The sequence below is a fragment of the Melopsittacus undulatus genome, chromosome 1 (genome assembly GCF_012275295.1).
Source record: "Melopsittacus undulatus isolate bMelUnd1 chromosome 1, bMelUnd1.mat.Z, whole genome shotgun sequence".
NCBI lineage: Eukaryota > Metazoa > Chordata > Aves > Psittaciformes > Psittaculidae > Melopsittacus > Melopsittacus undulatus.
The window spans coordinates 48215720-48504077 of record NC_047527.1 but is presented as its reverse complement, the minus strand read 5'-3'; the positions used below and the strand labels follow the sequence as shown (position 1 = coordinate 48504077).

At 42.0% G+C, this 288358-nt stretch overlaps 2 protein-coding genes and 1 long non-coding RNA gene across 5 annotated transcripts; all 3 read left to right on the top strand.

Moving 5' to 3' along the window:
- The first annotated feature begins 129251 nt into the window (after nucleotides 1-129251).
- Nucleotides 129252-131037, top strand: LOC115947224 (uncharacterized). Its single transcript, XR_004081165.2, has 2 exons — nucleotides 129252-129364; nucleotides 130088-131037. It is a non-coding gene; the product is annotated as an uncharacterized lncRNA (long non-coding RNA).
- Nucleotides 131038-144591: 13554 nt separating this feature from the next.
- Nucleotides 144592-185961, top strand: RBBP8 (RB binding protein 8, endonuclease). 3 transcript variants are annotated; one of them, XM_031052822.2, is made up of 20 exons: nucleotides 144592-144733; nucleotides 146342-146396; nucleotides 152289-152513; nucleotides 157616-157658; nucleotides 159822-159917; nucleotides 161751-161863; nucleotides 164876-164951; nucleotides 167356-167525; nucleotides 168765-168866; nucleotides 169903-170000; nucleotides 170609-170736; nucleotides 171683-172568; nucleotides 172649-172775; nucleotides 174540-174637; nucleotides 175403-175517; nucleotides 176420-176590; nucleotides 177212-177281; nucleotides 178274-178370; nucleotides 182161-182302; nucleotides 185364-185961. In XM_031052822.2, the coding sequence occupies exons 3-20, from the start codon at nucleotides 152402-152404 to the stop codon at nucleotides 185459-185461; spliced, it is 2742 nt and encodes a 913-aa protein (XP_030908682.2). In that variant the 5' UTR covers nucleotides 144592-144733; nucleotides 146342-146396; nucleotides 152289-152401; the 3' UTR covers nucleotides 185462-185961. The 3 variants fall into 3 exon arrangements, with proteins under 3 accessions (XP_030908682.2, XP_030908683.2, XP_030908684.2); XM_031052823.2 differs by lacking the exons at nucleotides 144592-144733; nucleotides 146342-146396 and adding an exon at nucleotides 149090-149506; XM_031052824.2 differs by lacking the exons at nucleotides 144592-144733; nucleotides 146342-146396; nucleotides 152289-152513; nucleotides 157616-157658; nucleotides 159822-159917 and adding an exon at nucleotides 160824-160885.
- A 29484-nt stretch (nucleotides 185962-215445) lies between these two features.
- CABLES1 (Cdk5 and Abl enzyme substrate 1) lies at nucleotides 215446-286645 on the top strand. The gene is made up of 10 exons (XM_005153517.3): nucleotides 215446-216234; nucleotides 250409-250480; nucleotides 252919-253011; nucleotides 260065-260142; nucleotides 268625-268724; nucleotides 270214-270370; nucleotides 271134-271237; nucleotides 280756-280862; nucleotides 281765-281972; nucleotides 283500-286645. Exons 1-10 carry the CDS (start codon nucleotides 215702-215704, stop codon nucleotides 283638-283640), a joined length of 1593 nt encoding a protein of 530 aa, XP_005153574.3. The 5' UTR covers nucleotides 215446-215701; the 3' UTR covers nucleotides 283641-286645.
- Nucleotides 286646-288358: the final 1713 nt, after the last annotated feature.

Genomic DNA, 288358 nt, shown 5'->3' with positions numbered 1-288358 from the left:
ACAGAATCATTGTATTCAGAAATGCAATGAATGACATGAATATATTTCTGAAAATACTTTGAATTCTTTGGGAATGTTAAAAAATGAATGAAGAGATCCTTGAACACATTAATGAAATCAAGTCAGCATAAACAGCATCACATACAAATTCACTGGTTTTGGTGGCATTATTTCTGACTTTGATATTGACAATGGTATAAGTAAGAACAGAGTCAAGGCCTTGGTGTTTTCCAAAGTCTGGAAAGACAAATGCATAAAATTTAATACTTTTCAGACTTTGTATTTGTGTACACTCGTCCGAATTCTTCTTTCATAATGGCCAAGCCATTAAAAGGAGACCTTTTCTACCCCTCTAGCATGTAGCAGCATTAATAAATCAAGTGATTTCTTGTGGGCCATGGTAAGTTGGCCTGAAAAAAAGTATGTATAATATGCAGGTTATATAGCTGTGATCTTCTTTACACTTATAATATGCTTCTTTATGCTGCATGTGGAATAGTTGTTTAAAGAAAACATAAAATCAATATTCTTTTAGAAGACAACTTTTTGGTTGAAAAGATGTGGCAATAGCCATGCATCCAATATAGTTTAACAATCTTAAATATTCCAGACAGGAAAAGTTTTTTGTCAAAGTCTCTGACAGTTTAAACTTTAAAGCTTCAGCAAAACTTTTAAACTTTTAAACTTTGAACCTGTTTGAACTTCATTTGATTTATGAATTATTAAATGTACCACTGAAATTCACCGTCTTTATTTTCATCTAGTAAAGATTTTTTGTTTAAAAGCTGCAGATGAGGAGTGGGAACTAAGGAAATGCAGCCTGAGGAGATTATAGCCCTGTTTTATCAGAACAGCATTCCTCTCAGCTGTATAAAACAAAACCCCAGTAAAATATTTAGAAGTGGGAGAGATAAAGGGCTGAAACTGGTATATACAAAGGGTGGGGAAAATGAATGCTAAACTGGAAAGCCAGAGTAGGCAAGATTTTTGAAAATTAAATCCCTCTAAATTAATTATTTAATTCTTCCTTCACGTGGTGCTCTGTTTTTCTATGTCAGGATTAAGAGAAGGGCAGCACCAGGTTAACAGTGTCTTTAACACAAAGTCAAGGGCAGTGGGAAGGAGGAAGGCATTACGTTAGCAAGTTATACCAGAGGAAACAAATGTCTAGAAAGGGAAATGCCCTGAATGGCTCCAGAGTGCCATGCCAGAGTGCTGGCTGTAATTTATGTCCCAGTTGATGGGGAACCTACTTAAATCATGGCACTGTAACCATACAGGCATAACATGGAGAAGGTAAATGGCTAGTTGGTGCCTCTGCCATAGCAGCATTCACAGGCTGTTAATTACAGCTCCCACATCTTGTCCCATAGTGGTCTGGGCACTGAACAAGGATCTTTCCAAAAGCCCTTTGAAAAGTGTGGCCTGGAAGAGGCACCCAGGGAGCATGGCGGCAGTCTGTGCACAGGCAGTGGGTATTTATAGCCTGTGTCTGAATGAGCCTGTACAGATGCAGTTTATCTGGGAGTGTTAGATACTGTCTGCTTATTGATGATCCCTTCCTAGCAGGGTAATGGAGAAATAAATAGAAGACAAACCTGCCCGCTTGCTATTTATTGAACAGTCTGCTTTGCTGGGCTGCTTTGGGGTGTCCTTAGCAGGGCTGGCTGAGTTCCCAAGGGAAGACACCCATCTCCTTGCCAGGAGCATAGCTGAGCTGGATAACTGCATGAGGAATGAATGGGCAGGGCAGCAGCACAAGCTCTCATGCTCTATCCTCCAGGCAGCATTCAACGGACACTGGGAAATATGGGTTGCTCCAGCCGTCTTGTACACCTTCCAGCACCTGTTGTCACAGACCAATTGCATTAATAATGCCAAAGATAAAAAGGGATAAAGGACGCAGGGGAAACTGAATGAAACTGAAGCTGCATGAAAGCTGGAATACCAAAACTTGGCAAACATGTAATGCCGACGGTGCTTCTGAACTTGCAGCGAAAGGAATAGAAGACAAAAGTTAAAGTGGGGAAAAACTGGGGAAGAGGGAAGGCAAGAACAAGGTACTCCTCAACCTTTGCATGCAGCTATTACAATAATCCACTCAGCAATCAGCATCAGGTTACTCACTGGAAACAAGGTCTTCATCGGGAGAGAAATTAGATATGTGAGTATTTTTCTCTAATAAGGAGCTTTTTGTCTGTTTCCATATCCCTTGCTGAGGATGATGTCATCTTACATGAGAAAAGGTGTAGTGATTTTACCTGTTTCCAGGTGGAGCACAAAATCAAGGCTATTCACTGATGGGGAGAACAACACCAGGACATCACACGAGTAGAGGCCATACAGTATCCCTAAGGATGGGAGAACTGGAAGCCCTGAGAATGGGTTTAAATCAGAGCACAAGTTATCTGCTGTTGAGTGGGTTTTACTGAGGGTCTGCATTCAAAATAAGGCTACTTGACATTTTTTTTTTTACTCTGGAGTGTATTTGCTTAGAAATCTGAAAAATTGGAAGGCTTGTGGCTAAGGGGAAATGTAGAGAGGTGCAAGGCCCAGCTACAGGACACTAAATCACAGACAGAGGTCTGGATACCAGTAACCGCATTAGTTCTGTAAGAGCACTCATGAGCATAATGGTTACAATCACAGAACTGGGCATTTGGTACATATTTGCTTACATTTCCTGAGCAGAAAAATAACAGCTCCATTCTTCTGCTGTGGCAGATGAGTTTGCTCTTTTGTCCTGAGCCAGGCTCTAGAGCTTTTCCCCAGCAATGTGTGCAGGGGCACTGGCTCAGGTAAGTTAGAAAAAGTAATGGGCAGCCTACAGGGTAAAGGTACCATGGTTGCATCCCCTGCACTGAAACTGAAACTCAGCACTCCATGCCTCTGTGGTGTTTCACAACTGAGAGTCCCTATGTGGCTACCAGCCTTCAGCAACACTGTTTGAAACATACAGGACGTGCTTGAATTCTGAGGGCAGTTTCTTGATTTCAGAGAAAATCGAATCATTCAGCCTTATCCTAAAAACTAGGTACATTGAGCAATTCCCCCAACAGCTATTTTCACAGCCACTTGCTCAAGGCCACACAGGAGGATGGACTGAGTACACAACAGCAAGTCTCTGCAGCTATTTGTTCCATCACATTTCACTTGTGCTGTCTCCAGGGATGCACTGAGACAATGGTAACTCAAGGCAGAGAGTGGGTTTTAAATCTGTGTTTTCTATACAAGCCAAGAGAGAGAGAAATTAAATGATGCCCAGCTCCGAAGCTCATGAGACTGGCAACCATCCCAGCTCTCAGCTTGGAAAAGCAGCTATCTCCCACTCACACAGCTGATGCTCTTACACTGCATCCTGTGAGCTGGCTCAGATAAAAGGGGCTTTCTTGATGAAATCATCACAGATTTGTATATAAACACATCCCTTCCAATCAATTTCTCTACCAGCAGTGCCATTCAAGAGGTGGGCCTGTGAACAGCTTCCAAACTGAGCTGCTTGGAGCAGCAATGCTATCTTCACTTATATATAAGGATTCGGTAGCTACCTTACACTTATATGTAAAGTTCTGCAGCCGAGGAACTACTACACGCAGTTTCACCCATAGTGTTATTTTAAGACTAAACTCATTGTCACTCTGACTTTCCTGTAGCCTTTTTGTTTTGTGCACAGTCTGAAATTTCCATTGGTGCCCTGACCCAGCCTGGGACTTTGAATCAGCTCTGTAGGAAATAGGTCAGTCCAGAGCAACCTGGTCTGTTGCTAAAAGCAAGCCTGTATTTCAGGAAACAACCAGGCTGGGGAAAAAAGGAAGAAGGAAAGAAAGATTTTTACAGAGCTTCGCTCTAGGCTTCCCTGTGAAATCTGTGGCAAAACTCAGGGAAACTGTGTACATTGTAGGCATTTAAAAAGAAATCTGTAACAGTGGAATCTGTGACTCATGCGAATGTGTTTTAATAGTTGTTCCCCAGCACAAAGACGGAGGAAAACACGCAGTCAGGGCAGGTAGAGGGCGGCCACTCCAGCTCCTAACACGCTGGAGCAGCAGCAGCAACATGGACAGCAGGGATCAGACAACACTGCAACAACTTGGAACGAGCGAGGGCGAAAGACTCTGACAGCATGAAAATTTAACTCATAAAGGACAATTCTGTTGTTTTTTTTTTGTTTGAGCTCCAAGACCTTTCACCTTCTGTTTCCTTTGCCTTTTACAACCGTTTATGGGCTTCTGGGACCCCTTTCCAGCACCCCTCACCACGGGAATACAACTGTCCTCTAGCAGGATACCCAGAAGGTGAAGGGGACAGTGGCACCCATTGCTCCCAGCTCCTAGGGTGCACCAGCTGCGTCCCCCACCCAAACCCGTGGATTTGGCTTTCCGAAGGGAGCGGGGAGCACGCCGGGGGGGGCCGGGCAGGGGCAGCCGGTCTCTCCTCCCTCAGATTTTGGCCGGGGAGTCTCCCTCCTTCCTTCCCTCTCATCCCGCGAAGCATTTGAAATATTTCCACCCTGAAGTGGACCAGTTTCTCCCGCCACTTGTAGTGCTTGGCAAACAGCGGCGGCCGGGACGGGACGGGACGGGATGTGCCGGGCCGCCCCGGCCGGAGCGGCAGGCAGGGAGGGAGGGAGCGAAGGACGGAGGGGGGAAGGTGGGTGCCCGTCCCCTCTCCGTGTCCCCCCCCGTGTCCCCCCGGAGAGCGGCGTGAGCGCTCCGCCTCCCCCAAGTGTGTGTTTTGGATGAGGCAGCGCATCAGCTGCCTGGTATCAGCCCTGCGGCTCCGGCGGGGCGGGATGAGGGCTGAGCAGAGCCAGGCTCGGGAGGGTCAAGTACAGGTTGCTGCGCAGCAAAGAGCCGGGGGAGGGGAGCCTGGGTCACTCCTCGCTCCGCTGTCTCTCCCTTTCGCTTTTGCTCCTTTTTTCTAGCCCCCCACCCCTTTTTTTCATACACCCCCCGCTTTTTTTTCCCCCTCCCCCCCCCCCCCCCCCCCCCCCGTTGCAGAGAAGGGGATGTTGGGACTATTCCATCAGTGTGGTATGTCTGTGTAAACATCATTAGCTCCTATGAGCTGACACGCTGGAGATTTTCATTTCTTCTTACAAATCGCTCCCTTCCACAATAAAAATACCACGCATATTAGGCTGGATATGTTCAGAGGGAAGATGGAGATGTTTATTCTCCTTTGATCTCTTGCAAAGCAAAAACTGGTCTTGGCAGCAGAATCCCACTGGAGACAGGCGTGGGTGAGGGTCTCAACACGGGCAGCTGGGCATGCCTCTGGGCTGTAGTATGAGGGCAGGTCCCATGGCCTCACCACGGGCAGGATGCAATGAGCTGGAGGTGCCTTGGGGCATCATCCAATAATCCTGTCAGGCCAGCCAGGAGGCCCTGGCCTTCAGCAGGGCTCTCCAGAGGAGCCCAGATGCTCCCAGTGAGGCAAGGCTGCTGGTGAAAAGTCTCATCTCCAGTGTACATGTAGGAAACAAATTCTTCTTCTTCCCCTAAATTCTGCAGTCTCTGGGGTGCCTGGCTGCCAGTGTGGTTACTCCATGCAGGGAGCAGTGCACACGCTCAGCTTGGCCAGGCTCCACAGAGCAGAGCCCAGCAGAGCAGAGCCAAGTGTGCTATCTCTCTCTTGATCCACTCCTTATCTCCAGGAGCAGTCATGGCAAGCAGGGAGCTCCAGCGGAGAAACTTCCCTCATCCACTTCCCCCTTCTGTCTGTTTGCCCTGGCAGCAAGACAGCACTTCAGTAACCAATAGACATCCACACCCGTCTTCTTCCAAAGCCCTCTTCCTTTTGCTTGCCTTGATGGCTTGGTACCTATTAGTTGCTTCCCACACTGTAGTCACTTTCTGTGGAGGAGGAAATTTAGTGGGGTCTTCTCTGCATAGCAGCAATAAAACCAGTGAGGTCCCTGCAACTGATTTTAATATTTCAGATTTGGAGATAGTAGGTTTTTTACAGAAAACATAAAAATGCGATAATGTTAAGGGCAAGAAAGTTTTGGAGTCTCCCTTTCAGAACAAGGCTCTTGGCTGTGCTGGGCTCTTGTGCTTTCTCCAGCTTGTGCTTTGACCAGCTCACCAGGAGAAGGCAGCAATCTCTGCACACCATGTAGGAGTCCTCACAAACCTTTGTGGTGAGATGCCAGCTAATTTTGATAAGCCACACATCCCAAAGGCTGTTTTGGTCAAAAGACCCGCTCAGATCTCACATTTCCCAGGCTTTCTCTTTTTGCTTCTGGTTACATTTGCTTTTGCCTTTTTTTCAGTGATGTCTGTGTACAGAACCATAGGAACAACTGGAGACTGTGTGGTTAAGGACATTCACAGATGTTGGTCCCTTTTGTCCCCAGCTTTCCTCCATTGCATGAGCAGGCAGCTCTGCTGTGAGGCTGCTGTGCTGAGAGGTGCCGATTCTGCTGCTAACACAAAGCTGGCAAACAGCGGACTGGCATCAGCTTCTTCCCCTCCACAAGAGCACCCATGGTGTGTGCTACAGTGCACACCCATTACTCAGACCACAGCGATAATCTTTCCTTTTTCTCCTTCGTTGTTTTCTTTTTGTACCTCAAACCTGCTCTCCATAAAACTCTAGGATGAGCATGTGGGCAGAAACCCTCTCACTCCTCAGCCAATTCCCAAAATTCATTGGCTCAGTAGCCTGGTAGGGTTGTGTCAGAGCATTTGGCTCCTTCTTCCCACTCCATCTTATAATCAGGAAGCTTTGTTCACCTACCATGCTGTATTTCCCCAAGCAAACTGGAGTGATTTATATCAAGGGTAAGTCATGAGAGGTTTTTAACAGGTCTTCATGCATATATGTTTGTGTGAAATGGAAAAACCATGGCCGTGAGATAGTGGGCTACTACTCTGAAAGAGTTTTGCTTTTGACTCTCCCTATGTATCTGGAGTTATTTCATGGTCTTCAAGCCCTCTGTTTTAGAGAGGCAGCTGGGTAACTAAGGAGAGCATTTTGCTTAATAGGAGTTAAAAGTCAGAGGTTAAACCAAGTTGTAATTTTTCCAGCGCCTGAGAATCTAGCCGTCATTCTTTGAATACATTTATATGCTATGTGATTGCAGTTGAGGGACCAATAGACCTGGAGCCCAAATCATGAACAAGTATTGAAGGAGTTAGGAATCCACATTTCTCAGCTAGAGATGAAAAGCTGGAGCCTTTCAATAAGCATAGGAAAAAAAAACCCAAACAAACAAACAACAAACCCCTAAAAAATCGATTAGGCATATAAGCCAGTTTAATGAATCCAAAGGTATTTGTTGAATTCATATTATTCCCATTTTCCAAATAAGTAAAAGTGAAGATCTCAAAATGTAGTTGTCTAACTGCAGAGGAGGAAATGCCCATTTGCAGGTTTGGAAGATCTGTCCTCATGGACCCAAACTTGTGATTTATTTGGTGTAAGATATTCCTAAAGGATAAATGCAGTAATTCCAGCATACATTAATTATGTAGATGATACTGAAATTACTAGGTTGTATGATTTGAAAACATGTTTTGTGAGACCAGATGGTTTCCTTCCCTGCTAGGGCATGCAGAGTGACTTTATTAACCTGGCTATTGTACATCCCACTGTTGGTATCAGATCTTTCAGCCCACTGAGGAATCCCACAAGCTGAACACTTTCACAGCAATGATGAGATGCCAGTTTTTCAGTGCCAGGCATCCATGAATGACATCATACAAAACCAATGTGCTCTCATTTTTATCACTGGAGCTAAAAATTATCTTGAGTAAATAAAAAGGGGGGTTACCCTGTGTTCAGTTTTTTTTTGTGGCTTCTGCATTTATTCATTGTTAATAGCTTAACAAACAGTTAATAGTGTAATTAACAAAGAGTTAATCAGTAGAAGTCTATACTGGAACAGTAAACTTTTGAAGATAGTACTGATAGACAATTTCTAATTCTCACATGCTGACAACCACATGAAAATAAGGCAACAATATTTACTTTTTCCTAATCTGGGCTCAGTGTAACAAGCTGCAAATCTCCAGCAAGAACTAATGAGATCTAATCTCGGACCTGCAGTAAAACCACATATAAGCAACAGTTTGTTAACATTTGTACAGACCAAAGTTTCTTAAAATCATACAGAAAATAATTTTGACCAAAGGCTCTGAAAAATCTCATAAGTTGTTTGCCAACTCCTTGCAAACAGAATAAGGCAGTCCCTCTAGATAAATTATTTGCAGCAAATTCTTTGCTCCGACCTAGTTCTCCTCCTCCTCAAGCAGTATTTTTAAAGTGAACAGTCATGGATTACTTGGATTTTCATCTCTAGAGATGGGAATTCTTGTGGGAAGACTTATTGTGCTGGCCACAAAGCAAATTGTAAAGAACTGAGAAGGATTTTCCCAAGTCTAGCTACCAGCACATAGCCCAAGGAACATAAAAATAATAGAATATACAAAACCTAAAATGGAACATTTAAAAATTAGATGAATAAATGTCAGTTATTAAATAGAATTATTTCTATGGATATATGAAAACCTACAAACTCTTATTTAGAGAGTTGCCTTCCAATGACAAATTCCCCCACACCAATGTCAACTGCAGAGGGGCTGTAGTACAATTTTCCCTTTGTATTCTTTGTAAGCCTTTGGTAATTGCAAAATCACCAGCTATTTGAGATTTGCTGCATGTACATTTTATTTTAACATTTCCTGATTACAATTATATAAACTGTTTATTTTCAGGATGTTTCTTCCTGGCACTAAATTATTCAATGTAACTACTGTTTTTTGAACTGCTCTTCACATTGTTTTGAGTGTTTCATAGTGATCCAACAAAAAGCTTAATTCTACCCATGTAAACATGCAATGGCTTCAATTAGCTTTGGTAAGATGAACTGCTGAGCATCACCACAATTACTAGACATGCCTACACTGTGGTGCCACCTCCCTCTTCATCCTTTGTGTTGCTTCCAGTGGGGCTGTCCATTCGCAGCTCCAACCCTACCACCATGTATGCTGTAGCCTGAAAAGCCAAATCATTTGCTGTTTACCAGTTTGCTTGTCACAGCAAGATCAGTGAGACCATTCATTTATACACTGAAAGCCTCTGCCTTTCCCATGGCTCTGGATGCTCGAACATCACACTCCCTGAGGATGCCCATGTCTTTGTGGTCCCTTGCATCTACACTGCCTGGCATCCAGATGTGGGGTGCCTCTGGGCTGGGGTCTCCAGTGCAGCTGTTGAGCTGGCAGAGGGAGCCCAGGGCAGAGCTGAGCTCTCCTTCATCAGTACTGCAGCACCACAGACCTACAGGTACCATGTGAAGTGTGCGCTCCACTAAGAACAAAAGGACTGAAGGTCTGATCCTACAACTGCTGAGGTGCAGTCAAAAGTGGTTAGGAAATGTGTGCTTTGAAGACTCTGAGATGCAATTCTTTCCTAACAGGGAAAGGGACAAAACAATTGTAACTATGTACAGAATTTAAGGCCAGAAGAAACCATGTAGTAAGGCATTGTTAGCCTATATAATATATATCATCAGCTGCAATCAGCCCCGGTGATAATGGCTGTTTATATTGCTGAAATAGCATCATTGCATTGTGTTTACACAGCAAGTATCAGATGCAAACCTTGGGAATATGGTGCAGCATATCTCATGTGTAAGTTAAAACCTACAGGTAACAGGGAGAGAAAAAATCTACTTTTCCATATCTGCTTATCAGCATCTCAGAGCAGCATTTAAGCAGCTTTAAGGCAGGAGGAAGTAGTGCAGCATCCATAATACCGGTGTGTGTGCTTTGCAGATCTGGATGACAGGCTTTCTTCATGTTTACCTGCAGATGCACAGCCAGTTTTAGTGCTCAGATGTAAGCAGGAAAGCTGTTACAAGCAGATGTCCTGAAATGATGGCCATGCTCAGGAGCTCTTTGCAGAGAGCATATCTCACTGACGGAGTGTTTTCCTCAAAGACAGAGGTGCTCAGCTGCTGCTGTTTTGACATTCAAAACATGCCAAAAGGCACACTAAGGCATTAACTTCAGTTTTACTTTTTGGTGAATTGCTGAATTCACCACTTCGGTGCAATTGCTAAATACAGCTTTCTTCCTGCCATTTATGTTTTGTTTTGCCCCTAAATGACTCTCTGCTCTGTTGTCAGACTCATCAGGCTCAGAATGGAAATGTAAGGTGATGGTGTCACTGATGCTGGCAAAATTAATGTGCACTTTGGAGGTGGCAATAGGTTCCTTTTATTTTCATTAGCATCACCTGGCAGGGCAATTATTTGGGATTGTGACACCATTGTCTGAAGTCAGATCTTTGGGCCCAGGTCTGGGCTTTCTACTGAAACGTCTGGCAAGACCTAATCAGTGGTGTAACAGTTGTTAGATGCCCCACATTTCCACATTATATGGTGATAATCAGTACTTTTTCAAGACGGGCAGCTCCCAAGCACCTAGAAAAACAGCTGCTGGCTTATTCCCTCAATTGCGGATGCCTGTGACAGCCCCAGGCAGCACAGCACCCGGCTCTGCTCTGCTATGAAAGACAGCCCTGCCTGGGGAGGTGTGAATTCTGATTCAGCTGCTGTGCCAGGGATGGTTAAGTTACTCACTGAAACTGCTCCTATCCAGATTTCCCTCTGAGGTATTACCTGGGCTACAGGCTGCAAACGCTAGCACATGGACCCCTCTTGGTGGTCACCTTCCTCTCAAAAGCTCATATTTTTTTTTTCCCTGTAAAATTATTTTGCTTGCATCTAAATCTGTTTTAGCATTTTAACTAGCTAACGTGTTTTCACTCCTTTGGGCAAAGCAGGTAAATGTCATAAGCCAGCCGCACTCAGAAGTGATGTCTCCTCCTGCTGAACTTCCCTGATGGGCAGTAGAACAAACATACAGCCCCGGGAAGCAGCAAAATGCCCCAGAATTGGCTCTGAGGCTGTTTCCTACCACGCTGAAAGCTCTTCTCACTGCTATACAGCATAGCTTTTCAGACACAAACTCCCCTTGTGCATAGGGCAAGCTGGCAAAAAGTGGTATCTGATCGAAGGGTGGCACACCACAGCTTCACTGTGTGATGTGCCAGGAATGACAGGTGGGAATTTAGATTTAAACTCAATTTTCACTCATTTTCACAGACTTCTGGTGTTTTTAATGACAGTTTGTTTGATTTGAACTTATTGTTCCTGGGGGTTTTATTTAGAGAAATATGAGAATTACTCTTTCAGGGGAGACAGGATAAGTGTTGTTACAAACTGCACTGGAGGATGGTGCATCACAGCCACTTTTTCTCCCTTCTGCACCAGCTTCTTTCTGTACTCTCAAAGATGGCAGCTTAATGACTGTTAAAATATTATTTCCTGGATGGTTCCAAATGTTGCTTCCTGGGGGAAGAAATACCAAAAGTAAATGGAGAATACCCCTTTAAAAAAACAAACAACACTTTCAGGCAAATAAACACTAGAATCTGCCACATTCAATTGCACAGACAATGGAAAAGGAAATTAAACAAGAGCATATGCTTAAAATTAAGCAAAAAAGTAGGACTGTGGAAGGGCTGTAAAACAACAGGGTATCTCACACTGTAGCAGTGAAGCCCAGATCTAAATAGATTCTTCTCAATGGATATGAAATGCCTCTGCAGTTAGGATGGGTTTTTTCGTTCACAGTGGAGCCCAGGCAATAATCCCTCATGGTTAGGTTTCTCTAAATTACCCAAACAATTTTATTGTGAGTACAAGGCAACCTTGAGAGCTGTCCTGGAAGACATCTGAATGCCCAGTTCTCAAAACAAGATTTCAACATGCGTCACGTCCCTCCTTGGATTATTTTGGCCAAGGGTGACAGGATCAACCAGAATTCCAGGTTACAGTTCATTAGTCTACAACAGCTAGATTATCTCTGTCTGCAAGTGGGGCAGTTTTGACCATATGCATTAGGATCATTTAAACATTTCTTAGGGTACTTATCTTGATGCAATTTTTCTGTGCCTCTGAGCAAGAATAGAAGCAATTAGACCTGAGCTGTAGGTGCAATCATCTAGCTAAGAAGCTGACAATTTATAAATGATAAATTCTGCCCTTAATGAAAAATGTCAAATGTGCAAGAGAAGATCCTTTCAAGTCAGGATCCTCAGAATGCACCTTCAGTTATAGCTGGGTTATTTCGTATGACTTGGCTTGGTCTTACGCTATCTGGGGAATCAGAAAAAAATGTTCTTTAAAATCACCCTGAGTTAGTGAAACAAATTATTAAGAGCATGCATGATTAGTCACTGGAATGCTTTACTCTGGGAAATGGTGAATGCTCCAAAGCTTGATGTCATCAGATCAAGGCTGGACATCTTTCAGAAAGGTTGTGTGTCAGACAAGAGAAGTTATTGAGCTCAGCTTGTGATTATTTGTACATCTGAATTGGGAATGGCTGACAAGGAACCTGAAAACGTGATGAAAATCTGTGAAAGCAGGTTAGTGGGGTTCCTTATTTCATCTCTCAGTGTAATAGAACGATTCTGAGCTCAGAAATGAATTGAGTGCTGTGTGACAAGTGGCTGAGTCAGTACAGCTATCAACTCCCTCTCTCGGTGCTGCTTCGAATCCAAAGTGCTGACAGCAGTAAAATACTTGTTTATTGATTGTCAATGAAGTATGACTTGAATATGCAGTCTTCAAACAGTTAGAGGAGGAAAAAGATGATTTTACATCATTGTTGGTCTGGCTATCACCATGTGTAGCTGTACTGAGCTAATCCATTTATCTCTTCTGTTGTTGTTGTTAAAGGTTTGGGTTTTCTTAAGGAAAATTACTCCCATCTTAGAAGAATTAAATATCACCCTGAAAACAAAACGTTGACTCAGATAAGGAAAAGGAGTGCTGGAAACATCACAGAAAATAAATCTGCCTTTTATTTAACTCTTTCCTCCATGTTCCCTTGGGGAAATGCACAAAAGATGAGAAGCAAAATTGCAGAAAATACAGAAACTGAGAAGAGGTGAAAAGAGAAAACAGAAGTGATGTGTGTCATTGGGAAATGCCTGGAATGCTGGAAGAAACAAATATTTTACTTTGCATATTTTACTTACAGGCACTACTCTGCAAAAACAATACAAAAACATTTCAGCCTGTTCTAGAGATAACTTTGTAGGCTTGATCCTCCTGCAGAAAACCAAACCTACGTCTATGACTCAAATAAGACACAGCAAACCTTGTTTTGAAGGCAAAGGATGACTTCCATTGTTTAAATAAACAGGACTGTCTAGGATGAGGCAGACATTGTAGTGCTGTCTTAGCAGCCATGTTATGGCTGAAGATGCTCTCTCCTATTTTGCAGTGTTTATCCTGGATTTGATCTGGGGGCCTTTCTGCTAGGTATGGTGCAAACCATATCAATGAAGCAAAGCTTTGCTTGCAGGTTTTAAACAGCCTTTATGTTTATAAAGTGGGAAAGTTTTGAATATATGGACAATATGGAAAAATGGCATATATCTTTTGTGTTGTTTTCTGTAAGAGCAGGGCAGTCAGTATTCAGTGACAGAATGAAAAGCCGCAGACTTAGACACATGGTTTTTGTTTTAGTTGCTGTAAGTCCAAAACTGTATTTCAGAAGTTTCTGAATTCTCACAGACTTAGTGGTTCGTGCTGACAGATGTGCTTGGCAAATGGTAAGGGATGTGATTTAGAGTCACACATCTATTACCAAGTCTCCAAGTACATCAGCTATCAAAGGCAGACTCATTTCTTCATTTCCCATGTTCAGCCAGGTTACATGAGCAGGACAGAACCCAGGGCTCTGCCCCCCAGAAAGAACTGGGCCACACTTTTGTGGCCAAAAACACAGGAGCTGCAAGGGCTCTCTGACTTCAGGCAGAGGAATTCACTGTATGCACCAGAAACATTCAGAGCAATATACAGCTATCATAGCAGGACAGATTTACAGGGATGTATGGCACGTATGTCCACTCCATGGGGGATTTAGTATATCTGTTGATTCTTAGAAGGTCCTAGTCTAGTCCTTCTTAACTGCTTTATAGCACGTTGTGAAAGCCCACAGGATTGCCCCATGCTTCTCAAATTGTGTGTTTTCTCCATGGTCTTTGCAAATTCTGCCATCATCTTTGCCCAGAAGAGCATTACCAGTTAGGTGGGTGCCTGAAAACAGGGGCAGGGTTTGTCTCATATTCCATGTGTTGCCTTTGTGATTTTATGTTCTCAAAGGGCATTTGTGGGTGAACTGGACTTGCAAAGCCCATGTTAATTTGTGGGGTTTTTGAGACTTTGTATGTCTGAATGGAGTCAGAGTACTCAAAATCTGGGGCCCAATCATCATTCCATAGATAGAAAATACATTTTATATCGCAATACTACAAAGAAGCTCTCAGAATCAAGCTAACACAAAGCTGATATGTATATTCTGCCATGGCTGCATTCTTTACACAGCATTTATGTCTGCAGCTATATTTTAAAGCAAGAGGGGAAATTATTATCTGCCTCAGGTTCCCATCCTCACCCTTGGAAATATGTGTGCAAATCCCAGCACACTCAATGGCTGTTGCATGTGAACTGTAGGATGGAGCCACTTTTCAGAGGGCTGTGCAGAGCAAGGTCAGGGTGCTGCTTGCTGTTAGCACTACCCTAAATTAATCTTCTCTCTTTTAATTGGTGTTTTCAATCTTTCTCCTCCCACACCTTTGCTCTCTTTGCTTTCTGAACTCTCACAGATACTTAAACGTTGGCTTTGGTACTGAAACTGGGCCCTGAGCTTATGTGGAAAACAAGCAAAACCTTCTGAAGGAATAACCTAAGTGTAACACCAGATAAATTAGAAGTGCTCTCTGCTGTCATTCAGCAAAGCCATGTGCAGACAGAGAACTTTCACAGCTATTAAAAAAAATGTGCTATTCAGTGCAAACTTGCCATCTGGCTCCTAGTGCTGGATTCCACTACAGTGTGCTTCTTGAGATTACGCTCATCTGCCAGCCTCCCCCTCGCCTCCCAAGGCACTTAGGAAGACTCTTTAGGGAATAGAAAGTGAATTATTTTATTCCAATTACCATGCAGCTAACTATACATGGTAATTAAATAAAGAGACATTCTCCTTCTGCCGTTGGAGGCAAAGGTTTTCTTGCTGGTCATAAATAATGAGTGTTCTTTGGGAAGATGAAAAAGTATTTACTGAATAAATTGGTATACTGTTATCATGCTGATGGCCAGGCAAAGATAATCAAGTATTAAAACAGAAAACAAGGGAAGAATATTCAAAGCTGAGGCTTCTTATGCCATCTTTAATGGATGGAGTTGTTCCAGATGATCACAAGCATCTTTGAGCACAGAAGAGATGGGGAACATTTATCTCTGAACACAAACAACCATAAAGCCAGGAGAGCCCATAAGGAATGGATGTGGTTTGCTGGGACACCTCACCTCCAATGGACAAGGGAGTAGCTTTATTAATCCCTGTGGCCTCAGTAAATACTGTCTTCCATATAAACGTTTGCAGGATGAGGCCTTAATAGCTGGCAAGGTGAGCAGCTTTTCTGTGTGGTTCCCATTGTGTGTCTGGGAAATATTAACGTTCAGGCACAGGAAAGTGCTCTTGCTTGTACCAAGCACCGCTGACTTCAGCTGTGGGAGACCTGCAAAATGTAGACCTCCCAAAGGGCACCCACTCACTTGGCAGCTGCCCTCTCCTGTCTGCAGTCCCAGATGACTCACGCTCTCCTCACTCCCTCTCTGCTGCTGGCCCTGATACTCCCTCCAGGCTCCAGACAGTTTGCTGAGCTAGAAATTCCCAACAACGCACCGCGGTTCATGCAGTTCTGACCCCAAATCTGGAATTCCCAGAGGGTTCTTCTTTTTCCTGACCTGGAAGTTCAGCTCCTTGATGACTCAAATGCACCCAGACTTTTTTTAGCATGCATTTGGAAAACTGGTATTTTTCATTCACCTGCAACTCCTGTCTCAATGTCCGGGCTACTGCCTCTGAATGATGAAAGTATCATGAGGCACACACTCATGGCTCTGTCCTACTCTGTAGTCACGGTGCTTACCTGAAGAACATGAAGAATAATACTTGGAAGAAATCTGGGTTTAGTGCCTTACAACGAGCTGAAGTTATGGTTCCAGGACCTTAAAAACACAAATGAACCTTAAAAACCCAAAGAAATCAGAGATTCTGAAAAATTCTCAGGACTCCTGAAGCTTTTGGTTAGCTATTAAGTTAACAGGAAATTTGAAATTCCTCCTAGATTCAGCTGCTTCCCCTTCAGGCTTAAAACTACATAATGATTCAGGCTCCCATCTTGAATCTGAAATATGATGACTCCCCCTTGCTTTGATGGGGGTCTTCCAAAGTTTTCTGGATCTAAAATTCCTTATGTGTAGCTCCTAATGTAGTTATTCCCTGCTGAGTCCTAAACTCTTGCTTGGGTTCCTAACTGGCTACACTTCTTGCTGCTGAGACTGAATTTATCTTATCTTACATATGGAGGTCTCTACTGGCTCCTGCTCATTGGTTTCTTTTCCCCAAAAGCTGACACTCCCCCTTGGTTCTGTACTCCTCAGTCTGCCAAGTAATATGTAGCATGTTAATTCATGACTCCATAAATGTGTTTTGATAGACCAGTTCATTCAATATCTTTGGTCTTGCTGATGTCACAGACCTAGTAGTTTTGTCAGGCAAACAGTCTTCCATTTGCCAAGAATTCAATGTCTAACGATTAAAAATGCATTAGAATGAAATATCCTCATATTATTCTGAAAGTCATCCCTATTTGGAGGATACATACTTTCATGGATTTATGCCAGTTATAATTTGTTCCCTGACAAAACAAACTACCAGAGCATGTCTGTCATGTTAGCTTGGTGTATTTCTAAGCTCATCCCCAACATCAGATTGAACCACACTTGGCATTCTGAGTCTCCAAGATTATGCTGACAAACCAATAAATTCCAAAGTACGCAAAAAAGAGAGCCCAAGGCTGCTTTATATGTTGGGGCTGGACTTACTCCTTTCTAAAACAGCCAGGCTTTATAGCCGAGTCCTTCACCCCATGTCCTGACCTCAACTGCTGCTAAGCCCAGCAAAATGCAGTGACATGGAGCGGACCCAGGTTACAGACAGCAACAAGAATGAAAAGCAAGTGGGTATCTCAAGCTTTGGCTCCTGCTGAAGTCTACCCTCAGCACTTCTACAGCTGACACCTTTCAGTGTCCCTTAGCTAGCTGTCAGCATTGCTCTTTCAGTGATACCCCTGCCTACATGACTATGTTGGGGTAGAGCAGAAACTACAAGCAGAGACTAGTCTGCTGATAGACCAAACTTGGCTCTAGTCTGGTGCCCTATGATTCACTTTTGCACTATTGTTGCCTATTAATAATGTGCTTTTTCCAAGGAACAGAAAATGAATTACTCATAGATAAGACACTGAAAATAAAATCTTGTCAACACTGTATATTTAGAAAGTGACTGTGGGACAAATTCAGGTCAGTCCTCCATTCATTATAGAGTTAACACCTGGAAGGATCTGCGTGCTGCAGGGGAGAGTACACAGAAGTACTCACCACCTTTTCCTCTTGTCATACACTGTCTGTCTGGGCCCCTGACTGCAATTTCATGTCAATGTGGAAGACAAAGCAAAAAGGTGAGATACCAACATTTTAGTTGTTTTCATTTTGCCCATGAGCAATGACTTTCCTTTAGTAAGATGAGAGTTTCAGAAGTTTACTGAAGCCTTCCTGGTATTCTGCTCACCTCCCTTCATCCAATGCTCTCATGCTTCTCCTCTGAGAGAACAGAAAGGGAAGCAGGACTTCTGTATCTTCAGCACCAGCTGTCCACTGAATTTATCATTACCCCCAAAGTACGTATAAGGGCTGCCTTTCAAATGCAGTACCTAGGGGACTGTTTTAGTGATATTTCATAAGGCAATTTTACTTCTGAGTTTTCAAGACTGAAAATGATGGATTAAAAAATGAATAGATGTGAGAAAACAAAGTATGCGTATGTCCTAGAAATCAGTTCCTGGGACCTAGCCATACAAAGATCACAAATTACCAGGTTCTATCTTCCACCAGTCTCACTGCATCATCTCTGATTCTTCAGTCTATGAAAGATCCCTCTTTGCATATCCAGAAGTTCAGTAGCATGATACTTCTAGTGCCACTGAGTCTTTTGGACATGTTCTAGATGTGGCATTGAGGACAGCGGGATCACTCTGTTGGTTCAGCCCTAGGTAAAAATCTCCTGGCACATAAAGCATCAGTAAAAACCAATGTTAAAATGCATTTTTCAAAGGCCTCCCTTTGGGAGCTATCAAGGCAGGTGGTGGTCTACTCAACAAAGCATGTTATATCAATACTATTGCATAGTTTCCTTTTGTACATGATGAGAGATTGACAGTGTTTTGACATTACGGATTATTATCATGACAGCACCTAAAAATGACAGCTTGGTTTATCTCCCAAACAATTTACAAACATTAATTTCAGGATCATACAAGAATGACGTGCTGTGTTTACCAGAAAATGTGAAGAATCCTTCTAAGATCAACATGCTATGAGTAATAGATTTCTTATGAAACAACCACAGAGTGTAATATGAGGAGTGTTCCTGACAGAAATGCAACCCCTGGCAGATGTGTCCATAGAAAGCAGGGGAGCAAGGCTGGGAATCTTTTTACGTACAAGTGAGGTGTCTTTCCAGTAACAGTGGGAACACTGTAACTTAGAAATAAAAAACACACTCAGAGACACCTTACTGGAATGTATTTTAATTTAACTTGAGCTAGACTGGGAATTCATTCCCACTGCTTCTTTGATGTGGCAATAGGCAAGTGAAAGAATGTTCACAGTTTATGCATTCATCTCCGGGAGAGGCAGCCCTGAATTCCTTGTGAAAAAAAAAAATCTATTTTTGCAGTGGGAAATCAATTTTCTTCAAACTATTATTAAATTTCCTTTCCCTAGATTTTCTGCCCATCCTATACACCCAAAGGTCTAACATGCATAGAGAACAGAGGGACTTTCATCTACTAATGGCCAGCTATATGCATGTGCAATATCAGCTCCAGAAATTGAGCCTGGGTGTTTTGGAAAGAGAGGAGATGCAAAACCAGTGCTCATGAAATGACAGAGAACAGATATCATGACAATCACAAAAATCAAGTTGTGCTAGGCACACAGGCTTGTCATAAGTGGACATGAGCTGCTCCCATGACAGAGTTATCATTGAAGTCCTTACTTGTGAAATTAAAGCCTAGAGCTGCAAAGGTGATATCTACCTGCCTCTTCAGTACCTATGGACAATACCTTGGTGACTCGAGAGACTGCTGCATCCCAGCTGCTGTCAAACCCTGCAGATGTCCAGATAGATACCTTAGATACCTTCATGACCCTTATATCACTTGTCTTCATAGAATGGTTTGGGTTGGAAGGTATCTTAAGGGTCACCCAGTCCCAACCCCCCTGCAATGGGCAGGGACACCTTCCACTAGACCAGGTTGCTCAAAGCACAGTCCAACCTGGCCTTAAAAACTGCCAGGGATGGGGCAGCCACAACTTCTCTGGGTTATATATTCCAGTGTCTCAGCATCCTCATAGTAAAGATATTTTTCTTAATATCTATCTGAATCTCCCCTCTTTCAGTTTTTCCCTTTGTAATTTCAGTAATTTCCCTTTGTCCTATCACTACTTGATCTTATAAAAAGTCCCTCTCCAGATTTCTTGTAGGTTTCCTTTAGATACTGGAAAGGCTGCTATAAGGTCTCCCTGGAGCTTTTTTTTTTTTTGCTGTCCATGTTGCTGACAGACAGTAAACAGCAGCAATCCCAGTACTGACCCCTGAGGAACACTACTTGTCACTGGTCTCCACTTGGTCATTCAGCTGTTGACTGCAACTCTTTGAATGCAACCATTCAGCCAATTCCTTATCCACCAAGTGGTTCATCTGTCAAATGCATGCCTCTCCAGTTTAGAGACAAAGATGTCATGCAGGACAGTGTTAGATACTTTGAACAAGCCCGAGCAGATGATGTCAGTGATGTCTTGCTTCATTTCAGGTGACACAAACACACCTTCATGCAAAAGCCATCATGTAAAAACCTCTAGGAAATTTCTGAAGTTTTCTGTATTTTCAGCCAGTGCATCCATTCATACTAGCTATTCTCTCTCCTCCAGTTCCAGTTCACAGGGTGGAAAATAGGGATGTCCTACACAAGCAGTAGACCAAGCTTAGTCTTCAGGAGGATTTCTGTCTCAGGAATTAAGGATGGGGAAGGTGCCATCTCTGACCAAGTAACTCATATCACACAGTCAAGACCTACTTCTTGCTTCACTTCACTCTTTGCTTAGGTGCACACTCAAGTCTGTTCTGGAAACTCTTTATTGCATATGTGTGTGCCCCCTTTTATTAAGCAGGGACACCAGACACTTATTCCAGACTCAAGGATAAGCAGGAGAGACACTGTAGTGCCCATGAATCTGCACCAATTGCATTTGTTTTCATGTCATCCAATACACACACCTTACTTTTCACACCTGATGTGACACTTTAAATGTGCAATTATCAACTTTTCCAGATCCAGTGGCAGGGAGGGCTAAGGTTCCCCATGGATACCTGCCCAGACCTACATCCCAGTACAACATATATGCCCACATGCTGTAGATCCAACATATGGAAACATTGACCTGACCCTGAGCAAATGGTAGGGCAGAGGCCTCTCCTTGCCTGCAGCCCTCGTTATTGCCTGGATCTGACGAGTATCAAAGGAAATAAAGGTGGCAGGAACAAGTTGTCCCTGTCTTTCCCCCAAAAATCTCATGGGGGTTGAGGAGAAGTTCATGTTCATGTAGGAAGCCTTTATTACCATGTCCAGGTATGACTGATACCTTGGGGGATGTCTGATAATATGATGTTGTGGTCCCCCCACAGCAATGCCTCAAATAACCTGTCTTGCAGTATCCCACCTGAGCACCTCAAGCAGCACACCCAAGAACTGTTTCTAACACTGCCTTTGCCCCCAGTCTGTCGGTGCTGCTTCATATTACCTGGAGAACCTGACTTAGGCAGACCTTAGCATTATGTACAACAAACAGAAAATAGGGTCATTTAAAAACATTACAACACAGAATCGATTTTAACCTAGCTGTGTTTTCTGGTAGCAGCAGGGATACATTTTGTTCAATGTCTTGCTTTTTCATGCGTCCCCCTCCCTCTATCCCATGCTGCTCCACTACTTTCTTTGTCTGAAAAAAGTCATATAAAGCAAGAGCATTTTGCATTTCTGCTCAGTGGCCTCTCAAAGACCTTCAGCCGTTCTCTGGTGTTTTGGTGAGAGGTCAGTGGTTATAGGCTGCTGTGCCTGAAAGCAGCCTTGTCTAGTGGAGAGTGTCCCTGACCATGGCAGGGAACCATGACCATGGAACTACATGATCTTCAAGGTCTCTTCTAACCCAAACCATTCTATGATAATATGACGCTATGAACCGAAGCCCAACACTGTACTTCCAAAGGGGAGTACTCAGGCTGTGATGCTACCCAGAGGACAGTGGGACAGGGGAGGGCAGTTACAAACCTGCAGTTTCACCAAAGGCAGAGCAGAATAAAAAAGAACAAAAACCTTCCTTCTTCAAGTTCTCGCTGCCACCCATAAATTATTAACCTTGATGATTAAATTAATATTTAAAAGAGAGCACTAAAGCAGTAAAAGTGGGCTAGTTGTTGAAGCGCTGTTTCCTCATTGCACTTCCCCTCCTTTCCCTCAGTGCCAGCCCTGCTTCACTGAGTGCTGGGTTCCTCGTGGAAACCTTTGGTGTGCGCATGCAGGAAGGGAGGTCAGGATTGTTTTGGCACTTTCAGCTGCTTATATCCCAGATAGCAGCAGCTTAATTTTATCAGTTGGTTTAGCCTTTGCTCTGCAAGAGACACGCTATTTCACTCCTCTTGAGAAATAATACTCAAGTCGGCGATAGAAAAAAGATCATGCATGCCAGGTCCAGGGAGAAGTCCAGGGAAAGGAGAAACCCAGGGAAGGGAGATGTCCGGGGAAAGGAAAAGCCCAGAGAGGGAAAAGCCCAGGGAAGGCACAAGCCCAGGGAGGGAGAAGCAGCGCCGGGCTATGCCGGCCGGGGCCCGGGCTCAGCCCTGCGGCGAGCGCCCTCGTGTGCCTGCCGCGCCCGCCGCGGGTGGGCACCGTGACACGGGTCCCGCCGTATCCCCAGGGCCTCGGCTCCTTTGGGTCCCCAAGAAGAGGGGAGTCTGAGACGGGAGCATCCAACAGGAGGAGTTGGCATCAAAGCATCACTGCGAGAGGGGACATCAGCAGCTCACCCCTGCCTCCGTTTGTTTGTGTCTGGGCAAAGAAAACGTAATGAAGTCGTGGATAAGCCGTCAAAATAAAGTGCTAATAAAGATATCCCACTCTCCACTGCTAAGGAATGAACTAAAAAATATCTTGCTCTGCTTACAAACTCCTCTCCTGGAGCTGTGAAGGGTATCTACCCAAGAAGATGGGCTTAATAGATGAATTTAGTTGCAGTAAGGTTCAGTTTCATTCACACCTCAGCTCCAGTCTCAGTGCCAGTGGCTTTGTTTGCAGAATAAGAACACAGGTTGTGATCATTTACCTCAGTTCATTTGAATTTATTCATCTTGAATGAGATTTCTTCCATCTAGATGTAGACTTGACAGCACACCCATTGGCAGAAAAAGGTATGAATTTTTGTTCTTATTAGCAGCTTTCATAGTAAAATCACAGCAAGACAAATGCAAACCCCAGATATGAAATATAAATAACAAACAATGCCCAGATTAGAAACTTTCTAGAGATTACATTAGACCCTGGAACAGGGCCCCTGACTCTGTCAAAGGAGTGTTATCTTGAGATTGTCAATGCATGCTTCAGGGTAGGAGTGACTTTGTCCCCAGAGACCCAAGGGAACATAACAAGTGACATCAGTCATATTTTGGAGACTGCAGAGCCTAGTGTCACTAAATGTCAACTAAATCTCTGTACATGGCTCTCTTCAAAGAGTCATTCCTGAAGTGCTGAAAGGTGAGAGGGGCTAACTAAGCCAATTAAAGAAACATTTACTAAGTTGGGGAAGGACACGATGATCTGCAGACCAGGTATATACCAATCTATTTTGTTTTCCTTTAGTTTCCATCAAGACCAAAGTGGGTGGGAAAAAATGCCTCTCTACCAGAGGTAGGACATGAGCTGACGAAAGGCAGGAGGCTTACGCCAAAGCAATAGCCATTTCTTTTTCCCCTAGAGCTGATGTTCTGTCTGTTCCACCTCGGCATTCCTCACAAAGCCAGAGACAACACGCCAGTCTGTCCAAACATAAAAATAAAACACCAGACAGGCTTCTTTGGGAAAAGCAAAGTTACATGTGAAAGAGGAATTGCAACTGGAATTTACAGGAATGTTAGCAGTTATGCCATCAGGTCAAATCCTGATCCTACTTGCTTTATCGTAAATAAAGAGTGGTCCCAGGGACATGCCAGCTACAGCAGCTCCTTATTAGGCCCTTTATTCATATGTCTGAGCTTTTCAGAAATAATTAAGTTGAGAGGCATTTTATGGTATTGAAAACAAACCTTTATATTTTTTTGGTGAAACCAGTGTTTTTCCTTTTGCAGAAGCTGACTCATGTAAAAAGTATCCATGAAGGAATCATGTATATAGTAGAATACAAATAGACTGGGCTATGTCAATCAGCCCCCTGTCAGTTGCAGACGGGACAACATTCTGCTTTGGTGTAAGTCGATGGCTTAGTTTTGAATACCATGGAGGGCTGGAGGCAGAGGTGTTCTTGTAGGTCAAGCTGAAGCAGCTAAAGAAACAAGCTATTATCCACTGTCCTTGCACTGGGGGTTACCGTTATCACAGCAGGGTCTGATTGTGCCAATGGAAATCGCATCCCAGCAGAGTCACCAGTGTGGCTCAATTCACCTTCTGCGGCAGCTCAGTGACTTCGCTGACTTTGCCCTGAGGCTGATTAGCTCACCAAGTCCATTTGCTTGGCTCAGCTGAGGACGTGGTAACCTCACACCCAAAGAAGAGATAGGCAGTAACATCTAAAATTAAGAAAGCCCCTTTCTGAAAAGATCATGAGTCCGAGCTTTGAGGGAAGAATTTGCACATGACATCCTTATCTGGGATCTGAGTTTAAGGCTGTTTGTATCTTGGGTGTTGGTTCGGTTCATTATGAAGATAAGTCCAAGCTGTGAAGTTTGAATCAGGACCAAATTTCTCCATGGTTTGAAAGTGTTTGGCTTCATCGTTTTGGGAAGGGCCTGTCACTGCTACTAGGTCTATTAACCTGAAGAGTGGGTATTGACATAATAAAAAGAGAAATTAACATTAGGAAGTCACCTTAACTGCATCAGGCTGAACCCCCAACACTTTCCAGAGTCTCTGATTATGAAGAAAGAAGAAATAGTAAAACATAAACAATAACTGAAACACATCCAACATTTCAATCAGCACAGTTCTTATTACATAGTTGCTATAAATACAGTCTGCTAATACAGGAAGTTTGGGGAAAGAACAAGAGCAATGGCAATTAGCTATACTTGTTGCAGTTATGAGACATTTGACAAAATATTGTTTGATATTTGGAAGTATATAATTATAAACAGAAGAACTCTATCAAAACTGTTTGTTTAGTATAATGAATGTGACAGCAAAAAGCATGTTCTGTATATATTGATTTATGTATGTGTATCAACACTGCTCCACATTGTTGAGGTATAAACTATAGATTATACAACTTCAGGTGACCCAAAATAGGAAAATAATAAGAGACAACAGAAGGACTGAGAGAGGAAGCAGAAAATGCTGAGAGATGGAAGCCAGAGGCAGCCCTGTGGAAATAAGAGGTAGGTCTGTCCCTTGGAGTCATCATTTCAAATGGCCATTCCTGCTTGGGCCTATGGCACGTGAGCTCTTTGGGCCAGCAGTGTGGATGTTCTTTGGAGACATTAACAGAAAATTTGGCTTCTTGTGATAAACACTTGAAAAGTTTGGCCTCAAGCCTACAAATGTTAAGCAAGGGCAAAAAAGTTATAAATGTAAAGCGTGTTCTTGAGCCTACTGAATTCCATCAAAGACTTTATCAACATCATCCATCTTTTGTTCAGGCTTAGAGATAATTGTAATTATTATAATTATTGATGTAAATTTAATACAACAAAGCAAAGCTTCGTAGGCAAAAAAGTGCATCTGATCTTTTTGCTGTGTTTCAGCCTTGATTCTTCTTCTAGGGATAACTTTGTTATACAGTCACTTGTTTCTCTTGGTTGACAAAAAAAAACCAGTTATTGGATACACTCCAGACTAAGTGTAGTGTTCATTTTACACATACACTGACATCATCCAAACTAGGTAGGCAAGTGTTTGGCTTCATTTTAAGAAATGTTAGAGTGTTAAAATGCAGCTGAAACTGAAAGCATCCAGACTAGTTATTTCTTGAGAGTTCAACAGTGGGTAAAAACATGAACATGAACTGTGTGAAATAGTTAGCAAAATGGAAATCTTAGAGTCTGGAGAGGAATAAGGTAGCAAATTCTACTAATCTCCAGTAATATTTGCTTCCCAGGACCATAATATTTGAACTTTAAACTATTTATCCTCTCAACATGCCTAGGAGGTAGGTGAATAAAAGGAGTGCATTTTCCAGGTCCCAGGCTCTGCCTAACCTAACATTTGTGGTTAAGAGATGGTTGAACGCTGGTCTCCCAAGCCTCCAGGCAAGGTCTCATCCCAGGCTGGGCTGCTCTTTGGGAAGAAAAGCACTCTGCACTGAGTCCTGGAAAAAGCTAAGGCTGCATCTTACTGCTTCTTTTCACTTCAGGTTAAAGCTCAGGGAGAAGGAGTTTGCAGGGTAGGGCATGACCAAGGCCAGGCATTATGGAAGAACTGTTGGAAAGCTGAGAGAAAACCTCACATAAGTATATAATATTTTTCTTTATGTTTTCCCCATCTGCATTTGAAGCAGGGCTGAGTGTTTCAGTCCTCTACACATAGAGCTCTCCCCACACTGCACTTTCCTCCACAGTGATTTACAGACTGCTCTCCTCTACTTCATTCTCCTTCTCGGAGAGATTGCCAGTCCTGTCAGCATTATCCTCACTGACAACTTGCTCTGGAAATATTTCAGGATCAGACATGCTTTCCTTGCTTTCGCTGCCTATATTTCTGGAAGAGCCATCAACCAGACAATGTTTTGCACCGGAGTCTGATGCCAGTGCCAGAACAGGGATGAGTTAGCAGCCACTTAGTCTGCAGAGTCTAGTACCAGCCTCACTCCACAAACAGTAGCAAACCTGAAAATCCAGGGAAACAGGAAGCCTCTTGAAGTTCAAACCTTTCCCTTATTCAGACCTTCTGGCTGTAGTTGCTGATGGAAAGGAATTTGCAGCGGGAGTTGCAGATCAACCTGAATCTCCAACTAAATATAGCCTTGCAGTGGTGGAGGGAAGAAGGGAAAATATGGTGGGGTGGGGAAGAGCCAGGACAACTCTTTTGACACACAAAACCTGTGTGGAGAGTAGTTAGGCATAATTAATTAATGATGAGTTTTCAACAGCAGCATTTGTGTATTTAAGTTCTAAGTAGAGCAAAGTAGAAACAAGAGAGATTCAGTGTTCAAAGACACATTACAAGGCTGCTCATGTTAGAAAAAGAGAACACGTGAAAGTACCAAATATTACTCACTGAACGAAAATAAAGTGAGTGAGTCATGGTATTAAACAACCCTATAAACAAAAGTTGCAAAATGCCTGGGAAAGCTTAACTAATTCAATTATATTCCAGTTAATTTGGTCTTCCTCTAGCAGGCTTGAAAAACTAATGGGATGCCAATGGGACTTTAGTGTGAACTGCAGAGGAAGAGCATGTAATACAAGGGCTAAGTGTGTTTGATAATGTCATCTCCTCCCCAGAGAACCTGAAACATCTGAATGAGATGCTTTTAGTTTCCTCATCCCCTACTGACATATGTGCTTTGCAAGGAGATGTAGCCAAAAGCATGGATTTCCTGCAAATCTGGGGCAGAAACAGACTCCAGGGAAGACAGGAGTTGGGATTTTCATCTTAGCTTGTGTCAAAAGAATCAGAAACATAAACACATTTTTCATTTTAGAAAAATAACAAAGTACCACCTGAAATTGTCTTGCAAGGGTGTGATTTATGATTGATGTCCACCTGGACAGGGCTCAGCTCTGTCTTATCCTCTGCATCAACTGGAGCTACTTCCAGTGCCACTGCAGCATTTTTAGGGTGCTCAGAGGGTAGTGAAGTTCTCTATCAAGTCTGAGCCTGGGATGGCACAGTTTCAGTGTTGAAAGACCTCCACATTCTCAAGTTTTAATTGCTTCTTTTAGGGTATCTTCATATATCTCCTCCCCTATCAAACTGTGTCCTCTGGAGTTGTGGGATATTCATTCTGGGAGAGGTTTTAGTATAGCTGGTTGGGAGAACTCTAAAGTGCAAAGAGTTTCTGAAATGCAGACCATGCCTTGACAAGTACATGAGTGCTAACAGGCACTTTAGTTTCTACCATTTCCATGCCCTTTTAGGACAAGGAAAGCTCCCTCAGGCACCTCAGGAGTCTAGGTGATTTGGAAGGTGAATTTTAAAGGTTTGAGCTAGTAGTGGTTGGTCAAACTCAGAACCATCGGGACTTGTTCATTGCTTCAGCAGTCTGGCTTGTCTTCTGCATGTCACAGAAACGTAAACTTGGACACCAGTGAGATATATGATGGGGTTTACACTGGAATTGAGACTGACAACATTTCCAGTGCCAAAAACTACAGGTCTGAAGTTCTACCTTATGCAAGTAATTTTGCTGGCAATGTGATGCTCGGTATCTACTACTGCAGACTGGTTAATGTGAGGCTCAGCTTGACACAGTGGTATGAAATATAGCAAAGGTGACAAAGTTATCTCTGCTCTTGTTTATTGCCTGAATTCAGTTCCAGTGTTTATAAGACAAAGAACAGTATTCCACTAGCAGAAGTAAAAAAAAAAAAGAGAGAGATTTAATTCAGTAGGGCATATGAATAATACTTGAAAAGACAAATAGTGTTTGGTTTAGTTAATATATTGCTCATTAGTGAGCCACAATACAGACATTTTTTAAAAGACTGCAATCACCATGACGACCTGATAACATTCAGTCACATCATTTCCGAATATGATTATCCTCCTGAAAAACTTTTCTTTTCTATGAAAACAGAGGGCAGATTTCAAGTCTGTGGTCTGTTCTTGAGATAACCTATTAGTTCCCTCTTTGAAAAGCACTGCAATACAGTGGGAAAATGCAAGAAGTGAAAAAAGGATATAAACAGAAGAGGGGGATGTGTGTTAAAATTGCAATCCCAAGTTCAAGGAAAATATTGTTTTCCTACATTGTCAAACTCATACAGAGGGGATGATTTGCACATATAATTTAGACTCTAGGTTTTACTTCTACTAGGATCTTCATCATGGTGTCGTGATTTCACAGTGGGGATAGGGGTTCATCAGGTGGATGTCGCTGCATGACCAAAAGGAGCTGGAGATAAAGACCATCATAGGAGATGGAGATAAAGGATGCTCATCCTTGCAGTCCTTCAGTAGCACAGCAGTGAAACTGGCTGCTAGTGCCAACTTGCGAGGTGCTTTTGGTCAGCCCATGGGCAGGACTCTCTGACCTCCATACTGACTTGTCCCTGAAACTCTGAAAGGCTCTGAATACCTCAGGGCACTGGGCAACAGATGATGTCAGGGGGGTGAAAAACTTGTTGCCGTACTAGAAAGAGTGGGGAGGATGTCTGATTTTCCTTACATGGGCTGTAGCTGGTCCAGGAGATGGTCACACTGGTGCACAAGGCCTGGTGGCTGTGGCTCAGCCCTGACATGCAATGCTAATACATCAGAAGCAGGTCAGCCTCCAGTAGTTCTCTCCTGGGATGAAGAGAGGTCATGTTTCCCCATTTTCCTGAGAATATTACCTACTTTGTTTTCTGAGGCAAACTACTTTAAGAGCACAGTAGCCTATGTCTGCTTGCAGCTAACATAGCTGAGTGACGTGGTTTGATAAATAGGTTGAATTTATTGGTAGCCTTTGCTGTCTTACACTGATTTACTATCATCATCTCAGGCACTGCCAAATTATTATTTTATTGGTAAGGAAAATAGAGGTACCACAAAGTGACACTTATTCCTAAGAAGAATTTGGCAGGCAGCCGTGATAAGAAGGACTCAGTGGCCCGAGTCTGATCCTCCCAGTGGGACTGCTGCAGTGTGAGGATTCCCTTACTAGGATACAGCAGGAGTGGAGCCTGCAGCCCCCCTTGGCTGACGCCCATGGCATCTCATTAGGTTTAGCGTGCTTTGGATGAAACATTTGCAAACTCTGAATGTGTGCAAACTTGCAATTGCCCACATAATTAATTGTGATTTCCTGACAGAAATTGTTGCAATTAGATGGCTAAGCACTCACGCTTCTGTTCCAGGCAAGTTGACTGCTGGCGAAGTCATTGGTCAGGAATTTGCAGAAAGCCAAGGAGAAAATGTGCAAGCGCTGTTGAAATAAATTTGGTCTAGAAGTCTGAATTAATGGGAGTAATATTTGGGGGGAAATATGTATTTTTATTGTCCAAATTAATATAGATAAAGGACCCAAACCATTACTTTAATTCAGAATGCTTTGGATTTAGGGATTTGACTTGATTTATGAAGACATGGGGCCAGTTGTCTTGAATATTTTTGGAACTGAGGTTTTGCATTGTTATTTCTGACTTCTTCTAGGCCACACAGGCAAAAATCACCCCCCCAGACCTTATTTTCATGGGAACCTGAGATGAAATTCTCTCCTGAAGGCTGCTGGTATCTGTGCAGGGCTGAGCAAACTGCTACCCCACTTCATACCTGCCCTGGTTCCTGGTTTTACACAAGAATGTGTGGGACAGGGAGACTTCATAGGGACTATTAATAATGGAGGTGATATATGAGACCTTCCCCATTATTATCCTGACTGCAAAATAACTCAGTCAACAGCTTGGACATGGTAAGGAGAACAGGCAGATGGTCTTAAGTGGGACAGTGTTGTGAGGGGTGAGGCTGAGAGGGCCTCTGGGGAGCCTACCCTGAAAAGCACAGATATCCAACAGGCTTGATGGTGCTCTACAGCACTGCTGGTGTCTTGTGGGTGATGGCCATTGCCCACACACTTTTCATTGCTGGCTTAGCAAAGCACATCATGCATCAAAGCCATTTAGCAGACTGCCAGGGCATCAGCTTCCTATGGCAGGAAGAAAACTCCTGCAAATAATGCTCTTACTGCTGTCTCTGCTTTGTGGAGAGAGCATGGCTATGCTGAGATGGTTGTTGTCCAAATGGGGCATCACCTATGGCACAGGACTGGGCCAAAGCCAGCATTTGCAGAGCCCTTGCCTTGGCATTACCCAGGGAGATACCACAAAAGGCTGCAGATATCCACGTGTTAGGGACTTTGGTGTGCCCACAGTCATTCTCGATGGGATCATGCTGCAACATGAGCACAGTTTAAACAAAACACTTTAGGTGTTTGTCACAGAAGGTGGCAGAGGGCAAGCAGCAGACAGTGTGGTGTTTCTACACTGGCTTCCTTTGTGGGCTCTGTCAGGCTGCTGAAGTGAGAGCTTCCTCCCTGGGGATGGTATTTGGGAGTGTGTGATCTAAGGCAATAGAGCTCCGCACCAGGCACCAGCCTCCAGCCTCTCAAAGAGCTGCTGAGCTCCACTTGGCTCTCTGCGTGGTGGGAGTCGGAAAAAGGGCTGAGGTTTCTTATCTCTTATTTCATAATTTTATTGCAATATTGTGGCTGATTAAGTACTTGAGAATGATTCTGCATGCAATTTTGGTTTTGCAAGCTCCTTAGGGACAGGTTCTTGTAGCCTGTGTTGCTCCATTTAGGAATGAATAAAAGAGGCTATGCTAAACTGTCCTTCAGGAATTGAAATTATGAAAACCCTGTAAAATTATTCAAAACACCCCTTCACATATTCTTAATGCTGCCATGCTAACCTTCTTCTGTTTTTAAATGATAAAAATCTTTGTTCCCGACCAAGGATGAAGATCCAGGCCAGAACTACACACTTCATAGGAGTTATAAACTCCTCAAGACAAGTGGCTCTAATGGAAACAAAAACAACTCTGTAATGGTAGCAGGTGCAAAATGAAGCAGTATATTAAAAATAGCCTGGCTGCATTCTCCAGTGGCATGAGTTCTATGTGCATATCACTCCAAAATAATCCATTTATCCTTTCTCCCCATGGTTACAAGGAGCCAGCTCCGTGCTGTGTATCCTGGGACTCTGCAGGCACGGCTGTGAGAATGGAAGCAAAACCGCAGCCCGCCAGCCAGGCGCTTGTCTCTGCCTTCCTTTTAACATCAAAACCGTCTCCCTCCTGCAGGTGGTGGAAGGACTTTGAGAAGCCAATGCATCTCTTCAGCTTCTGATAAGTGCTGACTGTATTTCTTAGAGTATAAGGTTAAGTTGTGTTTTGCTAAGGATGGATTTGGCTCTGAGACTGCTCCTGTTCCAGGGTTTAGTGATCATGAGCCACCCTGGAGTTCTGAGAGCTGAGCAGCTTCCTATGAAAAAAAGTGTATTTCTCCTTTAAATTGCCAGCATTTTGTGAGCAGAACCCAACCAGCCTTTCCGCAACTTCTGTCTGCAATTGACGCTCCTGGTCCAAATCCTCACTTTATCCAATGCTTGCTTGCTTTCTTTTCTTTAGGGCTGCCTTTTGGTGTCATCTGGTGACCTCGCAGGATATTTCTTTTTCAGGTTTCCTCTCCATGTTTGCATTTGCCAACCAGATATTCAGGCCAGCTGATTCAGAAACAGTGATGGATGCAAATGCTGCCATGATGCCATAGAGCCCTGTCTTGGAGCTGCTAGGCATCCATGGGATGCTCATGCATCCCATGGGCAGTTAGCCAGCTTCATCCAAACGAGACTTTTGCTTGCTCTGTTCTTTGCTGTGGGCACCTCTGGGTCTTGGTTGTCTGCAGGGGTACTGATTTTGCTAACAAGTGGAAGCATCCGGATCAAAACATTTCAGGCAAAATGAGAACTTGCTAATTATTCATTCTCATGCTCTTCATTACACAACACGAAGAGCTAAAAGACACCATTTTAATATTGTTAATAAAAGCAGCATTTGTAAATTGAGTTGTTGATACATTTATTCCTTTTTCCCTGTTGTTATATTTATTCCTTTTCCCCTGGGTCAGTTCTCATCCCAACCTGTTGGCCTCAGAAGATAAGGTTGTAAGACCAGACAACACCCATAATAGACCAAGTTAACCACGGTCCTAGTTATTTCAGTGGGGGCAGGGTTTGTCTGTAGACTTCAGACTTTTAACAAGCCAGCCTGTGTTTCTGCTGCTCAGTACAAGGTCTGTCAAGCTGCAGATTCAGAGGATGTCAATGAAGTTTATCTGCTGACGGCTGAGCATTATTTTATCTAGGTAAACTTTTCACAGGGCATTTCCCAGCAGCTTCTGAGCTGCAGTCAGTGAGCCTGGAGATGTGAGGCCCTTATTGCAGTTGGTTTATATCACCCATCATAAATCAAATCTTGTAGCGTAAATCAGCTTGTCACAGCACTGTGCTGTCATGTGTGCAGACCTGGGTGACTTGCTGTCATGAAGACTCTCCCATGAAAGTGTAGATGCTTTGGGGATCTGCTCCAGCCCCTGTGCCCAGGGTGAATGCAGCAGAACTCATCTCTGGTAGCCCGCAGGGAGCTGCCTTTCTCTTCTAGGGACTGGCTGATGTCCAGACCAGCATGAGCAAGTCACTTGTGGAGCTGTATGAGGGGACACTTTCACACGCTGTGGTTTACCCGCAAGCAGCAGACATCGCTAATTTGGCTAGAATAATAGCTGCTTTTCAAAGCATGGGCTTCCCAAGCTGTTTGGAAGAGCAGCTTTAATGCCATAACTGAGCACTAGATATTAATCTTTGTTTTAAGCCAGAAGATGATTCGGTGAGGGGAATAATTTTGGGTTTTAATGTCACATATTAATTCACAAGCTTCTAGGAGGCTAGTTTTTGAGCCAGTTTGACTCTCCAGTGATTGACTGTTCTATGTGGGGTCACTCTTCTCTGATGGCTGGACTTTGTCTGGTGAGCTCAGTATTTATGATACCTTACTGTGGTGAGGAGAAAAAGCTTCACCTGCCCACATGGTCAGGTCCTCTGGACTCACCTGCAAAGCATGCCCTTTAAATGCTTAGAGGCACCACTGAGTAAATCAAGGACTTAATTTGTAGCACTGGTCTTAGCCATCAGTATTTGCAGCCTTCTGGAGGCACCAGCAGTGCAACTGGAGATACTGGCCAGTGCTTGGATAGCCAGGCTTTATTGGCAGCCGGTTAACATAACGTAGCCCTCCCCCATGGCTGAAGATTTCTGTAAGCTTGGAGACCTTGCTCATATTCCAAATCCATGCTCTGTTTATATTTTCTTTGTCCTGAACAAAAATTGGCCCCATTGTGTGGGAGCAACACTGGAAAAGAAAAACAAGAAACATCCACTGAGAGAAAATGGATATTGTGGGAGCTGAGGAAATGCACATACTTTGCTGATTCCATTTTCTGATGATGTCAGAGTCAAAGAATATCTCTACAAAAAACCCCAACCTTGGCAACTTGGAATCAAAAGCTCTGTTCATCACAGTCTCTTGGTAAAAGAAGAAATGTAAACACTCTCCCTTGCCACCCCCCCACCCCCACCCTCCAGAAATTAAATCTGGCTCCATTCGGATGCACCTTCGGATGGAACTGAGGGTACGTCTCCAGGGAGGGAGGTGTTAATGTACCGGAGGAGGGATGAGGGGGACAGGAAAATTTGATTGTGCTATGTGGAATGCGGGGATTCAAGCTGCTGCTTTTCATGGAGTCTGAAGAAGGGCGGCCTGACACTTTACAGATTGGGTGTAATACACAGGAAATTTGTCCTTTCTGCCAGAGCGGTCTAGGGATAGGGCTACCCCCCCACCCCCCCAGCCACTTTACTTGGCTGGTAAAAGCTCAGGAGAAAAGGGTTAAATAAATGTTTGTGATACGATAAGGTGCTTGTTTATTCAAGGGATGACAGATTATTGGCTCCCAAGGCAGGGTTGAAAAATAGTACAAAGGAGCTGGCGTTCCCTTCACTGATGTGATTTCCTCCTAAGGTTTTGCTCTTTGGTAGGAACAATATGCGCTGGGAATTAAGAGGGATGACTTTATTTCAGACTGGAACAGACAGACTAAGAGCTGCTTTCTGGGATCGCTGATTCTGTTCTGTTTTTGTGGGCTGGGATTTTTTCTTAGGGTTTTGATTTTTTTGTTAGGTTTCTTTTCCCCTTTCTGCTGAACTTCTTCTCCCAAACTCTTTGGAAAGGGGGTTATCTCCTGCCCAGGAGGAACACCCAGCATGGCAAGCTGACTAGAGCACTTCAGATTAGGGGTCTGACCCTTTTACTTTGTACATAATTTTCTATTTTATCACCACATCTCTAAAGCCAGCTCCTGCTTCACTGCCCTTGGGTAAGAGCTCAGTTCCTTGCTGCGTGCCGCACAGTCAATTAAAGCTGGGCATTACAACAGAGGTGGCGGCTGCCAGAGGAGCACATGTGTGTCTCATGGACTGAATGCTGGTGAAATCCAGAGCAGCTCTCTTTGATTTGAGTGCAGTGGACAGACACTGAACTACAGGGTGTACCTGGCCAGGTGCCTCCGTACCCCAGGCGGTGATGCTGCTGTGGGACCATGGCAGCATGGCATGATGCATGCAGGTAACCCTGAGGATCTGAGCTTTGAGCTGATCCTGGCCATGGCTTGTAGGTAAAGACAGAGAAAGTGCCACTTCATGACAGTTTCAGATTGTCTTTCATTGCCACTCCAGGGCAGGCTGGGGTGAGCTCCCCCTCCACCATGAAATGTGTTATGCTGAGGGGCTGGGGAAGACCTCAGGGAGGAGGATACCACACAGGATTGGGGTGCCTCTTTCTAACGAGGGAGCTGCTTGGGACCAGTGGTGATGGCAGCAAAGCCCAGACCTGCTGTGAGTGCACCTGTGCACCACAGGTAGATGGGGATTTGGGTGACATCAGGGGTTTCCCATCACTTATGTCAGCTCAAAAATGCATCAGCCAAATGTCTGCAGCACCAAGATGACACTCCACCAGTGTCATCAACCAGGAGTGCTCTTCACATTATTAGGACAAATACACATCGTCTGGTCACAGCGCAGCAAAAGGCAAGGGAGAATTTCTCACCAGCATGAGATATGTGTGACAGCTCAGCAGCAGGGATGGCAGTGAAAATGTGGCTCCACTGAATCAGCACCCAGGCTGTCACCCGGAGGCGCAGCTGCGATGTTCAAGCTGCACCAAGCTGGTCAAGTCAGTGTGCTTCATATACTGTGGGAGAGCATGTTAGCTCATTGGGAAAACCAGGCAGTGGTTCCCATGATCCGGGAGTAAATGACAGTTAAGCTACACATTTGTTTTCAATGCTTGGATCTGGCACTGTATTCCTTTTTGAATGAAAACTATGCCAAACATCTTTTATAATTCTTTTTCCTCAAGCAAATATGCAAGCAATCCAGCAGTGGAGTGCCAGAAACGTTTGCTTTCCTTCCTAAGAAGTGGGGTAAAGACAAAAAAACCCAACAACCACACACATGCACACACAAATTTTATTTAAAGGCTTAAAAGAGGCCAAGTCACTTTAAAGGCCGGTAGGACTGGGCTATTGAACTCTGCTCCAGTGTGTGTGTGTGTGCATGTGTGAAGGAAGGGAGAGTAAATACAATATGTGCTGGGGGTATACATGGAAAGACTTTCACACTGTCTAGTGTTTTCAGGTACTGCACTGACTGAAATTTGCCTATTGCAAATAAATGCACATACATAAAAACACATAAAAGTTGAGAAAAAAAGAAAAAGGGTCTAACTCAAAGCTTAAAGGCAGAACCTGGCTCTTGGAAAGAAAACTTTGACTCATTTAATAGGTGAACCCAGGAGTAAGCTACGGGAACAAGCAGATCCACAGGTCTTCAGTCCTGCAGCACCGTGGACCCAAGCAGCAAAGACACGGCTCCTAAAATCCTTGGAGCCGTATGCATTCATGGCAAACAAAGATCAAGAAGCGGGGTGCAGGCTGCGCTAGAAGGTGGATTAGTGTTCAAAGGCCAAATCAAAGGAGAGAGGAGATAAGGCAAACAGCGTCATACCAAAGACAGCTATTAAATGTAGTGGTAATCTGCTGAGCCACAGCCAAACAGCCTTTTCGCATTGTTGGACATGAATAACTCAGGGACAGATGGAGAGCGTGGTGTGGGGGATGGATAGGTGAAGGTTTGCCTGAAGGCTTGTTCCTCAGCATTTCGAGGCACACGAAGTTCCATCCTCTACTCTGGCTGGTCCTGCTAGACCTGATGAGATACTTAAGCCCTCCACCTTGCAGGGGCTTAGCTGAATATGTAACTCAGAAAGTACTCACTGCTCCCTGGTCACTCACATACAGAGTGGGGACCCTTACCCAACCCCATGCCCCAGGAAAAACGGTATGTAAGCCTTATCTCCCCTACAGCTCCTCACTGAGCAGCATCTGCTAATTTAACTTCCCTGTTACTAGCAACGTTTCATCATGAATGCTTGAATATTTTGGACTGGCTTAAATTTCCTTGGACCATCCTATTAAGATGTTTCTTCTTGATCAATATTCAGTTATAAATATCTTAAGAGAAACATCTTGTCAGGTTTCAATATTGTTTTCATACAATATTGAATTAGTCTCTGTGTGGATCTTGTTTTTTTGTGTGACTTTGCTGGCTTTTATTATCCAGTTACTTCTGTCTGAATGGTATTATACTTTCAGCTTCTAACTGCCTCTACACCTTCCCCTGTGCTGCTGCAACATTTACTAGGACTGGGAGTCCCAGATCATCCTAAAATCACATCCTGCTCTTACTCCCACATCAATAAAAAGGCACCAGTATCATTTTAGCTATACAGAAGTTAGTCAGCTATTAAAAAAACCCCTTTGAGATGCCTCTTCCCCCCTTCATCCAATGACTGGGATGTTTTCACCGGGAGTTTACTCTCTGGTGTGCTTCAGATCAAGCACTTAGGAAGGAGTGGTGCCTATGTACATCAGAGAATTGTGTTTGGTGGTTTAGAGCATGTATTTCTATGGTCTTTTTAAGGGTTGTCCCTAGTGATCTGAACCTTAGTGGAGGTAACACTTCCACAGTTGGGGTGCAGTCCTGTCCCACTTGGTGGAGTGAAGTCAGAACTGGTTTGAACAAACCCTGTAAAATATCCAGCTCTGCAATGTGTCAGTAATCTCTGCCAATAGAAATAATCATACACATGTCCTTCCTTCAGTCCTTCAGCTGCCATTTATGTTTATCCACAAAAAAAAAGAAAGGAAGGGGAGACAATTCTCTTACATGCACATTCTCCTACCCCTACCTATGTGAACAAATTATCTCAACCCAAAAAGCGAAAGCTCAGGATGCAAGCAATTTCTCCTGTACAGAGAGAAAAATAGTCCATCAATGGGATTGCATATTTTTAGTTCCAGCTTTTGTTTTCAGGATGCTCTTTCAATTTGTGGGTCAGGTTAAGTCAAATATTTCCATGCAGTGTTTTGCAGAGAGCAGACACCCCTCTGGCTGCTGAGCTATTTCTCTTCTTGGACACGAAGTTGGTCTTCAACCAAGCCTGGGTAACAGGTTAACAGAATGTCAGGGGGAGGTCTTGTAGGATGCAATATTTCTTCTCTAAGAGACTATGTGGAACCAGAGGAGAAGGAAGTTATGGCCTGAGGCTGCGTCCCCTCCACTGGAACGATCATTGGCTTAGGCTGAACGTTAGCCTTCTCAACAAGACTGTTGTCAAACAGAGTTTGGGTGGATTCTGAAACCAAAGGCTTGCTTGACAGATTTGCACAGGTCACAGAAAGTGATGGGTTGCAAACCCCAACACCCAGACAAATCTAGGATGATCCTGCTCTTAACATGATATGGGGTCCAGAATTAAGGGAGCTCTTGCCCCAGTCAGTCACCACATCTCCATCTCTCATCCCTGCAGGCCCAAGCAGTTTCACCATCATCCTGCACCAAACCTGTGCCCCTGATTGTGGCATGTGCCCTGTCTGCCCCTGCCCATCATGGCAACACAGCCAGAAATTTCTTTGCTGCAATCACTGTGATGGCTGGTAGACTTTCCTCCTTCCGCTTGACCTCCACACCCCTTTTCATGCCGAAAGCAGTGAAAATTTGGTTGCTGATGCAGTTCTGCAATGATAGGGATCACAACCAGCAAGACATTCATTATGGCCTTTTGAAGATGAAGCAAAGGCTGCTGTTTACTGCATTTCCCTGTCACCACCAGTCATACAACTTCCTGGTGCTGCCTCTGGGGTGATGCACAACCTCCGCTTCCCTGTCACAGCTCCGTCCCATGAGGAGTGTCATTTTGCCCAGCACAGGGGTAGTTCCTTCAGTTGCAGGGAAGCAATCGATCACATACACGGTCTGAATCTAGCACAGTGGCACTAGGATGGCTGTAAACCCCCCTAGGCCTCCCCTCTGCCGGATATGCACAATGTTGCAGGAGAACTAATGATGCTGTAGCAGCCCCAACTTCTGGAATTTCCTGGCTTTTCTTAATCTTAACATCTCATTAGCGTTTATTTGCAGATGCATATCCTTGTTCTTTTCTCATACAGGCTGCTGTAAATCACTGCTGCCTCTGCTGCAATCAATGCTGTTGCCTCAGAAAGGAAAGGCCAGTTCCCAGAGGCAGGGGGACTGCTGCCAACCCCTCCCAGAAGCAGTGTCCTCATCACCATGGCCTGAGCCTCTCAAGCTGATTGTGCCATCTCCAGAGGCCAAAGCCAAACCCAGCTCATCCAAACTCTCCTACCATGATCTTCACCAAACCAAACTCGCAGACCTTCAGGAACTTGCCCATTCTAGATCCTACTTGGTAGAAGGGCCACCATGTCAACTTTTTTTGAGCAATAGATCCAGGCAGCCCTTTGATAAATGAAGGAGGTTTTTGGCAAACATGCTTTGAGCAGGCAAATGCTTTATCTGAATGAAGAAAGTGATTGTTAATGTCATATGGACTAGAAAGGCGTGTAGCTTTATTTTTAGCTAAGTAGCAAATACTGAGGTTAGCATTGTTATTCAGAGGTTGAAGATCAAGTGGCAAACTGGTTGAAGTGTAAACAGGACTAGAGAGAGATGAAACAGGGAGCATCTGTCTTTTTGTTTGTTCACTTACAGTCAATATTTTTGCTATGGTGATAAAGCTGCATTTTAAATAGAGATTTGTGGTTGGTGAATTAGTTTCCAGTTAGACTACGATGTTCACACATAGCATACACTGCCAGTTGTCGCACCAAAGTAGATTATCCAAATGATAGGAAAATCTCTTCTGTTGGGGAAACCCCACCATTTCTTCAAAATGATCTCTCAGAGAGCAAAAGAGCAAAAGCCTGTTGGCTGATCTGCCTCTTCTTCCCCATGCTGCTGCTCAGGCTTCCCAGGGCTTTGCCAACCTGTCCTCCAAAATCCCTTCTGGAGGGGGTCCCTGCTACCTGATACTTTTGGCCCCATCATCACCCTGTCAACCCGTTCTGTGGTGCGGCCAAAGTTGTCCCGCAAAGAGGTACCAGCACACAGAGATGTATTGGTCATCTCTGTCTCTGGCATTTGCTCAGGGATGCAGACTCTCACATTACAGCCAAGGCCTCCCTGCTGAAAACTGAAGCTCCAGAGGAGATACTTCTCCTGAGAAGAACTCTCCTTTTCTCCAGGCACTATAGCCCTACCCTGTGGTGGAAAAACTTCTAACTTCATCTTTTATGGTGGGAGACCAAAGCACACTCACTAGGAGTAGTGACTACAAGCGAAGTGGCTGTTCGTCCTTGCTGTCCCCCAAACCCCAGAGAGCAGGATGGATGGAATGTTTCACTGCATGGAACCCTGGCTCCAAACCTGCATCTACCATGAAATACCATGACCTGAGAGAAAACTCAGCCCAGAACAGCTCAGGACCCGAGCATTGCCTATGGCCATCCTCTCCATCCCCAAGAGCCAGTGTGTGCTGCATGGCAGGCTGATGTGGCCATCCCTACCCCTGCACCCAGCCTGGCCAGGCAGAGGAGGATATTTGCCTCTTACACTCCTTGGAGAACATTCCTCAGATAAAACCGGGTTCATAACTCATCAAAATATACTAAATTACAGGAAAGCTGTAAAAAAAAAAATCTATAAACTGTATGGAGATATAAGATACACTGGAAGATGTAATCATAAATCAATATACACCTCATAAGAAATCTTGCTATAACTTAATGTGTACAAAATATGAAGCAAATAATTACATATCAGTGTATATTTCTACAGGCTGTTTTGGTTTGGGGTTTTTTTTCTCTCTCAGCCTGAGATGAAAGCTAGCATTACAGATTTATTCTAGTGGAAATGCTGATGTTTGTGTGAAGTGAACTCTTTCTTTGTTTATGTAACCCAGGGTTTTCAGCTACTTTATCAAATAACTACCTCTTCGTATTTGCTGGTTGGCAGAAAACCTTAGCTTTGCTCCACAGCTCTAGTTACAAGTCAGGATGATACAACAGGCATGTTGTTAAAGGGATATTAAAGCAGCTAAAATGCCCTGGGAGGATTTCTGTCATTAAAGGCGGCAAATTCTGTGGTGTTGGTCTGTGAGATAAATCTCCTGCAAAGGAGGAAGGGGGTGGTTAAGTTAAGGACTCATTTTTAGAATGTTTTCTCTATGAAAAGACAACACTCTTAATAATATTCTTTAATTTTTGGTCAGCCATGAAGTGGTCTGGCAGTTAGACTAGATAATGGTTGTAGGTCCCTTCAAATGGAACTATACTGTTCAATGCTACACTACCTTATCCCAGCCTAGCCTTGCTTATCCTAGCCTACCCTACTCACAATCTTATCCCTGCCCTGTGATGTAGCACAGCATGACCTCCTGAAGCAGAAGACCTATTCCTTTCTTACCTTTGCAGTGGCTGAGGAGGAGATTTTGCTTTTCTTTGCTACCTTGTGACTTACATACTAGCAAGGAGGACCTGTGTGTATGAGTAAAACATCTGCATTGCTGAACATGAACTGAAACTGTCCATTCGCCTGAGCTTACTCCCTATGCAGGTTGTATTCTGTTCACAACCCTACCGGATTCAGCCCAGTATGGACCCATAATTAACAACAGGGTGGGTACAATGGGCCAAACCAAAGTAAGAGATGCTCTGAGTACAGTGGGCATTTATGGTTCATGCTGCCCTCCTAGCTAACAGATACGTCCTTTCCAGGCAGGTTACGAGGGGAAGTCTTACAGAATTGGAGCTTAATTCTTCCATGAAACAAGTCCAATTCCTGCAGAACTCTGAAGCCTATTTTAAACAAGGGATTAGTAAGCACTATCAGGGCAATCTTACAGCATTTTTATCAATGTTTATATAAAACCATCTTTCATGTATGTATATATCTAATTGCTACTCTTCTTACTGCCCCACTCCTTAAGAAGTACTTTTTTCTGTCTCCCATTAACATGATTTTCACATTGCTTTTTCCCCTCTAGAACAAGAGGTTGCCTTTTTAATGGGTTGCCTGCTAAAAAGAAATATAAAATATTTTTTCCACACCTTGCCAAAAGTTGTCCAAAATGAAACAGTGGCAGGGTCATGTACATCCAGATATGTCATGGCTGTAAGGGTAGTGGGGAGAGAAGCCTGTCTGTAAGTGGGGGGTATGATTCTTTTGGGTAACAATAGACTCTACAGCTCTTTTCTACCAAATGTTTTCAGTTTGCCTCAATAAGTCATTGTCTAACTCGTATAAATCTTTCTATTACTTCTTAAATTATTGTTGGATATGTGGAAAAAATATTTTGGGGGGCTTTATAAGGGAGGAAAGAAAAAAGCCGTTTGCGCTCACTTCCAAATAACACTTAACTCCTTGACACAAGGTCAGCAGCAGGGTTCGTGCGTGTGTGTGTGCGTGTGTGTGTTTTCTTTCTAATCTGCGAGCTGTTCCCTAAGAGACACATTGAGAACTGGGGCTTGTCTGCTGACATGTTTTACACAGCTGATCCATTAGGATCCTGCTCTTCCTAGCCTCCCTGGCACCGCTTTGATCAGCGACATGTTTAAAAAAAAAAAAGAAAGAAAAGAAAAGGAAAAAAGAGTAAAAGGCACTTCTCTGATCAGGAATCCCTCCCCTCCACTAAATCATCCCGTGCACTTTAAAGCCATAGGAACCACTGAGGGACCCCTCAGCTCTGCGAGGCTTCACGACAGCTCTACGCTAAAACATCCAGACATGAGACAGCAACATCTTTTGCCCAGTGGCCTCTTCTGCCTGGTTCTGTGATTAACCTCTTCCCTGCCAGCCTCTTCCCTGCTGCAACATCTGCCTTCCCCAGGGGATGCACCCAGAAAGGGCTCAGTGCCCATCACACACTGTGGGCGTGAAGGGCAAATGCCAGTACAGCTTCACCTCCCTGCCTGGTTGCAAAAACTGGCTTGAAAAACTCAGCTGCTGCAGGATGCTGACTCTGCCTTTCTGCTGGGGAGAGGGGTTTTAATTCCTTTTTGCTGAGCACCTTTCCAAAGGTCAGTCAGAGAAGCACATGGCATGACTTTGCAGGAGGGCACAGAGAGGGAAAAAGGAGAGAGGGGATGTTCTGAACACAGATGGATGCATATGCATGTGCTCAACCTGCCACCAGTGCCCAGGCCAGTTATGTGTGAGAATGTGATTATAGAGACAAGCTTACAGCGTATCTCAGCCAGCCTAACAGCTGACATGAGGCACCAAGGGCACAGAGACTTTGCAGAGGCTGTGGATGGCACAAAGAGGATATAATAATTAATAATTGCTCTACCCATGTGGGAACATTGTCTGACACAGACAGGCTATGTCCACGTCCATCCCTTAACCCCTCATAGCTTTCACATACACAGAGCCAAACAAGGACTCACCACAGGGTGAATGAACCCCTGTGGGTTAATCCCAGTGGCTAGGTCTTCCTAAGTCCAGCTGAGCTTGGCTGTTTCCTCTGGAAAGACTGCTCTTGTCGCACTGGGAGGCAACCAGATGCAGAAGCGGTCAGGCACTGCTAACAGATGTCACTCTTTTAGTCTGTGGCAAACCCTATATGATAGACACCATTTCTTTAGCTGTTTGACACCACTTTGAAGTATTAAACCGCGACATCTTCTTTGGTGCTTGCTGAAGTCATCAGAGGCAGGAGCACAGTGCTAAGAGCAAGCCCAAGAGGAAAGAGGGGATAGCTGCGCAGAGGGCCAGGGGTCCCTGGCAGACAGCAAGGAGGTGAGGGCAGCTGGGTGAGCTGCTGCTGCTCTGACAATCCAGATCATCTTCTCCATCCCTCCTTTTTTAATGTCCCCAAGCCTTGTGTGGTCTTCACCTCGGTCACCTGCTGGACAACTAGCCAGTAATAACACCAAAGAGCCCATCTCCTGGCACAGAGGGAGGAACAACTAACAAAACTGTCATTGTTGCCTTCCAAGCCTGAAAGGAAAGTCTTAATTTTGCTTGTTTCTTGCCACATTGACACCTCACTGGGATGGAGAGCCAATGAAGGCAGGAGAACACTGTGATTTAACACTAAATAAGTACTCTGTGTTGCTCAATAGCAGCAGGTATAGCGTTGCACATGTTGGTGCTGATTGCTCCCCTGCTTGTGTCCAGGTCTTCAAAGTCTCTGCAGTTTACTGTAGATGGAGCACATACCAGACATTGCAGAGATCTGGATGAGTTGTCCACTGCTCAAGGAAATCCCCTAAACCACAGTTCTAGCAGCTTCTCTTCTCCTCACCCATCTCACCCCCCTACATTAATTCCTTGCCTTTTTTGAGCATTTTTCACTGACTTGAGTGATGAGAAGGACTTTTTGCCCTGAATGTTCAGCATGCCCTTTTTATTTGGTTTACAGAACAAATAGGATAATGTGATGGAAGATCTGCTCTTGACAGCCTTCGTGAGACTGATATTTTGACCGTGCAGAAGTTGAGGAATCACTGAAATGCACTTTCTTTTTTCCATACCCCCAGTTCTGGCTCACACACAGCTCTGCGGCTGCCACATCCACCAACTCTTTAAAACATTTGGGTCTAACAGCTTGTCTTCAAGGCAGATTTGAGACCATACACAATTTTACCTTTGCCATGAGGCTTTTGCAAGAGTTTGAAGGTGCTGCCATCTACCTACTTTCAGGGAGGCTTTTCCATGTCAAATAGTGGTAGTAAGATACCCCAATGGTTTGCATTTGACTTCAGAGTCCCTGCAGCCTGGAGGGCCCCCAGGATCTGGGTCCCCATCACCCTATTGTTTATCCAAAGGCCCTCTTTGACGTGGCATCCATGTACTTTGTTCAGCAGGCCAGGCTGGACAAAGCACAAATACCCAGAGTTTCAGTTCATTTACGATTCAGTTCAGGCCATGGCTGGAGGAGGATCTCTTCAGCTCTAGGTTTTCCTCACAATATAAATCCCAGTGACTGGATCCCATAAAACAGTCTCATAAGCTCCCTAAGAATTTGTCGGGATGCCAGGTTCAGCTTGCCTAGCCCTCGCAAAATGGGGTAGCTGAAAGCAGCAGAATGAAAAGAAGCCAAACACCTTAGTAAAAGCAAGGATTAAGGGAAAAAAAGCCACATTAAAACAACATCCTTTTTTTTAAGGCCATTTGCAGATAAATGACCTCCGTTCTTCTAATTAAAGAAAATGTGCAATTAGCTTAATCAGATCTGTGGGAAGAAAAGCAGTCACTGAGTCTCAAAAGGCAGGTTCTGAGAAACTGCAGCCAACTTTTCCTGGGGCCGACTGGAGACACTACATCAGAAACAGCATGAGCCCTGCCAAAGCCTTCTTCCTGTGAAAAATGATGTTTCAATTTAGGCTCCTGTATATTGTTTTCGTTAATCTCCCTCTTACTTGCTTACTCACTTGATCTCTCTTGCTCTTTGACACTAAATAGAGCCATGAAGAAGTATTGCCTTGTATTGATTATGGACATTGCATTCCAATTCCATGAATTGAAGTTGTATTTATCATCTCTGTTCCCTATCAGCCTACATGTTCTTTGTACCTTGTGGTTCATAATATCACACAAGGGTCAAAAGCATTCAGGGACTAGAGAATTGCACTTTCCTTCAGGGAAGGAAAATAGGGTTTGTGCAAAAGGAAAAGGTCTTGAAACCCTTTGCACTTTTGGGGGTGAAGGTCCTGAGACACTATTGGAAATCCTGGGGAGGAGGAAGCTGTACTCGGAGATCAGTCCCTCCTCTCTATAGACAAAGTGGGAAATCGTGCAAACTGCTCTCTTAACCCTTTACTAGGCATGTCTGTTAGTAACCTCCTCTTGCTTATTCCACAGGCAAAGAATAGAGAACAGTGAAGGAGGAAACACACACTGCATTAAGAAAACAATATCTGTTTTAAAATATTATCTATTCAAATAGTTCTAAAGTCCAATCTTCTTCCTAAAAGCATGGAAAATCCCTTTTAGTCAGGCAGAGTAAATAGCTAGCACTACAACAGTCTTGCAAACCCACAAACCAGGCTGCAACTGGGCAAATGGGGACACAACAAATTACCAGAACAAATAACCCTTATTCTGTTCATTCCTTACCATGCATTTCCTAAGGGCATTTTCAAGCATGTTGTGAGCCATCTCTGCAGCCAAGAAGGAATTTAGCTTTTCTCTGGATGTTGTTCCCAAGAAGGAGAAAGTGATGCAAAGTCCCCCATTGTTTACCCATAGAGGGTAGTATTGGGATCAGGGTTTTCTGGCTCTGCCACACTTTCATGGCCATCTCATGCATGACTATAGATCATGTTTGATGCTTTTCTTCTAAAAGAACCAGGCAGTCATTCTTTAGTGTCAGCTCCTGTTCATGTCCACCTGCAGCTCAGCCTGTTGCTAACATGTCTTGTAAGAATTGGGCTGACATTTCATAAGGGATTTTTCCTTGTCAGCACAGGTGACAACATTCTGGCTTGCTCATTTCAGATGTCCCTCTTTTGTCCCATGGGAACGACCTCAGCTTGTCAGCAAGTGACTGGGTTTTGTGGAGAGCACAGCTCCACCTGTGCACTTGTACCTGCAGGTACAGGTATGAACTGGAAATGCTGTGCTAGTTCATCTGGCTGATTAAATGCCTCCATGACCTCCATGCACTGATAAAACTCTGGTTGCTCGTGCTTCCAGAACCAGACTTTATTTCTTTTTCCCCCTGATTCTGGGGGAATCTTTTTCCCTAAACCTTTCTTCCCACAAGGTTTCTGATCTTAGTGTCATTTTCTAGAAAACACTTTGCTTTTGAAGTTTCCATGTGACCTTTTTCCTTCTTGTTTCAGGATTGCTCCTTTTTACCCCCAGCTTTGGCCTGTGGTGTTTGTTTGTTTACAATTTTCAACCTAGAGAAAAGTTAGATAAGCAGTTCCAAAAAACAGAGGTTTCCCTGCTGTTGTCTGTGCTTTCTTGTTGACTCCTACTTGTTTTTGCCCACTGGTGGGTAAAGGGAAAAAGTCACTGTTAAAAGTAGAGATGGGGCCCTAAAATATCCCCAAACCAACAATAGGAAATCGATATGTTTATTTTTTGTGGGTTTATTTTTTTCTGGGGGGGGGGGGTCTGCTTTGTTTTCAAAATCCAAAGGAGGTAATGCTTTATGTGAGAAATATTTAATAGATGAATTTATTAGATTAGATTATAATGAATACATTCTGACAAAAAGCCCATTGCCTGAAGCATGAGGTAACAAATAAGCTAAACCTTGTCTATTTTACATCATGTAAAGAATGTTTTGGTACAAAAGCCAGGAGGGAATAATGTGCAAGTCAGTGTCACACAGCTCCACATGTACCATTCATTTGGGATGGGGAAAGCCTTGCTGTCATGGGATTCAGCTTAGCTGTCACTCCCAGGCTCATTTGGGGGGAGTTCTGGGGTATGAGCTGGTGGTGCTTGCCACTGATTTCTAGCAGGCACTAGCCTGTGGAGCATGTCCAGAGAGCAGGGTTTATGTGTGCATTTGTGGGTCTCAGCAGACCCCTGGGGATTTGCCTGGTGCTGCAGAGGCTGGTGGGCTTCCTGCCAGCAACTCTGAAGCAGCGAGAGCTGGAGGCTGGCCTGAGTCTCTGAAAAACCCCATCAGTAACATTTCTGACAAGATAAATTGCCTTTTAAATGTGGAGATGACCTTGTAAATCAGAAATAAATCAGCAGGATAATCAAAATTGATGGGTAAGTCAAATCTAGAAAATTTATATACTGGAGCCCTATAGAATAGCTTGAAAATCCCCATAAGTCGGGTCCTGGCTGAAATTTTGGTCCCTTTGCTGTAGTAATTTAAACTTTTCTATTTACTTTGGCATTCCTCTGCTCAGTGACTTGGCCTGATCAAAATGCTTTGATATGTCCAGCAAGAATAAAAAATATAGAAGTCGAAGGGTAGTATCTTGGTTTAGGACAACTGTGAACATGAAATTTAATCCTGGGCTTTGCAACAAGGACTCTCCAGAACATACTGGGGGGAAAGCAATTAATACTGCATTAAAAAAAAGAGCAGTCCTTCCTTTTCACTTAGCTTTTCAATGTCCTGTAATTTGGGCCAAGCCAAACAGTGCTTACGCCACTACTGATGTTACAAGTTCACGTACCACTGCTGATGTTACGTACATTAACACAGCAGTCACTGGAAAGGAAAAGCAAGTGTAATTTGTCCAGACCATGGACAAAAGGAGAGTACAGAATGAAGCTGGTCCTCCCCTTTCTTTATTTAATTCCCTGCTGTTAACTGCTTTCTTGATACACCCTTGCTTTTGTCCTTTTGACACGTAGGCTACCATCATACTCTGCAGCTACCAGAGCCGAAACTGCTCCAAGAACCATTATCTCCTAAAAAAATCTTAAATCTGCACATGCTACTCTGACACTCTTCTGAAACCTATTTACTGGCTTCAGTGTAGTTACTCCTGCTTCATGTCAGTGCAAGGAAAGCAGAGTCAGGCCAACTCTCTGATCTACTTTAGCCTGACATGTGGCTTACAACTGCTTTTATATCGATGGAGAATTTGGCTTTGAGATCTCCACACTCTCAGTTTGATCCAGTGTTTAAAAAAACCTATTTCTAAATCTGTGCATCTCTTTTCTGCATTTTCTTCATCCTTTCCATACCCTACTGCATATACTTCATAGCTGCAAACTCAGCCAAAAGTCCTGGACATCTTACACGCCATTTATTGTTTTCTATTATACTTCATACTTGAGTTTACACATATCTGTCTTATTAAAAACATTTTGGACAGAAGCATCACCTTCTTTGTACGGCTGGTAAAGATTTTTCCAGTGAAACTGCTCCGAAGTAAAGTTGTTTTTTAGCTAATAAGAAAAGATTTTCTTCATAAAGCATTTTTCTGCTTTCCACCGGCAAATGCCTGAGAGCTGTGTATTGAGATTTCAGTCCCCCTTTCACTCTCATGCCCAATGTTCCTTTTTTCTTCCAGGGGTCTGTTCAATGCTTGAGTAATATCATCAATGCTATAATGCAGCAATCTTTACCCAAAGCACTGTTTGTCCCTTTACTATCCCAGGATCAGAGCAAGGAGTTTGACATGGCATAGCATGCCGAATGCCAAACTGCTTCAGAAGTTCTCTGATGGAGTTTCCTTTTCAGTCTTCCTTGACTGGGACAATATATTTAAGCATTTAATAATCAGCATATAATATAATATATTTAAGCATTTAATATATTTAGGCATAGAATATATTTAAGCATTTAAATATAATGGACAGGGTAGTTATTTTCTGGCCAGTCTACTTGCAAATTTTTAAAGCCCTTAAATATATAAAGGTTACAGTGCCTAACTTGGACAGCTAACTAGCAAGCAATACCACCAGTACTAACCAGCTGACAGAGAAGATAAACATCCAGGCAAAGAGGTGAAGGACTGGGAGGAAGATATCAAAATAGCTATAGATTATTTTTTGGTACATGTATTGAAGATTGAAGATTACTGAAGATCAAATCCAATGAGTTGTGTAGGTGCTAAATGTGATGCACCAAACAAATGTGTTGAAGGTGAAAGATTAATGGGTGACAGAGAAGTTGGCAAAGGGATTAGGAAGAGTCTGAAAGAGGAATGGAGGAACATAATTGGAAAAAAAGGTGTTTTTGTTCCCACACCATGAATTGCTTCAATTCTCTAGTTTCCTAAGGTGAAAGACCCCATGAAACAAGTTGTGCCAGAGGGGAAGGACACAACTAGGCCATATGAGCACACTGCCCAGGACCGAGCCATGTAACCATCCTTTGAGCATGGGGAAAGACCCTTTTGATGGCACTTTGGGGAGGACACATCAGCACAACTTCAGCAGAAGACCTAGCTCAGGGATCCTGGAGCAGGAAAAAGGCCATGCCAGATCTCCTGCTGCTGAAAGAGATACAGGCTTTTGGGGAGTGTGGTGGGAGATCCACATGTGCAAGACTTTAGTCACCTGCTGTGGTGGACCTGCTTAGTGTTAGCAAAGGGATCTTCTCATACTGAGACCAGATCCAGTTCAGCCACTGGACATGCAAGGATTTGCAATCATCTCAGTCTGCTGTCTCCAGAAGTAGTTGCTGCCTCCAAGTAACTAATGGAAAGACTATGTGCTTAGGATCTACCCATCTGTGGTTTAGCCTTTTAAAGTCATTGCTTAAATGTAATATTTTACCATCTCCTTACTGTTTCTTTCTCTCTTATTACCCTTCACTACAGTGTGAACGGCATTCTGATGTCATGTGATATTTTTCGGCACCAAAAAAAAGTGAAGGCATTTTTGGGGGGCTGTTTTTATTTTCCAGATATTTATAACTCTTTTAGTGGAAAAACATATAACTTGACAGCTCAGGGCTTCAAGAAACCCCCTTCCCCACAGCAATACTCAAAACTATAAATGCAGCTTATTTGGAAGTAGAATGTACAGCAATGCACACATACTAAGCAGTTCAAATTCTGGTCATGCTCAGACAGCAGTTACTGCCATAATTTTCTGGCTTTGCATTAACTCATTGAGCAGGAGCCTTGGCTTGGTCGCAGCATTTTTTCTTGTCTGAAAGATGACCTGGTTAATAGAGGACAAACACTGGAGCTCTTCTGTTCTTTCCTCTTCCCTCCCTCACATGCACATACTAACATGCCTGTATGTGTCTTATATATAGAAATATAGATAAAATACACACATACTTATAGAACATTCATGTATACATACACATATATTATACGTATAGGCACACAAGTGAATCCTTGTACTCTTTACTAGTGACAATATGTGTGAAGACTTGAAGGGACAGTTAGATTCTCTGCTGCCATCTTATGTAGTTTCATTTCCAGTAATCCAGTAGATGCCCCTAGATCATATGGAGGGGAAATAGCTGCATGAGCTGCTTCTGCACAGACAAAATAGTCTTTTGTGGCTGTAATGTAGTGTTTTCCTTGGAATATATACTGTGCCATAGAAATAGGTGTCACTCCAGGCTCTTAAAGGAACATACTTTTTCTTTGAGCCCAGGTGAAGTATTATCTACCAAAACTCTAAAAATGGCCATCAGCAATAGCAAGGAAATTGGGCACATGCAAATCAAAACAGTCATAAACCTGGCTTTAACCCAGGCAACAACTGACTCCTGCTTCTTTAAGGAGTTAGGCACAGACAGTGACACTGCCAGTTCACACATGATAAAACAATTCCATCCCTAAGTGGCTTTCCAAACTGCTATAGGTCTTCAGGGTTCAGCTCAGGTATGTTGGGTTGGAAGGATACTGGGCCAGCCTTGGTGCAAGAGGCTGCACTCGTAGCAAACCTCCTGTCCCAAAGTGGGAAATGCCAGGGGGCCCAGAGAGCAAGTGAGGTATCAGCCATACCTTGCTTCCACAGTATGAAATAGTTGACAAGGCTATTAGGACCAGCCTGTAACAGCAGTGTTGTGTATATGGCTGGTGCTTCCCTGGGACACTCCAGCAGCCTCTTTGCTGTCACGATACACTAATTAAATGAAAAAGGCGTATTTTCTATGCAGTGTTCCAGTTGTGCCATGCAGAAGTGCCTCATACCCAAAATTTGGGCTGAAAAGAAATTAACCTGGGGGCATGGTTTTCTGAGGCTCGAGTTATAAAGTTCAGTCTAAAAACTATTATAAAGAACAGTCTAAAACTGTTCAGGCCATCATGGAAAACCAAAGAAGTCAGAGCTTGCTCATCACCTCATGTAGTAGTTTACACTGCTGCAAACAGAGGAAAACTGATGTAAAACAACTGGTGTTTTAAAATGACTGTTGTAAATGAGTGGTGTAAAATGACTGCACAAGATGTGAGGTAACTGGGGAGCTGTATCTGTTGGTGCTGCTTGAGTGTGCTTTATAAGAGTGGTTGGAGGACGTAGTGAGATAACTTTAAAGACAAAAAATCAGAGGGTTCTGCCACTGCCAGCCTTCTAGGGTAGGCAAGAAAGCTTCCCAGTTCCTTCACACTGTTGTTCTGGGAGTCCATTTTGGTAGAGACCATTATCCTAACAGGAAGAAAGCAAATCCATCCAGAGGACTCAGGGGTTCCTGCATGAGAAGGTGAGGAAAGCTTGGAACAGTAAAGTCTGGTTTGCTAATGACAGTTCTGAGAATTTTAAAATAATGAAGTAGGAAAAAATCCCTCCATGAAGCACTGATTAGATGCCAGTTCACATAGTGCTCCTTGGCTACTATGTACTATTGTTATTTCTTTTAAAGACTAATAGATCCTACTCTTGACAAGCGCAAAGCCAGGAGGTGGGATCTTATCCAGTATTTTCATTTTTTAGCCCACAAGAGGCAATGATTGTATCAGAATATTATTTGTCTGCCCAAATCACATTCACTGTGTGAACCTCTGCAGAGGACTTCCATTCCCGGGAAAAATTGTTCTGTCAGAGTGCAGAAGAAACACTTCTCATCCTGGTTAAGCCAGCCCTGTTAGGACAGAATCTCTTCTCCTAGGCTAAATTTCCAGAGCCAACTTTCAAGTTTGCATGCAGTTTTTGCATGAAAACTCTTGCACACAGAGCAGATTTGATCTGGGATATGGGAAAAAGCTGAGCACTGAAACAGTGGGAGCCACATGAATGAAGGGGTGAAAATGGTAAGGCGAACCTCAAGAGAAAGCTGGTGGAGCAGAAACGTGGTTGAGCACGTTTGATTTCCCCTCACCACACGGGATTTCACTGAATGGCTTTTAAGCAACTGAAAGTCAACTCATATACAAAGAGTTTTGAAACTCATAGTTATGGAGGTGTTTTAAGAAACATGTGGGAGATCAGCTGGACAGATTCAGTGCAAAACTTCCATCCCAGTCATCTTATGAAGCCCTAGGGACCTACAGACAAGTAAAAGTAGCCCACAGAGATCTTCATGTTCTCAACTTGTCTTCTGGATGACATTAAAGCAGAGGCAGTCCCATGAGGCGGGCACTATCCTTAGCCTTGAGCTTATCTATCTGTGCACATTTTCTCCAGCACTTAGCGTTACCAGATCCTGACTCATAAGGCTGGCTTTGCTTTTTTATGAAGCTACCAAAGGGTCCTGGTGCTAGCATGTGTGTGAGTGTCCTGATAAGGGTATGACAGCGTGTGGGAGGCCAGAGGCGGGTAATGCCACTGGTATGTTGAGTGGGGAATTAGTTGTGTGTGTGGAATGACCTCTTCTTCCAAAACCTCTCCAAGACAGAGGCCAAGGAGAAAACACAGCAGTGACAATTCAGGGTTCAGTACCAAAACTTTCCATCCTCATGAATGGAGACATTCACCAGATTCGGCTTCCCGTTTTGCTTCTGTACCCTTTTAATCTTAAAATAGAGAACTTCCTCTCGGGGGAATAACTTCTGCCATAGCATGGCCCCAGTGATGTCAGTGGAATTACACCAAGGCTGAGGTTGATCCCCCTTTCTCATTGCCAACAGGTTTTCTGGAGTTAAACTGTGGGTACCACAACTCTGAGAGTAGTTTGCAGTATTTTGGCCTATTTCCTCTGAGACCACTGCCTTACAGAAAGGATTAAAAAATAAGGGGAAAAACTCATGAAAATGTTGCAGTTGTTTCTTCGCAGAAGGGTTTAAAATGGAACCACATTTTATGGATTTTTTCACACACATCCTCCCCCTCCCTCAAATTTCAATGTTCTCTTTTTCTTCTCCCTGTTTTTGACATATTGCCACCGAGTGAAACAAAATGAGAAATAGCCAGGGGCTTGCTCTGACATTTTCTTCCCCACCCCATCCCTCTGTCCACCCAGACTCTTCTCAGTTTTAATTTTTTGCCTTTTCTTTAATTGTATGGAAAGGCAAAAGTGAACTGTTTGCTGTGTGTACTTATTTGCTGTAATCCACACATGCTGCTGCTCCTTGTCACCTTTCTTATCATTCCTTCAACATTTTTTTGGACCATCTAAAGCTGAAAAAGAAAGAATTCCTTGCCTGCAGATTCACTCCAGATTGACAGAGAGGGAAAAATCTGGCCCCAACATCTGAGATCAAGAGCTTTATGGCCTGGTCCTGCCTAATTTGAAGAGATTTTATACAGCAGAATTGGAAAGAAGCAAGAGACACTTACAGCCATGTCCTGAAATACCAAGAATAACAAAGCAAAGGCTTAATGAGTTCCAATGTGTATGTCTGCTCTGAGTAATGATGCTTAATCCTGCTACAAAATAATTCCTTTGTATGTTCTTCTGGTTTTTAAAAAATGCATCATTGCTGCTCTGGGGTCATAAGAATTATGAATATGTTTTCCCATGGCATGAAGCCATAGCATACTGTAAGGCATTATGCTGGCCATTATACACAGCCTGTAATCAGAAACAAATGTATTAAGTGAGATGATGTGATGTTACATGAGAAAAGTGAAAATAGGGCAGGGAAGTGTGATAGACAGTGACTTGGACCACAGCATCGACTCTGAACAGCCCCTTTCTCTTCAGAAATCAGAGGCTATGCCAGAAGAAGCTGTATTTCTAGATCATGGTCTAGAAAACAGAGTAAAACTTCTTGGAAGAGGGAGGAAATAAAACTTGTCAGAGAGTTGGGGTAGTCAAAACCAACACCGAATCTCCTATTCAGAAAGAAAAACGCTGGTGTGCTGATAAGGGTGGTTCTCTGTGGTGTGCCTTAGCACAGGCTTGGTAGGGGTCTCAGAAATGCAAAGGAGCCCATCCCTCCAGTCCTCCAACATGCAAGCTTGTCACAAGGGTCTAAATGTGGGCTGTGACATGGTGAGAGTTATCACTAAAGAAAGGGCTCTTGTTTCTTTGGAGTTTATGTTTCTGAGACTTTGCATCAGCATTGCTATTGTTAGCTTAAAAATTGAACCTGACTCAGATTAGGAGAAATAGAACAACTCATCTGTCTATTTGCCACTGTTTATTTCCTAAAATAAATAAATAAATAAATAAATAAAGACAGACAGAAAGAAAGAAAGAAAGAAAGAAAGAAAGAAAGAAAGAAAGAAAGAAAGAAAGAAAGAAAGAAAGAATATGCTGTTTGTGACAGCTGCTTTCATTTCCAGGAGTACACCGTGACTCTTCGACATCAAAGCTGGATTTTAATTTATTGACTTAACTTTGCAGTGCACAGAGCAAAAGGTCAAGTAAAATGAGACTCCTTTAGAAAAATGATAATCACTATTAAGAAGCATATGGGCTATTTGAATGCTCTGACACTTTATTTCCAAGCCCCTTCAAAAGGCCTTTAGGAACTACTAATGCTCAGCCACTTGTATGCTTTGAGAGATGTGCAGACTAGGCCATGACTGCAGTGTGCAGGTGAGAGCAGCTTTCACTCCAGCAAGCAAAGCAAGTTACATCCCTGTTTCCCAGGTGTTACAATAGTTGGCCTTAAAATGAGAGCAATGCCCAGAACGAGCTACCTTCTATCCACTGACATTTCCCCCTGCAGCTGTTGGTAAGCTAGGAACTCCAATACACAAGGTTTTTAATTCAATTCAGGCAAAAGGTGTATCAGCTACAGATCCCCTGAAAACAACCATAAGTAAAAAGCAGAGAGTAAGACCATCAAAACTAAATCATGGGCAATGGTTCATAAATTATCTAGAAAGCAGATTGCTTGGATGATATTGCTTTCTTCTTTCTTTTTTCCTTAAAAATGCCTGTTTTTATCAGCTGAGGAGAGCACAATAGAGAATACTAAAAGGACTTGGATGAATAAATCCAATATAATACTGACAATTACATTAAGAATTGTCTCTGCAGTAATCTTAGAAATGGTTCAGACCCACTTAAATTTGCAAAGCAAGCAGTCACTGCTTCTATGCTTTCTACAGAAAACAGCTGTCTGCTCAGTATCAGAGGTCTTGCTCCATTTCCCCCCCTGGAATGTAGAAATAATTGAAACAAACAGGAGAATTACTCCTTAGGCATTATAAAGCAGAGCCTCTTCTTCCTAGTGTCTGGATCTTGGATGAAAAAATTGTATCATTGCATGAAAGGAAAGTTTCTCAATATCTGGATATTTTATTGGACTGCGCAATACAAGCATGTATTTATGAGCCACATCAATGAGCCAGGTGTCTGTATTGTAAATCCTTATGTAGCAGCATTTGCTTCTTTTCTATCCCTGTTGCTCCCTTATGAAACAGCATGGCTATTTTAAACCATAAATAAACACAGGGATTTACCAGAAGGAAAATCTGAATGATGCTGCTGATTCCAGTTAATTTCCCCTCCATAAGAACAAAACCTCTTAGTAGATGAACCCCCATGCATCTAAAGCTGCCGAGACCCCCAAACACAGAAGGTAAACCATATGCATTGAATTTGTTTGCTTTAATGAAATGATTGATTTATTGGTCACAAATTCCTCAAAAGCATTTGGTTTTATCCCTTGGGTTCTTATCAGAGGGCTCTTAACATCAGTCAAAATCACAGCTGTCATTCACTACAACACAGTGTCGCTCACATGCTTTCCCAGTGCTCCCCATTAGCAGCAAGCCTTCCCCTACCCCCTGAGCATGTCCCCTGCCAGGGCACAGATATCCCCTCGTCCTATAATTGTTTGCTTCCTAGTATAGCTAGATTTGAGGACGAGTGCCTTCCTAATGGAGCTCGAGTGCATTTGTGGCACAATAGGTCATTTCTGGCTCACTTGGTTTCTTTTCAGCTCATGGGACAAAAAGGGACATGCTTACACCATTTGCTTACATTGGTAGGTAAAGAAAACTTTAAATGTCACATGAGTCATTTGCACTCAATTAATTTCTGCTTGTGTTATTTATTCACATTTAAGATATGACTTTTATTCTATATGTGACCTTCAGCAATGGAGCTGATAACAAGAATGTTACTTTGGAAAAGTGGAAGGTTAAACATTAACCAGAAAAATAGTTGAAGACAAACATTTTGGATGTTTTTTCCCTTTATATTTGGAAGTAACTTGTCACTTCACCTCTTACCACCCTTCCTCCCCCCATATTACTGTTGTGCTGCAGTTCCTAATGCTTGGTGGATGCAATAAGCACTTGTACCACCACATGGCAGGGGGGTTGGAACTAGATGATCTTGAGGTCCTTTCCAACCCTAACTATTCTATGATTCTATGATTCTATGATGGACTACTCACCTCCCACTATGAACCAGAGAGGTCTTTGAGCTGGGTGCAGGCTCTTGCTTGATTAGCTTTATGTTAACAGTTTCTGGGCTTTCTCACACACCAAGAAGCTCAGCTCAGAGAGGAGCCCCCATCAACATGCACAGGGGTTCAGCTATGAACCTCTGTTTCATAGCTGCGGCAGCGGTTCAGCTATGTGTTCCCTCTTTCTTCTTCATGTGGGGAGTGAAGAGAGGAAAAAAGCTATATGTATGAACTGGAGAATGTAGTGAAGGATTACCTGAGCTTTAAAAACACTGTGTGAGTTTGATGCACAGATTTTAGCAGATGTCTTTTTCCTGCATGATCCACAAGCTTCACTCAGGCATAACCACTGTCCCCAAGAACTTGAGATTTATTCTACAGTGTGAGTCAACTGGGACAGACAGAAGGGTGTTGTGCAGCTTTGGTGGTTAAAGGGTCTTCGTATCAGTTAGGAAAGGGCTGAAAAATGAATAATAGTCTCTGCCTTCAAAGCTGAGTGCCTATTTTACCTGTATATTGATTTACCTTTTTTGATGTGGAGACATGCTCTTGAGCTCCAGCTCTGCTATGAGATTACTTCAGCTTTTCTGCTTCAAGACGGTCCCCAACCTCAGTCACACCACCATCAATCATTAAAAAAAACTCTGTAAATCAGTGGTGTTCCTTCTGCTCCCACTCACTTTTGGAAGCCCAGAACATGGGGCATGCATATATTTTATTTAGTAAAACAGCCTAATTGCTTGTTGTTTGGTTAATTTGAGTAGCAAAAATAAACCACCAAAAGTAAAGATGAATGAAACAAACTAAGATAAAACCAAAGACAAACAAACATCGACAACAACAAACTAGGTGGCTGGAAAAGGGCAACTCCTGCTCCAGGAGTCATTCTGGGTGGTCGAGGCCCTGTCTCAGCCCACAGCATGATGGGGTCCTGTGGCTCAGGGCTGCTGGTCTGCAGGACAGTGGAGGTGACCACCATCCCCCTTTCCTGCTTCCTCCCCTCTGCTCTTCCTGCACCACTGATGTCCCCCACCATGTTTTGGGGTTGTTTAATCTGCCCTTCCCAGCACAAGCATTCCTCTACTGGCGATACTTTGATCTTCCCAGGAAAACAAGCAAATAAACAAACAACAACAACAATAAAACACACACACAACCTCAAACCAAGCAGCAAAAGCTGTAACAAACCAGCAGACAATCCCAGCACCGTTACTGATCCTTAATACCACAGGCCGATAAAACCCTGCTACTTGTCCATGTATCTTGCTCTCTATTCAGTCTCTCAGGACTTGTAGACTAAATGATGTTTTGTATCAGACAATGACATCAGGTTAGACTATGCTGTCTGAATAGGGATTTCCTTTCATCAGTTCTTATTTTGCCATATTTCAGTATTTTATTAAATGTGCTCTTGTCCTTTGCGTGGAACAAGGTGAATAGAAAACTCCTGGTCTTCTTCCTTGGGACCATATATTATTTCATACGATTTCCTCATGCTCCCATTATTTATGTCTTTCACAAGGTAATCTGTGCTGGGATAGCAGCCTGCTCCACTGGTGTTGCTGATGCAGCTGGTGCCAGAGAGAGGCCTCCCACCATAATTTCTTTGCAGACAGCTTGCAGCCAGGGTCATAGACCCATAAGGCAGGCTTGGCTTAAAGCAACTGGGGCCTGAGCCTACCACAGTGGGGCCTTCTCAAAGCCCTCCCAGTCCAGCTCACACCCTCCTCCCTCTCTCATCCCCCTTGCTCAGCTCCCCTTGGAGCCCTTCTTCCCCAGGCAGACAATCCCTTCCTATCACCTCCCTGGGAGGGACTTCTTCATTTCTCCTTAGCCAGCTCCCCTGGACAGACTCTTGGTTTCTCACTGACTTATTGTGCTGTTGAGGTTTCTTGGCCTGGGTCCCAGGGTTCCTGCCTTAATCCATCCCTTCAAAGAGATTTGGATAAGTCTGGATAAGCTCCCAAGCCTCTGGATGCTTATTCAAAGCATGAGGCTGGGGAAAACAGGGCACATCCCTGAAGGAAGCCAGAGGCCATCTATGTACAGTCAAACAATCCTTTTTTTTTTTCTGAATCAGAGGTACCTCCCCAAATGCCTCAGCACCTGTGTGTCAAAGCCTGCATTTGTATTAGTAAGAAGTCAGACCCCAGCCCATGCATCCTGGAGCAACATGCCTGGACATTTAGACATACAGATGGGTCAGCATCTCGTCAGTGTCTGTGCCTGAATTAAAAACTGAGATTCCTCCTTTCAGGAGAGCTTGGGTATGTTTACATACCTCCGGGTACTTTAGGGGTGACTCACTATGGAAATCCCATTTGAAACCAAGCATGATCATAGTTTTGGAATGAAATGCACTGCAGAGGTGTGAACACAGAAACAGATCACATAAAAATGTGAGGCTGGATTCTCCAGCCTGCAGGAGTCCGGCTGAGCAGCAGCCCCTGTGGGGGGCTCCTCTGTTGCAACTGGCTCTGGGAGCACTGGGTTAAGAATGAAGCAGCTGTAGGAGTTGAGCACAGCAGGAAACTTGTGGAGCATCTGTCCTCCTCCTCACTTCTGACATTATGGATGGACTGAGAAAGCGCATTTTGGAGCTATTTCTGTGCACGTTTGGGGTGGTTCTGGTCCTGGTTTGAAGTCCCTGGCACCTGCCCCATGAAACTAGGTGTTTTCACATTTAGGCTGCACTCAAATTAGAAGCACATTTCAGCCCCTCTGGAACCAAAACCAGCATTTGTTTGAACTACAATTACTCCAGCCCTTCCCATTAGCCCTTCAGCATTCAAGATACATTCATTCATCGTTTGGTTTCCTGCTCCAAACATGTTCTCTTTGGAAAAGCTGATCTTTATTTTCCATCTACACGAAGCCCAGTTGTGTCCTGTCCACCAAAAGAACAATTTGGCTTAAAGCAGCCTTAAGAAAACCATTATCTGATGTCAGTAAATCTCTGCCTGGGCTCTAACTGCTTTAAGTCAGGAAGCAGTGGGTATGCTTAAAACAACACCTAAAGATAAAGATTTCCAGTGCCAGGAACGTGAATATATTTTGGAAGAAAACACGGGGGGCACTCTGTGCGAGAACAGATGAACACATGCATCAGCCTGTGGAGCTTGCCAGTGCCGCAGCACACATGCGCCGGCGGCATGGGGAAGCCACATCTTCAGACGGAGGGAGGGAGCCACGAGAGAGTCCTGTCCTTGGCACATGCACAGAGCGAATGGATGCTGCTAACATTTGTTTCTTTGTCTTGCAGCAGAGCAGTGTGTACTCCTCTGTCCTCTAGCAGCTGAAGGAACACACTGGAAGACGGACCCCCTCTCCATCTCTTTTGAAGATATAGATGTTAAACAGTTCTTGGGGATAAAAGAGGATTTGGCCATCCAGCCATGTGTACTCTTGGACTCCCATGGGGACCTACCCTAATGCTTGCCTGAGAAGAGTGGGTATTGCCACAACCAGACCCTTACATGTTGGTCATGCTTTGACCCTACAACATGAAAGCCTTCAAGGAAAAAAGAATCTATCAATTCAGTAGGCTAACTGTGTGTCCCTAGAAAAGCTACTATAACATGTGAGGCCTGAATAATCCCACCAAGGACAAGGATATTTTATCTCTTTCCCAGGATGCTCAAATTAGAAGAGAAGTGAGGTCATTGCTGTCTGTTAAATGTATACCTGATTATCAGCCTACTTCTTTGTCTTATTACTACTTTTCCTTTTACTCACAATGTAGAACAACAACAAAAATAATAATTGAAGTACTTTGTTACTGGAGCACTTTTCTTCTCTAGGAGATCTTTTCTTTCTGGTCCCAGGACATTATATTTATAGGAAAGAGAACCAGTTCTCTGACCAGTTCCCTACTTTGAAAGTGATGTGGGAAGGACAGCACCTCCTATTGCTCTGGACAAATTGATGTCCCAACAATCATAGAATCATAGAATCGTTTAGGTTGGAAAAAAAACCTTTAAAATCATCAAGTCCAAGCATTACCCTAGGACTGCCAAGTCCACCACTAAACCATGTTAGCTAAGTGCCACATCTACAACTTGAGGTAATTTCCTTTTGTCCTATCTCTTGTTATTTGGTAAAATAGACTGACACCTACCTTGCTGCAACTTCCTTTCAGGTAGCTGTAGAGAGCAATAATGTGCCCTCTGAACATGGGACATGCTGCAGGATGGTACCCATCTATAACTCCATGATCAATGTTCCCAGGTCACCCTTTAGGTTGCAGCCTTACAGACAGGGAAGTCATGATCAGACACAGTTTTTCCCTTTCAAAAAGCGGATGGGAATGCTGGCACTTATGGAAAACCCATGGAAATCCTGAACAGAGTAAACCTACTTATTTACTTTTTTAAAATCTATTTATCGGAATAACTATCGTTTCATGTGACTTTTGTGCATATTTCTTGCCTCTAACATAGGTTATAAAGACTTTGGGCAAGAGTTCTCTATGCTTGCTCTCTCCTACTCCATATGCAGACATACCTGTGAAGTTAACTGCATAAAACAGCCATGGTCTCAAACAGGTCTGGTTCCAGGGCATCATGCTGTACCCAGCATCTCCAGGGAAAAATTGGCAAACAAAAAAGCTCTTCTGGGCACAGTACCTGTTCTCTGGCCTGCATAAAGTTACCCATTCCTTGCTGAACTGCAATTGCCTTTCCAAAGCCAGAGAAAATAGCCTAGGCATGTAGGGACATTTATGCAACCTAAACAATTCAGTACAATTCTAGTGAGCACAGCCATGGTAGTGGTCTTCTGCCAGGTATGCAGACACAGCATACAGCAAACACAAAAGAGCAGAGCTCATGAAAGTAAGGGCAAGCAATGCGTTAAGACACATAAGTTAGCCTAAGTCTGGCTTTTCCCTAAGAGGAAGAGCAAAGTGCTGTCCCCCGGAGCCTCCTAACACTGGAGCTTACAATAATAATGAAATCTCCATGGGCCCAAATGTGCCTCCCACACACATCTCAAGTAGGAGCTTACCACACAAGGAGTCCTGCTGAAATTAATGGGCTGTGCATGGACTACAACATGCTACTTAGAATAACCTTGCAGACATTTTCCCATTGTTGTTCCCACTGTCTATTCAGTACACCTGGCTTTAAGCTTAACTGTGCCTCTCCATGAGGGAAAATAAAACAGAAGGGTGGAGAAAGAGAGAGTGTATTTATACGGGGAAGCATGGTGTGATGGCTAAAGTATAACTCTGGAAGACTTGGTTTCCAGCGTTGGCCCTCCCACTGACTCCTCCTATTATCTAGATGCAGTTGTCCCACCTCAGCTACATCCATCTGCCAAATGGAGACTGGGAGTCGGGCATCATGTGTGACTTCATGTCACATGTGTAGCCGCAGGGACGCAGGGCTGGAGAGGATCCCCCAGGATCCCACCGCCTGTGTATCACTCTGTGCGGGTGCAGCCCCTGAAGGGGTGATGTAGCTGTAGCTGCGAAGGAGGCAACAACGGCGGTGGCCTTTTCCTGTTTGCTTTATTCCCGGGGGTTATTTCTGGGCTGGAGGGAGGCTGCAGCGTGATGTCAGTGTGCAAACAGGGAGGTGAGTGTCGTCAGGGCTCAGGGGGTGGAGATGAAGGCACGTCTGGTTCCCTGGAGGGGGGAGCAGGAAAAAAATCAGCTCAGATAAAGAAACATAAGGGAAATGGCAGTGGAGCCACAGAGGAGGCGGTGGGGGAAGAGGGAGAACAAGGCTGCCGTCCCCATGCAAATCGTCTGGGAAAACAGAGCGCTGCCTTCCGTTAATTCCCCTGATTAAAACCGCATTAGTTTGTAGGTGTCGGGGACAGGCAGCTGTTTTCAAGGAAGCCCTGGCTCCACCAGGTCCTTCCTCGCCAGGCAGCGGCGGCTCTATCTGGAGGTAAATGTCAGCGAGGCGCGGAGCCTGCCGACGCTTGTCCTCCTCCTGACAGGCCCTGGCCAATGTCCTGCTGCTGAGGGTCGTGGTAATTTACGTCCCTTCTGTGTACATTAACTTATCTGCAGCAGAGTTGGCGGGGCTTTTTCAGCCAGGCTGTCTCCTCCGCAGGCTGGGAGACTTTTCCTGCCTGTGGGACCCGGAGCGGGGACCGGCTGCGCTCCCCTGCCAAGTTCCTGCGCCGGACCAACAACAACAAGCAGCGCCGTGGAGCCGGCGGCCACTCGCCCAGCCCCGCTGGCATCACCCATACTACCCCTGTGGACCCCATGTCCCCTGTGGCCCCATGTGCCCTGGGGAGAGGGGAGCCGGGCAACCAGTGGAAACCAGGCACTTGGTTATAAGCTGACTCTCCTCACTGGTTTTATTCTGCTATTGATGCAACCGTTCAAATGGTCATTTGTTATTTGCAGCTCCCACAGGGGTCTTTTCCCATCCCTCCTTCCCTGCCCCCCGTGCAAGGAAGCAGCTTTCTCATGCAGGAGGCAGATACTTCCCACTGGGCTGCAGATTTCTGTGGCCTGGCAGGGGTGTCAATCCTTAATGTGTTGGGTTGAAGGGATGATAACCTGCAGGTATGATGTTATCATGGCAAATTCACTCAGCCTGAGGAGACAAATATCCATGGGTGGCGACAAGCAGGCATCACCATCTGAGTCTTCCTCTGGGCAACACTTTTTCCTATAAAGCAGAGTATTTTCCTGACATCCACATGATGAATTACTCTATCATCCCCAAATGCACAACTGAGCACATTTAATCATCCAGCAACACTAAGGAGATTCTTCTGATTTTGAAATTTTGGGGGACCATTACGTTCAGACTCACTTTTTATTTGATTGTCCCCTTGTGAATCACTGAATCCTTACTGGAAATCAGAAACGATGAAGCAAACTCTGTCCACTATACCCCTTTTCAAATTTGCTACTACACCCATCCTACTTGCCTTTGATTAGGTCAGGCAAAGTTGCCCATTACCATTACAAAGCCCATAAAACCATGGAAAGTAGATATCAGCAGTGGCAAAGACCATGTGGTCCAGCAGCCTGAACCTACACCAGTTCATCCAGAAAGAGTTGAGCTGCCAACCTAATTGCTGTTAGGGAAGAGGAGAAAAAAGAAATATTTGCAACAAGATCAGAAAATGTGCCCCTCACACAAGAAGGAAAGATTTCCTTAGTAACCCTGATCAGATAGTTTGCTTTGGTATCTGCAGAGAGCTGCTGTTGTAACAGCTTGTATCAGAAAGCCAATTACAAACTCTTCGACTGTCACAGGAATGCTAGCAACTACAGATTACCTTTCTTCTTCACAAGGGTTGAAAAGCTGTGTCTTCTTAGTAGTTATTGGCTTGATCCACACCCCACACCTCCCACATCCCCCTGTATGCTTCATATATACTTCTCAGGCTAATAATACTGGTGTATTTAGTATGTATGATACTGACTGTGAGGAAAATGATGGGCAATTTTGTTATGCCCCCAACACTCTTAGTGAGAGTTAGGCTACTCAAAATAATAATAATAGAAAAAGGATCAAGGTTGTGGTTACAGGACGTATATCCTGGCTCTTGCTCTCCTCAGAGGCTGCTGGTCACCCTTTAGCAATGTGAATCTGTGACAAAATGAACATTCCCAACTCAAGGGACACAATGCAGAGCAGGACCTGTCAAATATAAGACCTGTATTTCCTGCTGAACAGTCAAATGCCATGGTGCAAAGAAAGAAGCCAGCACATATCCACTCCAAACATCATTAAGAAGTTAACATTGAGCATTGTGTTTCCACCCTTGCCACATTAATGGGTCTTTAATTCAAGACTCCATGCCTTCCATTGGGCTTGACAGAAGACGGAGGTAAGAGCAGGGTATATGGGAAAGTTCTTTGGCAAGACAGAAGGGCAGCAGCAGAGCCGTCTGCTGTAACCACAGCCTGCTGCATGCAGCAGCAGTTCCATGACACCTCAAATGCTCCTCTCCACAAAGAGCCTGCACAGGCTCTTTCTATAGCCACTGTGAGCAAACTGAGCAATTCAGCACTGTCTTGTTGCATGGTTACCTTGCAGACAAGATGGGCGACTGCCTATTTGCATGTGGGAAAGGAAGATGTGTAAACTGCCTGCCAATGAAGCATATGGGCTGTGTGGCAAGGGATATTGCAGTGTCTCTGGTTGTTAGTAAAAAATGTACAGAATGTATTCACACATCTTTTCCTGGTGCTCAGATCCTGTTGATCTCAGGACATCCCACTGCATCCTTACAGCCACACCTGGCCCCCAGCATTGGTTTCCAGCTAACAGGATGGGAGTAGGTTTTACATGCAAGAGGAACATGGAGATTTTATTTCAGAGCTAATGTCTATGGCTGTCGGCAGGTGAAGGCAGTCTTTATGCACTGAGGAATTTCAGGGACATATTTTCAAGCTCGTTTGCATGCTCTGTCTGGAAACACCAGTTTCATATCAAAAGAAACTTCATCCTTGTTGGGAGACACCAACAAGGTGGCTGGTGGCCAGCCTGGTTCTAAGATCCACTGACTTCCTAGGCATCTGGCTGCTCAAAGTTAGGTGCCTAACAGCATCTGTATGAGGTGTGCAGGGAGATAAGCACCTCAGTTGTAGAGCTACCTCAGCTGGCTTGGAAAAAGTGCTCAGGAAAGGACTTTGACTTAAGCTGTACATCTTAAGCACCTGGAGACTTTAAGCCATGGCTGAAGGGAAGATTCTATGCTCATCTGAAAGATGAAAGCCATTATCTGAAGACAGTCCAATTTTAGAAAGCATGCTGGCAGTGAAAACAGCAGAACCATTTTTAGAGTCTTCACTCTGGATATCTAGGCATTTTTATGCAGAGAATTTCTTGTATCAAGCACTGGACCCTCGTTTTGCTACTTCAGGCCAGTTCCATGGCCACCGGGCAGGCACCCCCTTTCTGTCTTCACCTTTATACTGTGACAGTAGCTGACTTTGCCTCCTGATTTAGGTCCCTCTCTGGTTATACAAATAAAAAATTATCAAAACATTGACCAATAGATGTTTCATTAAATATCAAATGAAAGCTTCTCATGTTTCCAGCTCTCCAGCTACTGCCTACTGGCAATATTTGTCATCCACCTCCTATGATGATTTGGTCTCAGCCTTGCTGGAGTGAACAAGTATTTCGGTCATTTGCGTAGAGAGGGAAAAATTCCTTTGGATATTCCCAGAAACACTGCATTACCCCCCAGCTTTCACACCGGTAATAAATACTCTAAATACAGGTGAATTGATTAGGATGGAGTCCATCCATCCCTGATCTTCCTAGGTATGAGCATGAAGAAATCTGAAGGCCAGATTGTAGTGGGAAGACTTCAGTTCTCCAGAACTACTCAGGTTTAGTGAAGATCCTAAGGCTTGATATGCTATCTGTGAAGTTCATTGTGCTGCAGACTGTGTTGTTTGTCCCATTTTGACTGAAAACTCGCCGATCTCTTACAAATTCATGCTTTTCTTGTCAACTTAAATTTTAAAGGATGTCTCAGTCATCACATCAAGATGAAACCTCCCCAGGTTTTTCTGCATTTTGTTCTAGAGGTGATAACACAAGATATTGGGATTTTCTGTGGAAAAGCTGACGACTTTTTTTCCATGTGAAGGAATCTCATTGTGAGCGTTTTCTCCTGAGGACAGCACAAACACTTGAGTCCTGAAACACATCCCTTCCTTCAAGCACTTCCAAGTCATCATTTGCCTGTGTACGTTACTTTGTTTAAATCCAGCCTTATGAGTTTTACAGATGGGCAGGAACAGGGGTGGAGGGCGATGAATACCCAGAGCCAGAACAGAAATAGAAGGGAATTATCAGCTTGGAGCCCAGGCAGACATGATTATCTCTGAAAACCACTAGAATGCGTCAAAGAACAGGTTGAATCACATACAACTGAGTTTGAGCTAGCGTCACTTGGGTGCTCCTCTCCTGAAAATCCAGAAAAGATTTCAAAATAGCTCTTTGTTTTCTCACTGAACATCATGCAGTCCTTCTGCCAGTCTTCCTTAAGCCAAAAATCACTGCCAAGTCATAGGCACAATGTTACGTATACGACATAACTTTATAACCACTTGATGCAAATAATTATTGTTAAGAAAGAGCAGCAAAATAGAGCTAACAACCTTTCCTCTTTTACATAGCTATTTCCATGTATTTGAGTTTTACAATAAGCTTTGGACAAATAGCAACTAGGGTCAGTGATATAATTAAAATATGGAAATGTATAGAGATATTTGTATGTTCAAGACAGACCGAGTATAAACATTACTGAAAATGTGCAGTGCCAACACTGCCCATTCTCCCAGTTAAACCAAAACTCCAGTTAGACTCTGTTTTTAATTCTTTACATCTGTGCCTCCCAGAATCATGTGATTATGTGACAATCTCAACTTTTCCATCTTGATGTTTGCAATGGGAATCTTGAAAATATGTGCCTGTGGGTCACTACATAAGGATGGGGGGAAATAGGCCCATTCTAACAATACTTAAGAATCTCTTGGTGTTTAAGAGAATGCCACAGTTTGAAGTTAGGAATACCATGTTACCTGGCATAATTGTCTGTTAAATCATGAACATCCATGAAAATTCATCTCCTTAGGCTTGCAGGCGATTGCAAGGGGATAAAATGAGCAACCCACACATTCCCTTCCCATCCTGTCTATGACACTGGGAGTCATGAATATCCCTTGATCAAGTCACACACAGGATGAGATACTAAAAGACTGATTCTCACACTCTGATTCCTTGTTTTCATTTTATTATAAAAGATCCTTGTCTTTGTTAAGCAAGAGCAGTTCTTCCATTGGTACACACACAGTGGAGATCGCCTTGGCTCTGACAGGGGCTTGACAGCCTTTCCCACCTGCCAATCTTAACTCAGATGTATTTGAATAGATCTGTTGGTTTTGCACACAGTACCAGCTGAAATCTGAAACTTGCCAAAAATCATACAAAGGAAAGAACATTTCTGTCTGAAGTACTTTTATGGCAAGTTTCACAAACTCTTCCAATCACGTTTGTAGCTGAAACACTGGCAGCTGGGGTTTTGTTGTTTTCTTTTCTCATTCTCTTTCTTTTAGTGACATTGCCAAGCTGTGTTCTAATCTGGAGGGCACTGGGGAAATGAAACAAAAAATAATTGAAGGGCTTCTGGTAAACTTAAATTTCTCTGAGGCAAGGACTTGTGCTGTGAAGGAGTCAGAAATCCAAGAGCTCTCTCCCAGTGCGTGCACTTTGCCATCGAGGGGGCTATGTCATTTCTTTGAAGCAGGCTCTGTTTTGATGGGCAAAACACCAGAGGGTGACGTAAACCTCTAAGGATGATTATTTGGGTCTTGTGTCCAGCTTATTCCCAAAGGAAAAAAAAAAAAAGCCTTTAAAATCTTTAGAGCTGCTGCTGCTCTTTTGTCTGTTCAGCAATGAAAACAAGGGAGATGTTACTGGTCACAGAGCAACTGAATCAAAGGACAGGCATTGTGCTAGGGAAAAGTTCCCTATGATGTTTTCTTGTCCTTAGTACAATTTGTCCTCTCTTTCTTTGGGGGAAGTCTTCAGATAGAAGTGACAGCTTGGTGGACACTACGCAAGATCTAGACAATGTAGTGTGCAGTTTGTCTTGGTCTGACACTGTATGTTCAGTGTACTCTTCAAGGTATTCATGGTCCTCAGGGCTGTCACCCACATGGAGTTGGCTGGCCAGGTTTCTGGCTGGGCTTTGCAGCAGCTAGCGCATATTTGGGAATGACAGTGATGCTAATGCTTTCTCCCAGCATCTCAGGTTGCTGGATCCATACAGGCACAGAATCCAGGAAGGGTCCACAGTAGCCCTCTACAGAAGCTCTGTTGCAAGAGTCTGAGGATTTTGACAGTCACATAATGAAGCTCTTGGTGTTCTTGCTGTTTAGATAATGACAAAACGAAAAAAATCAAAGAGAAATTGAAATGTGTATGAGAATCACCATGTGTCATAAACCTCTAATCTTAATCTCTTTCTTTTCACCCAGTGAGTCCTTGATTCCTCATAATAACCTCCTATGCCCGCCCACCATTCTCGTTCCCAGAACAAAACCCCTAAATTCCCAGCAGTCTTGTGGCAAAGTACCAAGATCAAACTAATAATCTGAGAACTTTTCCACTTTCCCCAAATTATTCACAATATGACAATTGCTGTGTATAATAACACAAAGTTACATGCATACTAAAATGCTTGGGTTATGGTTTATTTATCCTATTTGATTCTGTACATGCTCCAAAATTACATTTGTCATGGGAGTATCTGAGCTTCTTGCAAGGATGCACTAAGAAATGTTTCCCTCTTCCAACAGCAGAAAGTGCACAAGGTAAAGTATAATAGATTACTTAGACACAAACACGGACACAACACATAAAGTGTCACCAGTACCAACTATGGACAGCAGTAAATTCAGCTCTTGGAAAGATTATTTCATTCCCTGCCAGGTCAAGGCCTGAAAAGTCCACACATTCTTTGCAGACAGTTTTCCCTTTCCTATGAAGAGTCCTGATAGAGCAGAGTACCTTTGACCACAGTTTTCATCCCTGAGTTTCTACGCAAGCATTTTAGATTCTCGTCCCAGGCCACTAGAACATGGAGATTGTTAACAAGATCCTAAACTTGACTCAAATCCTGATGGGAGGCCATTCAACGGAGTAGTGTACAAATATAACAAATCTGAATTAGCTTCAGCCACTGAGAAAACACAGGACCAGTTTCTATACATGTTGATTCTCCAAAGGCCTTCTATATATTGCATTGGTGTAGCCTGGTCAGGAAATGGCACAGGCATGAATAACTGGAGCCAGGCCACCGATTGTCAGAGTGTGAAAAAATATCTTAACCAGCTCCAGATATAAGTGGGCATTACTCTTGCTAAACTTCTTTAATAACCCTAATTTCCAAAATAAAGAAGAAAGTGAAAAGCATAGCGTATTACTGAGGATAACTATAAGGAGGAGCATCATGTGCCACAGAGAGAATATCAGAAATGTGAAGAGACAGCACAACTTCCAAGTGATGTAAAATAATAATTCACATTCTTCTGCAAATATTTTGATCCAGATGTTTTTTTTAATTACAGTCTTCACTGAAAGAATAAAGTGTGATCAAATGTTGAATGCAGTTAACACTGCTGGCGAAAACCCACTGGTCAAAAGTCTTTAGCACCCCATTAGTCAAGGGTAAAATAGAAAATGGCAGATTGTTACCCCTATGCAGTTAGATACTGTCAAATGGGTTTCACCTGATGAAATGCACTTCCACAAATTTAGAGTCAATCTCAGTCATCTGAAAACTCCTGATAGATGGAAAAAGTTGTAGAGTACTAGAAAAGAGCAAATATAGTACTCTTGTTTTAATACGGACAAGCCCATGAACTATAACCTGTCTTCTTGATTTTTATTTCCAGGAAAAAAAAATAGAACCAATATTATAGCCAGACCATCAGATGACAATCAAACTACTTGGGAGGTAACCGCTGTGGAGAAACATGGCTTTGTTAAACAAGCACCAGTTTTGTTAAGTCTAACCTAATTTTCCTCTCTAACAAAACATCGGCCTTTGTGCATTGATATCACAAAGGCTTTGGCACTGCCTTCTGTGACAGTTTCCGAAGGATACTGTAAGAAAGCATAAGCTAGTCGAAACTGTTATAAAGGTAGGTGCTCAGCCACTTGGAAAACTCTACTCTGAGCATAGCTGGAAATTGGTCATTGTCAGATTGGAAAGTTTCTTTGACTGCACTTCCACAGGGGTCCATCGACATTTTTATTAAAACCTTGGAGAATGTCAGAAGAATTTCTCACTTCTTAGAAGAGGCTGGAATATAATTCAAAAGATCTTTACACACTGAAGAAATTGTATTAGAAATAATATCATCAGTAAGGACTGCAGGAAAGTACTGCAGCTAGAAAAGCATTCTCAGCTGTCAACATGAAAGTGGGGGGGAAGAACTGAATAAGGAAACAGCTCTTCCAAATACGAGATAGAGAATGTGGGGGACCACACATTGAGGGTGAGTCAATTCTATGATACTAATGCAAAAGAATTCCTCTGAATTATGGGGATTTTTAAAAGGAAACATCTTATTTAACGCAAAGAAATCCTTCCACTCTGCTCAGCACCTAGAAGGCATCTGCCAAAGGACCGTGTCCATCTTGGACAGACATTTCATAAAAGACTTGGACTAACTGAGGAAAATTAAGAATACTCAGAGGTTCAGACAACATGACTTAAAGAGAAAGAGTGAAAAAATGGGGTGCTTAGTCCAGAGGGGAGATGTGATTATACTTTTCAAATATATGAAATGCAGCTGCAAAGAAAAGAGTGTAAAAGAAAGTTCTTTTTGTCCATTGCAGATAGAAAATGAAAGCTGAAATTTTCTAATGACAAGGGGAGTTCAATGCTGGCACAGATTGCTAAAACTACTGTGGACTATTGATGATCAAGAATAATTTGAGTGTTCCTCTCTTGCAGGCAAATCACAAAGTTGATACCTTTCAGTTCAGTGATCACTACAGTTCTCCAGACAGTGAGGAACACAAGAGCACCCTTAATCCATGGGAGTGAGTGACCAACTCTGATGCATGCCTCCCACCAAGGGGGGTGCATCTGATATCAACTCTTCAAAAATCCTTTCTTCTGTCAGTATCTCCTGGGTCATCACTGGATTTACATTTTAGCAAATAGCCTTAATCGATGTATTGCTCTTATCCAGATAAAGTTATCTTGGTTACTTCGCCAAGCAGTAGGACCATACAGCAAGAAGGTGAATCAGAACTATTGCCAAAAGCGCATGTCAACACACTGGAAGGAAGGTATTGATAGCAAGATAAATACAAGGTACAGAAACAGAAATATAGCTTTTTAGTAGTCACTGGCATTCCTCTAAGACAGACCTGGCCATTTAGTATACTACCCTGGCCCCCATTAACACCCTCAAGTGGAATAGGAGTATTTTCAGGTCAAGAATGTAAAATGTGGAAGAAAGATCCAGAAGGATGAAAACGGATGGCTGTTTTCTATCTATTGACAAGGCAAGATCATCCATCGACGCCACTAAAGTGGCTTCAGTTCAGTGTCTTGGTCTCAATCCAAATTGCACCATGTTTCATGCTAATTAGTATCTCTGCTACATGTAAGTGTACAGGCTGTATTTCATTTTCCCATCAGATACTGGCCTGAGCAATAGGAAATCTATTCTGATCTACAGGATGCCTACAGTCACTATATAGTCTATATTTTTTTCTCCCCATTGGATGGCTATCTTTTATACAGCATATATGCGAGCACAGCTTTATTCAGAAGCAACCTTTGTCACAGTTTTAGAGTGAAATTGAAATACCCTCTTGAAAATAAAGATGAATAAAATTGTCCAGTAAGAGAATGCCAAGGCTGAAATCTTTGTAAGCACTCTTAGGTAATTCCTTAAAAAAAGAGAGATCCATTATGCCCTAACCTGCACTTTGTCACCAGTGTTATTCCACTGTCAAGGTAAAGAACTGAGGAATGTCCGCAGACTTGTTATGACATTAATCATATTAAACAAGGCATGTGAACAACAACCACAATTAAACTGTAGCAATCAAAGACATAGGAAGCATTTACATTTTGGAAGACCATAAAGTGGTATGTTTTACTTAGAAATCACAAAGGCGTCAATCTGTACAACAGGAACTATATACATGTCCTTCCTAAAAAGTAGCCCTATCTTAGGCAGTTGTCTGCATCTCCAATGAAGAGTCAGAGAGTTCACAAGATACTCAAAACTTGACCCTGGTACACAATGGTATAGCCTCTCCAGACTCTAATGAAGTGTAAACAGTCCAAATGTATCTCCGAGCATCAACTTCTCACATGGCTACCAGTAAAATGCTCACTAAATAGCCAAGTTAAATAATTTTTAGACTCACTGTACAGAACTATAATGCTTCCCAAACTTCTATTTCACCACTGGGAATACTGATGGGCTGACATGGATCACTGATTGTAAACACATCTGCACTGAGGAAACAGACTTTTGTCCCTCAAAGGGTTTTGTATTTCTATGTGAGAAGTCTGAGCAGTGAAATCAAGTTTCCTATCCTCATCTGAGGTTGCCTAGCAGCTCCAGAGAGCTCAGGTTTGTACTTAGGGCAAATCAGAAAATGATACTATGCCATCGCAACTAGACCCTGATGACAACCAAATGCTCCTAGACTTCTAAAGTATTCAGTCCTTAGCTCTAACATAAGAACATTTTGAATATAAACCCTCAGTGACTGTGCACAACAAAATCATCAAAATAATGGATGTCTAGCTTCCCATCGTAAAGGTGATCACCAAGTATGACTGAAGAGCACTTCACATATTCTGCTTCGTAACATGGTTTCCAGGGAATTATTCTATGAGAACCAGTTTTGTTCATTGGTTGCTTTGAGCAACAGGTGAGAGCCTTACAGACAAGGCATGGGGAATGAATCACATGCATATGCCTACTTAGGCATGCATCTGTGTAAGCCACCACTGAAAAAGGAAGATTCATTAACTTTGCTATTGGCATTTGCCTGATCTGGGAAGATGTTGCCCATTCCTCCAGGATCTGAAAAATTCAGAAGCTGGGTTTGTTACAAGTTCATCTGCAGTGGCCTCCTGCCACCAAAGCTTGCTTTGTTTCTTTACTGTTCTAAATAACTTTGGACGCACAGAGCAGTTACTAGCAATATTCCTAAGACAATAAAAACTTCCTTGGCTTTCCAGTGCTTAAAAAGCGGACAAGAGCTGTAGATACTGATCTGATTACAGCTGCCTCTGAGCCGCAGGTCAGACGGACCTGCTCAGTGGAGTCACTGCTCTGTGGCTCCTCAGCTTCAAGGACACTACTAACAATCTTTCTTCTCTGAGGTTAAGCTGGCCAGCTGCCACTGTAAACACAAAATCTCACTTACATGGTTGAAAGATTAAATATCTGATTAAAATTTCTGGCTGCTAATTTGTTGAACTTGGCCGTAGGTGTAAATCTGAACTACATGATATTCGATTCTATGTGCTCGGGAGCAGGGGGAGAAGGAGGGGAAGGGGGATGTTGTATTTTAAGAAACAAGCAAGGAAGTCACATTTCAGCTGAAAATCAAGATGGAGGATACAATTCAGCCATGTCCCAAACAAGAGGCAAACCATGCAACCAAACCAGGCTGTGGAATCACTGCAGCCACCTAATGTACCCTCTTGAGACGCACTGCCTGCTCCCAGCAACACGGCTGTAGAACTCTTCCAGACACAGAGTTGGGGGTGATCTGCAGCTGAAGCTGAATTCAGCAAGGGATGTCCATGGGCTGGATCAGGAATTTCTTGGTCTCCTTAAATAACTTAAGCACCTGAGCACTGATTCATCACTGTCGGGCAGACATCAGTCTCCTTACCCCACTTCTTCAGGATTTGTCCTTAGTAAAGAGACCCAGGTAGCCCATTGCCTTGGGCAAAGTCCTTGAAGGGGCTGGGGTGTGCTCAGCTGGCATCGCACACTCAGAAACACCAGACAAGTTCTGTAAATTATGATAAAAGACAAAGGATGGGTTTGGGGTTTTTACGTTGCAGGGTCCAGACCACTCTGAACAACATTTTCTTCAGAGAGAGCAAGCAGCTCCTTCCTAACTACAAATCTGCCCCTTCCCAGATTTCATCATTTGCTTGCTGCAAGCTATGTTAAAGCCCTGCACAAGAAAAATTATTGGATTTTTTTTTATAATGGGAAAGGTTAGGAAACGTTAATGCAGGAATTTTTGGTTCTTCTATATTAAGCCTTTGTTATTGTGGCTTAATTTGACACGATGGCTTCAGCCTTGACCCTGATACTACTTCCTTGGAGCTGTTCTTACAGCACAGGAGCCTCAAGCAAGCACATTTCCCCACAGATGTTGTAGTTTACATAGTAAATACCAGAAAAACCCACAATCTACTGATAGCAAAGACTGCAAGGACCCAATCACTTCTGCAGCCAAAAGTCACTGAAGTGGATATGTTTAGAAAACTACAGAATATGTAAATGCCATGGTTCTGTCCCGGCAGTCCTGGTCTGTTTTACCCACACACCTGTAAAGACCTAATAGAGGATATGACTCCCAAAACATGACTTTTCAGCATTATTTTTAGCATATTTTCAACAGTCATATTCTTTTCAGGTTCTATTTTCACTGCAGCCTTTGCAGACGTAGCACTGCAACAGCTACTCATACCAACAACATTGCCTCTTTCTGTGCAGCTATGATAGAGCTATGTTTTCCCCTAATGTGTCTAAACCCCTGGCATGTGTTTTATCTCTTCAGATTCAGTACAGTGAGGATAGATCCTGAACGATCTTAACTCAGGCTGAGCAATGACCAATTTGTCTTAATTGGTCAGCGAAAGCTTATTGGCATTGCTTCTGTTCCCAGCGTCAGGTTTCATTCAACAAAGTCAATGAGACACATTCATGTACTTAAAGTAAGTATGGTTTTGAATTGGGGTCTGGTTGTTCTTCAGAGCAAATATTGACATTTCTCCCCAAATTGGCTTTCCATAACACATTTGTGTCAATAAATGTCACTACTCAAATGGGAAACCAACACACAAAGATGCAAATGCAGCTAAAGCAAATTAATTCAAGCAGATACCGCCGGCGACATTTTGCTCTTCCATCAAATGGCTGCAGGCAGTGATTCAGAGGGAACCAGATGTGCAAATTAAATGACAAGCAAATGTCTAAGATCTGAGGAGCTGGAAGCCCCAGTGAGTCCTTCACAGCCTCTTTGCCACCAGCAAGTTTTAAGACTTGGTTTTGGGGGACACCTGCAGAGGCAACCAGCATTTGCCACCCACAGCTAAATCTCTCCTGCAAATGGGACAGTCTTGTTTATGGATACATGGTTGGTATGTAGGGTCCACCTGGATATCCTTGTTTACATAGCTGGGTCTTGACACAAAACCAGGGGAAAATTACAACAGACAAGTGGGGGAGTGAGGAGTTGGGGGTGGGGTGTGGTGGTGGGGTGGGTGAGTTTCTACTGCTGCTGCTGTGTAGAATTGGCTAGCAAAGTAAAGTAGGGCCCATGAACCCCTTGTAAATGCCTTTGCAGTTGTAACCCAACAGGTAGTTTCCATTGTGGACATCTTAGTAAAGTAAAAGGCACAGTTTTGCTATGGAGGCCACAGCTGAGCATCCTACTGCTTAGGTGAATATTCGCCAGCAAATCATGGAGGGTCCCACTCAGAGAAGGCTTTTTCTTTTTCATTGGCCCACATTCTTTCGTAATGGTGTCATGTCCTGTTATATCTATCCCAGCAATTGCCATACCCCAGCATGGCTGGACAAGTCTGGTCTTCTTTCTGTTCCAGAGATGGAAAAGACGTTGGACTTGGCTGTTTGGAGCTCTCTTCACAGGGAGGGGGAAACCTGCAGTCCAGAGGGAAAGCAGAGAAGCAGACTCAGCACCACACTTCTGAGCAAAATATGCAACTCGATAGCCTGAAAATGTCATTGGTTGGAAGGCAGCCGCTTACCTTTAAGAGTATTTAAAGTATGTTAACTACAGACTGAAAGAATACATTGTAAATACAACATAATAACTCTCTGATAGAGGAGAGAGGTTTTTTATTTACCTACCAGAGACATTTGATTATCGAGCAAAATTGCCTTGTGAAAAGAAAAGCACTCCATCACCTCAAAGCCTCGAGTGCCAGCATACCACATATAACTTTAATGTGGTCAGTATCTGTTTACAGGTCACTTAAAAGGTAGGTATTTCAAAAAAATGCATTCATACAAACATAAGTTTTAATGCCTTTTGTGTGAAATGCAAAAGTTGAGTCTTGAATGCCTGTGCTCATGAAAGAACATGTATTATTTTTAGCTAGATTAAAGGGTTAATCCTGGTCAAATTCCATTTTGAATAGTTACACTCTGCCTACTCTAATTCTCCTGAATTTCAGCTGTACATTGTGTTCTGCTTGCCTTTTGCCCTAACGTGTCAGTGTTACCTAGATATGACTGCATTTCAGTAGCACACTCAATTGCGGGACTCTTCACCCCAGCCGTCTCCATGCCACGCGGCTCTGCACTGCTCCTGTTCCCTCTTCTGACACAATTACTGGGTCCTTGTGGACCATTTCATGGGAACCTGTGAAAAGTCCCTGAACAAAAAAGGCTTAGCCAGGCCTGATGTGCATCAGTGGAGGACATTTTGCCTTTATTTTGTTCATCATTAAGATACCCAGGAAAGATATGTGCTATATAAGAAGCAAGGACCATTGCTACAATATCAACAAGTAATAGTTCTATCTAATGCTTTCCTTTTCACTTAACATTTTTAGTGATAAAAGGGTTCTAATTAAAAATATAAACAGGTCTTTCACTTTTTGTTTTATACTTATCTTCCACATGTGCTTGTAATAATCTGCCTTCTTGCCAACACCATCTTGTAAATGAGATCCATATCTCAAGGGTTTATCCTGGTTAAATAAACTGAATTCAATAAAACCCATCTTCAGATATTCCACATGTGAGAGTTATTACTACACTAACATGCTACTGCTGCTTCTGTTACCTAGTGTTACAGATGCATTAACTTCTCCCCTTTGCTTGAGTTATGCTTCACTGTATATCTAAGATAAGAAAATGGAGTGCCTGGAGCCTGTTCAGTGTTATCGTCTAACAAACAGTGACTTTTTTATTGAAGGAGCTCCACGAGCGATGCACGTTTTATTGAAACTAATTCAGAGGGAAAAAAAAATATTTAAAGATAGATGTTGAACTAAAACCAAAGTAAGTCATGGTGTTATTTGCCCCTTTTCTCTTCCCTTCCCTCCTCTTTGGCCCCGACTGGTAAGCCTTGTGATAGTGTTGCACAGGGCTGCACAATATTTCATTGCAGCCAGAGCTCAAAGGTTACAGTGCAGTCTTATAGCTGCACCCACTAAAGTTGGCATCAGCCTTTCCTACCCCATGAAATTCATTCATTTATCAGCCTCTGTGGTGCCTGAAAGCTGGACTGTGCTCAGTGCAAACTTCAGAGCAAAACAAACAATTGTATTGGAGCTCCACTGCATTTTTTGTTTTAATTTTATTATCTTTTTCTGGATTACTTCTAGCTGTCTGGCTTGAACTTCCTGCCTTGTTACTGCAAAATGATCTGATTCACTGAGAGACACCGAGCCCTTGGCACATTTTCCTGTCAGCATTTCTTTCTCAAAAGCACCCTGAGCCCATCTACTTATCCAAGCAGAGCTAGATACCCATTAAAAAATCACTGCATTTCCTCCAGAATCCTGCCATTATTGTGGAAATGAGTGCAGTGGAGAGCTGGGTTTTCTTCTAAAGTTAGGGTACAGACCCCTCTTAGAGTGAGATTCCAGATGAAGAGCACAAGGTAAAGAACAGATACAACTACACTTCCTCGGGTCCTATGGTCAAGCCTTCCTTCATCTCTATTTCTCTTTTCTTTGAGCCTCTTTTTCCTGTTTCCTTCCTAGTGGGGAATCAGCTGCGTTACATCACAACCATCATGGAAATCTTCAGTTCAGTTTGCAGGGACACAAACAGACTAATGGCCTGAACCTGAGATAGACAGTTGTTTTGCTTGGCAGCGAGAGCTTGATGTCCAGAATGACTCCAAAAGATGAATTAGAAATACAGAAACAAGGCTCTCTCGACATGGCCACAAAGCAACTCTTGGCCCATCAAAAACATAAGCAAAAAAGATATAAAAATTATAACAGCATTGGAAATAGCAAGGCTTCATTTGCAACATTTATAGCAAGTGGAGGCCTCTCAGGGAAGATTTCCAGGAGCAGAGCCAAATTCAGAAATAAAAGCCAAGGAAAGGAAGATTTACACCTCCCTTGAGAAGATAGCCAATAAGATTTCAAGGTGGATTTTGAGACTTTGGCTGCTGAACTACATTTCTCAGATTTTTCTCTTTGATTTTAATGAGGTGAACTAATGCTTTTGTTTACTTAAATGAATTAGAATAATAATAGAAACAAATGCAAAGAAGCATCTTTCCTAAGCATCAGGGCCTGATTTCAGGATTTCATCTTCAACCACCCTCTCTTACTGGTTTTTACTTGCAAAAGCGCATCCTGGTGATGAGGTCAGGGACACTCTGTGCTAGGCACTGTTTAAGCCACATAGCATAAAGTCTTTGCCCCAGGGAGGTCACAATGTATGGTTTAGGGAAGGGAATAAAAATGGAAATATAAAAAAGGAAGGAAACTAGAACTAGCACAACATTAGAGTCCAGTGTGCTCGTATAAATCATACCTGAGACCCAGATGAGCATACGGGATAGAAATACGACTACTGCCATGCTCGCTTTCTTTAGTGCCCTTAGAGGGTTCTTCTTCCCAAGAGCTATCTCCTGCCTTTTTCCCCAGGAGTACAATCTCCTCTGTGTACTTTCTGCACCCTCAGCCACCTTTTCTTTGCTTGTTGGCTTGGGCTGACCCAGCTGCACTTCATTTCATTCACTGGTCACATGAGGAAGTGGGAGACACAATGAATAAGGGAATAAGAATGTTAATCAGGCAATCACCTTTTTTTCCTCATAGGCTTCATCCTTATCTTTAAGTAAATACTAAATCCGATGTCAGGAAGAAAAGCTTTCATACATCTGAAATTTAAATTAAAAAAACCCCATGGTAATGCCTTTGTGCTTGAGACTTTTTCTGTTAAAAATGAAATTTTAAATTTTTGCCTCTATTTTTTGCATTTCTAACCCTGGTAATTAAATATGAAAAAATCAGAAAATGTTAACTAGCTGTCATGTAAACAGCAAAGGCTTCCTACATATAGGCCATAAACCATAATGTGCTTTTGGAAAAGGTTCAGTAGGCGCATTGTGAGTAATATTGCTTTGAAGCATTATATCAAGCCGTATCTTTCTGGCAGAGCTTAGAAGTTTTTAAGTGGAGATATCACACTGAGAATTTTCATCCAGGCTCAACAGCCTGTTAGAGGAGGAGCTGAGATCTGGAAGGCATCTCCATGCCATGCCACTACTATCCTTTAAGATGCTATGCTGGGCTTCAAAGAAACAAGGTTTCAGACCAATGACGGGGGCTAAGAAACAAAATTAGATGAAGACTGTGACTAAAAATACACCTTCTTTTGTTTGAAGCTGGTCTTGTTAGATTGGTTGGTTGCTATGTCTCAAGCTGGAAGAGGCAATGATGAATTTGTCTCTGTTCCCCCATGCCTTGCCACTCAGGACTGTGTAGACTCTGACTTCTGCCCTCCCATGGTGGTTTACTTTCCAAGCTGAAAAACTTTGCTCATACACTCACTGCATGTGTGGAAGTCTCTTCCATCCCTTCAGCCGCCTTCTCCTCCATTCTTGGATGGAGGGAGGATTCACACTTCTCCAGGTTCAAGGAAACCACGGATGTATGTGGTAGTGGCATCCTGATAATGACTGGTTCGTTCTGTACGCTTTCTTAAATACTCCCTAACTGATTTGCTCCTTTGATTGCTACTGAGCACAGGACTGACTTTTTCATGCAACTATTGTAACCCCAAGATCTTGTTTGAAAGTGATCTTGAAAGCAACCTGGTCCTTAGCATTTTGCATTTCATTTCCAGATAATTTTCTTCCATGTGCATCACCTTATATTTATTTACATGGAATTTCATCTGCCATTTTACTATCTGGTCACTCAGTCTTGCAAAACCTCTGCAATTTTTCGTATCCAGCCATGAGTATGAAACACCATCTGCAATACTGCATCCAGCTCTGAGGTACCCAGTATAAGAGCGATATGGACCTGTTGGAGCAAGACCAGAGGAGGGACACGAAGACAATCAGAGGGCTGGAGCACCTCTCCTGTGAAGACAGACTGAGATAGCTGAGCTTGTTCTGCCTGGAGAAGAGAAGGCTCTGGGAAGACCTTAGAGCAGCTTCCAGTGCCTAAAGGCGGGGCTACAAGAAATCTGGAGAGGGACTTTTTACCAGGTCAGGTAGTGACAGGAAAAGGGGGAATAGATTTAAACTGTCAGAGGGGAGATTTAGATTAGATATTAGGAAGAAATTCTTCACTACTAGGGTGATGATGCACTGGCACAGATTTCCCCAAGGAGTTATGGCTGGCCCATCCCTGGCAGTGTTGAAAGCCAGGCTGGACGGGCTTTTGAGCAACCTGGTCTAGTGGAAAGTGTTCCTGCCCATGGGTGGGAGGTTGTAACTAGATGATGTTTAAGGTCCCTTCCAACCCGAACTGTTCTACAGTTCTAGGATTCTATTATCATCTTGCTATCCTGAATAACATAATAGCATCCCCAATGTTATCTCGCTATTAAGCATCTTTCAATATCCCATATAAATATTCAGATCAAACATTTTATCACAAATCTGGAACCTGACTGATGAGAACCCACCTTGAAAATAGACTATGTTTTCTGCTCTTGGCAATTATTAAGCAATTATTTATGCATACAAGGACCTTCTATCCCATGGTTTTTCATTCTCTTATCTAGGAGTGGCTTTTGCGGTCTAGTGGAAAGATTTTTAAGAATTCAGTAGACTGAATCAATGGAATATCTTTACATATTGGCTGAATCCTCCAGAAAAATAGGGTTTAATAAGTAAGGTTTTAATAGAATTTTAATGCTAGACCTCCATTTACAAACATTATGTTGACTTTTCCACGTTACAGTATATTTATCCATGCTTATTAATTCTGTTTCTCATTATTGTTTTTATTGTTTTGCCTTAGCGTAGACGTCAGGATCACTGGCCTGTAGTTCCCCCAGCATCCCCTTGAACAAAGGTCTTTTTTGGTTAACACAATAATAATTTGGTGCTAGTTGTCAACTACTTGACTTCAGTTACTGCCTGAGTTTTAAGTGTGAGTTTAAACATCACAGTTCTGTTATTTCATCCTTGGATTCCTCTACAGCCGTTGGGTAAATACCATCTGGTCCTGATGACTTGGCATTGCTCATTGTGCATAAGGAGCCCATAACCTTTTCCACCAGCACTTCATTTAGAGACAGATCCTCTGATGAGTCCTTCATAAATTAAGATCCCATTGCAGGAACCTCTGCAGGCTTTTCCACACCTCTTTTTTCAGACAAAGCCTTGCACTTCGGATCTTAAACAATAATGCATGGCGCTTATGCAACATTTTTAGCAACAAAGGGTCCTAAATTTTGTTTGAAAATTTGCACAACAGCAAATTCTACTGTGAATGAAAAGCAAGAATGTGCATGAAAATACTTTCCAAAGTCATTTACCTACCAAAGGAGCTGCTGCTAAAGTGAATCTAGATAGGGAAAAAAATTGGTACGTATAGTGACTTTATCTTGTATATGTAACATGGACCAAATACTGTCTGTACTATGTGCAGACTATGGGATCAGTCAGCCTAGTACACAAGGTTTTCGAAGCTGACAAAATCATTGTGATTTAAAGGCTTGTTTAAGTTTTACTTGCATACTTTTATTTGCTCAAGTTACACCCCTCCATGGATCAGGACTGTGACAACAACTAAGCTGATACTGTTCCATTAAAATGTCAAGAAAACCCCTCCCTCAAAGGAAAAAAAAAATGGGAAAAAGAAGAGTTTTTCAGCTTTTCCAAATACATGTAGAAATGATCTGGTTTGGAGCAGTAAAGAAGGCAGTAAGTGTCAGACAGCTTATGGCTGCTTATGCAGAAGTTTCAAAATTGCTCGTGATAAGACAGCATGGAAAAAGTGTGAATCATTAAAAAGATTTAAAACAGTTTCTAAGAACAAAGCTCTTGAAAAGTTCTTCATTTTTAAAACACATGAAATAACAGAAAACAACAAGATGGCTGCTAAGGAAGCAATAAATTTGTACCAAAATGTTACCCATGCTCTCTTAGGGAGGTGCATTTATTGTGAAGAGCTTATGTTTTTGAGGACTATTTTGTACTGAGTGGTTCATGAGTATTTGTGTACATACTGTCAGACTTGTGCACAAAGAAATGGTGAAAATTAGATGATGTGATTTCCCAAGATTTTTCATAGCTAAAGTCACATATCTTGGTAGGACGAAAGCTTCTGTGTGTGCTAACACCAAATGCTGCCGATCGTATCACTTTTTTCAAATAATCTAACAATTAAAGCTTTGCTAAAAAGAACAGATTTTACTTCGTGGCAAATGACTCCTCTGCCATTGCACTACCAAAATGCTTCGAATATCTGTTGCTCACTAAAGAGATGAGAGGGGAATAATCTGTCATCTGCTGGCCTGCTTTCAATGAGGCACTGAGACTGCATTAAAATACTCCACACAAGCAAAAAAGTGTGCTATAATCACACAGGTCATTGGCTCGGTATCACTGATAATGCTTATGATAACTCTGGGAGATACTTCTCTCCCTATAAAGTAATGCAAAATGAAAATTATCATTGACTTCCAGGGGATTGGTTGGTGAGCTTACGTACTGCATAATATATTAATGTATCTTTCAGATAAGTTAGCATTTGGTCTGGAAAATTGTGAAACACAATATTTCAACACTTTTCCTCTTCTGCCAAGGGACCTTCAGAATCACAGAAGACAGCTTATTTTGAACATAAGGAAAAGATGAGGAATGTCCTCCCAGAGATAACCATCTCCGTAACCTGCAGGTTGAAAGGATCTTCAGACCTTTCCCAGTTGCTAGATATTACTTTTGTATATGTTAGGTGAGCATTTCTCACTTGTGCTTTTTCGTGGGGAATGGGGCAGAGAACGGAGAGACATTTAAGTGACTGAATACTTCTTCCACATCTCCTGCAAAACAGGCTTAATGTTTTTATGACAGGCTTAAAACTGGAACAATCTGATTTTGGATATGCTAAAGTTTATGGCATAAAACTAAAGGGTAATTTACAGCAATTGATGGCAAATTACTTGTGCATAAAGATAACTCTTACCTCGCATCATAGCAGAGGAGGAAAAATGGGAAAGAATTTCATTCACGGTAGTGCTTCAGCTCAAAATGCCTGACCTTACACTCCACCTTCATGAAATTGCTATCTTGATTTAGACTTGATTCTTTGGAAGCTGCACTGATTTTTCAGGAAACTCCAAGCATTGATAAAGGAGCAACACTTGACAAGGGGCTGGGGACTACATATATATATGAGAAATACTTTGCATTGAGACATTCATGAGTCTGCGTGTATATACTCTAAGAACTGTGAACGAAGATGTGGTGCAATGTTCTATTTCACTTACTACTTCTTTCAGTTTCTTAAAACTTATACAATTTATTATGCCCATTCTTGCTTAAAATTCAGCAGTAGCAAGAACTTTTTTCTCTGTTAACAGACTAGGGGAGACTGCAGAAGGCTGCCGAATGTGTGCTTTAGCCTGAGCTTAAGTAAGGTTAAAGGTAATTTCATTGTCTTCATTAATGCTTCTTTAAATTGTCTGATAGCTAAGCTATATGGGAATGTTTAAAAACATGTAACAGCATTTTAAATAACATCTTGCAGGTTTATGATAATCATGTTGAATCATTGGTGTGGTGAGCTACCCTAGTGCTCTTTGCCTCAGCTACAGACACTGGTAGAACTACGTGGGGTTTCACGCTGATTATAAAAAACAACCTGCAAAGGTGAATATAGGCAGATTTTCCACCTGGAGGTCAATGACGCTGTAAGCTAACTGCCAGTAATACCCAAATGAGGTGTCATAAATCTTGGCTGGCGGCATTTGCATGACCTGATGCCAGAAATGCACCCAGCACAAAGGTGTTCTTGCAAAGTCTCCCTAGATAGCAAAATGGTACCAATGTGTTTTCAGTGAAACCTCCTGCTTTGGCAGACCACATATGAGAAGCAGAGTACACAGGCACAAAGCACTGAGTGAAGCTAAGCAAGCTGTGCCTCTGTGTGTTCCATCGTGCTTGGTCTGAGTGTCTGTAAGATCCAGGCCTTGGCAGTGGATTGCCCCATGCCACAGTATTTCAGTTTCTTTTTGTTCACAAACAGCTACAGACCCCTACAGTGCTGTATAAATAACATGCATTTTAACTTGCCAAGGACAAATCAAGTGTTTTAATTTCACACTCTAACTTAAGATAAGAAAATAAACATGAGCTGCTGGGGAGTTCAGTAAACTTGCTCGTGAACTGGAGGGATGGAATGGAGGAGGTGCAACAGCATGTGAAAACTGCCATTCAGTGGGAATTGGATAGAAAAGCAAATAAAAAGCTACATTGCATACGAAAGGCCTAGGAAATTATACTGAAACTATCAGAGTATCACAGCACAAACCAGGAATATATCTGACATACGAGACTGTATTTTCTATTCCTAATCCAAAAAGTTTATAGACTCCAACTATCAAAATGCAATAACACTGATTTAAGGAGAAGAAGAAAACTTCCCTGTCTTTCACTCCATTTCAGTTTCCCCTAGCAATCATTTGTATTAAGTCTGGTGCTGAGCAGAAATCTGGTTGATGATGCTGTAGCAGTGGTAGGTTTTTAGGAGGAACTGCAGATTTATATCCTCTGACAGGGACTGTGATGCAAGAGTTCTGGCCAGGTCACAAGATATTAGAAAGACATTTATTGCATTGGCAACATTTTCTCTCTTTTTTTTTTTTTTGGCAATTCACAAGCACTTTAGAACTCTTCAAGAGAAACAACTTTTTATTTTCAATCTTGATTCTTCTCAATATTTCAAGGACACAGGGAGTCATTTGGGAGCTCTTCAGCAATCATAGCTTTAACACAGGGCCTGGGGCTGCATCTCCAACAAGTGATCATGCCAGATCTGAGGATACTTAGAATCATGGTTTGCATTGGGAGGGACATTCAGAGATGATGTAGTCCAACCTCCCTGCCACAGACAGGAACATCTTTCACTAGACCAAGTTGCTCAAAGCCCTGCGCAACCTGGCCTTGAACACTGCCAGGGATGAGGCATCCACAGCTTCTCTGGGCAACCTGTGCCAGTGCCTCACCACCCTCATGATGAAAAATGTTTTTCTTATATCCAATCTAAACCTATGATTTTCAGTTTAAAACCATTGCCCCTTGGCCAGTCACTACAGGCACTGGTAAAAAGTCTGTTCCCATCTTTCTTATAAGACCCCTTTAGGCACCGGAAGGCTGCTCTAAGGTCTCCCTGGAGCCTTCTCTTCTCCAGGCTGAGCAAACCCAGCTCCCTCAGCTTTTCTTCACAGGAGAGGTGCTCCATCCCTTGATCATCTTTGTGGCACTCCTCTGGATCCACTCTAATGGCTCCATGTTTTTCTTGCACTGTGAAACTCAGAGCTGGACACAGTACTGCAGTTGTGGTCTCATGAGGGTGGAGCAGAAGAGCAGAATCACCTCCCTCAACCTGCTGGTCACACTTGATGCAGCCCAGCATACAGCTGGCTTTCTGGCTGCAAGTGCACACTGCTGGTTCATGTTCAGTTTTTCATCCACCAGTATCCCCATGTCCCTTTCTACAGGGCTGCTCTTAAATAATTTTTAAATCTATCAATTAATCAATGAATTAATCAATCTTTTAATTAATTAACACTTGCTGCTGCCTAAATCTGTGTTTCTCAGAACTAAATTCTTTTATGAGATACACAGCTGTGGCACCATTGCTAGCACAAGTGCCATTCCAGTTTTGCTTAACTAGTCAACTTAACAAGTCAAAGCAAAGATTCATCCCTCATTTTTTGTTCATACAGATCACAAGTAGCTCCATGTAATTCAGTGGACCCTGTAGACCAGGACATCAGCAGAGCAGGAGGATCAGTCCCATGGACTTCCATCATTTCGCTTCTGAGATAGATTACTGAGATCTCAGCACTAGATCTGATGTCTTGACACCTTGAACGATAACATTTGCCTGAACAACAAGCCTGATTCGCAGTCAGCAAGCCAAAACCAGTGGATGGTTTTGACTGGATTGCTTCAGAGCTGCTGTACTCATCAAACCAAGCAGGCATGCAGAGCCTCCATTTTCTTTTGCATTTCAGGAACACGATGGCATGATCAAAAGACTGAGACTTCCAGAAGTGATGGCAGGAAGTCATGATCTGTTAACTAATAAATTCCAGGGACAGTTAAAAGCATGAGGATGTAAATTCCTCTCGAAGTGCCTTTTCATGACACTGCAGTATATCGTCCGGTCCTGCCTGTGAGTCTGCAGTAGGAGGGCTGTTCAGGAAGCAGGAACAATCTTTAAAAGCATCTTCTGAACATTCCTGTTGTACAGAGTTCAGAAGAAAACTAGGGCATGAACTTTTAGGCTTTGTTTTCTTGGAGTAACCATTCTGAGAAAAGCAATAGTTTTATTCATTGGAGCTGTATTTAATCATATTATTGTGTCAGGTTTCATTAGCTCTGATTCCAGGGGATGATGCATAACACAGTAAGTTTTTACAACTGGACCAGATTGGCTTGCAATTTGGGAAACAGATGCTATAAAATACTTTCTTTAACCACACAAAAAGGGCAAAAGTGGAAAGGAGTTCATTGCCTGTCTTGCTTTTCATATTTTCTATGTATTTTTTAGCAGTCTTCAGATAAATGCATGCATCTAAGGGATGCACAAGTGTCTCTTTAGAAAAAGAAGTTATTTCAGGCCTACTTGCTTTGGCCATTAGATTTAAATTGTACTTAATAACTGGAGAAAGTGGATTTTCTCTCCTTTATGAAGTGACAGAGCAGAAGTTGTTCCCAGTGTTTTACAGAACTGCACACAACCATTCACCCTAACACTAATCTTAGTTTTCACATTGCATACATCTGGTATGAGCCCTCACCTAAGAGTCTCACAGAAGCTGACTGATTTGAGTCAGCTTGAAAATGTCCTTAAGAGGTAGCTCTGGACTATACAGCACAGCTATATAAGGAGCACAGCCCTTCTGCCATATGAACTTTGCCCCCCCCCCCCGTTTAAAATGCTTGGTGACACCACAGAGCAACTGAAGACAAGCAGGTATGGCTCACAGAGCTAAACGAAGCTGTGGAAGATAAGCATGACTGGCTGCATTTGCTGCTCACCAACTTCCTCAGGATCAGACTGGCTTTGTGTGAGAAAATGCAGACAGGACCTCTGATTTAAAGGCTTGTGCAAAAGGCAGTACCAGAGCCCCACAGTCCCTCCCAGTGATGTGCTGGACCAATTACTTATTCAGCACTGACTCAGAAGAAAGTAAAAAATGTCTCCTGCATAATCAACCCCACATCCTGATGGATATAAGTGTATAAATCCCCTGAGGTCTTCCAGGAGACTTTTCTGCTCCCTTTTCAGATATGAGGAGAACGTGTCCCTACCTGAGGAATGGTGTGTTTGAGTCCAGAGGTGGGTGGCCTTCAGGCAAAGGAATGAAGATCAGCAGGGGTATGAGGACCTGGACCAGTGCTGCAGCAGCATCCTCAGGGTATGACAGGCTCTACCATATGCCCAGCCTGGGCATCACACCCCACTGCCCCAATGGGAGCAGGTCAGGAGAGGCAGGTGGAGTGGCTGAAAACTCCTGTGGCTGCAAGTGCTCAAAGGAGAATGTAAAGTTTCTTTACATTTTAGTAAGTCCTGAAGACAGCTGGAATGCTCTGAAGTTGGGATATTTAACCATGGGAGAGGTGAGACCCAGCATAACCCTGGGAGAAAGGAGATTTGAGGAGAAAATCTGCTACAGTGGATGTTGGCATCTTCTCAGGTGGATTGCCTTCCTCATCCTTCCTCCCTGCTTCCTGCCTCTCCAGTCATCTCATGCCTATCGGGAGACCTGGTGGTCAGAACACACCAAACACCTTCCCATCCACCTTGCACAATAAATGTCTTGTCTTTTTTGTTTTAAATAAAAAGGGCAGGTGTCACTGTCACATTCATGTCAAACTACATCTCCCACCATATGAAACTATAGTAAATGGGAGATTCATATAGTGAACATGTCTTCATTTTTATCTTTCAGTATAAAGCTGCTTTTTTTTTAGGTTTGTATGGAAAACTTATAATCTAATGAAAAGAATTTAAAGAAACATGCTCTTTCTTTATGCTCTTTCAAACACTTTGTAGACTGTACCATCAGTAAGAATTAAAGATCTTACATAAATGAAAACAAGCTCAGTTGTGTAGGAAAGAGGAGAAAACTTGACATTACCTCTCTAAAAACTAGAGCTAGACATTCAAAAAAGGCTACTTGTTATATGGTTCATAAATTGTTTTTGAAAGATCTTTTATCTCCTGAGAGTCTCTACAGTTTTTTAGTCAGAATCAAGTGCTATTTTAAGAAATAACTAGGAGGCAACTGCAAAAGTGGTGTAGTTCCTTGTTCAGAGCACAAGTGTAGTTTATTGAATTCTCACAATAAAAGATTAATTTATTTTCCTGTGGACCTCTTAGATGTACCATAATGATTTTTTTGTTGTTGGATTTATTTATAGAGGACTACTTCCTAAGACAAAAATGCCTTCCTGCCACTACTGCTGCTGTACTAATTCTCTGCATGCTTTACAGATGACAAGACAAACTGGTCATGGGAGAAACACTAAGAGAGCATGAATTAGACAGAAGGATACCCAATAAATGGTACAGTTTTGGTATTATCTGTACATTTTGTCATAGTTTCTCTGACTGCAGAGGAATACCTACCCTCACTGGCCATGAGAGACATTACTGTAGAGAGTTAGAGATGGAGAGTATATGAGCAAAGACCTCTCTCTTGGGATGCTGCTCTGACAGCTCTCCCTCCCGTTTCAGTCTCATTGCCAGCAGCACTTCCATGAGAAAGTGTTAGTTCATCTGACTGCATCAGTTCCACCAAAAACACTGAGAGAGCCCACGATGGGCAGCCAGCCTCCGTGTGGTCACAGTGTCAGGCCAGCTCCTTGCCTGCACAGGGTTTTTTAAACTTCTATTTCTCTGAAAATCTTGCATTACTGAGCTAAAATCCCAAGAGTCCTGTACCACATGGAAACAGGGAATTTTCAGTAGAACAAAGGAATCTTTCTGCTTCTAACCATTGCATTTGGGGTGTTTAATTGTTTAGAAGATCAAGACCTGAACTGGACAAGAAGTGCCAGGATGCCCAGCTACTTGGAAAACAACAGGAATTTCAACACTGTCTCAGCAATAAGATCAGTGATAATTCTCTAAGTCACCAGTGGACCATTATGTGAAAACCACTGTATCATAGACAGTGTTTTAATGCAAGCTGTGCATTAAAAACAGGCAAGCTGGTTACTCTAAGACAAATCAATCTATTCAGGCTTATGGCTTTGAGAATGTTTCCTCCATCCTCTGGTGTGCAGATGATCCCTCTGCAAATCTGTTTCCCAATTAGACTCACTAAATTGAAAATCGAGTTCCTCCCCCCACTGACACTCTGTGGATTCTTTTATTTGACTCAATCCCCTTGGCTGTTACATCGCAGTCTGAAACAGCATCTCCCAACCGCCTCACTGAGACTAACTGAATTTATTATATAATCTCATCTCCCGTTCCAAAACCCCTCAAGATCAATCTCAAAGAGCAGTCCTCTGAACTTGGCAGACAGTCGTGTGGGAAAGTCTTTAAACAAAAACAAATTTGTTTATGTACTGGGAGAAGGAGCTCTGAAGGAAGATAACATATGCTGTGAGCCAACACTGCCCTCAGCAGCAGAGCTGGGCTGCCTCTCACAGCCCCAGCACTGCTGTAGAGCTGCAGCCCCTCCATCGCCTGCTCCCATCAGGCAGCAGGGACCACAGGGTGCTTCTTTCATCGTGGAAGATGCGGTCGAAACATGAAATGGGCAGCCAAAAATGCCTGGACAGTGAAAGTTTCACACAAGGTCATATTGAATTTGTGGACTTTGGGGACCAATTTTTTCCCCAAAAAATTGATTCAAGTGCATAGAACCATTGGCTTCCCGTGAGAGTTAATCACAGAACTTTGGATTTTTTTTACTTGTAATCTAATCCCAGTTCTGACAGGCTGCACAGTCAAATTTTCTGTATGGAAAAAAAGCCTACACATACTCAGGGTGCCGGCACAAGACCGATCTTCCAGTAAATTCCCACATAACCCATTTTTAAGGACTTTCAAAGCGTGTTTGTATGGTCCACTACACTGAATCAGTCCTAGGGATTTAAATGATAGGTATTTTCCCGAATATGTGCATTGTTACTGTTTTTCTGGAGAGCAGATTAAAATATGCCCATTCTCAGAGTGGGGTTACCAAGCTGTTTCAGAGACTGAGCTGAAGCTGTGTGGGATGCCAGCAATGGCAATGAAAGCCAGGGATGATGCATTTGTTCGTTGGTGGCACAGCTGACAAAAGATGTCCATGTCCTGTGCTAGTGGGTGAACCTTTCATACAGAAACCATAACCACTGGGTGCTGAGTTGTAACACAGACCACCAATACATGAACCATGTACATACCTAGTCAGTGAGTTAAAGAGTAGGGCTGCCCAAGGTAGTTTTGTTTACTTGTATAGAGGGAGCACTGTAAGTACTCAGGGAGGGTTTTATTAATCACATAAAGGCTACTTTTGCTTCCTGCATGCACATGTCAAAATGTGCTTCAGTTTCAGGGCTATGCAACTATCTGTCTCAGGTATGCATGTGCTACAGCAGTTGCTGCTGTGACTGAATGGAAGAGATACTCTCTGTCCGACACCTTATGTTTCCTCACTGAGCAGCAACAGTAGAGGCATAATTTCCAGCTGATGTGATGTTCAGAAATTAGCATAAGTAAGAATTCTAAGAATCTAAACCAAAATGGTCAAAACAGTCAACATTCCTCTCTCAGTTGAATATTTTCCAGAATCCATATAATCTTTGATTAGATTTGGCTTAAATCTTGATTGGTCTTCAGTTGTGAGAAGCTGATCTGCTTGAAGTGCTGTGCCATCTTGAAGCGCCGGTTTGCCACAGTGAAAGACCTGCACGTGGCTGGCTCTTTGAGACTGTGTCACTTGATGAGAGCAGGTACATTTTGGTGAGAAAACGCAGAACTTTAATGTGAGCAAGATACAGGTCCCCCTCAAACTAGCTTCCTGGAGCTTTGGAAGGAATCTCATGCAACTGCAAAGACAGAAACAGAAGTGGATATGATGAGCAGTGGACAGTATGAAGGAAGGGGAAGCTCCATTACCATCTCTTTGCTTGGAAGAAGGTGGTGCTCAAGAAATTCCATTTTATTTGTTGTCCTGACAAACATAACTAATTTTTGGTGCTCTGAACATTACACAGGGGAATAACACAGCCAGGCTGCCTTGACAGAAGCTGTCGAAATATTCCAGAGTTTTCCAAGCCCCCAACCATCACTAGTCACACAGATATTCTCCAGATTGCCCCTGCATGAATGCTTCAGTTACAGTCTCAGAAGAAGACAACACATGCATGTGCTAGGATCTGTTGGACAGCATCACCTGAGAATGGCACCTGTGCAAGGAAGGAGATAGTTTAATTAATGAACAAATAAAGCTAATGAATGTGACTAGTGAATGCAACAGATGAAAGGCCCAGTGACACCTGTGTAGTCAGTTGACCAACATATGGAACATGCACCATCACATGGAAACTAGAGGAGTGGATGGAAATCACAGTGCTCCTTGAAGACATTGCTTAGGCTACTCATCTGCTAGTGGATGTCACAGAAATGGAGCCCTTACCCCAGTATGCTGCATTCCACCATGAAGGATGATTGGTTTGTGCTCCAGGCACAATAAAATGGAGCCTAGCTTCCAACTAAACTAGGAAGTTTAGTGCTTACTTTCCCTTGGGTGCTAAACCTTCTGAGCTGTGGGTTTTGGTGCAGTTGCACTCACAGCGCACTTCACGACTGTGGGACCAGCATGGCCGGGGTCATGTGCAGTGCCAACTGTAGAGAGACAAGAAAAGGTTCCTTTCCTGCGGGGCGAGGGGAAACCCAGGAGAAGGATTACGAGGGTGTGAGTCACCATGTGCCTTCTGCATGACTCTGGGGACAGGGCGGCCCTTGTTCCGGGGCTGGGGCAAAGTCACAGCTTCGCCTGTTGTTATTGTTAGTCACAACCCCAGCTATACAAAGTCCAGCAGAAACCGCACTTACAAATGCCTCAACCTGAAATGTAAAATAAACACTCAGAAAAGAGCAGCTACTTACTTTCTCTAAACATTCTCTGAGGCCAGATCTGCTTCCACTGAAGTCCAGTTTTGCAGTCAGTGCAAGGGAAGTGAGATCCAGCCCTTGTTTTGGAAAGATGCTAATAATCAAATTGCAGTTTTAATTTGTCACCAAGACAGGGGTGTGATAGGACGCTTTGGTTGCTGCTATAAGTACCTCTGAGGATTGCCAGAGGTTGTAGGTGCTAAAGACTTTGTGACATCCTGGCATGGCAAGGAAGAGGCTCTGCAACTCTGGCATATATCCTTGCTACAGGGAGGTGAAGAAATCCCTCTGGTCCCCCTCTGAACACTGAGGAGGGGCATAGCTGGGCCTGAGAAGCTGCAAGAGGAGTGGGCACAGAAAAACAGGAAGGCTGGAAGGTGTGGATCAGCTCTATATCAGTGATCTTACCAATATTTTCAGTGACTCATCTATGGCTTTTTTCTATCTGAGGTTTTTATGACATAGTCACTTCCTTCATTACCATATAAAGAGGGTGAGTTTCAGCAGAAAAGGTGAAAAAGTGCCAAGTTAAGGCAGCTCAATAAAGACAAATGTTTTTAGCTTTAGCAAACTGCTGGGTCAAATCCTCCTGCACTCATGGACAGTGTCATGGTCTTTGTGGCAGTAATATGCTGGTTGGTGATGGCAGAAATGGAAAATACTTACACTAGATGGTCACTTCCATGTATGCGTGACAAGCACACTTCAAAAGCACCACGTCATCCACTGTGTGTCTAGTTTTAATTGCTGTGGTGTCACAGATAAAGCAACACTAACACTTTGAGCTGTTACTGGACCTCACCTGGGGAACAGGGCCATTTTCCTGCACAGAGAAAGAGAAAAGAGGGCGAAAGGGATTGTTGCTTTTCCAGGTTTCAACTCAATAGGTGCTTGGGACAAACTCTGGGAGGCATCCAGAGGCTGGAAATGTAGAGTCACTCCCAAGTGCACAATTTAGACACAGCCTGTATATCTTTTAGCACATTGCATATATTGAAAGTGAAGACTGGTCAACTTTGTGATTGACTCCAGATAGAGTCAACTTAAGTTTAGCCAGACTTCTTAGCTCTAGTTCAGCAATGGCTTTGCCAGATACAACCTGCTGTTTGCACAATCTCTTAGGTATTTCTGCACTCTGCTCCAAGAGGGTGTATTAGCTAATGTGCAATCCAAGGTATGTTTGCAACACTGCAACCACAAGGATAAATTTCGCTGGAGCCGGGGCATACTTAGGTGTTGCCACACAGAGTTCACTAAAGCTTTGGACTCAATCCTGGAACACTGTGCTTGAACACAGGAGTACAGATGGACCCCCCTGCACAGTGCCAACAAAGTGTCAGGGCCTTTGCAGAGCAGTTAATTCACAACCTGGATAAACTGCTTGTGGATAAGTGAGAATTCATTGTACACCCATCTAGCACCTCTCTTTTATGGGAAGATCATCACTTCTCCATAAAAGTGCTTTTAAACATGAATTCTGCCCTTATGAACAGCCACATTTTATATACATTTCCTTGTTGTTTGGTTTTGGTTTGGGTTGGCTTTTTGTTTTCTTTTTCAGTTGTAACATGAATATGCCTTTTGCACATTCGACAGTACAAACTCCAAACACTGTAGGAGCTGAAGCATTTAACCAGAAGAACAGAGTTTGCTGGTCACACCCAAGCAAGTAAACGTCATACAAATACATACAGGTTACAAATCACAGCTCTTCAAAATCTAATCAGGGGAAAGGAACTTCAGTTAACTGAAGCTTAATTTTCTGCCCTTGGGCACTGTTGTGCTGATCTCACATGTCATTTATCTGACATATTCCTGTTGGGATCTGGACAGTTGTATGTGATGATTTACAGTTCCGTGACTGTCTACAAAGAAACAATCTCTGTATATAAAAATATAACACCAAGAGCCTTGGAGGTGAAGGCTCTCTTCCTTTGTCCATCAAAGGAAGAGCTTTCAGAAATGTTCCAGTATATCAGCTCTGGACAGCAAAGCTCACAAACAGTTTGAAACCTTCAATACTCATCCATAGAACCAATAGAGTCTGAGCCTGCAGCCTCTGGGTTTTCCCTGATCCAGCACTACCAGAGTTGGTAACCTTGACTCCTTAGCTTGTGTCTGCAGCAGCTGTGATTTCAAACCACTGTCTATGTAAGGATGAAAAAGGACCACTCACGTACTTTCCAAGTTCACAAAAGATGAGTGGATTCAGCCCCGTATGACCGTGTGACCCCATCTCTCACAAGACAAGATACTACGTCACAGTGACACAGTCATCATCCCCCTTGCCCTCTCTCTTGGAGCGGTGTGACTCCAGCAGTTTCTTCAAAGACCAGAAATTTACAACTGTGATGATGACGCTGCATGCGTGACTTCTTTGGTGAGCGTTTAATGATATCCTTTGTAGTCAGGAACAACCTGACTGAGGATTATTTGCCCATAACTGAAGTACACACCCCTTATGGCTGACAAAGACACTACAGATCCTGGCTAATGGGCTGACCTGGGAACAAAGTACCAGTTACAGGAACATGTCATAAAAACAATGTTAAGGGTAAAGCAAAATTTCAGTGAAGTTGTGACAACATCCATGATTGTATCCCTTGATATAGCTGTGAAAGGGGTTAAAAATGGAAAAGGAGGGGAGCAGGAGGTGGTCCTATGCAGTCAACACTAAGTGGTCGTCATCCGTCTCTGCAATCTTCTGTTTGCTTTGTTTTCTGTAAAGATTTGCTCATATACCCATTGCTTCTTGCAGTGAGGACAAAGTTAAGGGGAGAAGACATGAGCCAGCTTTCCTTGAGTAAAAGAAAGAGGTGGCAGCCCAGGGCATGCCACCACCTGTTTGCAGCAAGATGGTGGTTTTAATTCCTTCTGTTTACCCTCACCACTGTTCCCATCCCCATAGGAAAAATAAAATAAATGCCTTTGTTATTTACAGTCTGCACTGAGGGCAGTCATCAAGGTTGACTGTGGGTTTACTGTTGTCAGCAAGCCTCCCTGCTCCAGCAGGTGCCAGGCACCCTGAATTACTCCCATCACGCCCTGCTCGGTGGGGCAGTGAGTAAGCTGATGAATTCTGCTTATTTCGTCTGGGAGGAGATTGCCTCCCCCTCTCCACAAGGAACATCCCACGTAAAATAAAGGTTTATAGTCAACCCGAGCAAGACTTCAAACTCATTCCTTTCAGATTCATTCATGATGAGGGTGGGGATGCTAGACTGTTCAGCAATGTTTAACTCAACAAATACTAAAATCTCCAGAGCAATGGCCCTTTATCACCCCTGCTTTCTTTAGATACAAAATCAAAGCTCTAGCAAGCATGTCCTGTCAGCTTATGGTTACCAGAACTGAAACTGCATGTTAGCTATTTAGTACATCCATGCTAGGAAATAAATGCTGTATGGTTAAAAGAAGTGCCTCTGCCACCTAGCAGATCTTGGGGGCCTAAGGAGCAGGCATATCACAACGAAGCCCAAGTCCCACTCTGTGATATATGATTGTAGCCTAAAAGACTTTGGAAGTGCTTGCCAGAAGTAGTATGTTGAGTCTCGTGTATTATACTTAAAGAAAAATGTGGAACAACTGTGGAGACTGCAGGAAAAAGAATGGCCAGAGATCCTGTAAACATGAATCAACAAAGGAAAGCTGCTTGAAATGAAGGGGAAAAAAAATTGGAGAGGAGAGAAAAGAGGGCAACAATCTTCAAATACACGCTGTGAGAGTCTGTAAGGTCTCAGTCACAAGAGATCTCTCAAGTTAGTCAAAATCTGTCAGCAAACTTCACAACTCTGCAGAAGAGAAGCAGTGTGCCATCAGCCAAGCTTTCAGGTGACAACCTTCCTTTTCAATCAGAGTAAAAGAGCACACACTAGACCCACTGCGAGATCCTGTGAGGCAGAGAGAAACAAAGTAAAACTCAATAGAAGTGATCCCATCTTAACATGGAAAGCAAGGCAGCCTTTACCCATGAGAATAGCCTCATGTCCCACCCCACAAGGTGAGGAGTCATCTGGGGGCATGTTAAGGAGAGTGTTGTTTTAATACAGTACTCAAGCAACAACATTTAACACGCCTTGAGCAACAGCTCAATACAACATCAAACTGAAATGTGTTTCTTGCACCTCTGAACCATTAAGCCACGGTGAGAGCCATTACTGCCTATTACCAGCTATAAAAAGGAATATTTTATTTCTTTGAACCAAGCGTCAGTTTAAGGCTGTCTTCTTGCATCTGAGCATGAGCACAGACTCTCCATTGCAGAGGACCATTTCCTGTGTCCTCCAAAGAAGACTCGCATCCCTTAATGTCAGTGAGATAGTCAAACAAACTGAGCTATCCTACTTCACACAGATGGCATCTGTGGTGTGATTAATTTCTTCAACTGCAACTTTGGAGACGACAAGCAGCATCAGAACAGGTTAGAGATAAGTGAAACACTTGTGCTAATGTCAGCAAGTCTGGATGGAAAAGGACTGCACAGAACTGAAACTAAACTTTTCATAACCATTTTCAGAATTCCCTACTTTTGACTACTCACAGAAACATTAAAGAGCAAGAAGTGGCATGGCTCCCTCTGGTATGGACTCTCCAGGATTTTGTAATCTGGAAAGTCCAGCAAGGCAAACAGGGTTTCAAACAACCCACATTAAAAGAAATGAGGGGTGAGTGGGTGTCTTGTACTATTTTATATGTTTTAACTGGAAAACAGATTCATGGCTTCTGAAAATGAATTTTATGGGGAAATGTTGACAATTCTGTTTTTGAAGCCCAAAAATAGCCGGTATCAGTATTTTCCCCTTCCTGAAACTGACCTTTATTTTATCCTAAGATACTTCTGCATATATAATACAAAAACATAATGAATCATGAATAGCGTCATGGTTTGTACTAGCACACTGCAAGACCCCAGCATATTTTTGGTCTCAAAACTTATTAATTACACACATTAGACATAACTGAAAAACAACAATTTAATCTTCAAATAATTCTGAAGTTGTGAAATTTGGGCTTTTGGAGTGGAATACAAGGGAAGACCTTGAAGATGTGCCATGAGATAGTCACCTACCCCAAAACTCTCATGAGTCAAGGGAACTGAACTGAGATGGGAGAGAGAACCATATTCCGAAACTTTACCTGCACCAAGTTTCTTGAGGTCTTGAACCTGTTTCTGTCAGCTCCTAGGAGAGGATCCTAAGGAAGGCATGAGCTGCAGTCTTGACAAAAAAGTCACTAAAATGGATATATGTCTGCAAAATACCTCAGGCTATCTGAATCAAGGGAAGGGTGTCATTAGGGAATTAACTTTGTTCGGGTGGGAATGTCTTCACTACAAAAAGACAAGCAAACCAAATTGCCTGAAGAATTAGTGAAATGGAAAATTATCGCCTAACACCCACTGGAGAACCTTCAAAACAATTCCCTTAACCTAAGCTGGACTTGCATTGAGCTCCCCAGTGTGTTCATGAAGGGCCACATAGGAAGGGGCCAGGCAGTAATGAAAAATTTGCTGACAGGTTTGGGGAGCTCTGTACCAGGAGCAGTAGGATGTGGTATCAGCTCTCTTAAATGACAAACGTGCTCAGCGCCATGCAGGCTTGCAAGATGAAAGCCTGTCTTAGGCACTCTCTCACTTACGTGCTTTCAATTGCTTTTAACTTTACAGTGCATTTTAAAATAGTAGTTTGCAACTCATGGAAAGGGAAAAAAAGTTAATTTCTTCGGAAATTGGCAGCTGTGCAAGAAGGAGAAAGCATCACCCACCCCACCCTGCATTGCTTCGTACCTGGCTCTGGGAAGATCCTGGCTCATTCCAAAGAGAAGAGTCAGTGCGTGCAGCATTACCCAGCAGAGCTTCCCAAGCGGAGCCAAGGAGGGTAGTCCAGCACAGACTTTTAAAGTGAGAAATGATGCTGCTTTATGTTTTTCAAGACAGCCATGAAGTTTGTTAATTTTCATTTGCAGAGCATCAGGAAACCATTTCTGCCAAACTAATCAGCAGCTGTCACCCAGTGTTGAGGGATACCTCTAGACTCCTTTGGACCTGGCACCCTCCAGACTGGTTTGTCAGATCCCATAAATTTAAAAGAATTTTTTTTTTAAAAAAAAGGAAAATAAAATAATGCCCTGCTGAACTTTTCTGTTTTGCTGTTCTTGTAACATATATGAAACAGATCTGACAGGAGAGTTTCCTTCAGCTCATATCTCAGCAGTAAGTAGGGGTATGAGCTTTTTTCTTTCTTTTTTTCTACAATCTTTACTAAAAATAACTCCTTTAAGACTGTGGAAGGAGATTTCCAGCCGTGTAACTTCACATGTGCCTGTGTTCATTCAGAAGGTTGATCTGGATTTAATATGTACAGCCCTGTCAATACCGTGTTAAGCCCTCTGGCACCAGAGGGTCCAGGCAGTCTCTCTGCATTGTGTCCCAACCCCAAGCATCAAGAAGGACATAATCCATCACATCAGCTCTTGAACCAAAACTGCTGCATTATATTCTCTCAAAACGGGCCCATTAACCTATCAAAAAGCCTTTAAGAAGGGGTGTAAAGTTGTCAGTTATTGTTCACAAGGAGGAGGAGTGAAGATAATTCTTATTTTGCCAATCAATTCATGCAAAACCAATTGCAGCTTGTGTTGCTCTAATTGATCTAACCCATTTTCTATTCTATGAAAATTCCAGGGTAGGGTGTTCACACACACACAAAAGCTAATGCCATTTCCCCAGAGCGGATTACAGGGAGAGCCTGTGCCTAGCCCACCACAGCAGTGCAGAACTGAGTCAATGAAGAGCAGACTGCATTCCCCAGGAGGACAAGAAACACCAAAGGGGATGGCAAAATTGGCAAAGGCAGTGCTGTCCATTACAAAAAGCATTGGATATGGTAGTGTTAGTATTCACATCTCACTGTGAGGTGCTTCCATGCATCAACAGCTAGTTAAAGGTACCGTGAGCTAGGTAACATTTTGTTTACACTGAGGCTGGAGGGTCCAATAGCCTCCAATAACCTAGTCATCCTCTTTGCAAACAGGATGACTCCCTGGCACTCAAAACAGTTCTCCATTGGGAGCTAATTGCTACAAGAATAGCAGTTTGTTAAGCTTCACTGAAACAAAGCCAAAGGGCTCCAAATCAGGCAAGCGTGCTTGCAAAAAGTTCAGAAACTTTCCTGCAGTGTTTATAAAGTGGAAGTACACTCTGTGAACCCCTGTTTTGGTGGAGATCTGTAAGAAAAGTTAACTGTGATGGTGACATTCCTTACACTCTCTGAGTACTCACGAGTGGGAGCATCCATATAACTTAAATCCTCAGTGTGATGAGATAGAGAACCTTAGGAGAAAACCCCTCCTTAATCAAGGGCAACAGTCCTCCTAAATTAGCCACCCAAATGAAGTGCATGCCATTTAGCAATGTGCATACTTGTCATCTGCACCTTCAGAAGCAAGCCAGGGCTCTCTGAAAGTTTGCCAGTGCTGGCTGTGGTATGATAAGAGCACGGATGTGCCTGAGCTACCTTTCCACAAGAGGCACAGAAGAGCTGTTCTATGCCATGCTGAGGGACAGTACAGACATTTCCATGTTCCTAGACATTCCTAGCAGAAAGACCCTGCATTTGCTCCTCTCCTTGCCAGCACCACCTTCTGCTGCACCCAGACCCTCATCAGCTCTGTGTCCCACAGAGAAAACCCGAGCTCCACTGGGTCATTTTGGACAACCCAGACATGCATCTTGGAAATGAAGGTGACACAGTCAAGTCTCTCCTGCTTCATTTCCATTGGTGCACCATACTGCACAACCTCTTCCCAAGTGACAACCCAGACTCTGCCATGACCAGAAGAGTGCAAGACACAGCCTATACTATCAAAAATAAGGTCCTGTCCCTTCTTGTGACCGCCCCCAAACCTCCTGGTGAGTCATTCTTTTCGTTGCTGAAAATACCCATCGCTAGGTTCATTCTGTTCTGATGACTTGCACTCTTCAGAAAGGATGCTGCTCCAAAAATAATAGGACTGATTCCTCCTCTAATATTTGCAGTCTTGCAAGATGTTTTCTCAGTTTAAACAGTGGAGCAGTAAAAACATGTTCATCTTGCACTTCCCCCCAAAGCAGCTTGTACTGACCACTGCTGGAGGCCTCCTGGGCTGCTGGAGGGCAAATCAGACCTACTGGAATAAGACTTCTCTCCATCCCTGCATTGTTATATTCTTCCTTGCCCATGTTGCCACCACAGAGGACTGCATTTTACTCTTTTTCTTTCCTTTTTAATTCTAGCAAAAGAAAAAAAATTGCTTCCATGAGATATTTCCATTTGCTGTGGAAAAGGGCTAGAAATACACACATTTGGAAAACGAAAGCTGGGAATCTCTTTAAATTCATAGCTCCCTCAGATGAGTGGGGCCGGTGGCTGCAGACTGCATGGAGCCTAAAGGCCAGCCCTGTACAAAAGGGCAGAGGCAGTTCCTGTATGCACTCCATAACAGCATGACACATCGCAGGGCTTTTGGACAAAGGGATGTATTTTTTATGTGAAATTGTTCCTTAGCAGTATATTTCTTTGTCCTCTGCCCATGGGAATAATGGTATCAGGCCAAGAATGAAAGACTCCTTTAAATTTCTCCATGCAAATAGGCTCGCTGTTAGTATTTCTTCCTAACTGGAGAGGCTGACAGGTTGAGGCAATGCTAAACCCTTCGTGGTAATGAAGAAGGGTACCTGAAATCCAAATGCTTTTAAACACACACAAATACACACTGTCTTGAGAGCCACCGTTTCCAAAATGGGAGAGGTTTGCAGGTAAAATATACTTCAGTAATTCCTCCCTGTCCTATAAACTGAATTGATAAGATTTAAGCTAACATTTCATCTTGACATTGCTAATACATGTGTGCGAGCGTTCAGTTTACACTTTCAATACAGTCTGTCAGATTAGATCTGTATACCTGCTACCGAATAACAAGGGTACTATTGATTTTTCGTTATTTTCAAGTATTTGTTTTCTTCAGTTGAGCACATTCTATTTATTTTGGCACAGGTAACAGAGAAACCAAGGCAAAAGACTTAACCTCTTTTCATAAAGATTTAAGGTTTGACAGGCACCAGAGCTTTGTCCGATTGTTTGTTCCCATGGTGGTTTGTAACACAGTATTGTCCTGCTTATTGCTTTGTTCACTCAGTGCAGAGAACACGCAGAGGGGGTATGTAGGATAGCAGCAACAGATTTCTTCAAGAAAGGCTTGCAAAGTACCTGAATCGTGAGTGTCTTGTGATTTTGCTGCTCAGTTCTGAGGCTCCTTCAGGTATTCACCAGACATCCTCCATCCCGAGTGTCATCCTGCTTTTTACTGCAAATTCATCTACAGCAAAGTGCAGAAGCAACTGATAAAATTGATTATGCTCAGTAGGAGTTTACCTGTGCCTGTTTCCTGGTGAATTTAAATAAAAAATCCCAAGCCTCTTTGTTGTTTTCTGATTAACCCCATGACCTGATGATTGAATATTCTTCTAGCAGAGAGTACTAATATGTGGTGTAGTTGATTTCAGCAACTTTCCTGCAGTTTGGGAGCAGGCAGGCTCTGTTCATGACGGACTGTTTTGGGCTTTCTGGGGCAATAGGAACCTCCTGAAGGCTACAGCAGTCTGGTGCCCTGTGTCCAGCTGCATCAAACAATTTAATAGCACTATCATCTGTGGGTATGCCTTTAGTCACTACTGGTGACCCCGTGCATATTTTATATTCAGAATTAAGTGTAAACTGAAAACATTACATATAAATACGTATATTTGAAACGTCTTAACTGCGCTGTTTTCTCCCTCCTCCGTGTGTATGTGCAGTGATGTGCTCCTATACTGGCATCTAGTGGGGAGTGCACGAGAGATGGGCAAATAAAGAGGGCAGGCTGCACTAACACACCACGGAATACCTGGGATGCTTTTCTTTTTAGTCTGGTTCTGAGAAAGTCCGTCTGGATTAGGCCATTTTTAGCAGGCTTCATGCTTGGTGCTGCTATTGCATTCTTCCCCCTCGGTCAGGCAGGAACTCCTGCTCAAGCTCACATTGCTCCTGCAGGAAAGACTTGGCCACGCCAAGTTCCCTGCTCTCTGTCCATCCACCCATCCCCTGGGACTGCAACCTCTTCTGTACAAGCTGGGATCCCTACCTGTGGTTCCCTCCTATGTTTCCCTGCAAGAATCCCGCATAGTAACACATCTGCATTTCCTCCTCCGGGTCTCCCTGCCTTGACCTGGGTCTGACAGGTCCCTCCGGAAAGCCGGCGACCACTGGTGTTGCTTCCTGCTTTGTAGCCCATGCGCCTGCTTTGGCCTCAGAGGAAAGGGCTGCTCTTACCCACCAAAAGACTTCCTCCACCAATTCCCATCACCCTCAGGAATCTCATGTCCCACAATTGTCCTGTTTTAGCTGAAACAGCAAAAGGCTCAAGCTACCACTTCTCCCAAGGTCCACCCTGTGTCATTACAGCATCTGAAAGGAAACACTGAAAAGACATGACGTTCTTGCCAAAAAGCATTTATCTTCTTCTTACCACCAATACAAAAAGGACAACTATCCTGAGGAGCCACCAAAGTTGGTCTCAAATACTGCAATCCAAATCAGACCTCCTGGGCATCCCAGTATAGTCTTACTAGATATGGTTAAATAAATTACTGCTCCAGTTTGACCCTCTTGCTCTAGTCCCCCTGGCATGTATCACAGTAGTTAAGGCAAGTATTTTCAAGCTCAGCTGCTTCTAGCAGAGAACTGGATGATGGGTGATTGGGGTGAATTGCTAGTCCTACAGGAGAGCTGCTCACCAGAGTTGTGCTTCCTGTGTATGGCATTACACACTGCAGTTTTGCTCCTAAATTATAGGGGCAACCTGCCCAATCCTTAGGCTTATTTCTTTCTCACCAAGGCTTCCCTAAACTTCTCTCACTTGCACTAAGAGTTTAGTGAGAAGGTGAGGTCTTTCCTTTGCTTCACCCATTTGTTTTCCGTCATGGATGAAGTCTTTCCTTCCATCTTGAAGGAAACTTATTGTTGGTGACATTGGTCCTCCATACCATGTAGCCTGTAACCATGATTTACAACCCATTTCTAGCCGCACCATGATTCAGCTGACTCTTCTATTGAGCAGTTGATGTGAATGCTAAACCTATTCAAGGCTAGCAGCATTTCTGTGATTCATTCAACTTGAGGAAACACTGGAAATTTATTAGGATGTTTTTACAGTCCCGGAAATTGCTATGGGACTCTGTCACTAAGAAAAGCACAGCAATGGTTCACAGTTTTATTGAGCTTTTTCATATGCACTAAGCAAAGAAAGCCTTTCTCATTTATCCAGTTTTAAAGTCAAACTCTGTCCTGGGCTAAGACTTTGTGAGACTTCCTGGTCCTGAAATTTCATCATAAGCTTCACTGATATTTGGTGCTTTCTGTAAGCTTTAGCTCTTGGAGTCACCTGATTTGGCTACCTGAAAACCTCAGCCCTATGAAGAAACCAAAAAGTAACTGTTTCTTGCAACTGTGAAGACCAGCCACAAAACATTAACTGTGAAGATGCTCACATGCCAGATAGCAAAGAAAAGCTACATCTTGTGTTTAAGTTTCAGGATGTTTTTACACCACTGATTTCAGCTTATGATTTCAGAATCTCTAGGTGCTGTTGGGGATAATTATCTAGAAGAAAGGGGAGGGGGACAAGAAGCCATTTACAGCAATTCGTCCCTCTGTTTGCGATAGCCTCGAGCCAGCAGCACACCCACGTGGTCAACAAGTTTGGCCTAATTTTTTCCCTTCAGGCACAATCCTTTCCAGCCTACAGAGGCAGAGGTCAGCAAAGCCAGTCACTGTGCCCTCACTGCAATGCCTGACATGGGACTCCTCTTCCCTGATGGTTGCCATTGCAGCTGTAGTCAGGTGACAAGTGTTGGCATTAAGGTAGATATTTATTAATTTATTATTTGTTAAAGAAGAGCCTGAATGATTTATGCAGATGGCTGCACCCAAGGCACAGAGAGTACCTGGGAGTCCATCAGTAGGCTTTCACCTTTATCTCTGTTTCTGCCCCCATAGCATTTTGCTGGGTGTCAATCACACGAGAGACAGATGTAGGGAGCTGTGAGCAGTGGTCATGCTGCAGGAAACAAGACAAGGACAAGGCAAAGCACCCTTAGCACCACTGGGAATTACATCATTAACAATACTGAGCCAACCAACTGCTCAGGAGCAAGGGGCAAAACACGTCGGTTCTGGGAAGGACGTTCTTTCTGGTGACTGTTCTCTTTCCAAAATACTGTGCAAAACTTTCTTCACAGTAGCTAGTATTGTGCTGTGGTTTGGACTTGGGGTGAGAATAATGTTAATAACACATGGATGTTTCAGCTATCACAGTCCTTACTGGTCCACACCATGGGGCAAAGTGTTCAAGTCAGCAACAGGCTTGATTGGAACGTGCTAAATTGAATTTATACCTCTTCTTGCTCCTGTGCTTGCCTGCCCCTCTGTTTATTAGAGTCTAGCTCTCATTAGTGGCTGCTTTTTGCTTTCACTGCTTGCTGTAGTGCTGTACTGCTGATCATCTTAACTCTCCTGCGCCTGGGAACATTTTTATAACAGCAATGGCCATGTGCCTGGGCTGGCTGACGGCCATGGCATCACTGTTTTGTGCCACTGTACTGGACAGGCTGGACATGCAAGATGCAACAAATTGGTGTTACACACAAAGGGAAGGAGTAGCAAATATAGCAGGGTTGCACTTTGGACAGTTATGACTTGAACTTTGTAGCTGTGAATCCTTTAGACTGGGATTTTTAAATAGTGTTACATCTCTGGACTTACAAAACCTTGGTTTTCCATTAGCAATTTGTACAATATTCATAACCTTCTGAACCCTTTACTCACATCTGTGAGTGCTTACTGCAGCAGGGAACCATATTGTGTCCTGCAAAAACAAGCCTGTTTGGTTTTTAGGTGTATGTTTTATTTTCAAAATAGCACAAAATCTCAGTTGCTGATAGAAAGAAGCCATAGTTGAAAAAAAAAGACGGATGGATTGGAGCTTAAACAAAAAACCAGCCTTTAGATATACCAAGCGTTACTGTTCACACAGCATTCAATTATGAAGTCTTCATTATGTACCAATTCAACTACACACATGCCAAATGTTCTTGAGTCAGCAACACAAGCAGGACTGCCTTCTTCCACCCTTACAATGGATGTTTAAAAATAAAGAATCATCAATAGTCACGACAGGGCTCCCTCAGTGGGCAGACATCCAGCATGCCATGGAGTTGTCTCTCCCAGGAGGCATTTCCCCAGGCTTCAGGGAAGTCATAGGAGGAATGAGGGCCACAGAGCTCTCCCAGCCAGCTGCATCACTGCTTGTGAGCAAGTTCAAGAAAGCCAGCAGCAGAGCACCTTGCTCAGTTGTGGACAGACTGGATAGAAAAGAAGGAATCAGAAGGTAATGCATAAGAGTGGAGAAGTTAAAACTCCTCATGCTTTCTAAACGCTGGCTTTGGGAATACATCCTATGTACATATGTTGCTTATGATATAACAATCTTGTTTCCAAAGCTTATAGAGACAGTCATCCATTAAGTTGAAGGAAATTCCAAAGAAGGACCAACCTTCTTTGAAGAACCATTCTACCTGAAGAGCCTTTGCTGCAGAGCTGCCCTAGCTAAGGGTGGTTAACATCTCTTACCAATACTACTATGCTGCGTTAGTGATTGCACCCCATCATCAGCAGTGGCGTACACCAAAGGTTGGCCAAGTGCTTGACAAGGGGGTACAATGTAAAACAGACATAGACTGGGGCAGCCGCAAGGTTTAAGATTGACCAGTCTGCTTTTCTGATTTTAAAAGTAGAAAGGGTTTGATTATATATACATATATATATATATACACAGGCATAAATCGTTCATAATTGTTTCATGGCTGGGAAGAGGATTGTGCTCACACCAACAAGCACTCAGCCAAGGGGAGTACACCAGAAACAAGTCTCTGTACAGGTTAAAATTACAGTGGAAATGTGCAGCCCTGTTCCATGAAGTCTGACTTGTCACATACAACAGCCTTTTCAGGTGGAGAGCAATGCCTGTGATAGTCCCTTCCTCCAGCTGCCTCCACCTTTGCCTCTCTGGCTCCCCACTCTTCTCCTTGGGTGTCTCTCTCCACAGCTGATCCTTCCTCTCACATAAGCAGCATCAGCTCATTGATGAGATGATCATAGAATTATTCAAGCTGGGAAAGACCTTTAAGATCATCAAGTCCAACTGTTAACATAGCACTCTCAAACCCACCATTAACCATGTCACTAAGCACCACGTCTATATATCTTTTGAATACCTCCAGGGATGGTCATTCAGATACTTCCCTGGGCAGCCTGTTCCAGTGATTGTCAACCCTTTCAGTGAAGACATTTTTCCTAATATCAGACCAAATGGCTTGTATTAGAAGGCAGCTTGGTCATCTACATTTAAAGAAAGCCATTGAGTTGGGCACATAACTAGCATCCAAATAAACAGCCTGCTTTTCAAGAACTACTAAGCATCACCTATACATCCTGTATATATCCAGTATATACATATATATGTATACACATTGTATATCCTGTTTAATTTCAGTGGAGCTGTAGGTTGCTCCTCACTTTTGCTAGTCAGGTCCTGGGGCACCTAAGAACATATTTGGAAAACTAACTTCAGGATATTTTTTTCTTTTTGTTTTAATCTTGGCCATAAATTCTATCACTTATGAGTCAAAACCCCATCTGCTCCAAATTTGCACTTGATTTCATGCACAAATAGGGTTCACACATATAAGTCCTGTCATTTGTGTGCTCCCAGAGGCAGCGCATAAATTACCTATGCACAAAACAAGAGGTCAGTCGGCTTTACCTCGTGCACTGCCGAGTAAGTGCACATCAAAGGGCATATTGTGTTCTTGGAATGAGAATAAGGAGTCCTGGCATGGGTCACCCCCTCCAAACAGAAATGCTGCTTTTCTTGGGCACAAATAAAACCCCTAACAACTTAAAAACCAGCCAGAATTGATCAGGCAGTAGATGGTTCAGAAGGAGTTGGGGTTTCGGTTAGCACAAACAGCTAATACCATGGATTTCCCAGAGCTGTTTGAAACCTGGGTTTGACCTTAGAACAGACAGTAGTAAGTCTTCATTAGAAATGATGCCCATTTTATGACACAGCTGTGAGAAGCAGTGTTAAATATGACATTAAAATGCTTCTATCTATCTGATCAGTATAAATGGAGGTAAGAAATTAAAAACCTGTTAGATGGAAACTATCAAACCCTGTAGAAACCACAGGGTTAACTCAGATCAGCCAACATGAAGTTAAATACCGAGTGCTCCTTTGCAAAAGTACTAACTGCATAAGTGTGTTCAGCAGCATGGTATTTCACATGACTCCTTTGGGCCCTCTTCTAGGTGAACTTTTGATGGAAGGCAAGTGCTTCAAAAAAGTGGGCACGTCACTTTGACTGCTTTATACTCCAGTCATTATCTGTACAAAAAGCAGGATCTTTATAAGAAGGGAGGGAGGAAAGACACTGACTTTGAGTGAATCTTTCCCAGATAAATAAATTAAAACCATAATAACACAATGACTACCACAGCTTGTAAATTAAGGGAGTAACGGGTGCATAGCAAGGCACTGATATATAGCCTGGAGGAGGAACAACTTCATCTGAACTACAAACAATTCATTTAAAAAAAAAGAAATACTTTGCAGGAAAGCACTGCTTCCAGACCAGCTTATGAATCATAGAATCACAGAAGCATAGAATGGCTTGGGTTGGAAGGGACCTCAAAGATCATCTAGTTCCAACCCCTCTGCCATGGGCAGAGACATAAAGCATACCAAAAGGCAATCCTGATAATCCATTAGCAGCACAAACTGCTGGAACAGGGGGACACCCCCAAATCTGGCATAAAAGTCAGTGGCTTTGACAGCTCAAGTTAACAACTCTAGTGGACAAGCATGGCTCAGGAAAGCATGCTACACTGCCCCAAGAAATACTGTGCCCCGCACAGGTATCTGAAATAGCTGCAAATGCCTTCTCTGAGCTCTGTGGTGCAGGTAGAGGGTGACAGCCTTCACCATACTTCTGCTGTTGGAATCTAGCAATCCTGAACATCAGCTTGCATCTCCATGGGGTATATCTCCAAACTGAGATATCTCAGTTTTGCCAGAGCCACCTGGTTGTCTCTGAGCAGCGATACCCTGTGAGGTGCATGTGCGTCCAGAGTCATTTGACCTTGTGGGCCATGAGAAGAGGGAAACAATTTTCTTTGTCTTAATTTTGTTTGCCCTTCTGTTCCCAAGGCCAAAGACAAAGCCATGACCATTAAGCCAACCTAGCAGGACCCTTTTGGTGACCCCATGGAAATGTGAGTCACAGCTTCAGCGCGCAATGTCTCACACTTAGAGCAGACAACAGAGCAATAGCTCTACCAGAATAAAGAAGGAGAGGAAATGAGTGCAATATCTCTTCCTCCAAACTGGCCACAGTGAGTTGGTTAAAGTAACAGTAAGATTCCTGGAATGGTCACAGGAGGCTAGGCACAGGCCTGAAGGCATCCAAGAAGAAATCAATTTCTGGATGTCTTTTCTGAAAGTAACTTTTCATCTCCCTACTTCACAGATGTTCCCTTTTCCAAAATCCTGGCAATTTATTTTCTTTTATTTTCTTTTTTTCCCTTTTTCATAACAGCAGTCCCATTTGTAGTTTCCTGTTACATTTTTATACTTGTTACTTCTAAAAGATAGGGCTAAACCATACTTCAAGTCTTACTCAAGATCTGGACAAAGTTTCAACTGTTTTCAAGAAGCAGTTTTGGCCTAAACATACTTCACATTAAGAGTCAGGCTCATGATTATTTAACTTTAAGTCTTTTGTTTCCTTTTGGATGAACAAGATTTTATGAGAGCTACTTTAACATCCAAGCGGGTACAAGTGCAAAAGCCCACTGAGACAAACAGACTTTACAGGAGCAAGATCTAAGACTGTGTGTCCAGGCAGGTTTGTTAGAGATGCACACATGTACATACAAATGCAGAATGCAGCTAGGTAGTAGAGCTGCAACCTAAATCTCAGTCTTGCACTCAAAAACTAAAATCAGCCTGTAACAAGCAGAACTTGGCCAGACTTCTCTGGAGTTCAGTTAAGCAACACTTATGACAAAGAATGCTTCAATAAAGATATGCCTTAGGACTTTCTTTCCTCTACATCTTCAGTTGAAATACTGATAGCGAATACTTATTTTAATCACTTCCCTGACTTTGTAAGACCCTTAACTTACACTGTCTCTGTGTTGGAAGCTCCATGTACAAAACTGATTGACTCCTCAATCGCTAAGAAAACATGCAGTACCAGCATTAGCTTGTAACTTTTCAAATCTTGGCAGAGCTTGCATTCAACCTCTCAGCTTCCACTCAACTTTCTTGTCTTGTTTTTAAGTTTGTTTCTTTTAAGCACAACTGAAGGAATCTGCTCTCCCCTCCTCCCCTTCTCAAAACCAGACTTTTGCATCAATCAGTCTCACTGGCACCTTCACCAGCAGGCTTCATACATTTCTGTGCTGTGATTGCAGATAAGTCCTTAGAAACAAAAACTTTAAAAAAATCTAAATTTAACAGTATCTGAAGGTTAAATGCTGTGCAAAGCGAGGGAAGACAGTGACAGGAGAGCATTCAATCACCGTATAGTTTCTCATCCCAATGAAAGCATCCTTTGAGAGTCTGCCGAGGTGTTGTCTAGCTTATATGATACAGTGCAGTGCCCATCAGCACTTCTGTTTGGAAGCTTGCTTCTTAGAAATCACCATCAGGCTCATTATTCATAAATCAGAAGGCGGCTTTCAACCAGGCCTGGGAATCTGGAGACGCTGCATAAAGAGGGAGTTCTGTCTGCTCTGTGGGTTTCAGACCGACAGGGCGGGCGGGGGGGTGCTGGCGTGGCTTCCTATCCTTGTGCACTCAATCAAGTGAATTGCACAACCATGCTGCTTTGCTCTATTTAATGTAATGCTTCCTGAAGCGTCATTTATGAGTACTACAAGTTCTGGTTGCTGAGGAGTGTGTGAGGGTGTCCACAGTCTAATAATGTAAAACAAGCCATCTAAGGGAAGGCATGAAGGTGTTCTTTCCATTGGATACACTGAAAAGTGACAATGTATTGAAAATGTACTTTTTATCCCTACAACATCAGGTGTGAGGTAGCCCCTTGCAACTAAATGTCTCTCCACTGATTTTAGTTTAAAATATCGTCTTGATTTAGCAAGAATTTTAAGATCTTGACCTTAGAATTTGTAGGTAGGTCTTATTCTTCATTAATATTTAAATAAGTATCACCGTAACTGAAACACACCCAAGAAAGAACACTTGGAGAGAGGAATCTTGTCCTCAGAGGCTCTGGAGATGTCTCATCCTATCTCCTTTGGCAGGACACAAACAACAAAATAGATTGCTTTGGGTCCATCTTTCTATATGATTTCCAAATCAGAAACTTCTGCAGATGGAGAAGATGTCATTAGTAAATCCCCTCACAGGATCAGGACTTTAGACTCTAAAGCTGTCGTTTAAAAGAGAAAGTTCAAAACAAATGTATATTGGTCCATTTTGGAAATGTGTATGTAGAGAGAAAAGATATGGTCTGCAAGTCAATCAGACCCCAAGTCAACATAATGTGTGGCCTCTGTATTTCTGTCATCCAAGAGGTTCCCAAAACCTGCTCAGGTCAACAGGAGTTTTCCAGTGACATCAGTGCACTTTAGAGCAGGCATTCACCTAAGGACCCACAGGTTAAAACTTCCTTTTGAGCAATCTGGTCTAGTGGAAGTTGTCCCTGCCCATACAGGGAAGTTGGAATGAGATGATCTCTGAGGTCACTCCCAACCCAAACCATTCTGTGATCCTTGTCCCTCCCTTATCTGCTGAGGAAGACAGGGTCAATTTTAGTGCTAGTGTAAACAGAAATGTATGCAGTTGAGGAGCATCAGTAATTTAAAAGATCATATAACTGACTCCCACCTGGGAGGATTATTATATGAAATGCACTAGTGATGTCTCCAACCTCTCTTACTATGGAAATGCTGAATAAGCAAAAACTAGTAAGTTGGATAATAGCATATTCCAGAGGAAAAAAAAGGACCATTATTCATTCAAATCCATTAACTGTGTTAAGAAAGGAGAAGGTGATTCATTCCAACTCTTCTCTACTTCAGTAGAAAGCAGCTGTTTTTTAATCATCAGGGATGGTTGTGTGATTGAAATAGAGACTGCTAGCTGAATTACCATAAAAACCTGCCAATTAATTAACTGAGCTCCATATAGCCAAAAATAATAGTGCTTAAAAGCAGCTTGTCATATCTCTGTTGAGAATGGACACCTGTCTGCTCTGGTAACTATGAAGAACAAGAACCTCAGGGACAAAGAATGTAATACGTTGACTGATATCTGTGCATTTTGAAAGGTTCACTGGCTGTTCCTTATATTCTTCATGTGTCGAGTTTCTCTGCCTTTCAATCTGTACTTTTTAAAGACCCTCACCCAGAATTTGATTCAGGGCCACCTCCAGCTACAGTTACTGTCAGCAAACAGCAGTTGAGGCAAACCCACTTAAGAATAGCATAAAAAACATTATAGCAAAGTCATAGAAATTAATACTAGTCAGTCAAAATGGAAAACATTCAGGTCCCATAATATATTTCTGGATGTTAAGTCATCTCTCAAAGATCCAAAATCCCCTCCCAGCAAAATATGCATCAACAGTTTATTTCATGGTATCTTTAGCACAGAAATAATAGAAGGCCAGCTCAGCTCTTTCCAATAATCCCAACTGTATAGTTGTTTAATAGATAGTGTGAATGTGCATAACTCTTCTTAACATTTGCCATCATCATATATTCACCACTATAGCTTACAAAACCTGTAAGCATGAACAAGACAACCTGTGTATTGTAACCATGACTGGTAACAAAGCAGTATTCCAGGGGTGACAAAGTGAAATTGGTTATTTGACTGCTCAACAGCTGCACCTCTAGAGCCATTTTAATTCCATGTGACCAATAACCTACTACGTTTCAAAGCTACCCACTGTTCTGCAAAGAAAGCAGGGGGATTAGTAATTATTTTTCTTCAAATTCTACAGAACTGGGACTACATCTTCTTTCAGATTTATTTACTTAGAACTAAACACTTTGACTCGGTTTCTGAAAATTAGTAATAATATTACAGACAAAAGCCAAATATTATTTTAGTTTCTAGAAGCCTAAAAAGAGGCTGTGCTGGTTTTGGTTGGGATGGGGTTAATTTTCTTATAGTAGCTAGCAGAAAGCTATGTTTTTTATTTGTGCTGAAAACAATGTTGATAATACAGACATGGTTTTGTTATTGCTGAGTAGTGATTACACAGAGTCAAGGGCTTTTCTGCTCCTCACACCACCCCGCCAGTGAGTAGGTTGAGGATGCACAGGAAGTTGCGAGAGCACATGCCTACAGCTGACCCAACTGGCCACAGGGATATCCCATACCATATGGTGTCATGCTTAGCATATAGAGCTGGGGGGAGAAGAAAAGGGGAAAGAGGGGTGTCAGAGTGATGGCATTTGTCTTCCCAAGTAACTGTTATGCATGATGGAGCCCTGCTGTCCTGGAGATGGCTGAACCTGCCTGGCAATAGGAAGTGGTGAACAAATCCCTTGTTTTGCTTTGCTTGTGTGTGAAGTTTTTGTTTTACCTATTAAACCGTCTTTATCTCAGGCTATGAATTTTCTTGCTTTTACTCTTCCAGTTCTCACCCCCATCCCAGTGCGAGAGGACTGGGCAAGTGGCTGTGTGAGGTTTACTTGCCAGCTAGGTTAAACCACCACAGAGGCAAAGACTTGTTTTTTATCTTGGGTATAATTTCTGTGTATAAATCTCTCTTGGTAAGTCTTTATATTCTGTCTCATGTGATTTGCTAATCAAGCTTTCTCTGAGTCATACCTAGGGGAGAATAAACATCAGTCCCTGCACCAAGTTTCGTTCATGTATGCAAGAGATATTCAAACAATGAACTGGAAGGTTTTTGCCTCCATTATTGTTGCTGAGAGTTCCCAGAGACATTACCTGGATCAAAAAGAGGTCTGCACTGGATTTTTGAATTTTTCAGTGGCAAAAGGCTAAATCATCTGGTTTGCAGATAAAGGGAATGGTTGTTGTCCAGGTTCGCTGGTTTGTCCGAACAAGAACTGTCTTCAATGTGTAAATGAGAGACAATGCTAAGGTAAGACAGAGCAAATCTTGCTTAGTCAGTGCCTTCCTGACCAGGGTATGTCTTACAGTAAAACAGAGTTTATGGTGCCTTCAGCTTGCTTTAAAGGCATAGTCTTTGGTCAAGTCTTGGCTGGCGATTTTTTGAATCATAGTGTGCTGTTTGGAGCAAAGTGATGTTTTGCTTCAATTTCAGACATTTGATTAATAGAGTGTGTTCATACTGCTTATACCCTTCCCTCTTGTTTGTTGGATGAAAACAGATCTGCTGTACAACATGGGAAAATGGTCTCATCAGGGACTGAGTAATATGATAGAAACTACAATGTGTGTATGAGAGAGTGTGAGTGGGAGAAAATGCTCTCTTCTATTTCCTGTCAAGTTGAGGGTGAGACTGGCGGAGACCCAATTCCTCCAGGGAGTTTATTTAAACTGTGATACAAAAGTTATTCTGAAAAGATGGAGGGACTCCTGACAGCACTCAGCTGCTTTATTGACTGCTGCAACAAATTTGCTCTTAGTTTGAACCCCCAGACCAAAGGGTAGTTTGAAAGAAGCTGAACTTGTGGTGGTGCTAAAATTTGAGGAAGGATTTGGGATGAAGGGAGCTGCAGTTGACATGAAGTTCTGTGCAGCTTAAGCCTGCAGTGTCAGAATGCATTCTGCAGTATGGACACAGTGAAACTGAGTGTTTTGATCTGGGTTTGTAAGTATGTCAGGCTGAGGACCAGGCAGACATCCCTGCTAAAGAAAGGTTTTAACATGGCCAAATCCAGTGTTTTTTGAAAGCACCAAGGGAAAGAAGGTTTCTAAGGAAAACACTTGGTCTGTGATAACTGAGAGGGGTCTGCATAAGTCTGAGTAAGTTTGTACAAAGCTGAATAACACTATCCTGAGCAAATGCCATCAGCAGGTGCAAAACTGCACTAGGAAGGGCTGGAGGGAATCCAGGGAACAGCTCTGTGTCCCTCAATTGGCACTTGGGGATCTCAGAGCAGTGGAAAGTTTATTTTTGTTCACCAAGACAGACTGTTTTTAGGCAGCGAGGGCTGTTTGCTATACACATCTGTTGTCATTGTGCAAGGCAGTATAACCTGTATTGCTAGCACATTCCTGTTCTTCTAGCTGGATGGACAAAGAGCTGAGGAAAGAGGGTTTACAGGTGCAGGTATTTATTAGCATTTTGACAACTGTTTCACAGAGTTGCAGCAACCAGCTGATGAAGAACTAATGAAAACAGAGTTGAATAATTTGAAGCCATTTCTTCCTCTGTGGCCTCAGGGGATTGCAGGATGTTTTGTGGCATTGTTTCTGTAAGAAAGCCACAGAATTCATTATCTAGACATCTGAGCATTTGATCAGAAAGGACATAGGGGAACTGAATAAGCTAAGAGAAGGTATCCTAGTCTCCTTGGTCTGGTCATAGATTAAGTCCCATAATTAAAGTAGAGCAACTTGTTTTCAGCACTACTGGAAATGGAAGTTATTCCTTGATGAGTAGTACAGTGACATTTCTGGATTCACCCAGGGTGAGTAAAAGGATTTAAAAATCTTTTCTAATTCCTCTCTTGCCTCCATCCTTTCTGTGGTGTTTTCATAATCTTTCAGTGATCTCTTACACACGGGCTCATTTGGATCATTATTTCACCAAGTCTTTTTAGTAGGGGAGAGAGGAGGGTGGGCTAAGAGGAACTAGAAGTAAGTTGTCCTTCTGAACACAGACTGCAAAACATTAACCTCCATTTCACCAAGAGACAAGAGGAAATACCAGGGAAAAGCAGCTAAAGGTCACACAATGGCACATTTTTCGTGTAGTTTACCAGAAGTATGTGAAAACAGCTGTAGAGAGAATGGATAAATTATGTTTGAACTTTGGATTAGGCTCAGAATTTTGAACAAAAAAAAATAAGATCTACCTACCCTATTTATAGCTAGTTCTGTCACAATATTGTATGCTATTGCAAATTTATTAGCTGGCAATGGTTTTTAATAAATCACTGTGCAAGGCATCCTTGTAATAAAGAAGTTATAATGCAATAGAAACCAAGATTTTCTCTTGAGTTCCTGTCCTTTTTTCCTTGGGATTCTTTATCTCCTGTCCTATTGGGAAATGTCAAACATTATACACCCATATGCTGGCAGAATGAAATACCAGTGAGCCAATGGAAAAGTTTTGTTTGTGTGGACAATGTTACAGTGCTGGTGGCTACAGAAAATAGTCCCATATTTTTTTAGCAAAGAATTACCCAGCTGCCACCAGCGCGTGAAACAATAAAGAATTACCATCTTATGAATGACAAAGTAGCTTTTAGTCAGACAAGGACATAATCACATTAAAATCTAGCTTAGAAGGAATTTTGTATTCATTCACATGCCAGTAATTTTTGAGAAAAAAATAAAAGGTTAGGAAAAGGCATTGTAGCTGTAAAAGCAATGCATTTGGAATAAAAAGGACTTGCAAACTTATGCACATGCAAATCTAGGTAGTCCCCTTTGTGACTATGAATTTCCATTAATATTGAAAGATTTAATAAACATAATCACAAATAGAAAGAAATCATCTTGCCCTTCAGTGCAAATACTTAAAGAATATAAGGCCATGAACAAGCTCATTAGTGCGTTTAGCTCCATTAGTTTTTACTACCTGGTGAAGTTTTAGAAATCCTGTTACGCAAATGGGCTCAGAAAAATGTTCTATTTGAATCCAAAGTCATATTTAATTTCAAATATTTTCACAGCTATGTGTTGCATTGTGTTTCTAATAATACTGCCTTCTTTTTTCGCCTTTCCTGCATACTATGAAAACCAATTATTAAATTGGAACATGCTGCTGGCAAACAAGGGCATGGACTGTCAGCTACAATTCTTGGTTCAAAAATCATTCTTTCTTTTGTGGATTTTGTATCCCTTCTACCAACCTGACTCACATAACTGGCAGTGACTACATGCAGCATTTCACTGTCAAATATGGCCCACTCACTGTTTGCAAACTACTTATTAAGCAGGCAGTTTCATGAAGAAGCTTGACAAATGATTTCAAATGATGGAAAAAAGATCACTTCACCTTTTCACAAAAAAAAATCCTAAGAGAGAGATATGAATCTTAACAAATCAGTTTTCTCAAATTATTTGCTCAGATACGCAGGGGAGATTTCACCTTATTAAAACTGAGTGCTATGCTCCCCATATCAGGCTTCTTATTGCCTTTTTCTGCTTTGATTACCAAAATGGCACAGGCTTCAACTGCAAAATATATAGTGGCTGATGGAGACCAGCAGAACACAGTCTTGTACAAGATGCAAAAGACACCAAGTTGCTTACAGGAGGATCTTGAGTTCCCAGTTCCCAATCACTTCAGGGAAAAGGAACTGACTCCACCATAGAAATATCAGCATGTTTATTTTATTTCACTTCTTACAGACTAGTAATACAACAAAATTCCATCTGTACATAGAATTGGATCCGTTTAAATGGAAATTCATGGCACACATTAAAGAAAGGCAAGTAACTGTAAAGTGCATGAAATTTCTAAGTAAGGATTACACATACTAAACCCATTTCTTCACCAGAGCAGCTCCAGTGATGACAACAGTTGCTTCAGTTTTACAGCCATGTGAAATCAGAACCAGACCTGGGCTGGTTCAATTTTGCAGAATCCTGAAGTGGATAACCATGGGCAAGAAGCAAGTTAGACAGCTAAGGGGGGGCAGGTCAGCTCCTTGGGAGCATGGGGACTGTGAACATTTTCAGCTGTTATGATGAAAAGGTTAATGTTTCCCTGACCATGTACTATCAACAATTTTATTAACTTACTTTCATTCCTTTTTTGGTTTGTTTTGCTTTGTTTTGTTTTCATTCTAATGATGTTGTTCATTTTCAGATGCCATTTTTAATATTTTTAATTCAGTTTCAATATCCTCCACAGGAATTTCAAAACAATCTACTCTTTAAAACTTAATTGTGGTGTTTGTTATTCCATAAAAATGCATATTACATTTTGAGATCCGATTTTGTAAAGTAATTGAATAATAAATGAATAATGAGAACAACAGGGCTCTTATTAACTTTTTAGTCATTAAACTAACTTAACATTTTAGAAAGAACAATAACTTTTCCAATAACATTCCAGAATAGCAATTATAATTGTAATGCACCAAAACAAATGTATAAAATTATGCTGGTTTTGGACAGTAGGATGGAAATTTTTAATTATTTACATTTTTCCCAAGCAGAATAAATTGCCAGTGTTTCTCTCCAAGAAGGAACTGTGCCCTCCACTGTAAAGAACACAAAATATCATCTGAGCATTAATAAGGCAGAGCTGCCAGTCATTCCCACTGCACCGAACCTCCTCCTCCTGCGCTAGCAGATTAGGCATCAGTACTTACACCCACCCTGGGTTCAGGCTGGGACCCAACTAGTAAATCCAAATCTCCCACCCATTTCCACATCTGGAAGAAGACCCCATAAAAGCTCAGGAGGTGGCACTAAGCTCACCTGTCAGCAGTGCTTTGGCAGCATCCCTGTACCAAGCACAAAGTAAAGCCTTTCCTCAGTTCCCCTGGTGGCAGCCCAGGGCAAGAGGAGATGCTGGAAGTACTGTAGGAGCTCCTCCACCACTCTCCTTCAAAAGGAAGATTCCTCACACAGGTGCTTGGCCTGAGTCGAGGTGAGAGACATGGCATGGTAGGGCTGTTGGCACCCAGCCAGTCAATACTGTGGGACACCTGTGTTCCTTCCCAAGCATAGATCATGGCAGAGTGACCCTGAACCCCATGCTCTTCCACACAAATTAGTACAGTTTATCATGATGGGTCTGGTCCTGGCTGGGGCAGAAGAGAGCATCCCTGCCTGGAAGTGGCCAACACCACTGCAGAACTGTCCATAGGCGGGACCTGGGACTGTACTGCTGTGTAATTAGTCCAATCCTTAATATTGTCCAAAGTACCACTCTGGCACTTCACACTGCTTTACAACTTATTCAGGCCTGTCAATCCATCATCCTGATCACCTGATGCTATCTCCTCACATTCAAAAAATCCAGGTGAAATCTGGAAAGTGAGTGACTTGAGCAGTGCCGTGGAGCCCCTAAATGATTCGTAACACCTTACAACAAAACATAAGTGGGTGCTCTGACAAAGATTGACTAAAGTTTTCCTGTTGCCTTCTCAGCTTGAAAACTATCAGTGCAAAATATCTTCTGTCTGAGTAAGAGCTGTTTTTCAGCCCCCTCAAGAAGCCCAGGTTGACTGGGCTTCACCCTGCTTTCTCATCCTAGTCCTCATCCCTCAACTGCAAGCACAGTTCAAGGAGGAGTCTTTAAATGTGTGCTAACTCTTAATCACGCCAGCAGTGCCTTTGAAGTCACAGAGGACCTTGTATCAAACACTTCTCTCCCACAGTTCTAAAATAGCCCCTCATACAATAAGCACTGACTGAGAACAGGATTTCTCAAGCAGCACAGAGTAAACTGGTCATGTCTCAGGCAACACAAACCTCAGAGGAGAAGTTTGATTTCAATGGGAGAATGAGCACAGGCCTGACTGTACAGAGTGGGACTTTGCTTTTTAACATCAAGAAAATGCTATTTATCTTTTTTTCTCTTTTAAAGGAGAAGTTGCCCATTGCCTTTCCTATTGAAGCCTAGGTGTAGTAGGTTGAAAACCAAGAGACAAAAAAGGACAGGTGACAACAATCTTGGCCCAGGACTATTGTGTTCGGCCCAGCTCCACTGCCCCAGCCACAACACTTGGAGGAAGTGCCACACAAACAGAGGAAGCAGGATTCGGGCTGAGAAGGATTTAGTAACGGCATTACTACGCTCTCAGCACTGATGCCTGTGAAAGATAAAACCTGGGAAAAGACCTCGGGTTCCTACTCTTTATTGTTGCTGCCTGGGATTTAACTTGTATGTCTGAACTATGTACATATTTCACCGATTCAGGCGGGGCGCCATGAACGTATTTATACGGGCCGAGACAGTGACAGGACTGCTGATGTTTACAGTAACAGGTTAGAGAGACTTTGCCAAAGCATTCTTAGTTTTTAAAATGATCGTTCCGACCCAGCCCCCTTCCCCCTCTCCATTGTTATTTTGTCTGCTGGATTTACGGAAGAAGGAAATGGTAAATTACAAGAAAAAAATAGCATTTATCTTGCCAGGACGTGTTGCTTTGAACTTGGATGATATTAACATATCAATCAGATTCAGTGATATGTTAAACAAGGTTGTCCCTGGTTTATGGTTCACCAAAGCTAGGAGTTGAACTATGGCTTTGTCTGCATGGTGGGCAGGGAGCTTAACTCCACCAGTCTAAATCCTTCACGTTTACATGTAGCACTGATACTGAGCACAGGGAGCCATTTGTTTTATTTGAGTTACGCTGACCCAAAATAAAGTCCAGTTTACAATTTGGTTTGGACTGAAAATTCACCCAGATGAAGCTATTTCAATACAGTGACTATAGCTGAAATCCTTAAAGGAGGAAAACGCAGAACAGGGAATATAATGACAGATTACAAACATTCTGTTTAGAGTAGTCTTGTAAGAGGAAATATTTTTGGATGACATTTCCAGTTCCCAATCAAAGCTTGGCCAATTAGATGGAAAATTAATTCAGAAAGGAAACATTAATTAGGTTTTGATACAGATGCTAATTCCAAAACTTCATGAGGATCCAAAGATTTGCCTGCTTCACTCTGCCATTTCCTGATTATGGAATATTCCTTATTTCACAATAACTCTACAGGCTGGAGACAGCTTAATTTAACTACATTGCTTCCTTTGGGGTTGACTAGGAACTTGTTATTTCAGTGTTAAGTGGCAGTACTGAACTGGATAATGATTTGAACTGGGCTGAATTGGATTTACCATACAAAGAAGCATGCCATGCACTAACCTGCTGGCTACAAGGAATTAAAAACAAAAAAAGAAAAAGAAGATAAACTGAGTCATTCTCATGGATAACAGCCTGGAAAGAAGCCTTCTCCTTTTCCTTCTTGCCTCTTTTAGAAAATAATGCAGACACTGAAATGAAGAAATATATAAATAAATAATATTTAACATCATGTTTCTACTTTCAGAATGACATTTGTCCTCCCATATATAAGCTAACAGTGAAAACAGTTCTCACTAAATAAATAATATTAAAAATAAACAATAACAAAGCTCCAAACATAAATAAAGCCTCAGGGCTTTAAACAATTATCAACAATTTAACTCAAAAGTGTAATTTTTTCCTCAAAGAATTGTAAGCTCAGAGCTATAGTGAAATCTTGATGTAATCATAACCATAGCACCTACTATAAATAAATTGCACAGATATTATTGTTTGGAAAATGAAAACAGTCCTTGGACAAGTACTTTTACTTACTATTTTTAAGCATAATGAAGCTCTATATTTAATCAGCAGACTTCACAAATACATTTTTAATACTCAGACTTGCTATCCACATTTTATGCAATGAATTTTTATGTTAATGGGGTATTACAAACTAATAGAAAGTGAGCTACAGTTAAAAAATAAAGATGCTGCAAGTTCAAAGCCCAGGACCACAGAGCAGTAATAATTCTCTGGAAGTGAAGAGAGAGTAAAACCCCAAACATTCTGATTTAAGAAAACAAGTAGCTACAGAAAATGAAGTCCAGTTTCCTGTGGCTTTGTGTCTTGTGGTTAAATTATACTGTGTCTAATAAGATGTGAGCTTTGATTGAAACTTTTCCTGTGGTTGAGGCATCTATCAGCTCCTTTTCTCTCCCATGAGGATTTTCTGATATCCAGTAATAATTTTTTGCTCATAATAAAGACTTTCATCAGAAAATTAAGTAGGGCCACTCAACTCTGCTTGGCTACTAATTTTCACTAAACACAGAAGAAATTTATGTCAAGCTTCCTTCATCAAATAGTCATCAAATCCAAAAGTTATAGAGCACTGAAAGATAGGCACATAGGCAGCATGATGATAACATGCATTTCTGTATGAAAGCAGGTTGAAAGTGCAAGTATCTTGGGTGCACATGTTTTTGTCTCAGACCAAGTTTTCCCCCATATGCAGATTTGTATACAAGATGTATGCTCTTTTTATAAGTAAGAAATCCTGTAGTAATAGTGGGGGAAAGAAAGCCAGCACAGGCAGGTCAAGAGAGGAGAGTAAAAGATCTGTGAAATTGCTACTGAGTGCAGGTAATTCTGGTAACAAGGTTAAGCAGCCAGTTTTTATAAGATATGCTGATGTGCTTTACTGGCAGCAGGAAACCGATGCTCTGAAAGGAGTACAGGAGTACTTGATGGTTTATTCACAATATGAAGAGATTTTGTTTTCCTTATATGAACTCTAAGCCTTATCTTTGACTCAACCACCACTGTACCAACTCTCTAGCCTCCTATCTGCTGAATATCCTGGGATAACCTTCATCAGCAAAAATAAGGTCTCAGATAAACAAATTTAATTCCTCACTCTTCAGGGGCTCTCTCACGCTTTATGTCAACTCTCCTTCATTGGAGAACAAGGTTTTCAGGGCAATGACAAAAGGGATAATGGAGGACAGATCTTCTGCTTCAGCTTTTCCTTATGTCTATATTGAAGGAAACAGTAATCAATTCAGCATTTTTTGTCTTGGAAAAAAATTTCTCCTTGCTCACCTTTTGCCTGAAATGTATTTACATTCACTATGAAGAAGAGCATGCAAAAAGACAAATGGCTGCATTCATTTCTAAAAGTACTTCAGTAAAACATCTCTACAGCAAGGGTAAAGGCTGTACAGCTAAACCTTGCCAGCAGTTCTTCTGCTATTGCAGGGCAGCAGTGGCATTGCCCATATGCTTTTGTCTCTGCCAAATCACCCTGAGGGTGATTATAAATTTACTGAGTGTGGATGAGGCCACAAAGACCTTCCATGACAAGACAAAAGCAACACCAGGGTTCTATTTGCCTGCTCAAACATTGATTTAGTGTATGATTTAAAAATTAAAGTCATCTGATGAATTTAAAGATGTGTTTCATTTGCTGAGACAAACTTTTACAATGGGGAAGGATTAGCAAACTTGAAAGAATATGTTTGCCATAAGAGTTTCCACAATTAACTGAGTCTAACAGATTTTGGCTATGTTTCCCAGAAAAAGCACTAGAGGTCACGTATATTGCAACTATGGTTTACCTCAGCCAGTAAAACCAATTATACTTCACATCCCTCTCTTCATTGTTTTCTAGGAAGACCATTTCTACTTGGACTGCTGGCTCATGGCATCTGGCTGGGAGGTAGGCATATTTGAAAGTCCTTGAGATGAATCCTGAAGTCAGAATCAGTTTATACAGGGATGCAGAAGTAGCCCAGCAGAAATATAAAGCTCTAGTCTTCAGCTCAGCTCTGTTGACGACACGTTTCTGTCTAGCTTTCACTAAGAAGCAGGAATCTAATGAGTTAAGGAAAGTCTGCCATGACAAGTTCGAAACCCAAGTTTGCAAAGTTAGACTCTGTTCCTGGCATTTAGGCATGCAAATCCTCTCTCCAAGGAATCTCAGGTGGCACTTTGGTCTCCATTCAGAAACCTCTAAAGAGCGCCTGTTACGGCACTTGACACTTTCTGAGATAACCACATCTTCTAGTATCTCCAGCAGGGAAGACCAAATGGGAACTTTTAAATATCACCTACTTAAACCTATGTGGCCCCACTGTCCCAGAAAAGTCATGAATAAAACTTAATCTTTTCACATAGTTCCCACTGAGGTTTTAGTATCATTTGTTGAAATGAGCACCTGAAGGGCTCTGTTTTTCATGTGCTGCCTGCAAAGAACCAGCAAGTACCAGTGCCAACCTCCATACACTTTGATGGTTCTTGTCTGACTAGAAGCCCCTGCCTCTTCTTCCCTGCTTGATCTACCTGGACTACCCAAGCCATGAGAGGATTCAGTCAGCACAAGTTTTCCATGTAATTTACCTGAGATTTTAATTACCAGCCAAATCAAACAGCGGAGAGTTCAGGCAACACACAATCCACTTGGGAATTCACCACCTGCCTGGTTCAAAAAGCATAAGCAAAACCACATTGTTTTATAAGTTTCAAAAAGAGAAGGAAGATGAAAAACAGTAAGCATTTGATTTCTTTTGCTTCTAGCATATATTAATTTCTACAGTAGCTGGATTTTAACACAGCTACTATAGCAAACTGTAACCTTTCAGTGGCTCATACTGTTGCTTTGGGTTCATCCTTTCATTTTCCCAGAGATGGGACTGACAGAATTTTTATTTGTTCTGAGAATACAGCCCATCCTATACAGTTAAGTACCCTGTGGGAAAAATCATGTAGATGTCATGGACACAGGAGGCAAATTTATGTAACACAGACACTCATTTCTGTTATTTTGTTCTTTTCTAGTGCTTCACTTGCAAGCTAAATAATGTAATTTTTACTTGCAACTCCACTAAAGAAAAAAAAAAGTGAGGGAGAGAGTACTGGAAAACTTCATAAGTAGTCATCAGGTCCCAAAAACTTACATCCACAGCACAGCCTACAATTGTCCTAATCTGCTTGAGCACTTGGTGACAGAGTAGAAGACTATTGTCTATACCCAGCCATGGGAAGGACATGAGACAGATCTTTACCAAGTACATTTCAAAGCTATTATTTGGTAGACAGCAAATGACAGATGAAAGCTGGGAAAGCACAGTTCAATCACAGAAAAAAATTGTATTTTTTCTTTTTTTTTTTTTTTTAAACTCTGCTGTTCTTGTTCTCCCTGGCTCCTCTCTCCATCCCCACATCTGTTCCCACTTACTCTGCCCCCATTTTCTCACTGGGAAGAATCAGACAATCTTTAGTATTCATTCCGAGCATCTTTGAGGAGTACATACTTAGTCATGCTTCTACTCTACTGGATGTCCTTGCCTTACATGTGTCCAGGCCTTGACTCAGCAAAATCCTTCAGCAGGGATCTCATTCTACAGAAGTGCTTAAACCCCCAAATCTATAGCATGCATTTAATTTTGAGAAGTCGTTCCACTGAAGATAGCAGGAGTGCTCTGTTCCTCACTGTCTTCTCCTAAACTGGGGTCTGAGACCTGCATATGGCACTTACTTTTGACACCAAGAGCCAAAAAAATGAATATTAATTGTATAACAAATATCCAATATATATATACACACACATATATATAGTGTCAAGAAAGACTGCTATTTTCCCCACCCTTTTGCAAGGTGAGCTAATTAGAAATATTCTTCCTCCTTTTGTTATATACTCAGAACTCAGAGCAAGACATTACTCAGCTGGCTCATGAGACTGCAGCTGGGTCTCTGTGTGTCCCTTGAACCACGGAGAATTAGTGAGCCCCTGGGGCACTCATGTTGGACAGAAAACCTTCTTTCTTACTCTTTCACTGACCTTTCTTCAGGGAAGGCTCCTTACCCTCAGCCCTCTAGGTGGCTCAGGTGTCCTTTACAGACCAAAGCACACCACAACCTCTGATGGAGGGGAAAAAACTGCCTGAAAACACAACAACGCCTGTATTTGCCTATTCCTTGTGGATAAATGATTGTGATCCATGGGAGGAATAGAGAACTAGCATGGATGGAGGAACAACATCATAAGACCAACAGACTGCTATGCAAAATGACAGCTTAATAGGCAGTGCCTGTAAGCATTTATTGTATTAATTAATTGAAATTAACCTGTTTCAACTACTAGGAAGATTTTAATTCTGTTGTAAATGGCAAGTGTTCAGTGTGCAACGAAGCAGATAAATGTAGAAAATCACTGCTCCACAAGAGAAGAACGTTGCTGTTAGCTCTTCTTTTTAAGAGAAAAGGAGCTGACATAACAGGACAGGACGTTTCCCACTCAGAAAACATGCATGCTCAGGCAAGCTGCAGGACCGTGTAAAGCAGGCAGCTGTGGAGAGATGAGTAAGTCCAATCCATTCAGAGATAAAACAACTTTACTTTCTTTCTTTTTTTCTTTCATAGGATAGTCTAATGTGGAAACTGCCAATCCTTCTCCTCTCACTACCTCTTTGATGTTCATTTGCTTTAAAATTTTTCCCCTGTGATGAACAACAGAGATTGCCAGTAAGTATTTGCAAGCTCAGCAGCAAAGCAGAAGGAACAGACTATTTGTTGTTCAAAATGAATCCTTGAAAATTACTGCCTACAGTCATTCCCTTCTGTTTGCTTCACTGTTACAGGATAAAGGCAAGCAAACAAAGTACAATGGCAATAGCTATAATAATAACTCATTAATGTAAACTTCTACTGGAGGCTTGTAAGCCTGCAAAATATCACTCTGAAAGGGATACTGAAAAAGATGTATTTATTTTCTCACTGCCTACTCCTTTCTACTTGTAGGTATTACTTACAATGGACGATTTTTTGTTTAAATGTCAACACTGTTAAAATTACCACAAGAACAGCCAAAGTACCCTGTCCATAAGGGTCAGATGTTTAAGGAAAAATGCAAGAGAGTCAGAGTACTACAAGATGGTAATACCTTCTCCAGACACACTCCCCATGTCAAACACTACATACGTTGCACATGATGTACACAGACAGCATAACCTTCTCCTTCAGAAGGCATCCATCCAGGAGTCCTTTCTTGAACGGGATGCTCCTCGCCTCAAGCCAACGGCGGGTGGCAGCACTAGATGGCACTGAAAGCCTTGCAGTTTGGGCAAGTTTAGGGTTATTTTGAGCTTTACGCGCCACCTGGTGGTATTGCGGACTTTTTCTTGCAAAGTCTGGTTAGGTGGCCCTCTCACTGTCAGCCACCACTTCCCACGTTTGCCAGTAACTAGGTATCAAAATACAGTGCCATCGAAGTTTTACTAAACTGAATAGTATTCCCCCTCCTTTCTCATTATGCTTTTGGGAAGGAGTCCAATATGCGATATACTTACCAATTCTGATTTTTGGCCAAAAACGTTTAATCAGAGAAAGTTTGGCTTGCTTACAGGCATGCATGTGTTGCCAAATGCAATCCTGCTGCTGGATGTAAGAGCATTTCAGTGCCCTTTTTTCCATAGCTCTTTGGCTTCTCCTCCTTCATGCTTCCCCCTGAAAACTCAATCAAACAGGCAGGACAAACCTGAAAGACTGCCATGGGAGGCAAGAGCACAAAGAATATCAAAGGCACGCAATCACATATCCATATAGTCTTCCAACCTTACTCCACCCACCCAAAAAATAGAAAAAGAAAGAGGAAAAAATAGAAACAACAAAGGATTTGGTCCTTTCCCCAACGCCAGGAAAGTAGCTAATCATCCTTCAAGATGCTGCACAAGAACGCTGATGACCTAGCAAGGGTTTTCTCCCGTGCAAGTTTGTTGAAAACCTACTGATTCCTGACACTTTTGTTAGCTTCTTTGGCCTAAAATATTTTAGTAACAAGTAACATCTTATTTCATGTCCACAGAATGTTCCTCCTAGATAGAAGTGTGCATTAGTTGTGTACTCTAGATTCTGCTTTGCCATTTCCAGCACAGCATCCATTGCCAGGCTGGAAGCAGTGTGCAACAGGTATACACTAAGCAAGCATCATTTCACATTTTGAAAGACTTTTGCACTACTGTAAAAACTGGGGAAGGGGGCTTCATTTCAGTCTTGCTCATGTTGAGGCTGACAGAGAAAGCTCTCTTTCACTTGTTTAGGATCATACAGTACACTTTGTCTTTTGCTTCTACTTTGTAAACTGATGCTGAAACAAGAACTTGCCAAAGTGGTGTGACAAGGAGGAGTCCACCCTGAAAGGTAGAAGAGCTAACTTGTTCTTGCTGGCATTACCAACAGTGGCACACCAAAGCCAAAACTCAGATTACCCTTGTACAACTCGCCAACAATTCAATTACACTGTTACCATCCTACATCCCAGTGCCTGGGGGAAAGGATGAAGGGGAGTGGCAGGTATCCACTAAGTCATAAGGTGGGCAATTCCGCAAACTGCCAGACCAAATAGACCAGCCAGGGGAATTCAGAAAGGAGTGCAAAACAGTTGACCTACCTAAAATGAATCCTCTCATCCACATAATGAAGACAAAATTTGCATTAGAAATCCATACAGCTGTTTGGAAAGGGGAAGGTTGCCCTCAGGGACAAATCCACTCCCTAACACCCAGCCTTAGCATCTCCCTTATGCCTGGCCAAGGTCCTCCCCCTCATGAGGAAGAATCCTCCCCCTGAGGCGCCTAAGCAACAGTGGAGCAATCCTGAGGAGGATGCTTTATTAAATTAAATGTCCTCGTGGGAGGATAGAATTCAGGGTTTTTTCCCCTTCTTTTTTTCCTTTTTTTTTTTCCCCAAATTAGTCTCCTTTCTCAGAGAATATGAAAGTGCTGCTTTTGTGTGGCACAATTCAAACTGAACTTTGTCTCTTTGATCTTTTTTTAAAGTCAAAGATGCATAAAAAGTAACAGGTTTCCAAAATCAGGTTGTCTCTTCTTCCAGATCTGATTACTCGCTCCAAATTCATCATTAGGATAGTGTAATGTGGATCCATGTTTTAAGCAGGACTAGCCAGGGAAAACAATGAGGAGTGTCCTGCCTAAATTAATACCACAACATGTCCCATAGAAAATAAATAAAAGATAAATCAAGCCAAGTCAGTTTCATTTAGGCCAAATGTGGGAGGAATTTGGTCTTGTTCTATTCTAAAAGAAATTAATATAAGAAATATATCCTAAATAATCAAGACTGGAAAATGTTTTGTATATAAGTAACCACAACTACATCCCTAAAACACAGATGGGGATTTTTCACAGCTTTAATATCAGGTTTCCTATACAAAATATTCAGCAGAAATTCTCAAGTATAGTATTCTTTACTTTTTATAGTTAGCTTTTCTTTTTTTTTTTCACTTTAGTCAGTATAAGCCCCTTAACAACACACTCCTTTTGCTGTCCTATTCTTTGTATGCTGATGAAAGGACCATATATATAAAACATCTTTGTAGCAAACCCTTAGAAGGTCTCTATTTTTGTAGGGTAAGAAAGAGCTTTAACTTGGTAGACCTGGTAATTGCTTAAATATTGTTCTGCATACTGGCCAGATGCAAACGGAATAGTACAGTTATGGTATGAAAAATGATAAAAATAGTAACATGGGGCTTGGTGTTTATGATCACTTAGTGACTTAACAAATATTCTTGGGTTAAGTTTTCTTAAAGCTGTTTTTCTAACCTCATGTTGTACAAATTCAATATAGGCTATATCAGCCAAGCTGTATTAGCCCAGTATTTTACTGGTGACACCATAAAGAAGCAAAAGATGAAGCTTCACATCATGATGCCTCTATGCAGCTTCCACAACGGGACTTTGCACTGTAGTCTGCGTAGGTATGGACACCACCATGGTTACTTCCTGACTGCATTTCAAGCTTGGGTCTCACCACATGCTTAAGCTCAAATTCATTTCACATCTAAATATTTGAGTACTAATATCCAAAATGCAGGAGCTTCAAACAAGCAGAAATTTGGAGCCACACTATTCCTTACCCGAGATTCAAGTATGTGCCAACCCATAGGCTATGTTAACTCATGTCAAATTATCTGCTCTTATCTCCATGCAGCAAAATTACATGGTCAGTACAATGCAGACAAGTCAGCCTAGGAGCCTTCTTAAAAGGCTGTTGTCTGCAGCAAGACAGTATAGGGTATGTAGGCTGCTGAATTGTACTTTAGAGACAGAACTGTAGTCACACAGATGAGAAAGTACATGTCATTTCAGGCAACTTTCTGGACTGTGCTCCAGCAAGTAAAGGAGATGCAGCCTATCTGTCCCAGAATTTCCTGAGTCTTCTTAGAACAAATGCAATCTCCGTCTCTGTCTTAGGTTACACACAGCAAAACTGCCCTTCAGTTAGACAACTGACATGAAAATATTCCTGATTGTGGCACAATCAGGGAGTAGATTTAAGTAAATTCCATTTCTATCCAATGGCTAATTCCACCTCTGCAAGACAGTCCCCATTCTATGATCATTCTTTGCACAAGACAGGAACATCAGTCAGGATGTCAGAAGGGCTTTCCAGCCTGCTCCTGTTCATTATTTCCTTGCAGCTCCTGAAGATGCTGAGCAAAATGGCAACACTTGTTCTGAGAAGGCAGAGTGCATGAACAACAGACAGTGCAAACTCCTCTTCCTACGAAGCAGTACTCACTGTCTGTATTGTACCATGATGCAGTTATGTTGTTCAGACATTTTACTGTTACCAAGTGTTTGGGATTGTTTTAATCTATTTTTCTTCCAGGTTTTCTTTATAGAGCAACTTCATATAGAGCAACTTTATTATCCACCCAGTTGGGAGAGGTATATGAGTAAAATTGGCACAGATCTATAGACTGCAAAAATGAAGGGAGGCCAGACCTCACCTACTCATACTGCACAGAGCTCATATTCACATAGGTAGGGTCACTGATGAAGACAGGACTTTAAGTTACTTGCTGAGAAGAAAATTAACATCAGAAAAGTAAACAGAATTACAAAGTTCTTGACTCTCCAGCTTTGCTGAGACTCACAACCTCTTTCTCATGACCTCCTCTAAACATAAAAGTCACCTTAACTTTCCTTGACATGAAGAAATTCTCATTTGTATGAGACTCCAGTGACTTGCCTCACTGGCCTTTTAGGGCATATATACCTCTTAAAAGAAGAAAAAGGTCAGATTCATTATAGACTTCACAATTCTACTCATGACTACCAGGCTGTTGCAATGTAATGACTCCAGGAGATAGGTCTACAGTCCTAGTGTTAAGGAATGCAATTTGAGCCTTTGCCGGTACAGACATGTCACTGATGCTACTAAAACAAAACTTGAGCTAAAATTTGTTTCAAGTCTTTACTTGCTTGCAATGGAAAGTTTGCTGGCAGCTGTTGTCATCATTAGCCTTGTGGCGATGTTTTTTTCTGAAGTGTCTTGTGTCTTATTGAAGCTTAATGCTTGTTAAGTTGGGAGGGGACTTTGGGTGATCTGCCAACAGCAGACAATAAAGTGTTCTCTTCTCCTGTTGTAACAGAGTCATAAGTTTTGGTTTATGGATAATGGCAGCTACATACAGTAAATTAAAACACACACACAAAAAAAAGAGGAAAACATGTGGGCTTTTCTCTAAATAGTCTATTTAGCCCATTACAGGCTCCCCTAGGGCTTTAAATGCAATTGTAAAAACACCCTAATTTTTCACTATTAACTATTTTATTTTCCTAGTAGGCTAAGAGTGGGCATTTTTATAGCAATATCCCTAGCCATGAACCCCAATTTTAGAAGTTTTGAGCTCTATTCCTACCACCCCACTTTGCTGTGACTCCTCAGACCAGCTGTGAAAGTTGTAGTCTGGAGAATGCCCCCTCCTCCCTGCCCACCTCTTTGGGAAGGAGTGGAAAATCATCCCCTGCTTGTACACTGTCCTCTGGTTTTGCCTACTCACTTATGGATTGCTGGGATGGATGGTGGTCTGGCTATTAAATACGGGTCAGATACATCACCTTTATCCTGTAAACTGACAGACGTATCTCAAAGTGTGCCAGGAAGCCCGGGAAGGAACCACTGAAGCAAACCAAGCAGCCTAAAGCAGACCCAAGTACATGGGCCCTATGCAGTGAAGTCTGCACATGTGGCTTCAGGAGCTCTGTCAGAGCCATGGGACTCACTTCAGGACATTTGATAATTCACTGGCATAAAACAACAGAACCAATTAAGCCCACCAGCTTCAGGACAGTACAGCACAGCAAGCAGATCAGGAGGTACTATATCACCTTACGGAGTCACACAGCAGCTTCAGACTATTAGGCTTAAGTTTAGGTTCATTACTATACAACATGTCCAATGAAGGCTAATCAGATAATGATATTTAAAAAGCAACCAGCCACCTTCAGCAGAAAGAAAAAAGCTGGAAGTCCGAGTAGGGAGCAGCATGTTTTGACCTTTGATTGTGGTTTTCCTTGCTTGCTCAGGTTGTCAGAGCCCTTGAAGTTACATGGAGCAAGTATGGCCAGAGACTGGCATTGTTCTAGCAGCATGAGGAAATTAAACTGCAAAATAAATCTTCAAAATGTGTGTTATTTAACACAGAGCACGGTGGGATGGAAATGTAAGTTAAATGGGGCATCCAGTTCCTTACAGTGACTCCAGCTCTTCAGGGTGACCTCAGACACTTCATCTCCGTCTTTTCTCCTCCTCTGTATAACAGTCATAATGATGATACACCAGTGCCTTACCCTTTTCTGCCTCAACTCCTCAGGCAGTGAGTTGCTGGCTGCTGTGTGCATACACAGAGCCCAGCACCACCGGGCTGGCAGCACAGCTTGTCACAGCTCTCACAGCAGCAGGAAGGTGAGCAGCACTTCTGTGTCACCCTGTGAGCAAATGCACAGCAAGGTTCACTGCCTCTGCCATGGTGCAGGTACAAAGGGAGCAGGAAATAACTACTTTCTGCACACTTAACAGTTTAGAGGAGGTAATTGCCATACATAACTTAAACCTTATGGGCAACTCAGGAAAGTGGAATTAATTAACTGTTTTGGCACTTGGGCTCGATTCTACTACTAGCGTGTATTACAGAACATATAAACATCATGGAAGTGACAAATAGATCATAGAACCATGATCTATTTGTCATGCTGTGCAACAAATCAGGGAAAGTACTACAGAATAGGAAGCTAACACCTTTCTTCATGCATGCTCTGCCTTACAGAATCATCTCTTCCTGTAGGGATCGAAGGCAGTAGCATTACTGCTATTAGATGTCTTTCAGTTACAGAAGGACAAGAAGCACAGAAATAAACTTTCACTTGTTGTGCATCTGCCTTTCCTAAGTGGCCAGCACAAGTATCTCACTCAGTTTAACCCTGGAACCTCAGACTCAGCCAAAAGCCAGCTGAGCCTCCCCGAGCTCACTTACCTAGGTATCTTTTGCCAGGTTCTCTGCACTTGCTTGTTTTCCTAGCTTACTTTCATGGTACTTGAATGTCTTTTGATCTTCCTGCATGATAAAACTAGATAAACTAATAGGAAAAAAATAAGAAAAAGAACAGAAAAGACAAATTAGCATTTGTAACAACAATCTCACTGGAATTTTTCCAGAAGCCTTGTAGTCTGACCTTCCAGAGGCAAACAGGTTACCAACAGAATCCTTCCCCCTGTTCTGACCAAACCATTTATATAAAAATGGGAAGGTATTTCCTCCTAGCATCAGGATTTTCTGAAAAGTATTTCACACATCAGTTTGTCCTTAGGTATGGAGATGGCCAGCTTCCTTGAGGGAAGTGCAAAGGTCCCACCTGAGATGAGTCATCCCTCAAAATTAAAGGTAAGGTAATGGCTGCTCAAAATTAGGCAACTACCATGTTCCCAGGCCCAGAACTCATAAAAAGACCTGCCTAAATGGCTGTCCCAAGATAGGCATTATGTCCTTTTGCTTTTGAAGTGTCTCTAAAGCTCAGGTTGCTTTCCCCTGATGCTACAGCTCTGTAAGCAGCAATGGCATATGTATTTCAAACATCAGTCACTGCTGAAAGACAATGAACAAAGGGCCATGCAAAAGAGGAAAGAACAGAGAGCCAAATTCTCTCAGGTCACATGCCAGGTGAGATGACAATAGTTCAGGCTGCTCACTTGTCTAAACGGGGCCCTGCTGCCATCTGCCCACATATTTCTGTCTTTCCGGTGTTGTTGTCACAGCAAGTCCTTCATTCTTTTGAAAACAGCCACCTGAACTATTGTATGTGTATTGATTTGGTTGATTTGCTGCCTAATTCAGAACATCATTAATCTGATACAGAGAGCACTGCTTGAAAGGCTTTGACTAAGTACAATATCAAGTGTCACCCCTGGCTTTAGAATACAAAAAGTACAGATAGCACAAACTAAAGGTCCATATTCTCCCTGGTTTAACTCTTCCAACCTTTCTAACAATTGTCATAAGGTGATTATTCTGGAGTTGAATCAGAGAAAAATCTGAACTGAAACAGAATCAGGAAAATGTTGCTTGGATACACATGTTTTCCTGATTTCTGAAGCATGCTGTTTGATTGATACTGCTGCAAACGCTGATGATTGGAAACATTCAGGTTAGTTTCTCAGATGTTAGAATTTTGTTGCTTCTCTGAGGACTGCAATATGCTCAGCAAAAGTGCTAATCACTTCCTCTATGCAAACAAGATCAAGTTATCTTCAGAAAATATGCAGGTTGCTTCTGACCAGTACTGGTGAAATGCTTCAGAAATAGTTGGGTAACAGTCATTATCATTGTGAAAGTGAGTATATTTAGAGTAAGGAGCAGCAGGAATTTACTTTCACAAGGAAAAATCTTTCAAACTCAAATCCAAGTCATCAGTGTTCATGTCTGAAATCCTTCCCCCTTCATTTGCTGTATCAGTTGCCATCTCTGCTGTTCCCACACACTCCTTCCTCTGCACAGACTGAATGCCACTCCTGGTGTCAGCTGCTGCCTCCTCCAACCCTGGCCTCAACAACTCTTGTCAGCAACCTCAGCAAAAGGTGCTGCCCTACAGGCTGCAGTGCACCAGCCAAGTGCTTTGGAGTGTGGTCTGTGGTCCCTTGTGGGATTTTCAGTGCTGTCTATGCTCCCTCTCTTCCTAACAATACATATGTATGATTCCAGAAGAGCAGGTGGACTATTTCGTTAAGCCAGCTGAAAAAGAGGGGGTGCCAAGCCCACAGGCAGCAGTGCAACAGCACTTTCATAAGCCTCAAGCAAAATAAAATGTAGCATCTTGTCCAGCTTTCCTGCCCTTGATCACTCCCATCCTCACTCCCAGGGGCTCAGTCTATCTTCTGTGTCATGCCTATGGCAGCAAGAAACTCCCATGGTTTTACTGAAACTGAATACTGACTGAATTATCAGTAATTCTGGTGTCCCTTAAAAGAAACTTCACAAGGCAATTCAATGAAGTAATTTCTGTCCCACCAATAAACTTCTTATGTTAAAAATGGTATTTTGATCTGAATGGCAGAGGCTGGGCCTGATCCTGACTAGGTTTTAAGCCAACAAGGCAGTAGGAAGCTAGGGCATGCTTGAGCTTTCTCTTTCTTTCACAGCCCAAGAATGGATTGAACATGATCTAGAAACTTCCAAAAGGGAGACAGGGAGAAACCAAAGTGTCTGTTTTCAGTTTCTAAACCAATTCCAGTACCAGCTGAAATCAACCCCATGAAATTCACTCATACCACTATGTCTTTTTTTTTTTATGTGCTATTCCTCTGCCATTGCAAAATATTTCCTGAAGAAAATCCACCTGGTATTGCTGATGGGTAGAGTACTTATGACAAAAAAACAACTTATTTCTGTCACTGAATTATTGTTTTTCACTGACGTTAAGAAAAGAACCTGGAGATTAGCCACTGATAAATGGTTTATATTTCCTCAAAGGTAAGTTTCCCTGTTTATGTTGCAATTCAGGCAATCAAGCCTATGTCAGATTGTCAGTAACGCGTGACAATAGTTTCCTGTAACAAACAGGCCATGTTCCAGTACGCACATTCCACTTGCATTAATCCTTGTATTGCTTTGTGCTTAAAATATAGGAGGCAGATGAGATTGGAAAAACAACAAAGATATCATCTGAGCAGTAAGTATATGTGTGCAGAATTCTTAGAAAACCAGCATTGCTGACACTGGGCTGTCCTAGGGCTTCTCAGCATGTAGATTGGATCTTGGCACCCAAAAAAAGAGGATAAAGTAATTCACGTGTGCAGACAAAACTCAAGAGCTGAGGGTTTAACCCTGGCTGCTGCAGTGAAGAAAGTGGAAGTAACAGATTGCTCCTGCAAGGAGATATAACCTCTCCCTCTCCTCTGCTCTCACCCCAAAATAGCCACCAGCCATCTGTTTTGTTGGCTTTTTACTGAGGAGCAGCTAGGTATCTGGCTGCACAGGGGGAGCCGCAATTGTCTGCTTGGACAACAAACACTCCCTCTCCCTTCCAGCGCAGACATTTAGGCAGCAGGATCCTTGCCAGCCCATTTTATGGAACTTATTTTATCTCTTAGTTCTGTATGCCCCCACAGAATAAATAGAGACAATTCCTGGAAGAACCCTAAAACACAAAACCTAAAGAGCAAACAACCATTGAAAGGAGAAAGCACAACAAGACAAATTCTTCCCTCACCTACACTCAGATCATCCATTTCAGGCTGGAAAACAATTACATGTACTTCATTAGTGAAACATTTTGTACCTTAGTATATAATGAGGAAGTCTGCCCAAACAGTAGCAGAGCCTAGATCAATACTTTAGATGTGGTTTAACACTTTATGCTTTTGTTTCAGTGCCTTTTAAAGAGCAACTCAAATATGAGTCCCTGATATTTGTTCTTAGAACTAATCATATTACTGTATTTGCCTGAATATGAGCCAGGAGTGAACTACAGACATGAGTGTCAGAAGAAATATATGACCGGACATATACACTGTTTGTTCGCTATTCCATATGTACTTTAAATTGCCAGGGGTGGGGGAAGGTGTTCTCTTAGATTTTCAATTAGCTCACACATTTTCATTTATTGAGTTCAAAATGGGTTTGTTAGGCAGTATTCTTTGTTGTCATTTAGGTTCCCATTTGCTGCCATTTTACAGAGCATACTGTCTGGTCCTGACTGTGTATGAGTCAGCTGAGTTATAAGAAGGTAGGTGGAGAGTCTGCATTTGGGCCAGCTAAGAGGAGCAATTGTTATTACCCAGTTAGTTTTGGCTAGAAGTAGACTGGGAGGAAAGGAGGAGGGGGCATCCTTCACAAATGTCATTAATTGCAGAGGGTGCAGCACAGTTATTTTTCTTGGTGCTGGGGCAAAGAAAGAATGGCTTCACCGGTGTGTTCTGATTTTGCATTTCTAGATACATAAGAACAAAACCACATTGCTGATTTGCAAATAGAAACACCCAAGGCCTCCACACATTATAACTCTAGGTCAAATTCCAATTACTTTACTTTTGTGAAAGCATCTGTTAAAATCTGATTTGTTTCCTAAAGAAGAAAAGAGTGAGATAAATTTCACATGGGATATTAGGACAGTCTCTTTTAGATACTTGAATCACATAACACCCTATTAATCTACACACTTTATCTGTACAAGCACCAGTTTTAGAGGAGATACTCCACATCAAGCTTTCTGACATTTCTGCCCACTTTGTACTACCCACAAAAGAATACGAATGAATCTTGCACATGGGATGTGAGCAAGTTTCAATGGATTAGCTACACAAAGGTAACCACTGCCAAATGGACTAGGGAATGACTTCAGAGTTCACTAATTTGTCCACTTTGAAAGTAGGCTACATTACACTTATTACAAGTGTTTGCTGAAAAGGGACAAAGGCAAAGTAGCCAGACCTCCATAAATTCACACCTTAGCTTGTTTCTCTTTAATTTTCCTATGTCAGACACAGTGATGAAAGATGATACTTTAAATTGACTGCACTGAGGAAATCCAAAAAGTTGTCTGTTCACATTCAGTCTATGCTTCCTGACTTAGTTTAGCTGATTAGGAATGGAAAGTAAGTGGCTGCATATTAATTTGTTCAAGCTTAACTGAATCATTTAAAAATGCCTTCTACACTGAAATCCTGTAGTATCTGTTTTCTCAGGCAGCATGAATCAGAATCCTGATGAGCTGTCAACTGGATTCTGCTCTTCTCTGGTGTAGGCTTGGATAAAGATGACCTGAGCCATTAGTCCTGACACAACCACCTTCTCTGAGGAGCTTATGGAAGTACCAGAGAACTACACTTCCCTTAAGGGAAATTCCCACTTCCCTTGGAATTTTCAGAAGCTCATAAGTACTTATGGAAACAACAATACTTACATTGTGTCTGTATTGTACTTCTTTTTTTGATCACTGGAGCATTGAAAATACTGTGGTGTTATGCACAGCACAGTAACCACAGTGCAAAAAGAAACCTGACAGGCACCATGTACCGAAGAATCACTTCAAAGCTTAAATATTTCCTGTGCAGGTGAAGAGTTTAAGTTTTAGCTATGGAGCTTTCCTGAGGGAGGAAAATAAAGTTAACACAAAAGACACTGTTAAATCACAATTACCTTTTCTGTGTTTGTTTTTTTTTTCTGTATTTTTTTTTAGTTGATAAACAATCTCTTCAGTGATAAGTTGGGAACGAGGAAAATGTGTCGATTCTAGAATTAGTCCAGGAATGCACTTATTCTGTAGCTCTAAGTTCGTTATACAGTTTCCTCATGAAACTGAGGCCTGAGCAGCATTCGTATCATATTAAATAAGGTTTTTGGCTACTGTGCATATGCTACTTTCCCAAAAGTTTGATCGCTTTCATTTATTGAAAAGGTCTGAGCATGTGCCCCCTCAGACAGGTACTACTGATGGCTTTGTTTTAAAATGAAACATAGTTTTTTTTGTTTGGCTTTTGTGGGTCCGTCACTTTTGCCTTTCCTGCCAAGGTTTGCCAGTACTTCAGCTACCCTAATGGAGTGTTTGTGGGGCTGTGCTATTATACTAATGACTCCAGTTTAAAAGTTCCTTCTGCTAAAGTATGTATTTTTTTTTTTTAACCAGATTATTTCAATGATGTCCTCCATCAAGACAGAGGACACATCTGAAACATGGTATTACTTGGCAGGCAAGAGAAATGATGGAAGAAACCTACTGGGAGTCTGCCACTTAATGGTTTTATCTGAGCACAAGGCAGTGTCAAGCAGTATTCTTCCTTGCTTACTACAATGGGATGCTGCTGGATCTCCTTCACAAAATCAAATTCACTAGAGGTACATGGTTATTGGATTACAGCCAGCTTGTGATCTGCTGGATGATATGCTGAACTGATACTTATGGGTCAAGGCACAGGCTGAAGGTCAAAGCTGGAGGCTTGATGGGTCTGTGTCTTGGTTTGCTGCTTTTCTCACTCAAGGCCTGGAAGGGATTCTCAGGTTACAAGGAGCATGGTCCTGTATGTTGTGTAGTGACTAGCACCACAGGTGAAACGGCTGTTCAAGTTTATCTTTCCCCCTTGCTTCAAAAAGCAAATAGCTCCCTTAACAGCTCAAGGAAGAAACATATACCAGAACAGTAATGTTTTCAAAAGTTCATTTGATTATTTTATCATACAAGAAAGGTAGTATAAGAGGATTAAAAATCTGTCTTCAATAAAGTCATTAGCAAAGTTCCTTCTAACTTTGGAAGTTCAGAATTTTACCTGAAATATTAATAGTGAAAGTCCACTTTTCTTTTGAAAAGCTGGAACCTACTTTTACTTCCATCTAGTATTTTCCCAATACTCTCCTGCTTTTGCTGTTTCTAAATACAAGAAACAAGAGAGGCAAAGCTTTAGGTATTAGAAGAGAAAATCCTATAACAGAAAAACTGTTGAATGAAGTTACATAACATAGGAATAGTTGGGTTTCTCTTCATGTTTTGAATTCTGAAGATGCTTAATAACAAAGTGACATTTTAAGTTTCCAACAAATGATACTTTCTTGCTAACAACAGGTTTCAAACCAGAATTGTATTTTTTCACTAATACTCAAAAAAAAAAATGGAAAGCAGCAAATAGGGGTTTTTTTTAGCTTTTTAATAAACCTAGTGAATCGTCTTGAGAATTTTGGTGAATCTTTCTTCAGTAACAGCTTGATTTAAACTATTGAAATATGAAACATTAAGAGAAACCAAATATGTTAAGACTATTTCAGCAAGCCTCCTGCAGTAGAAAACTGTAGCTTAATAAAATTACCTGGAGACACATTAAGGATATAGCCATATCCAAGGTCTTTGATAAAGGACAACAGAAGAGGCTCTAAGTACAAGCTAGATCACCCTAAGGTGGGAAAACAGTTCTGTATAAAAAAGAAGATGCAGAAGACAAAATGGAGCAATAAAATATACAATTTCAACATGGGAAAAGGTAACTGTGAGGTCTCTGATACCCCTTGCTTCTATGTTTCCACATAGGAAGCCTGTTGCTTAATACAGTATCATCTGAAAAAGAAAACAAGTACAGAAAATACTTATTATTCAGACCCCCAAACAGTGACACCAATATCACTTCCGGTTTCTGCTTTATAACTCTCTTCATAGCGAATACTCACTCTTCCGTAAAGATTAATATCCACCAAAAAAAAGAGGTAAAGTATTCCTAAATGTTTGTAAAAAGATATGCTGCAATAATTCATAATAATAATTCAAACCTGGTCAAATACAGACAATGGACAAGAAAATCCAATGACAAGGGATGTTGAGACTTTAGTTTGTGGCAGTCTTTTCTGAAATAAGTAATATCCAATCACTCTCTACATGAGAGCACTGAAAAGACTATTTGTAGGGAGTACTTCTTTGAATTAGACAAAAATGGAGGTTCCAGTTATTTGTGCAATCCCATTCCAGAGTAGTCACTCCAGTGTAATGGTCTGAGGTGCTTCAGCTACTTTCTGTTTGCATTTCCTTTCCTTCCCTCCTCCTTTCTGAGAGTGGAAGAGACTGCTGGAATTTCCTAGCAATTAATTCTTCTCTTACATTTCCTCACAACATTCCTGGAGCATTACAGCTCATAGCAAGACCTCTCTACACCCCGAAGTTCACAAACCTGCTTTTCTTTCTTGAATTACCGAACTGGACCAACTGTTAAAGACAGTCTTAAGAATTGTGAAGAAAGACAGACCGGCACCAAAAACATTAATATTTCAGGGCTTTTTCACCTCAGACAAAAGTAGCCAAGCTTTTATCGCAGGCTTATTTTTGTAGTGAGAATAGTGACAGTTCTCTTGTTGGTTTTTTTATATCTTGCCAATGCCCAGCCCTGCTGTCTCAGCAGAGGTAAAGGAGAATTTATCATCATCAGCAAATTAATTGCAACAAATGTTAAATTTGTTCATGCTCAGAAAAGTATCAAGGAATGCTTTAGGTTGCATCCTTTGGCTCACTTGGAGATATTCTTCTCTAGCTAGCCTCTAAGTCAGAAATTAACTGCTGCTACCTCTCTTCCCTATCCACGGTATGAGTTGGCCTACTTCTCAGTGTGCCTTTTATGAACCATCAGTCTCCCTGTCCTTACACTGCTACACAACCAGTCAAGAGGAGAGAGATATTACCTAACTCTGATAGGGGTGTGGGGGCATGTGTGTTATCTGAATTTGTTTGTGAAAGTACTGAGCAGCTTTTGATAGCTACGGGGAGGTATGTTGTAAACTCTCTGTAATGAATACTTGTAGACATGAATGTTTGTGCATACCTTCACTATAAGAACAAGTTAAAGCCTGCACCATTTAGATTGACTTACTTTTCAGAATTACAACTCTCTGAGCTTCTTCTCCTGAAGACAATTTTATGTGGTCGCTGTATAAATTGGAAGAGTTCACTATAAGTATTATGCAGATTTTCTTGACTAAAACTGGAGATGACAAAAAACTTGCAATTTCTTCTCAATTTGAAAAGCATTTAATAATAGTTTTGATTTGAAAAAAAACATTCATCTGTAAGAGCCATTTATTGCAAATTATATTTAAAATAAGAGTATTCAGTATTTCAGATTATTATACTGCCTTCTTTAGGAGGAAAAGCAATCTCTCCCACAGAGAACTCCAAGCAAGTCTGATAGTACAATATTTATTTCTGTGGTATATGTATTTTTAGAATTGTCATGAGTTACAAGGATGAGAATAACAGCCAAGTCATGTTTATCCAAGAATGTATTGACACACAATGACTTCTTTGCTCTGTTTCTGTAACTCGTGGAAATGAATATAAAAGCCTAATTAAAGTTCTCAACCCTGCCAGTAACCCTATATGAGAAGCCTTAACTGATGAGAAGACCCTACTGAATCTCTAAGGGGGGTGTGTGTGTGTACACAGTGGTTTTGGTTTGGGGGAGCAAGAGGCTAGAGAGGAGAAAGGGTGTTAAAACTCTTATTAAATTATTAAATTATTAAATATTATCTTATTAAAGCTACCAAGTCAAAGGAAGAGGTAGTAAAGATCCCTTTTATCTCCATACTTTTCAGACTCCAGTGAACAGTTAAATGGCAAACCAAATGTCTTTTAAAAGCCCACTATCAGACTCACTATAAGGCTCCAGTTTTAACGATGAGCTCAGGATGCAGAATGTAAAATTTCAGATGTTATCTTTTATCAGACCAACTGCCATAGCTGGAAGAAGTAGACCAGCTTTGAAGCACTCCAGCCTATTACACAAGCAGGACCTTTTTCACACTGTTTAGTCTAACAGCTGTTTTGGGTGGTAATTTACCAGTACTAATCAGCTATGCAGTTTATCCAATTATGCGACACTCATAAAAACTGTAGGCAGACATAGTACATTCACATTGGACAGGGATTTAATGTTCAAGATTTGTGCTTATGGAAATAGCTTTAGAGTCTTTAAAAACTCCAATTTTGTATGGCACCAAGACCATGGCATAGTAACGAGAGACACAGAAGCCAGTGTCTTCATCCCATTTGGCACTGAAGCCCAATTATTCAGTATAGCCTACTGAATCACCAAAACCACTTCCTGCAGCGGACTTTTTGTAACTCTCTTATCCAAGTACTGACCAAGCCCAGCCTTGCTTAACTGTATGAAATCATAGCCTAAGGTGGTGTGACTGCAAGCACAAACAGAGTACATGTCATTTCAGCTCAGTTAGTAATCCAGTAGCCTTCTTCAGAAATAAGCCTTCCTTTCAAGGCTGTCATAAAATGTAGTCTTATAGGAAGAGTTACTTTCTTGTAATAAAATAATCTGATTATATTCAAATACCAGTATTTTCTTTCATGTATTCTGGTCAATAATGAAAAAAACTGCTCATGTTGCACAACACTGGTTGAATTTTATGGTAACTTCCTGTTCTGATCACTAGCTACCTAGTAACTATTATTAAACAGAGTAAGTAAGAAAAGATCTAAAGATTGATAAATCATTATGGAATCATAGAATGGTTTGGGTTGGAAGGGACCTTAAAGATCATCTCATTCCAATCCCCTGACATGGGCAGGGATGCCTTCCACTAGACCAGGTTGCTCAAAGCCCCGTCCAACCTTGCCTTGAACACTGTCAGGGATGGGGCAGCCACAGCTTCTCTGGGCAACCTGTGCCAGTGCCTCACTACACTCATTGTGAAAATGTATTCCTAATATCTAATGTCAATCTCCCCTCTTTCAATTTAAAGCCATTCCCCCTTGTCCTGTCACTACATTTCCTTGTAAAAAGTCCCTCTCTAGATTTTTTGTTGGTCCCCTTTATGTATTGGAAGATTGCTATTAGGTCTCCTGGAGCCTTCTCTTTTCCAGGCTGAAATTATACCTCTGTGGGATCATTTTATGAACAAACACAAGCCTCCACAGTTACTCAGAGTCTTTGATAACATTCAATAGAACCAAGTTTTTTAAGCTTAAGTGTTTAAATTTATGTGCCTAAATAAAAAATAAAGGAACCTGGCTAAGCACAGGTTTAGCAGACTGGTTGCATGTACTCATGATCACCTTTCCAGATGCATTAAACTTCTGCAGCTCCTACTGATTTTAGTAAACATCTCTGACAATCACAGCAGGAAAACTGAAAATGATGGTCTGTATTTGTATTTAAAAAAAAAAAAGTAGTAAGTTTACACAAAGGCAGGCTTCTGTCAGGGCATATCCTGATCTCTGCCTACAGCTTGAATAGCTATGTTATATGCAGGACTGATGTGCAAGTATTCTTGCCCCCCAGCCATGAACAAGAAGCAGAGCAGCAGCTGCTGCAGCCCATGTGCTATTGTAACAGGGCAGCTGCTGTATCCTTTGGGGGAGAAGCAGGGTGTTGCCTCACAAGTAGTTGCTCACAGTCATGGAAGCATGTCCCACACACTCCATGTTCTCTGACCCGTTTCACCTTGAAATATCCTGTGCAGTAATGAAAAGTGAGCTTGCACTAAAGTCACATGGTGAATATGCCATGTGATATTCCAAGCTCCTAGTGCCATCTCCCACTTGTAACAGATCTATGCTGAATACTACACATACAGTAGATATAAACAGAGGGACTGGAATTAAAACTGAATTAAAGCATAATTTGGGGGTTTTCTTTAGCTGGTTACACTAAAAAATTTGGTGTTATTTGATTATAATAAGTCTGTACAGTTAGTGTTAGTAGAAAAAAAGGTATTTTCTTTCCTGTTTCTCTTTGTACTTCTGCTGGGCAAGCCCTCTAGCCCAGTGCATCTGCATATAAAATGAAAGAAAAATTATAACAATAAGATCTTGCTACACTTAACAAGGATGTATCACTCCCCCACCCCTCAGTAAATTATTTTGCTGGAGGCTACATCATTCTCTCTGAGTAGTATGTTGGGAGTTGACAGAGGCGTGAATAATTCACTGTGTATGAAGCCTCCCCGGGCCGAGCTGAGCTACAGCATGTTGGGCTGGCCTTTGATGCAGACTGGTTGGGCAGGTTCCTGGACGCCCCAGGAACCGGTCTGACGGGCCTGTTATGCCAACAAATTCTGGTATGATTCCATGCTCTCCAGAATGCAGAAACCTGCCCAGCCAGTTAAATGAAAGGCATATTAGGTTATCCATTGCACATTGTATATATCTTAGGTGCAGCAGATCTCCTCTCGGCATTCTCTAGTGTGGTCCACAGTGGCTTCCTCATCTTACTTACACTTGAGGTTTATAGCTGGAGGGGAAGTCAATAGTAAATATTTATCACCCCGATCAAGAACAGAACATTTCACAATTCAAACAGAAGGGTGAGTTTTGAAAGTCTTTCTTTAAAATTAATTTAAGATAACCTTAAGCAAAAATTTCTTTTATGCTTGAAGTGGTATAACGGCTATCTCCTTAATGCGTCTGAGTACTGCCAGTCTCTGTGGTGCCTGTTGACAGGATTTTTGTGAGTGCAGCTTTTTGACCCTTCTGTGTGCATCTCAACATCATCTGCTCTGACTGCAAAAGTATTTACTGGAGAGACAGTTCAATGAACTAAGCACAGGAGTGAGAGATGGAAGCTCCACTGCCAGTGACTTTAGTATTTTGAGGAGGTCACTTAAGTATTGCCTACTGGTCTTCTCTTTTGTAAAGTGTTTTTATAATCCCTGTCTCATAACAGCACTGTCACAGTGCCATTAGAGTAATGTGTGTGGTTACTAATTCTTGCCAGACTTTTTTAATTGTTCAATTTTATGAAGTTAATTTAACCTAGATTTACATATTCAGAATTGGCTTCATGGTAAGATAGAAAACATACTTGTCATTCTTACTGCCTTCTTTCTAGATATTTATTAGAAATGTACCTGTTTAGAATGAGTAATGGTGGTGGCAATGGTAACAAAAAGCTGTCCTAATCATGAAGAGTAGGCGAACCTGAAAGTTGTACCTGTATCTGCAACGGAATCCATTCACAGGTTCTGTGTCAAATAAGAAAAATTAAACAGTGTGAAAACAAAAGCTGTAGGATCTAGTAACTGATTAACTACTGGAGCTCAGAAGTACTTGCTGAGCTGAATAGAAAGGAATGAAGACAGGTTTTGTCATGCCTATTAGGACAAAATAACTCTTTAACTTAAGTAAATGTGAATCTTCTCGCAATGTGTGTAACTACATTTTTTAAACCCATCACATGGCTACTTCCATCTCCCTGATACCTTAATTTTGCCTGCTCTTAAGTGAATCAATTACCCTTCTCTTTCATGATGTGAAAAAAACAAATCAGAGTCCCTGGTGGACATAAACCACTAGATACAAAAATATCTATACAGGATTATGTAAGACTTTATGGTAGTCACACAGCAGGAAGCTTCAATTATAGAGGTGCTCATTGCCAGCTATTTCCCAATTGATGCAAAAATTAACATTACTATTCTTCTGTAGAGTGCCAATATAAAGGCCTCCTGAGCAGCCTACAAACTCTGTGAACAGCAGATTGAAATGACCTTCACATTAGCAGTGTTGTGCCTGCATGTAAAAATTTATCTTCAAATTGTGGGAAAGTGGAAAATAACCAAGTTTCATACTCTCATAGCGGCTAAGGGGGGAAAAAAGCCCAACACATTTAATTTTTATCATCCCACTGATTTTGCAGTCAAAAACAGAAGGAAAAGTTGCTAAGGAATAAACCATTAAAAGAAAGAAAAATCTATAGCTGGCTGAACTGTCTGGTTTGCACAAGGACTCTGTAGAGCCTATAAATGCTTCAAGAGAGCTTTGAGTTCTAAAGCCACAGGATTTTAACATAATGCATTCTGAAAATTCCAACCAAATAAATTAGTTTTTCAAAATAGCACTTGCCATCCTCTCTCTCTCCAGTTTATGTGTTCTGTTTTATCTGACTTTTCATCAGCTACCTTTTTTAATTTTAGGGGCCAGAAAGGGCAGGAGCCATTGTTTGAGAATTTTATTTTTTTTTCTCAAAAGGTAAGTAAAATATTATTTCCCATATGTTTTGTCTCTTTTCCTGTTTTCCTGTCCTGAATTCTTGTCGTTCACTACAGTGAAAGGTAGGTGGCATGGTTTTCTACATAGGTCTGTAAACTTCTACTTCAGCCTTCCAAGGTTGAGATAAATATGCAGAACTACTCAGACTATTCACGTTAACCTGAGAAACGTCGGCAGGAGCAAAACATTTCTGCATGCAGCTAACACAAATAGATGCTGCTGCTTAGAGTCTGAGGATCAGGAACGCTTGGGTCGTGCAACAGCATCCCTCAGGCTGCTCTTTCTTTTACTCCATCAAGGCTCTCTAAAAGCCCTAAGAGTTTCAGTTCAATGAATCCTGGCTGTTCCTGACTACAGATGAGGAGCAGTAAAAGCACATCAAAGAGGGTTTCTCAAAGTGAACAATGTTACTGGCATCGGGGAGTTTGATCTTGGCTGCATTTCAAAAGTGGCTATGCAAGCAGCTTGGGAAGAATCAAATTCAGCTAATGGGGGTGATGGAGTGAATCCTCCCTGTTTTTCCAGAGAAAGCAACTACCTGTGCCAAACAGCAGTGGTGTGCCCTGTGTGCCCTACTGGCTGTAAGAAATCACACCCTTCAGGGGACTCCCAGTTTGAACTTCCTGTTCAAATTCTGTTTAGGTGGCAGCTGAACAGTGCCACATGCTCTTATTTGCTGCATCTGAAGTTGGGCTCCTTTGATGTCCTCATTGCCAACTGCAACATAAAGTTTGTCAAATGAACATGAGTAGAAAGTTAAGCAATATATTCATCCCTCAGCGCAGATCTGCAAGTAAAGGAAGTTTTGATCTGATTGGCCATGTATGTACATCTGCAATCCACTAAACATCATACAAAGAAATTACTTCACTTTTTTATATATATGTATATGCATATATATATTCAAATACACAGGAAAAGAGTGATATATATACCATCGTGTTTAAAGCAATTAAAAGATTAAAATTGGAGTTCTCCATTATAATTCAAATTTTAATTTTTATGTATAAATTTAAGGCACTAGAAACAAGGAATATAAGCTTTCTGCTGATCTCTTTTAACCCTATTCTGTGCGCATATGCAGTGAGCTAGGTCACCTTCTGCTACCTGAATGGTTAGAAACACTGATGTACCCTCTGTAATACCCCCTAAAAAGGGTGGGTGTGTGAATTAAAGGTTTTTTTTTTTCTTTTACCTGCGCTGCAAAATTGCAGTACAATAGAAATCTAGTCATTAGTTGACTTGCTGGCAAATAGTCCAGTCATCAAAAAGAAAGGCATTACTGCTAAAGCATAATTGAAAATCAACAGCTTTGCATACCATTAGTAAGATTAAACATTTCAGACCGGCCAGGTCTAAAATGGGCTAGGATTAAATCAGATTCCATTTTTGCAGAGTTGCTCATGGACGAGTATTCTGTCACCTTATTTAATGTGCCATATTAAGGGTTATTTTGAAACCTGGACATGAGCCATGCCACCATAGAAAGTTTCATATCTGTTCAAGCGCAACAATGGTGAAGCATTTTTCCCACAGTTTTATTGTCTAGGTGTGTGTGTTTACTCTTCTGAGATGAATGAGATGCAGTTCCAGTTAGACTAGTTAGCTTAAGACACCCAATATAAGTGAATGTGGAATACCAGACTCCTCAGCAGTTTCCTAGTACTTTTAATGAGTGAGGGATATATTCAGTAATTGGTGGCCAAGTACGTGATTATGGGATACATAAAATCAAATAAATCTGGAAGGGAGATAAAAGTAAAGTTCAATTGCTGGTCTTAATCCATTATCACCTATTGTTGAATAGATAAGAATAACACTGTAGAAGTCAATGGATTTATATTGCTGTAAAATTCAACATCACAGCATATGAGAATAAACTGCTCACACAGTTTATTGGGAAATAAAATGGAAGACATAATTATTTTCCAGAGATCTTCCTATAAATAGAAAAAAAAGGTCCAGTTTATGGTAAAAAATGTTGGCAAAAGTGACTCAAAAGTTCAGCTGCCTTATACCATACCAATTATTTGAGCCTACCAGTTTTCGTACTCACAGAAAACATTAAAATATGCCCTAAGCTGTTCTATACTAAAATGACAAATCCATGGATCCCATTAAGACGGAGGAGAAAGCTCTGCAAATACATCTTCTGTATGTAAACTGCAGAATTCAGTAGACTACAAAACCTGCGGAGAAGGGTATATTTGGCAGCACAGCCTGAATACTACAAAGGCCAGTATATCCCAAAAATCCCGACTCTAAACCTACAAGAACTTATTTCAGGTAGGCTCTCCCTTGTGCAGGTAGCATTTGTTTTATTGAAACTTGCTTTTCCAGTGTTCTGTGCCTGTTGCCATGCTTCACCGTGGCACCTAATAAGGTGCTCGCCCCCTTGGCTTTTTGTGGCTGCTCTCTGTGGAAATTCCAGAGACCAGAACAGAGACAGGCTGAGGAGAGCGCTGGGACAACGCCACAGGACGCGTCAGATGTACGGCACAGCACGACAACGACTGAGGGCAACCGCAGGATCAGCAGACCCTCACAGCCCACTCTCGCGAGAGCAACTCAGAAGCCTCGCGAGAGCTGAGCAGACCCCTCCCACTCCTACCTCAGGGGAAGGGCTCGGCCCCGGCTGTTTTCCCGTTTCCCGCCGTTGCGCGTGGAGCCGCCGGGAGCCAACCAGGTAACGGCGCGCGCGGTCCGTACCGCCGCCGCTGCCGCCTGGTAACGGCCGCTCCCGGGCGAGTTCCGCTGCAGGGCCACGAGCAGGGCTCCCCTTCACCCGGCCCCGAGGGCCGCGGGGCAGGTTGCGGACACTGTCGCTCCTGCCGCCGGCAGCCCCCGGGCTGTGGGGCTGTGGGCCGCGCTAGCCCGTTCGTTCCGTTTTGGAGGCTCCCGCCGGCCTTGGTGCCGCCTGGGAGAAGGGGCGTGTGGGACATGCCCGACCTCTGCTTCGCTGTCCGAGCTCCTGGGTGTGACAGAAGCCTGGCGGGAAGCTGAGGTGCGGGTGCTTGTTCTCGGCTGGAGAGCTGTGGCCCATGCGCTGGTCATGGCAGGATTTCTCAGAGCATCCCGGCGTGTCTTGAGTGAGTTTTCTGTGCAGTGCTTGTGCAAAAGGATAGGAAAGAAAGAAAAGGAAAGGAGGTACAGGAGAGTTAAGTTTGTAGGAGCAGCTGGTGCTCAGGCTTTTTGGTGAAGTCGGGTTCAGGAGGCTTTGTGCTCTCCAGAATAGCAGAGAGGGAATGTGTTCCTATCAGCGAAGTATAAATAAACAGCGTCAGTGCTTTATCGGTGGTAGCTGCCAGTGCTGCTGAAGTTGTGTGTGGGAAGGCAGTCGTTTATGGAGCTGTGTGAAGTGTTATGCCGGAGGGAGTTGGTGGTTGGAAGAACAGGGAAGTGGAAATATTTAAGTTGTCCTGTGAAAGGGTTATCGGGAGGATAGGAGCAAAGCCCCCTTTAAGAGAGCGGCCCTGCTTCCTGCTTCCCGACAGCAGCAGGGTGTTCGGGAGAGGGGCTGGCATTGTGCTTCTCTCCCTCCTTAGAGACCTTCTAGCTCTCCCCCTGCATGCAACTGTCAGCTCAGGTGTTCTGTTTCACCTAAAGACTGGAAAATTGTTCTTAGGACTGGAGACTGAGTTGAGGAGCGGACACCACTGAATGCCTTTTACACCTTTGTGACTACTCAGACTAGTCAAAGGCTCTATGTAAACTTGCGGGGGCCCTCTCTTTGAGGAGGTTGAGCACCTGTTTAAAGCAGTGTAAAACCATTTTGGGATGCTGAAGTAGGTGAAATTTACGAAAATGCAGTGTAAAACCATTTTGGGATGCTGAAGTAGGTGAAATTTACGAAAATGCCCCCCCCCCCCCCTTTTCCCCCTTTTTCTATTCAATTGATGTACTAATCATTTACAGAAGCTCTGAACAACTTCTGTACATTTTTTTTCTTTGTCATCTTTGGAGAAGAAAAAAAAACCAAAACAAAACCACTAAGAACAGCCATGAATAATTCTGGAGTCAGCCTCCCTTTTCTTGACAATGATATGTCTGACATACTGAAATCTAAGACAGTGAGAGCAAGTTTGTTGATTTCACTTCACTGAAAAGAAAAACATGGTCTCCAAGATATCTGTGTTGAAGGCATAAAATAAAAGTTTTTAAGGTATTCCTAACATCACTGGGCAAGTGGTTCCATAGAGAAGAAGCATTGTAACATGATTTAATGTGAGTGCACACAAAGCGGAGCACTTCAGCTGTGAAGATGCAGGCAGATTACTGTTCAGCTTCTGCTTGAGAATTGTAGCCATTGCTAATTTGGAAAGATAATTTTATATTCTATCAAGGACTTAACTCAGTGTAAGTAAGAGACTTGACTTACTTGAAACGAGGTGCTGAAATAGGAGCTGAGTTTTCTATGGACAGAGCGTGTTAAAGCAAATGTGAAGCTACCGAATGATTACAGAATACTATCAGCTCCATTTAAGTATCCTTATACTGTAGAAAATGCACAGTTCAAGTGTTTCTGTGTTGTTGAGAATACACCTTTTTTCTGTTTATTCAATTATATTTATTCCACTTTAAATACAGCCAGACTGAAAGAAAAGCGACTCACTTAAGGCTGTGCACAGAGATACAAGAAAGAAGACTGGACCTAAGGCCTCCATGCTCTATACCAGATCACTGACCACTGAACTAAACATTTTGTCATTGTGAATATAGAGGACCAGTTAAACCAGTAGCTGTACTCAGATATTCTAAGTTGCTTGAAGACTCTCAAGATAGGGAATGCAGCTTCTTGACTAATTGTAGACCTTTTGTCATTGAAACTACAACTCTAACTTGTGCCTCAGAAATTTGAGAGGCAATTGCTCCTTTTATTTATATAGACATTGTGGTTTGCTTCCTTGGGCTGCTGCTTTAGGACAAAATACCTTAAGATTTCTTTTTCTTATTATAATTTATATTACAGAGTAATTACAGACGTAGCTACGTCCAACTGGTAACTAATAACATTGTCTCAGTTCAAAAGTGTTTATTTGAAATTGACCACATCAAAATGAGAATTAGAATGTTTTCTAGGAAAACAGTAAGAAAAACTTGGTTTCACAGGAAACTGAAGGTCAGAGAGATTACTTGAGTATTTCAGTACTGGACACCTAGTGACAATTGAATTGAATCTTCTGTTGGCTCAGATGCAGATCTAAGTACCATGCTTCTCCTGTGCTTTACCCGAGGGCATCATCTGTGCTAAGAAACACTTCAAATAAGAATTGTGTATCAGATTGTTCTGAATTGTGTTGGCAGTCAGGCTTTTAAGACAGAGCTATCTGACCTTGATAGTTCTCCTCAAATATTAATGTTTTGGAGATTTATGAATTTTGAGATTACTCCCTAAATCCTTTTCATCAGGGGGTGGCAATCGTTTCAGGGTAGAATCACAAAGACTTGAAGGGGGTGTGAGCTTTTCTTTGCAGAAGAATGTCATTTTAATCCATGTTTATGTAAAGGATATATATACACAAATGCACCTCTGGTTAAGCTTCTGACAAATGTTTTTGATCACAGCCATGGAAGCATGGGTTACTTTTTGAAATCAGAGTTTCTGTTTAAATGTAGCTTTATATAGGAAAAGAATAAAGACTCCAAGGCACCTTCATTTAATTTTAAGTTTAGAGTTGGTTTGAGGAGGAGTATTATTTTAGTTTATAATTACTTATAGCAGAATTCTTAGCATCTTCCAGATGTTCAGGGTGACTGTCAGTGTGTAAGTACAATTTGACAAGGACAGGCAGTAAACTTTGTATTTAATCCATGGCTGCAAGTTATACTCTGATAAATGCAAAAGTAAGTTTTGTCTATCTGTCTTTACAGGGATACAACTGTCTTCAGAAACAGCTTTATAACTATGTAATTTAAGACTTAAAGTGTGAGAGTGAGCCAGTTCTGCAAATAAGACAACAAAGTTGGGAGCAGAAAAGAGCAAGATGAATGCATCTGGAGGAAGCTGTGGGAGCCCTAGTTCTGCAGAACCTACAGGAGATTTCTTCAAGGAATTATGGTCCAAACTGAAAGAATGTCATGATAAAGAAGTACAAGGTAAATTGTTAATGTTTGGGTTCACAGAGGGCTCTCTCTTACTACAGGGAAACTTTGAACCAAAGTTCTAAATGGATTTTTAATATCTTATGTGGAAAGTTGGACTGGATGATTGCAAACAATTCTTATAGATTTAGCACCTAAACCTGGCTTAATGGGATTAGATTTAAACTATCAACAATTATAAATGATTTGCTAGGTTGTCCTGGGCTCAGGAATGAGCAAGAAGCTGTCTGGTTCTGAGTTACTGGCTGGGCTTAAATCATGACATAGATCAGTGAAGAAAAAGTAACACAATATTACATCTGATCTGAGTTTGCTTGTGAAATATTTAAATGATACTTTAATGAATTATGATTCAAAGTTTCCAAAATCAAGTTATTCAGTGGATTTATTTTTTCTTTTACATTTAGGTTTAGTTACTTCAGATACATTAAAATTGTTTGCATTGTTGATTTCTCCTAACTTACACAAAATACCACTGCAGGTTAATATTACTGAAAATTATTTCTTCAGTTTTTAGTGTTCTAAGTTTTCTCAGCGAAACTTGTGATGGTTGCTTATTTTTTCATTGTATTTTATAACCTGTGATTTCAGTTTTATTATGAATTGACTGTTAATGTCTTTTTATTCTTCAGCAGTGCGAGAAATTAACAATGAAAGATAAATTATACACTGTATGCATGTATTTGTATTGTTTTATAAGTAGCGTTCATAAAATGTTTTGCTCTAAATTCATTGTAAGAAGTTAACATTTTGTTCTGTTAATATTAAGTTACATGATCCATTCTTTTGGATGGAATTAGGACAGTATTTGCCTGAAAATTCCAATGAGAATATCTTTATGCATGAAATAATTTATATTAGGTTGGAATAGAAGCAGGTAAGTTTTGTGAATTTAGAGTTTTAGTCATGCAAGTGGTCCTTTGTAGCTAAACCATTCCACTGGCCTTCTTTTTCCCACCAGCCTCAAAACCATTCCAGGTCTGTCCATTTGGTTCTAGTTATATTATTCTGTCTTAATTTCAAAAGCTGGAAGAGGGGGTGGGGGTGCGAGGTGTTTTATAATATATAGATGTTTCATACTTCCCATTGAAAGTCTTGATTCAACAATTTGCAACATTGGGCCTTGACACTTTGTGTTAGTAACTTAAACCAAAAACCAACCAAACAAAAAGTCTTTCGGTTTGGCAGCTGAAAGGAAAAATGTACCAGATAGTAGAATTTTGCTACATGGAGAAAAAAAAAGTATGTGTGAAGTCTTTAAATACAATTTTATATTGTGTCCCAAAACATATAAAAAAATCTTCTTTATTTATTGCTTTTTTTCTTTTTATTTTTTTTATTTAATTCTTGATGGTTCTTTTTAGAGTGGGTGTGATGTCAACTGCAGATAAATGTGGAAGTACTGACAGAATGGGATCTGGCAATCTATGGCATGTCTGAACAACAAAAACTGAACAGACAAAAAGCTCTAATGTAGAGGGTAATGTTAAGTGACCCCTGTTCTAGTTTCTTGGGATGTGTAGCACGTGATTTTTCAAGTTTTGGTTTTCATTATGCAAGTGAAGATACTCTTTAGAATGCATTCTGGGTGTGGCCATATAATTTTGCCACTAGGCAATCTTTTTCATGCCTAGCCCTTTGTCAGTATGTCCCGCACTATGTTAGGTAAAATTAGGTCTTCCATGATAACATCAAAGGCATGCCTGAAGGATAGTTAATTTTTTCAAAAGGTGGGGATCCTCTTATAGAAAGTGGTACTGGGAGATATTTTAGAAACATCAAACACAGGCTTGCCTGGACATTGCTTGTTTCTGAAGTCTATAAATATGAATTAAAATTGACTCATGAGTTTCCAATCTAAATGTCAGCAAAATTTATTTTAAAGATGGTGGAAGGTGGATTAAGGGAAAGTTAGTTGGAGTACAAGCTTTTTGCATGTACGATGCACAGTGTATGAACATTGTGATGGTGGAATTATAATTATGTATTACAAATCCATGAAAAGTAGGTTTATAACACATGAGCTTGAAATAGTGAAGCATTTTATACAAGTTATTATATTTATAGATCTAGAGAATACTTCAAACTCATAGAGTTTGAAATGGGTTTGATAGAATCTTGATATTACTGTATTGCAGAATGTGTATTTTTCCACTATGTTAACTAAACAAACCCAGCTGTTTATTCTTTTAATATGATTGGTAGGATTTCTAAAGATGTTCGGCATGGTTACTGCCAGTTGGCTTTTCATGAATTCAGAAGTCCTCAGCAACTCAGAAAAGTTGTTATTAAAACTGTATTTACTCTTATTTTCTAGCTGTTGATTGTGTTGGATACTTGCATAGTGCTTACAAATTAGCAAGGTATTTAATAATGATGTTTATAAAGTGACTAATTTCTGTTCAAAGTAATTACATGGATACTTGTTGCATGTGGTTCTTACCAACATGGTTCCTGAGGATGAATTCAAGTCTGAAGTTCTATACTAAAAATAAACGTATTTCAGCATAGAAACATGAGGAGAGTTTTGTGTACAAGAAATGGCTTATTTTTTCCCAGTAATTTCTTTCCCCTGAAAAGCAGAAGTTATCAATTGGGAAAAACCTCTAGACATAGAGGCAGAGAAAATTGAGGAACACAATATTGTTGATAGATTGCTACAGGAAAGGAAATGGCTGGAAGTTCCTCAAAAGTAAATAATTATAGAAAACAGGGCTGGAAGGGATCTTAGGAGGTCATCTAGTCCATCTCTATACCCTTAAGGTAGAATTATGTCTGTGTCATTGCTGACAGAAGCTTGTCCAACTCGTTCTGAGAAAACCTCAGTTGTAAAGACACTGCAGTCTTCCTAGGCACTGTCAGTTTTAAGAAAGTGCATTTAATGCATTTGAAAAACCATCAGAATGGAAATTGTCATAGCTATTAACTGAAATATTACAGGTACATAGTCTAATCAAGTTGCAAGTTTCATAAAAGTGTTGTGCATGTAATTAATCTGCCTAATGATAGCTTGAAAGTCTACATTAATTTAATGCGGACAGTGTGTTATTTACTAAAGCACTTAAAAGCTTTATGTGAAGTAGATTTATATAGTCTGCAGCTTATCTTTTCTGTAGAAATATTGTGTAAAATACAAAATTGAATTGGGATTATACATAGTGTAGTTCCACGTAAGTTTATATGCTCACTAATGTGTTAAATAAGGAAACCTGAAAAAGCTAAGCTCTTTTAATAAGTATGCTTTAAACCTCCCAGTGCTCTGGAAAAGCAAAAAACAGAGATTACACCTGATGTAGAAATTCAATGCGCTTGGTTAAATGTAGCAAGCTGGTTTCCTGCCTTCTCATTGCAGTCATTTGAATTAAGAAAAAAATGCAGCCTTTAAGTAACTAGTTTGGTTCCTCCTGAATTCAGGTGAGAGGGGAGATAGTGTTACCTGTAGCACAGTACTGGGCCTTTTGAGCACTGCCTCTTCAATTTGTGGCTCAGGTTGCCAATGTTACAAGCCTAAATACTTGCTGAACAGACTACCTGTTCATACAGGAGATGCATTGTTGTGCAGCTTCATTCCTTCCAATGGGCGTGGAGCAGCATTAAAGCACACTTTATAGGGGTTATAATTGCAGATGCCTAATTGACTTGATGAATAGCAGCTACTTAAGAAAAATAAACCCTCTTTCTATGCTGATCTGCATGACAGAACACAACATCTCACAGGTGTTGAATACTGAAGAGATAAAAGAAGTCTTGCTATATTTATTATGAACTATTTTGTTGGATTATTTTAAGTAGTCTCTGTGCATTTTATCTCATTGTCTTACTGGCACCTTGTCTGTGGCATGGGTTCACTGAGGCTCTGGCCGGTCTGACTGTTACATGTTAAGTAGCCTGAAGAGTGAACCTTCTCCAGCAAGTAGTTTTTTCCCTTTGAACTGTTCCCAGTTGAGAGAGTGGTTGGAAAAGAAAAATGTCTGTTAGCTGCCTTAACCTACCTTTTCTATAGTAAGGTATAATGTGGGTATGTGTTTTGGTTTAAACTCAAAATTGTCTGAAGTTTTCTTTAACAGTGCCTTTATTTCGTAAGTTTATCCTATTATCCTGAATAAGTAATGCTTACAACTTTTCCATAATTTGAAGAAACTATGGCCTTGTGGAAAAACGGTTACATTACTGTCTTATGTCATACAAAAATTCTACTGTTTGTATTTAAGATGTTATACCATTTGAGTCTGATAATTTATGACCATTTATTTAGAAAAGGAATAGCCAGCTTGTGTGGGGATAGTATCACATACATTTCATATCACTTCATCCCACTTGTTAAGCTGTGCTGTACTTAAAACACCTTTATCTTCATGCCCCTGCACACATATGCATGTGCCCAAAACCATGCAGGCAGATTGACTTGACTGCTGTCTAGCCCCTGGGCTCTCAACTGGCCACTCCTGCCAAGAGCATCAGTTGTATTTGCTAACCTTTCTACTTCCGCATGGAACAGATGTTTATGAGTGTGTGGGCTGTAGTGGGAGAAAGGCCACAGATGAAATATCATTCCTCAGTTCACCCTAAAATGTTCCAAAGCAGCTTTCACTGAGAGGGTCTAGTAGCAAACCTCCAAGAGTACCTTAGCCTTTTGTGTTTTAAAGCCTCCAATCATGCATTTTGTAATGTTTCCTTTATGTGTATACGTTGTAATATATCTTTCAGTTCAGTGGTTGGGTGCTACATTTCAAGTGTAGTGTTACACATTTATGTGTACACAGAACACTTTATGCTACTTATGTAGTCATAGTCAATGAAAATATATTGACAGTGCCTAGTATTCATGTGTGGGTTTTTTACAAAGGTGGTTTTATACCTATTTAAGTGGGAATCTGTATGTTTGTTTAAGAAGTCTCTACTTCCTAGAGATCATAATAGCTGTATGTGTTTTCAAGATCCTGTAGAACATGCTCAAGAAATCCATAATGAACCATTTTCTTTCTTTTGCCGATGACATCGGCAAAAGGAGAGTCAGTTTATTGTTTCGTTATTGTTACTCTTTTTTTTTTAATCAGATTTCTATAACATGTATTCTCTTTTTTTCCACCTTTAAGGCTTACAACTGAAAATATCTAAGTTGAAAAAGGAAAGATGCCTGTAAGTACTCACCCTAATGATCTAATTTATTTAAAAAGCTGTAATTCTTGTAAGATCAATTAAGGTTTTATGGATTATTCCTTCAGATGTACAAAAATGACGAAATTATCTTTTGCTGCTGGTGTTAACCTGGTGTATTGTGAACTGCTTCAGTTTCTGAAATCTAAAATTGATCGGTTAATGTTCTAAATGATGAATATTATCGGTGATGTGACAGAACACATACCAAATGGCTTAATTGTTGTTGGAATCTTTCTACAGTTACCACATTGTTGATACAGTACTGTTACATAGGAGGTCTTGTTCTCCTTGGAGCATCTGAATACCTGAGGTTTAGTATTTCAGACCTGGTAATCAGCTGACAATGAATGCCTTATTTTGTATCTCACTTCAGCAGTGGAGCTAATGACTTGTAAATGCTAGGTCAGAGACTGTTCATTATGCACAGTGCCTTCATTGCCAAAAATGTCTGTCATGTTTAGCAGGTGCACTGATGGGAGTGGGGGATAGGTGGAAGGCATGGAGTATTAGTGTATGTTTATTTATTTATTTATTTATAAATAACTCAGTGCCATAGAATGACTTGAAGGTAGCTTGAGAAAATATTTTTAAATTTGATATTTTCTGCCTTCTGTAAGTTGCATAAACAAAAAAGAGTGGTTTTGTTTTGGTGTTTGTTTTTTTTAAATGCCATAAATATCAGAAAAATACAGTCTGTTTTAGTCAAACTTCAAATTTGGCTGTACTTTGTTAATGAACTAAGGTAGCTTAACTTTAACACTGTCCTCCCCAAGTGAAAGCACAAGTGCTTAGTGGTCCTTGATGCTGTTTGCATGTAATTGTTTTATATGTTGCATATGAAGCTGAAAGGGACAATATTCATCCAGGTGGTAGTATAGAAAAATAAAATATCTTTACTTAAATTTCAGAATTAGTATGTCTGGTTGTACACTGGAGGCTCCCAGCTGTCCCATTCACTTTATGACCCATGATTGTTAATTTATTGTATTAGTGTATATGCCAGTAGTATGAAAATGTGTTTTACTTAGTGTCTTAAAGGGGTAGTGCCAACTTAAAAATATACCTGTGTAAAAGAATTGTATCAGCAAGTTCGTAAATATGTTTTTGTTTCCTGTTGTGTGTGTGCTTAGCTTTTTGTGAGCCAGTTTCGTGGCTTCCTCAAATTATCCATCACAGGCACACTGAAAACAAACAGTTGCTTTCATGGAATATACAAAGGGTTCCATGGTAAAAGGAAGAGCTGCGAATTGATTTTCTGACATTAGTCATTGTAATGTTACAGAGATTCCACTGTTTAACTTATACTGAAAGTTAATTTCCTCACAGAAAAAAGTTGTGTCCTTGTTGCCATACCTTCTTTCTATCTTTAAGTGGTGATCTGATAATTAAAGTGAAGGGTAGCTAAAATTGAGAAGATAATGTTGCTGCTTTTTCCTTGGCTCTTTTGAGGAGGAAATGTTCTTTATTAACTGAATAGTCATGGCTTTTAGAGAAAGTACTTTCTCCAATATCTTCTGTTTCTGAGGTTCTTGGAAAGAAAGTTCTCTCTGTTCATATTACAAGAATCCATGTTCTGTGGACTCTGTGAATTGCCTCTTGAGGAACTAAACCTCTAATGGCTTCTGAGCTTTACAAACCTACTGTGGTTTGCCACACTGCAAGATTCACTCACTGTTAAGGTCAAAACAACCAGATTGTGAAAGCCCCCAGTTAGCTTCCCAACAATTCTACAACACTTGAAAATACAAAAAGTGCTTGGCCTTACATTCCCTGGAATTGTTATTTGAATACTGTTAGCTTTTATGTCTTGAGTGTCATCAACCTAATTTTTGTCCCGAGAAAAATCAAATTTATCAACAGAAGCTCAGATGAGTTAGAAACTAGCTGATGCTTTCCTAACTCAGAACATTTCTAAACTACCATTAGTCAGAAACACTTTCTTAGTTTATCTTCAACTTAGTATTTGTGCTTACAATACATTCCCCAAGAATAAGAAACATGCTAGATAGAATTCTGTATTGAAAAAACTAATATCTGTAATTTAACTATTTATTTTTTTATATCTGTATTCTTAACTATTTATTATTTTATTTAACACATAAAATAACCTTGAACTTTTTTTTTTTCTCTGTTTGATTTTAGGGATGCAGAGAGGCTTGAAGAGTTTTATACGAAGAACCAACAGCTCAGAGAACAGCAAAAAGCACTTCATGACACTATCAAGGTTTTAGAAGACAGGTGAAGTAGGGCCTTTTAGCTTTTGGGTTTGTTGTGGTTTGCTCTTGCGGAGTACCCAGAGCTGCTCTGTAAGTTGGGTCGTTTATTTTTATTTTGTTGTTGTTTTATTTGTCTCTTTATGTTTTGGTGGTGGTTTTGTTGTTTTGGTTTTTCTTTTTAGTAAACCACACCCTTTCCAATACAATCCAAATGCCATGAGATGTAGAACAAAGCACAGAATTCTGTAAACTGTATTGTATAGTTTGAAACTTAGGAAATAACTAGTAATATCACTATGCAATCTTTCAGATATGAGTGGATCTTTTTTTACCAGTTGTCTATTCTACATAATTTAATCGCAGGTTCTGTCTTTTGCCTTCTTTTGGTCTTAGACATTCTGATCACCTTTTGACAGTCTGCCTTTCTCTTTTATGTTCTTGTTTAATCTGGTATAGCAAAGCACAACCAATAGATGTGAAATTACAGTGCATTTTTTTCATCTTTAAAAGTTATACTTGTTTTGGAAAGTGTATGTTGAATTTGCTACTAACAGGCTCTCAGAAGCTTTGTGGGAACAAGAGACCATTACATTGTAAATTATTTTCCCACTTGCCTGTGTTATTTTAAATTTTAGAGCTGTGATACTAAAATTTTGCTTTGAATACTGATTTTCTGTGAAAGGCATTAGGGATAAATTTGTAACTCTGCAGGTAATAAACTTTCACACCACAGAGGCAGAGAGACATTGGCAGAGTGAGTGGATTTTTTCAAATCCCTTAGCAGAAGAAGTACTTGCATTGTGGAAAACAAAAAGAGTATTTGAAGTGGTTTAATACAAGGAGAGATAATAACGTGTTTATTACACAGTCAGATAAGCTAGGATGAAGAGACATTTCAGTATTTTACTCTTTCAACAATGCTAGAATACCCATAAACCAGGATGGCTTTAACTTCCAGTGTTAACTGTGGAATTGGAAATGTGAGTTTTGGTAAGTTTTTGTTTTAATTTTATGTTCTTTATTTATTTTATAATTCATGTGCTAGCAGAAGCAATGCAGAACTCTTCACTAATTGATCTCTTATTTATCAGGCAAAAGAGAATCTGGTTTTCACTTTGGTAATACTGCTAGCTTTTTGATTTGTACCAGAAATACACTTCAGTTATCACCTGGAAAATGAGCACTCATTTCATTGCATGAATGAGTGTATCACGATGGAGTGATCCATAGCAAGTCTTTTTTTGTTAGCAGATATGCTTTAAACAGCTGATCTAAACTATTAGCAGAGGCAATGCCTCACATGGACTTCTGGATCCACTTCTGATCATTGGTGTCTAAAGATAAAGGATTGTATTTGCTTGGTACTTGTTACAGTGTAAACTTACTATTTGTCCTTTTTATTTGATTGTTTAATGACAGAGATATATCTGTCTTAGATGAAGTAGCAATTACATTTACCAAGATAATTTGCTTATGTCTATTTGCTTGAATTATCTTAATAATGAATGATAATTTATATCTTCCAGTATTCTTAGTAGGACATATCACAAGGGCTTTCAGTGGCAAGGTGTAACATGCTCTGCTTTATTAAATAAGGTAATGCATGTTGATTGAGAAGTATGCAGTACCTACAGCCATTTATACAAACATTGGAGCATGTAGTATTGGGTCATTCTGAAATCTCAAAATACTGCAATGTCAACATACAAACCCACAGTACTTAGCAGTGTTCTGCATTGGTGTCAGAAATTTTCTGGTTTTCATTGTTCAAAAGGCCAGGTAAGTGTGGGTATGCTTCATGTATGGCAGTATTTTCTTAACAGAGGGACTCTTTTTCTTTTTAATTTTATTGTAGGTTAAGAGCAGGATTATGTGATCGTTGTGCTGTAACCGAAGAACATATGAGAAAGAAGCAGCAAGAGTTTGAAAATATCCGGCAGCAGAATCTTAAGCTTATCACTGAACTCAGTGAGTTATATCTACGAGTCTCAAGACAAAACAACTATTTTGTAACCTAGTTCTTCGTGAATTCCTGTAATTTGATATAATTTATGTATGATGTAAGCCCAAGAAGTTCATTTGGGGGATACTTAACTCTACAGTCTGAAAATATTCAGCATACCCATTACTAGTCATTTGACCCACTGTCTTAGATTGTTGATACTGAAAGTGAACTGAGGTGGAAAATCTTACAGTGTAAAGTGGCTACTTTAGATAAAATGTGGCTGCTTCTGTTTATTCCTAGGACTAAGGCAGAGCATGAGAGGCCGAGAATTTGGTGGCTTCTATGATGGGGCTACAGAACTTATGGACAAGGGTAGAGCAGTTGATGTCATCTACCTGGCCTTGTGCAAAACATTCAACATTGTCCCACATGACTTCCTTGTCTCTAAATTGGAGAGACATCAGTTTGATAGGTGGACCACTCAGTGGATAAAGATGTGGCTGGATGACAGCATGCAAAGAGTTGTGGTCAATGGTTCAATGTCCAGCTGGAGATTGGTGTCCCTCAGGGTCTGTGTTGGGACCGGTCTTGTTCAACATCTTTGTCGGTGACATGGACAGTGGGATTGAGTGCGCCCTCAGCAGGTTTGCCGATGACACCAAGCTATGTGGTTCGGTTGATATGCTGGAGGGAAGGAATGCCATCCAGAGGGACCTTGACACACTTGTGAGGTGGGCTGATGCCAACCTCATGAAGTTTAACCATGCCAATTGCAAGGTCCTACACCTGGGTCGGAGCAATCCCAGGCACAGCTGCAGGTTGGGCAAAAAAGGAAATTCAGAGCAGTCCTGTGGAGAAGGACTTGGGGGTGTTGGTCGATGAGAAAATGAACATGAGCCGGCTGCAGTGTGCGCTTGCAGCCCAGAAAGCCAACCGTATTCTGGGCTGCATCAAAAGGAGCGTGACCAGCAGGTCAAAGGAGGTGATCCTGCCCCTCTACTCTGCTCTTGTGAGACCTCACCTGGGGTATTGTGTGCAGTTCTGGTGTTCTCAGCATAACAAGGACATGGAACTGTTGGAACAAGTCCAGAGGAGGGCCATGAGGGTGATCAGGGGACTGAGCATGTCCCGTATGAAGATAGGCTGAAAAAGTTGTGTCTGTTCAGCCTGGAGAAGAGAAGGCTGTGTAGAGACCTCATAGCAGTGTTCCTGTATCTAAAGGAGGGCTATAGGGATACTGAGGAGGAACTCTTTATTAGGGACTGTAGCAATAGGACAAGGGGTAACGGGTTAAAACTTAAACAGGGGAAATTTAGATTGGATATAAGGAGGAAGTTCTTTACTGTTAGGGTGGTGAGGCACAGGAATGGGTTGCCCAGAGAAGTTGTGAATGCTCCATCCCTGGCAGTGTTCAAGTCCAAGTTGGACGGAGCCTTGGATGACATGGTTTAGTGTGAGGTGTCCCTGCCCATGGAATTGGGGTTGTAACTAGATGATCTTAAGGTCCTTTTCAACCCTGACTGTTCTATGATTCTATGACTGATTGCAGGTTTTCCTAAGGAAACCCTGACTTCAGAAGTAACTGTTGATCAGAAAGCAGCAAGTTCAAACAAAAGTTACCTGGATCCAGCTAGGATCCTGTAGTTCATCTCGGAGTTTAACTTGGAGTAAAACTCTCTGAGGCCACAGAAGAGTTGCTTTAAACCAGGCATCTTGTAGCCAGCTCATTTTGAAATCAGTAGTTACGTATGGTACAGGAAAAAAATAAACCTGTTTGCTGTAGGTGACATAAAGGCAGGGCACAACAAATCCCTTTATAAAAGGGTTTTGAAAGATTGGGATTGGTTGTATAAAGTGTTAAATAATATAGGGCAGAATTTTAAAATATTAATAGCGTTTTTACCGTTGATTAATTATTTTGTATCATTTAGTTGTCTTGCTTGAGCAAGAACAAGCAGACATTCAGCAAGATCTCAAATATGGGAAATGCCAGACACACAAAGTAGCTTTTCAGTGCTTTATTTAATTGTAAAAATATTAGATTCTTTACTGATATAAAATAATTTTTTTTCAAGGGCTTTTAATGTAGGGTGTTTAAATAAAAATATCCTGAATCCTTGAGTTTAATGATTAACAACAAAGAGAGTACAGCCAATCTTTAATTGAAACACTGAGCCTTGAAAATCAAGGTGAGGCCAGTTAGGTACAAATCTTGATCACTTTCTGATAGAGCAGTAGTCTTCCATGGTTTTGCCTTAAGTTCTATAGACAATTTGTGTTTCCTGCAGCCAGCAAAAAAGGTCAGTCAAGAATGATCCAGAGGTAAAATATATTAAAAAAACCCAAAAAACAAACAAAAAAACACCACCCCAACCAACCAGAAAAACACAAGAGAAGAAAAATAAAAGTGAACCAGAGAAATTGGGAGCTACCTTTATATTAGTTTGAGACAATGTGGAAGAAAGGCTAAAGAGGATGCAGTAAGCTTGATTGAAGTACAGGCTGAATAAATTGGAAATTAAGAAAAGTAAAGTAGAAAAAAAAATCTGGCTCTAGTCTCTCTTAAATTCCAAATCATTTAACTGGTTTTTAAGAAATTGTTTTTTTTTCCTGTTCTCTCCAACTGTCTAGTTGCTTCAGTGGCTAAAACTGAATTCTGAATACTTTCTGCTATGTAGGCTGTCTTCAGCCTAAGGAAGCAGTTTTTCCCATGGAGCTGAGTGAGCAATTAATTAGTCTTTACAACACAGTCTCACTTGTATGTACATAGACAAAGTAATGACGGTGCAGAACTAGTATTATGATCTGGTAATTGTGACACTTTTATGTTTTCCAGCACATTTTACAACCTTTTTAATGACTAGCTTGAAAATTAATTTTGGTAAGCCACAGAGAGGGTGTGTGGTATGATGTTACAGAATTGGTTCTGTTTCCTTAAAGGACCTGACAAAATCAGATGTGATATATACCATGTTAACATGTGTGCATTGATTTTTATTTTTTTTCCCGTTTCTCTTTTTCAATATAAATTACAGTGAATGAAAAAAACAACTTACAGGATGAAAATAAAAAGATAACTGAACAATTCCAGCAGTTACAGAAGGAATTGGAGTAAGTTTTGAAGGTTTTTCATTCATCAGTAGTAATGCCTGGGGATATAAATATCTTAAAAACTTGATTTTTGTTTTTTTATTTTTTAATAGGTTGTGAAAAGATAGTCTGCTGCCTCTACAACAACATAAAACTAACATCTTTGTATTGTGCAGATTTTTTTGCTTTTTTTGTTTAAACTGAGAGAAAGAAATTTATCATAGAAATTCAGTTTGAATTCATGATTGTTTGAGGTCATTTTAGTTACAGTGCATAGCAAAGCCTTATGTCTCATTTTTCTTTTCCTCTTGACTTTTTACCAATTCCTTTCTCCTAGGTCAAGACTTTAGAAAAGCAGATTTGCAGCTAGGCAAAAAAAAATTAGGATCTTATAATAACATTTCGAAATAAACTTATTTTCAAAGGAAAAAGTAAATTTCAAAAGAGAACCATAAAAATAATGAACTACAAATTGAGTGTCAAATTGTAATCTGATATGATAGCAAGAGTATGCCAAATAGTGGTGCAGCTAATGTGCTAATATGGTGCACTGTGCAAGGCAGAGGTAGCATTCCGTTCTTGTATACCTATGGTTTGACATCATTTTACCTGAGTTTTGACAACCTGAACAAGTTGTGTACATGCATGGGAGGAATTGGGACAGTATGTGTGGACTTGATCAAGGCTTTGTCTGCATATCATCTTTAATTGTCTTTATCAGAAAGTTTTGATAGAGGAGTAAAACAGCTTAGAGTTTAGTTCAAAATGACCATGGTCCTATTCCTTTGTATTTCTTGTTTGCACCTTAATAATCCTTTCTTTTTCTTTCTGCATTTGATCTTCTCAGGGTTAACATATTTCATGAACCTATGAGTACTCTTTTTTAATACCAAGCAGTAACAAATTCCTATGTTCTTCCCAATGTATAATTTTATAGAATTCTCTATAAAATGGAGTTCTGTGAAATTTTAGAAGAATTGAATTATCTGGGTCTTTTGTCAGATGAGGATTTCATTATCCATGGGTGGAAACATTAAGTTTCAGATAAATGTTTCCATTATTCAGAAATTATTGCATCTATATGATGTATGTATAAATTTGCAAAGTAACTGAATAAATATATTGGTTTGCTGTTTATTTTGATTTGTTTCTTAAGGTATTGTTCATAGATGATGCTGGGTTTCGGTGCTTCTTTTGTAAATATGCTAGGAGAGAGGAGTTATGAAGGGACACAATAGAATTCATCAAGCCTTCAGAAGAGCAGTGCATCAGTGTTCGTCATTAAGTGTTCAAAGTTAGCCATGGTAAAAAGCCCAATTGCAAAGATGCTCTTTGTCTCTCAAGCCAGGCAGCCTTCTCCAGTTTTCCATTAACTTATTCTATATAAGATCTTGTGGCTTATTTCAGTGCAAGCAGAAATATATTCCTATTTCCTTCTCTTCGCTTAGATCAAAATCTTACATCCTTCTCTTTGTAGTTAGGAAATGGTCTTTCAGCCTAAGTTTTCTCTTGAGAGTCATAAGGAAAAGCGTTACTGCAGAGAGATGACCAAGCAAGCCAAGTTAGATTTTCTTGTGGTTTTGCTTTTATTGCCATTTCTATTTCTTACTACCACCTCAATACAGCAGGTAGCAATGCCCTTATTAAGTACTAAAAATACTTGTATTTAAGTTACAAGAGCTGAAAATAATGCCTTTTTGTTGTTGCTGCCTTGCTATGTCTAGCTAGATCTTTTGGAGGGTAACAGCTTAGTTACTGGTTACACTAACTTTTATATACTGAGTCTGCAAGATGCTGTTAGAACTGACAGCATGACGGAAAATAAACTTCATAACTCATGTTTTACATTACTCACTTTACATGGTTTGTATTGCTTTTTAAACATTTCTCTAAAGACCTTTGTGAGGTAAGAGGTAATAGCCGATGTTCTGGAGGATTGCTCTTGAGTGTAGTGCTGTTCGCTACTATGTAAAATTGAAAAAAAGCTTTTGTATTTAGGACAATTAGTATTCTTGGGTATGCAGGAGCATACATAGGTATACAGGGGGAGAAACACTAGCTCACCCACTTCAGCATTCTTTCATTCAAGTAGCACAAGCTTCTGAAGACAAGCTAGAAATTCTACAGTTCCCAGTTTCTTCCTGGGAAAAAGTCTTCCATAGTGCAGTAGTTAAATGTTAACTTAAAATGTGAAGAGTTAGGGGGTTGTATGCTGTTCTTGGGTGTGATGGGGCGATTGTGAATTTGTTGTTTAATGTATCTAAAGCTTGGGTTCTAGTACTTTTTAAATCTCTGATATTACTGAGATGGCTGTATTTTCTAAATTGGTTCTTACTTGAGTCACATGATTAGCCTGCTCCCAGATATGAAAGCTCTTCATCTTGCTGATTTGGGGTTTTATTTGACCACACAATTTTGTCTCTAGGGAGCAAAAGCAGCGTGAAGTGGAATTAGAAGAAGGCATCATTCCAGATTCTCCAGTTCCAACTTCTTCATTCTCTGTGGTTAATCGTATGAGAAGAAAAAGAGAGAACAAGCACATCCGATACACAGAACATACGCACACAGACTTGGCACTTGCAGAAAGCAACAGTGGTATGAGTAATGTATTTTATATTTCTTAATTAACTTTCGAAATACTTATTTTAAGGGCTACAGAAAAAGATGATGTATAAATTTGATTGCGAAGGTAACATTTTGCCAACTCCTATCTCTCCAGTAAATGCTAACTTGGGTTTGACTGTGTGTATAGCTCTGTCACCACCTAGTGGAGAGTGACATGTTCTCCCACATTCAGCAATTACTCTGCCATTAAAGTAATACTGCTGAAACTGATAGATATCTAGTTCTAGCAGCTACATAACCTTTCTTTTGTTATTATACACTTGCATTTGTTTTGCGTCAAAGTCCAGAAGTATTGTGCACACTTTTCAAAATTTGTCCTATAAAAGCTCTCACAAATATGAGGTATTTTTTTGTGAAAGAAGGGTGCTTGTGCTTGTGTTTTAAAGATCGACAAGAAAGATGATAAATAATTCAGATGCTCTTAATATGTTATCTTGTGGAATTTAAAAAAAAAGTGTTTAAGTAATATATAAATACATCTAAATACGAGTCTGGACTAAAAGCCTCTGTCCAAAAATAAAAACAGCACAACTGTGGGATGAAGGGAGTGGGTTTGTTATTCATGCTTTTCATTTTGCATATGTAACTTCAGTGCTATGAATAGTTTCTCCTTCCTAAGCATACCTACTTCTCTCCATTTTATAGAAAAAAATAAAATTAAAAAATTCGGCTAGTAAATGAAAATGAAGTTAAGTATGTAAGAAATGGTGTAAATACCAATCACAGATAATGGCTGTAGAAAGCTGCTGGTGTCCAGATAGAAAAGACAACATGACACAGAGTTGATCATGATTCAGATCTCAGGTTTTTCGCCTTTTCATTACCTTAGTTGACACATAAAATTATTCCCTTGGATGGTTTACTCTGTAACAGTTTTATTGCCATATTAACAGGACAGATATAGATTGAATACATACTTTTTATGTGGTCAGTACAGAAAGTGATATAATTATTTGTCAGTATTGTTTTATGGCTTACTGGGCTCATGCTTGTGAGAGAAAGAATTAATATGTAATATTTATGAATAATTTGTCATAGTGATACCTCAGAATAAAAACAAACAGATGTGCTTAAGTTACTGGATCTACTGACATATCAAAACCTCATGTTCAGGTGCTTTTAAGATCAGGATCATGATCTGTATCTACATGAAATTATCACAATAAGATACCCAATTTCACCATATGAAAATGTTTCTGCATCTTCTAGAGACTGGAGAAATTCCACTGTATTCCACACAAGTGAACAGTCCCCACAGAGAAGAGATACTTGTGGCAGACACCTGTGATGTAGAACTGTCCCCTATACCAAGTAAGTGTATTAGTAGATTTAGTTTTAGTTCCATACAAAATAAGGCAAAAATGTTGTAAAACTGAGGGTCCATCAATAACTGAGGGTTCATCTCCTTAAAGGAGCTAGAATAAGGATTTTGGGGTTAATCACAAAATTGTTGTTGAAATGCCTATCTTGTAGTGCCTCTGTGTATGCCACTAGACATGTAATCTGGTGGCATAGCATGAGGGGTCAGTCAAGAAATGAAGGGCTCAGTGCAGCTCTTACTGCAGATATGTTAGGTAACTTATCCAATTGTCTTACGTTTGATTTTCCAACTGTACAGGAGATAAAATATTTTAAGAAGTGCACTTACTGTCTGACATGAATATGTAATGTTTAAAAATGCTACTATTTATTTTTCCCTTTTTTGTGAGTTAGTACAAGTCATATGTCCTTGTCCATAAAGAGTTGACAAGAACTTTCTGCATCCTTGATTTCTTTTCCTGTGAAGTGTTTAACTGTAAATGACTGCAAGTATCAGCATTTTAGAAAAATTTGTGCAGGTTGGGTTATGGTGCTTGTACATTCCTCCCATCATAGTACCTTGTCCTGGTTTAACAAACTGTAGTAATGTTAAACCCCTGAAAGAAAGGAAACTCATGTATTTGTTTTCCTCATAAAAACACAAGAATAATAATTATAACTGTCACCCAGGAAATATGCAACACAAGCATTTTACAACAAATATACATTATTGTTCTTCTACATGCTTTTCTTGGACTATTCTTGCCCTGGGAGTTTGAAAAGCAACTTTTACATTGACTTGTCTTTGTATTTTAAGTTTGGGGAGCTGTATACAACTTGGAAACATATTTCTCTGATGAAACAGCAGTCTGCTCTCATTCGAAATTTTTCTTTTGCCCCCCTTCTCAACTTCTGACTTCAGGTTCAGACTATTTACATAATTAGTAGATTTGTGAGCTTTTTAGTTCTGTGTTAGCACCATCTGTGTAAGTAGAATAAGACACTATAATGTCTGTGACTTACTGTGAACTTCTTTCTACTCATAAAGATAAACCAAGGATGGGAGGCTATCCTGTTCCAAAGCCACCTTTTAACTTGGCTGCAGTAGTTGCAGAAACAATTGGACTTGCTGTTCAAGAGGAATCTGTAAGTAGTATTCACAAATGTCTTAACATAATCGGCTTTTTATGCCAGTTGTTTTCAAACCCAGTATTTTTCTCTTTTGCGTTAAAATTTTGCAAAAGTCTTCAGAGTTGCACTAAGCTCACTTTGGTTTGCTTTTGCTTACTTATTACAGAATTGCTCTGTGCTGACCTCTCCAGGGGTTGGGGGGGAGGGTAGGGGTGCAGTTCCTGTTGCATATACAACTTTCAAGTTAATTAAGACTGGACTAAATCCTTTGGTCTGCCCTTTGTATGATAATTGAGTCTAACACACTAAAAAAAGATTATTTGTTATGAGACTGGTGACTCAGGTGAGATTACTTGATTGGTAACTACAGTGAAAATGATAGTATGGAGACTGAGGGGGTTTTGTGTCTGTATTTGATTTTTTTTTAATATAAATTTCTCTTAAGATTTCTGTGAAGTTGGTCAAAATTTCAGTTATCATTTAACTTTTATTTTACAGAGTTTTGATTGGTTCCGTTTGGATGGGTTTTCATGGTGTTTGTGTGCACACCTAACATATTTCTAATTTTTAATTCTAGTAGCTTCTCACACTTCCTTTCTTTGTTTTCCTTCACCACTTGCAAGGAGTCTCAAAGTGTACTGAGTCCTCCCCGCACTAATACTGTTATGAGCCAGGCCCCAGAGAGCATGCAGTGTGAAGACTCAAGAAAACATCCAGTTTCTGAATCAAGAGATGATGACAACAATTTAGGGTGTGTTTCCACTTGGTTCTAATAATATTGTTTTAAGCAGGCTTCTATGAAGTTCTGGTTTTAGTAGAATTTAAAATCTTACAGCAGTTTGCTTTAAAGGTACAGACATGGAAATAAGTATTTTCATATTGTAGAGGCTTCTTTCAAGTAAATAATATTAGAAGCAAAGAACTGATAGAATGCAAAACTTTATAGGGTTTTATTTCATTCTCAGACTGATGAATCAGGCCTTCCATGTACACATTCCCTCACTCACTGACCTCTTGTTATTGTGAGGTGTCTTCTGAGGCCTGTAAGCCTGGGAGTAAGAGGCCTGGAGTGGAGGTAGGAAAACTATTGTGAAACCTTTCTGCTGACTAGATGTCATACTGGTTGACAAGTTGCCTTTCCCACTCTCCTCAGGATGTTGTGGTCTAAACTGAAAACATTTTTAGTCCCTATTTGTCATCTTAAATGTATGTTTTATTGATGACATGTAAAAACCAGCATACCTGAAAGAAGCTTGCATATTTTTCCTTTACTTACAGAAGCTTTGAGAATCTTCTGTCATGGTTACAAGATCCGTACAAGAACCTAGATAGACTGCTGTCGCAACCATTCTCACTTCTTCCCAAGTAACTGCATTGAAAGGGAGCCCTTTGGTAGAAGGGATTCCTAGGCAGGTTTAATTCTGTCCTTGGTTCCCAGTTGAATGTGGAACAACAACATTTCATACCATATTAAAATGAAGGACAGGGTCTGTGATTTGTTTGCCTTTTACAGCTCTAAGTGCAGCAATACTTCTAGACCAAAAATTTTCCCTTTTCTTTTTCCTTCTGTTTCAGTTAATACTAGCAACTCTGATAGCTTCAAAGCAGATCACTTCTAACTTTTGTGTATCCTGTTTTCTCCTCCCAGCCCCCTGTGTACACCAGAAAAAAATAATTTTATCTTTCATTGTATTCAGTCTTTCAGAACGATCTCAGAACACTCCACCACACGTTGACTGGGATTCTCGAGTAGCTTCTCCTGTTTTTGGAGCTTCTAGTAATGTGAAGAACAACTCAAGTACAACTCATGCTCCCTGTATTTTAGATTCAGGATTGAAGCCTAATCTCAAAAGCAATCTCTTCAACAATCCTTCTAGTTCCAGATCTCATAAAAGTAGATCAAAATCTGAAGATGTTGCTTTTGTTGCACCACTGAATCTTGGAACAGAAATCAACTCTATTATCAGCCAGGTCTCTATGAATAGGCAAATGGTTGTGAAAAAAAATACTAGTGAGGTTGTAACCTGTGTTGGAAACACTTGTGCAGCTAAGAATGAGGTGATCAGGAGTGATTTCCTTATTGTACACCAGAAGCATCTAGAAGGCAGGTGTGCTAAGAGGAAGAAAACTGATGATGAGAATGCAGTTAGCTGTGAAAAAACATCCTTCAACAAAGAGAACTCTGGGCCCTTTCAATCAGATGTTCATCGTATCAATGGGGAGCATACAGTTGATAAGCCCTTGGATCTGTCTGATCGCTTCTCTGGAGTTCGTTGTCAAGAGAAAAAACAAGGAATTGAGGACACCTGTAAAAATAGACTGAAACAGGTGACTCTACATGATATTTTTTCACACCTAGGGAAGCCCATGCCTGAAGGTTCCTCATCCATTCCAAATGCCATCAATGAGAACTGTTCGTTTGGCAGAGATTTACAAGAGGAATCCTATGTACAAGAGGCAATGCTGGGAAAAACATTTCCAGATAAGAAAAAACAGATGCAAATGAAAGAAATAGTTTCTCCCTTCAAAATTGTGCCACTGACAAGTTCTCCAGAGACAGAGGAACTTTTTGACGATGTGAAGGTACGCTTTTCTGACTTTTTTCTTCTTAGAAATATAATATTTAAGTTTCGGGAAATAGTAAGTTTGAAATATGTTGTTAGGTTGCCAGTGGCCATGTACCAAATAGGAAGAAAATAAGGACAGGACATGGAGAGTCTGAACCAGCATCTGTACTGCAACCAAACCCTTGCAGACTATCAAAAAATAAAGCACTGCAAAATGAGCAAGGTAACTTGATGATAATGTTCCTTTTATTGTCCCCCTACCCTCCAACCTGCAGTTGAACAGAATTTTTCATATCTTCTACTTTAATCACTTTCTCTGTGTTTATAACTCAATCTCATTCTATTCAGGACTTCTGAAGATCATCCCCACATTTTCAGTCTACATCTTCCTGGCATTCTTTTGCCACTATACAATAAATGTCTTTTATACGTATTATACATAACAAATACTCTTTTTTATACATATTATACATAATAAAAAATATCATTGGCATTCAGATGTAAACCCAACAAACTGGGAATCTTCTTCATTCTCATTTATTTAGCATTGTTGTGTACTGTGGCATGTGAATGACAGGTACTAAAATAAAATCTTGAGAAGTTTATATCAAATGCTTGAAAACTGTACTTAAATGTAAGGGTGAGCTATTTAGTTAATATTTTTCATGATTCCTGATAAGCTGTTAAAGAAAATTGTACCTTTAATGATAATGAACAGCTGTTACCAAATACTCTTCCTAGAAGTTATGTCTTCTTTCCTATTAAGTGGTCCCAGTCTGAAAACTCATTTTTCTAACTGGGATTGTAGAATAACTGCTTCTTTACTCTTTAGCTGAGCTATTACACTGCCTACTTTAATTAGAAATACTTGCATTATGAATGTAAAAAGCATTATTGGTGAGTAGCTGCTGTGGCCAGATAGATTGGAATCTAAACCACTGCTTCACAGATAAAATAAGAGCCATCTCTGGAACAATGATCAGACGCTTTTGTACTCATTTGTATTTGAAGACCTGGCTTTTGTGTTTTTACCAATCTAATGTCAATAGTGAGCCAGCTAGGGAAGGTACCCTGCTGGACCCGTCATTTGCCAGTAGAAAAGGGCTTGTGGGTGATGTGATGATTGGAAGCTGCCTTGAGCATAGCAATCATGAAATTATAGAGTTTTCAATTCTCAGAGGAGTAAGGAGGGGGTTCAGCAGAACAAAACTTCCAGAGGGCAGACTTGGGCCTGTTTAGAAGTCTGGTTGAGTCACCTGGGAGGCAGTCCTGGAGGGCAGAGCTGCCTGGTAGATCAGGCCCTGGGGTGTTGGTCAACAGTCAGCTGAATGTGAGCCAACACCCAGGTGGCCAAGAAGGCCAACAGCATCCTGATGTGTCAATAATAGTATGGCCACTGGGGCTAGGGAAGTGATCCTGTACTTGGCACTGGTGGGACTGCATCTCAAATACTTTGTTCAGTTTTGGGCCCCTTGCTGTGAGAAAGACACTGAGATGCTGCATTGTATCTAAAGAAGGGTGATAAAGGTGGTGAAGTATCTAGAGAACAAATCTTGGGAGGAGTGACCTAGGGAACTGCAGTTTTTTAACCTGGAAAAAACGAAGCTCAGGGGAGGCCATGTGACTCTACAACTTTTCTAACCGAAACTATTGTATGAATGTCTTCTGCCTGGCATTAATACTGCCTGATTTACAGAAACAGAGATTTTACCTGCCATTTTGTATTACATACCTCATACAAACACAAATGAGTGGCATGCTCCCTGAATGTAACAATGAACTTAAAGGTCTAACTCTTTAGACAAAGTTTGACTTACACCAAATGAGCATGTTTATTTTTAAGAAAAATCAATCCCTCAATCCAAAGATGAATTAATATACTTTTTTGATATACAGAAAGCTGCCTTATAATTTGCACACTACAGGATGCTGTTGGCATAATTTACTTCCAGTTATTTGTCTTTTTTCTCGTATTTTCTGCATCCAGACCTGAAAGAAAAACCTTTAGAAAACCTCCAGTGGAGCATAGACCCAGGAGCTGACCTTTCACAATACAAAATGGACATCACTGTGATTGATACAGAGGTAAACCTGCATAACATGGCCGCATGTTCTATGATATTGAAAAAAGCCCACGAAAGTAGTATCATGAACTTTATTCTGGGCAGACCAAAACCACTTTCTAACAAAAAATCTAAATTCAGCTTCTTTGATATGTTTGTAATCCTAAAATCTTTATGTATAGTACACTACAAGTGTCCTAAAGCATTTCCATTGTCTAGTTGTATTTGATAAAGTCATCCAGGTGGCTACTTAGTATGAAACTGATGTATTTGGGGTGGTTCAGGGTTTCTTTTAAGACAAAAAAAAAGACCAACCTCGTACTTTTTCCTCTGAAAATGCTCTCTTTATGTTAAGTAGTTGAAAATGTGCAGATGATGACTATTATCTTTCTTTGAGTTGGGTGCAGGTTGGTTATTAGGATTCCTGAATATTTTTCTGAAATCTTTGTTTTGCCTCACTTAAAAGCTATCATAAAATCTGTTAATTTGAGCAGGTTTTCATTTCTGTATATTGTTACTTTTTTGTAGAATTTAACATAAAAGCTTTTAAAGTATTTGTTGCCCATCAAGTGATATAATCCATCAGATAAGTGTGTCACATTTGATTTTAAAAACATATATTCTCTTACCTAGATTTTACATCTTTATCATGCAGACAGTACTGCAGAAGGAAAGAAGTGTCCAAAAACATGCCAGTAACCACTGTGGAAGTGTCTCAGATATACAATGACACTGATTATGCTGGTTGCTTCTGAGTGCAATTGTTATGTTTGCTTTTTTTACTTAGGGTGGTTGTCAGTCAAGAGTTGAAGAGGATGTTGTTGATATGGATTATACATATGTTAATGAAAGTGTGCTATTAAGAATTCAAAATCAAGAGCAAAACCAAGAAAGCAGTCCAAGTAAGGATTTTTTTTTAAATTTTTTTTGTGTCTCCCCCCACTCCCTGCCCTTTGATTTGCCTTTTTCTTTGGTGCAGGAGGAGGAAAGAGTAAAGGCCATTCTTTCCTCTGTATGAATAGATAGAAGATAGTTTGCAGTACAAAAGCACTGATGAATTTTTGTAGCCTCCAAATTCAGTCTTGTTTTCTAGTAGAATCAGTGGTGGCTTTTTAAACTTGGATTAAGAAAATGGTAGGATTTGTGCTGAGGTAGCCTGTGCTTTTACACTATCCGAAAAGTTAAATACTTAACCATTTAATCTGATCTTGCCTGCAACTATCAACTCTTACAACAGACAGCTTTGAAAGTTTGCTGTGTAATCTTACTAGACTTTCTACGGGAAAGTCTAAATTTCATTTTTAAATGACATATAAGTAGAAGTGGTATATTTAAAATAATCCAAATGTGTTTATATCACATTTAATATATGTAGTGAATCATTGCTGCAGAACAGCGACTTTTAATGATGTGTGATTGTTTTTTAAGCTGCTGCAGCTTGATCACTTATCCACAGTTTTATCTCCTATGCACAGAAAGTATTTCCTTCTGCTTGGACAACTCCATAATTACAAGAACAAAAATTGTATGTGTCCAGTGTTAAGATTAAAGGTACATAGAAGTGGTTTAGCAATTAATCAAATTTTAGAAATGAAATCAAGGTATCTTTATGAAAAAAAAAATATGAGCATTGGCCACATTTGAAAGTTGCAGAAAGAATAAATGTAAATCTGATGTTGAGTTAATCAGTACTGGAGCAGGGAGTAATTGTTAGGGGTTTTGATACACTTTCAATGAAAATGTACTTTCTTGATTTAAATTGTTGAGAGATTGATTTTGATGTTCATTATGCTTTTTATAATAGGAGGAGAAAAAAAAAATAATGATACCTTAACAGAGATGTTTGATAGGACAACCCATGAAGAATATGAATCCTGCCTACCAGAAGACAGTCCTTCTGCATGTGATGAAAAAGAAACTCTTCATGATGAAGAGCAGGATAAGGGAATAACAGCAGCAAGCAAGAAACTAAAGAGTGGGATATAATTTATTTCGTCTTTATTTGCCTGCCTAAACTAGAAAAGTTGATTTGAAATCATGCTCTGTCTCTGTGAACAAATATGCCAAATAAACTATTGCTTCATTTCTTTTCTTTATAAATTCATGGGGAAATTTAGTTATTGTAAGGGCATAACATCAAACAATATGAATATTATTTTGGTAGTTTATTTATACAGTCATCAAACAAATATGGGATGTATAATGGAAGTTGGCATAGGAGATGTACAACAGAGTGACTTACAGGAAACACCAGTTTTTGGATGCAGATTACTTGCTCGCTTTCTTCCTATTCTAGGTTCTACTGATGATTTCACAGCAATTTTTATTTTAAGCAGCCTTTCCTTTGTTATTCTGCTTATCTTTTTTACTTTCCTTCTTTTACTTGTCTTGCTATTTTCCTTCTACTCCAGTAATGCTTTTTCATCACTGGTTCAATCAGTTTTATACTATTTTTATTATCTGTTTGAATCTGTTGTCTCCGACTGAATGTACATGGCATTTCTGTATTTCTTAATAGCTAGCTAATAAGACAGATGTTTTTCCATCTGCTAACCTATATGACATGTAAGTTTTTGGTTTGCATGTATATTTACAGAACATGAGGATAAACAAGATAAAGCCAAGCAGAAAGCTTTTGTGGAGCCATATTTCAAAAGTGATGAAAGGTAATTTAGTTTGTTCTATATAGGCATTTTAAGGCTCTTTATATCCTCCCTAAAGCAAACTTGTTCTTCCATAAAATAAACTATGTTTGTGCATAACATTAGCAGCTGAAGATACACAGGTAAAAGATTTACTGAATTAGGTAAAAGCCTTACATAAAAGCTGCAGTAGGGGAAGAAATAAGCACATTGAGATGCCTGTTAACATCTGCTGAAGAGAAGGGATTGTCTCTTCTGCTTTTTATCATTTTATTGAATGCAGTATTTTGTAATGTTTCTTACAGACATGTTGTCATGCATGAGTTTATGAGCAAAGAGCTTATGGGCTGCTTGTACAAATAAAAACCTTTCCTTCTCTGGCATTTTTGCCTCTTCCTCTAGGCAATAAATAAGTAATGTTTAACAACTGTACCTCTTAGTGTTTCCTCTATTGCATTTCTATAGTCTGGTAGTCTGAATCTTCATTTCATAATGATGCCAAGCCCTTTGGTTAAATATTTGTTAGGTTTTGGGTTTTTTACCTCAGCATATGTTTTATTCTTTGAGGAAAACTTGCTTAGTGTTTTGTGAGCAGACAAGATTGTTTTCAGAATTTGTTCTCTTGAACCCCAGTAAATTCCTCTTGCAGAAATCAGTGCAAGCACAACTGTGTCTGAACAAAATAAATATACTACAAAAGATGTATATTTAAGTAGTTTTGAAATTAAAAAAATACTAATTATTTTCATACTACAAAAATACGTAATAATGAGGTGTACATATCTGGTTATGAAAAGATCATGTTACATTTAAACAATCCTGGAACTGTTTTAATTACAAAAATAGTCCTAGTCAGCTATGAAATGCAGTATAATTAGGTTTTGCAGGCATTTTCTGATATTTTTTTTTCTTGAGAATCTGGTATCTTTTTCTTAATTGTGTTCTAACGACTGGAAATTTCTAGACATGTAGAAGAAATAAATGTACTATCATGTGAAAACATTTTTATTTTTCAGAAAGAATACTGTGCTAGATTTTCCTCATATTGAGGTTATTAGAAAAAAAGAAGAAAGAAGAAAATTGCTAGGCCATACTTGTAAGGAATGTGAAATGGTAAGTAGTGCTTTAAAATTTGGTCAGTCTTCCATTATCCTAACTCTGCTAATATTTAAGTGTTAAAGTGCTGTTGAAATTATGAATTTGGCTGCATCATCATCAGTACTTACAGTAGCAGAGAAGTAAGTGTTTACCAAAGTTGTTTTACCAAGTTTTGTGTGAATTGGTTTGTTTTTTACCTGTAGTGAGTGTATATAACTTAGTCTTTCTCTGGGTGTGTGTGTAGGTGTATCTGTATGATAGCAATATCTCACATTATAGTTACAGTAAGATTCTAGTAAGCCATCAAACCGATATGGGATGTATAATGGAAGTCGGCATAGGAGATGTACAGCAGAGTGACTCTTAAGGAAACACCAGTTTTTGGCTGCAGATTACTTGCTTCCTTTCTTCTCCCTGTCCTAGGTTATACTTACAATTTCACACCATTTTTTTTTTTATTTTAAGCAACCTTTCCTTTGCTATTCTGCTTATCGTTCTTACTTTTACTTGCCTTCTTTTACTTGTCCTGCTGTTTTCCTTCTACTCCAGTAATGCTTTTTCATCACTGGTTCAATCCATTTTAAAGAATGATTACAAGCTTCTAAACTTTAGCTCAAAAGCTCTGCTGAAATTTACAGGTACTGGAATAAGTAAGTTTTCTGTCCTATTCTACTTGTGTATATATATATCTTGATTTGTTTGTTGTTTGGTTGGGGGTTTTTATTTAACTTGGTTTCTGGGGTGTCTGCATTTTCAGATTATTGTACCAGCATAGATGCCCATGTGTGCAAATATATGTGCAAATACGTGCAAAAATACTTACATAAGCAGGTTAAAATGTATCAACTTTTAGGTTTAATGTTACAGTTTTTCCTCCCTTTCAAATTACTAACCTGCTTTCAGATACTTGATACAGAGGTAAAATATTGAAGTAATTACATATGTAATAAGGACATACTTCATTTGTTCAATAATAGACTTTCAGGCTGGATTTAATTAGGCGATGATCTAATACATTATGAGTGGCCAGAAATGTGGATAAATGACAGAATGATGGATTCTCTGGTATCCCTTCACTTTAATTTCCACACCCATATAAAAGCAACATGTTTCATAGCTTCTCTGGCTATTCACTTTATAGAAAAGTTGCATTTACTTAGCTGAAGAAGTTTTTTAGAGTATATTTTTAGCAAAGACTTATTCCTGAAAAATAGCTTTAGTAAAACTTCTTAAATACAAATAATTAAGTTTTACAATCAATTAGAAATACTATTTTCAAAAATATATTTGATTCAAAGACTTTGAAAGGAAATAAGATTTTAGGGGATGAAAAAAACCCTCAAAACAAAACCAGAAAAAAAACCAAACCTTCAGTCTATTTCTTTGCCTAGAGCCATGTGCTAAGTGTTTTAACTTGCTGTCTCTGTAATCTGCTGATATCTTCTCCTCCCAGCAAATCCAGTTCTTGTTTCTGTCTGGCAAGCTAGAGTGGTAACTATGGTGTTTTAGAAACATTTACAGCTCCAAATTTACAATATTAGATTTCTACATTAAACTTTTGGGTTTGTTGTTGGTTTTGGTTTGGTTATTTTTTTAAGTCTATGCCATTCAAGACTAATGTCTTGGAATGTGTGGAATGTTTGGCTATGTCATTGCACCATAATAAAACTAGCTTTAAATGAAATGCCTGTGGAAGAAGGGAGTATTAGAGCATAAATGATGCTTTTTTAAAAAGTCTTGGCTTACGTATTAGTCATAAGGATTTGAAAAGTCTCAACTCTAAGGAAATATTTACAGATGGATAGAAATCAGTAAATTGTTTCTGGCCATGTGCTGCAAGCAGTATGAGTGGGAAGAATTACCTGTCATTCTGAGATGATGTGAGAGATTTAACTTCTGTATGTGCCATAACAGACTGATATCGAAGGCCTTTGTAAGTCCTTATCTTAAAACTTTGTGGAAGCATCTCATTCACTTTACAGTGTAGAATATTTGATAAGATGCCTTGGTTTGGTTTCTTATGATTTCGCAATGCAATCAGAGAAAGATTATATGTGCAAATTACTAGTAGCTTGTAAAAGTAACATTTGTTAGTGTGGTTATTAAGCCTAGCTATGCTTTAGCTAAGTGGGAGAATCAGACAGGTGTTTTACATACACTTAGATTGCAAAAATTGGAAGTAACTTTGTGCTAAACTAATGAGAGGGACATTTTAAGGGCCCTCTTTCTGAGATTGCAAATTGCAGAGTTCTGTAAACAGTTCTTTTGCACTGAAGAATTGGCAGTTTATTCCGCATACCAGGATCTTGTGCTAGACAGACCAGTAATCTGAAATTTTGGGTGCAACCTGCTAACAGCATGAATCTCTGCTCTTGAGGAGACCCACGTGTTACTAGATCAGATTCCTTACTAATAAGGTCTTTGAGACAAGAATACATGCAGGTCTCACACTTTGTATAATGGCAGGAAATCTGAATTGATTGGAGACTGGGGAGAAAATGTACCTCTGTTTCAGGCAGAGTTGCAGTTCTTACAGACTACCGAATCACGAAGTGGAACAACTTTACTTTTACTAGTACATGTGGTTTTGTCACTGACATTTTCAGAGCTGTGATTACTCTTTTTTATAGAATCATCAATATAATTATCTCATGATTTTCTGGAGGAGGATTTTTATGCCTATTTTATACTTTGTCTGCCATCTAATAAGGAAAAAAAGGGATTTATTAGTGTAGTTTTCCAAGTAGTAGGTTTTCCAGAATCCTGCCAGTAGATAGTGACAGGAAGTAGTCTCTATTGACAGAGGTATTCTGTTCCTTTCCTGATTTCCCCAGTCTAGATCACTTTCCAGCTGCTTGAATGAGGTTTTAAACTTTAGTTTACCTTTTTGAATTGTGACACTATCATTTCAGTGGAATTGCTTTATTACTTTTATGGGAGTCAGGTCTCTTGTGAAATCCAGATTGTGACTGTCGTCTTACCACTTCAGTCAAACAGTGCATTTGCTCTGAAAGCATTTTGGCACTTTGGTATCAAAGTGCCAGATTGCTATTTTTAGGAGATGGCTAGCTAGAATCACGAACTAAACTAGTAGAAAACTGCCTGAAAAAACCCAGCTTATCTTTCTATGTTTCTACTCATGGGGACGCACAGAAAGAAGTTTGGAGAGTGTATATACTTTTCTCATTGCAGTTTCCAGTACAGATGACAGGGACAAAAAAGGAGCTGATTTACTATACGCTCTAGAGAATGCCCAACTGGCAGAGAGTTTCTGGAGTCCTAGTGTCAGTCAGCCAGTCAAACTAGCTCTTTATTTACTCCTCATTTGAAGGTAATTAAGTAGGAAGCACTTTGATGTAATTTGCTGCTACTTCTGTGAATTTAGACACAGAAAATAATTCTGCAGCATGGATTTTTGTAGTTAATTTGCAAATGGTAACTGAAACTTAATTTATTAGAAAATTCTATTTCAACACCTGTGCTACGTAGCTTTGTAAAAGCAGGCAGTAAAACTGTTGACATAAGTAATTGTGCACATGCCTAAGCCTTGTACCTATGGTATGTTAAAAGATATAAAACTAACAAATTTGCCACCACAAGGTTATATTTTATCTGTAAATTCAGTAAGCTTTTAGGATAATGGCCAGGTGCTTGTCACTCGGATAATATATCTTTACTTCTGACTTGCCTCTCCATTATTTTTAGATAACTGTGTTAATGAACAGTGATTGACAATGTCATCTGTAAAGTAGTTGCTCTATATGTATAAATTTGTGAACTTGGATTTTTTTTTCTTAACCTTCAGTATTATGCAGACATTCCAGAAGAAGAGAGAGCGAAGAAACTCGCTTCCTGTTCAAGACACAGATTTCGCTACATTCCTCCAAATACTCCTGAAAATTTCTGGGAAGTTGGATTTCCCTCCACCCAAACTTGTGTGGAAAGAGGTTTGTGCAGAAAAGGCTTACAAAGTGCTTTTAAAAGCTGATTTTTTCCTTTTTCCCCTAAAATAGTTTCCTGATACTGTCTCTAGTTCATAAAGCAGCCTTTCTCTCCTCTCTTCTCTCAGTCTTTTCTATTTTGAATAATTACTGTCTTATCTTTTTTGTATCTCCTGTACTACTAAAAAGGGTATATAAGGAAACTTTCTTAGAACCTAAATAGAGAAGGCAGGAATAATTGGGATTTTCATAGAATTTAATTAGAATCCTACATGTCTTTGAACCAAAGGAAGAATTGGTTTATCATTTTCAGAGGCAATGGCTAAAAGGTTGTGCTCACTGAGGAGGGACAGGCAGCATTGTTGATCTGCTTTGTATCTTTGGAGCCCCATAATACCACATGATAATGGAAGCGTTGATGATAAGGTGTGATTAAATAGGTCTTAATACATATACCCTGCTTGTTAGCAACACTGTAAAACTGTGGAGTTTGGGTTTTTGGGGTTTTGTTTTGTTTTTTGACTTCTCTTCAGACGGAAGATGATTTTTTCCTAAATAAGTCTTCTAAATCTTAGAGCTTGATATAAAATGAGTTTTTACTTGTGATGTTCAGACATAGTGAGTTTGTAGTGTACTATATGTACATTTCTTCAGAAGCAGTGAATCTCTGAGGTAAAGATAAGGAGCCTACATGAACTCTCTTTGAGTAAGTTATATCTTTATTTGTATGTTATTAGCTGTGAAGCATTAATCTTCATGTATTTTTATCAGTTACCATAACAGTTTCAGGGCAGGCACTGGATAATGTAGTCAAAGATGTTTATGTGTTCTTGTGTGATAGTGCTGTAGTATCATCCTTAATCTTTCAGAAGAGGGAGCCTTGATTTTTAGGGACTTGCATAACTTTTGTAGTGCAAATCATACTCCTTAATCAAGATACATTGAGTCAAGTTCATTTGAATTTGAAGCTGTGTTTCCAAGAAATATGTGTATGTTTAGAACTTTAAGCCTCTCCCTCTCCCCTTCACTGTGGGGGACAAATGTCACCTTGGCTGTTGAAGCTCCCTTAGAGTTCTCCGATCCACTGCACTAGGGTTAAACTAGTCACAGAATTTGCAAGTCACTAAGCTTTTTTGGCTTGGTTAGACTTCAGGAGGATGGTTCTTGTTTTTCCAGCAATTTGTCTTTGGTATCACATAAGGAAAAGTAAATTCCTCAGTCCAGCTAGACAGCACCTCAGGAATGCTGAATCATTGTTCCTTTGTGACAAGTCTCTTTCCTCTCTTTGTGTATCCAGTTAAATGCGGCTTGGCTGCAGCTAATCCATTCCTCCTTTACCCGAAGCAATAAAAGAATTCTCACCACTTCAGAACCACCTTTGGTTCTTGATCATTGTCTTTGAAGATGAACAAATTATAGTGCTTCCTTTTCTAACCTGGTTGCCTCTTACCTGTTCTAGTTGTTGAGAAATCTGGTCTAAAGTAGACATGTCTATTTATAACTTCATGTGATTGAGATAGACTGTTAGGGAGATTATTTGTTACTACCCATTTGGAATCTGCTTGCAGCCTCATTACAATGAGCTTCTTGGGTATGGCCTTGTCTGCTAGAGTAAGAGCTGTTCACTTGTTAATGGTCCTCAACTGACTATCAGACATAGACTTTAGCTCAAGCTTTGCTTAGTAAAAAAGCCATATTATACAGGAGTGCAACAAGAACATAAAAATGCCAGAGAGTTCCCATGATGAACAGTTGCAGCTGTCACTCCAGAGTAGTGGGGTACAAAGGATGTATGTTCTCCTTCTTTTTGGTATCTTGAGCCAACTGTGGTTTGTAGTGTTTTCTTTAAATAACTGAGTTGCATAGACAGCATTTTTTAACTATGAAGTAGGAATCTATTACTCTCACTTCAGTGGATATTAGTGCTGATAAACAGTAAGGGTCTGACAAAAGCCAGGTGCTGTAACTGATTTGCATAAAATGTCTGCTTACTGTCAGTGTTAGCTGAATTGAGCACGACAGGAATTTTCTATGCACTTTTCTTTATCGGAAAGCTTTCAAGGTGTGTTTGATCTGTAAGTTTATGTTTGGATTTTTCCAGATGGACAAGATTTTAATAAGTTACCTCAAAACAGAGGGCTGTACTATTTAGACCCACAAAGCACCTGTGCCGGAACCTTCCTCTGTATGATTAAGAAATACGTTTTAAAAAGTAACTTTATTAGTCAACTGAATTTGCAGTACTTACATACTTAGTTACTTTTATGTAAGATCTTCTGTAGAAAAAACAATGAAAAATGCAGTTTTGTTTTCAGTAGATGAACAATTCAATTTATCATAGAATCATAGAATAGTTAGGGTTGGAAAGGACCTTAAGGAACAGTGTCCACTCTTCAGTATTATCTGTCTGTATTGTGTTACTACGCAGTCATCTACTAGAAAGCAGCTGAGTGTTTTCATTAATAATACTGCACCCTGGGATCTCTAGTGTGGGAATTCTTAAAGAGCCACGGCCACATAGTGAGCAGTCCTGATACCCTGAGCCTTATTACTGTAAAGTAAGATTTTTGGCAGGCATAAGCAAGGTCAATTGTCTTGTTAGGCCTCTGTAATTTTCCACTGAAAACGTGCAGAGAATGATCTCTGCCAAGTTTGTAGTTTCCCACTGTATTTTTAGAGTAAGGTATTTAATCGCAATTATAACAAGTTATAAGCATTAGCTTTGTAAACGGTAGTAACCTCTAGACTAACCAATTAGAGCTCAGTATCCAAGGCTGTTACATAAGAACCCTAAGGGTGTAAGGGTATAAAAGGAGCACTGTATCTGAATAAACTTTGGCAATCACTTGATCACATTGATCGTCTCCGCGCTGTCCATGACTCCTGCGTTGGCACTCTAGCTTTTTTTTTTTTTTTTCAAGTGATAATAATCAGTTGCCACAAGGGAAAAGAAATCACGATTTATTTTTTGAGGGTAAACAAAAAATGAAACTGAAGTTATGCATGTTTCCTTATGTTACGTATCTTATCTCATGTTTATTCTTACTTATTTCTTACTTATTTTAAGGATACATTAAAGAGGATCTTGCTCCCTGTCAGCGTCCAAAAAGACGGCAGCCTTATGCTGTGATGTTTTCTCCAAAAGGCAAAGAGCAGAAGACATAAAGGATGGGGAAGTAAGGCACACCAACTTGAAGAGTATCCTTGCTGCCCTTAGATATTTATAGTTAATATAAACTTGAAATAAAAAACTGTTTTTCACAATGATAGATAAGTAGTTTTATTAAAATGTAAATTTTATAAAATTCATTTGAAAATCTGATGTACCAGGAAACAAAACTATTTAATGTATGTTAGTTTCATATTGTACTAATACATTTTGTATCAATTTTTGCACCTGTCAGACAATGAGTCTCCCTTTTTTATTTTCCTTTTTTAAGTCAACAGCTAAAATTCCAGCAGTTCCTGTCTAAACTTCATGTCAGTGAGTAACTGCTTTGAAGTCACTGAAATCAGTTGTTCTTGCAAGGTCTAAATGTTTGCCAGTGGGAACAGAAATGTATTTTTGTAGGGTGCTTTTGTTTTGCACTGGATTTTTTAATTTAGCCTTTCTTTTGGCAATAATGGTTATATCAACTTGTAATAAAGCTCTATTAAATATGAAATGTATCTACTGTTATTGTTTTGGAGGTATGAAAACCATGGTCTAAGTGTCTTCTCTTAAATTTTGTGTTAAATATATAGTACCACATTTTCCTCAGAGTTTAGGTTAGAATATCCAGGATATTTTTATTTTTGTCTTTAATTTGGATCTTCTTCCCTATCTATGTCTCACTTATTGAAGAAGAGATAAGCATTGTTATTTATAAATTTAGATGACACAGAGTTCTCCTAGGTGATGAGCATTGCTGTCCAGTAGGTCACGAAGGGTTCTCCAGGGATATTGTAAATAAATCTTTTATAGCAGGCAATATAGTTTCATACTCGAATTTGGAGAGTAAGAGCATACATTATCACAGATGCAGGGTCATGTTTTCTCATAGTTAAGCAAGCTACTGAAAGATACTTTATTCCTAAGTAACATTCTAGAATAGAATCAAATATTCAAGCAGCATACAATCAGAGTTGGGCTCAACCAGTGAGTTCTTTCTAAAAAGAAGTCATAAACCAAGCAACTATTTAAATGCAGTAAAACTCAAAGAACAGAAGGTATAGATACTTCTGGGGGAAAAAATATATAAGTACCTGTACTTTCTGTTCTTTTATTTCATATATATGTGTATGTATAAGAAAAATATATATTTAAAAACTTGGTGGATTGGACCATTTAATTCCAAGTATAGTTGTACAGGAGCTGTGGTAGGTCCTGCTGGTGCAGAGGTTATGGCATATGCCTAAAAAGAAAGCTTAAAAGAAAAAGTGATTAATTTAGCACTAAGTAACACAATATCCTCTTAGATTGGAATTACAGGCCTTGCAGAAAAACAGGAGGTGGGATATCACTAGGCACTGCTCCCATCCTACCTGCCTACATGATTGATTGGCTTTAGTGTTTCAAAGAGATATATCCAAAGCAATGGCAAAGGCATAAAGCTGAATAACCATAAAAATCTTCAGTGAGCAGGTAGTCAATCCATGCCAAGGTAAGTCTGGTTTCCTGAAAATGAGAAAACTTTAAAGAAAATTAATAGGTGCTGCCAGAAAGGTGGAATCCTTGCAGGTATCTTGAAATCTGTTTCAAGACAACCATTACATGCTCTGAGTAAATATTTATCCAAAAAAAAAAAGAAAAAAAAAAGTTTTTGCTAAAGGAAGTAAGGTAGGAGGCTGCTTTTAGCTAGGGGGAGCATTTACAAAGAAGTCCAGAAAAAGGGAAGTGGAGGCATATTGTAACCCATCAAATGTAAAATTTGTTTTGAAGTAGGCTACATGAAAAAGTTTCTTTAAAAATTGATTAGAAGTCCTATTTTGAAGAACTCTCAGAAAGGCAAGCTTCACAGTAAGTTGGTAGAGATAAGCTATTAAAGTGTAATGGGAATATTTAAAGGTAAAGTGACAACGTTTGGATTTTCACACTTTTGTTCTTTGTGATGCCCGAGAACCTTTCTTTGCAGGGTGTGTTGGTGGGCAGAGCTGTTGTAAACTGGAGTGGCAGAAAAGGTCAATGAAATGGGTGGCAGCAAGCTGCCAGCAATGGAGCACACTCCCACAGCATTGAAAGTGAGAGAAGAAACTGCTAACTACCCCCCTCACTGTAGGTTGGAACTTGTCACTTAAAGCAGCTTTGATGGTCAAGGAGTATAAACTGACAATTGTGCCAGCAGACTTCATTAAAAAAAGACTCCAAGGAGTAGAGTGCAGTAGATCTGCATTCTGATGAGCTTTAATGGAGTATTTGAAACAGTGGGATAACTGATAAGAGTATAAGGTGGTGTTCAGGGCTATGGATAAATATGTGAAAAATTGTTGCTTTTTGAATGTGAAAAACTGTTGCTTTTTAAAGGCAGGTCACTCTGATACAGTCTTTTAGACTCTTTGAAGATGTCAGCTCATAGTAGAACCAGTGTGTCATGGTGTGAAAGAAGTTTTCTCCTGTATTACACCCATGTAAAAGTACATAAATCACCACAGCGGAAGGAACAGTGGGAGTTCTCGTAGGACCCCTTTACATTCAGCCCATTTGTGTTTTGAGAAAGGATAGAGGGCAAAGGCAAAAGCTGGTTATTCACTGTTAAAGTAGACTTGGAATATAGAAAAGAAGGGGAGAATTCACAAAGCAGAAGGTAAGATTCAGTGCCTTTGCACAGAAGAGATAATGTGATAGATGCCAATAAAGTTATCAAGTGTGGAAGCAGTAAATAGGAAGGGCTGATCACTAAAGGGAAACAGGTTTAGTTACAACCAGTTAGTGTCTGTGAGGATATTACTAGTCCACTAGAGGACAGTAAGGAACTGCTTTGTGCTTACAGCAATGTAAGAACTACTCTTTCCTCTTTATTTCACCAATTTTTAAGGCTTCAGTTGCTTTCAGAATTTTAGGTGCCTTGCTTACCTGTTCTAATGCCAGAAAAAATGCTGCATTATTGAGAACCAGACTGCATCTTGACAAGAGGTTAGTGTTTTAAAATCTAGAAACAAAAATAAAACCCCACTGATTTCCCTTCAAAAAGCAAGAGAAATCCCTAAAAAAAAATAGCAGAAGTCTGAGCAATTTCTGTGTACCAAAAAAGATGAGTGAAATATATCCATTTTAGAAATTCAGTTAAAGATTTCTACACAGCTTACCTGTATTTTTTTAGCAAAATCAGAATCATAGACCGGTTAGGGCTGGAAAGGACCTTAAGACCATCTAGTTCCAAGCCCCCATCTTGCAACATTGCGTACTTTTTTCCTGAGGAAATGGGAGGAAAAAGGGAGCCAGTCACACCCAGCAAGGAAAGTCTGCTAAAAGATAAAGATTGTTACATTCATAATTAGCATTAGCCATCTTTGCTCGCTTTATGGCATAGCAGTGTGATGTGATCACAGTCAGCTATGCTGTGGGAGGAGTGGACTGTGTTCTTTGATGAGCCAATTTTTTATACATCTGAAAATGGTGTAGAAGAAGGAGAATTTCAGATATTAAACCATAAGCTGGAGTAGGCTTGTGTCTTTGTAGGTTATTGGGGCAATTGACTAAAACCAGTGTTTATAATCTAGGTATTCATATATTTTCTTACCTGAAGCCAACACTCATAAATTGAGAGAGGGGGTAGAAATCTACTTCAAGTGTATTCAGGTATGAGTATCCACATAGGGGTCTCTGCATCTGAATAGCAGTGCTTGTTGGGTCACAACACAACCACCAGGCACTCCTGCCAAGATAGCCACAACTGTCTTCTGGTTTCCTTTCCTAGTCTGCAATGGTGTCCTTGGATTCATGCTGCCTCTTCTCATTTTATGATATAAGGGAAAACTTAGCATCATTGCTGCTAGGATTTGTGCATCTTTTTAAACAAATATGTAGATATCTACCAATAGGTAGAAGAACTTAAGGACTTGATGTTTGCATAATAGCAATCCATAAAGAGACAGTAGTATCTAACCCCTCATTTATTTTACATCATCAGAAATTACCCGTTGGAATGGGTTAAAGTGGTTTCTGAAAGCCAGTATATCTTAACTTGTATCCAAGGTAACACTCAGGGGTTCCAGCAGGGCTTCTTGTGGCCTACTGTATTCCAAGTGTATTCATGTTTTCAAGTTTGTGATGTTCAGATATTGGCATAGGCCCAATGATTGAAAAGCCTTCAAGTTGGCGGCTTAGTGTCATTCCCAAAAACATAAAGATGGCAAGTTGGTGGCTATAGCACATCTAGAGCACTCTGACCAGTCTGAAAATGTTCCCAGCTTGAGAAGGAAGCCTTTGATCATAAACCATTTCTTGGGCTGCTTGGAGCCCAGAAGTCAGACAGATTGTTGATAAAATGTCCACAGGCAAGCTGTGTTTCCTGCCCTGCCTGCAAGGCCAACTTGGTCATTAGCTGCTTCTAATTAGTTGTGCTTTTGAACTTTGCCTTTCTCAGGCAGAAAGGATGAATAGCTTGTCCCTGCTGAAGCAGGAGGAAAACAGTGTCTGTCTGCTGATTAATGGAAACTCCTGTCAAAAATAAACAATACAAGAGAACAAAATTACAGGGGGCGAAAGAGCAGAGGAAGAAGAGGAGGGAGGGGAAGAGAGCAGTGAGGTGTTCATTGTTGATAGGTCATGGGGTATCAGTGGACTCTTCTTAGAAATAATCAACATTAAAATCAGCCTGGCCTTGTCAGCCGTGATCCTAAAAAAAGGACTTTGCTATGTTCAAATAAACCACTTGTAAAGCATTTTGAACAATTAACTGATTATACCTTTCTTTTAAGTGTCTTAGTGCAGAAAGACTGCTCGGTCTGAACAGGTTCAGTCTTTGCTTTGCTCCTGACAGGGTGGGCATAACATTTCCAGGAGCACTCTCTGTACAAGTATGAATAGCTAACTACCAAGGGAGGGAGCAAGGCAGTGCAGAAATAAGCCCAAACTTTGGCTCAGTGGAAGACGAACCAGTCTTGCTTCATGTCCCTGTAGAACATAGATAAAAACTGAAACGTAAAGTTTTTTTCCTCAGAATTCCTCTTAATCCTTGGTCTGTGCAGTCTGGGAGGATAATTTGTGTATGTTAGCACATGGAAAAATTATGTGCTGCAGAGGACATAAACAGTGTCGTCTTCTATGAATTATTTTACAGATTACAAAGCGATGGCTCAGCACAGGTTGGGTGGCTGTGTCTTATATGAAGATACACAATGCAGTTTGAAATTATGAATGCTGTAAATGCAGATAAATTTCTTCTTCCCTCGACTGTCATATTAAGATGATATTTTTCCTGGAATACAATTGTCTTCTATCTCCCACACTTTTATATCTGCTTCTCTTTAGAATACTTCTAGGAGACACATTTGGCTAGACATTAGGCATTGTGGGCACAGCACTCGAGGTGCAAGTGTCATCTCAGCAGGGCCACATGGGCTTCCAGGTGGCTGGGAGGAGTTTCTGCATCATATTCCTGCATCGTACAGGCTGGGCAGAGACTGGACTGAGAGAGGAGAAGAACTTGGGGGTCTTGGTTAACAAAAGCTCAAATGACCTGGCAGTGTGCTCTCACAGCCCAGAAACCAGCCATGTGCTGGACTTCATCAAAAGGAGCATGGCCAGGAGGTCAAGGGAGGTGATTCTCCCCATCGACTCTGCTCTGGTGAGACCCCACCTACAGTACTGCATCCAGTCTTGGGGCCCCAACACAAGAGGGACATGGAGCTGGTTTAGTGAGTCCAGAGGAGAACCATAAAGATGATCACAGAGCTGAAGCATCTCTGCTACGGAGACAGGCTGAGAGAGCTGGGAAAAAGAAGGCTGCAGGGAAACCTTAGAGGAGCTTCCAGTGCATAAAGGGGAGCTACCAGAAAATCTGGAGAGAGATGTTTTACAAGGGGAGGTAATGACAGGACAAGGGGGAATGGCTTTAAGCTGAAAGAGGGGAGATTTAAGTTAGATATTAGGAAGAAATCCTTTACTGTGAGGGTGGTGAGACACTGGCACAAGGTGCCCAGAGAAGCTGTGGCTGCCCCATCCCTGGCAGTGTTCAAGGCCAGGATGGACAGGGCTTGGAGCAACCCGGTCGAGTGGAAGGTGTCCCTGTCTGTGGCAGGGGGTTGTAATTAGATGACCTTAAAAGTTCCTTCCAACCCAAACCGTTCTGTGATTCATTGTGAAGAGAGGCACTGGAAGTTTCCTGTCAAGGATATCAACATCTGTCTCCCACACTAGTCAATGGTGGGAGACAACCTTGCCCAGCAGGAACTTAGAGAAGGACACTTGAAGAGCTCTTGTCCTTGGGTGGTTTTTGTCTGCATTCCAGCTGCAGCCATAAGCAAGGCTAATCAGAGTCTCATTTGTACCCAGGGATCCTTTTTAACATCTTGTTTGGAAAATTAGTTGGAGCTAAGGTCAACATGCAGGAAAAGTTTTTCATTGCAGGCAGGAAAGCTGATTTAAGCTAAAAGCATGTATTTCTTGGGAAGGCATCCTCAAACTAGAATACGTTACCAGATCACATCAGTAACATTTAGTACATGCCTTCTACACTAATAAGTGCCTATACTTGGAATTAGCCAATGCCTGAACAGTTGTAAGTACAATCTGGCGACAGACGTGTGATAGTCATACAAGAAAAGTAAGAAAATATTCCCAGAATTAACTGCTGGAAGAGTCCCATGCCTACCTCTATTCCACCCATGTTGTCCCGGAAGATACCATGGCTGTGTGGTGGTGTCACATATCAATACATTTCAAGTACTGTACCAGAATAAATATAATCTTAACCACAACTTGGAAAGGCAGAGAAGATGTCCCTTTTTTTGAATTATTATAATTTCTGAATAGCTTATGTAGAATATCCTTGATGTTCTTACCTAGGATTTTAAACTTCAGAGTAGAGATCAGTTTGGTCTTTGGTTTTTTATGTTTTAAGTTCACCAACTTTAATAACTGTACTGAATTAATACTTTTTCACTACCTTAAGACTTCCCTGATGTTGTTTATATTTAGCCACCAATTTCATGTGGAGAAGGCTTTTAGAAAAGCCCCAAACATAGTGATAGAAAAGACCTTTATATGCCTGTATTGCAAAATCAGTAGAAACAGACAGGAGTGTGTGCTGCAGATCAGACCCATGTGAAACAAGAAGCAGAGGAGGCAAAATTCAGATCCAGTCATCAGCTCAAATCCATGCGGTGCTAAAAAAGCACTCAATTCCCTCACAGTCAAAATTACCAACTTGATGAGTCTTTTTAGGACAGTTTTAAATAAAGTGAGAATAAAATAAGACCAGATAAGAAAGAAATAACGATTTGAGGGCCTTTGGGAGTCTGTTACATGCACTTTACTTGTGCTCCTGGGTAAATCAGTTGTGGGAAAAGATAAAGAGATTAAATACAGTCTTTGAAATTACATTCCTAATGACTCACCATTTCAAAGAGCTTGGGAATTTAAGCTGCAATTGAAAAGAAGCATAAAATGAAAAATAAAAAACCCCAGCTAACATTCTCTTGGATAATGTGTATCAGATAATGAGTTGATAGTCTTCAAATGTTGAGCAGACGTCCTAGAGGAGGCAAATATTTTAATTCAGATTTCCTTTTATTAAGGCAGTTTGCAGAAAATACAGGTACTCCTTCACACAAGTAGAAGAATTAACATCATTAGAACAAAACCACTAACAATTGCAGATCAAAAAAGGTGGTTTCCTATTTTTATCCCATCGAAACATACGGTATCTCAAATTGCAATTGCATTCCACTTTGGAACAAAAAGCCAAAATTTTCCACAGAATCATATCTAAAAGAATTTGGTTTGAAATATTCAACTTCTTGAAGTATTTTCCTCTATCCTAATGCAATTCACTGTACACCATTGCTGTCAAATTAATAGAAGCAGGCAAGAAACTCAAACTCATCCTGACAACCCTCTCAGAAATCGCAGTGTTTTTTCTTTGCATTTTGAAAGTATTTTACTTGCTGGGTATCAACTGAATACTTTTGAGTTTGCCAGCCTGCCAAATGCACTCTCTTACTTGCTAATAAATTGTTAAGTGCTTGGCAACTCATTCAGACAAACCAATGAGACTTTTGAAGTTTAGTCCTAATAATTTGACGCTTAAGCAAGGGAAAAAAAGGACAAAGTTGTAAAGAAGATGGTTTTAGTCACACTTCTTTCTACTTCTCCTTTGGTGTATAATAGATAAGCACATTAGATCATCAGAAATACAGCTCTGTTCTTCCCAAGCCTGTGTTGAAAGAATTAATGGAGGGGGGGCTGTCAAAAGGCCTTTTTTTATTCCTCATCCTTTGAGTATTAAGACAGAGTATTTTCTTTGTGACTCTTGAAAGGTATTATGCATTCCTTAAAAAGGAATTGCATGTAGGTCCCATCTGCACCATCTTCTCCCTTAGTTAATTGAGATCATCAAGCCGGGGGAGTCTTGGGTTAGTGGTGCTTACTGGTGGAACTGACTCAGCAAGACTTTGTTAAGGCTCTTCTCCAACTAAGAATAAGCAAAGGAGGCTTTTGTGCTAATTTTGCCAGGATATCAGAAGACCAAACCGTTCTTACACAGCATTGTGGAAACTAAGATTTCATAAATCATTACATGTGATCAGCACTTCTTGAAAAAGACATGCTGTGGAGACTAGTGGACTCCAGGCTGTGCCAGCTATTCAAAGTTACTGCACATATGATCTCCTCACAGAAAGGGGTTTATTTATAAAGGCATTATGTTCACATTAAAGCAAATGTGAACTAGCACTGAAACAATATTTTTAAACCCACATTTCTCTTTTGTGATGAAAACTGTTTCCAATTCAGTATATATAAAAATGGATTTTGTAGGCTTTCTCAGAAGAAAATGTCTGCAGAATCTGTTTATCCTAGGACTGAACTGGAAAGGACTAGGAGAATATGAACACTAAGACTCAAGGCATTTAGTATCAAGAGACTACAAGTCATTATTCCAAATGGGTATGTAAGCTTGACATGACCTACTCTAGGGGCTCCCCTCTATGTCCCTTAACCTGTGGTAGCTCTTTTTACACCAGGCAAAGACACCCACAAGCTGTAGTAAGCACTGAGTCATTCTCCTAGAGGAACTGCCTTCAACACAGAGTTACAAGACTCTCAAAAGTCCCCTAAAAGCAATCACTTCTTTTAGCCACCCTAACTTCCTACCTAGAGGTAGCACCCTGCTTTAATCTGCTCAACTGCTCCAAGGCCTAAGTGTATGTACCATTTCAAGAAGAAAACTGATGCTTGCCTGCCAAGGGCCATCATCTGCACTCCTCATGGTATTTTCCACAGCAATTTCCCATCTCTCTCAGCACTCTGCATTCAGGCTTTTGGCTCAGACTAACTTGAAATGCTTTCAAAAGCGATGTTGTTTTGAAGGGAAAAAGCCTTAAGATGCTATGAAACATGATGGAGTTCAGCAATTAGAAAGCAAGGAATGGTAATTCACATCCCATTGCCAAAGCTTGGCTGTAGGCTGGGGCACTGGCAGAGGGAAACCCATGTGGAGGGTTTTTGAGTGGATATATTCTGTTTCCCCAGAGTTTGAGAAGCATGTTAATATAAGGATGGCCAAGACCCTTCTGACAGATCCTACATCCACTTTCAAAACTCACCAATCTGGATAACCTACTCTGATGGCTTGCCTTGAGACTTATACAGCTGGTGCCTGTTGAATCAAATATGTAAATTGGCTTACCATATTTAAATCTTAGTCACCTTTTTCTGTATTCCTATATCCCTCAGGCAGAGGGAACGGCATGTTTTTAATACATTTATGCTATATACAAACCAAGAATAAATTATGCAAGTGGAAAAATATGGGGAACAGAGCATAGAAAAATGACATGATGTGATCATGTCTGTGGCTGCTGTCCCTGCAGACCTCAAGCAGAGTATCTGCTGCTCTGCACATCTCTCATTCTTTTGAAAGGTAAGAAAAGGCTACAGCACGAAAGACCTGATGTTCCTTGGCCATGGCTGATGCCAAAAGGGAGAATTTTCCAGGGAGGATTTCCGAACTCCCCACTCAGTAGCCGATTCAGTTTTTTAAGGCTTTGAGATAACAGAGCCTCATTTATTGCTCAGAAGTGCCCTGTACATAACTTTATATCAAGGAGGTTTGATGAGTTTTCAACATGTGACATTCCAGGATTTTCCTGACCTACTGACAGCCCTTCTGAGCTCTTTCTCTTCTGCTGCTTATGTGTGTGCATTTAGGTATTTCAGTAGCATTTTCAGACCTTTCCACTTCCCCATTTTCATTGCTGCAATGCTTTTGAGGGTCATAATCCCCATGGCTGTTGCTTTGCTAAAGCTCCAGCCCCTAAAATCAAATGACTGTATACATTTCAGCTTTTATTTAAGCAAAGTAACTTGGGAGATCAAAAAGGTTTCCATATGTCAGACCTAGTGTTGTTAAGTTATGGGACAAAAAGCTCACCCCCTGGCAGAGTACTGCAGAGGCATGACAACACACAAAGAGTCCCCAGTAGGCTCACTGGGGACACAAGTCCTTTGTGGAGCTGTCCCAGAGGAGCCTCAGCTCCATGGGCTGGGGATGACATCCATCACAGCGAGACAATGAAAAAGGCTCTCCCAAGCACCTCAGACTGAGGGCAAGTAGCACGTTATGGGTCACAGGGGAATAGCATCTTGGGATTGCACAAACTTATAGGATGTTATGAGGAACCAAAAGCAGCAACAAGAAAAGATCATAGTGGTGTGGGGAATAATAAGTGGGGGAATATTAAGGGATAAGAGGGGTCAGTGCACGTCAGCAGTGGCAGGTCAGTGTGCTTGTCTGGCCATGCCCTGCATCTCATTGCTGCTGTCTGTGCTGTCCAGTAAACACCATCTCTGTTTCCCTGGGTAGGAATGCAGGGGCTACTGCTGCTGGCAGGCAAGTGGGATAGGTGCATGGGCAGCCAGGTACCAAAGCAGAGATACAGCCGGGCCAGGAGCATGTGTTCCCCTGCCTGTGAGACAGCTGGAGGAGTCAGCTGCTGGCAGGGCCACAGCAGCCAGGCCCACCATGGGGTAAGAACGTGGAGTTTGGGGTTCACTCCATGACCCATCTGTGCATGTACGTGTGTCTGTGCAAAGGGAGATGTGAGCACCCAGGGCCAGCTGCAAGGGAGGCTGAGTGTCCGTGGCTGGTTACTGGAGGGGTCCACAGCCTCTGTGTGTGTGTACGTGCCCACGGGGGTCTGGAGTGGGCTGGGGACCTCAGGGGCTTGTGTGCCCCCAAGGTGCCAGCAGCTACTGGATAGCCTGGATGTACGAGGGCAGCTGCTGTCCACATGGTGTGTATGTAGGTGTTTCCCACTGATGGACCTTCATCTTGATCATACACTGAGAGGGACAAGACTGAAGCTGTTCATGCTGCTTGTGTGAGTGCTTTGCTTTCTACACATGCTGGTTTTGACTGGGGTAGTTATTTTTTCCGAAGTAGTTTGTATGGAGCTGTGTTTTGTATTGGTCATGAAAACAGTGTTGATAATACAGGATGTTTCCACTGCTGCTGAGCAGTGCTTACACAGAGCCAAGGCCTTTTCTGCTCCTCACACCAACAAACCAATGAGCAGGCTGGGGGTGCACAAGAAGTTGGGGGGGGGACACAGCCAGGACAGGTGACCCCAACTGACCACAGGGATGTTCCGCACCATATGGTGGCATGATGGGCATACAGAGCTGGGGGTAGAAGGAAGGGAGGATGCTGGGACTGATGCTGCTTGTCTTCCCAGTAACCATTACACATGATGGAGCCCTGCTGTCCTGGAGATGGCTGAACACCTGCCTGACCATGGGAAGTGGTGAATGAACTCCTTATTGTGCATGCATGGCTTTTGCTCTACCTGTTAAACTGCTGTTAAACTGCTTTTATCTCAACCCATGAGATAAACTGCTTTTATCTCAACCTGTTAAACTGCCTTTATCTCAACCCATGAGTTTTCTCACTTTCACCCTTCCGATTCTCTCCCCCATCCCAGTTGGCGGTGGAGTAAGTGAGCAGTTGTGCAGGGCTTAGTTGTCACCTGGGGTTAATCCATGACACTGTGTTGTGCTGTTTTGTCCAGGTGTGTCCAGGTTTTGTGTTTGTTCCTACTGGTAACTCACGCTCAGCCTGGCCTCAGGCTATCCTCACCTTTTGGGCTGCTGGATCCAGCAGCACCCAACAAATAAAGCTCCATGAACATCCAAACAGACTCCCCATGTCCAGGGGTCTGCTCTGCTGCTAGCAGCAGGGATGAACAAGTGACCTGACATCTGGTATTAAATGAGGTTTAGACTGTTCTGGTTTCTAAAGGAAGGATTTCCCTTAATCGAGGAAGGCTTACAGACACACAGTGTCAGCCCGGACTCTGCTCAGGGATTGTACAGGGAGAAGGAACTTTCGTCTGCTGCCCTGGCACCTCTAATTCAGCCCCTGCACAAAAGCAAAACACAGACACTGCAGAGGGAGAAACTCTGAGCTACAACTGGTGCAGAGGCTGCATCTTCTCCCATAGGATTTCACTGTCACAGGGCCATGCCTCCGTGCCAGTGGGTTTGGTTCTGTTATGGCGAGGTATTACACAGCTTCGAGCACAAGATCATCAGCTACATGACCTGGGGCTGCAGGTCCCTCCCACTATCCAGTTACCAGGAATTTTCCAGTAAATGAGACCCCGTAAGGAGGTGTCAGTGATAAAAGCCAACCTGAGAAGAACCCTCTCAGCATCAGCCCTGAGCACACTAATAAATCATTTAGCCCAGCACCTTCTAAATAACAGCCCCAAAGCACCAATATTTACATACGTTTCTCCAGCTTGTACACAGATGGTCTCCAACCGCTTCTGCTATGCAAGAGCTCACAGCATGAGCAACAAGTGTCTGGAATGGGGGAATGGCTGAGGTTATTCACAGGGACAGTTTTCAAGCTTAGCTTCCAGTACTGAACAGTGCAAAATAAAGCAGAGAGTATTTCTGCCGAGTCTGGGAATTCTGACCCGTTTCTAAAAGAGCATCTGTTTGTTCTGAGCATCAAAACCTCAGACAAGCACAGGGAAAACCTTCTTGCGAAAGCAGAGCAATGGAAAGCTTTCAAACCCTTTAAAATTCCCAAGATCCTTTAAAATTCCTGAGCTGTGGTATCAACCGGGAATGTTGCCTCGGCACTCTCCAGCATGACTGGCTGTGCTGGCTGTGGCACTGCTGGCATAACTGACCCACCAGGCAAATGAGCAGAGATGGCAAACTTCATAGGTGATACCTTGCGTCCTCCCACCAGACAAACAGAAGGCACAGGGGAAGCAGCTCAGCCTTGTTCACTTGTCTGCCCTTTGGTCCCAAGTGAGATGATTTCACTTTGCAAGCATTGCTAAGTGTGAATAGCTGGTCCACGCTCTCACTTTCCCCCGCAAAGTAGCTTTTTTAAGTAATCTTTTTTAAGCCATGCATTGATATGAGGCAGTCCTGTCACGAGATGCCTGCACAGCTGGGGCTCTGACTCCGTCCTGTGCTGAAGGCTTCGGGTGCAGCACTAGGCTGAAAATCCTTCCTGATTTCTAATGCTTTCCATGAATGAGGTGATGGCAAAAAGAATTAAACAGAAAAAAAAGAAAATGGAGAAAAAAATAATAAGAGGCAACAAACAGTTCCAGACAGCTGCTGTGGAGGTGTCTTTGGGGACAAGCTTGGGTTTATCAGGGGATGCTTGCAAGCTGGTCAGACATCACTGGGTCTCCTCTTTTTCTCTGTATTGTCATCTCCCATTTTCTTCCAAGCCGTGCTCCTGCAAGTGCTTCAAAAGGCCAAAATCTCACTTGGTCAGGGTCCTCCTGCCTGTGGGATGGGGACAGGCATCCATCCCTGTCTGCATCACACCATACTGACATCCACCATTCACATGCAAATATGACCATTGTTGCCACAAAGCAGGAGCATCCTCCGCCTCAGCAAGCTGTACCAGCAGGAGTGTGGAGCACATCTCAGCATGATGGTCCCTCAGCAGAGACCACTTTTCGGCCTCCACTGACATTTTCAGCTCCCAGAAGGATGCGTTAGGATTTAATTCTACCCAACAGCCTTGTGATAAGAAAAAGATTAAAACTCAGCAGAATATACTAATTTAAAAGTCATAACAAGGAGGACTGGGTAATGTACCAACTCCATGGAGTACAGTACAGCAGCATTCCCAGCCCGAAACAATACTGCCAGATGCCACTACTACCATGTGAATTTCCTTGGAAGTCTTCCTTGGCCTGGCTCCCCCTTTTTCAAAGGCACCCATCCCCCTGGCTTGTGCCTATATCCCCAGTCTGCTCTCTAAAGCTGGAGCCTTCCTGGGGGAAGAGAAAAGACCTGTGGTCCCTTGTCTTTCTCCTATGCTCAGACATGTGGTTCGCTTTCCTTGGATAAGTTCCTTGAGAAAGCAGAACCACCGTGAACCAGAACCACTCACTTAGTGAGTCACAGGAGACAGGAAAGGGAAGGGAGGAAGGTGCTGTATAGAGCTGCACAGCACATGTAGCTTCCAAGGAGACCAACACAGGAAAAAGCCCATGGGATTCCTGATATCCCTTCTATGGTGCAGCCTCCGCCATCAGGTAAAGTTGTGGTGCCCGAAAGGATTATATCAGTGTGGAAATCAGAGTTAACAAAGCAGGCATCCCCGCCCTAAACCACTGATTCCTTGTCCCAGAGTTGAACATGGAGGAGGTAAAGATTCAGGAGGGAAGTTGAGTCTGGGAAGAAGGAAGGGGTGAGTGGAAGGTGTTCTAAGATTTGTATTTTATTTCTCATTACCCCACTCTGATTTGATTGGTAACAAATAAACTGACTTCCCCCAGTTAAGTCTGTTTTGCTCATGACTATAACTGGTGAGTGAGCTCTCCTTGACCTTATCTCTATCCATGAGCCTTTTGTTATATTTCCTATCCCCTGTTCAGCTAAGGGGGAGTGGCAGAGCAGCTTTGGTGGGCACCTGATGTTCAGCTGGGGTCAACCTACCACACCTGCTGACCATGCCTATCTTTAAGAAGCAAGGATCTCTCTAGCCTCCACCTGCTCAGCCTGCTCACTCAGCAGGAGGACATTTCTGGAGCAAGGCTTTCCAAGGCATGCACCAGGGAAAGGGAAGGTGAAACATGCAGGTCAAAGTGAGCAGTCAATACAGTGACCCAAATGTAAAATGGTCTGGCACAATCTGTTCCGCATCAGTGCACCAAAGATTCATGCATGCTGCATGCATGTGGGCCTCCCCACCAAGGGCCAGATCCTGACAAAGCTCCCCTTTCCCTCATACTGAAACTTTAAAACTGAAAAGCAGATGCAAGGCTTGGTCCATATGTCTAAAACATAGCTATGGGAAGAGCAGCACATCTGCTAGGAGCAGAGGTCTACTAAACCACAGCTGTGACTTACAAAAAGAGTATAGAAAAAGACACAAGTAAAGTATAGCAAGCCATTGTGACACAGCATCCCAGCTTCCCCAGTCTGGAGATTTCCTGCATCAGAGGTTGTGTCTGGGTAATTGTCTGGACATACCGCTTACACCCTCCATGGAGGAGCAATCATCAGGGAAAGCAATCCTCTGCTACTGTGCTGAGGAGGAGGAGGAGGAGAAGGATGCAATCACTTCTGCTGGCAGCTGAAGTCTGTGCATGAGTGTGTACTTGCTAGGTTAAGCCAGGTAGGGGAGGAAGAAGGCTTCCTGCATCTGTTTGTCCCCTTGGTTCGGCATGTGCATGGCTTCACACACAGGCTTGGATCTATGAAGATTGAGATTTGGTTTCAATTGTGTCTTTAAGATGCTGTAACAAAGAGATGTGAGCATATTGGTTTGAGGTATGACTATCTAATAGAGCAACCAAAACTGAAACTGCTATAATTAACCACTGTGTAACAGAGATCTCAGTTCATCAACATGGCACTTTTTACATTAGGGTGTTATCTGCATGTAAATCATGAGAGTATTTGTTTAAAAGGCATCAATCCTAGCACTTGATTTGCTCTAGTAACACATTCTGGAAGGCAAATTTCTATTTATTTATAGACAACCAAAATGAAAATATTTTCACAGGCTTAGAAAACAAAAAACAGTCACAGGAAAAGCATTTGTGATGGAAAGTTACTGTCCTCTCAGTGGGACTACTCAGCCTGTGAGAAGAGAAGGAAAGGGGAGGGCAGGGGTATATATATATGTATGTATATATGCATTTACTGGTATATATAGTGTGGGTGTGTTTCTAGATGTATATTTATAGAGAGAATCAAGAATCATAATCTCACAGGAAACCATTATGAGTATTTTTAGCTAACATGAGAAGAAGGCTTAGGCTAGAAGAGGGCTATGTGTGCTCCACAAATATGCACGTCTTTGCTGGGAGCCAGGGGCCTGGATATTAGTAATTTTGGTGAGGGCACCAGTGAAAGATGAATAAAAACCCCACAGGTCACAGCACCCATCACCATAGATCTTAGCACATGTCCTGAAGGCAAGGAGGGCAGTTGAGTATGGATAGGGTGTGGGGGGACGCAGGCACTCTACCAGCTTTCCCAAGGGAAACTTTCAGGGGGGCTATGGGCTCCATAGGAGCCTTATATGCTGCACTCCGTGTTTGTCTTCTTTCCTTGTAATAAAAAGCAACCATGAGAGAGAGAGGATATCTCATTCAAACTTCTTTGCTCTGCTTTGCCCTGTATTTCCCCAGCTTTGGGTGAGCCTGTCCAAAAACCACCAGCCCCAATGTCCTTCCCTCTCCACCTGCCCCAAGGGCTCATCGTCTCTGTAAGAAATGCTGTTGTCACCTTGCATCCTAAAAAGTCAGATCTAAAACCATCAGCTGGTGCTTTTATAGATAAAAGGGAGGCCCATTGAATAAAACCCATCAGAGACCAGGCAGGTGCTCAGTGCCCACGTGTGAGCATGTACACCGTGCCACACGCTTGGGTGGATGAGCAGCAGGCAGTGAGGCAAACCTCACGTGCAGTGATGCCATCCAACTTGTGGAGAACAAAACTCTCCACCACCTCTTCCAGAGGATAAAAAACCTTGAACAAACCAGCCCTGGGGCCATTTCAGACAGTAACAAAGCTAACAGGCAAATCAAACAGAGCAAGAGCCCAGCAGACCTCAATTGGCTGAACAAATAAACGGAGAAACTCAGGTTCCAAAGAGCAGGGGAGCTCCGTTATGAAACGAGATTTCTGGTACAAAAGGAAGCTTACAGCTATCTCTGGTGATTAGACAGGGAAGAGAAAGGTCACTGTGGGTGTCAGACCACACTTCACACACAGAGAGGTTATTCAATCAATATTTGTCCTGGAATCACATGCAGTGGAAAAATTTTGAAGTGAACGGTCAGCAGAATTTAATGCTTGTATTCATTCATGTTGTGCTCTTGGATGCACATGTGTTTTTAAATCTAGCACAACCTAAGCTTCATAATCCAGTGAGTTCTTAACTAAAATATGGGAAAATCTTGGAATTAATCACTGTATTTGTATACGTCTTTCAATTACATCTTCATCAGGATGGGGACTCCTCACCTATGATTTTAGAAGGGAGAGAGGGGGATTTTAGAAGGAGGGAGACTATTTGAATCTCCACCTTCTGGACCTAACAGGAAAAATAATTTAGTTAAGACTCCATAAAGACAACCCCATCCACGGAAATCTCCCCAGAGCAGAAGGGAGGGATTTGTTCCTGCCATTGCTGTTTTCTCTGGCCACGCTGCTGCGCTGGCATTAGAGGTTTTATTTAGGGTCACAGAAGTAACAGCAGGAAGATATAATCTGATGAACAGACAGCTGTTCCCCCCTGCCTTTGTGAAAATGATGATCTCAGGATGAGCATATTGTTGCCTTGAATCATCATATTTTTTTATCCCCCCATGAGTTTGCCACAACAGATTGTTTGCTTATGTTCAGATCATAAGGTCCTGACTCAATTTTTCCCTCTCCTAACAAGAGTTAAGGGAAATTTGACCATAGGGGCCCTAACCATGGACTTTAGAATTTGGCTGCAAATAATGATTATTAAAACACAAACAAAACAGAATAAAAGCAGACAAACCCCAACCCTCTTGCCTAGTGACTTCATGACAAAACATGAGTAAGGCACAGCACAACATCCTGTTCACTTCAGGTTGCGATACAGCTGATGTATAGCATTTGGATAACTTATCAAGGGGCGGGATGCTTTTAAGTCCTTAAATAGTGGGTATTAATGCTCCATAGGACTGTGTAGGGGTTAATTTCACCTGCACAGGAGATAGATAGCCTGGGAGAGGAGACCCCCATTCAACAGCACAGAGTTACAGAACAGAGGCAGGGTGGATGCTTCAAGGCAGAAGCTTTCAGAGAGATGTTTATTTTAATAGCCTAGCTGGAAATTCACTGGAAAAAACAGCTCCATCAGCCATGGTCAGGAAGAGTGGGGGCAGATGTTATGTTCCTCTGGCAGCCTGTCCTGCCGAAGCACCCATGCTCCAGCACAAGACAAAGCATCACCATGTCCCATGTCCGATGTGCTTTCGTCCTCATGCAGCTAATGTGAAAGTTAAAAACAGCCTCTAAGCTATTCATGCTGTGTTTTAAAGAATCTTCAGATCGCTTTGATGGACTTCAGCCTGCAGAAATCACCAGTTGCGCAGGCAATGCTGCTCTGCTTCCAGAGGAGATGCTGCAGGAGGGCAGAGGGATGAGGATGGAGCACTGCCCAGGTCAGGGACCACATCCATGTCTAGGGGAAAGTCTCTTTGTCCACACAGCGGGTGGAAAACCAGCAAATCCCATGCCAAGGGGGGTTGGCATAGCACCATCCTGGTGCAGTCATGGAAAAATCAGTCCTGCTTCTATGGCAAACCATTTCTCTCCCACCTGTGAACTTCCTCCCCTGTAAAACCACTCACTCTCAGGGCAATGCTGGCCCATGCCGCTATTGTTTGGGAAGAGGAAACTCCCTGTTCAAAGTGGGACACCCTGGCAGGAAGCAGGGTTTATCCTGCAAATGGTGAACAGAGCTGGCACATTTCACACAGGGAGATGCTCTTTCTGGGTTTCATCCTCACAAAGCTATTGTATTTACATTTAATAAGACAACACTTAAAAGTGAATATTTCAAGTGGAGAGGGAAAAATAATATCCCCCATGAACATGATGCGCCCCTTTCAGAGCTCTGGCCCTCAGTCTGTTTGGCACTGAGCATTGCAGTGTCCTGCTTCACCATGTCCTCCGGCTCTCAACTGAGGCACACCTGCACAGATTTGGGCACAATTAAAATGATTTTTAGGGGAGTTGCCTTTAATGCTCTGTAATGTATTTCCTTAAATAGCCACATATTTGGCTTAAAATTACTTTGCATGATGCCCTTTAAAAATATACACTTTGGAAATAATTGCATACTAAATTTGAGCATTTGAAGTTCTAGGACAAATGACCTTACCTGCATTTATCATCCTCTTACCTTTACGGGCCATCATCCTCCTGCTTTTCTCTGTAGTCCAGGTATGCCTTGTAAAGAGCAGTAAGAGCAACATACTTCCCACCTACCTCGTTCTGGTTGGCAAGCAAATACCAAAGGCTCAAGACCAGCAGATGTCTTTTCAAACAAATTCACATCTACAAAGGAACAGCAAATTCGAGCCTACAAAGGACTAACACACCCATGTTTTCACTGTGTGGCTCTCCTGTGAGCTATAAGGGCTCTACAGACAGAAACTGCAAAACGCTGTTTCCAAGGGCACAGTGTGCTTCATGATGTATTATCAGGTATTACATCTAGTCCATGGAAATGCTGATTAGCTGTCAGTTTAAGATTCCTGTACCTCCTTAAGAACAAAAATAGGGAGAGTCGACAATGTGCCATTGCTGTTTAGAGCAGCACAAAATTTAAACCAGGAATTGTCTTGAGATTAGAAAGTGGAATTCAACATTAATTGAAGTTCTGCAATTTTCAAACCTTTCTCTACAGCCTGTTCCTCTTCACTTATTTTTCTCACAAACCTGCTTTCTACCCCTAATAATTAATAAGGTAAAAGTATATGGGGAGGTGAGACATCGTGGACCCTTGCAAGCTGCTGAAATGGCCCATAACACTAGTACTGTATGAACCAGTGCAGGCAATAGATCTCTTCTGAAATGTGCTTTCTCAACACCAAGTGTCAATGCTGCCATATTACCACCAAGACCTTTTCTTGGAGTTTTTTACTGGTGCCTTAAATCTAAAGGTATCTTAGGCACCTTTAGGATTTCTTCTTAGGGCCATCTCACCATCATCTGCCCTAAGGATGACAGGGGAAACGGCACACACAGATGGTCCGCATGCCTTTAGCATGTGGATGTCTCACCCTAGCCACCCTCTGTACCTTGAGTGAGGGAGCAAGGGGACTTGTACAGATGTTAGAGCATCAGAATGGGAAGACAGGACTATAACAGCAGAGACAAGATATGAGTGAAATAGCACTGAGAACAGAGCTACAGAAGACATTTTAGCAGGGTTTACAGGAAGGATAAGACCAGGACTGGAATATACAACTCCAGCACCCTTGTTTCATTTCTTTCCTCTAGAAAACTGGTATTTATGGACTTGTAGTACCATATGGGGCCACTCTTGAGGTTTTACTTACATCTGTACCATTGATGTACAGCACGTCTGACTCCACTTCCCGCAGCTTACAATCCTGCCTTGAAATTCAAGTCCCAGCCTTCCTGTAATTTCCAGTCCATTCATTCATTGCCTACTGGCAGAGAACCTCAGGTTAAAGTCCATCTCCTTCATATGTTATGGGCATAACAACCAGTTTGATGGTGATTCTAACAGCTTGGAGTTAAAAATAAAGCACAGATACATTCGACCAGCTTCAGTTAGGGGAATGAACACTCAGAATATTGACTCAAAGATGTCTCTGGCTAGCTGCAGCAGTCTGGTTTCTGACTGACTGGTCAGATCAATGCATTTCTTCCTCAGAATTCTTTTTTTTCAAGGCATACCTAAGAGAGCTTTGAAGTTCCAGGGTTTTGTTCTGTAAGCATTGTTCCTGCTGCACGTTAACATTAAAGCAACATAAACCCCTTACAATATACACCACGAGACTTTGTTTTTTCAGGGGAGATATGCATTTAAGGCAAATGTTAATATAAAGCAAGATTCTAATATGCTCCATCACAAAGAATAGTACTTTAATCCAGCGGTAGTCCTATTAAAGCCTTTGGGATTATTCCTGTGGTATGGTGCTTTTCAAAAGGGATATCATCATTAGAGTGCAGCTCTGGGAAGTAACATCAAGGCTGCAAGGAGGGTGCAAACAAGCTTTTACTACCGAGCATCTACTAGTCAATCCTAAAGATAGTTTGAACGTAGCTGATTGCATCTTGCTTCATTGGCAGAGTTGTAAAGAACCCTTTAAATGAGTTTCAAAAATGAGTGAATTTAACCTGAATATTGCAGAATATTTGATATTTACAGACTATTTAGTTCTGTGCTAAACCCCAAGTTTTTGGCCAGGATTCACCGATTCTTGTATAGAAGCCTCTTGCTTTGAGGCAGCTTGTTCCCATAGGAACACAGTCACGCTGACACCATGGAGATAGCTAAATCATTTCCAAAACCAGGCAGCAGAATAATTTTGCTATGTAGTTTGAGCATATGTATTATGCCGCATTATACCTAATTGCATTACATCTCCGCAGGGCAAAGTGAAATGTATGTATATATGCACATGCATACACATACACAGAGCATACACACACACACAGAGCCAAAATCTTGTTAGTAAGCTTGCTTTCTGGCCCCTAACTTTTATTTTGTAAGAAGTTTTAGAATGGATCTGTCAGACTCTTTCCACCTCTTATTTCTTCTTAAAGCTTAAAGGATTTAGCCTTTCCTTAGGGCTCAAGGAGGCTTGAGTTTTAGCCTTTTGATTTCAATGCCATCTCTCTTGCCTTACTTTAGAAGACTACACTTGAATGCTTCATTTATTTAAACAGCCTCATTGATCTCAACATGAAGATTATTATACCGAGGTGCTATTCAATTTGAGCAGAGACAGCAGAAGACTTTGGATCTGTCTTGCCAGGGAATTGCCTTTCCGTTTATGTCATTTCCATTTGCTGCTTACAAGACTTTCCTGCCAAAACAGAGGAGAAATGTATCCTGTTTAGACCGATTCTTAGCAGCTTTAATGTCTATTGGGTTCTCTAAATGTGCACGTGACAAGTTATGTTTATTCAGGGTAGTGTCAAGCTGCTGGTTTCCCCCCAGTGGCAGGAAGCTGCTCCCCACCCCATGTGCAGGCAATTGTCCTGGTAGACCCCAGTGCAGAGCTGGGGCACCCATGGCCTTTCCCCTGCAGGTGAATTTGCTGTTCCTTGATTAGGGGGCTGGAGTCACTCCCCTCCTGGGATAAAGGCAAGCAGAAGGACTTGGGAAGCACAGACAGTAGACCCACATGAGCACCATGGCAGTGACCCAGGGATGCAGGGAGCCATGAAAGACCTCTGGAGTGGTGGGAAGTCCACAGTGTGACCCAGCCCTGTGGCCAGGCTCACACCAGCATTGGAGGTGTGCAGCCTTTGGCAGCTCAGAGGTTCTGGGGGATAGGACCTGCAAGCCATCCTCCTCCCACCCAGCCTGCAGCTGAGGCTGGCCCCATATCCCACCACAAAGCTTGCACCATTTCACCTTCCTTCTCAACACTTTGGTTGCTTGTGCCAGTTTTTTGGCCACCGTGGGACTGAAGGATTATTACACTGCCAATTTGCCAGTGGCAAATATTTACCTGGAGGTAAATATTGGTATTTACCAAGGTATTGCTTGGAGGATCCAGATCTGTTCCCCATCCTGGGTGCAAGGAGAAGTGGCTATAGACCCCAGAAACTCCTGAGCACCCTGGGAGCACACAGCCTGAATGAAGCAAATGCAAATTACCCGAGCATCATTTAGGTTACATAAAGCATGCATATAACCAGAGAGGGGTCTTAGAACATTCACAACCAATCATGCCACTTGGGCAGCCAGCATAATGGGTGAATATGTTTTGGATTGGATTTTCACACTCCCTGATAGCTGCTGCTTATAGTTTATGCACACAAAGCATTAAACTTATTAAATATGACTTGCAAATAATACATGAGGTGGCCCGCGGTGACAGGACACAAGGGTGCAGGCAGAGGTTTTATTTCTCCACCATGGCTGGTTGCTTTCCACAGCAGCCTGCGATGAGTACTGCTCTAGCAATCCTAAAAGGGATCTGAAACCTTCCCTGAAATTTCAGAGTGAACCAAGTGTGGCGCTCACGGGATATCACATTGCACACAGACTGAAAAATGCCATTGAGCTGAACGCAAAACCTCAGCTCCTGCTGCCAAGAAGTTTTCCATTTGCCTCCTTCATTCCCTTTGGAGTCACACTCCCTGAATTTAATATTTTCAAGAGGAGGAAAAAAGTCCTTTGAACCTTTTTTTCCTCCTTTTTCTTGGATATTAAACATTTCCAGTCAAGCTGAACTCGCAGGACAGTCTCTAAAGTGAAGCACTCCACCAGCATGTCCCTCCGGGAACGTCAGATTCCATTTATTTAATGTTTTTACTCATTGAACACCATGTCTGAGAAGGTGTCAACAGCGTTTTCACTCGCACCCAGCTCCTCAGTCTGACTGTCCTGTGAACTGGAGGATTTTCCTACCCCAGCAAAGCAAAGAACACACTCACATGAATGTGTCAGAAACCTGCAGCCTGTTCTAAATTATCCCGAGGTGATTAAAAATTAACAGTCACCATGATGAGGATGGATGTTCTTCCCAGCTTCCCTCTGAAACCTTAATGTTCAGTGATTCTGAACTTGATTCCAAACTGTCTCAAAATAGTAAAGAACAGGACAAATCACAGCTGTCACTTAAGGAAAACCTTAAAAAAAGCTCTTTTTAGTGACCCGTCATTCTGTTCTCCTGCAGTTACAAGTCGCCCTTTATTTACACCACTGCTTAAGTTGATTTCCAGGCAGACAGGACATTTGCCCATTCCTTGTTTCAATAAAGACTACTCCATTTTGAACTTCATGTCTACATTAACATTGTGATACTGCAAACAGAAAGTCTGATTTCACAGATCAGAACTGCAGCAAGACAAGGACAAACAGAGACAGGGGTTGTTTTCTGTACTAGTGCCCACAGTTTTTGTTTTTCAAGGGAGGGAGGAGCCATGTGGCCCCGTTCCCATTTAATCACTCCAGTGGGAGCCAGCAACAGCCACATTCCAGTTGCCGTTCCTACATGGCCACCTTCCTTGTTTTGTCTAGTCAGCCTGCAAGCTCACTGAGGCATGGGAGAGCACTTCAGCAGCACCCAGTAAAATGGAGCTCCCAGTTTAGTGTGGGTCTCTAAGGGATTCATTAGCGTACAGAGTGAACAAACAACAGCAGCAGCAACAAAAAACATTCAAGCCAGCTTAAGCTGAAGGAAGAACTTTAAGAATTCAATCATGAAGGAACTCATGCTGGATGTGCAAACCCTCAGCCCCCATCCCATGTGCATGCATCAAATCCAAGGATGGTATCTTTTCCTCCTGCAGCTACTTCCACCTCCAAATCCACACAGGCTGCTCCCTCCTCCTCTCTGCTTGCCTGCTTTGCACCTGTGGTCCAGCAGCTGCCTCCACCATGCCCCAGAATAGCTGGGAACATCCCTCCCAAGGCTTCTGTAGGTCTGGGTGCTATATGTGCTCAGCCCGTTCAGCAAATGCAGGAGGCTGATGTTTGAAGATATATCCTCACTGGCAGTTTTAGCTGGTAGGTCATGAGTCCGTAGCCAGCATATGTGAGCTATGATTCAAAGGTTTCAAATTCAACAGAGGTGGGTGGATTTTGACAGGAAGGGCACCCCCTTCTCCTTTGTCAGCCCCACCTCAGAGACAGAAGGCCACCTCTTGAATTCTTGTCTCAGTGCAGGGATGCTGGAGTATGTCAAAGGGAAGGTCACAAGAACTTCTAATGTGGGTAAAGCAATGTGTTTCTCATTGTCTTGCCTTTAGAGCTGGCATAACCATTCTGACCAAAGTTTTCCAAGAAACGTTTGGCCTGAATTGGATCTAGCAATGGAAAATATTAATTATTCTTAATAAATGGCTGTTGCCATGAGCCTCACCTAAAGGTACTATAAGTTGGAGTAATGATACAGATGCCATTTATGACTTATCTAGACTGCCCTAATTTCTGAGAGACAAATGACTATCAAATTGGCTCTACCACCCACATGTACACTAGTAGCTTACTGCAGATCTCAGGAACATTACAATGCACACACATGCCACACCTCTGACATCCAAAATAACTGGCAGGTTGGGTGTCCTGACTATCCACAACTCAGCAATCTGTTTCATCTTTGCTAAGAACGTTGGCTTCTGCACATCTTCCCCCGGAGTCACACACACTACTCCAACCACAGTGTCAGGTGGCTACAATGCCATATATGAATTTGGTTTTATGTTAACTTGGTAATGTTGGCACCCACATTGGAACGACGCAAACAAAGTTAGGTTCTTCGCAGACAGGCAAGTATGGACCTACACCTACCCAAGGAATGCTGCTCTCCAAACAAGGTGACACGCTACTGTTAAGCTTTCACATTTCAGTTAGCAAAGGTAGCCCTCAACAAGTAAAACCCCCTGGCTCCTGAAAAATCACTAATGGGAAGCACAAGTACTTAGCATTTCTGAGAATCAGGCTAAATTTGCAACAGACTGAAGGTTACGGCCTGGCACCAAAACAGGCCTTGCTATCCAGATGCAGTATTAGTCTTTTGTAAAGAATTTGTACTGCCTTTATCCAATTTCCATTCTTAACTATGGCTCTCAGTGCAATGTGTTCAAACTGCCTCTACTTTTTTTCTGTCAGGCACTCCTTCTAAGCAGAAAGATTATTAAATTCATATTTCAAGTCTTTCTCCAATGTTACAGCTGCTTTCCTTTTTGAAGTGAAGTTTTCTTCTGAAAAGGGGTTCTGGGAAGGAAAGAAGAAAGCATTTATAAAGATTGCATATTTTTTCCTTCTACAAAATCTTGCACGGCAAAAGTCCTCACAGAATATGGGAAATCTGCCTGAATGTTGGGATCTGATAGTGATATCCATGACCACCAAAAATCATGATATCTGTTCTCAACTACTGGAACTCAGAAGTGGTATCTCCAGACTACATCTTTGCTGAGCTCTTCAGAACAGCATCACCTGACTGGTCCTGGCAGCCAGAAAACAAACTTGTTGAATTTACAGGAGACAACTGCATTTAGTTTTTCTTCCCCTAGCTTCCTGCAGCTCCAACAAGTATCATTGACAATAAGAAACCAATGTTTGTCACTAAAGCAGGCAAACTGCTCTGAGGCCACTCAAGAACCAGCCTGGTGACTCGCGCTGTGACTCAGGACATGCAGAGGTAACTCTCAGAATAATACAGATCTTGCCTCTAACTCAAATTCCAGGTGAAGTTCTCAATTCACCTGCAAAGAGTTTTTGGCAAGCCACTCAGGAGCCCAGCTTTAGATCAAGGTCTGTGGCCTTTCAGACTGTGTCTTCACATCTTGCTGGCTGCACCCTCACATTGCAGCAGGATTCCCCTCGTGTTAGCTAAAGGACACCCAAAATAATGTGAGGCTTCCACACCTGGGTTAACTTTCCTCTGAAGACAGGTACACAGAGGCCACATCTACAATCTCATTTCATAGACTATGAAATTGCTGTGTTTTCATTTTTGACCATACTCTCTTTAACCTCTTTAAAGCCAGCCTCTCCACTCACCTGTTAATGGGCCCCCCAAATTACATGTTGTCTCTGAACACCCACAACTGACGAGTCTTCACGCTACTTTTGGTGCACTGGGTGAAAAAGCCATCATGCTATATCACTCTTACTACCACTTGCCATTCAACCACTTATATAAGCCTGTGACCTCTGAAATAAAAACAGTTTGCTTGCACTTGGGTAGAGCTGGCTGTTTGGAAGAGAACTCAAGAGAGGGAGATGATTGGAAAAACAGTCCCAGAAGCAAGCTTCCAGAATGTCCTTTTGGTTTTCCTTTCAAGTTTGCTATTTCCTCTAGCCAACCACTGGCTCCCCATCAAAGAAAAAAGTTTCAACCAGCAAAGTCAGCTTAATATTTCCACATATCCTCCAGCAGACAGGACTACTACAGCACATGTAATCACCTATAGTTTTGCTAAGCACAGATCAAAAGACATAAGTAACTGGAAAACAACATTTACCTTAGGTTGTGCACATTCATTTAAACTTGCTACTAAATGTATAAATAGGTCTCGAGAACCTGATATTTCTGACATGCCAATTATCCTTTTACTGTCGTACCCCACTCGCTATTAAAAATAGCTTCACTTTAGACTGAGAAATTCATGCTTTTCTTCTTGTACGTGGCTTTCTGAAACGGGTTTATTCTCACATGCAGTGGAAGTGATGTTTTAACCCACTGTCCTGGTTTCAATGTGTTTGAAAGCATCCGGATGCACAAGTGGACAAGGGAGGGGGTGTGGGACAGCTCTAGAGGAGCTCAAGAGCAGAGGCTGTGGCTCCATTTAAAATAATGCAGCAACCAAGAGTGATTTGTATCATCACAAGAGTAATTTTGTGAAACAAATGCACACTTCTTCACTCACAAAAGCTGTCCCAGGCTAGACCATCCCTTGGAACCCCACCTGGTGTTTTAGTGGTGATTCTTTCCCAGACCTGTGTCTTGTGACAGGCTGGATGTGGAAAATACACCACAGGACTCAGTTGCCATAGCAAGCTTTTGAGCTCCAGAGGAAGATACATGCTGTGGCTGCTTCCCCTCAGAAATGCAAGAGGAGAAAAAACTCCCAATGTATACCTTACTCAGCTGTAACTTGGGAGGCCTGTGTTTAATGACCTATCTACCACCTAGTAGTAGTTCCTGGAGCAGAGGTCAGCATCCAATGAACATGCTAACTACCAAGCTACAAAGCTGTGACATTTCTCTGTGGCTAAGGAGCCCTCCTCCAAAAAGTCCCGAACTCTCTCAAAAGCAGTACTGTTTCAAAAGGAGCATGGCGCTCCTCCACGGGAGCCAAGTGCATTGGTGCCCCAACACCGCATACCTTGCTGGCTCCCATTGCAGATATAGGACCTCTGATCAGACACAGACATTGCCTGCCCCATCAAAAGAAGGTGGCAGGCCTGCAATTCCTCAGTCTTCCTCTCCGAAACAGAAGTTTGAAGGACACTTTGCAAGCACAGGAGTACAGAGCATCCTCCCAGCAGGTGGGAGATGCCAGCTGGGCTCTCCTCTGGGCAAGTCTAGCACTCAGGCCTTTCTATCCAAGTGATCCATCCTTGATGAGCTACAGGGACAGACACAACAGTGCCCTCTGTTAAGAAAGATAGCATCTGGGTAAACCCCAAGAGAGCAGTCTGAAATGAGAATGCCAGTCTCAAAATAGCACTTACTTCTCTAAGAACGTGTGATCTGGGAAACTTCCCTTTCCTCCATCATTTCCCGTTCCCTTGCTCACAGCTTCCTGTTGCTGTATAGCATCCTTACTACATCGAGGGACTAGACCCCTGGAAGCTCAGGTTTTGTGGTGCTCAATGTCAGTAAAAGCCAAACGTTCAGAAATCAGTTCAAGTCACAGAACTTGATTCTAAAGTCATTGAATGCTCAAAAGGTCGTTTTTCAGATGAATGCAAACCTGGGTTCATAGATTCCTCCAGCAACAGGACATTTAGATTAGGTATTAGGAAAATATTCTTCACTATGAGGGTGCTGAGGCACTGGCACAGGTTGCCCAGAGAAACTGTGGCTGCCCCATCCCTGGCAGTGCTCAAGGCCAGGTTGAATGGGGCATGGAGCAACCTGATCCAGTGGAAGGTGTCCCTGCCCAAGGCAGGTGGATGGAACTAGATGATCTTTAAGGTCCCTTCCAACACAAACTATTCTGTGATTCTGTGATTCTTATGATTAGGTTCCCCTCCCTGGTCAATCTTTTTTCTTTTTAACCAAATTAACAAGCTTTTGATAAAATAGTAGGGAACATTATAGTATTTGTGACAGTTTGGGGTGGCTTGTAAATCATCTACCAACTGTAAGTGGAATATAATACAAGTCATTGTAATGCTTTATGAAGAAGGCACACATGGCTATCTTGCAACAACCATATGTTCTGCTGTTTGTATATATCTGTTATCCAACCCTTACATAAGCCATTGATGAAATTATCATCACAGGGCAAGAGCACTTGTAGCACGGTTGAGTTGATCAAAATAAAATAATGAAGAAATGAAGAAGCCTTTTTGCTGAGCTGGACTGGCTGCTCGCCCTCCTAAGCCGCAGCTGCAAAGGAGGAGGGAAGGTGCAGACCTGCAGTCAGCTGCACAACAGACCACTTCAGAGAAGACAGACAATATAGACATTTGAGGCTTGGGCTACACAGGAGAGGGTAAACTAACTGCTCTTTCTCCGGTGCTGGACAGAAGGAAAGGTTGGGAAGGGGATTGCTTTAATGGTCTGGGGAACTCCTTAGATGTGACTTATACACACATGCCTTACACTGCAGCAGGGAGCCTATACGAGCTGGGGCAGGCCAGGCTCGCCGTACTGGGGGGATGCGCTGCTGCCGGTAGCCAAGCGCATCCCCGAGGCGCCTGCGACCGCCCCGGGGCAACAGCCCCCGCCCGGGAAACCAGCGGGACAGCACCCGGGCTGCTGCCCAGTGCACGGCTGTAACCCGGTACCTCTCCAGCAGCCGGGCCGAGCCGCAGCCCGATGGTCCAGTGCTGCCGGTGCCAGCCTCCGAGGGCCATGTGCCGTGTACTACTGGCACAGACTCCACCTTCCCCGGCTCCAGCCCGCCCCCACGCATCCAGGAAGGGAAAAGGAGGAGGAGGAGGAGGAGGAGAAGGAGGAGGGAAGGGGGTGAAAGGGAAAAAAAAAGAGAGAGGTTGAAAGGAGGGAGCTCGCCGAGACCCACCCTTCTCCCTCCTCCTCCGGGCTGCTGGCCGGGCTTTTGTTTTCCTCCAGCTCCCCGTTTCCCACACGTGATTGCCGTGTTATTGCACAGGGCGCTCGGCGGCGCGGCTGCACCTATAAATACGGAGCGGGCGGGCGGCGGGGGCCCGGGACAGCGCGGCGCGGTCGGGCGGAGGGTACCCCCGCGACAACCACATGCACCCCGGCGGGCCGACGGCACCCATGTCCCACCGCCCGCCCGCCTAAGGGGCAGGCAGCCACAGCCAGAGCCCGGTCAGCGAGGAGGGGAGGGGGAGCCGGCCGACAATGGCGGCGGCCGCCACCGCCGCCAGCCCCGGCAGTCCCGCCGCCGGGCCCCTGCCGTCTCCGGAGCCCTGCCCTAGGAAGGGGCCGCCGCCGCCGGGGCCGCTGCAGCCACCGCCGGCGCGCAGCGACCCCCGCCGTAGGCAGGCCGCGCTCTCCTTCCTCACCAGCATCTCCCTCGACGGGCGGCCCCCGCCGCCTTGCAACGACGGGTCCTCCGCCAGGCCCCGCCAGGCCCCGCCGCCACCGCCGCCGCCGCGGCTGGGCAGCCCCCCGGCGGTGCCCGCCGAGACCCCCCGGGCCCATGAGGAGGAGGAAGAGGAGGAAGAGGAGGAGGACGCCTTCGCCGCTGTGCAGGTGCCGGCCGCCGCTTTCCTGGGCGCCGCGGCGGCGGGCAGCCGGGGCCGCCTCAACTCCTTCACGGCAGGGGTGCTGCCTGCGCCCTTCGGCCGCACCAGCCCCCAGGGCCCCGGCGGCGGCAGCGGAGAGCTGGGGCAGAGCTGTTCCGCCGCCGCCTTCGAGCTGCAGCGGTCCCGGTAAGCCGCGGGTGATGAGCGGGAAGGGAGGGCGGCAGGCTTGCCCGGGGTGTGGGCAGCGGCAGGGATGTACCGGCTGGCAGGGCAGGTCGGTGCGCGGCGGTCTCCGAGCCGCCCCGCCACAGAGGTTCTCCTCGCCCGGGTGTGAGTGGCCCGAAGTTTCGGTCGTGCCAAGCGAGGCAGGCGTGTGCTGCCGTCCGTCCCCGCAGCCGGGGCGCTTGTCCCCCCTTTCTCATGGCTGGGGGCGGACTGCGCCCGCCGTGCTGCCTATCTGACAGGCAGGGAGCCAACCCCGAGCCGGGTGCGCTGCGGCCAGATCTGCAGCCCGTAGAGGGGAAGGAAACCTTTGCATCGCTGTCCACGGATTATGGTGTATGCGCATGGTGTAACCAGCATCTTGCTACCTCCCTAAATAAGCTCTTTACCTGCAAGCACGTAATGTACCTCTGGGCTGTTCCTTGCCGCCGGCTACTCTTTTGCCTTTTAATTCCCAAAGGGATAACCCCACCTGCTCGAAAATAAGAGACCTTTGGCGAAGAAGGTAGCAAATATGTAAAAATGTGCAAATGCATATGAGTAGTTGCTCCTCGGATAAAAATCTATCTTCCTTCACTTCTTCAACGACACACTCGGGTGTGAAAGGCTGGGGTTGGGGGAAAGAGCAAGGGTAGAAGCTGGAGGAAATGACTGTGTTCCCCAAGACCACGGTGCTCACCACTCCCACATTCCCCATTTGCCACGCTCCTTTCTCGTTTCTTGAACAAATAGATAGACTTTGAGTCACATGATACTGCAAGGGTTTGTAAGGGTAATTGAGCATAGACACCTGTAGAAAAGTCCCTTTCAAAGCCAACCAGCTTGCAGAAGTTGGAGGTATGCAAGGAGAAAGTTTCTTAGCGGTCTGCCCCATCACCCAGTATTCCATCTGGGTTGTATTGGTGGCTTTTTTCAGCCTCTTCAGGTGCTGTGGTAGGGGAGCCCACCTTCCCAAGTAAAATGCCTACTGGTGGGTTATCACCCATCTTTGCCCAGTCATGTGTCTCAAAACAGTTCCTGCAGTGACAACTCTCTCACTGTGCCATTGATCACCAGCACAGAAGTGTGACACACACACGCTTGTGTGTTCTAGTTTGTGACATGGTTCTGCGCAATGCTTGAGGGTGAGAAGTGACCCAACAGACTCTGATTTGGAAATTGCTTTTCTATTCTTAAACTTCTTACTTGGTGGTAATGCGTTTGGCAGTATTATCTTACTGTTCAAGAGGCTGGATTCTTCTTTGCCTTCCAGTTAGGGAGTTCATTATTGATGCAGAATTCCTATGTTACCTTTCTGGATTCCCAAGGATCCTCCTTGGTTTTCCTTGTTTTCACTCTTTGATTCTGTGTTCAGTCCTGAGAAGGATGCTCAGATCTCACCTGTATCACTTGTTCCCTCAGCCCTTCGTCTTCCTGTCACTGTTTTCCTTTGCCCTTGTTTCTTGCTATCTGAATTCTTCCTTCCGCAACCAGTGCTTTTTGGTTTTAGTCACATGAGAGCAGTTTGGAGCTTTAGAGGGAAATTTACCTCCTAGAAATCCAGTGTTGTGCAAGTCCAGCTGTGCTGCTAGCGTGCAAGCAGGCTGAGGGATAGCTCAAGTCCATGGCAAGGGAAGTCACCCAAGGAAACCTTGTCAAGGTGCTCCATTAGTCCTATAATGGTCTTCCTTGGGACTGTGTATTTTCTTGTGGTGTAAGATGTAAGGAAAAGTCTGGTTTTCTCATGCTCTTTTGTCTTCTTGAGAGCTACATTCATCTGTGGTGGAGACCTTGCATTGCTCCACTGACAAGTGTGAACCTCTCCATTACAGCTGGTGCAGGACAGCTCCAGGTTATGCCCCTAGCTTTGCTGACTGCCGTGATGCTGCACGTGTGCAGCCTGGGGCAAACTTTGGTCTGCCTTCAGTGGGTTTGTTTCTGTTCTGGAAAAGGTATATATATTTAAACATCAGGAACAGACAGCTGCAGACCACAGAGGTTACGTGGAGCATTGGCTCCTCATCATCTCACTGAAAAGATGTGGTAGGGGCTCTGATTGCCGAGTTCACAGTAGGCTGCACAGAAGATAAATCACAGGCACGCACAGCGCTGGCACACGCCCAAGAACAGAGGGTTTGAGCAGACCTTCTGCTGCTCTCTTAATGGAGAGGAAGGAGCCAAAAGCCCAGCGTGTGGCTTGCCCTCTCAACGCAATGGGGTGGAAGTCACAGCATCAGCCCGGCAGTGCAGGCATTATCTCACCTGAAGGAGGATGCAGGGAAGCAGAGAGGAAAATCAGATGGTTTCTGTAGTTCATGTGTGCACCTGTTGTCTCTCCTCCCACCCTTCCTTTCTCCTTGCTGTGGGCATCAAATTGAGTTTGATGCCTCATTTGATAAACTAGTCCTCTGTGCTGAGATGTGTTAATTACAACATGAAGCCGTTTTCTGTTACAGTATCAGGCAAGGCAGGCTGCCTTATGGTGTTGTTTTTATTTAGTTTTCAGAAACCATTGTGAGCATATAATCAGTTTCCTGGCTTTTTTGTTTGTGTTAGCAGTTTATGTAATTGCGTACTAGTTTATATTTAACAAGGTTATCATTAATGTGGTTTGGGTTTGCGCTCTTATGTGTATTCACAAGAAGCACACAATACAGAAAAAGAACATGGAGCTTCTAGCTGCTCGGAGGCTAGCATATAATTATATGTAAAGAGAAAAAAATACGCTTGTTCAGAAGTCAGCTTGTTGATGCCAAAGGTTCCTGTCTAGTGCAGGAGAAGTTTATCTCAGTTTTGTGGTGAATGGATGGCTGAGAACATGAGGCTGCTGGAAGGTAGGGCCAGGCTTCCCTTCATGTCAAGTTATAATTCCTTTTAATAGCTTCATCTTAAATCAGTGAGGAGCTCTCTGGAACAAGATTTCAGCATCACTGGTTTAAAATCATTGCAGATCCTGTAGATTAGGTGATGGTTCCAGTTACTTGTTTTTGTGTATACATTGAATCCTTGTTACCATAGTTTTCTTTGGGAAAAATACTGCTGTTTACTTATGTGAAGTTTCCTTCTCTACATAAGGCCTTTTCCAGTGGGCATGTGGTTAGATACAAGCATGTATTTTTTTGTATTGTGTTTTTGTCTTGTTTTGTTTTTTTCCTTACTTTTTTTCCTAAGGGAGCAAATCAGGGATTGGATTTGGAGTTTAAACATCACTTACAGTTGCAGTTGTCTGTGTCACTGTGTCAGGCTTGAAGGCAGATGGTGGGCAGAATTCCTTCTGGAAGCAGCTGGTGCTGGGAAGGAAGCAGAAAGGACTATGCTGAGTAATGGGTGGGGGGAGGTTCACTCAAAAGGATATTGAAGTTATCATGGTCCAAATAGATGTTTCTTCAGAATGTATTGACCTACAAGACAAATCTCATTTCCTGAGTAATTCTGACATTAATTTTTGATTAGTAAAGCTTGTGAAGATTCAATTTGTTTCTGCCTATTAGAAAATGCAGAGCTGCATATGGCTCCGTATTCATTTTTCTAGAGAGATCACAGAATCATGGAATGGTTTGGGTTGGAAGGGACCTTAAAGATCATCCGGTTCCAACCCTCTGCCATGGGCAGGGACACCTTCCACTAGACCAGGTTGCTCAAAGCGCTGTCCAGCGTGGCCTTGAGCAATTCCAGGGATGGGGCAGAGATGCAGTGAAAGGGAATGCTGGAGCAGTTAACAAGTCTCACAATGCCTCCAGGATGTTGCAGAGGAGCTGAATCCTGCTGTTTATTTTCATGGTGGAAGGCTGAGAGGCCAGAGCCTGATCCTCTGTGGCCTTGGGCGGGCATGCAGTACAGGCTCAGCCCACCACAGAAGTTGCCTTCAGACTAAACACTCTGGAGACAAAAGAAGAATCTCTCAGAAACAAATGTCTTACAGGCAGGGTCCTGAAAGAGGAGCAAAACAAAGAACTGGGGGCACTGTCCACCCTGCGGGGTCATCCCAGAATCAGGAGCCAGCTTGTGAGCTGCTGGAAGCACATGGGACCTTTTGTGTATGATGGAGGCTTTGCTATTCACTGAACCTAAAGCCCTTCAGGCAGCCAGAGTTTCAGAACGATGTATAAAAGAATAGCGTGAAAACAGCAATTTAATGGTCTGAGAAGTGAATGGGAAGTACATATGCTGAACTAAGTCTTTATATAGGTGTGTGACCTTGTATACTACTGATGGTTTCTGCCTCTAAAGAAGGGGATGCTTACTGACTTCAACTGTCACTTCCAGAGGCTACATGGCTCTTTGTGCCACCCTGACGAGGGGATGCTCAACAACAGGGTTAAGATGCAGGTAGCAAGGGCTGTTTTACTCACGGTACCAGCATCCTGCTGCATCTTTTGGTGCAGGTCCCTCACAGCCTGTTTTAAGTGCTACAAGCTCTGTGTAAGTCTTTGGTGCTGTTCCTGAGGGCTCCCCCCCCAACCCAAGAAAGGTCTTGCAGTCCTCATGCACACAGCCTGCAAGCTCCTCCAGGACTGCTGTGAAAACTGAGTGAACCCATGCCCTTTATCATGAGCACTCTAAGAGGCTGGCTTCCCATGGTCACCTTGAGCTGTGCAGGACTGATCACAGACTGCTGGTGGGCTTTCTGAGCTGTGCATGTGCTGAGCACAGCCAGCCCCACATCACACTGACCAGCATCCATCACTGCTGGTCTCTACTGGCCTTTTCACTTGTTCAGGGCAGAGGTTTGTGCCTCCCTCTATTGCTTCCTTTGAAACTTGTGGAAGCATGGTCATCTTCCAGTTGTTAGCTGAAGCTGACCAGTAGTTCAGAAACCACTGCAGTATGAAGATACCCAGACAGCATAGATGCATCAGCCTTGTTCTGTTAATACACAAACATTTTAAAAACAAGTTCCACAGAAGTTTCTTCTTGCATATTTTAGGCTATTACACTACTTAGCAAGTATATGTGGTGGATGAAAAAGGTAGTATTCATCAGACAAGGAAAAACCCTTTGCTGTCAGCTTAGAAGAGGAGCTGGGACAGAACGTAGTGTTCATGAGTACTAGGGAATTAATTAGAGCCCTTCCCTAATTAGAGCCCTTCACAGAGGGAAGAGGCTGAGAGGGAGCTGCATCTGCCAAAGCCCCAGGACTCTGCAGTTTGTAGTGAGATAGCTGTAGAGCTGGATGGGTGCTCATTAACCCCTATGAGAAAACCTGAGCTGGTAACATGTGAAAAGTTGTGTTTGTGTTGATGCCTTCACTGGCCACCAATTCACAGCTTTCTGTGTCCAGCCCTGCTTTGGGAAGTCCCATAGTTGTACTGTGCAGATGCTGTTGTGCTGTGAACCCTCATGCATCAGAATTGCAGAAGAGTGAGACATATCAGCAGGTTTGTTTACGTGGTTATTGCTTTCCCATTTCTTGATCTTTCTTTTGACCCTTTTCTTTACCACCAAAGCTCCTGTGCAGGAAGCCATACTGTCCCTTTTCCTTAGGAACTGCTGCACAACTTCCTGCTACAGGCATCTTGAAATGATGATGATCCGTTGCAACCACATGAGTCAGCAGCCCTCCAGACCATCATAAAACCAGTTCAGTGGTAGATAATGACAGATCATAATTCATTGACAGGTTTTGGATAGGAAGTGTGCTTTAATCTGTAACTATTATGACTTTGAGAACTCTTATGGTGGAGGACATAGCTTGGAACTGTTCAAAACAGCTAAGACACACATATGAGGTTCCCAAGTGTGCTCTCTGACAGCAAAGAACCCCCGTCCTCTAGTAATTCTGTGGCTTCCTCATTTCAAAGTAATAAATAGCAGGTGGGCTATCCAGAGGCTGTGTAGAGAAGCAATATGATAGGAGGTAAAGACGAGAAACAGAACCAAATCTTGATTTATTTTTTTGATTATTTTTTGCTCCCCTTTTTCAGCCATTCAGGAAAGTTCTCCACTAGCTGAACATAAAGGTTCATCTTCATAATTCACCCTGAAAATACATAAGTTTGGGTTTACCTGTTGGAACTTCTGTACCCTGAACCTTCTGTAGACACCATCTCGTCCCATGATGAGTATGGGAAATCAGATTCTATCTGCAGATAGGACAAGCTGGTGTCTACAGAAATCTGTACACAAAATCCACTCCTTCATACCTCTGAGGATGTAATCAGTCCTTTGAGACAAACTCTTTCTTCCACACCTAGAATTGCTATTGATGGCTATGGGGGTGCCACCAGACAGTAGGCTTAGAGGCACAGCAGGTGCAACAAGATACAGAGCTGGCTCTTTCATAACCCAACTAGAAAACCCATTGCCAGTCTGCTGTAACAAGTATTACTCCTAGGAAATGGAAATGACATAATTTGGCATATGGGGAGCATCTATCTGCCGGCCTACAGTTTGCAAATAATACACTGAGAAATGTAAGGAATGGTATTTGACTTCTTAAGAAGGGCTTCACTGAAGTCTTGTTTGCTGTAAGGATAGGGTGAAGAGCTCAGCAGATCAGTTGGAGAAGAAAACTTCACTGGGGGTTGAAGAAAATGTGCAATGTGCCAGTAGGGAAACTTCTAGGACTCTCAGGGTCTGCTTTTCAGGGTGAAATACACAGATTTAGAGGAGTACATATTTAAAGGAACTGTGAGGTGTGTGATTATACTGTTACATTTGTAGCAACTGCTTTCCTGTCATGAATGCTAAATGTATCTTCTGTTCTCATGATATATATTAAAGTCAACACCGCTCTTAGCAGCTAGATTTCAGTGTTTGCCTAAGGAAGGTTTTCTATTGTGGAAAATTAAGAAGTGAATGAGAAGTGAAGCAAAGTCTACCTTCCTCTCTAGAAGTGCTTCCTTTGAAAAAGCCTATGAATAGGAAGGACAAGCACATGGTGTTAGCAAGCAGTTGTCTTTTCCTTCATGTTGTTATAGATCAGGCCAGCAATTTTGTGAAATTGAGGTCTGGGGGGAAAAAAGCTTCACTCACCACAAGTGAAATGTGTTTTCCCCCCTGCTTGTCTTGGATAGGAGAGGAAGGAAGGTATGTCCTTTCTGACCCAGGATCCAGTGAAGCCTGAACTGTACATTTGCATATATATAACATTACTCAGCATAATCAAGTGCCAGTGTATAAAGTTATGCTAGTAAGCAGTGTTTTGCAATATCAGGGATTTTACTGCATAATATTGGTGGGATTAAAAAATAGAAGCTAGATAACTTTATAGGATTTTTCAGACAACAATGGATTGCATTTGGGTACTCCAACCTATAATCATATTACCAAGGTAAATATGATTAGGTTTTCAAATCTAAATGCTGTCACAGCAAATCAGGCATAGGCACATCAGTTTATGGGTAAAGGCATTCAAAAGAAGCATACATTTTCCTGCAAAATAAAAAGAAATCCCCTGATTTGGTATAACAGAAAAAATCTGTAAGGTGACATTCTGCTGACTTCATCCTGCACCATGTCATGCAGCTGGAACAGAGCTGCATGGAATGAACAGGGATGAAGCTCTTCAGCTAGCGCTTCCCATTCTCTGGCCTTGAGTAGGATGTTGAGCACCAAGAAGTCAGTGGAGCCACTTGGTCTGCAGCCTGCCTGCAGGTAACTATTTTTTTCAGCCATCCATCAGCCATCCATGTGCCATCTGCTGTATGTGGCCTCATCCATGCCCTTACTGGACATAACTAACTGTCCATGCTTTTTGTGTACACACAAGAGACTGCAGTATGGGAATGCTGATGGTGGGTCACTCTCTTACTTTCTCCTCTCTGTAGGGCATCATTTCCTTTTCCATTTCAGAATGGAGAAAGAGCCACTGCAGGTATGAGGTCAGCAGCTCCCAGTAAGGGAAATGATTGGGGAAACATGTGGGAGGCTGCAGCATTCCCAGCATCATTCTTTCTGATGGGTCTGCCATGGGTGAAAGTGCAGTGAGGAGTCCCAGCCCTCCACCAAGGTTGGATCACACAGATGTTAATATGCTGGAAGGGAAGAGGAGGAGATGAGAGACCCCGAACTGAGCTGTCTCCTTGTCTGACAGGAGGCGTACGTGCTGGCACAGTGGCATGGATTTCAGTTTCATCATAGTGAAAGGGTCAGATGTAATTTCTTTTTACAGAGATAACTGACAGTGCTGGAGCAGCCCGTTCCCCACTGCGGCTGCTAGCAGAGAAGCAGGTTATAACCCCAGCGAGGTGGTGTGCCCTTTGACGGGTGCAAGCAGCACAGCTTCACCAGGGTCCTTCAGAGGGAGACCTGCTGAATTTGAATTTCCTGGGTCCATGGTGCTGGAGGAGAGGAGAGCAGAGCCTCACCACCCCAAAGACTCAGATGCCCTTTGCCTTCAGGCCTGCTTGGATCACATGCATGCCTTGGGGTGTACACAAATACAGTCCATACCTACAGTTCAAGAAGTGTTTGCTACTGCTTGTTCACACTGGCATGCGTGAGGAGCCTGAATTTCCCACCCCACTGTACCCAGCCTATCTGAAGGACGTAACAGAAAGCAGAAGCTAGATGTCAGCTATATGGTCTGAAATATGTCTTGAAAACTTCTTGTGCTTTTTCTTTTACTAACTTTATTTCTTGTATTTTGTCTGTTAAAGTCCTCTACAGACAGAAGTGTTATTTTCCTGAGATTAATTTCCTCCTTTTTCAGTTCAGTTTGCAATCAGCTACACCCAAGCTAATGCGGGGTGACAGGAGGATCACCCACGTGTCTGTGAGGTGTGGTGGACTTGCAGAGCAGGGAGTGAAGTCCTCTAAGTGATAGAGAGCTACTTGAAAACAAAGACTCCATCTTGCTACCTGGGACAGGGGCAGGGTTGAGCAGGCTTGGTAGTTTCAAGCCAGCTTTGTAGTTCTCCAAGTGCACTGACATGGATGATGTGATTTCAGATTGTAAAACACAGAGGTGTGCTGGGGGTAATAGGAAGAGAGGAGAGACAGCTTTTAGATGCTATAGAGCAAAGTATGGTTTAATTGCTTGGGTTGTGCTGCGGCCAGTTATGCAAAAAGGTGTGGAAAGATCACCATCTGGAAGAATGGTCTTTAAAAGACAAAGCGGTAATTGTGTTTTGTAAAATGGAGTTCACGTAACCTCGTGTTTTCAAGCCATTGTGTGTCTTGGGAGCCTCCTTAATTTTATGAGGCTCTTTTCTTAATTAAAGCAAATCTGAGTTTGATTTTTAAGGGGGGGGGGGGTGTTTACTGTTTTGTAGAATGCCATCTTTTAGCGTAACCTAATCTGATAGAAGTGTCAGTTAAGAGGTGGCTCCTTAAAAAGTCAGTTATTTACAGGTTGGACTAGATGATCTCCAGAGGTCCCTTCCAGCCCTAACAATTCTGTGAAAATGCCATTGTCAAGTACTTCCAGCATGACCTTTGAGATGGATTTGTAAAATCCGTATTTTTCCATGTGCAGGACTCACCTCAAGATAAAATGCTGTTCTATTTTAGAAGGCATTACAGGTACTGTAGAACTTGAGAGCAGCTTCACCGTGCTGCAAGTGCCTGTGAACATTTGTTTTAAGGAACAGACTTCATTGTTCAGGTTTTTTTGCTTCTGTTTGTTTTAAAGGGATTATTATAAATATTGGTTTCTTGTTTGTTCATTAGCTTCCTTATTGATGTAAGGCTATTCAAGTCAAAGACAGTGCTAGGGTGTAACAGGGAACAGGGTTTGAGCAAATGCGTTTAAAAACAAAAAGTGCAAATGGTATGAATGTTCCAGCACCCTTAGTTAAGTACTTTCAGAGTGATATTTTCTGTTGCTGTCCTCATGCTCTGTATGAAGGTTTTATGGATGATGTGAATGGAAACATGTATTTTCTTGCAGAGAGTTTGTGAGCTTGCGAGCTTCCTTCTCTTGGAAGGATGTAGCCTTGCAGTACGAGCAAGGTTTTTTTTATGGTGTGGTACTACTGCTGTATAAAATGCCATGACTCCTCCATATCCCTTAGGAGCTAAGCCCCAAGCCCATGAACTGTTTTGTGTGGGTTTTAACTGGGATTCACTCCCTTGGGGAGGATGGGGTGGGAGCGAAGAGGCTGGAGTGAAAAAGCCCTCATGAACCACTGTGTGTTTGCAAAGGTCGAGGCATCTGAAAATGAACAGACTCTGAATTAATTGCAGGGTTGCTCAAGTACAAATGAGAATAGGATTAGGACTGTCTTTTCTATTTTAGGTGCAGAGGTAATATTTCCAACCTGTTGAGCAATTGTATATCTCAGATATCTTCTAGGATAAACAGGTGCAGTATCAGCAGTTGAGGGTGGCATGGTCTTTCCTTAACTGTCAATTGTCTTGCAGTTGTCGAGTTCTGTGTTTTGTATGATCCCCAGGAATATTTCAACATGGTCTTGTATGGGGTTTTGTGTGTGTGTGTGATTTACATATGTTAGAAGAAATGCAGCTTTTGAGAGGCTCTTGACCCTCACATCCACTTTCCAAAGATGTAGAGTTATGGTAATAAAGACTTGTCTTCACTTCTCCAGTGTTTGTTCTGAATTAGATGTCTGTCTTGTGTTATTCCAGCTAAAGAGGGCAGAACAGTTGAGCAGTTCAAGATGGGATTTTTGCAGGAGCCTCTGAACCATGAATTTTGAGGAACTCTCTGAGCTCCTTTGAAAATCTCACTCTGAAAAGACAGCATGGGCTTTTTCCTCTGTGGGTTTTCACCAGCTGCTTACCACACAGTCCAGACCTGCTCCCCTTTGTACACTTGTCCTCCTTGGCATTTTTTTGGGGAGTGGATGGCATTGTTGCAGACTATAATTGTGGTTCTCCTCTTACTGAAGTTAACAGCATACCTCTGGTTTAATCAGTGGGTCAGAGAGCTCGCTTTGTGCTGACACACTAATAGAAATGAACACAAATGCTCTTTATAAAACTTGAAACGTGACTTTGAAAGCCACAGCGCTACCAGTCCTTTGCATCTCAGCCTTTAGGGGGTAATGTGTGGCCATAAGAAGCATAAAATTGAGGTACTTTTCTAAAGCAATGTGGTTGTAGTTCTCTGATTGCTCTTCAAGCTGTTGTTTCCACAAGGTCAGAATGAGAGCGAAATTGGAATAAAAAGACATCTCAAAGGCTTGGTCAGCTCCTTGCATGATGTTCCTGTGCCATGCTGTGGAGTGATGGTCAGTCCCACCAGGCTGCACTCTTTCTTGTTTTGCACAAGCTGTTTAGACATCCTGTGTGCTGAAACAAAGCTAAACAAGAAACACTGTCTCTGTATATTATTTATACCTGGAGTGTTTGCTAGAGTATTAGACTTTCTTTGTATAGAAGGGCAGTGTCTGTGTCAACAAGCAGCATGACCCATCAGGAGCAAACTGGTAGGGCCAGGAGCTTGGTACTGATGACCAGATGTCCACACTCTGGAGATGCTGACCAGCTCTAGCCTAGGCCTGTGGGCTGGACACCCAGCAGTAGTTTGAGGATGGTGCTCCTGTTCACTGTGCACAGTGCTATGCTCCAGCAATGTGTCACCTTGCTTCCTGCCATCCAAGGAGAAGCCTTCATGCTCCAAGGCTAGTCCATGATGCAAAGTATTCTGTGGCATGAGCTGGACATGGTCAGGACACCTGCTTCAAAATGTGCTTGTGAGCCAGAATCAAACATAGAGATATGCCCAGAAAGTCTCAGTTCTCTGTTGTTGTCCCTCTGGGACAAAGGGATTTATATTAAACTAATTTAAATTTCTCACATTCTTCCTTCTACTTGGTTTAATGCACTTTTTGTTTGACCCTGTGTACTCAGATGTCTTTCCCTAGTAATTTCCATTGGAAATCACTGACTCCCCTCTTTCCTCAGGGGAAAACATTTTTTTCTTGCTTGTTGAATCAGTGCACTGTGCATCTGGTTTGGTTGGTTGTTTTTTTTTTTGTACTGGTCAGTTGTAGGCTTGCTAAATCTTCATTTCCTAAAGTGGTAGATTCTGTGAAAATGGACTTTTTATTACAGTTATTCCCATTAACAGATATCTTTCCCGTTTGTTTACTGGAAAAGGTGAAGCAGGAAACCCCAAATTTCAAAATTCTATATCACATGTTGGTGGCGGTTTGTGAGCTTGATCATCGCAGAGGTCTAATGTCATACCCAGTATGGCTTTACCCTTGCCCCGTGCTGCTTTTAGATGCGAACATGCAGCTGTTGAGGAAGTAGTGGTTTCTGTTCTTGAGGTCTGCGGAGGAGGCTTCATTTGTTTAATTAAAAGAAAGAAAATAAACAAACCCACTTCTATACAATGCATAAGTAATTTTGCTTTCAGTGGTAGCAGTAAGGCAAAATTTTGCCTTTGACTCCTTTGTAAATAGGTACCAAATGAGCCTTTGTGTTGGGTCCCACCCAGGTTAGCAAAGGGGAACCACACCAGGGGTTTGCACAGAGGTCGAGGGTTACACTTCTCTGGCTATGTTGCCTGCAGCTTCTCACGTGCACCTTTGTGCTTCTTCCCTTTCACAGCCAGATGCAGGCAGCATTTGGCAAGCACATCTATGTATCTGTCTGCTCTGACCCATCCAAGAACAAAGCCATTCCACTTTCCCCTTCGTGTTAGACAAGCTCATTGTTGTTCAGGTCTGAGGATGCAAAAGTTGACAGCAGCAAAACAATACAAGTTTTGTATAATTTATTTTCATTTCTGTTGCTCTGTGGGTCATGGCCCTTGTATAGCAGCACTTAGTTAAAACTTCTTCCTCTGCAGAGACTTGTGGGGAGGAAGGAAGATGCTGTGGGTGCTTGGGCAGTTGAAGAGATGGCTGCAGAAGTGTATTTATGGTTCCGTCACTGGATGGTTTCTTTGTAAGGTGCTGCTGCCTCTAAGAGACAATGAAAACCATATGAACCTCTGTTTTCCAAAAAGTGGTTAGCAGATCCTGCCCAGGAGAGGAAATATTCACAGTTCTCCTTCTCACTCTGTCACAGGTAGCTGAATGCTGCTCTGTTAGCACTTGCATCCCCCATTTTACTTGTTGAACTTGGGCAGATGGTTTCTGACTGTTGGGAATGAGAGTATCCTGATTACCACTACCAGAAGCACCTCTGGCTGCCCCATGACAGCACCTCTGGGAGAACCTGAGCATCAGCTGCAAACCCCTGAACCTCTGTGCTGCTGCATCCTCCTTACCCATTCTTGCCCTGGAGAAGCTTCAGCACACGCACATGGATTGCATGACCATCCCTTTCCCTGCTGACACTGTTCTTGCAGCCTGCGAGGCTGTGTAGTGCCTGTTGAAGCCTGGTGGTGTGGCTGGAACTGTTACTGTGAAGGCTTTAGATGTGCCTTACTTCTAACAATAGCTGTATGTCCACATTATATTTGTTCTGACTAGTACAAGCAAAGATGTTTATTCTGTATTGATAGCTGTATTTATTCTTCATGAAGTGCAGGGGTAGGTTTTTCTGGTTGCAAACCCACTTTTTTTCCCCTGTCCGGAACTGCAGCAGTTCTATTCCCAAATTTGGTTTTCAAGCTTCTTTTTTCTTAAAAACCTTCAAAGCATAGATGCTTGTTGTGGTTAGGTGCAAAATTAGTTCAGATGTAAAAAAAACCAAGGGAAGGAATTGGGAAGGGGAAATACTCAGTCCTGGGGCCTCTTTCTCTATACCCCTCTGGCAAATATAAATACAGAGAAATTTTTTGTATGCAAGTAAGTTCAAAAGAATGCTAACCTATTTTTCTTCACACATTGTAGTATTGTCATCAGGATGCTATTTTCTGTGTATTACTTACCTACCCAGACACTACTTTATGTATAATTTGAAAGCTTTATGTTACCAAAAATATGCTATAAAAGTATATGTTTCCTGAGCTCCTACTTGAAAAGACAGATACGTGTATTTACAGGTAATAAAATGTATTGTCTTGGGGAGGAATATTGTTCCTTTAATTGCCTGTCTGATACCCTCCTTGGAATCAAGTATTTTTGGTAGCAGCTTTGTGATCTATACCCTGTTTGCTTAGTATCTATCGTAAATGATGTAACTGTTACTGGTGCAGGTAAGACTTGAGCTTGTGTTCAAAACCCTGGTAGGGTATTGTAAATGGGGAACTGTTGTGTACATGTAATCCCATTAGGCAATACTGTTGTTCAGAATCCTTTTTTTTACCCTTTACCCTCTCCCAACAAAGCTCCTAGGTCTGCGGTGAAGTGTTTTGTGACACATTTCTGAATGGGCCTTTTGCCCTGCTTTCACTTCTTTAATACAAGAAGCTTTACCAGGAAACAAGAATCTCTTTCTTCTCTGTCTTGTGTTTTTTCAGCCTTGGGCTGTGATGCTGACTATGCAGGCAGACACACAAGTCAGATGATCTAAGATGTGCGATATTGTAAGGTTAGCCATTGCACATGATAGTAATATAAAATCTCTTCTGGATTTGTCAGGTCTGCATTTAATGTCTATGCCATCTGAATATCCTTTTTAGAAGATAAATTTTTGTGTGTCTTCACACCCCCAAGGCTGTTCTAAAGCAAATCTTCCTTGCATTATGTTCAGTCACATCTTTCAAGAGGCGATTAGTTTGAAACAAGTATTTCTAAATTAGCTTTTGTTATTGATAAAGGACTCTGAAAATAGAGCCCGATCCTACAAACACTTGCAGATATGTTCAGTCTCACTCTCCCAGGTAACTTGCTGCCTTTGGCTTATAAAGTCATTGCCTAACACAATCAAAATGAGCAGTTTTGTAGTTTCATTTGAGCATGAGCCCCATCAGCTGAAGCTTCTGCAGAAGTGCATCATTAGTCATGCAGTTAATACCTTTGTTAGGAGTATTGAAGTATATGAATTTTTGCAGGTTCAGATCAAATTTCTGGTATAAATGACTTTTTTTCCTGTTATTAGCCTGGCATATTTTAAAATCTTGGAGAGAATGGGTCTTCAGTGGTTGCCTTTAAGATGCTTCTGTAAATGAATATGTGGAATTAGCTCTTGCAATATTAAAAGCTGAATGTAACATACTGCAACCTGGCAGAGTACTGGATGCTAAATCAGTGAACTCTGACAAAAGCTGATTTTTATCCAAACTGATGGCAAAATGAGAGTTTTTGAAGGCATTTCACGCTTTATAGTCTCCTTTATATGCTTAGTCTGCTAAGGAGACATGATGAGCTGCTCTCAGATTTTTCCTCCAGCTGGTTTTCTGGTTTAAGTTTTCTGTTGTCTGTCTGATGCTGCTTATAGAGCAAAGGCTTTTCTGCCTGGAGGTGCTGCTAGGTGATTTAGGGCAATTAAATAGATTACTGGCCCCAAAGCAGAGGCTGAAGCAAATAGATATGCTCACAATTCCAACATTTTATTTCACAACCTGAAGTATCGCTTAAACCAGCAGCTGAACTGAAATAGCTGCTGGTTTAAGCTAGCACACTACTGTCATATAAGCTCACATATAGGTTATTTAGCTTTCAGAAATATGTAGCTTTTTAGATTGAATGTAGTAGGAGAGCCAGATCCACTGCATCTCTTTTCAGGGCCTTTTTCTGTCTGCATATGCAAGTGCCTCCAGCAGAAGTCAGTAATCATGTTTGAAAGGTAGCATATGCATGCACATCACGCTCCTGGCTTGGGGAAATGGAGGAGCAAACAACAGATACTCTGAGCTGCAGCTTAGTGGTTTGTAAGATTTTTGGTATGTTTTTTCATGGTGGTTGGAAGCACTAGCGACATTTCTAAATCACATGATCCGATAATGGGTCCCATGTCTCCTCTCTGCCTTTGTTGCAGAACAAATGACTCTGATATGGCCAGCTTTGAAGCCTTGCTCTGTATGGTAGAGGCTTTTTAAAGTTTCTGGGCTGTTGGGATGAGGTGGAGATGCTCAGCCTAATCTCTTTGTATTCTGTCTTTTTGACAAAGTTCCTAACTTCCAAGATCAAAAAAAGCTTTTAGAAGATGCAGCCTTAAACACGTACATGCCAAAAGGCAAAAGTAAGACTCTTTAAGGATTCACAGAAATTCATGAATTTTTAATATGTTTTAGCTTTGTATTTGTTCTTTAAACAGGTAATACATAATCACAGGTTTCTTGTGCCTTCTGCTTTTGGAGAATCAGCCGTGAATACTGGAGATACCATATACACATGTAGAGTCCTTGCCTCTATTTTTTCATGGAGATGAGGCTCTTCAAAAAATGCTGAATAACACCATGGAAGTGGTAACAACTGTCCCCATCACAATGTTGCTTTTAGCTTTGACCTTGGCACTGCTGGTCAGGGGAAGATGCATGTTCTGAGGCAGATGTGGATACAGCGCGGATGGGTTGGGGCAGCTCCGGCACCTCGGTACTGAAGGATCCCCCAGGAGTAGGACAGCCTGGTGAACTGCCTCTGGGCTAACATCTCCTGTAACAGGAGCCAGGGTAAGGTAGATGTCAAGCTGGAAAACAAGCCACCATACACTGGCAGAAGAGAAGGCTCTGGGGAGACGTTATGGCAGTCTTCCGTAAGGGGGCCTACAAGAAAGAATGGAGAGGGACTTTTTACAAGGCATGGAGTGACAGGTCAAGGGGGAATGGCTTCAAACTGAAAGAGAGTAGACTTAGATTAGATATTAGGAAGAAGTTCTTTACTGTGAGGGTGCTGAGACACTGGCACAGGTTGCCCAGAGAAGCTGTGGCTGCCCCATGCCTGGCAGTGTTCAAGGTCAGGATGGACAAGGCTTTGAGCAACCTGATCTAGTGGAAGGTGTCCCTGCCTGTGGCATGGGAGTTGGAAGCAGATGATCTTTAAGGTCCCTTCCAACCCAAACCTTTCTGTGATTCTGTGATCAGCAGTGCAGTACCTGTGTTTGCAGGAGGAGGTGCAGAGAAATGCAAGGAATCCTGACTGTTCAACTTTGTTCTCATGTCCTTACCCCTCAGGCGGCAATGGTCTGGGTATAGGGACCCCCTTTGTCATCTCCTCCCAGAAAACTGTGATACCAAACTCAGTCAGGAGTGACTTTTGGTTTAACTTTTATATTACTGCTGATGGTTTTTTTTCCTGTAAGGCAGTTGCCTCCTGTTTCCAAAATGCCTTTCACCTGTGGATGTGACCCCGTGGCAGCATTGCCTGTCTCAACAAAACCAGCCCTCTCCTCTGGGGCATGCTTAATCCCCAGCAAGTTGTTAACCTGTCATGAGACAGGGTGTCACCTCCTGCTAGACTAAGATGTTCAAATCCAGCTCGGAGCTTTTTCAGAATTAACCTGTTTTGCATGAATATGGATTTCGTAATGGTGTTTTATGGTCACACCAGCGGCGGTGCGTGTGAGTAGCTCAGCACTGGCTCTTGATGAAACTAGTCCCAACAGCAGCCTCTCTGTTGGATTATGGTGACTGCAGGGCTGACTGCTGCCCACAATCCTGTCTTTGGGGTATGAAGCCAGCCATGAAGTGTCTGATTAAAATACCTGTGTTTGGATGACTGAACAATTTTTGACAATAACAGAATTACTGCGATGGTAAAAATAGCCTGAAAACCGAGAAGTGGCACTGTAAAATTGTCACAGTGCATAATTTGGGATGAGAGCTGTCCCTTGTATTTGTGACCCTTATTTTTAAGAATTTCTCTCCAATTGTTGCTACAGTCTGTAGATTGAAGCAAGGTCATATGTCCTCCCAGATACTCATAGACAACTTTACAAAGTGCTTTGAAAGTCACTGGGTTCTTTTTACTTTCCCATCCTCTGACTTGCTTGTCAGGCTGGCTTGCCTGACATAAGTGGCAGAATCCCTCCTGCTCCTCCTGTGGTTGCAGCCTGGAAGTAGCTGCTGAAAGAGCTGGCAGAGAATAAACTTGAGGAGTAATAGGGAGCAGCATGGCCATGCTTTGTATGTTATCTGTGATGCCTGATAGTGGTTCTCTAATAGAAGAGATTTCTTCTCCGCTGTCCTTGTGTTAGTGGGGCTCACACCTACAAGCAAGAAAAACAAATGGATAAGTGAATATTAAGATCTGTCATTAATTATGAGCAGACTCGAGGAGAATTGGGTTGCATTTTCAGTGGATTTAAATACAACTTTGCTTATGCAATCCTGTTAAGCATTGTTGCAGTGTGTCACTGAGAAAGCTCATTACATTTGCTGTATAAAGATTACGACTTTGGGAGGGGGTGTTAAAGTTCTAGCGGTGGTTGCTGTCTTTCTTGTGGTCACAACAGTGAACTGTTAAATGTGGAGAGAGGGGGGAAGCTGTGGCTAAGCCAGGTTTGTTGTGTGGAAACACAACATTTAATGCTGTTAAGGCAAACCAGAAGAAATCCTGAGCTTTTTTCAGGAAGCAGAATTCTTCAGAAAGGTGACACGTTCACACAGTGGGGAGTATTTTTTTTCCTGAGTTTGTCTTTTATATCATATGCAGATGAATATAGATGTGTATATATATCATAAGAAAAAATGATATCAAAGTGAAACATTGGCTTCAGGCAACTCAAAATGCTCTGTTCCCCACAAAATCTGAGGCTATTTATTTTGTTGAAAATAGTGTCTAACATCAAAATAAGGTTTTTGTTTTCTTTTATTGTAATTGAGTCAAAACCCTGCACCCAACGATTGTCGGTTGTATCCCCCAGTGCTGGGGTCCATGCTTCTGGTTGCTGGAGCTGTTTGGCATTTTCTGCCTAAAAATTTTGCCCATAGAGACATGTTGTGCATTCTTTTGTTTGCTGATACGAACCTAAATGTGTCCCTTTGGGCTCCTCATTTCTGTTAGCAGAATGTGAAGGAAAGCAGGTCTGCCTTTGCTTTCAGTGTTTGTGCACTGGGGTATGGCCAGGGGGTTGATGTGCAGACACTGTTCTGCAATGTATGTTGTTCACACCAAGCAGCGCTTGCTTCAACAAGTCATTTGCTGACCTCAGTTAAAATGATGTCTGCAGCCTGGTAGCTCTAATTTGGCACAAGGCATCTGGTGTAAAAGTGATTAAAAATAAGAAATTAGTTATTGTACAACTGGTTTGAAACCACTGTATAATGATAGTACATTTGCTGTCAGATTAGGTCATGAAGCAGCTTTACTGCAGCTTGGAAAAATGAGGATCAAAAATAGTACTCTGATTAAAACTTGAGCTTTTGAAAGCTCTTCAGAGAAGAAAGATGTGCAAATGCAGATGTATGGTAGAAATTAAATAGCCTGGATATGCACAGTTCTTGAATTTAAACAGCATAATTGATTGAACCACTGTGCTAGCTCATTTCTCACAGCCACCCTGTCTTAACAAAATTAAACATCAGAATGATCTGGGAAAAGGTTGCCTAAAATACGATCCATAATGGGTCAGCGTATTAACATAGAGAATTTAGTCGTTTCTGTGGACATGCATTTGCTGTGCGTGTACCTATATCAGCCTGCAGAACCAGTTGTCTTAGTTGAGATTTATGAATTCCCCCCACATTTAAAAAAATACTTCATACACTTTATCACACATTTATCAGCAGTAAAATAACTTATCTTTGAAACAACGTTTTCTTTCTGATATCATGGGGAATTGGCCTCCTTCTTCTCTGCCCAGCAGTGTGATTCCATCAACCTCAGGACATCCTGTGAGTCCTTTGCATCCTGCCAGGAGGTTTTAGACACAAGGAAAAGAAAGAAAGATATTTGAACTGATAAAGAATAATAATCAGGTTCTCATTTTGCTGCTGTAATGTGCTTTCTTTTGTTTGCATCAAGCAGAAAAGCTGCTGGAGCTCTGCTGTTGGGTACTGAAAGACTGAATCTGATCAGTATTGGCCATAGTCCTATTTGACATCTCTATCTGTCAAGCTTGAAGAAGTCCAGCCTAAACCTGCTACTCATGACTGTTTTAGATGCCTGGTAACTAACTGAGTAGAAAGTGAGACCTGTAGCTACAGTGAAGGAAGGCCTGGGGACAGACAGGGGCTATGGGAGCCTCCAAGGATGCAACAACAGCAAGTCTCTTGCTGTGATTTGAGGATTGTTTGAGACTGATCCCATTGAAGACAGCAGGTCTTTTCTTCCCTCACAAAACCCAATCAAAGCTGATCAGTAATTGTTTTTGGGGTTTTGGGTTGGTTTTTTTTTCCCCCACTTGTGTGCTTGTTAGTAGGATTGATTCCCATGCTTGGTTGACTGCAGATAGGCTGGTATGGTGTGGGGAGTGGGTAGGTGGCTGAAGCAGCACGGTGCCTTTTTGTCATAAGGTTACTAGTGTAAATGAGACTGCTTTAAACCAATTATGAAGCTGTAGTTTGCAGGACATCTGTGTGGGGCTGACCTTCATTTAATCTTAGTTTGGTGTCAGGATGTTCTGTAGGTCTTTGAAGGTTAAGTTGTCCGCAAGGACAGTTTCTGTGTGCATCAAGCCTCCAGCTGCAGATCGTTCTGCATGTAAGGTGCCAGAGTTTGACAAGTTCTAATGGTGTTCACTTTTTAAAACCTCATACCCATCTTAGACAAAATTCATAGAGTGTGGGTTAGTGTTTGTTTAACTGATATCTGTTTACATCTGGCCCAAGCCCATTTTTGTATATTAAAAGTAATGCTGTATTGAGGTAGGTGTTGGCCTGTTGTTTATGACGTGGATGTGATTTCTGGTACCTGTAAAGGGTCATGATCGTGGCAAATCCAGTTGCTGCCTGCTCCCTCTACAGCAGCTCCGTTAGCCTGGACACCTACAAGGCATTTGCTCAGTATTTGAGAGGACTGAGGAGCAGAGAATTATGGGAGAATGTGAGATCAACTAATGATACAAGCAAGCAGTGTCAAATATGGTGTACCCCAAGCTCAAATATGACATATCCCAAGCTCAGAGGTTAGCATAAGCCTCATGCCTATTCAGAAAATTGCCACATGCTTGTCTGGAAAGCAACAGAAATGCTCCTGGTGATGAGAATGGTTCTAGCTAGCTGGGGCAGTTAAGTTACCTTGCCTGTTTATCAGTGTTCTGGGCCTGAAAGGCTGATAGAAAGTGCTGCCTGATCAGCATGATAAATGGGATTTTGCATGATAATTATGTTTACAGCAGGACAGATGTACTAATAACACGTTCTCCAAAGACTTCAAATGAGCTATAAAACAACCAAATCTCTGCTGAAAATGCTGGCAGCAGTAGTATTAATTGTGTAAGTTACAGCTGGTAATTGTTTTGTTTCATTTGAATGAGACAGTCAGCTATTAATGGCTTGTGCTCTGTAGTACCAAAACAGCAGGCTGCACCAAATTTGTCAGTCTAGATAATAAAGTTATATATTAGCAATGCATCCTAGTGGACATACTCTAGTGGCTAGGGAGGGGAAGAAGTGTTACAGTTAATTTCTAATGCTGTTTCATATCTTCTATCAAAATACTTATGTGCCTTCAGGAAGAGAACTGATTTTTCTTATCTACAAATTGTTTGATGTAAGACAATGCCTGCAGTAAAAAAACAAGATTTCTTTGTGGTTACTGAGGATTGAAATGGAACATGACTAATTAGCAGTCTTGTTCCACTTATCTCTTCCACACTGGTGATATGAATTAATATCTTACCCTTGTTTTTATGTGTAGGAAGGATCCCGCTGTTCTTCAAATCTGTTACAGAGCATGCGAAAGTGTGCAAGTGCATAGACACATATATATATTATAGATGTGACCTGAAAACCTGTTAGAATGAGTTATGAAGCCTAATTTTTAAAGCAGCAGCAAAGTAAAGTAAAGTCCAAATTAGTAATCATACTAGCTAGTGTGCCAGGCTTGCAGTTAAATAAAGATCTCGTAGGTAACTAACCAAATTTAAAGCCCTGCTGGTTGAAGTTGAATTACTTTTTTTGTGACATCCTAAATCATTTGCATTCCCAAAGCATGTTCGTTTCATCTGCTGTAAGTTATGCTGCCGATAATATCCCAGAGGAGCATGTTTCTAGTAGTCCTAGCCCACATTGATGCTCTGGCTGATTAATCTGTAAATCCTTCAAAATTTCTCTCCCAAAAGCATCCATGAGTGAAACATGTGAGCAGAATCCTGAATATGTTCCCATAGCATGAGAAGAACTCTTTGTGTGTCTCATTAGGCAATATTTTATTACTTTTTTCATGGGGAAAGAGGAGGCTGACTTTCTAAAGAGTGCAGTATGTACTCCTATTCCTTGGGTAGCAAGAGAGCTGATGGCCTGGAAATACTGCCTGGAGATGCCCTGTAAAAATTGTCCTTGGTTCCTTGTAACCTTTCATCAACTTAATTCATTGCTAATGAGCTGCAAGTTCATTGCAATTCATTGCAGGGCTTTAAAATTTCTACTGAGTCAGATGACAAAGTGCCTTATGTTATCAAAAAAAAGCTATTGATTGATGGAGGACTAGGCAATAGTGCAGCTCTGCAAAAAGACTTGTGCCTGTCTTTAAAAAGTGCTGGTAGAAATGCAGTGATTTTGAGAACAGAAAGGAAAAGGGATATGAGTAAACCAGGAAATCTTTGTTAGCTTACATCTACATAGGTTTTATTGGTTTTCCTGCTTACCCTGAGGAAGTACTAATGTGATTAATTTCATTCCAGGCAGATAGCAAAGCCTAAAATATCAATGATATCAATTTTTTGTATTGGCTTAGTATTTTTACTTTCTCAGCCTAAGACTCTAAAAAATGCATGTATACAAACAAATGAAACACCAACTAGGAAAAATACCCCAAAACCTCCAGATCTCAGCTAAAGAAGAGCTAAATATTTTTTGCATGTATAGTCATGGCATTTGCCATGTAAAGGTCTGTTACTCTGCCTAAGGTTGTACTTAGCATAGCTACAGTTGTAACAACAGTTCTCTTGCCAGACCCTGGAAGTCATTCATACTAAGTCAGGGTATGACAGCTCAGCTTTGAGAAGACCAGCGGCATCAGCTCAAGTACCTGTGTTAGGTGTTTCTCCAGTCTGGTGCTGTCGTTTGCTCCTGTGCTTCCCAGGCATTTGCAGACAGGCAACTCAGGCCGCCAGCTTTGACTGCTGGGAAGATTTTGAAATGTTGAGTGGTGTCTTGCACCCTTCTGAAACCTTTGTTGGTAAAGCTTATGGCAATCCTTTTTGACACGGGAGGTCCGTTGTCAAACACGGAACTCTGGAAGCCATCCCTGCCTCTGCTGAGGCTTGGAAGCGAAGGTGGAGGATTCACTAACAATTGCAACTATACTGTTATTTTTAGACTTTTTGCCCCCAGCCCCTATGTATATAGGCCCCCATCCGAAGTAATGTACTGGATATATAAGCTCACCATAAGCAGCATGACATTTGTGTTAACAATCTGTTTGTGATGAGAAGAGCTGGATAACTCCCAGACTTCTGGTAAGGTCAAGGCGTGAACCTGTTTTCAGTTAATCATCTCTACCAGAAGATAGGTTGCAGCTACATTATTAATGGTTTCTGTATCTATTTGTTTTCTTATATGCATTGCAGATTAGATCAGGTCAAGGGCTCAAGAAACATCTGAAGTGGGTCACTGTGACATTAGGATTAGGTCAGCCAACCTCTTCCCTTCTTCATTGCATAATATGAATGTAACATGTTTTGGGTGTGCTGGGGAGAGACTGAACATGTCAGGAATCATCACTGGAGTTATTTGTTGCAGCAATCAGTGTGCTTTAAGAGGGCAGCCTGACCTGCTGCCTCTGGTTCTTCTGGCATGGCATGGTTGTATGTGGAGACAGTGCACACAGCACTGACATGGGTGAACCAAGGCAGGGAAGCTTGCCAAGTATGTAAACGTGAAATATGGGTCTTGTGCTGCCTTCTAATAATGCTGGTCTTAAACCAGCCCTCTAAATTTCGCTTTTTTGGCCAGTTTTGTCACTATGAGATGCTTTTTATTGCTCAAATATTGGTAGACCCAGGCTAGCGGAGTGCTCTGGCAGCTTTCCTCACTTCTGGTGTGTTGTTGGGTCTGCTTTTAGGATAAAACAGAGTAAATATTTCAGATCCAAGCAACCTGCAATGATCGTGTAGTCCAACTGCTTTACTGCTTCAGGGCTGACCAAAAGTTAAAGCATGTTGTTAAGGGCATTGTTCAAATTTCTTGGATTTCTCCTTCCCCTCTCACCCCCCACAAACTGGTTGAAAACTGGTATCTCAGTTCAGGGTATCTGCTGGACAACCAACTAGCTGGCACCCAGAAAGAAATCAGTTCTCTAATAAACAAGTAATTTACTAAGTAGGAGACTGCACAGATTACCAGAATAAGCAGTATTTCTGTACATCTGATAACGGAGCACTTATGATAGTATTGTGGGGAATATAAGAATAAAAAGGGCCATAAACCTGGGACCCTTTCAGGTCTTCACATCCAGCTGTTTCTGGGTGGTAGAGCAGTGTTTGTCCTATGAGCAAGTGGGAACGGTGCACTTGGAAGAGACTGTGTGCAACAGAGAGTAGGGGAGATGCTTTCTTGGCCTCTGGCCTGTGCCGGTTGTGGTGTACACTTATGAGGAAGTATTGATCCTGGGAGAGGCAGCTCCCTAGCCTGCAGATACAGGTTGCATTTGCCAAGCCAGTGAAAAGCCCATTTGGGTGTCTGCTGGGTACTCCCTGTTGTGAAAACAGGTGGGGAGGCTTCTTGGCAAGTTTCTCTAAATATTGGACACTACTGTATCACCATACGTCAACAGTGAGCAAATGGTACAGCTGCAGAACCACATGTTACCAGTATTAGGGGCTCTGAAGGATGATGGAGAGGAAGTCTTGCATCAGGGACTGTAGCTATAGGACAAGGGGTAATTGGTTTAAACTTAAACAGAGGAAGTTTAGATTGCATGTAAGGAAGAAGTTCTTTACTGTAAGGGTGGTGAGGTACTGGAATGGGTTGCCCAAAGAAGTGGTGAAAACTCCATCCCTGATAGTGCCCAAGGCCGGGCTGGACAGAGCCTTGAGTGACATGGTTTAGTGTGAGGTTGGCAAAGGAATTGGAACTTGATGATCTTAAGGTCCTTTCCAACCCAAACCATTCTATGGTTAACCTATTATGGATCTTATTATAACATACTGCAAATATGTTTTTAAGTAAGGCATAAACAAATGCAGTCTTTTAAGTAAATACATCTTTTTTTACTCAAATATCTTTGGCATTAAACTGTCTGTGTGTGGACTAACACATTAAATTATCTGTGTGTGAGGCAAGAAGGCATTAATCCCTGTGGATGTAATAATATTTAAAATTATGGCACTGAACTGTCTTGTGTTATCCCAGATATCCAAAAGTGTACTTGGTATTAGATATCTAAGCTATCCAATACTTGATTTCTCTGAACCGTATGAATTGGCTTGGGCTTTAGCAATGCATGGCCAGGGAAAGGAGGTCATTGGTTCTTGGGTATGTAAGGGGATGGTGGGAAAAGTGCCTGATCCCAAGGAAATTTGTAGCACATGTGCCCAGAACTAAATCCAAAGTGTGCATCAGTAAACAGTCTGATTGCCACCACCTGTGCCAGCATTCATATGTCATGTGTGAAATGCCTCATGCTAGCTTTCACTTGTTTGGTTTGGTATTTGTGTCCTGCTTACACAGAGGGGCAGGACACATCCTTTCCATCAAAAGAACTTTATCCAGGCAGTTCACAGTGCCTAGGATACATTTTTTTTTAGCAGTGAGGTTTATCAAGTGACTGTTCAGATCTCTTCTTCTAAGTCTAATGTTAAGATGGGGGAGTATGTTTTCCCAGATAGAACATGTGCATTTGGAAGCAAGATGGGGATACAAGATTGGGCTGTAGGTAATCTAAGAAATACCACAGATGAAATAAAGGAAAACAAGCAGGAAAATGCAGCAGTTTAGATTGCGTAGTCATGTATGCAGGCTAGAATTGAAGTCTTTTTTTCAGGTAACTTAGCAGTGCATGTGTGTCATGGTATCTATGGCATATAGCCTTGGCTTGCAATTGAGTTTCTTACTTAATTCCAGAACTTCAGCTACTCTGAAGTACAGCATCCTGGGATTTGATACTTTAAGGACTGGTCTTGCAGTGTGTCTTACTCAAGTACTTGGTTTACAAGTTGGATTCTTCCTTTATTTCCTTAGGAATAGATATCCTTAGGATGTGACTTGTAAGGAGCAATGTTACGTTTGGACAGACCTAAATATTAATCATTTTATAACACACAGAGTTTGCCAGGCAGAAATGACACGTGAAGAATCTGTTAATGTTGATCAGGCAAAGGCCATTATGGTGTGGGATTTACTGTAGATAAAGGACATAGAGATGGAGAATTTGTATGTTCTTTACAGTGTTATTGTATCTGCTTTGGCAAGCATCCTTGTTTTCATAAGGACAGATGATTATCTTGTTTGCACCTTTGCTAGATTTGAGTGTCTTAAATTAATCTGATGCCCATTGATGTTATACCATGGTAATATGTGTTAGGTTATGAGGTAAAGGTTGTTCTGAAAAATGCAGCTGTGGCAGTGTGCAGGCATACTCTAATCACTGCACACAAGCCTTCTGAAAGCTATCACATTGCTGCAGAGTCAGTAAAGTGAAGGCAGTGAATCTGTAAATCACTGGTTACTGATAAGAGAGGATGTAGAGGCCCTTCAGAATCTCTGAACGTTCTGCTGTCTTTAGACTAATCTTACTGAACTGCAGCTGCCAGCTCCTCGTCATGGCATGGGTAGAGCCAGCAGTAGGAGGACTGGGTGCAGAGGCAGCTGCCTGCAGAGGGAAGATGGTGGGTTTCAAACAAGATCTATCTTTGGTGAATTGGGAATCCAGCTGGGGAAGGAAAAATGAAAGGGCCTCCAGAATCAGCAGCATGTGGTGATCGCTCTTCCAGTCTCCTTAGACTCAATCACATTTTTTTCCTTCACTAAAGATTTCATATCAATGCCCAATTTTGAATGCACTTCCTCCCAGAATCCTGTCTTCTAGCAAGATTAGTAATTAATATATCAGGACAAATTGTGCAAGATGCTATAAAAACCTCCCAAAACTAGTTGCACCATACCTTCTGTTTTTCTGTGCACATGCATATACACATTCACACTATATAAATGTTTTGTCATTCAACAGCTTGCTTCTCTGTAATCATAGCAAAAGTCCCCTGTCTCTTAGCTTTGCTGGTACTCTTGTTTTTATATTTGGTACAATGAGACCCCTGGGACATTGGGATAGAGCCATGCTGGAATTTTGTGGACCCTTTCAAGGATCATGTGTATAAAGCTACATCATAATTCGTGAACAAAGCATTATGTTGAATTGTCTCACTATGAAAGTAAGGTCAGGGGGATACTTCAGTGTTGTCATGTTGATGTCTTTCATTCTTTCTTAATTCTTTCTGTTTGTACCGTGTATTTATATACCGTATATAATCAGTATGATTGGTACACTACAAAAAAATAAATATCCTACCTTTGGGGTGGCAGTGTAGGGATTTTTTATGCTGAGATGTTACGTGCAGATAGGTCAGCAGGCAGCAGTTTGAGCATTGTGTATTTTGAGGCTTCTGCCTTGGTGTTGTAGGAGGATGAGGAATGAGTTGAATGGCAATGCAGATAGGATACCAAGTGCAGGAGAGATATCTGGTTTGGGAAGAGTCTAGCATGAAGGCATGTTCATGTCATAGCGATCTCCTTGTCCCTTCATTTTCTGCCCATCTTCCTGCTTACCACTGAAAGTTTGATGGAGACCAAGGAGGCATGTCATTCTCCTGATTATTGCTAGCCTAAGGTTTGAAGGTCTCTCTCCTTGCATTGCACATCCCAAGAGGAGCAGGTTGCCGGGGGTCCTGCTAGCTCAGGATTTCTGTGTCAGAGGCTTTCCTCCAGAGCCCACGCCAGAAGGCTGTGGTCTTAAATCGCATTTGCATCCTGGCCACACATAGATGACAGCTAAATGGAGGTCTCCTGGTGTATGCTCCCTGTGTATTTGGGTTGGGCTGTTGAATTAACAAGATAACCCATTTTCAGCATGCATCAGATGCTTTTAACTCCTGTTGTGGGCAGCCTAGCCAATATGCTGTGCAGCTTGGAAGTCCTAAATGGAGTTTGATGTTCTTTGCAGAGACTGGCTCCGCTGCATAATTATGATAGCATACAATTAAAACCCGCTTTGTATCATTTTGGGCAGCTCCTGGAAACTCTGTTTCCCGTAATAATTTTTAATAGTCTCAGGGTTTGTTTTTCCTGTGTTTGTCTTCCTGCGATATTGGCAAAAGATAGGAAGAAAATGAGCTGGGACATAGGAATCCCAGTAAAAGCTTCAGAGGGAGGGTGAGAGGTGACTCATTAGTGGGTCTTTCATCTGGATTCATGCTGGGTCTTGAAGTCAGGGGTCAGGAAGTGAATGGGGTTTTGTACACAGCTGATGTCTTGTATAATATTTCAGAAGAGTGCATTAATTGACGGCAGCTTAGCCTGGGAGCTCAGGCAGAGGCACTCAGCTGTTTCCCCAGGGTGAAGAAGGGGCTGGGGCTGCTGGGGACAGGGCATTTGCCTGTGTCTGCTGCATGCATGCTCCCCTGGCCCAGGAGAGCCAGCCGGCAGCTGTGTTTCTGTTTGTTCCCAAGTCCTAACTCCGAGGGATTTAGGGAGGAGAATAGTATGTGTACCTTACTCGAAACTCAGACTTGCGTGGAAGATGTGTTTGTGGCCAGCATGTGCGGAAAGAACTGAAATACTGAACAGCCGGGGTTTGTGTTTATATATAAATGTAGAATCAACTAGGTTGGAAAAGTCCTTTGAGATCATTAAGTCTAACCATTACCCCAGGACTGCCAAGTCCATCATTAAACCATGTATATAAATTTACTTGTAAAACATAATGCATATATTGACTTTAGACTTTTTGCATTCTAGCACCTAGAAGCCTGGTCTTAACTCTCATTGCATACTGTCCTTGTTTTACTGTTCAAACTATTTTGGTGCTGGAGGGCACAATATAAGGCACAATGAAAAAAACAGTCCTAGGGTTGCTGTTCCTTTAGAGGTAGGATCAAGGTGATGCTCTGCCTAGTTAGACCTGTGGGAGTTGCATACCCAGAGATGTTCTGGTAATTCCCCAGGAAATATTTGCAAAGGACTGTGTTGGCTTTTGACCAAGCGCTCCTCTTTGTGTCGGGACCCTGTACCTTTCAGAGGGGTGGATGGATGGTAGAGGGAAACCCTCCACTTACACCTCTAGGCAAGCCTTGGGGTATCCTGATCTCATTCCCTGTTGCTGCAAGTCTTATAATGGCTTTCTTTCCATTCCCTTTGTGTACATACCTAGGGTAGTTTTCCTGAGTGTAGAATACATTTTTTTGTGATGAAGGTACTGTGAAAATAAGGAATTCAGAATTTTCCAAGTGCCAGGCAGTCTTGTGCTTCTCTGATGCTCCCAAGCCACAGTATTAGAAACGTGGTTGTGACCACACAGAAAGCACTAACCTTTATGTTTCTGCCCCATGGCTCTTGTTGGTACACATCCATTTTCCCTGGCCACCTGAAGGGAAGAGGTGGTCCAGTGGGCCACTGAACTACCAGCAGTCTTCAGCTGCTGAAACATCTTTGCCCTTCCAAGTTCTCCCATCAGTGTTAACTCAATCTGCAGATGTTCAGATGATTAACACTCATGTCTCATCATCACTACATCTCTGGAGGGATGCAGTTGTCCCAGACAAAGTGGAGAAGCTTGTCCTGATGGATGCTTTTGTTCTGGGAGCCAGTGACACCTATGCTGCTGGCTTCAGCCATAGTAGGTTTGTAATCTTAACAGAAGCAGAGGAGATAACACCCACAGCTTTCACAAAAATTAGGTGTATTTAAAATGCAGCCTTTCTTCCTGGCTTCATAGCTGTGCTAGAAAGTCATTACACATGGATTTATTTTTCCTTATCTCTTGGATTATCATCGGCTTCCTTCCTTCCTGAATGAATTTATCCAGTGTTCTGATTACAGCTTAATTTTTTGATCACCTCCTGTCTGAGGGGCTTAAGATTTTGTATGTTTAACATAATTGAGCTGAGTATTTTGCAGCAATAGACAGTGAAGATAATTTTCCACCTATTGATGGGCTGGTTACGGTGAATCTTTTTGCAGTCTACTCACTTTGACAGTTTGCTGCTCTGATTACTGACCTCCTTTGTTTTATTTGTCCATGTGTTTTACTTTATTTCTTGCCATTAAGCCATGTATTAATCTGACTTTGGAGAGGGAAAATGTAGGTTTTAAGAAAGTTCCGAAGGGGTTCAGACAGCTGGTCAAAGATAAATCCAGTATGCAGACAGGGTCGTGAATATCTCAGAAAACAGCTGTTTAAAAGACCAAGGCATCAAATATCTCTTTAGTCTCTTTAAACTGGGCTTCGAATTTGATTGTTGGGCATTGGTTATTTCTGGGCTCACGTAACAATTACACAGGGAACAAGGAGGAAACCACAAAAATTTAGGTAGATGTTTAAGGGAAAGTGGTATTCCATGATTTTAAAACAAAAAAAAGCTCTTAAGTTGCATGAGACTGTGACTGACAGTGTCCTACGGGAGCTGATGGTCATTAAAACTGGGAGGTCATTATCTTCCCAGAGCTGAACTGCTTTCTTCTGCATGCATGGGGGTTTGGGGAGAGGGGTGTGTTGGGCATATCTCGGATGTGGCAGCTAAACTGGGAGGTTTTTTAAGACTTACTATTCTATGAGTCTATAATTCTGTGAACTAGGAGAAATTAACATTTTTACTGAAACATCTTTCATTTCTTAATTTCATTATTAAGGGCAGTTGCATGTGTTAACTGGCTGACATTTACTCTGCACAAGTTTCAAAGCATTTTATATTGAAAATGCACCTGCCTACAGACTTATCCCAAAGCCTGAATCCTGTGTGATTCACATAGTGTGCTATTTTGTTTTGGTCTGCATATACTCTTCCTTAATAATAGAAGGATTTCCCCCTAATTATTAATGAAATAGGACATTTTTAATTATTAAGTAAGTATCAACATGGCTTTATGTAAGAATGATGGTAGTGTGTGATATAAACCACTTTACTTCAGTGCAAGTGTCTACATACACCAGCTGCTGGAGCACATCAATCAATAACCCTTTTAGAAGCTGTATAGACAATCCCTGACTTCTTGCCTGAGGAAAGATGATAAATTAATCTGAATATTAAACACCAGTTGAGGCGATTAATTTTTAATGAAGACACTGGGAAACTGGTTTTGCTTGGATTCCCTGGTACATGCTTTCGAGAGCTTTGCTTTTCCAGAATTGGGTTTTTCCTGTGTGTGTGGCACAGGATGTGACTTGGTTCACAGCAGGTAGGTTCATTAGCCGGCATTTCTGGTACAATATCCAGCTGTGGAAAGCTTATAAAATATTGGTATTTAGGTCATCTTAATTAGGCCTCAAAATAAAGATTGAAGATAAAGTGGAATAATTACACATAATTCATTGTAGGTGAGCTTCTTCAGTGAAAAGAGGGTACAGGAAGTATGAACTGATTTCAGCAGAGTTGCTGCAGATCTGCCTCACTGGTGCTCCTGTGATGGTGCAGGGAGCTGAAGCAGTTAAAACTAACGATTTTGGGAAGGTGAACGATGTGGCAGTTTTCAGGTGGGTTGGATGCTGAGCTGGGTATCTTACGATGCCAGCACATGGAGGGGATTGGGCTGGGCTAGCCCCTGTTTATATCACTGCAGGCTTCTGTGTGACCCATGCTTCTTCATTGCTGGTGATTTTTGTGGGAGAGGGGAGCTTATCTGCCTTCTTCCTTCCTGGATGAACTTATCCAGGGTCGTACTTATGTTCACACTAGTTTGAAGGGAGCTGAGGAAGGTGTCAGTGCTCCTTTCACATGCTGTTGTGAGCAAAGAGCTTCTCCCCTTCTCCATGAAGACTAGCTTGCCGTGTTAGCACCCAGAATACTGCAGAATCATTACTGATGAAAATCATTGTGAGCTTCAGTGCCAACAGGGGTGGCAGCAATTATCACCCAGCCTGTGTTGTATTCAGTGTTAGCAAGCAAAAGCCAGGAGTCAGGATCCCTGGTTTTGGGTTTAAGAAGTTGAGATCAGTGATTAAAACCAGAGGAATCTGAACAGTCACCAGGCAACTGAATGACCAGCTGATGAAATGCAGTTGTGTGTTTTTCAGGCAACCAATGCATCTACTTTAGTAACATATGCAAATGTAGGCTCTTCAAACCCATCTCTGCCAAGCCATTGGCAACGAAATTGAGGATGATGCATAACTTTGGGTGAGGAGAGATTTGGAGCAGGGTGGCAGTGGTGGCCAGAATATGCATCCCGTGGTGTACAAGTGCCTTATGACATATAACAGGCATCTACTGTGACTAATATGATAAATTTAATACAAAGAAGGTGGCACATTTGTACTGTTGTTTATATCCCTTAGACTAACAACATGCCAAGTATGCTTTTGGTGGTGTAATACCACAAGATGGGAGGGTACTATCATTTAAGCATGTTATTAAACTAATGACATATAAAGAGGTACTAAAAAGCAACAATGATCATCTGCTGCATTAATGGTACTGGTAGTTGACCCTTCCAACTTTGTTTATAGGTCAGTGTAACTGAAAATGGAGGGGGAGCACCACCTGATCTGAGTTTCTCCCTGTAAGAGCATCTCTATGTCTTCTGATAATGGAGCTGAGGGAGCACCCATGGGTACAGGAGACAGATACTTGGTCTCTTCTTCCTTGTCCATCCCAGCAAATTCAGCACACCCTGAAATGCAGACTTTATTTTCTCTTAGCATTTTGAAGGTGTATCCTGTCTTGCACCGTATCTAAAATTCTAATTTAGACAAAGCCTGAGGGGATTTAGGTTTGCATATTTTCCTAAGAGGATTATGTTTCACACTTAGTTGCTCTATGAATTGAGGGGGGGTTTCATGATTTTCTAAGTACATGAAACGCTGCATAGACATTCAGACTGTCCTGAAATGTGTTGTCTGGGGGTTAGTAATGGAAATGTGGTGTTTGAACTAGTAGTAAACTGAATTACTGAGCCTTGGGGTTATTTGGAATTGGAAAACATTTTGGTAATCAGATTTGCATTGCGGCTGCAGGAACAGTTGTAGCAGCACAACTGGAGTGGCTAGCAAATTGCAAGAAGGATTAGAAGCTGCTTATACTGGCATCAGAGAAAACAATTTAATGTGAAACTACAGCCTAGGAATAAATCAGTGAGCACCCTTGAAATCATAGAGGTGCTCATAACACACTGAGATTCTGGAAATTTTACTTCAGATCAAGGCAATAAGGCAGCCTGATGGGAAAGATAATTGAGTAATAATTATTAAAATAATTTATATATGCATATAAATAATAATATTAATAGGTAAATGGGGAAAAATAGGGGTAGTCTATGTAAACTTATCATTTAAGCTCATACTCATAAAATCACTGGTAGAGTAATTTTGATGATTGCTAGCTTAATTTTTTATTACATAGGCTGCATCTTACACATTTGGTTTTTGTATTACAGTGACTTCTGGGGGGCTGGGTGCAGCTCCTCATTTTGTGCTGCCTTTGGGGTGTTTGAAGGATGTGCAGCATCAATTGCTGCTAAACAGAAGCCTGTTTCAGGGCTTGTTCCCTTCCCTTTTTCTGAACAGTCCAAAAACTTAAAATGCGAAGAATTCCTGACTTCATTTCACTGAATTGGAGGAGGGATCTGCTCAGCCATAGAAAACTGATTAAAACAGGGCTAAACTCATCTGTGCTACTCACAGGGATGGTCAGAGCTTCCTTTGAAACTGCTGGTTTGTGTCCAGTGCTGCCGGCTCCGTCATCTTTCATCTCTCTTCAGTCATTCTTCACTGGAGTGATGCGATAGATATCACTGAGAAATGAATGGCATTTATTTAGTAAAAAGGGCAAAGGGCAAAGAGAACTGTCCCTTGTGGCTGTGCAAATGACAGGCAGTCTCTGTAGCTCTATGTCTTCATTATTTTATCAAAGAACTGTACTTGCGGCATAGCAAACTATACCACAGCAAATGTGGGACTGGTGGTAGGTTGGTGTTCAACCCTTGAAGGAAGGAAAATCTGAAAACACAAACTGAGGAGGAGCTGTTGGAAAGTGTCAACCTCTGTTTTGCTGTAGAAGCTTGTATGGAGTAAGTTTGCTTTGGCACCAAATAGATTCAGTGAGATAAGCAGAATGGATCAAAATTGATTAATATCCAAAGGTATGGGTTGGCTAGTGAACAATAGTTTGTGAGCTTTACAAAGACTTCTCATCAGTGGTGTTTTGTGTTCTGTTTTCTCTGCAGACGTCGGCTGATCTCCCAGCGATCTTCTCTGGAGACTCTGGAGGACATCGAGGAAAATGCCCCACTGCGGAGGTCTTTTTATTCACTTTCTCTCTGGTTACTTGTCTGTCAGGCACATGCATGGACAGACCTGCTGTCCATTCCCATGTCGAAAAGCAGCTGGGTGTTTGCGTTAAGATGTTCTTGGTGTGTAAAGAAAGGTATTGAAATCTCATGCACCCTGCAAGGTGGTAGGTGACATAAATTACACATTCCCTGACTTTAGGCTATTAAATAAAAAGTCAGTATTTAAATAAAATGTCAGGAAATTAAAAGTCAGATTCAAGTCATAAAAAAGATTAGTTGTCACTAACATAACTAGCCCCTAATGTATGCAGTACCTTTAACGAGTGAGTACAGCTGGTTTGATAAAGTAAGCTTTTGAAGGCCAGTACTTTAGTATTCTTATTTTTTATGGATTTTTATCATTTGTTCTCTCAGCACATGCAATTTGGTTTAGGTAACCAGCATTACTGTCTTTGCTAGTTGGCAGGTATGTTTGTGACTGCCACCTTACTAACAAAACTGCCCCTATCCTTGTTATATCAGCAGCTTCAGTGTGGTTTTACTTCTACATCCAAGAGACCACAGCTTCTATGGGGACTACAGTAATAAGTCTAGGGAATGCTCTGGGGTGATGGGAAATGAAACTACTGTTTAGCAGTTCAGAAGCAGGCTGATCAGTAATCTGACCAGTGCGTGGTATGCTTCCAGGTCAGCTGTCTGGCAAGGGGGCAGCTGAATTTTCAATGTCTCTTTATCTTGGGACCTGTAATTCAGCTGGTTTATGTCAGTGCTTAGCCTGTGACATTGTTTATCCACATGCAGATCGGCTGTCTCTTCCACACCTCAAAGCAAAGACTTAATAGCAGAGGCTGTACCAACTGGCCTGTTACCAAGGCTTGATTATTTTTACAAAGCTTACCATTGAATGCTTACCAGCATGTTATGAAGCATTCTCATAAATTATTCAAACACGTATAACTGGCAAAAGATACAAACAAAGTGTGGTTTGCGAGGCAGTATTTTTACTTGCTAATTTGCAGAATTGGTGGTGGATCCTCTCTCTTGACAGTACTTTCCTGGGAAGAAGCTAACAAGGCTAATTGTAAACAGAGGGTGAGGGAATCTCAAGGATTTTACTAGCAGGAGGAAGGTGGAAGTGGCTGAGTGATGTGTGCCTGTGCACAGTAATGGCATTTGGTACAACAGGAACTGGCAGTCCTTTGTGGCTTGGGACCAGTGGTCTGTCATTTCAGTCAAACAAAAGGACCTCTTGGGCTTGGGAAGCTGGTGAACGGCACTGTGCTGGTCCTGTGTGCTGGTAGTACATTTGATACATGCTTTTTTGAGGATTGCTTGTACTTAGTAAAGAAAGAAGAAATTCTTCACTATGAGGATGCTGAGACACTGGCACAGGTTGCCCAGAGAAGCTGTGGCTGCCCCATCCCTGGCAGTGCTCAAGGCCAGGTTGGATGGGGCTTTGAGTAACCTGGTCCAGTAGAAGGTGTCCCTGCCCATGGCAGGAGGGTTGGAACTGGATGACCTTTAAGGTCCCTTCAAACCCAAACCATCCTATAGTTCTGTGCCTGTCCCTTAGCTCCCATGGAGGATGCAGCAGCCCTGGCCAGGCAGTGCGCAGTTATCTCCAGTGTGTGTGCGCCGTGCCGTGCCTTGTAACAAAACAGCATGGAGATGAAACAGAGAAAGCTTTCATATGTGCTGTGGTTTTAGCTGATTAAAAAGAGCAAGGCTGGAAGGGGGTGGGGAATATTGCTGTTTGTCTCATCTCTCCTCCCTCTGGCTATTTCTTTCTGTAACTGTGATTTAAAAAGGATGTTCAGATGTAAAATAGATTTAAGGATTAATGTTAAGAAGAATGGTATTTTTTTCCTGAGGTGATTTATTTCATTTTCACTTGATTTTTATGCTGTCAGGAAAGTGAAAATTAATATTTAGAGTTCAAAGCAAATAGGAATTATCCTTTCATATTAGAGACTTTAAATCTTTCTAAAATCAAAAGAAGAAAGAACTTTCCTCAGTAGCTCCTTTACCAATAGCTGAGGAGGACAGGACACAAAAGTTCGGGGTTGTGTGAGTGAGAAAATCACATATTTACCAGATTTTGGCTTAATTTGTTTTTTCCTCTGAATGCATTGGCTGAGCTGTCATGGCAGATTACAGGAAGTTTTATTTTGCTCAGATTTTTTTATGGTGTGTTTTTTTGCGGGGGGGGGGGGGAGGGTGTTGCCTTTTCTTGTTATTATTTCAAATATCTTATTTGTATTCGAGCTGTCACGTTTCCAGACTTATTGGCTTTATTGTTTTTGCCCATTCCTAGCGTGGGGTGACTTGAACCATTTGTCTCGTCTTTCCTTCCTGCCTTTGTGTAGACTTCTTGGCCGTACAGCAGGGAACTGAGCGCTTCTTCTTCCTCCCTCCCCTCTCCCTCCAACTGATCTGTTTTTCAGATGCCGGACACTCTCAGGATCACCCAGACCAAAGAACTTCAAGAAGGTTCATTTTATCAAGAACATGCGGCAGCACGATACCAGAAACGGCAGGTACTGTGCATGCAAAGGCTGCTTCTGCAAAGGCGATCCATGAGGCGTGAGGGGAAGGGCAGCGTCAGCATCCCCGTTCAAGAGCACAGTGTGCCAATGCCACTTATCACATACATAGTAATGGCCTTCAAAATAGCCCGTGAAGGTGTAGGCTGCAGTGCATGCTTCCTTGAGTGAAGCACGAGTCAATGGAAGTGCTAGCCCATGCATTTTTGAGACCTGTGTCTCCTTAAGACAAACAACCCGTATAAAAGGAAAATCTGTGTTGTTGTTGGAATAAACTAGGCATAATCTGGTTGCATTTCTTCAAGGGTAGTGCGAGGTGTGAGAGGGACACATGGCCAAACCTGCTGGGTCAAGTTTAGCAATGGCTGAATGATATTTCAACATCTATCAGTTGGATACAAAGTGCTGGTTGGTAAGCACACAGCTAGGGATGGTTGGGGCATGGTGAGGAGTGGGATCCATGTCTTCAAGGCAGGCAGAGGGGCTTCCACTGGACATGTGAGGGGTGCAGCCTGAGCTGGGATGTGCACTGCCCAGACTGCTGCCATAGGCACCGTCTGACCTAACAGTCAGACCTGATGTCTATGGTCAGACAGAACTTCCCTTACAGCAGAGGCATGGCGCCTGTTGTGATGTTCCCATCAGCAAAATAGGGTCTTTATTGCAGTATCATCCAGCTCAGAAGTGAAACTAGCTCCTCCCTCCTTATAAAGAAGACAGCTGCCCTCTCTGGTGTTTTTCCCTATGTGCCTCATGGTTTTATTCTTGCCCTTTCAAACATGAAAGGTTTGAAATAGGCTATCTGAAGAGGTTGCTTAGAGACCACATGTAGTCCCACTGAGAGCTGACCCTTGCATATGCCTGTTCTTATGAAACTGCAATGGGTGAGAACAGCGTACATTCCTGTGGGCTGGTTTGTGCCTATGGTTTCTACCAAATGTGGAACCAGGTCAGTAGAAATTCTGACATCACATTGAACCACAGGTTTTATGAGTTGAATCCTGGTAGGTGTTAACTTGGCTCAAGCAAAATTTTCCTCATGTTTATTCTCATGCAGACAATTAAATGCAGTGAAAGGTAGTAATCAACAGAAATACTGTGGCTCCGAAGGTGGCTCTGAGGAATGGCAGCTTTTTAGAAACAGCTTTTGTAGCAAAGAAAACACATGAAGAACTGTTGACTTGACTACTGTCTAGCTGGCAGCTGATTATTGTCTTTACAATAAATACATGTGGAATCAAACACTGAAAAGCAGACCTCTAATTTTAGTCTGTTTCATGCATAATAGATGTGTGCTCTGAGAATTTCTTACAGCAAAAAATATTTATTCATAGGGTATTATGCAAATTCCACAGATAACGAGTGCTTTCTGAGATGGGTAGATAAAATACGTGCATAAATTTGATAGGAATATTACCTGTGAAAAAATGAATAAATATTTGATTTGTAAACTGTTTTCTCCATATTTTGAAAAAAATATTTGTAGGATATTTGCAGCATTTTATCTTAATTCATAGATCTTTTGCTAAGAAAGCAGTGAGTAAGCTTCTGTTATTCAGCTGGCTTATCTTCATCAGCCCAGTTTTGCAGAACATTTCCATAACATAATGGAGATCTCTTTATCTGGACCACAGACACAGTAAGAATAAGGTAGACAGTTTTGAAAATGCTTTTTGTCCCATGGACAAGAACCACAGCAATATGAGCTAAAAATAAAATGCAAAGTCAACAATTTGTGTTGCCTACATGGCCAGCTCAGTCTAGCAGTAAGTAATCTGAGCTCATACCTGGTTTTTCTGAGGGGTCTGGATTATGTTGTAGTCACTCAAGTTAGTGGGAAAATAATAGGCATTGGATCCACTTCATGTGTTCATTGTAAAATCAACAGTTTCTGAGTACATTTAGACCTTTAAAGTTGGTGTCCTCCCCAGTTCCCTGTGACAAAGAGGAACATAGTTATTGCAATGGATAGAAAACCCTCCTGGGGCTCCTTCCCATGCCCAGGACTTCATCTTAGGTGGTTCATGCATGGTCATGCAGGATGTGGCTGCTGAACCAGGCTGGAGTTGTTCTCTGTGAAACCTCTGACCCTTGTGTCTCAGCATGTTAGACTTTCACTTAACTTGAGGAGCCAGCTTTGAAACCATCTATACAGAACATATTTGTGGGTGGTGAATTTGATAGCTGGGCTTTAAAATGGCTAGTGCATTCAGTAATTGTTTCACTGGCTTGTGACTGTGTCACAGCAAACTGCAGTGTGGATGGTAGCTCAGGGCTCCTTTCTCTGCTGACTGCACTTATTTGTGGCTTTCAACTTGAAAAATGACATGTCCTTGTCCTGTGGCACTGAATGCTTTTCCTCCCTCAACCTGGGAATGGTACACAGTGAGCAGTGATGCTCTGGGTCCAGCCTTTGGCAAGGCTTGACTGGCTGTGGTTAGAATAGCAGCCTTCCAGTATCTGAAGGGGGGCTATAGGGATGCTGGGGATGGACTATTCATTAGGGACTGCAGTGACAGGGCAAGGGGTAACGGGTTAAAACTTAAACAGGGGAGGTTTAGATTGGACATAAGGAAGAAATTCTTTACTGTGAGGGTGGTGAGGTACTGGAATGGGTTGCCCAGGGAAGTTGTGAATGCTCCATCCCTGGCAGTGTTCAAGGCCAGGTTGGACAGAGCCTTGGGTGATATGGTTTAGTGTGAGGTGTCCCTGCCCATGGCAGGGGGGTTGGAACTAGATGGTCTTAAGGTCCTTTCCAATCCTAACTATTCTATGATTCTAATATAAGAGTTCAGCTGTTTAGCACAGACAAATACACCTATAGGCAGACCGCATCTTATCAGCTAGTCCTTGTAAAGCTTCCTGTTGACGGTTCTGTGCACTGGTTAAACCGGTTTCTTTGGATTTGTAGGATGTGGCTAAGTAAAGGAGCTGGAAAATTATGTTCCTCATACTGTGTTATCAAAAAGCAGTCTTGTCAAATAGCACAGAATAAATTTTCACATTACAAGACAAAATAAAGTCAACCCTAACATACAAATTAGCACAGATATCCACCAGTGTGTCGTTTCACCCGCATTACTCAGCTGGTTCGTTGGTGGCATCTTCTGTAAGCTGTGAAGCAGATTTCCTGTCCAGCAGAAACAGGCCACCAAAACAGTAACCTGAGCCAACTGAGCAAACAATACCTGGTGAGAACGAGACAAGATTTCTAGAGTCACCTTGCGTAGCAGATAAAAAAGCAGTAAAACAGTGCTCCTCTCCTATCCCCATATTATTGCTTTCTCAATTTTTTTTGGCCAAGGCCAAACAGCATCCATAGACTATGAAAGGTCTCTTTTAATGCTCCTCAATTGTGGAAATGCACACACATGCACTCTAAGAAGCTGACAATTTGCAGCAATCCTCACAGCTCATAATTACTTTCAGACACCTTCCAATAGCCCCATCTTGAAACTGGGAGACTCCAAAATGATAGCTGCTACCAGACAGCATCACTGGTTTGTGTGTTCACCATTGCATGCAGGGTAGCAAAGCCCTTGTAGTCAAACATCATCTATCAGGTATGAGAAAAGAGGCTATGGTATTTCGCAGGTGAATGGTACATACCGTATGTATTCCGTTGCCTGATCTCAACCTTTTGGTGAAACACAATCAAACCTAGACAGATACTGAAGAAAGCAGACATTCTTCTTCTTCATGTCAAGTAGATTACTGATTCTGTCAAGAGCCTTGTGCTCACTAAGGTTTTATAGTTTCATAGCATACACCTCATTAAAGGAATTGGAGATTAGCTTTTACAGGCTCAGAAGTTGGACATTGTCAAAGCTCTCTGGCAAACTAATGGTTGCTCTGCAACATAGTAATTAGTACAACTTCTTGGTGAAATGTGAGAATTAGGGGATGAAAACCTTTTCATGAAGTAATTTTAAACATGTCTATGTGGCACAATGGCAGTCAGGGCACATAAAACCTCTCTGGCTCAAGCTGCTTCTGATGTCTTATTCAGAGCCACACAAGATTGTAAATGCCCTTTGTTGAAGAACTGAAGTCCAGGAAAATGCTTTTCTCCCATGAAAAATGATTCAATTTTCCTGAACAGCAATGGGCTTCCACCACACCTTCCCCAAAGCAGACTTTTTGACAAGTTTCTGGACTTTCTGCCCCAGCAAACCATTGCAGGCCCTCAGGATTTGTTTTCTGTGTATATCATCAGACCTCTAAATAAAATGACATTTTATCCATCAGTGATGAGCTTCTGACCATTGCCTTCCCTGCTTCTCCTCCAGTCCAGCTCCTAAGGCTGTTTTGCACCAGCCCCCTCCATCAGCCATGCAGATAAAGTTTTGTGTCATCCTGTCATTGGAGGCCATGGGCTTCTCTCCTGCTCTGCCTGGGAGATCTGTATGTAAAGAGAGTCCCAGTTTATGGAAAGAAAGGGATACTTGAGTCCCAAGGGAAAGAAGTCTGAAAAAGAAGAGAGGCTTGACTGGTGCTTCTTACTTCCTTTCTGGTCTGATTTCTCCTGATACAGCAAGTCTTCTATGGTAACTTCCCACTGTTGTGTCTGCTTTTCAACATGGAAGCAGAGTATTTTCTTTAAGTATTAAGAGTTGGGGTTTTCTTTAGGGAGTTGTAGGGCATTGGTGGAAGAGCTGTATTTCCAGAAGGAGCCAGAGGGAGTGGGGGAAATGCTCTTAGCGGGTACCATGGTTTTCCAAATTCAAAGATACTTTCTGATGTCAGCCTCGAAGTCTGTGCCAAGTTTCATACATCAGCAAACAAGGCTTCCAGGGAACAAGCAAGCTGTTGTGAGTAGCCAGCCATTCAGCAATAAACAGGGGCAAGCACAAAATTAATCACATGCCAAGTTTTTTTGCTTGTGGATTGCCTTTCCCAAATGTTAGAAATTATTTCCCCCCTCCACTCTGTAACTTATTGCTGCACCAGGAGACCATCTTACAGGATCTGAGATATTTACCATAGGTAAGGAGTGTTATAGCATTCAGACAAACAATGAAATCATACTTCTGCTGTGGCAGGAGAACTTCTGATACTGTATGCATGTTTATTATTAGAAACCCTTCATTTATTAAAGAGTAAATACCCCTTTGCTTTCAAACATGCTTTCAAGGAAGAAAACAGGATTGCTGTAATGGAATGATCCAGGAGGAAGAAAATTGATCATTCTGCATTTTTTCCAAGCATCACATGCAGCAGCTCTCTTGGGGTTCTAAATCTTTTCCAAGAACGATGACTAAGCTGGTCCCTTAAGGAAACAGTGTTTTAATTACAGCATAACTGGTACAAGATTTATGGGTGCATATGGTGGTTTTCAGTCAGTAAAGAACAAAATAGCTTGCTAGGGTTTGTTGTCTAGCTCTGATCAGTGTAGGACAAAGGATGAAAAATGAAGCTGAAACCCTTACATACAGATCTGTGGCACACGATATCGTGAAATCAATGCTGGAGAGCAGAGGACAGAGCTGCAATAGCCCTGACAACCAAACTAGCAGTATGTTCTAGCATTTGGACCACAAGTGGAGATTTATATCAGTAAATTGTAACACCAATCACGTTAGAAGATGGCACAAATGGCCATCACTGTGTCTTAGAGGAATTTGAGGTGATGCAGCCTGTTGGCCAACTTCAGAAGGAAAAAGGGCCCTCTCAGTGTACATTGTACAGTTGTAGAGTTGTTGGTGTCCTGAAGGTAATAAAGAAAGAAGCTATGTTTACAAACCATCAGTTATTTATTGGCATTCTTTATCTTACATCTTAATCAAGCTTCTTTTAGCTTCTTGCCAATCTGCATCTCCCCAAAGTATATATAGCTATTGGCAGTCCATGCAGTTTCATGGAAGGTGGTTCTTGACTCAGGGTGGTTTTGATGTTGTTTAGTGATACATCAGAGCTTGACGGCTAAAGGCAATGATGTGGCTGTAAGACAGATAGGTTGCTCTAAGGTATTTCATTTAATACTATACAGTGACTTTGCAGCTGATGCAGAGATTTGGAGACTGATTAAAAATACAAGGTGTTGGAACAGTGGCCTGGATTCTGAGATAATCTCTGTGCAGGCAGATAATGTATGATTTCCTGTAGCCAAATCCTGAACTACTTGCCTATAAGGAATGAAGTCATGCCATGCTTACAGGAGGAAGGATTCAGCACTTGCAGTTAGTGGCTGAGATAGATGTGGCACTGGAGAAGAAGGGGCAATGAGCTGTTGGATCAGTCATGTATCATAACCAAGAGGGCTAATGTGGTTATTGAGCACAGGCGCTTGTGGGTCATCAGGGCTAGACATTGATTTTAAGGTAAGACTGAAAGGTACAATGTTCATATCTACCACCTGTGCAACTGCTGAGGCTAGTGATGCTGCCCAGAGACCAAGAAGGGTGATGGGGAAAAGCTGGAGAAGACTCATGGAGGAGCCTAGAAAACAGTGAAAGGATCTGAAAGCTTATAATAATAGCAACCTTTGACTTCAGCTATGAATAAGGATATTTTGGGAACAGGAAGCTGAAAATCAAGGGAGTCCTTTGGTTTAGCAGGGAAAGGTCACAACCAGCCGCTGGAAATTCCCTTCCAATAAAAGCAAACTCCAAGTTAACCACAGAGTGGTGGTGTGTATCACCTGAGTTGTTCTATTTGTCTGTTTAGTTTCAGCTGTAGTGGTGAGTTGTGAGAGTGACTTCTTGCTTCTCTGGGTGGACTCTTGCCACTGGGACTCCTTTTACTTAAAAACCATCTGTCCTAGGTTCTAAGTAATGTATTCAAAATAGTCTTTCCAGAAAGCTTATAGAGGGGATGGAACTGCACTGCTCATTCACTGTGTAAGGTATGGCACAGGCTTCAGCATTTCTGTAAAGTAGCATAATACCCTTGCCGTTGTAAGGTGAAAAAGAGGAGGGAGAATTTATCTGTCATGAAAGCTTTATGATTATGAATTCCTCAATGGTAACATCTGTTGCTTTGCGTATTGTGGTGGGATTTATTTTTAATTTTAGTCTTTGATTTCTTTTATTTTCTTTTATATTTTAGAATAGTCCTTATCAGCAGCAGAAGATCCTTCTGTAGCATATTTTCAGTGCTGCCATATCGAGACTGTACCCAAGTCGGGTATGTATATTTATATGTGTACTGCATAGTCTTTCTGGGCCTGCATGTAGACCTGATGATGGACAACAGCATGATGGAGGCTATTGCTTTTACATATCTGCTCTGAGTAGAGATAAATGCACTTAGATATATTTGCCTTGTGGAACATTACCAGGTTAAAACTACAGCTCTCAGTCCCCTGTTTATTTATGTGTTGTGGTGTCTTTGATTATGAAACTGGAAGAAACTACTCCCCTGAAGTAAATGTTCTTGAAAAATGCACTGTTTTCATTGTGTCTTCTGACTTCACTTGTCTTTGACAAAACAAGTACTCTAGACAACACATTTTTTTATAAGCAGTTTTAGATTTCTTACTCTCCTATGCAAATGTGGTGCTGTGGTATCTAGATTTCCAGAACTATAGAGAAACACTTGGATTTAAACATAATATCTTTTCATTGTACATTTGGCCATTGGTAAGATTGTTCAGTCATTGAAAACAGATTGTTTTGGCCATAATATCATAGAGGTTCTTTGAGCACTATTACCACACAGATTCTTAGCTGGTGTAAGCAACACCCATGGAGATGCCTTGTAACCCTCAACTAGACCTCTGACAGAAACTGGATTTAGCTGGGAGACATTGCTTGGCAGGCTCTGGGGCACAGCTTGTTGGGTGCCTTCAGAGACACAGTGCAAGGCTGGGAAGGGCAGTGCTTGTCTGTGGCAGCTCTGTGCTCCTGCAGCAGAGGAGTAAAGCCTGGGCACCACAGCCACTCAATGAATAGCTGAAAGTTACCTGTAGCTGGATTGGCTCAGCACCCACAAGGCACAGAATTCTGGGGGAATACTCCGTTGATACACTGAGGTGGGTTTGAAAGACCTATAAATCATCTAGATTCAAATTCATCAAGTGCATAAAGGATAAATTTGGCTTCATATTTATTAGCAGTTCTGCTTGAGTCTGGACAATTGTTTGCCACAAGCTGCTTGTGCATCTCTAATTCAAAACAAAGGGAGATTATTTTTAATGCAGAACTGAAAGGAGGCACCTTGGTAGGAGAGTCGACTTGCTCTTCTGTCTCTTAAAGTAAGTTTTTTCTCTTAATTAAACTGGGATGACTCATCAGGCAAATTCTAGACAGACTGGTGGCTTTGTTCGCTCTTTTGGGGTATATTGTCATTCATTTATGGTCATTGCCCAGTGGAAATTGCCTCTGTTGAAAAGTGAATGTATTTTGAAATGCTGATGACTATTTACACCTTCTGAATTACAGCAGTAACAAAGCCAGCTGCAAACTTAAATGTCATTTTAGCATGCAATATCTTGTACCATGCTCGTGCAGCAAGAAGGTACCAAGTGCCAGTACAAAACAATCCATCCCTGTTCCCTTCACTAAAAAACCCCACAAGATTAAAAGAAATGCCCTCTGTCTTTCTTCCAGAGCATCAGAGGAGGAGAGAAACAACTCAGTAGCACCTCCTTCTAGGAACAGCTGGTGCAAAGAACAGATGAGCCAGTATAGCATGAACTGTAGCCACTCTGTTCAGGCTGCACAGTGCTTGCTCACCTCATTGCACATTTTGGATGTGTAGTAGGAATGGGGAGAGACACCGGTACCCTTTTGAAGTTCTGTAGTGACAGCATCCTTTGGCCTTTGCTTTCTCTGAACCTCTGGATTGCTCATGTCTGTCCCTGGGCAACATGTCAGAACTGGTTTATGCTCTGCAAGCATTACTGAATGGTTTACGAACATAAATCGGTGCAGGGAGCCATGGGCACATCTGCAATGAGACTGGGATGAGCCCTGGCAGGAGCAGGAGAGCAGTGTGAATGTGCATGCAGCGGGGACTGTTCCATGTGAGAGGAGCACATGGTGGAGCTGCCGCTGCTTCTCCACCTCTGCTGTGACTCACGGGCACTGAGGACAGCAGGAAGATGTACAAGCACAGCTGTGTTTTGAGGAGGCTACTGGTCCCCATTACGCTGTAGGCAGCACAGAAGAGCCTTACTATATTGATGCTGGCAGCTAAGCTGCACTAACAGATTAATTTTAAAAACCTGTCTGAAAGGCAGTTCCTGCCATCACAGCTGAACTCTATGTCCTTGGCTGGGGTGGATGAGGCAGCATCACCCCCTACTAACAACGTGGAAGCAGTGTACTCCAGGCTGCAACCCTTGTTTGCCCACCCTCCATGCTGAGGTCAAGCTACAATAGCAAGAGCCCTCCCCAAATCCCCAAGCTGTGTTTTTAAGTGGTTGTACAAGTACAAATGGAGGCCTGGGGGATGAGGGGAGGAGAGCCATGAGAGTACGTGAGAGGATGAGGTTTGAGCTATCCTCTGGAAAATGTTTCCCCCTCCCAGCAGCCTCACCAGAGTGCGGCTGGCAGTGCACTTTTGAAGGGAAACAGACTCCAGAGTGATAGGTTTTTCTGTTGTGATTTCAAAAGGCCAATTTGGTGGTACTTGCTAGGGCTGAGAATGAAGGACACCGTGTACCAGGGGAATTACTTTCTCTAGTTTTCTTTGTTATGCTGAAGAGAAATGGAAAGCACAAAGCTGAGAGTGATGTGGTGAGGAGGAGAAAGGTCATGCACAGAAGTAATCACTAAAACTTTCTGTCCTTGAAATTTTGTCTGTACCTTCTATCAGATGGAAACTTAGTGCTTTAGCTTATAGCGCTTTTGGGTAAGGGGAAAATTGAAACTGAATTGACAGAGGCTTTGAGATGTCTTATCTCCTGCTGGAGCCACTGAGAGGCAGTTACTTTTGTAGATCTGGGCTATAAATGCTCTCTAGGTCTGGCTACGTTAAGATTGCTGGCGTCTTTGCTGGTGGTGTGAAGATGGGCACAGTTTCATCTATTTCCATGGCCAAGAGAAGGGCAATGGACAGGACCAGAACTTGCTTTTTTTCCCCCATCTAGACCAGCATAGCAGTGGTGAGAGCAGACACAGCCACATGAAAGCAATGTAAGGAAGGCTATACTGAAAGTCAGGAGCTGAAAGAGGCACTGAGCATCTTGCCTGCTGGTTTCCCTTGGCCCCCAGCTTCCTGCAGTGTTCCAGCCCAAAGGCATTAGCCCCTACATCGTGTGCAGTTAGATGGGTTTATAGTTCCGTTGTGTTGTTGGGTTTTTTCATTTGGCACACATAATTATGGTTCACAGTTAAAACCCATGTTTTTGAAAAGGGACTTTTTAGGGTTGTTTTTGTTAATTCACAGATTAAAATTAAACCTATTCTGATGATATTTCATTTTATGGTATTGTAAGAATTCTTTAAGAGCTTCCAGTCCTGCCCAAATGATGAATCTAGAGGACCTGGGAGAGGAGGAGAGCTGGTGGTGTCATGCTGCTGGGCTCACAGTGACTGACTACCACTGGGGCTGGAGGTGATAAGCAACAGGACAGAAAATCCAGAGCATCAGATAGTGCATGTTCTTATGACACTGGCCAATTCACCTCATCTTTCATTCTTCATGTCACTGAATTCATTAAGTGGTTACAAGCTTACCTAGAGCAGGAATAGTGCTGCATATTGCTGTCTTGACAAGAATGTAGGTATTTGTCTGACTAAACTTGCCTCCAGTTAAGGGAAATAACGCAATATGAGTAATTAAATGGATTGAGGCCCAGGAAGTGGACCATTTTTCTGAATTAAAGCAGCAAGTTGTTAGATAAAAAAGAATTTGTGTCCTTCTCACAAATGATACAAACCAGCTTCGTCCAGTTTCCAAAGATAAATCACTGCTAAATTTAACTTTGAACTTAACCAAGTGCTGGCCAGGACACTAATGAGTTCAATGATGCTGAGAGCAAGAAATTTTCAATATCATCACTCCAAATAACATGTAGGTACAACAATCAATGAGTTTGATTGTTGTTCGACACCAGGTATTCCCAGCGGGCTTCATTATTATCTAAACTCTGACATCTTTGTTCATCTTCAGTGTTTGAACTGGGTAAGAAAGTCAAATGCAAAATAAGGCAAGAAGAAGTATTTAGGTAAGGTTGTCTTGCATGCTGCACCCCTGCCATCAGTTATGTGGCAAGTCAGGTAACAAACATTCTAGTGAGTGTGGAAAACAGGAATATTTACTGGAGAAATCTACATGGCCGTAGGAGTGGTAGCAGTAATCATATTGCAAAGCAGAATACTCTGTTAGTTCCTTAGATTTGTTAAAAGTTCCTTGCTATTCTTCCCCGGTGGAATTTTTGTATGCGAGGCAGTTTTGATTAAGTCATTAATCTCAAGTGCTTTTCCTAAGCTTTTATCATTCCATAGGCCTGGGGAAGAATAACTATCTGGGTTTAGCCGATAATAGGGAAACTGAAATATCTCTGCTTTTCTTTACCATTGTCCATTTTCCCTGCTTCTCCTAAATTGAACAAAAACCCAAGTGCATAGTAGCTTTACAGAAGGGGATATAAATCCATTTTTTCCCTTTTTTTCCCCAAAAAAGACACTTCAAAAGTAATCATCTCATGTATGAATTTTATAGAGCCACCATTGCTCATTTTTGTGAGTTGCCCTGTTCCCTTAGATTGAAATGAAGCAATGAGTCTCCAAAACCTAATAGGCTTAAATTCTGATCTTTTACTCTGCATTGGGCAAAACATCAGGTCAGGAGCTGACATGCTGGCAACTGAATATGTTCGGAGAGAGAAAAATTATACTAGCCCATTAGAAACATCTTCCCAGGGTTTTTTCCTCCTCCTCTCCCTGTAAATTGCCACTGGAGTTGTTGTTCTAGCAGTACTAATGACATATTTACAGGAGAAATCTAAATGGACATACGGATTGTAGCAATAAGCTCACAGCAAAGCAGAATACCCTGCTAGGTCCTTAGATTTGTTACCAAATTCCTTGCTATTCTTCCCCAGTGGAATTTTTGTATCATTAGGATCTGATAGCCCTTGGTCAATTAAAGCAGGCAGTCTTAGGCAGCAGGAGATCCACTGCTGGACTGGCTGGCAGCATGTCTTTTCCAAAGCTGTCATTGTCCTTGTCCCTACAGAGACAATAAGTAGAAATTGTTTACAGTCACAGATAAGCACAGTATCTTTTCTTGATGTCTCATGAGCTACTTCTCCTTTCAGAATAAACCTTAACAATCAGGAATCGCTAAGCACAAAATACAGGCACAAAAGGTTTACATCTCTGAATAATTATCAGATTCCATCTTGAATAAGCAGAAGGCTTTTTCATGTACCTTAAAATCTATTTAATACTTAATGGACTCCTAAATTATTCACAGGTTAAAGTGTTCAACTGTTACTGTCATTTAAAGAGCAAGTACCCAGCAGGAGTCGTTCATAGGGCTTTGGAGATCATGTCAAAGTGTAACGTTTGATTCATTAAAGAAATGCTATACTTCCAAAGGTAATAGCATCCAATTTCTGTTCTGTTAATCCTGGCCTGGCTAATAAAAGGCCCAGTGAGATTTCCTATTTTGATTCTTATCTCCCTGCTCAGTAACACTTTTCACCATCCCACAACAGATTTGGGATCCCAAGTCACCTGGTACTGTTGCAATAAAATCTATTGGGAGAAGCCTTTTTTTTTTTCCTGCAGTCCTGGATAACTGAAACAATATGCTTATTTTTGAGTGTAATTTATAACTCTGCTCAGCTTTCTGGAAATGCTGTGCATGGGTAGAATATCTCGAGCTTGGTTTAAATCAAGGTAACTCCCCAAACTTTGTCAGAAACTGGGATCTGTTTTTTTGCCTTCTAAGGAAATGTCATCCCTGATCTTCTCAGTTCCTCAAGCTTTCCCTGCTCAAATGAAGTTAAGGTAGTAGGATTAAGTTCTCATGATTTAGTTTTGCTTTTCGGTGTCTGCTTGAATCCCTTGAAAACTTTGCTAAAAAGCAAAACTTTTGGAAAATGAAACAGGAAAATCAAAAATGACTAAGAGGAAGCTTTTCGTCATTTAAAAGCCTCTTTTGGCAAGGACCATCTTTCCTACTCTGCATTTTGAAAGTACCTTTTACTACTGGATGTTGGTTTGTGCACTTCCTCAGTCCCATCGGTAACCTAATAAACACAGTGAAAGCTTGATCTTTTTGTATGAATTACCTATCCTCCATATGCTTCTGGCTCATGGGGCCCACTGTCTGTGGTGCCATGCCGTGTGTTCTGAAGAACAACCAAGTGGCAGTGGTTGGCAGCACTGGTACCCAAACAACCGTCCTGACTGTTCCCAAGGCACAACTTATCCATTTGGAGAGGGCAAAGTGGAGGCATCCCCCAGGTCTTTCCTAGGTGCTCTTGGGATTTTGGGGATGTGGGAGGAAGCGGCAGTGCTGGGGCTCCCCTAGCTGCAATGTGGCAGCCCTTGAGCTTGATCTCCCAGCAAGCGTTTTGTTGAGGTATTCATGAGCTTTTGTCTGTAATAGAAGGGAAGAAAAAAAGATCAAGGCTTGTCCTGCAAAAACTTTACTAGGTTGGTGTTGATCTAGTGACAGGGAACTCAGAAAGGATACAGTAAAGTCACCTAGTAATCTCTTATTAGGTGTTCACTGAGATCATTTACCAATGAGAGAAGGACATGTAAAAGCTAGAATGAGCCTTTCCACTTATACACCAGTAAGAAACCACACATTGTTTAGCACTGATTTTCCTCAGAAGGAGTTTAATTCTCTGGTTTATGGACAGGTTTCTCTCCAAACTATAATATTTTATTACTCTGTTTTACAACACAAGCAATCATATACTGCTTTCTAATACGGAGCATATGTAGAGGAGGGGAAGACCTTAAGTAGCCCTAGCAAAACACCTGGGATGAGGGAGAATGACTGCAGAGTTGTTTCACAGGGCTCTGATACATCAGAAAGATGGGAAAATGGAGGCATTAATGTGCATTGATCTTCAGCTAATGCCCAGGAATCATTCCCATGGGTGCTCACATGTGCCAGCTCACCCTGCTCCCAGAGCAGTGATTCAGTCCCAGGAGATGCTGGTTTTGCTTTTTAAAGCTCTGCTGTGCTGACTCTTCAAAGGGTGCCGGATTTCCATTCGATGAATTACAGAGTTGTCTATCCTTGCCTCCTAATTGCATGGGGAAATTTCTCTGTGACTTGCTGCCAAAGTTGTAATGGCATCACTTCTTACTCTGTGTCTGTAAGGGTTTGAGTGGAGGGAAACTAAATTGTTGTGTTATTATTTCAGTTAATTTAGATAATTTGTTTTCATTTTGGGGTTTGGCGGTGTCCTCAGGTTGTGTGTTTGTTTTGTAGATAAAACCTGCTGAAATGGATACCAGGTGACATTTATCTCTATGAGAAAGAGTTCCTTTAAGCATGTTCCACACAAGAGCGGAGAGACTAATCCTGTGCCTCTGACAGAGGGCTATTTTCGTATAATTATTTGTCCAGCCCCTCAGTAACATGATATCAGGAAACAGGAATGATAATGTGACACTGTGCTAAGTGAACCCCAGTCAAAGAACTAAGATGACTTTGTTGGGATTAGAAACTTGATACAGTCTCTTCCTTTGTCACAGGAGTATGTTTTCCAGCAGATAGATGGGATGGATTTTTCCAGCAGTGAGGTACATGATTTACTGGGGAGCCATCAATTGCTGTGTTTCGAAGAAATAAAGTGAATGACAGGTTGGAAAAGAAAGGCAAGGAACAAGATGTGCAGAGACACACTGAGACAGCCTGTCCCTGCAGTTGGGTGAAGAGCCTGCAGGGCTTCTCCCTGCCTCACTGTCAGCATGTCTTCCACACAGCTTTTTAAACACATAGTTGGACCTTGACGGAGACCAGACAGGAAAATATTGCAAGATAAATACTTCGGAGTTGTATATGGCTGTCACTCACAGAGCATGGGTTTGCTCAAAGTCTTTCTTGCCTTTACTCACATTCTGATCTTGAGACTGAAGCATGAGATACAACTTTGTTGTCCTGGTCATATCATTTACTTCCAAGACCAAGGTGCCAAGTGGGTCAGTGCTTCTCAAGTAGATCCCCAAGTTTCCATCCCAGGCAATGGAGTGCTGAGTTTCTTCTGCTGGCAGATCACAGGGCTTTGGACACTGTCCTGCCCTCAGAGGAGCAGGAATCCCTCCCAGAGGCTTTCATGGACAATTACCTCTGTCCAGCAATGTAGGGGGATGTGGGTATATACGCTGGGAGCATCTGTTTGCTAGATAACGTGTCAGGCAAGTGTTCAGTCTCAATTGCTGGACCTCACCTGAAGTGTGTATGACTTCACTTCCTTCCCAGTGCCAGGTTTTGTGAGAGGCACCCGGCAGGGGGGAACACTGATCTGCACCATAGGTGGGGTAAAGATGCAGCCTGGAACAAAGTGGGGGTTTCCTCTGTAATGTATGTAACATAACAAGTGCTTCTGGTAGGAAAAGGTGTCTGGTCTGTGGTTTGCATGGGCATGTTTGGATTAATGCTGCTACCTCATTTCAGCATTGGGTGGTAGAAGGTGAATAAGGCATCTGTATTAAGAGCTGTTTCTGCTCTGGTTTATGTTTCACAGGGATACGAAGCTGGACGGTGGACGCCAGTGCCATTCTACTGGAGTGTGTCTGAAAGACATAATTGGTCTTGAAGGTGTGGAGCTCGGAGCAGACGGGAAGGTGGGGATGCTTCTGTTCCTGCTCCATTAGAGTTTATGTAATAAGGGTGAAAATAGCTTAACTAATAACAGGCACAAATGTAAACCTAGGTTATAACATGCACTATAACACGGTAGTTCAAGCACAGCATGTGCAAACTGCAAATAAGCTTAGCAGAAATTCAGGACGACTGCCCAAGCTGTCAATGTGAACAACTCTGTCTCCTTGAAGAAATTTGCCTCTGGCAACATCTGAGTCTGTAAAGCATTGCTGAACTGTGCAGCCTTCCCCTGGCTCTGGCAGGAGGTATCACTACAGAGTATATTGTCAGGGGCTTGAAAATAATTTCTGTTGAGAGTTGTAAGCTGTAATTTTGTTTGCTCTCGATTTGATTTAATAAAATAACGTTAGCTTAACAGTGTGTTTTCCCACAGAGCAGGAAGACAGTAGTACAAATCTGATGAGTATTTAAAAATCCAGTTCATTCACGTGAATAGAATAAGCAGTTAGGAATCTTTAAGGAAAATGATCCATTTTAAACAGCTCATACATGAAAACAGTTTTTGCTGGAAGCCTGATTTACTTTTTATAGTTCAGTTTACCCAGCCTGCTGTCATATGTGGATTTAGAGGCCCTCGGTCAATGCTGCTACACATGGTGAGCTCACCTAACCAGGTGTCAGGCCAGACCACAGCCTGTAAATTCCTGAGGACAATCTGTCTGCTTATAAATGAACGAAAGCTCATGTTTTATTTGATACCCATTCTGACTTCATCGTAAACCGGTCCAGAGCCTGAGACTCGTTTTTTTTCTTCAAATAATGTTATTTTTGGAGAACAAACCTACAAGAAGCAAGGCTTTGCCTGTTCCTGGCCAGCAATACAGGCAGAGAAGCCGTATGCTCTAAAAATAATTTTGTCACAAGTTCTTCATTCACACTTAGTCCATGTTGAGGGGCAGTAAATGATCTCCTGCAACCATTGCTATAAACTGGAGCTCACTTACGATACCGGTAAGATTCTGCCAGGCAAAATACTGAAGGAGAAAATACCAGAGAAAGTGCTTAATTTCAGCAGCATTCAGCTGATTCGCCTCTGGCACATCTGTGCTGAGGGACCCATATAAATGATGCTGTTTCAGTTAAGAAGCAGCTGAAATTTGCTACAGGGAAGGCTCACAGAAAACACCCAGCCAAAACCCAGCCAAATAGACCTATTTTTAAATCTGACCCTTGAGTAGGATTTTGTAAATCCAGTGTATCTGTGCCTGTGTGTGTGTGGCTTCGTTGAAGAGCTAATGCCTTTGCAAATGCTCTTTTTTTTCATGGATAAACTGACTGCACTGAATCAAATGTAGGTGACTGGTGTTTATTCATTTATGCCTAACTATTAAATCCAGAAAAGCCGCTGCTAATTTGGCTTCCCTTGCTTCTGATTGCGATGCACCAAAAGATATCCTGCTGTGACTGAGCTGGGCTAAGAGTAACTGACTCTTCTGACTTTCCTTTTAGACGGTTTCTTACACACAATTCCTGTTTCCCACCAATGCTCTGGGAACTCGGAGAAACACAATAGACTCCACCTCATCCTTCTCCCAATTTCGCAATGCAAGCCATCGTAGCCTTTCTTTGGGAAGAGCTAACAGCACCCAGGGGAGCATTGATGCAGGTAACTTCTCAAGAAGCTTATTTTGATATCCTTGGGTATCCTGGTGATAGGCAGCTGTTGTGGAGGATGGACAAATTTTATCTCCTTCTATTTGCTTAAATTAAGCAAAATGTGGTCTCACATGTTAGGTGAAAGGCGGCTCATACCCTGTTTGTTTAGCAAAGCTGGCATACAGACGATGGAAGGTTAAGTAAACAAAACTGCTGGTTGTATTGACAGCCCTGATGACACTCAGCGTGCCTCCTCCTGTCACCTCCTCCTGCATCAGGCTCATCATTACCTTCCTTTGCTATGGAAAATTTACAGTGACAACACGGTAGCTGAAAGTGTAAACCATACTTGTGACCTTTATTAGGCTGGGAAGGGCTGTGTTTACAAAGCTGGGCACAAAACATAAGCCAAAGCACTGTATGCTTAAGATATTTTGGCATGTTAAATGAAACAAATCAAAATATCTGCATAAACAGATGAAAACTTGTTGCCAGGAAGTCATTGTGATGCTTTGCATAGTTTTGCAGTTCTGTGAATCCTAATTTCACATTTACTAGGTAGTTCATGAGCTGTAGGTCTTCTGCATTTCTGCAAATTCTATTAGTGTTGAAATGCTTAGAGTTTTCAGGATTTAGGGTAACTTTTTAACTCTCAAAAATCTTCCATGAAGATCATCTTGTGCATTATCAAGTAAGTCATTTGCCTCTTCTGTTAAGTCCAGAGATTTCTTGATATAATTAATTCCTTTCTTATATTTACCTTTGTTTTATAGGTAGTGACCTGGGAGACTTTGTTGAATATGACCCAAATCTTTTAGATGATCCCCAGTGGCCATGTGGCAAACATAAGCGGGTTTTAATATTTCCTTCATATATGGTGAGTGATATGCAAAATTAGATGTAGCACAGATAAATTTTGGTAACAGTATTTTGAAGGCTGAGGTTACATTTGGCTGTATTTTAAGAAGATTATTATTATTATTTTTAATCTACTAATAACAGCTGTTTGGAATGCTTTGTTCTAAATTACACTTACCAAGACATGTAAAAACAAACTCATGGAGGTATTACAAAAGTAAATGCTAGCATTACCACTGTATTTCATAAATGCTTTAGATGAAAGGCTTGTTAGAACAATGTGTTCATTCTCTCGCGTTCAGAGGACAATTTATACTTCCTCTAATTGGCATCTATGACAAAATAGGAGGATACCCGTTAGGGTTTTTCTGAAGTCATGAAGCTGTGTTGTGTTTTGATGCTTATCCTTCACTCCTCAGAACAGTACTTTGGTGTCTAGTAGAGCCTTTGTTTCCCAGGTATTTATTTCACCATGGGATAGTTCTTCCTCTAATTGCAGCAATTATGATCAGAGCCTATATGTTTTTCATTATATGCAAACCCGTAACAATACAGGCACATAACTGTTCTTTGTTCTGGCCTCTAGCTCAATGGTTTCTGCGGTGAGAAACTTCTGTAGGCTTGTTTTAATTGCACCAAGCCTGTATACTTCAGTGTGCTATTTTGGGAGGATTGTGGCAAGATGCAGTGTTGTTGTATGTGTGTGAGCATGTATCTGTCTGAATTACACACCCAAAGTAATAGTAGACAGCAGGGAAAAGCATTTTTTTTCCCAAAGTGGTCACCTAGTACTCTTATCTATATACAAATAGGATAGGATTTGAAACACTGAGGTCTAAAGTGTTGTCCATGTCCTCACCTAACTTGGAACAGAAGATGTTATTTAGGAAACTGCTAATGTATATAAAGATAGAGTCTTTGTAGGTTCTCTTCTGCCTCCCCAACCTGATTTTTATTTGATAATAGGGCTCTTGGGTGCTACTTCTTCAAAATAAATGGATTTTAAGTGTTTCATGTAGATTGAAGGTTACCTCCGTGCTGGCAGGAGTGTTTTGCCTGTTGCACAGAGAGGTGGAATTGAGCTCTGAGTTTGTTTGTGCTTAGTTTTCAAATGGGGAGTGCAGTATGTTGTCTGCTTACTTTCAGCTAGTTGGCAAGTCATTTTTTGGCTGCCAACTCACGAACTTTCAACCTTTTATGGCAATGATATCTGGGTGGGAAAATGTTAGGTTTTGATACAGTTATTGTCGTGGACAGGGAACTGTCTTCCCTCAAAGAGAAAGACATTGTTAACCACCATACAAAATGAACATAGCTTTAGAAGTCAATGGTTGTGTTTCTAATCTTCCTTAGGCAGTGAATGTGCACCAGGCAATGAGGCCTGTAGGATCACCTGAGATCTTTGATCCCTTTTCAACTTGGTGTTGAGATGGATATGATTGGGTGAGTTAAAATAGGGCAGCCAGGATAGCAACCTGCAGGGGAGGTTTCCACTCACGAGTGGGTGTTCAATGCCCCTCTTTTCCATATATGCTGATTAACCACAGAATCTTGGGGTCCATATTTGTACTTCTGTTGCAAAAATGAGCTAACTGTGAATTTCCACTGCAACAGAGGTACAATTGGATACTTCAAAGGTGAAAAATGTGCTTCAAGGGCAGTTGTTAACATCATTGTTATCAACAATGTATCTGAATTGACAGGGTTCTCCCAGCTCTCTAATTTTCTCTGGGGGTTAATTACTACTTATGCCTTATTTGACATTTTGGGTATTTTTTGCCTGAATTTGCCTTTCAGATGTCACTTCTTCATCACTGCCTGAAGTTTTTGCATCACCCCCTTCTTTCTGAAGGCAGGCAGTGATCTGAGAAGGGTCTGAAGGATATTAAGTGCTGTGTTTCTTTTGTTGGTGGGACTCACAAGAATGTGTCGGGATCTCTCTTACTGCAGGATTTTGCCTGCCCCTGGCTGAAGCAGCATAGCTGCAATGCCGTGTAGGAGCCGCACACCTCTGTAAGAAACCAGAGAGTCTGTGGTTGTTCTTCAGTGCTCTGCTGAGATTTCTCAATGGGCTGGTACTTCCTTCAGCTGAGAGAAGGGAGAAAAGGTAGTGCCAGTGTGTCCTGGGAGCTTGAAGGTTAAATAGGATTTTGCACCTCGTGGGTAAGGAGAGCTTGTGAAATGAGCTAGTGAATATAGGGCTATATTGGCTGTGTAGGAGACTTTACTCGCATCCATCTTAGACTTCCCTGACTCAGCTGGTAATCCCCCTCCCTGCAGTTCCAATCAATGTGAACAGGAGCATAATAGGCTGTAATTTCAAGTAATTTTCTTTCCCAAATATAAAAATCAGCAATTAAAGCAAATTGCAGTCTGAGGCCAGTGAGAAACCTGTGTTTTTCCCTGACTGAGCACAGCCATCGAGGTAGTGACAGAGCTCTGCCAAATGACACGGAGCTGTGGGGCTGCTGTACACAGATTGAAACCAGTCTCTGGTCCTGAGTAGAATATAGCTCGTAATAGTAATTGCTGCCTTTTGCAAGTGCTGGAGCAGCTGAGAGCAGCTCTGATGTCAGCACCAAACATTTTGTTGTGTGCAGAGAGTTGCAGCTTGTAATTAAAGTTTTGTTACTTGGCCAGCATTTAGCATTAATGCTTGGCAGCTGCAAGCTTGTAGACATTCCATGTGCCCTCCTTCTTAGGGGTATCAGGCAATTAATGGGGGGAAGGTGTGTGAGAGGAATGGGAGCACATGGTGGTGTGGATGAGCAAGTCTGGCTGCTGGGCTGCAGCATGCAGGATATGCTATGTTCCTGGGATATTATGCTAGATGCTATGCTATATAGCTATATGCTGTGACAGAGGGATAGAGCTACATGCTGTTGGGGTATTACTCCTGGGAGCCTGGCTAGTGCTTTGTAGGCCAGCATTTCTCTGCTGGTAAAACTTCTGTTGAGGTCTGTGTGAATGCTGCATCAGTAAACACTGCAGGCCTTATCCCGAGGCATAAGATGGGCAGGATGTGTGGTCTGGCTTGGATTTTACTCTGAAATACGTGCAGTTAACACTCAACATACAGTTCCATCCATTTTTGTAGAGCCCGAGTTTCTCATCAGTGACATTGACTTTATGGTCCTGTAATTTTACTGAGCTAAATTAGTCCCAGCTTGCAGAGGGTTTTTAACTGTAAGTCCTCTGGAAGGAGAAAGGCTTTTGGTTTGGTCTGTCTTTTTCTGCGGTGAAGCTCCTGGCTTGAAAGGATGCCCACTTCCCTGTCGCTTTTCTAACACAAACAGCCTGTCTGGGTGATTCTGAAAAAGCAGCTTCAATACCTTACCAACATAAACTGTGGCCTCTGTTTACTGTATTAGTAACACTTAAATTCTGGTTTGTCCTCAGGAAATTACTCTGCTTGGTGTTGTCTTTGTAGGAGAGTCTGCAATCTCTGCCACAGTATAAACAGTAAGAGGTAGAAAAATTCATGCTGGAGGGCAGGGGGAGGAGGGAAGCATCATGTCATGGTTAACAGATGTCTTCCTGGCTGATAGCGCTGAACCAGGAATTCTTGCAGATTCTTAAATTTCCCTAGAACAGGAATTTTATCTACCAGAGAGAGCAGTAATTTCTTTGCTAGAGCCTCATGTTGACTAGCATACATCCAGACTCATCAGTGCCTCCCTGCCTCCCTGTGTTCTTGCCAGCAGAAAGAAAACTCATTGCAGGAGGAAACTTGCTCTGCCACAGGCATGAGGCTGACCCTGCACTCCTGCTTTTGTTGGTAGTACAGAAACAACACAGGAGTGTGATAGCTGGCTGCTGTGCACTGCCAAAACTTCCAGCAAAAGAACAAAAGCCTGGATCAGTAGCATCTTGACTTTGAGTGACCCTTCTGTAATAACATCCCTGCTGTATCCATCTATCCGTGCCTAAGGGGTACACATGGAAATTGGTTTGGGTACTTCACTACAATTTCAGTATATTGGTTTAAATATGTCAAAATAAACCGACATCTTTACCCCACTAATCAAAAAAGCTTGTAGCAAAGGTCTGCAGTGCTCTTGCAGCTCTTGTCAGCCTGCATTTGCCAGGTACTGCACTAGTGTCAAGCACAGCCAGGCTGTGTTATTACAGATTAGTCCTTCAGTGTGATTTTAAAATTAGAACTGCTTGCTGCCCTGGCTGTGCAGTCTAACAAAAGCCCTGCATGATGATACAGCGCATTCAGTGTCTTGCTCTCCTGTTCTGTCTTTCACAAGCAGCATCAAGGTCAGGGGTAATCGGCTACTGACAGTGTCCTTCAGTGCCGTCACCCTGTTCTTCGAGCTGCTTCCGTAGTTGTAAATTAAGCTTCTCCAACTTGCATCTTTATCAGCTGATGACCTAGTACCTAAAAGTCTCATGGAGCAGAGGACTGCAGCAGTGGTGCATAGTTGTATTTAAACCCTGTGCTCTATGCATTTGGTGCTAGATTTGGCTGAGACTCCAATAAACAACTGCTTTGTAACAATGACACACTGCATTAATTGAGAATGATTCCAGTGTGTTAACTGCATAAAATAAACTGGTGCCCTTTCATGTACTTTAATTCAAAGAGGCAGTTTTAAGATTGTCAAGTTCAAAATCTTTCAGTTCATGAGCCTTGAATGTTAATAACCATCTAACAACAGAGACATCTTTAGTCTCCCCTTTCCTTTTTTTCCTCTTGTGGTTCTTTTTATTTTAATTATGCATAAGGAATTATTCCAGTTTTCCGTCACTGTTTTAAGCTCTGTCAGGATTTTTTTTAAGCTCTGTCAGGATTTTTCATATATATGCATCTTCAGCCTAAGTACATGAAGTTGGTTGCTGACAGTTTATAGGTACATAGCTGGTCACTTGCAGTGTGTCGGCAGTACGCAGTCATTGACTTCATTTGTTATGTGGTTGAGAATTTACATTGACCTACTGAAAGTCTGTTAAAGGTACCAGTCCTCTGTCTGCTCTCTCTGTGAAGTAGATTTATCAGGGGTGCACAGTAATGACAGCTGAAGAGAGCCTATCATATATCTTTCATTTTATTCACCTATTTTATTCCCATTTTATCCTTCTTAAGCAGGAGATAGAGGCATCCAAGGCTAGATCATCTTTTATTGGTAGCATGCCAAAGTAGGATTTATTTTCAACAATATTTCATCTTGCCAGTCTTTCCAACCATTTCAGGCATCCTCCCCCCTCCCATATTTATGAAGCTATATATACAGCTTTCCTAGGAGAAAGCAGCTGTTTGAAAATGCTTATGGATAACACACAAGCTAACCTCCAAGTTCAAAACTGCCAGCCATGCAAAAAGTGTGCAGAGTACAGATTCCAGCCAAAGCATTCATCAAGTTGTCCAGGCATCCGTCAGCTACCATATATCAAGACTTTCATTTGTCTTGTGCAATTTCCATCTCCAAACTAAAATATACAGATTTGTATACAGAGAACATGAACAGAGCTCAGGAGGGAGGACTGCTGAATACTGCAGTGAAATGCATTTTGTGCAAATAAGCTGTGAGAAACAAGACAGATGTTTCTGAATGACAGAAGTTACAAACATTCAAGATTGGAGTATGAGAGAGACAGTTTGGTAGTTCCCATTGCCTTGCTCGTGAGTCTGACAGCTCTGGGAGTGCAGAGTGCCTGCCTGGCAGGAAATAACGTTTTGTATAAGAAAGAATGTTTGGATAGAAAAAGGCTGTGTTACTTTTAGTGAAATATTTGCAAATCCTTCATAAAATTTGGGGCATCAGTGTTGGAAGGGTGGTCCTACATGGGCAATACCAGCATTGTTCTGGACAGACAAAAATCCACATTGTTAACAGTCATGTCTTCTCCCCAGCATAGCATTTGGGACTTGCAGGCAGCTCAAACACAATGAAATGGCCTAAGAGAAGAAAAGCATAAATGCTGAGCAGAGAGTAGGCAGTGAAGGGTGCTGTTAGGTCAGAGTCTTCCCATGTCAGATCCCAGCTTATCCTTGTGGGTCACTGGGCCACCCCAGTGGTTTCTTCCTGTCCATTCCTCATGGGCAGGGTTGGCAGTGGGGGGTTGCTGCAAAAGGTGTTCAAGGCAGGAGCAGGGTCTGGAACTAGGATTTCTATGTAGCCTCATGAGTGCTGTGCCCCAGCCATGGTATGACAGTGAGAGGGGTGCTCAGGTACCCAGTTAGAAGGGGTAACCGCTTCAGTAACTCCACAGATACTAATTCAGCCCTGATTTTAAATTACCTGTCAATAGATAACAAGAAAGTTGGGGCTGTTCATCCTGGAGAAGAGAAGGCTGCGTGGAGACCTCATAGCAGCCTTCCAGTATCTGAAGGGGGCCTATAGGGATGCTGGTGAGGGACTGTTCAGTAGGGACTGTAGTGATAGGACAAGAGGTAATGGGTTAAAACTTAAACAGCAGAGGTTTAGATTGGATATATGGAAGAAATTCTTTACTGTAAGGGTGGTGAGGCACTGGAATGGGTTGCCCAGGGAGGTTGTGAATGCTCCATCCCTGGTGGTGTTCAAGGCCAGGTTGGATGAAGCCTTGTGTGACACTGTTTAGTGTGAGGTGTCCCTGCCCATGGCAGGGGGGTTGGGACTAGATGATCTTAAGGTCCTTTCCAACCCTAACTATTCTATGATTCTATGTTTGAGGTATTTTGTGCTGCCTGCCTCTCTGGTGAGGAGGGTCCCACGTGCATGCACTTCTATAGGCAAAGAGCATCCCTCTGCTCAAACCAAGTCGGGCTTCTCCAGCAGCTATGAAAAAAAGTCAAGGGGAAATGAAAACAAACCAGAAAAAAGACACTGCACAATTCCTTTTCTTGAGAATAAGGGCAGTTGGCTGCACTCTCCAGCATGGCACTGACAAGCTGGGACAGCTGCCTTAGAGCCAGTGTGTTCAAACATGCTGCCGTTATCCTGTTACATGAATCAAAACCAGCACGTACCAGCTTTCATCTGGATTTCATTACTGTGATTTATGTCATAGAGACTGTTGTCTCGCAGGAAGCTGCAATATTTGGAGTACTGGATGGGGGAGATTGTTATCAACAGGACAAAATTGACAAATCTCCCTGTTTAAAAATAGCCATACCTCCTTACCATTTTCAGTCTTAAGCCCTCTGCTTATTCTCAAGCCTCGGAGTGCTTTGCTTTAAATACAGTTTTAACAAAGGGTTTTTCTCCTTCTAAAGATAATTTCAGCTGAATTCTGGCAAACCTCCCATGGGCTGGAGGAGCCCCAGGTAAAGCAGACGGTGCCTGCAGGGTGGCTGCAGGGAAAGGTGCACCCCAGGGTGCTGCTGCTGCTGCTGTGTGGCAGAGCCCAGGGCTCACTCCTCCTCTGCATCATGGCCCACAGAGCTAGGGTCACGCTAGCACCTGCTTGCTAGAGGTGAAAGCAACTGAAACGTGCTGTCCAGCATGATTTGTGTGCAGCCCTTCAGCTGTGTCCAGAGGATGGACAGGCCCTCCCTCCATTGCTGAGCCCTGTCTGCTGTGAACTGGTTTCTGTTGTGCACACGAGGTTGGTGCCTGATTGCATCTTCCTCTGTTCAAGGGAGGATGATTACCTGCAGAGAGCCAAAGGCAAGGCTGCCAGAAGAAAACGTAATCACTTTGAGAGAGATAATGAAGATAAAACTAAGGAACTCTGCAGTAATGGAAAGCAAACAACGGGCAGTTAGGTTTGCAGTAAAGCATGGAATAAGGTGTTATGTAGCTTTGCACAGTAACAGAGAGCTCACTCTTTTTATGATTGCCCAAGACAACCAAAAATTGCTGTGGTAGTAACTGAAATCAACTTTGGATTTAGTAGCTAAAATTGTCTTTGGATTCAGTGGCAGGTAACCTTTATGTGCTCAGTGCCTCGACTCTGTAAGTAAGAGCAGCATGAACTGATGTTTCTGTACATTGAGTAGCATATGGCACTGGTCTGAATTATGTTACATGGCTTGTTTCAATACTCCTTTTATAGCAGTACTAAGAGGAACACAATTAAAACCACATAAAACTCCCAGTGTATCTGTGTGTCAGAAGCACCCAACTTGCTGATAATCCTCTGACAGCAAAACCAAGGAGCAAGAAGGCAGGCAATGATGCCATAGGGAAATGAAGGAGTAATCCATAAGATCTTAATTCTCCTGCTTCAGAGGGCTGACCCCTGCAACATGAGAAGCTTCTGCAATGGAGAGCCCTGCTGCGTGGGTGCATGAGTATATCCTTCCAACCTCATCAAGATTAAAACCAGGCCCACATATTCAGTTGAAGCCTTTCTGTCCATCCCTGGGTAGGGCAAGGTTTCTTCTCCCTGTCTTTTCCTCTCTTTTTTATTCAGGCATGGTACTGCGTTGCCTGCCTCAGCATCAAGACAGCATATGAATATTTAACCTCAGTGGCACTGCAGTGTCTGCCCAGATCTGCGCTTGAGCTCATCTGTATGCATGCAGAGCAGCAGGAGTGGCTGAAGAGGGTTGATGTGACTTTCTCCTTTTTGACAATTCCTCACAACTGGAAGCTTTCCTTAATAGGAGTGAAATTCGTTAGGAAATTATCCTCTTTACTGAGTAAAACTTGGACTAATGCTTTACTGGTACCTGTGTTGGAGAGGGCTCACCAGCATTTATACTTGGGTCAACAGATGCACAGCAGAATTACTTGCCAGGATGTAGTGGGAAGCAATTTATCTGGACAGATGATGGTTCTCACACTGCAAATCAGATAGCAGAATGGCCCACATTTTAAAACATGTATGGCCCTAACAGCACCTCATGGCAAGAAGCTGGTTTTTTCCTCTATATGTATACCTCAACCCTTGTGTGTTGTTCAGGGGAAACGCATGCTTTCTTTGAAACTGCTTCAATTATCCATTATTTCAGTACTGTATCTCTTAAATAAAAGTGCAGGAAAAGTTAGGTGTGTTTTACTCCCCTTCATGTTCATTTCAGAACCAGACAAGGACATAGTCAGGTGACAAAGAGTTGTCCAATTGCTCTCCAGAGCCATTACATTACTCTGTCTCCTCCCCAGGCCCTCCCATACACTATTTTAATTGTTGAAAATACCTGCAAGCAAATGTGTGCTATGGTGGTCAACAGGTTGTACCAGCAGTTCCTTTGAGGAATCAGTGTGAGAGGAACTCACAGTAAGTCTCAGAACCGCATGGTTGTATGCACACAAAATCTGGTCATCAAATCAGTTACTGTGATGGTATTTTTTGGTTTAACTAGACTTCTCAGCCAGGTTTTATCCATCCATATTCAGCTTAAACTCACTCTTAGCAATACCTGGAGGATCCTTATAAGGTATGTACTGTTCAAGGCTTCTGCTGAACAGTTATCTCAGACTCCGCGTCACTTGTTCTGAATGGAGCAGTCACAAACTGTTGCCTTAATTCAGGCTTAATTTGCTCCTCTACTGAAAACATTGGGACTGACTGGCCCTTGTTCGGTATTCCTTGCTTTTGGGAATTGAGTGATCTTGTTTGTTACAAACTAAAAGAGAATTCTCTCTTGACCATGTGTTACAGACCACAGTCATAGACTACGTGAAGCCATCAGATCTCAAGAAGGACATGAATGAAACCTTTAAGGAGAAGTTCCCTCACATCAAGTTAACCCTCAGTAAAATAAGAAGGTACGTTGCAAAGCTTTGTAGCAGTGTGATGCAGCTGTCTCACATGTCAGTGCAATTGCTGCTGTACATGAGGAGAAACACAGTAGGGGTTGATCTTCCAGGAGCAGTGACCAGCAGAGGTGCAGAACAAGTCAGATGATTGCTTTGATTAGTGGGCTGAGTAAAGAAGATCAGGGAAATGCAACATCTAAAGGGATGAGGATGTGAGCTGGGTATGCAGTAAACTAAAATACCCAGAAAAATAACACGGAGTCCCTTAAGCTCACGGCAGTTAGCTTAAAAGGAGACAGAGGAAAGAGAAATGGTGACTTTTGTGCCTTGTCCAGGAGCATGGTTAGAAGCAAAACAGATGGTCACTTTCACAGCAAAGTTGTAGTATTTCGTCACTGTTTTCAGTGTAGCAAGCTAGACATACTGCTTCACGGAAGTAATAATAATTTCATTTGATTGAAGCGGCCAAAAGGACACTGAGCTATGTGGCTCTGTAACCAGGCAATACTGCAGTACATGGGAAGACTGTCTGTTTGGATTTGACCAACCATAACCAGTGGCAAAGCTGCATACAGAGCAAAAGCAATCAGCCTGTTGTTAGTAATGCTAAATACATTGTACGCAGCTTATGACCTCTGATGAAATACTGTTGCTGAAAATGTCAAAGTTTTTCAGTTGCTTTTATAGTTTGACACAACTTTCTGGGGGCAGTGAGGGGGAAGAATGAGTTCAAAACATGACATAAAATGTGTCCCCAAAACAGAGTATAAAGGTATCTGCCCAGTAAATTACCTTCCACTTTTCCCCTCCATTTGACTAATCAGGAATTGCTGAAAGGGTAATTCTTAGTGTAAAATGAGAAATGCTTTAAAACACAGTTCACAGAATACTTGTCTGCTCTCTTTACTCAGCTTGAAGAGAGAAATGCGCAAGCTTGCTCAAGAAGAATGTGGTTTTGAAGAGCCCACAGTGGCCATGGCCTTTGTCTACTTTGAGAAGCTCGCTCTCAAGGGGAAGCTGAACAAGCAGAATAGAAAGCTTTGTGCTGGAGCCTGTGTTCTTTTAGCAGCCAAAATTGGCAGTGACCTCAGAAAACATGAAGTCAAGCATCTTATAGATGTACGTATCCATAGGTTTCCAGTGTTCCTTCTATATGAAATGCCAGTATGTGGTCTTTTCAAGCCAGCTTGTCAGTGGTCATGCTGTCCTTTAGGTTTCCAGCTGTACAGACAGCCACATACCTTTTTTTGTTATACATTTATGTGGAAGTAGTAGTGATCAATGTCACTGCAGAGGTGTGGGAAGCTCATTTGATGTGATTGAAAACCCTGGTGTCAGGTACTGAAAGGTATCTGACCACCATTCTGTCAATACAAGTCAAAAGTTAACCCTCAGGAAATTCATTTTGCCTTTTATTATGTTTTCAAGAGTGTCAACAGGACTCTCCTTTGAGAGATAAATGTAGATACTGAACTCAGAGGGTGTCTAATAGACTAACAAGTTTTCATTTCTTTCATCAAGTTAAACTTTTGGGCAAGAAAACCTAAAGCAGTATTCCCATCAGAATGTCTCACCCCAGCTGTTTTTTTGTAGAGTAAGGTGTTTTGTCTTCCACCCACTCCATATGAAAATGTTAACAGAAGGGAGTGTTATTCCGTAATCTTTTGCAAGCACTGAGATACCAATCTGATATAATACTACAGTAAGTTGGGCGCGTAGCTGGGTACGTGGCTACAGCCAACTCAGCTGAAGAGATGGGGGAACTTGGCTGGGTGGCAGGAGTGGACTCATGCCCTTCTGCCACAATCACAGAGTTGGGTTGACAATCAGTTTGTTATAAACCCTTCTGAATAACCAGAGAAAAGAATCAACCAGGTGAGAGTTGGAAGATCTGGCCTCTCTTGCTGCCCTGAAACACTGATCCATCCTTAAGAAACATTGAGTTTTCCCAAAACACAGTGGGCACAGAGAAGTAGCAAGCCAGGGAGATCATAAGAAGGGAGTGGGGAAATATCCGAAACATCTGTCTGCCTACTTGTAGCATCCAAATCCAGTGAGAACAGCAGAGCAGATGTGAGGTTTAGTATGTTACAGCAGAAAGCCAACTATGAAACCCATCTCATCTCCCTTGAGAATAGTAGTTTTTATTACTTGCTGTTCTTAGGGTTGTTGCAGATGACAACTGAGGTATTAAGATCAAATGTATCTAATTGTAGCAGAAATAATTTTCCCAATAGGGTGTTATAACACAGTGATGCTGAAAGGAAAATTAGTGATTTCAAGCAGTGCAGGAAGTTTGTGGGCAGACGCATGTCTTCCATTACACAACTGATTTCAGTGCATGAAGGCAGGAGTTTCCTCTTCCTGCCGTGGTAATCACTGTGATCATTAGAAGATGTAGCTGCTGGAGGTGGAATGAGCGAAATGGTGAACGTGTCAGAAATAGCATGGCTGGCTGAGCTTTGTGAGTTCACCTTGACATTAAGGAATCAGTTCACCCTGCTCTCATTTACTAAACCTAGAGCCATGCAAATCCAGTGGGACAGAGGCTTAATGACAGCAGCATGCATGTTTTGAATCATGGCATCTGTAAGAAAGTCACATACTCACAAAGATTTTGTTCTGTTTCCTCGGTCGTCCTTGCAGAAACTGGAAGAGAAGTTCCGGCTGAACAGGCGAGAGCTGATTGCCTTTGAGTTCCCAGTGCTGGTGGCCTTGGAGTTTGCTCTCCACCTTCCTGAGCACGAAGTGATGCCGCACTACAGACGCTTGGTGCAGAACTCCTAGCGCTGGCTGCCCTGCGGGGAAGGGGCTCCCGACTGTTCCCGCTTGGCTCTCCTGAGCCACAGTTACTACTGGAAATGCAAAATCAGACTCCTGACGCTTCACTCTCTCTCTCCCCCAGACAGTTTTTCCAACAGCGTATAGGAGATACTGCATTGACTCAAGACTCTCAGCTTTGACAGATTTACGTTATCATGACTTTCTCAAGGCAGGTGAAGACTGAGCTGTTGGTAAATGGTTAACATGCTGAAACTGCATGGTGACTGGCCCTATCTGTGGGGACTACAGCTGTAAAAGTAGGCAAAAATTAGAAGGGCAGCCTCCATGACCACCCCTCTCTCCATCACACAAACCCTGGAAGCCCACGTGAGTGCATTCTCATAGCGCTTTTTCTACCAACCTGCTGCAACTTCCCAGAGGACTTCTTGAAGTGAAAAAGCTTTTAAAGAGGATATCTTCACTGTGTCAAAAAGAATGTGCCAATCTATTTTTGTATCAGCAATTGAAAGTGCACTTTTTCCTGTGGGGTGTTTGTGTGTGTACTCGTGTGTGTGTGCGTGTGCGACACCGAGCTGATCTCAGTCCAGGTGGTTGGCTTAGCTGTTTCCAAGTGTCTCAGTTACCGATGGTGAAGATCAAGGTGACCTTAAGTGTTTACTTCTTTAAAAACATAACTACTGGAAAAGTGGTAAATGGGATCATTTTCTGGACACTCGGTTTTTTTTAGTCTCTGATCTTTCACCCATTGTACCTTTGAAAGGATTACACTACTACTACTATGAGAGAAGGATCAGCAACTGACCTTAAGTTTTCAGTCATGTTTGTGATAAAGGCGAAAGCATTAGTATGAGATTTCCATGTCATGTTTTTTAAAACTATCTTGTGTTAAGCCACATGCATATTTTTAACCTTCGCACTTTTCCCACTGTGGAGATGGTTAGACTTGCACTCTGTAGTGTTGTATTTCTGTGCTCTATGTTAGAGTGCGTAATAAGCACATTTATTGTGCTCTATCTTAAAACAGTGTTTTATTAAAAAAAAAGCAAAAAGAGTAGGGCTCAGCAGTATAACAGGTGTCTTAAGGCTCCAACACCAGGGCCATCAGCTATTAAAGGTTTGGGTTTTAACTAGAATTGACTGTGCAGAACCTAAAATCAGTGCCCATTGAAGTTAGAGGTCCAGCTCCTTTAGACATTTCAGTACTGGAGTTTTACAGTAAAGCTTCTTGCAGCTTCCCTGGTTCTGACTGGACACCCAGAAATCTGGAGGGTTTCATCCAAGCCCCCCGATGCTACATACACACTAAGCTAGCGCTGTGCTGATGGACATCATTTGATTGCTGTTAATCCTGTGGGATTACACCCCTGTCCGATCTTCTCCTGTGCTGGTTCACTTAACCTTGCCCTTCACATGCCCCACATGTATCTGGCAAAGTCAAATACTTATGTTTATGGTAATTCTATAAAATAACTGAGGTATTAGCTGAAGCCTTACCTCTCTAAGTTTGGGAGTGCTTGCTCAGAGTATGGAAAGGGCTTGTGAGCAGACCATAGAGAAGTGGGACATACCAGAAGATGTAAACACACTAATGCTTACTTTCTTTTGCTCTTGCTTTAATCAGTTTTATTGTTTCCTTCAGTTAGGCCAGGAAACATCCAGTTTCTTTACCAGCTTTGCCTCCTTTAAATTCTAGTATGAAAAATGCCTGCATATGATTGCTCTATAGAATCTGGAAAGGTTACACATGTCAGGACAAATGGAAATTTGTTGGATGCTGTTGCTCTCCCTTCATTTTAAGGGGGAGGGCGACTATGCTAGCTTACAGTTACTATTAATACTTACAGTGGAACTAGATGATCTTAAGGTCCTTTCCAGCCCTAACTATTCTATGATTCTAAAAGGGGGTAAAGAGAAAAACGTGCACTTAACCTCCCTGGTGCAGTGCCCCACATCACTGAAACCCATGTGCCACTCACCCAGCTGCGGAGCAAGGGGAGGGGGGCCCTTGCCAGTGCTCCTGCTTCCTCCTCCTCCTCCTCCTCCTCCTCGCAGCCCTCATGCAGCCAAGGAACAGAGGAGCCGAGAGCTTGGAGCACACCTAATGCCTCTATCTGCCCTGCCTGTTTATTCGGCTCAGAAAGGCAGCACAGTGTTGACCTACAGGCCTGCGGGTCTGCTAGGAGGGCTCCTGTCCTTGGCTGCATCCCTCTCCACCAAAATAGTGTACATACTTTCCAGATTTGCTTCTGGTAGCAGAGATCTGTTTCTAATAGCAACCACTCAAGGCTAAGCAGAAGCTTTACGTTTCCGTAAAGGCTTCTACCTTTTGTTTTGAGTCTGATTTTTTTTTCTTATATTGCTTTATAGTATTTGCAGGGAAAAAGCAAATTGTGATTGCAAGATGCAGACTAAAGAATGACAGTCTTATGGTAGTCTTTAGAGACACTATTGAATCACGCTGTCACATCTTTTGTCTTCTGTGCTGCTACCCAACCCTGATCTACAGTTTACACAGATTTCTGGGATGAAATCTGATTGCTGGAGACTTTCTGCTTTTTGTTGTTGTTGTTTTGGGGATGGAAAAGGGTTTCAGAGTGATGTTGAGTTACAGTTCGAATGTGGAATAAACACTTAAGATGGTGATGATGTTGCACTGTTCGCTTAGGAACATATATAAAGCCATATGATGCTAGATCTCAGAGCACAAAGCTTGGTCAGTACAATTCTGGTTAGGACAGCGGGCAGGATTTGCCCCCCTTTCCTCCCCAACCTTGGGAAAATTCAGTCTGAAGTGGTAGAGGAAATCTGTACCAAACAAAACCCATGTTGATTGTTTTCCTTTGTTTTACATGGTAACGAGTATTGATTTATGAATGATTTTTAGGTTCCATTTTACATAGTTCGGGAAAATAATCCATTCCGTATCACTTGTTCTGTTCTGAAATGATACCGTACACTCTACCATGCAGAGTTTATTCCTTTTCTAAAAAAATAAAAGTTTTAAAAAGTAAAAAATCCCAGACTCTTTGCTACCAGTGACAGTACGTAAAGTGATGCTGTTCTCTCACCTGTATGTGTTCAATGCTTTTGGCTTTGTCTGCCTCTGGGTCATAAAGCTACTTATTAATAGGCCAGTGGTGGGATTGCCCAAGGGCCTTCGCCATCTCCTGGCACTCATCTCCCTGAAAAGCCCTTACTTCCAGGATCTTTCCTCCAGCTAAGACCTTGATCTTCTTCTTCCCAGACCACTGGTTGGGGTTTGTTGGTGTTTTTTAAGACCTTCTTTTTGGCACCAGCTCCTCCTCCAGCTGCCAGGGCCTGGTTCTCCCAGCCCAAGCCATTGGTGTGCAGAAGAACAAGGCACAAGCAGGCACCCCAGCATTTCCTGTGTCTCGCAACCCCCTGGTTCACTGGTCAGTGTGGGATTTACTCCAGGTGGTAGTAAAATTTACAGCTGCCCCCTTAGGAGTTGCAGTTCACAAGCAGCAGCTTCTGCTTGGGAGGTTGAAAATTCAGTTTTGAATATACATGGTCATACCCCCAGTTATTCACTACATATTGGTGTTCAAGCTATTGCTTCCCACCCATGACACCCCCTAAACCCAACACCTAGCTAGGTGCTCTCACCAAACAACACCCACATCAGTGAAGGTCTGCCAAAGGTTTGGCTCCCTACCTCTGCCCATCACTGGGGTCTCTGGAGACCCTCAGCTGCAAATCATGTTTGTGGCAATACAAATATCAGCTGGATTTACAAAGACCGCAGAACATACAAATACACAAAAAATGCTTTACTAACTATTTTCCAGAAGTACTCAATGACAGGCAATGGCTTCTTTGGGATAGTCTGTAATGTCTTTAAATGGTACAACTTCAGCTAGTTGTTCCAGCCTCCTGAAATGCAGAGACAAGGCATAAGCCTTCCCTGGAAGCAGTGAGGAGTAACTTGTTAGGAGACAATAACACCTTCCCACCATGCTAAAGGATTTTGGCACCAGCCCCCACATTAAACATTCAAATTAAAAAGGGTAAAAGTAAGGTGAGAGACTGAGCAATTACAGCCAGAATGCCAACGTCACTACCTGAGACTGAAATCTGCCCAGGTTGCACCTTTGGGAAGGGAAGGAAGAAGTGCGGGGGGCAGATTTGAACCTACATTGTACGTCTTACATTGTAAACTTTGTAGTGAAGAGGGAGAGGAGGGGAAAGAAGAGGGAAAAGAAACTTCAGGTGCTATCCCCCCAAAGAAAGTTGTACTCAAGCAAAATGGTTCAGGTCAGATAGAAGGAAGAAGTTCTCTACTGCGAGGTCAGTGAGGCACTGAAACAGGTAGCCCAAAGAGTTGTGAATGCTCCATCCCTGGTGGTGTTGAAGGCCAGGTTGGACAAAGCCTTTGGTGACATGGTTTAGTGTAAGATGTCCCTGCCCATGGCAGGGGGTTGGAACTCAATGATCTTAAGGTCCTTTCCAACCCTAACTTGAATGATTCTATGATTCACCATGAGCTCATAGAGCCACAGACTCCCTGCCTTAGCCTGGGGCCTGCTGGTCCAGATGGGCTCAGAGGAGAGCTTTTCAGTCCCTCGAAAACTTGCCCAGATCTCAACAGGAAATACCAGGACCAACAGTGAGAGGAGAAGCAATGCTTATAGTGTGCTACCAGGAAAGAACAGGAGCTGTGATCCTGGAAAATGGCTTGTGTACCTTCAAAGCAAGGTGGA

Excerpts from the sequence above, each read along its gene's own strand:
- CABLES1 (XM_005153517.3), top strand. The coding sequence starts at position 215,702 with ATGGCGGCGGCCGCCACCGCCGCCAGCCCCGGCAGTCCCGCCGCCGGG. Across the intron at positions 271,238-280,755 it reads TAATATTTCCTTCATATATG|ACCACAGTCATAGACTACGT; the intron begins GTGAGTGATATG and ends CATGTGTTACAG. Across the intron at positions 280,863-281,764 it reads ACCCTCAGTAAAATAAGAAG|CTTGAAGAGAGAAATGCGCA; the intron begins GTACGTTGCAAA and ends CTCTTTACTCAG.
- RBBP8 (XM_031052822.2), top strand. The coding sequence starts at position 152,402 with ATGAATGCATCTGGAGGAAGCTGTGGGAGCCCTAGTTCTGCAGAACCT. Across the intron at positions 174,638-175,402 it reads TCACTGTGATTGATACAGAG|GGTGGTTGTCAGTCAAGAGT; the intron begins GTAAACCTGCAT and ends TTTTTTACTTAG. Across the intron at positions 182,303-185,363 it reads CCAAACTTGTGTGGAAAGAG|GATACATTAAAGAGGATCTT; the intron begins GTTTGTGCAGAA and ends ACTTATTTTAAG.